At 37.3% G+C, this 251,840-nt stretch overlaps 2 protein-coding genes and 1 pseudogene across 3 annotated transcripts; all 3 read right to left on the bottom strand.

The window, feature by feature from the left end:
• Positions 1-6,474: 6,474 nt before the first annotated feature.
• Positions 6,475-6,987, bottom strand: LOC150077414 (uncharacterized). Its single transcript, XM_090385894.1, has one exon. The coding sequence runs from the start codon at positions 6,985-6,987 to the stop codon at positions 6,475-6,477; it is 513 nt and encodes a 170-aa protein (XP_090242020.1).
• An 11,739-nt stretch (positions 6,988-18,726) lies between these two features.
• LOC150077415 (RNA-binding protein 1 pseudogene) lies at positions 18,727-91,560 on the bottom strand (annotated as a pseudogene). Its single transcript, XR_016547672.1, has 4 exons — positions 91,433-91,560; positions 61,154-61,363; positions 44,178-44,264; positions 18,727-18,823 (listed from the first exon to the last, which is right to left on the bottom strand). The product of XR_016547672.1 is annotated as an RNA-binding protein 1 pseudogene (transcript).
• Positions 91,561-108,250: 16,690 nt separating this feature from the next.
• On the bottom strand, positions 108,251-243,481 carry LOC150077416 (serine/arginine-rich splicing factor 7-like). The gene is made up of 5 exons (XM_090386801.1): positions 243,386-243,481; positions 192,704-192,922; positions 163,495-163,665; positions 128,985-129,131; positions 108,251-108,564 (listed from the first exon to the last, which is right to left on the bottom strand). Exons 2-5 carry the CDS (start codon positions 192,913-192,915, stop codon positions 108,450-108,452), a joined length of 645 nt encoding a protein of 214 aa, XP_090242927.1. The 5' UTR covers positions 192,916-192,922; positions 243,386-243,481; the 3' UTR covers positions 108,251-108,449.
• Positions 243,482-251,840: the final 8,359 nt, after the last annotated feature.

Below are 251,840 nucleotides of genomic sequence, written 5' to 3' on the forward strand. Positions count from 1 at the left end.
ACCAGAAAATTGTGAAGAGTATGACGAGAGTCCACACAGATGGAACGGGCAAGCAAGCACGAATGTCTTCTTATGGATGACTTCAAGCTGGCTCAGATTGATTGGAATTGGAATAAGTGGTAAGGAAGGTCACCATGGGGAAAATTTTTTAAAAATAATCTAGATGATTATTATTATTTGTATCAGCATGTCAGAAAAAAAAAAAAAAAAAACCAACGGGGGAGGGAGGGAATAATATTCTTGACATCATCATTACTCATGAATCAGTGGTGGTGGTGTAGAGGTTTAGTGGCACAAAGGCAACTGAGGCCAAAATGTGCCTATTCAAATATTTTTGGAAAAATGCCGGAGTTTGCCTTATTTGATATTAGATATACAGTAAACCCCCACTATTTGCGGTATCTGTATTCGCGGTCGCTGATTTAATATAAGATGAAACTTTAAAAAATGTGAATTTTAAAGTGCCGTGAACATTTTCCGCCATAAAAAAACATGGGCGTGACTAAAATTATCTTTCCCGATCAAAACAGCACTCAGTGGGTGGGTGGAGAGGGGTGACAAAATCTCGGCGTGGATGTTTCTCGCTAATCCTTGTTCAGTGTGTGTTATGCGCTTTTCATGGGAGGTTTTGTCGTTTGCTTTTAATTTATATGCTTATAAATTGAATAAATTTATCAATTTATAAACTGATATGCTTACAAAAGTGATAAAACTACCGTTTTACGAACAAGGGAAATGTGAAAAGATCAAAGAAGGTGATGACATTAGCAAATAAAATTGAGTTATTAGACAAAATTTCTAATGGTGAAAGTGTCTCCTCAGTGGCAAAACATTATAAAATCAATGAGTCAATGGTACGATCAATCAAAAAATCGGAAGAAAAAATCCGCTGCAGCGTCCTTGAAAATGCGCTAATTGCTTCAAAAATTTGCTCTGTAACTCGCGATGTTAAATTAGAAAAAACGGAAAAGGCTTTAAATCTGTGGATAGAAGACCGAACTCAAAATAAAATTCCGTTATCAACACTTTAGCGAAACTGGTGATAGCTCTGGTGGGATAAGTTTTTTAGCTAGCAAAGGCTGGTTTGAAATTTCTAATAAATATTACATTTAATAAATATAAAAATAGCAAAATGCTTAAAGTGCGGTACTCATCTTGAATATAACCTTGAATAGTTTTATGAAAAGACTGATGACTAAATATAAGGTGGAATGGTTAAGTTAATGCATTAAGGTGGGATGAGATTTAATTTAACGGAATTTTAAAATAAGCGCAAGGAAGCAGAAGTGCACTACTCTGTCCCTGGTTGTCATAAAGTAGAAAATAGTTAATCTAGAACATAAAAGAATTGATACTGCCAATAGTCATGATGACAGACTTTCGTTAAGTTGTAACGTCTTCAGTTGGTGGTGTTAAATGAGAAATAACGCGTGCTGCATTTTAAGGAATTTTCTATACTCTCGTGATGCTCTTTGGGACACGTGGGAATCTCAGATGTGAGAGATTCCAAGCCGAGGAAAGGTGAAAGGGAAGTTTTGAGTTTAGGATGTTGAGATTAGTATTGTGTCGAAACCATTCGATAATGAGGGCTTCATATTGAAGAATTTTGTGGCTGGTTTTAAGTCTTATAATGGTGATAGCGGAGTCAATTAAAGGAGTGTGATTGTGGGTTTGGGCATGAATTGTGAGTTCTGTAGCTTGTCCCGATCTAAGACTATTATAGTGGTAGTACGAGCGAGGGTTGGAGGTTTTGGTAGAACCAAACTTGGTGGTAGTAGTACTACCAATATAACAGGCATCACAGTTTGGCTGACATTTAATCAAGTAAATTATATTGTTCAAATCGTTGGTTGGGTATTTGTATGTATCTTTGTAAGTGCTGTATTATAAATCTCAGCCCACCTTAATGCATTAACTTAACCATTTCACCTTATATTCAGCCATCAGTCTTTTCATAAAACTATTGCAGATTATATTCAAGGTGAGTACCGCACTTGAACGGAATCCCTTTATTACTATGGGAGCCATAACTCAGTATTCGTGGCATTTCTCAGGAACGTAACCCCCGGGAATAGCGGGGGTTTACTGTATTCATAAAGTCTAATTTGTTTAAGATAAGCGAAAAGCTCACCCAGATTGGCATTGTTTCCCAATAAGTGGGTTAGTGATAAAGGTTGTTGCATGTGTCAGAAAGATAGTATTTCTGATATGAGAATAATGTGAACAGTCTAACAGAATATGTCGAACTGTAAGTTGTGACAAACAATGCGTGCATATACGAGGGTCACCATCCATGAGTAGGAACAGGTGGGTCAGGTGTGTGCGCCCTATGTGCAATCTTGCCAGTATTACTTCTTCATACCTGTTTTTCCTCAAGCTGGAGCTCCACATTTGTGGTTCATATTTAATTTCAAATAATTTATTGTTCGTATGTCTTCCAAATATTTAAACAGTGGTCCCTATTAATATGTCGGATATATTTTACGAAATCTATATAGGGTACTTGGTAAGATGGGAGTGCACTGCTGTTTGGGTGCTTGGTCTGCTGTTTCATTTCCTGCAAAGCCAGCATGCCCTGAAATCCAACAGAAATTTACAGTATGATTCCTATTCTTCAAATGATTTAGATGAGACCGAATTTCTTTTACTATGGGATGTGGGGTTGAGAAATTGTTTCTTATTGCATACAGTGCACTCGTGGAGTCTGTATATATATTAAACTATTAGCGTTGAGACAGATATTGATATTGTCTATAGTTAGATGGATTGCGTACAGTTCTGCAGTATAGCTGCTGATGCCCATTCAGCCAGAAGAGATACAGATACTGTGAACGAGGGAAAGACTGCTGCAGAACATACGGCAGCATCTGATTTTGAGCCATCAGTATATATTGAGCAGTTCAAATAATGGAGTTTGCCTTATTTGATATTAGATCTATTCATAAAGTCTAATTTGTTTAAGATAAGCGAAAAGCTCTTCCAGATTGGCATTGTTTCCCAATAGGTGGGTTAGTGATAAAGGTTCTTGCTTTTGTGTCAGAAAGAGAAAGAGAGTATTCTGATATGGGAATAATGTGAACAGTCTAACAGAATAGGCCTTGAATGGGTTGAGCATGCTGAATTCTGATGGAATCCTTCCACTTGTTCAGATTACGAACCTAAGGGGGCATAAATTCAAATTAAGAAAAGATAGATGTAGAATAGATGTGCAGAAATTTGCCTTTAGCCAGCGGGTGGTTAATCGCTGGAACAAACTTCTATCTGTTGTTGTGGAAGTTGATAGGTTAAATAAATTTAAGGAGGAACTGGACAGGCGTTTGAAGGGAATGGTGTAATTTTTTTTTTTGGCTGATGCTGCGTAAGCTCATACACTTGCTTTCTTGCATCACATGCCACTACTACTACTACTGCTGCTACTAGTTCTGCACATTGCTAGCAACATGTCCTTCGTGCAGTTTTTTGATGTAACAGTTTTCCAGGGACTTTTGCCCCGCACTTTTGGAAATAGGTCACAATAAGGTGGGTTTGAGGACCAAGGCAGATCAGGTATTTTGATTTCTTTCAGCATGCTTAAGGCCTACAATAAGCAAAGTGGTGGTACTGCACTGGTTGATGAGAACGATTGATTTGGATGATCTGGAAGGCTTTGAAGTCTAGCTGTATAGGTAAGGAGTAACATTTTCCTTCTGAGGTGGAGTGGTGGTTCATTTGCCTCTATATAGACTTTGAACCAGGGATGTTTGAAAAGTTCAAAGAACAGTGCCAAGAGCACTGTGCTGTATGGTATTCAGTCTTGTAAGTACAGTTTTCCTAGCTGAGTCATAGACTATTGCACCATAATCCAGACATGATCTGATGGGCGAACGATACAAATGCAGAAGAGTTATCCATCTGCACCCCATGCCATAGCAGTGAATGGCTCTGAGTATATTGAATTTAGTATCTAACATTAAACCTAAAAGGCAGATATTGCTGGCAAGAGGGATTGGTTGGTTTTTTAATTTAAGTTCAGGCTCTGGATGTAATCTGCCCTTTTTACAGAAATGAACTGCAATTGTCTTTTGTTGTGACAGGCAATAACCGTTTTGTATGGTCAATGACACTAAATTATTTATGGAAAGTTGTAACTGTCTCTCTATATGTTAATGTTTGGTGAATGGCATGATATAGCAAGATTGTCGGCATACATATACATTTCTACTGTTTTGGGAATATTCTGCATCATGGTGTTTGGCCAAATTGCAAAGAGAGCAGGACTTAGTATGGACCCTTGGGGCACTCCCTTATTCTTGAATAAAATATTGTGAAAGGATATTCTAGATGAATTGAGGTATGTGTTCTCTCAACCCTAGGGAATACAGCTCTCGAAGAATGCAATACATCCATGTGGTATCGCATGCCTTTTCAATATCTAGACTCACCATTACTAGATGTTCATTTTTAACATATGCATTGCAAATGTTAGTTTCGGCTCTTACCATAAGGTCCAAGCAGGATCTGTTTTGTCAGAAACCATACTAGTTGATATTTAGCAGCATTTCACTTTAAGCTAAAGAGTGTATTATTTAGATGTTTAAGCATTATATACTAGATTCCATCCGGTCCTGCTGCACTATTTGCTGTTCTGTTCAGAGCTTTTTTGGAGTTCAGCCAGGATTAATGGCTAATTATAAGGAAGGGATTAGGTGGTGTCGAAATTTATTTTATATTTTTCTGCCGAGGTTTTGATTTTCAGGAAAGAACTGTCGTATGCAGATGCTGCTGATATTTGACTGAAAGTAACTCTAAGGAAATTGCCTACTTCCTTAGGGGAATATAGTTCTTGTCCATTCTTAATCAAGATTAGAGAAGAAAAAGGAATGCACTTATTATTTCATTGTTGGATTTTTCTTCCATATTAGCCGACTGCTGGTGTCCGTGACAGTACTGGCAAATTTTATCCAGGATTCTTTTATGGCTTCTCTTCTGATCTGTCATGCCCTTGCCTTGTTTTTTAATATAAAATGAGGTTGGCTATTGTAGGAAACCTACAAAATAGTTTTCAAGTTTTATTTTTTTCTCGTTTTGCACTGTTGCAGGCCTTATTCCACCAGTGTTTTGCATATCTTTTTTGGTTTACAGAGGACTGATGAACTGCTTCAGAAGCTGCTGCCAAAATTTGTGTGATAATGTGCTCGGTGACTTCATCTACTGGTTGTGTTTAAAAAATTGATCAAAATAAACACAGACTGAATATTATGTCCAATTTGCTTTTGTGAATTTCCATTTTACTCTGTAATCTGGACGGTCAGATTGTTTTATTTGAATTCTGCATATAACTGGAAAATGATCGCTGTTGTGCAGATCATATAAGATTGACCACTCTATACTGGGGAACGGTATGGGAGAACAGATTGACAGACCAATTGCTGAAGTGGATCCTGTGGGTAGATGAACATAAGTGTGATGGCCAGAATTTAGTAAGGTTAACTGCTGTTGATTCAGTAATATCTCAATCAGATGTCCTCTTTTATCCATGTGTGAAGATCCCCACAATGGGTGATGCCCATTGATATCTCCAAAGAGACAGAAAGGTGTTGGCAATTGTACTATAAGATCTTCTAGTTCTTTTAGCATGAAAGCTCTGTTTGGTGGGAGGTATATTAAAACAAGAGTTAGTGTTATTCCAAGTGCAAACACACACACAGCAACAGCTTTTAAGTCAGCCTGTAGAGAGAGATATGTTGAGTGTAGATTTTAGAGTTAACTAGTATTGCTACCCCTCCATGTGCAGATTTTGCAGTATTCCTGTCTTTTCTGTACATTATGAAGTTTTTAATTGAGAGAGTTACCTGTGGTGTTAAATTAGTTTCTTGCAGACAAACACTCACTGGATTGTACTTATTGATCAGGTCATATAGATCATCAGCATTGGCTCATATGCCTCTGCAGTTCCATGGAATTATGTGCTGCATTACTTGGTTTTATGAGTTATGTTTGATCTGTCTGTTTTTTTGGAGAAGTTTGTAATGATCTGTTTTATTTTTGTCTTTTTTTGGGGAAAACTAGTCAGTCTGTATTTGTGTATTCTTCTGCACGAGGTTCTCATATAGTTTCTTTTGGGTTAGTTTTGTTGTCAATATCCATATGTATAAGGAATTGTTTCTTGACCTGAGCATGATCTGTTGGGTACTGTTGTCTGCTTTTTTCAGTTTCAGGCATGTTGGGTGGAACTGAAATTGGAGTATAAATTTCCTGTTCCAGTTGCTTCTGTTTGGCAGATTGTGGCTTAGCATTTAGTATGGACGTGGCCCAATTGGCAAAAGAAGTGTTTGGAGGGACTGCAATGTCAGTTCAAGTAGAAATAGAATGACTGTGTTGGGTTACGAGAAAGCATATTATGAATTGCATAATATGCTTTTTGGTTTCCTGGTACATTACTTACTGTTTTCCGTTTTGTATTTCTTTCCCCACTTTCCACATTTCACAATTTTTTTAATATGCCAGATGGTTTTCTTTGCAATTTGGACAGGTGAAGGTTACAGTACAGTCAGCTTCAGTGTGTTCTGTTGAACCACTTTTTGGGCAAATCATAGTGCCACGGCATGCTAACTGGGAGTGTCCATATTTCTGGCACTTATAACACCTGATGGAATTCGATATATATGGACGTATACGACAATTCAGATACCCTGCTTTAACCATTGTCGGGGTACTAAAGGTCCGTATTATGTTCCATGTAGGCTTTAATTCTCTATCTTTCCAGATTAATATTCTTTTTACGTGTATTACTCTTTGATCTGTCAATTCTTGCACAATTTCATCCTCTAAGATGTTAATAGGTCCCACTCTACTATAACTCCTTTGGAACAGAGCTTTATTCAGAGTGGCACGGGGCATTATTTTCATGGGAATTCCACCAAATGTGGTCAGTTTCAATAATATTTCTGAGCATTTTGGTTTCATTGTTCCTACCAGAAGATCTCCAGACTGTAATTGCTTTACCATCTTCGGTGATCCTGCAGCACTTTCCAAGTATTTCTGGATTAGAAATGCTTGGAAAATGCTGCAAAGTTAGAGATGACTGGATTAGAAACGGGGATAATTTGTTCACAGGGAAATCTGATAGAGAATGAATAAGGAGAAAGGCTGGGTGATCTTGTTGACATAGATCTGTTTTTTGTCTTTTATTTTGATAGGAGTCACGATCGGGTTGGTCTTTATCTGTAGACGATCTCAAATGATCAAGTGAAGGAAAGGTCTCTTTGTCCATCGTGTACTCCTTTTGGCCCTGAGGGGTGGTTTTCCCACTCAGGCTACCAGCCCCTCACGAATCGGATGACATCACACTGCTTAAAGTACATCTTGTTTATATTCCAGCATGATCACCAGGTCAGTGGAGTTTACAATAAATCAAACAGATTTTAATTGTATTTAGCAGTCATGGGTTTGAACCCTGGTCCACTCAAAGAGTGTGCTACTGTACTTGCGCTCCTGACCACTTGGCTACGTAGTGATCACACAGTTGTCAATTGGTAGATTTTGCAGTAAAGGTAAAAGGCACAGGTTTTAAATTCAGAGGAAGAGACTGACAGTTTAAGGTGTATATGGCATCCATTAATTGGGCAGATTGTGGAGTGAGGATGAATACATATGAATTATGGAATACCGTTAAAACAAAACCACAGAAGCCATGAAAGCATACATACAATTAAGAAGATATAGCACAAGCAGGATGATGAGATGGATGAATATGGAGCTGGCCGGTCTAACAGAGCAGAAAAAGACAGCATGGAAAAGGTAATGTGATGAAAAGCACTGAAGCCTATAACACCTATAAGTTGATCTTAATAGTACTATATACAAGGTTAGGGAGGCCAAGGCTGAGTACGAGAAAGCACTGGCTAAGAGAGCAAAAAATGCAGATGAGGGGTTTTTCATGTATGTGAATACAAAGAAGAAAATGAATCAGATCAGACCCTTGTGTACTGAGATTTGGGAATGTCAGATAAACAACTGTTGCTACTGATGAATTGAATAGATACTTCACACTGGTTTTTACTAATAAAAGATTCTTCTTGCCGAGGAGAGGCTGCTGTGCAAGTGAAGTAGGCCCTTTTGAAATTAGTGATTTTAAAATTACAAATGACTGTTTATTAGGAAAACTTTCAAGCCTAAAGGTAAAAATAAGGCTTCTGGAGTTTATGGCATTTACCTCGTAATTTTGAAGGAGGCCAAAAAGTGTACTGAACCATTGAGATTAATTATGAGGGCATCACTGGACTCATGAGAGATTCTGTTTGTTTAGTGATTTATTAGGCACATCGGCAACTATGGCCATAGGGTACCATACATATGGTAAGTATATATGTTATTTCTTCTCAGATAGAGATAATTGCAAAAAATAGTACCAGAAAGCAATTTTTTAACTAACTAAAGGAGTTGATATACTTTAATCATTTTGAGAAAGATAAAAATGCTTGAGACATTTGTTTCATTATTCAAGTGAAATAAGTGTAAGAGGATCTTTTGTTGTGGGTGGAGTACAAAGATTCTGGCATTCTCTTGTATATTTTGCACATTCAATAAGAATGTGTTTCACTGAAAGCACTGTGTTACAGTTATGATACTCAGGGGGAGGGAGGGGTATCTCTCCTCTTAAAAGATAACCATGAGTGATATTTGTGTGACCTATTTGCCGACGAGCCAATATTATCTCCTGATGTTGAATTAAACTGAAGCTGGAAGGCCATTGCTCAAGGTTTAGCTTGATACTTCAAAGTTTGTTAGGTTGATTTTTCCCATGATAACTGCCACTGGCACATGCATTTTTCCTGGATTACTAGTCGATAGTCTTGATGAGGTACTTTCCACTTGTTCTCGGGTGGTAGGTGAGCCGATTTGGCAGCATTGTCAACTAGTACATTTCCAGGAATTGCCATATATCCTGAGACCCAGCAGAAGTATATGTTTTTCCCAAGTTCTGATAAGGTATGTAAAGAGGTAACTATTCCTTTCACGACTGGGTGGGCAACGTTCATGATGTTTTTTAGTGCTTGAAGTGCACTTAAAAGAATCTGCGAAAATTATGCTGTTGTTAATATCAGAGGACTCAATGTAATTCAGTGCAACCTGAATTGTTATTAGTTCGGTGGAAAATATACTGGATTCACGCGACAACTGATAAGTTAATATGATGTTTGGAAAAACTGCGGTTATTCCAACGCGGGCATCATTCTTTGATCCATCAGTATGTACTAAGACAAAGTTGGGAAACTGGTCCACTACTGGCATAGTATAGTTGCAAGAAGTTTTCTTTATGCAATGTAGATTTATTCCATTCATGTAGATGTAAGTCACATGAAGAGGGAGTGATGTTCCAAGGAGCAAGAGAGGATGGGAGGCTATGTGCTACATTGTCTAAGGTTAAATTTAGTTCTTCTATGAGGTGTTTTATTCTCATACCCAAAGGACGGTTAGCATTAGGGTGGTTTTGGTTTAACCTGCTGTGCTGCGATGTGAAAAGTATCTGCCAGTTTGGGTGTTCTGGCACAGATCTAATTTTATATGTATAACGTAGTATCAGTTGTTGTCTGATCGAAAAAGAGGGTGGTTCATGTTCTTTAGCATATAAACTATGTATTGGAGACGTGTGATATGCTCCTAAGACAATGCATATTCCACTATGATGGATAGGGTCAAGCCAGCGAAGGGCACTAGGTTTTGCTGAACTATACACTAGTGCTCCGTAGTCAAGTTTCGGTCTTATTAAGGCTCTATATCAGGAGTGGCCAACTTAATTTGTGATGCGATCTACTTTTTTCCTTCAAAATGTGCTGCGATCTACCATCTCACAAATTTCATTGCACAAGGTACACAAATCAAGCGATGACTGTATATTTAAAATTCATCGCGATAGACCGAAATTAAATCTGCGATCGACTGGTAGATTGCGATTGCCTCATTGGCCACCCCTGCTCTATATAACCGTAATAAAGTAAGGTGATCAGCTCCCCACTTAGTTGCAGAGAGAACCCGGATGATATTTAGTTTTTGTTGACATGATGTTCTTAGTCTTTTGATATGCTCTAGGAAAGTGAGTTTATCATCTAAAGTGATTCCTAAGGACCGTATGCCGGGATGAACTGCTATTGGTTGGAAATTCAGTTGTAGTTCCAGATTGGGGTAGAGTTTGCATTGGCGACAAAAATGGATGCAAAATGTTTTTTGCGGACAAACTTTAAATCCATTAGTCTGAGCTCATGCACAGATCTTAGTTATTGCTCCCTGCAACTGTCTCTCAACAGTATTCATGTTTTTCACACGACACCAAATACTAAGGTCTACAAACAGAGCTTTATCAATAGTGTTTGGAAGTTGTTCAGCAATGGTGTTTACTGCAACTATAAAAAGTGAAGCACTAAGTACAGAGCCTCGAAAGAGATTCTGTTGAATTGGAGAAGTGCCAACATATTGCCAATACATAAAGGTAGGTCCAATAGTAAAGTCAGCAATTACAGACCAGTTAGTCTGACTTCAGTGGTAGAGAAAATCTTAGAGGTAGCAATTAAGAGCATAATCCAGGGGCATTTAAATAGAAATGGCATTCTGAAAGACACATATCATTTTCTTAACGGGAAAACATGTTTAACTAACCTGGTAGGCTACTTTTCTCATGAGCTGGATGAAGAGAACAATTTCAACATAATTTATTTGGATTTTAGCAAGGCTTTTGACTCAGTCCCACATAAGAGGTTACTGTACAAGCTAGAACATGTTGGGATTTCTGGAAAGATTCTAAGATGGATTGTAGAGTGGCAGTAAGAAGAGCAGTTCCCCAAAGACTGGTTCTTGGGCCACTGTTATTTCTGATTTTCATGGCATTGTCAAAGCAATAAAGGTGTTATAAGGAAATTTTCAGACAATGCAAAGATTGGGGGGGGGGGTAATTAATGATTAGTTCCCAACACTGCTTCTTCAGGATGACTTGAGCAGGCTTCAAGAATCAGTTGTTTTAATGCAGCAAAATGTAAGGTTTTACACCTGGGGAATAGCAACCCCAAAATAATTTATACACTTTGTAGGGTTGCATTAAAAAGAGTAGAAGAAAAAAAAGAGATCCAGGAGTTAGAAAATGGGCAGATATGAAATCTTCTGAGCAGTGTAAACAGGCAGTCTTGCCCATGGTGCCCTATTGATGATTGATCACACAATATCCAGTAAAGACAGGGAGGTCATAATCATACTGTATAAAGCAATTTTAAGGCTGCATTTGGAAGTGTGGAGAGCTCATCTGAAAAAAAGACTCTGGCTTCTGGAAAGGATCCAGAGATGGGCAACCTGCATGGCGAGATTAGCAAAAGGGTGACTGTACGAAGAGACTTCAATTACGTGAGCTACAGAACTTGGCAACCAGGCACCTTAGTTTATAAGGCTCTGAAAGAGGTTAGTAAAATGAATGAAGGCAGGATTTTCCCTGTCAAAGAATTCCAGAACTAGGGACCATAAATTCAAATTACAGAAGTTGAGGTTTGGATTAGATTGTAAGAAGTTTTCTTTTAGCCAGTGAGTAGTTTATTTGATATCAGCAATGAATTTTTAAGTTGCTACTGTTGTGGCACTGCCATGGTAGAATTAGTTTAATTTTCCGTTAATTACTGTTATTAAGTTATGTAATTTTCTTTATTTATTGTTATTTCAAGTTGAGTCCTTGTGGGTACGATAGCAGTTACAATCAGTCCTTCTCACATTGGGTGGAACAGACCAGCATTCAAATCCTAACAATGATGGGAGGAACTTTTTTTTTTTTTTTTAAACTCCATGTCTAGGTTAGCTGATCTTAGGTGAGTACAGCAGTTTTTTCCTCCTGGAAACTCTACTTTTCCATCCAGCAAAACAAGCAAATCGACCAGAGAACACATGCAATTTATGGATATATTACATATGGGTGGCGAGGTTATTCTCAGGTAACCCTAATACAATAGCGTGTGCATGCATTTTTAAACTCTAGTAATTGATGAAGAAAAACTTACAGAACTAGTTTTATACCACAAGGATTTCTGCCATTTGAAAAAACTAGAGGTACTAATGGCAGCCTGCACACAAGCACAACAACAACAAAAAAAAAAAAACAAAAAAAAACATTATAAAAGAAATAATGCAATAAAATGAAACACTGCCCCCTCACCCTAGCACACCATACTTATACTAAAAAAGAAAAATAACACAAAAGGAAGTCTTGGGAAACAAGTGTGACTACTTTATCACAAAAGCATCAGCCCATGTAAAAACCTTTTCACTCACACTTTTGTCATGGCTTTATAAATCAACAAAACCACCATGGATATGCTCAAATATATGCAACAAAAACAGGCTACAGAAACTACATCTCAAATACAGTGAAACTTCTCCTAACGGACACCTCTCTACAACGGACATTTTCAAATTCCCCAACTCACCTCCATTGGTTTTAACGTGTTTGCAGCTTCTGTCTAGCGGACATTCTCTGTAATGGAAGTGGACAGGCAATCTGCACTGTTTCGTTTAGATTAGCACTTAATTTGATCTCCCCATAACGGACAGCGGGCGAGCTCACGGCCCTTTTTCTAGGAACGTTTCTTCCACGTATTTCCTCAATCGTGTGTTTATTTTCTATTTCCGATTCTCTGAATTTTATCAAGGTTTACGTCGCGGTTTTAAACCCTTTTTCAAGAATTTTAAGGCACGTGTAAAACTTCTGATGAATTCGGTGTGTGCAGGGAAGGGGGGATATGGTCGGCCTTTCGTCTTTTCAGTTTCAGTTTTCAGTTTTGTTCAGTGTCGTGTGAAGTGCACAATGTCTTCTCGTAAACATTTAACTTTAAAAGATAGTCGAACTCATTAATGCGTATGATAGGCAAAAAAAGAGTGTTCGCAATCTCGCTGCAAAATTCAAAATCGGGAAGACGCAGGTAAGCGACATCCTAAAGAAAAAAAAAATGAACTGCTCAAACAATTTTGGCAACACGTAAATGATCAGGTTCAAAATCATTCCCGAAAACTGTTGTACTTCAAATTCGTCGCGCATGTACTAAAAAAATTCCCATTAGTGGGCCTATTATTAGGGAAAAGGCTTTGGAGGTTGTGAAATCTATGGAAGTAAATGAGTTCAAAGCTTCTGTGGGATGGCTAGACAAATTCAAAACTCGGCATAAAATTTCTTGGAAAACCGTAAGTGGTTAGGGTGGATCTGTTGATACTGGGGTTGTAACAGAATGGACCATCAAATTGGAAGATTTATGTCGTGATTTTGAAGCTAAGGATATTTACAACTGTGACGAAACAGGGTTGTTTTTTTAAAGCTCTTCCTGAAAACACGAGTCTAAAAAATGAAAAGTGCCAGGTCGGAAAAATTTCTAAGGAACGCTTGACTGTACTATTGTGTACAAATATGCTGGGAGACTTTGAACAACCTCTTGTTATAGGAAACCCACAAAATCCTCGTTGTTTCAAGGGCATAAAGTTGAATCTTTTGGATGTTGACTGGAAGTCTAATAAAAAAGCGTGGATGACACGAGATATCATGAGCGAATGGATAAGTCACTTTAGCCAAAACATGATTCGTCAAAACAGAAAAATTATTCTTTTCATGGATAATGCTGTATCTCACCCGCACATTGAATTGTCCAACATTCAAATCGTTTTTCTGCCACCAAACACATCTGCAGCGTGTCAGCCCTTGGATCAAGGGATGATAAAAAATTTTAAACTTCACTACAGAAAACGTGTTTTAAGACATCTCATTGCAAACATGAACGATGTAACATGTGCGAGTGACCTTGCAAAGAAAATCAGCATCCTAGATGCGATTCAATGGATTTCCTCTTCAGTAAACGCAATTAGAAAATAAACTGTCGTGAACTGTTTTGTAAAGTCTGGCTTCTCAAACGCAAAGTTGTGAACAGCAATGTGGAGCACCAAGAAGAACAAGAACTTCAACATCTATTGATAATGTACGATACTTCCGCTACAAGTGACCCTGGCTACAAAGATATAGACTCAAACCTCACTACAGAAGATGGTGCTCTAGATATCAACGACATTATCATCGATATTTTTCAAGAAGTTCCTCCTGAGAATGAAGAAATGGAAGGAGGTCATTCTGTCGAAGAACATATTAACGACAAACCACCGATGAAAATAGAAGAAGCGCTCATACAAATCAATCGTTTAAAAATGTTTTTCACAGCTGAAGAAGATACTGAAGGACTTTCGATGGTTTCTTCACTCCAAACAAATGTTGAAAACAAAATTATCAGCCGGAAGAAGGTGCAGAAGAAAATAAGTGATTACTGTATGTATTTTGCTTAAGATAAAGTCATAATATGCATAGCACAATTGTATGTATATTATTTACAAAAATATTGTGCAAAATCTGTATATAATTTAATTTAATTTTACATTAAACTTTTAACGATTTTACTTTATCTCTTGTGTATGTAATTGTATATTATTTACAAAAATATTGTTCAAAATCTGTATATATTTTAATTTAATTTTACATTAAACGTTTAACGATTTTTCTTTCTTTTTTTTTTTTTTTTGTCCCTCAGATTTCTTGTTAGCGGACACTTCTCTCTAACAGACACATTTTCGTTCCCCATGGCTGTCCGTTAAAGGGAAGTTTCACTGTATATAACTCAAAACTAGAACTCAAACTTAAGAACTGAAATGTAAATTTTTGTGTTCACTGGAGCCATCTGACAAGCCTAATAGAAATGCAAATATGCAAACAAAATCTACAAACTAAAATTAAAATACTAAATTATAAGAATACTTAAAAAGAAATCCTTGGGAATTTTCATCATTGCTGCTACTTCTGTGATCAACACGATTCCCCTAAACTTGTGTTATTTTATTTTATTTTTTTGTTAATACAGTCCATATTCACCCCACTGGCTAAAACTTTCTCTTCCACTGGCAGAGGAAGTTTCCTTGAACCATTTCAAGCAGCAGTTATACCTTACCACTGTAGGATTCCACATCATTGTTTCTATATGGGTGAGAGCAGGCACATGCTTGTTAACTTTGCTATTTATTTCATTATGTAATTTTAATGCAGTTTTTTTTGTCATTGTTTTTGCAGGTTGCAGCAATCCTTCCACATGGTATAATACTGTTTAATTTTGGTACATCATTAAAGATTGGTTAATCCCATCAAATAAAACTTTCTATGTGTCCCTAAACATGATGGCAGAACTAGTCATGTACTGATCAACATCACAGGGGTTTATATTGTCAAGACAAAGATTTAATATCAGCATCCCAGAAATTTCATGTTAAACTCCACTCTGTTTAAGGGAAAAGTGCCAAACTAGCAGAGCACATGCAGCCCTCAGGCATTTATTACAAGCTATTAATTTTTACAGATCCAGCATTAAATGTAATGGTAAATGATTATAATTAACCTCCATTATGTGATAGCCTTTTCATTATATGAGTAGTCTCCTAGGGTGTTATGACATTCCTATTTTAAAAGCTTATAGTGTAGTCATACATGACTATTTTTCATTTGTATATTTTTTAAATCATGGTTAATAGCATATGAAGCAATTAATAATGTTATGTGCAGCAATTTTCAAGGTTTAAAAAACTAATATTAGTTGCCCCTTAAAAAAAAAAAAAAAAAAGGTTATTTCATCTCTAAGCTTAAAGACAAAAAGAAAAAAAAAAAAAACACTTCCAAAAACTCATGATTACAAATTACTCTTGTCGAACACCATTCTCCACCAATGGCAAATAATCCCACAAGTTATTCTCCATTAAATGAATTCAATAATACTTCCTACAGAATATGACCTCTTTCAAACAGAACCTAGTTCTTCAGTAGCTCTTTATGTAAGGAATAGCTGCTGAAGACCAGTGACAAAACATAAGAAAAAACAAAACTGAAGATTAAAAAGTGGTTTTCAATAATCCAAATACACTCCAACTATATCTGTACAACTTAAATGGTGACCTGAGCAGATCCAGAATCATATACAGTTGGACCTCTATATAAAGAAATCGATCATTCGCTTGAAAAAATTTGTTAAACAGAAATTTCGTTATAAAGAAATACGACATTTTTAACAATGAAAAATACTGTAATTCAACATTCAGAAAAATAGTAAAAGATAGGACATAAATCAGAAATAAGTGGGAATGAATAAATTTTTAAACATTTTAAAACAATTAATTTATTAATATGTACATATTAAGAAATGGCTTTTCAGGCCACTTACATGATGTGCACAATATATTAGTACTTTTAAGTATTATCCCATAAAATATTTGATTATTTTTTGCCGTATATGGGATTTTACTGTACATTGTTCATAAAAATGTTTGCATTTGTTTAAACACTCAAATATATTTTCTGGCACATTTTCTTCACATTGAAAGGTGTCGACAAAGTTTCAAATGCTGCCAACGTTTCATGTTTGGAAGGTTTAATATTGCCTTCATTTTCATCCAACTCATCGTCGATATCATCACTAGTTCTTTGAATACTCCAAAACATTGGAGTCACTTGGATATTCAGCTACTATGACATCATTATCAACTTCTAAAAATTCGTAAATAACAATTTCTCCACTGATTAAACTCCTCTCTTGGAGTTCATCCCAAGATTGCTCAATATCATGTAGTAGTTCATCCCTCTCATCGCTGTTAATTGGCATTTTAGCAAAATTATGCCTTTTGTGAAACAATTCTTAATTGTTGTTTCCGTCACACTTTCGCCAACTCTTATTATACACACCCACAAATCTATAACAGAATTTATAGGTTAGTCGGTTACTATTCTCAGTATAATTTTTCAGTATGTGCTTTTGGTAGTCGGAGGGAAGAAAACAAGCTTCACACTTATAAGTTTCGAAATTACCAAGCAAAACTGGGCATTGCAGTTGTCGACATTCAATGATTTTTTTCTGTTTTCTTTTGTAATTTTTCTATCGAACTTTAAAATCCACTCTTCAAAAATTTCACTTGTTATCCAAGATTTTTCATTGCAGTTGTAGTCCAACTCCAGTTTCTTTACTCCTTTGAAACATCAGGGCTGTTTACTTTTGCCTATTACCAAAAGCTTCAGTTTTTTATTACCAGGCATATTTGCACAAAGACTAATTCTCTCCTTACTATTTTCACTGCCTAAACATTTGTCACCTTTAAAAGTCAGTGTCATGTTTGGCAAACATTTAAAAAATAGACCTGTTTCATGAACATCGAATATGTCTTTGGGCTAGTAGTTCTCCATAATTTTTTTCGGAACTGTTTCCTTCCAATGAGTACAGCCTGCTTCAATTACAACCCCACTTTCACCAAAAATAACTTTTTCAAGTAAGCTAAAAACCAGAATTGGCTTGGAATGTTTTATACCCCAGAAAAGATGCATACGCCGTATTTTCTTTCATTAATGATATCTGCATGTTCTAGTCTAGAATCAACTTCACCCACTTAAAAACAGCATGCAAAAAAAAAACATGCAAAATTATGCCTGTATCTTCATACAGGCATAATTTTGTATGGCCCAGAACGGGTCCCATTTTCTCAAAAAGTTTGAGAATTGAAACACGGTTTTTCGGAATGGTTGATACACTACTGGCAGGGATACCAAATTTTAAAGCTAATTTCTTTTTTTTTTAATGCCCTGATATATACTAGTAAGTACTTTCACCTTTCCCACTCTGGACAACCGTTGTCTGCATCGGGACTATACCTTAATCTTTGCCAATGGCTGTGGACACATAGATAGCAGTTGAACAGCAGGACTTCTTGGTATAGTAGGGGTGGTTGTATAGGTTTTATGGGCACCACTAAATTGTGGACTGTTTTAGCTTTTAATGTGTGCTTTCTACAGCATCAGCTCTACTGACTAAGGCCGGAGGTGTGAACAATGCATACCCAGGTCTTGAAATCAGTTTATTACATGGAAACGATTTTCAAATGACCAGGGGAAAATCAAAAATTTTTCTATATGGAAGTTCGTTATAAAGAGAGATCTGACTGTATATATAAACAGTCTATAGCTACTTTTTTGAGGAACCACAGCAGTAAGCCCAGCTGCAGATGATAAGACCATATTATGCCATTCTCTTATGGGTCCTGCTTGTGAAACAACATATTAGAACCAGGTTTAGAATATACATGTACAAAAAAGGTTTCTAATCTGAAATTGTTTCTTTAAAATGTCAAAGCTGTTTCCTAACATTTCCATTTTACAGAATTAATCATATATGAACTATAAATGAAGCAACAAGCCTATTTCTGTAACTAGAAGTGGAAATGAATTTATCTCCAACACATGCAAATTTAGTGTTTCTATTCACAATTCTCCACATCCTTCTCACCTGTAGAGCATACCACACGAAGAGTAAAACAGTAGATATCCAAACAATAGAGCAATGAAAAAACGAGTAAGGCTAAAAAATATAACACCAAGGCTGCTAAAGCCATAAGCACCAGTGATATACTGATGCTTCTTGAACCTAAAACCAGAGCCTTTAGCCTGAGACAAACACAGACATGGTGGGGGGGGGGGGAGAGGACCCGCAAACAGTAGTCAAAGGCACTATGATAGCTGCAAGGACTTCAACAGAACTGAAGATGAACACAGGCTTTCACTTGCAAGAAGTTTGTTCACTACTGCAAGTAAAGCAAAAAAAAAAAGAAAAAGTAAATAAAATTAGTTAAATAGAATAAAAATATCCACACATACCTCACAAATTTTTATCTTCTATCTCTTGAAACAGAACGGCCATAATTCTTACGCGGACTACGTGAACGACTTCTGCTTGGTGAATAACGTCTTCTTGGAGAACGAGATCTGCGAATATGTGAATTATTACAAATCACTTTTAAAAAAAATAATTTTTTTATACTAATGTTGTTAGGTGCAGATCAAAACTGATGTATTGAACACCTGGAAGCAAAACTTAATATGAAGCAACATCAAGATCTATTTTATAGATGAAAAATAAACTTTACCAGATACTAAATTTGGTATAAATACTTCAAATCAGATAAACTACTTACAATTTTTAGTTGAAGATCTGAGACAGATGTGATAATTAAAACTTAAATATACAAATCTTAAAAACTGTCTCGTTGCTTATGCGAAATAGGTTAAAATTACTGTAATATAATTGCAAGAATGTAATAATACCTCGAGAATTGGTGAGTTGATGGACGTGACGTGTTGAAAGAAAATAAGCTTTCATACACGGAGAGAAGAAACCAATTGTTGGACGAGGAGTGAATGACAGCTACTGAAGCAAGCATCTGCCAGTCATGGAGGAGGAGGAGGAGGAGGAAGTGAGGTGAATGGACTGATATGGCAGAAGTACCCTTAGTGATCAACTGTATGTCTACAACTCAAGAGATGGACGGTAGGGATGGTATAGATGTTTGCTGGCTGGATGCAAGCTGCTAGTGAACTGATGGTTGTTGGTGGTGATGGTGGTGGTGGTGGTGGTGGAATTGGAGGACGGCAAACACACCTCAGCAGATCGATCGCATTGTTTTGTTGGTGCTGCGTCCTAAGTTTGGAGCCAAGCTGGTTAGTTGACTGATGGAATGGCCCTCGTAAGGACCAATGGCATATGTTGGTGGAGGCTAAGTGAGATTGTACGAAGCTGTCAGCCAGAATGGCCCACTGAGATGAGAGGAGAAAGTTGAACATATCCTGCAAGGGTACAATTATTACCATTTTCTTTTTATCTATCTGTTAAAATTTTTCTCAGAACTGTCACCTTCAAGTAATATTGTTTACTGTTCTAAATACTTACTTTACAAGTATTACTAATGAGCCATCAAATTGAAAGTTTAAAATAAGCAAACCTGTGGCATCTAAGGAATTAAATTATAAATTATATTAAATTGCTCTAAGAACAAGTAGACAGACTAAAAAAAATATATATATATATATGTATATATATATATATATATATTTTTTTTTTATTAGAATTCTCGAAGCATAAATCAGCCAGGAAAGGTTGGTCAACTAAAATGCTGCTATAATCTGTCATTCCCATTTAAAATGTGAAATATACTGATGACCAAGTCCTAGTAAATACACTGGTTTTACCTTAGCTATACAATCAGGGATAAGAACATGCTGTCTTGGATGAATAACCCTGTCCCTCTTACAAATTGCTAAAAATCTTATATATTTCAATCTACATCAAAGAACGTAAATCTGAGCTCGGTGATTAGGTGTAATACTTAACCCATTAGTGCCGGACATACTTGTATGGGAACAATAATTCAGAATGTTATTATTTTGAAACTGTCGCAATTCCATGAAATATTTCTCTATATCGTTTATCTATAAATAACAGGAAATTCATCTACTGATGTCAGTGCTTCAGTACTGATCTTGTAACCAATGCAAGAGGCTGATTTATTTTTCTAGTGACTCATGGAAGTTATCATCAAAATTATTTTTAATAGTGTTTTTTAATTTTCTGCTTTACAATCAAATTTGGAGACAATATATATGCTGTCAGTACGAACAAAATTTCATTTATTACATTTTTTCTAGTTATTATTATTTTTTTTTGTTTATATCTTACTGTCCTCAAATGGGGACATTAGGCATTACTGTATATAAGTTTTATTATTGTTTATAGTGAACCAGAGGATAAAGAAACCGAGGATTTTTTATGGCAACAAGAAATACGAAATACACCAGACTTGAGGAAGCTATCTAAGACAAACTGAGAATGTAATGATAATGAGGTTTTTGAAATTTGCAAATTACCTCCAAATTTGGACAAGGTGACATATTGTGAAGAATTTGAAGATGTTATACAGAACCTTAAATCATTTCCAAAAGAAATTCCTAGGTCTATGGAAATTTCATTTGAAAACACCAATGAAGATGATGCTTTACCCCCGGAAGAAGATGATGTTCCAGAAGATAAAAGTGGTAGTGATTCAACGGTATACAGTCAGTCCTCGTACAACACGTGTTTACACTACACAAATTCAATCATACACGATTTATAAATAGGGGAACGATATCATATATAACACAAACTGAATTTGCTTATGCACGATTTGCCTTTGTGTTTACAAGAAATGGCAGTCGAACGTGGAATCACCCCAAATGAATGCAACACGACAGGAATGAAGAGAAGATTCTGAAAATGTATTTATGCTTTTTCTTTCAGTGAAGGGGAACCACATTTCACCATAATAACGTAAAACCCACACAATTCCAGCTATCGGTATTATTGCAATTTTTTTTTTTTTTTTTAATGTAAACCCCAAACACGAGAGGTATCAGAACCTATAGTACTTAGTACCGTGCTTGGGTTGGAGGTTGAGAAGATGAAAGAAGATATTTGTTGACATTCGACTTGACCTTCTGTAGACTGTAATTTTCATGAAATACATATGAAGGAAGCTTGTTCCAGAAAACGGCAGTTCAATGAATAAACGAGGAAGATGAAAAGTTGGTTCTGTGAGTTTGAAGTTGGACAGTAAATGGATATTGGCTGACAGCGGCAAGTGTTCGGACTGTTTTGAAAGAGAGAGCGGGAATTATAGAAGCCAATTCAGAAGAACAGTGCCCATGAAAGTATCTGTAGAAGAGGCATGCAGCAGAAACAGTACATCTATGAGACAGCGAGTGGAGAGACTCTGGTAGAGATGAATCATTAATTAACCTAACTACCCTCTTCTGAATGGAATCAAGAAGCCTGAGAGAGGTTTTGGGGCACTACCCTGGGGTAGTGCAGGGTGGATTTGCGATTTATACAGAGTGAGCAGCTGTTTGGAAGAAAAGTAATGCCGAGAGCAAAAGAGAAAACCAAGTTTTTTAGATGCAGAAAGCAATATTTGTAATGTGCTTGTGCCAAGAGAGATTAGAAGTCAGGGTAATCCCCAAAAGAGATATATCATTTTGTTTAGAAATCGGAGTGTCACTAAAGATGAGCACAGGAGTAGAAAAATCCTTTTTTGCGAGATATAAGACAAGACTGAGTTTTAGAAGGGTTGAAATCAACTAAGTTGTCTTTGCCCCACTGGAGAATTACCTGAAGATCGGCATTTAAAAAATTGGTAGCAGATTTTCGAGAAGTTGAAGCTGATTGAGCAGGGCAAGGTTTCTCAAAATGGAAAGTAGAATGCAATGTGCTATCATCAGCAAAACTACGGATCGGATTTCCAGTCAATGGAAGAAGGTCATTAATATACAAGAGGAAAAGAGTGGGGGAAAGATCAGTTCTTTGGGGGACACCAGCATTAGTGGAGAAGTTAGAAGACAGAGAGCCATCTACCATCACCCTCAGTGAGTGATCAGAGAGAAAACTGGATAACCAATTACTAAAAACAGTTGCCAAACCATAAGATGGAAGCTTGTTTAGAAGACCTTTATGCCAAACACGATCGAAAGCCTTTGAGATGTCAAGAGCAACTACTTGTGTTTCACTGAACCTTTCCATTGAATTAGTCCATAAATGGGTAACGTAAGCCCAGAATATCACCAGTGGATAGACACTGACGGAATCCATACTGGCAATCGTTGATCAGACTGAAGGTTTCTAGGTAGTTTAAGAGTTGGCGGTTAATTGATTTCTCCATTACTTTAGAAAGAGTAGAAGTAATTGCAATGGGACGATAATTGTATGGGAGAGATTTGTCACCCTTTTTAGGAACTGGCTGGATATGAGCAAATTTCCAAGCAGAAGAAAAACACCTTTGGAATAAGAAAGTGAAAAAAGGTGGAAAAGAATAGGAGTAAGTTCAGGAGCACAGGTTTTGAGAACAAGTGGAGAAATACCATCGGGACCTGGAGCTTTCTTAGCATCAAGATTCGTCAAAATCCTTCTGACATCATTTTGGTGGAAGACCACAAGAGGCATTGAATGGAGCATGTTGGGAATGGTGGGAGGTGTTTTACCAAGATCATTAATACAGGCTGGCCTCGATTAACGCGATTAATTCGTCCCGCGAGCTCATCGCGCAAAACGGAATCGCGTTAACCAAATATAATAATCAATAGGAAAAATTATAATTGGTCCTTGACCTTCTTGGAATGTCTATAAAGAATTTTAAAAATACCTTTTAAATAACTTTTTAACTGTATAACTTTTAAATAACTTTTTTTAAATAAAAGATAATGAAAATAATTATGGAATTAAATGTTTATTGCATTAAACAGCAGTTCCCAAACTGCACGCCGCAGAATATTTTAAATTTTCGAGGGAAACAGCGATACTCGACATCTGTTGGACACCGCGCGAACTAGAGGTAGTTCACAGTTTCAGCATTTCTTATTAAGTTGTTTGGACCTAACTACTAAACGGAACGGTTAGGTATTTCTTTTGGTCCTGGTGAACCTTGAAAATATTACTGAGACTTAGTACTAAGGGTGCCGTGAACCGAGAAAGTTTGGAAACCTCTGACATAAAATACACAATGAAGAAATAACTGTTGCAGAAATATTTGAACAGTGTTGAATTTCTCTTTTCATCAATCAATTTCCGATAGCTGAAAACAATCTTCTCTGGGCCCTGGCGAAATAAATATCGCAGAAAACCTCAAACCTTTTGTTTGAGGTTCTCTGTGATACAAAAGATTTCATCTAATTCTTTTACCGTTATCTCCTTCGCGGTAACATTTTCATCTGGCTCATTTAAAAATTGAATTTTTATACAAGTGTGCATTGACTTTATTAGCAGGAGACAAACAAGTAACACATCTTCTTCCGATGGTTCATGGAACACACCGAGGCGGGCTGCAGGCAAACGTTTGTTTATTGACCGCACGACTCGCGGTAAGCTTAACGCACGATTCAAATCTTTTTCAACTATCGCATTAAAAAAAAAAAAAAGACCGCGTTAACTGGAAATTTGCATCGTGTAAAGTGAAAAGCGGTATAATTTTTCAAATAGCGTTAACTGAAAATCGCGTTATGCGAGGCCTGTCTGTACATGAGTTGGAAGAAAAATGGGATGCTAGTAGGTCAGCTTTATCCTTGGCTGAAGTGACAACCGAACCATCTGGTTTGGACAGAGGTGGGAGCAGAGATGGGCAAAAGTTGTGGCCAATAGCTTTGGCAAGAGACCAGAATGCTCGGCTACCATTAGGGCAAGAAGCAAGTTTTCTACTCTTAGCCTGTTCGAACTCTAGTTTGGATTGATTAATAACTGCTTTACAATTGTTGAACGCTTTGGGGTAGGCAGAAAATGAAACTGAAGAATTAGAAACAAGCCAATTATGATATGGAACATTCTTCTCTTGAACAGCCTTAACACATTTATTGGAAAACCAAGGTTTAGATACAGGACGAGATTTTAAAGTGGAGTGTGGGATAAAGGATTCCATTCCTGCAAGAATAATTTCACTGACACGATCTGAGCAAATGTTGACATCAGAGTTTTAAAACAGTAATCCAACCAAGGGAAAGAAAAAAGAAATCTCGCAGGTCATCCCATTTTGCATTCTTGTAATGCCAAACAACACAAGGTTGTGAATAGCCATGAGATAAAGGCTCCATTGGAGAAGAGGCAATCACCAAATTGTGATCTGAATTGCCTAAAGGACCTCTCACTTCGACCGTGTACTTAGAAGGGTTGTTTGTGAGAAAAAGATCAAGCGTGTTGGCTATACGATTAGGATTGTCCGGTATTCTTGTAGGTAATTGAACAATCTGTGCAAGGTCATTAGTAATTGCAAAAGCCTCAGCATCTCGACCAGCTGGGTCGGTGTGACTAGAAAACGGAAGACAGCTGGAGTTGTGAACATTAAAATCACCAAGGAAAATTACCTCCCTGTTAGGAAAGTTGGACTGGAGAAAGTCAAGTTGCAAAGAGAGGAAGTCAAAGAGCTCCAAGTGATTAGTGGAGTTGGGAGAATGGTAGAGACAAGAGATGAATCTGACACAATGAGGTTGAGAGATTTTAAGCCAGAGAAGATCAAAGAGAGGAGATTCCAAATTGCCAAGTCTCTGACAGGGAATATCAGAACGGACATATGCACAAGTACCACCTTTGAGGCGAAAGGAATCATACAGCGAATAATTTGGGCATCTGAGATGAGCAGTAGAAGCAAGTTGAATTAACCGATAACCGAGATTCTGTCAGAAAAAGTACATGGGGTTTGGCAGACTGCAAGTGGATATGGACATTGTTGAGATTAGAATCGAGACCATGTATATTTGTCAAATGAATTAGGAAGTGCTTGGGAGGTTTAGATCTTTTCGCAGATAAGCTTGCTCTTTTAGTTTTACAATTCATGGTGTATTCAATAGTAAGAAAAAGTGGGTGGGGCATGCTGTATGAAGTAATGAAATTTTTGGATATATATTGTACACATGGTAAGAATATACCCAGATTCTTGACATAATGTGGCCTCGACAATGCTCCCTGCATACACACTACTCGGACTCCCTTCAGTCACTATCTGGCAGAGTAGAGGTAGCAAGATTATATACTAGCTGATCCGGAAGCCTCCTAGAGAGTTACCAATAGGTTCGGTCCGGTGTACTAACTAGTGGCTGGCATGCGAACACCGTTTTAGAGCTGTACCCTCGAAATGTAAGGAATATTGGATCTCGCCACGATGTTCATCATAACCTCAAAAGTCATCAATCATACTGCATGATGGAAGAGATAGGGAAGGGTTGACCGGAACTTAGCTCTAGAGACTAAACATGGGTTCCACCACTTCAAGCCTCCAATAAGCAAAGTGGTGGTATTGCACCAGTTGATGAGAGTCATCTATCGCCTAGAACTGCCTGGTAACATAGAGAGGCAGCATTCCTCTATGTGGTGTGGGCGCCACACCTCGACCCCTGCTTACGTTGGTTCACACCTGGGTGGTCATCCACCATGTACTTGTGCATGGAGGTTATACCCAGGATTACTAACAGTCTCACCATCATGAAGGTGCAAGCAGAGGAAATGCAATTAGATCGAGTTTACTACCGGTTTATAACAAATTCCACTAGCCGAAACGCAACTGGAAATTGTTTTCATTGTTTTATGGTAGTAACCCCCAGAAATGTGCTTTAGTAAAATGTGAGCTAGTGAGGTGTTCATAGTGTGTCTCTGCCTTTACGGTGTTGTTTATTCAGTTGCTACACGCGCACAGCTTTGTTTATGTGTAACAAATGTGCCTCCTCATTTTGTAATTGTGGTTTATTCCCTAAAAATTAGTAAAATACTTAAAAGGTGTGAAAAGGAAGTGTCCTGGTGAAGACACTACAGATTCAGATAGAAAAAGAAAAGCAATATCGATAAACAGAGGCGGACTGGATCAAAAATTCTTTCCCGGGAAAATTTGTAACAGCCTCATACTAGCGTTTATGGCCAAAATCACACCGGCCTCCGGCCCACCAGAGTTTCCTCGGTAAGGCTTATGGTCAGTCTGCCTCTGTTGATAGAGAAAAAATATGAAATTGTGAAACGCTTTGAGCAAAATGAAAGACCATGTGATGCTGCATGTGTCACAGGCCTAAATGAGGCAACGCCGAGAATTACAAAGAATGTGGAGAAAATAAAAACAACTTTCATAGCAGGAACAACTCAAAGTGTAATTAAAATCCATTAGATTAAGACACAAAGAATTGGAAGAGATGGAATGGCTGTCATCTGTTTGGATAGAAAATCACACAAAAAACAAGTTTGCTTACGATAGAAGCAAAAGCATTAGCAATATTTTATTACATAATAAAATACGTAAGTATTTTATTATGATTATTTATTGTGTTTGGTAATGTTCTGGTTACAAATGTGTGTTCAATGTTGGGTGGTCGGCAACTAATCCTATTTTTCCCATAGGGCTCGTTGTTTATATTGCACAATTTTGCATTGCACGAGTGTTTCTAGGAACACAACTATCGTGCTATACAAGGACTCACTGTACCTTGATTTCGTAAAAGCAAAATGGCTGAAGAGACATTTGGAATATGCACCTTTCGGAACAAATGAACATTGTTTTACAAGTGAGTTAGATGCTGTGAAAAATGACATAAGATTTGTCCCCACCCAAAATATTCAAAAAACCTTTTAGTGATGAAATCGTTGACTATACAGGATGTTTCAAAATTGATGCTCAATAATTTAAAAGTGAACTTTATAGTCTACAATATGCAAAAAAAGCCTAGCAAACATGAGTCCTCAAGTGAATCGTTTTCAAGATATTGCACATTTCTAGTTGGGATCCACCACTGACTTGTTTGTTTAGGTTAGGTTATACTCATTCTCTCCATTTTCCCTCTCTCAATGCTCTGAGACATAGCAGGTATACTAGTATTTGTCTAAGAATAGTCAAAATGGAAAGAGGTTATAGCAACGAAGAGTACGCGGACGTGCACTTCATGTATGGTAAAGCCAACGGCAGCACACTCAAGACTCCATGTTTGTACCAAAAGGCAGCCCAACAGGTGCACGTTCGTCAACGCCTTAGAGAACATGGGCGCTTCACACATGGAGTATGAGCAGGTAGGCCCAGAAGCATAACACTTGATGTTGAGGAAAGGGTGTTAGAAAGGACATCCTGTAACATGTAACATCTGTAAAATCCTGTTGTGTTGAAACCAAAAATTAAAAATGTATTATTTTATGTTTAATAAAACCACCCTTAGCAAAAGATTCACAGTTCTTTGCTAAACTAGTGCTCCCATAGTCAGTGGCGGATCTTAACAGAAAATGTGCATTGTCTTGAAATTGGTTCATTTGACGCCCGATGTTCACTGGGACTTTTTTGCTTATTTTAGTTTGTACTTTTCACCTTTAAATTATTGACAATCATTTCTGAAACGCCCCGTATATGCGAACAAACAATAATATACGCTTAAAAAAAAAAATACTATTGCCAACAAAGAAATGCGCAGTTTTATTGCAATACTGCTTTTGACAGGATATAACCTTCCTCAAGGAAGAATGTATTGGTCGCTGGACAAGGACTTGGGTGTCTCGTGCATTTATAATGCCATGTTAAGAGGTCGATATCTAGAAATAAAGAGATTTGTTCATCTGGCCAATAACGATAAAACTGGAAATTGTCAAGATCAAATGTACAAAGTTAGGCGTTAGGCCAATAATGAAAAGAGGCACTTATGACTATAGGTTTGATGTCATCAACAGCATACTATGTATAAAATGAAACGATAACAAAGTATGTTCTATTCTTACCAATTATGATTTTGTTGAACAATTACAATACGTAAAAAGTTGGTCAAGAACAACCTGTATCAATTGCATCGTACAATAGTGGAATGGGTGGCGTAGGTACCCGTGACCAATGTACATCCGTACAGGATAGCAATAAGAGGCAAGAAATGGTGGTGGGTCCTGTTGACATATATGCTAGATATGACCATCACTAATGTGTGGAAGTTGCACCAAATGACAGCAGAGATAAAAATTAATCAATTAGATTTTCATCAAAACATTGTGCGAAGTATTTTGAAAGATGCTACATAACAAGAAGCAATAAGAAGCGAAAAGCCATAAGTTCCATGAAAATTAGTGGAGGCGATCACTTTCCAGAAAACATTGATAGACAATTAAAGTGTTGTGTTTGTCATATGAAAGCTAGGTGGTCATGTAAGAATTGCCAGAAAACAATGTGCATTGAAAAAGGCTGCTTCGAAAAATACCACTTATCTGCCTAATGTCCTCATTTGAGACCACCTGTTTTTCTAAAAAAAAATAAATATTTTCTATGAAATTTTGGTATTGTTCGTTTTCTTGACTTATAATCTCACCATTATATTAAGCAAAATAAGTTTTGATAGGTAGTTTTTGCATAGGCATTAATGGGTTAAAATGGCATAACTAAAATGTTCACTTATAAATTAAAAATAATTTATTTTGTATGATAAGAAAAATAATTTATTTTTGAAATTCTCTACAAAGCTGAACATTAAAAGAATTAACCCAGTGGCAGCTCACCTAAAAGGTGACCGTCTAAAATAATGATCCCATGTTAACCGTTAATTAACAATTAAAAATCTGAAATCTTTTCTAGCTTCCTAAATATAGACAAACTTTTCCTGTAATAGTGTTACGAGATTTTCTAGTCTCAGGGTAATTAAGAAACCTGCCAGGTGATCTACCACTGTCTTTGCAACTATTTCAAAAGTTAGAGTGGCAGGTCAACACTACTTGCCTTTCCTCCCCCTCTAGTTCTATAACTGGTCTTACAAGAGTTATTTTTGAAATGTTTTTCACATAATAAAGATGAAAACACAAAGCAACATAAATTTCTGCTACTCTTAGTTTAAAATTTGAAATAAATCTGAAAATGAAATCAACTAATAGCAAAAATATACACACATAAATAAACAGAGGTTTATGTACATGGTATGTTCGCAGTTTTGCATGCTTAACAGCCATTTAAATTGGAAAATGGAAGAGACTAACATGTTCATGTTTATATTTTGTTTAAAATGGATTTTTAATTTTCAGCAGAATTAAAAAAAGCAGGCATAAAAAGCACAGAGTTTTTAAAATATTGTTTACTAAAAAACAGAACAAGTTAAATACAGTAACTTGTTCTGTTGTATTGTGATCCAATGAAAATATGAAATATTGGCAATGTCTAAGCAGAAATCAAAACACCCAAAATGTTTGGCACCTGTCAGCAGATGACCTGCTGTAGTATTTGATAAAAGTGGGGTACAGCCACCACTGTGTTTAAATTCAAACTATTTCCACACTTGAAACTGTTTTTACAAATTGTTTTTGCTTCATATCATTTAAAAATAAAATTCCTACTGCAATATCCATGAAATATAATGATAATGCTTAGTATGAAACTTGTTTAAAATATTTTGTTTTGAATTTTTCAAAACTATTTTCAAATGCTACTAATTTTGGGGCTAATCTAAGGCCACCTGATCACTCATCCTTATTTTACATAAACTTATAATCAAACATACACTTACAAGCAAATTTGAGAAAAAAAAAAAAAAAGTATTCAGCTCTATTTTCTATACAGTTTCTCCCAGATTATAGTTAAGATGCAGGTAATGTCTAACTTGAGGAAGTGATACTTCCACAAGCCTAGATATGCATCCTCATACTGACAAATGCCAGAATCCTCTAACTTGTAACACTGTTATATAATGAATTTTTTGAAGGAGTGTTAGCTGTTTGCGAGAAAGAAATTATAGAAATTTTGAGAAGTGGGAGACTTGAATTTCAGAGTGCCAGCATTCAGTAAAATTCCCACACACTCAAACTCAGCATTATAATAACTATATTTCATATTTCCCAGAAATGCAATATGGAAGGAATTATGATATTACAAATAAATCATCACAGTATACTCTACTACAGGGGTGGACAACAAGTCGATTGCAGATTTAATTTCGGTCGATCACGACGAATTTTAAATATACATAAAAAATAGATTAGTCAAAAACTAAATGTTATTATTATTATGCACCCCACTGCATATGCTTATTACAAATTCGTTTAACTACGTGATTACTCTTGTTGCCGGGCAGCCGCTAGGTTTGTCTAATGAAAATTCAGACAGTTACGTTGTAACTGTTGTAATTGTGTGAAATAAGAATTCGACCCATACACATGCCTTGTGTATGGGTCGAATTCTTATTTAGCTTACTTAATATTAATAACTGGACAGTACTTATATGTTAATTTAATACCTTTTGATTTAAAATGAATACTATGAAAAAGAATAAACCGTATCATTTTCATCAAGAGTGGGAATCAGAATTACTTTTTTGTAATGATAAAAGAAACATGTTGTTTGATTTGCAATGCTTCCTTGGCTATACTCCAAAAAAGGAAATTTAGAAAGGCACTTCAACGCACTCCATGGTAAATACCAATCAGATTTCCTGCCTTAGAAAAAATAAATTAAAAAAACTTAAATCCAGATTATTTGCACAACAAAATTTCTTCTTGACACCTAATTTACAATCTAAAGCAGTAACTGCAGCATCATTTTCTGATGGTCAATTCAGCAAAGACACATCTTTAGAAATAACAGATTCTCTTTTTTGAAAATTTTAACAAAAATTAAAAGTGCTCTTCAAGATCTGCAATTATCTTGAAATACTGTGATGTGAGGCATCGAAAAAATGAGTAAAAATGTGAGCAAATAATGCGTGCTCATATTGCTAATTGTGTGTCCTTTTCTTTACAACTGGATCTACAGACATGTACAGACGTCAGTGATACAGCTCAATTTCTTGTTTTTGTTTGCATGGTTTTCGATGATTCTGTCACTAGAGAAAAATTGCTGGGTTTGGTTTCGCTAAAGAAAGAACTAGAGGTCTTGATATATTTAATGCATTCAAAAATTTTATTGAAAAAATTAAATTACCACAATTTAAGCTTATATGAATAATAACAGATGGAGCTAAAGCAATGATGGGATATCTTAACGGATTCATTGCATTGTGCCAAAAATGTCAAGTTCCTAGATTTTTTGAGTTACCACTGTATCATCCACCAACAAGTGTTAGCCAGCAAAAGATTAAATACTAAAAGTGTTATGGACATAGCTTTCAAAATCAAGAATTCCATCAGAGGACAATCTCCTCGAAGGAGACGTTTCAAATGCAACTCGATGAAAATGAACCAGATCTGATATTACACACAGACATGAGGTGGCTGAGTTGGAGTAAGCCTCTACAGAGATTTCGAAATTTGCTGAATGGAATTAAAAAATTCATTGATCAAACTTTTTTGGGGAGATGATTATCAGCAACTACAAGGTACAGAGTGGTTGTGTGATCTGTTTTTTTTACCAGTAAATTAAGTGATCTGAATTTGGAATTACATGCAATGACCATGGATCTGAAAGAAAAAAAAAATTTTTGATAATTTTGCAAATATGCAAGATCATTTGAAAAAATATCCTGTTTTTGAATTTTATGGTGAGAAAGTTGTGGATGATTTTGAAACCAGATTCGGTGATTTCAAAACAATTGAAGACATTGTTCAATATATTTCTTATCCATTTAATATCGACTTAGATATGAAACAAATTGCAGAAAAAAAATCGCTGAGATTTTTCACATGGCAAAAAATATTACTTGAAAATGAAATTATTACACTGCAAAACAATATCTTCCTAAAAGCCAGATCATCAGAAAAAAGACTTTTGGCATGTTTACCCAAATGTAAAAAAATGCAAGGAACTTTTAAATTCCTGTTTCGGTTCAACATATCTATGTGAATCAGCCTGTTCATATTTGAAACAAACAAAGATGAAATATCGCTCTACTCTTACAGACTTGCATACAGAAGATTCTTTATGGTTGGCCTTATCACAGTATATCCCTGATTTTGAAAACTTGGCAGATGGCATTAAGACACAAACTTCACATAAATTAAAAATTTATAAACAACATTTATCAATATGTGGTGATTAACTTTTTTAACCATGTGCAATAAAATTCTTGAGATGGTAGATCGCGGCACATTTTGAAGAAAAACGTAGATCGCATCACAAATTAAGTTGACCACCCCTGGTCACTGAAAACGTGATGTTAAAATTGCATTTACTTATTATGACACAGCTGATCTACACATCAAGAAAAATTCTAAAATCAATTGACTTTTGTATCATCTTCTAAGAAAATCAAAATGTATCTTTGTCACTTAATTACAGCAGCACAACTTTCCTTCAAATAGATCTAGATTTATGTTGGCATGTTATTTGTATAGGATTAATCAACTGATCAAAGCCACCTACTTTTATACAACTGCTAATTTTAGGACATTGTGCACACACACACACACACACACACACACACACACACACACACACACACACACACACACACACACACACACACACACACACACACACACACACACACACACACACAACTTTGAGGTTTACAAAGGAATTCAGAGATCTTTAATTTTTAATAAACTGTGAGAAATAACCCCTGCATTGTTCACTCTTAATCCTGAGTGAACAATGCAGTCGAGTGTAAACTAAGCTAAAAGTTAAGCAATGCATGCGTTATATTTCAAGAACATTCAAAACAATTTTTGGTAATTAATTTTATTTATTTTTATGCAAGAAGAATTCAATATAGATGCATTAGGAAATTTAAAAAATTCACCGAATATAGCCCAATTGTTTTAAAAGTTGTTAAAATCAAGATATATGCAGTATGTAAAGTAGATTATATATATATAATTATCTACTACTAATATTACTTAATGTAAAATTTATTATTTGAGTTATATATGCATGAACAGACATACTGAAGTCAATAGGTGCTTGCTAGTTTAAAAATACAATTAGAGACATGGGAAGAGGAATAATTTCCAAGGAATTGATAGCAGGTTAAAAATCTGCAGTTGCAATTAATCCCTTTGGCAGTATTCTTGGAAAGTGCCATGCACAGTGTAGTGCTTTAGATATATTTTGACACACATCTGAGCAAGAATTTAGAAATGAGCCTTATTACTGCTACAAGATGGCAGCACAGAATAAAATAATTTGCATTAACTTTACACCCATTATTACATATTCTATATTGTGACAATAGTAACTCCAATAATTTGTACCACTAACACATAAGAAAGTAGCAAAAAAAAAAAAAAAAAAAAGTGCATAGAGCAAATTTGTCAGTATTTAGTGACTGTAAATGAATCAGATAATGATATTCACTTTTGAGAAAAGCAAATTTGAGCCCAATTTTAGCAGTACAATGCAAATGAAACTAGTGATACAGAAATTTATGATGTATTGGCAACTGATATCACATCACTAGCTATAACTGCAAGTGAAAACAACATCCACCACCAAGCATTTTCAACAGGCAAAATGCTCCCTATAAAATGAAGCAGTAATGAACAGTGCACTTACATATGTATAAGACCTACATTTTCTGAAATGAAGGTATTCAGATACTGGTTTTATCCTACCACACCACTCCATTCCACTGCTTTGAATTATACATTTCTGATGACATTGCAAACCACATAACAATTGGGCAAATAGGTATGCAAAAAAATGTCTTAATGACGCTGCTGTGTCAGGTGTAAGTTCAGAAACAAGAATAAGACTGCAGAAGGGTACATGTAACAAGGTAATCCTTTTTATTGCTCTAATTTTGAAAATGTCCTTCAGACCCTAACATTCCATAAAACCATGTCTCTGCAAAGGTTCCAGTTGCTGCTTCGGTATCTAGATTTTCTCTTGGAATTGCTGCACTCTTCATTCAAAAATGTCTATATGCTGGAGCAGAAAATTCCTGTTGATGAAAGCCTTATAATGAAAAAATACATGCCACATACAGAAGAGGCTTGGCCCAAAGGTATACTTTGTTTGTCAAGCTAAAAACTGGATTTATCTGAGACTTTTGTATATATTAGTCAAAGAGAAGAGAATCAAGGAAATGTGCCACTGAAGCCAATCAGCCATGGAAACTTCTGCTTTGTCCACAAATGCAATAACACGGATTTGCAGCTTTTGGAACTGTGAATCTGCAAGAAAGAGATGCTCTTTGCTACTCATCAGCAACAAAGTGGCATGATAAATGGATGTCTCTGGATGTAGATAATTTTTTAATTCATCGCGAAGCTTCCTAACCTGGGAGAGGTATTTTTGTTTATTCGAATATCGAGATTTTAAGGCAAGCTTAACAATATTACGCGATGTCGCCAGTGTAATTTTAGCATTAGCATTAGCAGAGGCATTTGATGCAAGAAAGCAAGCTTATGCAGCATCAGCCAAAAAAAAAAAAAAAAAAAAAAAAAACCCACTTCCACTTCACCCCTCTGTTCGTTCAAAATACCTGTCCAGCTGAGCCTTAAACTTATTTAGGCTATCAACCTCCACCACAAGGGATGGAAGTCTGTTCCACCAACCAACCACCCCGCTGGCTAAAGGCAAATTTCCGCACGTTTTATGCCCGAAATTTTTTATTTAAATTCACCCTGGCAAACTTCGGAACGATGTTGTTTTGAAGGCAATATTTTAGGAAAGAAATAGGGTAACTTTGGGCCAAGTACCTTAGTGTAGATTTAATATAATTTTGCACCAAGCCATTCAAAAAATCTCCCATAATTGTGTGTATCGATTGTATACTCCTGGAGAGACAGGAAGTGAATGAAATAGTTAATAAGAGTTTAAAAATTAATTAGATAGTATGAATCAGAGCTGTAATACTCAATATGTTCTAAGTTGATAATAATATTAGTAAAATAATAAGGAGTTTACCTCAATATAGTACGTAGAACACTTCCGTATGATACCCTCCAGAAATTAAAACGGAAAAAATGAAAAAATCGACAACTTACCGGTACATTAGAGTAAATTATAAATAATTAAATAATCAATATAACAAAATTCAAATCCATTTAAAACAATTAAAAATCAAATTAACGCAATTAAAAGAATCTAACGAAAATATTCAAAACGATTTTCCTTCCTGAAGCTGACAACGCTTTTCGACCGTATGTCGTGATCACAGGAATGAAAATTACCGAATCCGGTTAAACCTGAAACTTAAATAGTGATTATTTGTCTTCACGTATGCGCGTAAAGGTCCACGCATCGGAGATCAAATATGGCCGCCGAACATTAACAGAATTCTCGTGTAATTTAATTTCAATGGTTTCTGCAATTAATAGTCGCATATAATTACGTTGAACGTTAAGTATTTTGGACTCGTTAAATAAAAAAGTATGTTTTTCGTTAATGGCATGAAAGGCTAATTCTGACGCTGCTGAACGAGAAGCACGAACTGAGGCTTCGTGTGGATTTACACGAATATTAAGAGAAAATCGTGTCGAACCTTGGTAAGACGAGTCGCAATCACCGCAAGAAACGTTGTATACCAGATCATTAATTTGTGTTGTGAACGCGGAAAGAACCGGCAATTGTTCAGTATAGTATGTAACTTCCGTATTGGTCTAGCCACAATTTTAAATTCGGTATCTTCAAAGAATCTGTTAAGCTGTTTGTGCCACTGTTCAACATATGGGACAGAAATAAAGTATATTTTGATATTACTATTGTTGATTGGTGTAGTATTTTGTATCCTACCCTTAGCTTGTACCCTAATTGGGTTTATTGTGGTAATGGAATAACCCCTGTTTAAGAATCTGCTAGTTAATATTTGTATTTCTGAGGCCAAAGCAGAATCCGTCGTTGAATATTTATAGGCATTTAGAAATTGATTAAAGATAATCGATCTTTTGTAGATGAACGGGTGATAGCTATTATAATGTAGAAGCATACCGGTGTTTGTAGGTTTTCGATAGATGCTAAATTGTATTTTATTCGAGTCCCGGGTAAGCGTGAAATTTAGAAAGTTTAATGACTTTGTATCCGTATCCTCCCTTTCCAATGTAAATTTGAGTCTAGAACGAATATTATTAAACGAATGTAAAATGTCTTGGATAGTACTACTATCGGTAATAACTAGAACATCGTCTAAAATACGGGGTCGAAAAGGTGTCAAATGTACCTGCTCAATCGTTGAGAGATAGATCTCTGACATTAAGCCACTCAGGCTCAAACCCATTGGTAATCCAAAAATTTGTTTGTACACCTTGTCTTGAAAGGTGATGTAGTTAGCCTCAACTAACAGTTTAATTAAGCGAAAAATTTCCTTAATAGGTAGCTTCGTATAATTAATCGGTGTCGAGTTTTTATTTAACATATCCCAAATAATATCTAATGTGTACTCAACGTTTATATTCGTATATAATGAGGTAACATCTAGTGAGAATAAATTATCATTGTCGCCGAGGCTACAGTCTTTAAGATTATTAAATAATGTATCGTAGTTCTTAATCTCAAATTGTATTACCTGTCTAAAGGGTTTTATAATGTTATATACATGTGTGGCTAAGGATGAAAATGCCGAGTTCCTGTAGGGACACAATAGGTCGAATAGGAAATCCAGTCTTGTGTAATTTTACCTGACCGAAAAGTGCAGGAATATTATATGTTCTGGACTTCAATTCCTTCAACTGAACCATAGTAATGTAGTCGTTTTTTCGATACGTGGTTAACGTTTTATTGTATTGATTGACCAAATTGGTAAACAGTGCCGGGCTACTTCACGATTAGTGGAGGTATCTGACACAACTGAATCTAACTTATTAATGTCCGGCGGCCATATTTGATCTCCGATGCGTGGACCTTTATGCGCATGCGCGAAGGCAAACAATCACTATTTAAGTTTCAGGTTTAACCGGATTCGGTTATTTTCATTCCTGTGATCACGACATGCGGTCGAAATGTGTTGTCAGCTTCAGGAAGGAAAATCGTTTTGAATATTTTCGTTAGATTCTTTTAATTGCGTTAATTTGTTTTTTAATGTATTTGAATTGTGTTATATTGATTATTTAATTATTTATAATTTACTCTAATGTACCGGTAAGTTGTTGATTTTTTCGTTTTTTCCGTTTTAATTTCTGGAGGGTATCATACGGAAGTGTTCTATGTACTATATTGAGGTAAACTCCTCTTATTATTTTACTAATATTATTATCAACGTAGAACATATTGAGTATTACAGCTCTGATTCATACTATCTAAGTAAAATGTGATGTAATTTTATGCAAAAATACATAACATGGGGACTGTTCAATAGAGAATGATCATATCCCCCCCCCCACAATATACCTTTATTAATCATTCACATTTTGATGCTCCTTTTCAAAGTAGTTCCCACTGATGAAACGCACTTAATCCAATGTCTCTGCCATTCTTCAAAAACATGGTGGAAGCATTTTTTGACATGTGTTTCAGAATTGCTTCCAACGTCTTTAGAACTTCTTCTGACAACTGGAAATTATTTTCCTCACAACTCCATCTTTAACTCTAGAAATAAAAAAATCACAGGGTGCAAGGTCAGGGCTATAGGGCCAATGAGGAACACATTTGACACTCGACGCCAGCATGAGCAATATGAAGTCTCACATTTTCGTGATGCATCAACTACCCACTTGCATGTAGTTATGGTCATTTATGACGAATGTGATCCTGCAAAGTGTGCTATAAGTTCTGTAGTAAGATCGTATGATATAGTACAACATGCTATTAAACCATTCTCTGGCTTGAAATGACGAGGCCATGTCTCATCCATCATTATAAGCTTGTGCAGAATCTTGCCATCTTCGGTAACTATCTGTTGCAGATCCTGACAAATCTCTATGCAGGCTTGCTGTTGCTCAGGTTGAGTAGTCTTGGAATCCAGCTTGCAGAAATATATGTCATATGCACAAATGGTTCACAGAGAATAACAAGCTACTGATATTCTCAACATCACTGGAGTTGTGAGGAAACTGCTTCAGATTACTGAAGCAGTGTTCATGGTATCTGTGGTGACAGGCGTGGTTGGAGCTTCGGTTTGGTTTGGTTTGGTTTTAGTTTTATTGGCGCAAAAACGACTAAGATTATACTGCGCCAAGTATCAATTAAAAGATCAAAAAATATAAATTCTGGTAACCTTTAAAAAGGTTACCGGTTGGAGCTTCGGAATCACAGATTTTGTGATCAAATCACATTCATCTTTAAACATCCCAAACCACCTGCAAGCTGTGCTATATGGAAGTGTAGACTCACCAGAAGCCACTTTTAACATTTCATATGGTTCGGCTGATGTTCTCTTGAGATGTAAACAAAATCTAAGAGCAGCATAAACTTGACCGAATGCCAAGGTCACACCATGTGCACAAGTTAACTGGCAACGGTACACAACACTACACATCCTTCCACACACATTTTAAACCTCTGGCCTACACAGTTCTGTGCTACACAAACAGAGTACACAATATGGAGATGGGGTGGGGGGAAACTCCTGGTGCCGTCAGCGAACTAACACACTTTGCACAGTTGCTATGTGATGCATTTATGATCATTCTTTATTGAACAGCCCTCTTACCATAAGTATCTTATTCACAAAGATGTATCTTCATAACACTTTTTGTTGTGAAAGAGAAGTAGGAATCTTATGTGAAAGACATACATAGCTTTTAACTAAAATTTTCTCACAACTTAAATATTGAGCAAAATTTTTTCCAAGTCTAGAAGAATTCAGGAAACACATTATAGTTTTCACCAGTACATGTGTCAAGCTACAAGACAGAAGTGTTTTTTGAACTCTGAATTGACTAGACCTCTTTTGTAATTATTACTCAGAATAAAGAAGAATTTTGCTCAATATTTACACAGGGAGTACTGCTTCATTTATAAAAATCTTCACATATGACTTTCATGCAACAGTTACCTTTTTTTTTTGTCTGGTGTCAGGCTATGTAAAACCAAGCCCCCCCCCCCTCCAACCTTTAGTCAGAATTAGGTGACAACTGTTTTTGCTAATGTTCAGCTTATCTACTAGCGCCTGAACTGTTACTTGGCAATCATGTAGCAAACATTTTTACACCCTGTTGCTGTTTTCACCTGAATGTGCTGTAAAATGATGGACCAACCTGGAATTACATTAAAAATTCCACTGGAAAAATCAGTTGCATCATCCAAAAACACAATAAAGCATCACACTTAAATTTCTTTTAATGCTTTACGTTTCTGTGGCACATTTTTCTGGTTTTAAACAAAATTTAATGCCCACTTGTTGCTCACTCATCAAACCAAAACAAATCAACGTGAATGCAAAAATGTAAGCATAATAACAAATGTACAAGAATTTGCAATGAAATAAAGAAAAGGTTCTATTCATATGAATTTGTGCCGTAATCAACTCAAATGCGCGCACGCACACACTGTATTTCAGTGTTGGCTACTCAACTACATTACCAAGTTATGTATGCATAATATAAATTGGATGATTAATTAGCAGGGGAAAAAAAAAAAAAAGTTCTGGAGCTTTCAGAACTCACCTTTGCAATGAATTGTGCATGCAGTCTCACGCACTCTCAACTGTTCCCATTAAAACAGAGCCTTTGAGTGAATTTACACTAGTCAGGGAAATAAATAACTTATTTGTTTCCCTGACTAGTTCTCTTAGCTGATTTTAAGGTAATCTCCCTTTAACAACAATATTAAAATATAACAGAAACATTTGAATCTCTAAAGGGTTTAAATCCTTGAGGAAGTGCTTAAAGTTCTGTAACAGTAGCTGAACCACAAAAGTCTATAACTGTTAGTGCTGCTATTTATGTTATTTTTCCTGAAGTATACCTTTCACTATTCCTATGGTGTAACAAGACCACACAACTACATTGCTATTTCTGCATGACAAAAATATCAGATAAGTGCAAAAAAAGCAAACACAGCATCAAATATCCTAACATATTTGATGCCGTGTTTCATTATGTGGAACATAAGCCTGTTCCACATAATGATTGTGCAAAAAAAAAAAACTTGCTGATACCAGATCCTACAACTACTATTAGTAGTGGCATATGATGCAAGAAACTAAGCTTATAAAGCATCAGCAAAAAAAAAAAAAAACACCCTTCCCACATCACCCCCAACAATGCCTAGTTCTTTGTCGAATTTATTCAAACTGCCCACTTCCACTATAACAGATGGAAGTTTGTTTAAACGATCAACTACCTGCTGGCTGAAGGCAACATTCTGCACACCAATCCTGCAACCATCCTTTCTCAATTTAAATTTATGCCTCCTCACATGCACAGCCTGAACAAGAAGAAAAGAACCATCAGCACTGAGCATGCAGAACTGAAGCCTTTCTTGGTAAGACACTTCTGTTCCCCTATCAATCTCGTTGCCCTCCTTTGCACCTGTTTCAGCAGCTCTACATCCTTTAAAAACGGAAACTTCCAGACCTGTGTGCTGTACTCAAGATGTGGCTTGATGATTGTCTTAAACAATGGGATATTCACTTCCTTACCCCTCCTATCAAAATTCTGGCATATCACTAAAAAAAAAAAAAAAAAACACCATGGGCTTTCCCAGCCACCTGTTGGCACTGCTCAGAGAACTTCATATCTGACCACAATTACTCCCTAGGAATTTTTGATTTTTTCACAAACCTGAGTGTAGTAACACACATTTGGTACATTAATCTGGGATTACCAATAACCATATGACATACATTGCATCTGTCAAGGTTAAACCAACTGCCATTTCTCAGTACAAAGTAGGCATCGAACACAATCCAAACAAATGCCTTATATTTATTGACGCCTCAAAATTAGGTATAAAGTAGTGTTGCCACACAATGCAAATCCATTCCCATTAGTTCCTCTATTTGATGCTGCTGGCTGAAAGAAACAAAGTACCATAACCTTGCTTTGCTTGAACTGGTGATTTTAAGGTAAATGAATTGCTCACTGGTGTACAGGGGGGTTTCACAAAATACTGTTCTCTTTGTGTTTGTGGGACAGTCATGTTCCACAGCAGTGGGAAAGCATAGAGGAATTTATACTAAGAAGTTATATAAAATGTTCCACTGATTGAATAAAAAAGGTTTTTCTTCCACCATTGTATACAAAGCTTGGATTAATGGATATTTTTGTTAAGGCTCTGGACAAATAAGGAGGTGGATTCTGCTACCTAAGGGAATTCCCCCCAAAACTGAAAGAAGGAATTTTCATTGCACCTCAAACAAAGCAACTTCTCAAAAAAGATGTATTTATAACAAAGCTACAGGATACTGAATTAGTAGCATGATGGGAGATCACTTCTGAGGGAAAGATAAATGGACTATAGGAAAAATGCTGAGTGGCAACCACTTCTAAGAAAACAAAATATGTAATAAATTATATGCTTGATTAAATTTTATAATGTGTCACTTTTGCTGCAGAGCTATTTTTTTTTTTGTTGGCCAGTATAATGAAAAAAATCAACCTAGTCCTCTGTTTTTTATGCACACTAAATTTAGTGAATATATGATTTGTTGTGCAGTTTACCTTTTACCTTTTTCCCAAACTGGGGTTGATAGACCAGTTCCAGAAGATCTGCAAAATGTTCAGAAGGGGTATCAAGTAATATGTGTTTATATAGATCCGCAGATCTCAGTAGTTTGGGAGCCGCTGATTTAGAGCAATAGATGTTTCTGCTTGTAATTTTTAGCACAACTGATTAATATTGTTGGAAAACTCTGCATGCTTTCACAGTATACTGCATATAATTAAAACAGAAATGAGTAAAATTATTTTAAATTAAAAATTTTAATTGACTTCAAGGTCAATGAAAACTTTCAAGCCTATGCCAAAAATTACTTTGGTATTTTTAAATAAAACAGTAACACTGATTCTGCCTGCTATTCGATTGCTTACTTGCTAATTAAATGGCAAATTCTTAATAAAGAAATTAAAGAAAAATTAATTAGTTCTAAACTGAAGGGAAAATTTCAATGTAACTCGAGATTTTGAAATCTACATTATCAGAATCTTTACCCCTGGATGACGGTTAAAAGTTATATGAATATAAAATGAGATCAGTTCCAAAAATAAATAAAATAAACTAGGTGCCACATCATGCAAAAAAGTTTTGCATGATGCGGCACCTAAATTGTATACTTAAGATATGACACTTTTAGACAACTGTACGAAAATTACATTTTACATTAATTGAATTATGTTTACTTTTTTTTTCATTATTTGTGATTAATTAATTAATGTTCAATTAGGTCTCTAAAAAGACCACTATTTTGCTTATTAAATTGTGATTTAAAACATGAAATTTTAAACACAATAACTTTATTCTTTACATGTTTAAAAATTATAATACTAGCTGTGCTTCTATACAAAACAATCCCAATTGATTTCAGTACTAAAATTTGTCACTTACAAAATGAAGTTTAATATACAACAACAAAGACAATCGGGGTATGCATGAACTGGAATATAGACTGACTTAACATACATTTCACATATAAATATTTGCAGAAAAACCACTGTAAGAATGAAAAAAAAAAAAAAAAAAAACCAACAATTTTTGCTGTTTCAAATGGAAAAAAATTGTAATGTACATACCTTGCTGTTCTTCAACACAAATTGTGCTCACTCACCAGAAACAGCTCTAGATGCATTCCATCCATTATATTGCTATATAACTGGCATAATTAAACCAAGTAATTTTGGAATATTTAATTCCAAAATTATTTAAATTAATTAATTATTTAAATTTAAAAAAAAAAGGGCAGAAATATACATTTCTTAAATGTTCATTTTATATGAACATTTAAGAAATGTATATTTCTTAAATGGCCCAAGCTACTAAGTTTTTTTTAGACAATTTTATTTTAATGGTGAATGAAAGATGCATTATAAAAGAAGTTCAACATAAACAGACAAGAAGAATTAAAAATAAACTTTCTCCATCTGTGAAATGGACAATTTTTTTTTTTTTTTTTTTTACTGCATGTAGCTGTCTGACACTCAATACATCTCTAAAAAAATAACTTACAGAAAATAAAAAATAATCCTCAGACAAGCCACAGATTCTCAATAATTTTTCAAGAGCAAACAATTAGAATTATTTAAATTGGAATGCACTGTTCATTCCAATATACCCCTGTCATCACACCATTATTGTACTCCACTGCCATCTGACTGCAGTCCATCTGTTGAACTATATCACTGCTATACTGTTCTGAACTATTATAGTTCAGCATCCAAAAATAATTTGACACTTTTTTTGTTAATTACCTTTAAGTTGATAGTAAATGCAACAGCATGTATTTCCTCTGCTTCAGGCCAAAAACATAAACAAGAGTAACAGAAGGGAAAGATGTGAACTATAAGCAAAAGCTTAACCAACCAAGGCCATCTAAAAACTGAACCAGTTATTAGTTACAAAGAGAAAGAACAGGACTAGAACTCACTGGCTACCTAGTATGGAGCATGCAAAGAAATAAATATAAAGTTGTAAATGTATTATATAATAATTATATTTTAATCAGTTAGTTACACTAATATATGCTGTGAACGAACCATGATTATTTTCACTCCATATTAGTCACCCACACTAATTAGATATCTCTAACCACAGAACTGCTATTGGCTGAATGTTTTCTGTTTGCTGCACAATTTCTAGTACTCTCTAAACGCTTGAAAAATTTGTTGAAGATCTAGTTTCCAACTGGGGGGAAGGGAAGGGAAATGAGGACTTATCCAAATACAAGAATCAAAGTGGCAAGACTTGGAAAGCTGCAAATCACATACCAAAATTTTAAGAATATACTAAGAAAAAAATTTATATAATTCATATAAATTTATTAAAATAAACTTCATTTTCTCACATGAAATGAGTTAAATATGCAACTTCTTTAAACTTACCTTTGAGGTGGAGGATTCCTTCCTCCCCCATCTCTCCGTGATCGACCATGAGACATCTCAACACGAACCCTAGTACCACACATTCGTCTGAAATTATTTAAAAGTAATTCAATTTTACTGTATAAACTAATTCTGGGAAACAGAAGTTTAACTGCTAGTTAACAAACTTAAGAATGATTTTTTAAATTTTTATACAGAACTATTAATTTTAAGTACTGTCAAAGGGAGAATACACAAGATGAACTTATTAATGGCTAGTTATTTATTCCAATGGCTAGTTATTTATTACATAGTTTTCAATGATCTTTACCTTGTACCAAGAAATTTTTGATATATTAGCAATTTCAGGTCATAACATGAAATTATTATGGTACTTGATACAGTTTTTTAATGTGCTATGTTCATATACGCACATGTTAGTGGGCAATATGTACATGTTCTACAAACTGAAAACTTTTGAAATAACTGAAAGGAGAGGGCTTCTTTTTCCATCTAAATCAACTAACTATAGCACCCACTGAAGAGACTTAAGAATTCAAAGCCCCCACTAACTTTTTCGAAGAGAATCTCAATTATCAGCTGCCTTAACCACCACGAATATAGAGTAATTACAGTAGATCCTCGCTAATCTGGATTAGTGAAGCGAAAGATTGCCCTAAAAGACAAAACAACTTAAGAACACAAATAGACAGAAAATTTAATGATATAGGTAGTGCTGATGAAAGTAATAAAAAGAAATATCACTGTAGAGTCTATTTAAGAACTATAAAAAGACACTACATTTATCTATCGACAGAAGACTCAGAAGTTGCACAGCAGACTCTCGATTAACTGGGACAGTTCAAGGCTCCAAAGTTAAAAAAAAAAAAAAAAAAAAAAAAAAAATCCACCAGAAATCATAAAATTCAAGTAATAAATAGAAAGGTATAAACAGTGGCATTATAAGTTATGATTGGGAGATGTTACCCATTATACTGCAACGCCCACTGTCTTCACACCTCAAAAATACAATGGAAAGAGAACAAACGTTTAGTTTGTTTTAGTGTATTGCATGGATTGTTGTGCTCCATCCACACACACACACACACACACAAAAAAAATTTTTCATTATTTATATTTGTCAGGAGTGTCAATTTTTTTTTATAGTAAATATATTTTTTTTTTGTTTAGAAATTGTGAAAATGATGTGTAAAGGCAAAAGAGTTGTGCTTTCAATTGAACAAAAACTTGAAATTATTCAAAAGCTTGAAAACAGTGCATCCGTTAAATCTTTAATGACCCATTACAACGTTGGTAACCAAACCATACGTGACATTTCAAAAAATAAAGGGAAGCTATTAGATTTTGCGGGCACATCTGATAGCATTAAAAGCACAACTATCAGAAAAATTATGAAACCGTCTGCATACGAGAACCTTGACAATGCAACGGTGTTGTGGTTAAGCCAACAATTACATAAACCCAAAAATACATAAAATGTCAACTTATGTAAATATATACATATAAGTACACAGATGAAGCGATATAAGCATTTGCACCCATCTTGAGTCAACAACAGTACTGAACAACATGCAAGACAATGTGATGTATGTTCTGTCTCTGTCTCTCTCTCTGCACAGAGTGACTCTTCTGCCTTCCTAAATCCTGTGTGTCTTTCAAAGTACAGTCCTCAACCATGAAGGCATTGTTCTTATTTCAATCTGGATTAACTGTAACCGGATTAGTGAGGGTTTACTGTACAGATTCCCGCTTTACAAGTTATTTTTTTCAAATATCAACAAAATTGAAAATATGAATATTAATTGTATTAAATAAATACTAAACATTCAAAAATACGGCATTTCAAACCATGCACATAGCTATACAATACAAACTACTACTACAGCGGAGATCATACAAAATGAAACAGAGGTAAGGTAAGCAGCAGCCATTATTAACCCACTGCAGGACGGAAGCCTCCTCAAACAATTCATGTTGAGGGAAATGGACCATAATCTGCCACCTGATCCAGTGCAGGTTGGTAGATTGACCGTATTTAGCAATCAGGAGCCTGAACCGTGGTCTACTCAAAGAGCGTGTACTACTACACTCCTTCTCCTGACTACTCAGCTAGAGAAGTGGTCGTTAATATTGCTAACTAATTACAGCTTGAGGTTTCTACAACTAACACTGATCTGCTTCATGCACACAATGGAGAGCTCACAAACAAAGACCGCATTGAAATTGCAAAATGTGAAGAAGCTGTGGAAAAAGAAGATTTAATAACTGAAATTCCTCTTCGTTCATTCCTTCACTCTCAAGGGGCTTGACGAAACTTTTCAACACACAGAAAAGCAATTGAGATTGTTGAGTCACAAGATTCAAATTTTGAGCGCGCTAGAAAAGTTGCTACAGATTTAAAAAATGTTTATGCATGCTATCGTGAAATTCATAAAGAAAAGAGAAAACTGTCTTGAAAACAAACAACTCTTGAAGCATTTCTGAAGAAGACTCCTTGTGCTACCAAAGAGTGCCGAGCCAACAATGAGTGACAAACCATCAAGAAATGTGCATTTAGTGATGATTATAAAGAATAAACATTCTTTAATATTTGCATTTCTTTAATAATAATTTCTAATTCGGCTGATTTTAAAGTTCATGTTTTCATTTCTTTGGACAAATAAATCATTGTTTAAGCATAAACTACTGTTTTGTTGACCTTTATTTAACATTACTATTGGTAAAATTTCATTGTTGAGACCATAACCCCTGTTTTTAACATTATGTCTATGGGAAATAAATTCCTGCTTTACAAGCATGCACTAGGAACAAATTAAATCGTAAAGTCGGGAACTACCTGTATTTACTATATATTCCTCATCACAGACTCCCTCAATCTGGAATCTCTCCCTTTTGTCCTCTGCTGACTTAAAATCTCTTTACTGGTGATGGGCAATCAAAACCTCATGATCAAGTCTTTCACCATCTTTTACACACCATTATGACAAATTCACCTAACTCAACATATCACTCATTTCTTTGACCTCCATCTTTGCAATATGATTTTCTCCAAACTAATGTTTTCCTAAGTTAGAAATTAACAAGAATTAGAAATGGAATGATTTGTGAATTCTATCCTCTTTTATTTGCTTGGATTTCTGCTTTAAATCTTCCAATCCCTTTGTTTACTCAAATCAAATCAATGAAATTATTCTTGTAGGGATGAAATCCATTATTCCTCATTCCACCCAAACATTATTATTATTATTATTATTAGCTATATGGTGCAAGGAAGCCTGAGGCTTATGCTGCACCAGCCAAAAAAAAAAAAATTCCTGAGCCACGCTGAGAGAGAGAGAGAGAATAGGGAATCACCAAGAAAGAGAATGATGATGATATCCAGCTCAGGACCCTGGGTGTGCCATCTTATCCTTTTATCTAAACTTTGGTTTGCAAATAAATGTGCTACGGCTGTTCACAAGATAAGAACGTAGCACATCATAACTTGCTTGTATCCAAAATTACCAGCTTCATTTTCTGCCTACATTAAAGCCGGGAAGAGTTGTAAAACAGTTATTATTCACCCCAAATTCAATTTTGAACAAGATAAGAGCAGGAAACCTGCTTCTTGTTCAAAAATGGTAGTCTCTAGCCAAAGCTATTGGTCATAACTTCTGTCCATCTATACTTTCTTTAGGCTCACTTATATTCTACTTCTAACACCAGTAATTGATGATACTGGTAAATCAACCACTAGACCAAACCCACTCAATGCCGTCAGTGGTTAGAATTCTGAAAAACCTTGATACCAAGAAGGTTAAAAAAAAAAAAAAAAACACGTCCATTCCCCTAATAATTTTTCCAATTCTTCCTTAATTTATTCAGACCACCCACTTCCATAATTCCAGATGGAAATTTGCTTCCAACAATCAATTACTCAATGGCTGAAAGCATATTTTCACTCATTTATTCCACAGCCAAACTTTTTTAAAAGTAAGTCTCCATTTTTTTCTCAAAATTGTGTTCCTGTTTTGTCACCTTTTTTTAAAAGTTTATTTCATTGGTATTTTTCCTTCCTAAAAAGGGTAATAACCCCTCCCTTCCAATTACTGTTCTATTGCACGTACCTTACTCTCTCTTCCCAATGCAAAGGTGAACTCCATCAACCACCTCTTACATTATCTCAATCACTTCCACTCAGTAATCAACAATATGGATTCTGTCAGTGTTACTCCACTAGTGACATACTAGCTTGCTACTCTTTTTTTTTTTTTTTTTTTTGTTAGTTGTTGGTGCATCGGCTTCTGTGGCCATAATGCACCCCCCAAGGTTTTTGGCAGTACTTTGATCCAAGCCCGATGCAGGATTCGAACCCGCGACCTTTGGGTTGCCAGGCAGGCACTTAACCCACCCCACTAGCCCGGTCAGCGCTTGATACTCAATAAATTATAAGTAAAAGTTCGGTGAACCTGAAAATCAACAAGCCTTTGAAAATGTCACGCTATCCTTGATATTTTCAAAGCTTTTTAAACACGCTCCCATTCTATGGACTGCAGTCTGTTTTTTTGCAATAGGATAACCATTTTTTTTTTTTTTTTATTTGTTCACTTACTGAAGATGATGGTAGATGGACCAGTTCTTTCTCTCACTCTTTTCCTCTTGTTTATTAATGATCCTCTTCCACTGATTGAAAATCATATCCATATTTAATGACAGCTCAATTGCATTGCACAATCCAGTAATCACAAGAGAAACAATAAGGTTTCCTCTTATGATTACTGAAAAAGACTGCATTTTATTTGAATATATATATATATAAAAATAATAATAATGGATTATGGACCTGGGACAATGCTATATGCAGAAAGTACCCAACGACCATAATTTCTACATAAGTTAGTAGTCGTGAAAGGCAATGTGCTAACATTACGTTACTAGTAACGCAAGTTATCGAGAACGGAACTGAGATCGCTATAACGGTGAACAAAGAAGGGAGCTAAGATAAAGTTATTATTATTATTAGCCGTATGGTGCAAGGAAGCCTGAAGCTTTTGCTGCACCAGTGGAAAAAAAAAAAAAAAAAAAAATTCTGAGTTACCTTGAGAGAGAGAGAGAGAGAGAGAGAGTAAGAAATAGTAGTAATAGTGGCATGTGATGCAAGAATGCAAGCATTATGAGCTTCTGTAGCAGCAGCCAAAAAAAAAAAAATAATAATAATAAAATAAAATTTACACAACCATTCTCTCCAAATGCTTGTCCAGTTCCTCCTTAAATTTATTTAGCTTGTGAACTTTCACATCCACAGATAGAAGTTTGTTCCAGCAATTAACCACCCACTGGCCAAAGGCAAACCTCCACACATCCACTCTACATCCGTCCTTCCTCAATTTGAATTTATGCCCCCTTAGGTTCGTAATATGAACAAGTATTGAAGAATCCCATCAGAATTCAGCGTGCTCAACCCATTCAAGGCCCTATACGCCTCAATCAGATTGTCTCACAGGTGCCCAGTCTCCAGCCGCTGCAATTTGCAGAACTTAAGCCTCTCTCTTGGCAAGAGAATCCCTTCATTCCCCTCACCAATCTTGTTGCCCTTCTCTGTACACGCTCAAGCAAATATACATCCTAAAATGAGGCTTCCAGACCTGTACTCAAGGCGTGGCCTGACCATTGCTTTATACAGAGGGACAATCACCTCCTTTTCCCTGCTAGAAAAATTCCTGTATATCATTGACAAAACCCCATGATCTGCCCTGGCAGCCTGTCTGCATTGCTCAGAAAACTTCATATCTGACTGCACAATTACTCACAGGTCTTCATATCTGACCGCACAATTACTCCAAGTCCATCTATTGTACTTTTGATGAAAGTTGTATGAATCATGCAAGATTCGGGCCACAGCAATCATAAAACAGAACTAGCAGTTAAACCTCACAGCTGCTAGACTGATCTGTAAAATACTAGTTGCCATGGTGACTGTGTGTGTGTGTGTGTGTTAAGCCCTGCTATAAACATTGTTAAAACCCACAGGTAACTGAATTATTCATAATTATATATGAGAGCATCCTTGGATTTAGAGGAGGTCCCTATGGATTGGAGATGTGTGAATGTATTCCCATCTCACAAACGGGGACAAAGAGTGATATGGGTAATTACAGACCTGTTAGCTTAACTTCTCTTTCAGGGGAAACTAATTGAGTCACTGATTAAAGAAGTAATGTAGGACCATCTAGTCAGGAATGTAATTATATTGCAGTCAGCATGGATTTGTTAAGGGGATTTTGTCTGCCCAATCTCATTGAATACTATGAGTATCCATTTAAAGGGGAATGCAAAATATAATTTTTACATCACATACTTAGATTTCAAAAAAGCTTTTGATACTATTGCCCATGAAAGACTGCTATAATAATAATGTAAATGCACAAGACATAATATGATATGAATTTGAAATAACTATATAATATCAGTGTAAATGTACCATAGTCGCAAGAAGGTCTAGGACTGAAAAAGTTAGAAATGACATGATAAGGAATACAACAAATATCCAAAGAACCAGCATTAATAAAATAGAGGAGAAAAGATTGGAGTGGTTTGGCCATGTGACGAGAATGGGGGACGACAGATTGCCCAGAAGAGCCATGGAATGGATGCCATGGCGAAGGAAAAGAGAGGAAGACCAAGAAGGACATGAATAGGGAGTGTGAGCGCAGCTGTGAATAGAAGAGGATTGGTGGATGGAGATTGGGAAGATAGAAGATGGAAAAAAGAATAAAGGAATGGCTTTTTGATGTTAGGTTGAGGAGAACCATTGTAATAATGGAATAAATCCTAAGAATATACTATAGTTAGCTCACAAAAAGAAACCACAATCGCAGTGTAAAGGCATTGTTTTAATTGTATCTGATATTGTGACAATTAAATCGATGCCTCCACACCACGATTGCAGTTTATTTCCATGAGCTAACTATGGTGTATTTACACCGATATTATATAGTATATAAAGACTGCTATATAATTTTGAGCATTGTGGCATTAAGGGGAAGTTGCTGCTATGGATAGAGGAATGGCTGAATGGGAGAAGACAAAGTGTTTATCGATGGGCACTGCTCTTCTTACACTAATTAATTAATTCTTATTAGCAGAGTCCCCCCCAAAAATTAGTACTAGGCCCATTGTTGTTTTCTCCGTTTATTAATGGTATTGATGAGGGCATATCAATTTTAATGTCTAAGTTTGCAGATGATACAAAGCTTGGCAGAGTGGTTAATGACAGCATTACTTGAGGTATATGATGCAAGAAAGCAAGCTTATACAGCATCAGCCAAAAAAAAAAAATCTTCTCATTCACTTCACTGTTTCTATTAGATAGTGTAGTATTGACATTTAATTTAATTTATTGATCTTATTAATTTAAAATATCATGCCCCAAACTAGAGCAGCAAAGCAATGGGCACAAAGTGGCAGGAGTGCTGTGACTCGGGAGAGAACTGAGGGGGGGGGGGGGGGCGATTCTCCAACGCATCACAGCCTGAAAAAATGTGCAACTTGTGAAATGTTTGCCGAACTATATGGAACGGAACATGATATTGCCATGGGGGATGTCTTTGTGTGTGCACGATGTAAGGAGTGTAAGGAAATCAGGCGACAACTCAGCGTTGTTATGGGCCTATATGAGAGTTTGAAGGACAGGGTGGATGACCTCGAAAGATCTAAATTGAGGGGCCTGTCAGGCTCTCAGCTGCCCACATCAACGCCAGAGCTTGCACTTGGTTATCACGCAACACAGCGGCAACCCCCAAGGCAGATTGCGCTGGTCCCACAGGAACTAGTAGTTGTTGGTGACTATTATCAGGGAAATGGGAAACATGCTTTGTAGAAAGGATAGGTGGAACAGGACCAGGGTATGTCTGCTAGGGATAAAGGTTGATGACGTTGTAGAGCAGATATCATCTTTTAGAGGCACAAAAGGTGATATAGTTGTACACATTGGCACTAATGATATTAAGAGTAGGAGACCGGCAGAATTACTTAACAAGTACAGCTCACTGATGAAAAAAAAGCCGTGAATTAGGGTTGAATTTGAAAGTGACTGCAATTCTGCCCAGACACGATAGGAGGGAGTATATGATCAGAGCCTTGTCGATCAGTTCGGCCCTGGAAAGATTGTGCAAGGCTCAAAGGATAGAATTTTTTTCAGCCTGGACTGTACTTGTTAACAGGAGAGACTGCTTCTACAGGGATGGGATACACTTAAATAGAAAGGGTGCAAGAATATTTGCTGATGCTATCAAGGCAGTGTTAGGTGGGTCGGAAAACTGATAGCTTGGAGGGATACAAGGAATAATAGTTTAACAGTAGCCGTAGGCAGAGGTGAAGGTGATTCTTGCACAGCTTCTATTAGAATAAGTAGCGACCTGGAGCGAGGGGTGTTGGGGGTTTCAGGGACGGATGGCAGTCATCGTGAAACAGGGGGGGTATATGGGATGTGTTAGAGTAACTAAGAATAAGAATAGGTGCATGTATAATAATGCTAGAAGTATAGTAAATAAATTTGATGAATTTGAAGTGTTGGTCAAGACATCAAAGGCGGATATTGTTGGGATATCAGAGACGTGGTGTCACACAGATATAAGGAATGCCTAACTGGAATTTGGGGAGTACAATGTGTACAGAAAGGATAGACAGGATAGGAAGGGAGGCGGTGTTATGCTGTTAATAAAGAAAAACATAAAATCAAAAGAAGTGCATCCAGTTGATATAGATGAACAGTGCACTGTTGAATCAGTTTAGTGTGACATAAGCACTGCGAAAGCAAAAATTAGAGTAGGAGTGTGTTATAGGCCTAATGACTCGAATGAGTATAATGAACAATTGTACAGAGAAATAGAGTGGGCTAGTAAATCGGAATGTCTTATAATGGGGGATTTTAACTTCCCAGATATTGACTGGAACTTGTCAGACTTTTGTGGATTTATTGGATGATTGTTTTCTGCAGCAGCATGTTCGAGAGGCAACCAGAGAAAGTAATACTCTTGATCTGGTTATCAGCAGTGATCATTCATGTATTAGGAATTTGCAGATAAAAGAACCACTAGGTGGCAGTGATCACAGTGTACTGACGTGGGATTTACTTAAAGATTTAATTACCATCAGGGGTAAAGGAAAGGGTTTTTGCTTCCGTAAAGGCGAGTACAGTGGTCTCCGACAGTTTTTAAATTCTGTACAGTGGGATCAACTGATGATGTTACCAACAGTAAATTCTAAGTGGGAAGCATTCAAGGAATTAATCGTGGAAACTACTAAAAGTTTCATACCTATTAAGAAATATTGTTCAAGGTTTAGGCCTAAATGGTTGTCAAATGAACTAATGAGACTCGTAACAGAGAAGAAAAATGCATGGGATGCATATAAATTATCAAGCGACTCAGAAGCCTATGGCAGATATAAGTTAATCTGTAATCAGGTCACAAAGGGGGTTCGGCAGGCGAAGGCAGATTACGAGAAATCCTTGGCAACAGATGCTAAGAAAAACAGCAAGGACTTCTTTACTTATATAAACTCTAAAAGGAAGGGGATGAATCTGATTGGTCCACTTGACATCGATGGTTCGACTGTTGATGATCTTGCTCAGATAGCAAACAAACTGAATGAGTATTTTGCATCTACATTCACACATGACGAATTACTAAGGTTTGAAAATGGCAGAAGGTTATCAAATTGTACCAAGATACTTAATGATTTTGTAATAACTGAGAGCAAAGTGGAAGAGAAATTGCTGAAGTTAAACGTAAGAAAAGCACCCGGGGTGGATGGGATCTATCCAGTTATATTAAAGGAGGCGGCAAAGCAACTAAGCAAACCCTTAGCCATAATTATGATAGCATTCTTGGACTCAGGGGAGGTTCCCACGGACTGGAGAAGTGCAAATGTATCCCCAATTCACAAAGGGGGATCGAAGGGTGACACGAGTAATTACAGACCAGTTAGTTTAACTTCTGTTCCGGGTAAAATAATGGAGTCACTGGTTAAAGATGCATTGCAGGATCATCTAGACAAGACTGCAGCAATAATTCAGACACAGCATGGGTTTGTTAAGGGAAAGTCTTGTCTGACAAATTTGATAGGATATTATGATGTGGTTACAAAGGAACTGGATGCAAAAAATAATTTTGATATCATATATTTGGATTTCAGGAAAGCTTTTGACACTGTTGCGCATGGAAGACTATTGTACAAATTGGAGCAGAATGGTATTAAGGGTAAGTTGCTACAATGGATAAAAGGATGGTTAAGTGCGAGAAGACAGAGGGTGGTAATCAATGGATGCTGCTCTTCTTGGACTAATGTTATTAGTGGAGTCCCACAGGGTTCGGTGTTAGGTCCACTGTTGTTTTGTATATTTATCAATGATATTGATGAAGGTATATCAGGCTTAATGTCGAAGTTTGCAGATGATACAAAGGTTGGCAGGGTTGTTAATGACAGTAATGGCAGTGTGCTACTGCAACAGGATCTAGATAATTTGGGCAGATGGGCTAATAAGTGGCAACTGGAGTTTAACCTTGACAAATGCAAAGTACTGCATATGGGTAGAAGTAACCCCAGAGAAACGTACCAACTCTGTGGTACTACACTTTAGGTGGTAGAAAATGAAAAAGACCTGGGAGTAATTGTGCAAGCAGATATGAAGTTCTCTGAGCAATGCAGACAGGCTGCCAGGGCAGGTCATGGGGTTTTGTCAATGATATATAGGAATTTTGTAGCAGGGAAAAGGAGGTGATTATCCCTCTGTATAAGGCAATGATCAGGCCACGCCTTGACTACTGCGTACAGGTCTGGAGGCCTCATTTTAGGAAGGATGTAGATTTACTTGAGCGTGTACAGAGAAGGGCAACAAGATTGGTGAGGGGAATGAAGGGATCCTCTTACCAAGAGAGGCTTAAGTTCTGCAAACTGCAGTGGCTGGAGACTAGGCACCTGCGCGGTGATCTGATTGAGGTATATAAGGCCTTGAATGGGTTGAGCACGCTGAATTCTGATGGGATCCTTCCACTCGTTCAGATTACGAACCTAAGGGGGCATAAATTCAAATTAAGAAAAGACAGATGTAGAATAGATGTGCAGAAATTTGCCTTTAGCCAGCGGGTGGTTAATTGCTGGAACAAACTTCCATCTGTCGTTGTGGAAGTTGATAGGTTGAATAAATTTAAGGAGGAACTGGACAGGCATTTGGAGGGAAGTGTGATTTTTTTTTTTTTTTTTGGCTGATGCTGCATAAGCTCATACATTTGCTTTCTTGCATCACATGCCACTACTACTACTACTACTACCCATCTGGTCACTCCAAATGTTTGTCTAGTTCAGCCTTAAATCTATTTAAGCTATCAACTTCCAAAACAACAAATGGAAGTCTGTTCCAGCAATAAACTATCCACTGGCTAAAGGCAAACCTCTGCACGTAGGCAAGTAGAAGTAATAAGGAATAATAAGAATTAATAAGAATAAGTTAGTGCTGTTCGTCCTGTGATTTCAGCACCTTTTTCTAGGGCCAGCCGCCGAAATCAAAGGAGGAAATGGCAATAAGGGGATATAGCCTCTGTTTCTGACATGAAATGCACGCCCCACGTGGTACACTTGAAAAGTAGGTAAGGTTTGTCAGTTTAAATAATTTTGTTTAAATTTAATATTAATTTTGATAGTGCAGCGCATATATTTCATGGCTGACCCGACAGAGGCTGGAAGTAAAGAATTAAAAGAATAACAAGAATAAAAAGCAAGAAATGGGATAACTTACATGAGGTCTTAGCGATCTGTACTATTGTGGAGAAATAAAATGTTTACAGTGAATGTGGGCTAAGGTATGTGGTATAGGCTGGCCACCCCTGGTGTAAGGAATCGGGAAGGTTTTAAAATAAAAAAAATTAATTATGTTGGGCTAGTTCCCTCAGGTGTAACAGGTTTGAGATGTATTCAAATAATTTAACCAATTTTTGTTATGAATTTAAAGGTGGTTAAATGATTGAAGGAATGCATCCCAGGATAGAAAGGAATAAATGGCTAGCAAACTAGTGGTATATAGTCGCTGAACTTTGTATAGGCGAGGAAAGCGTTTTAAAGCAGAAAAGGAGCATCTCGGGTATTGCGTTCAGTAAAGCTTTTTGTCTTCTTCAGTACTCTTTATGCTTTTCTACTCCCTATATTTTTATTTCTTGCAAGCCATTAGTTTACTGAACATAATACCCGAGATGCTCCTTTTCTGCTTTAAAACACTTTCCTCGTGTATACAAAGTTCAGCGGCTATATACCACTACTTTGCTAGCCATTTATTCCTTTCTATCCTGGGATGCATTTCTTCAATTGTTTAACCTCCTTTAAATTCATAACAAAAATTGGTTAAAATAATTTTAATTTTCTACTTCGCTAATTTAACTTAAATTATTTGAATACATCTCAAACCTGTTACACCTGGGGTGGCCAGCCTATACCACATACCTTAGCTCACATTCAGTGTAAACATTTTATTTCTCCACAACAGTACAGATCGCTATGACCCCATGTAAGTTATCCCATTTCTTGCTTTTTATTCTTGTTATTCTTTTAATCTTTACTTCCAGCCTCTGTTGGGTCAGCCATGAAATATATGCGCCACACTATCAAAATTAATATTAAATTTAAACAAATTATTTTAACTGACTTAAACAAACCTTACCTACTTTTCACATGTATCACATAGGGCATGCATTTCATGTCATAAACAGAGGCTTTACCCACTTATTTCCATTTCCTCCTTTGATTTCGGCGGCTGGCCCTAGAAAAAGGTGCTGAAATCACAGGACGAACAGCACTAAGTTATTCTTATTATTCTTATTATTCCTTATTACTTCTCCTTTATCTTAGCTCCCTTCTTTGTTCACCGTGAAAGCGATCTCAGTTCCATTCGCCTTTGTTCTCCACAACTAGCGTTACTAGTAACGTTAGCACATTGCCCTTCATGACTACTAATATATATATATATCTGAAATAAATTTATTCATTTATTCAAATTATATAAACAGGATAACAATTTTCAATGTACAACTGTAATATAATTTCTCACAGTTCTGTTTTGTAACTACATCACAATTTTTTTTCGCTGGGAGAGGTGAGTAGGAAGTGAAACTGATCCCACACATGAAAAGTAGTTAAAATCTAGAGCACTACAACCCAGATGTCCCTAGCTAGAGGGAGATTTTGGAATGCTGAAAGCTTAACTGTATACAGGAACTCTCCGACTTACGTAATACTCAACTTACGGAAATTCGACTTTACGCAAGTTCTTGCCGACCAGTGCAAACTTAAAAAAATCGTGGTAACGTATTTTGCATCCCATAGGAATAAATGGAGGTATCGTGAAAATATCGTAATGTGAACCCAATAACACATTGTTTTTTTTTTTTTTGTAATTCGTTCCAAGTCCTTGGAAGTTGAAAAATTCACTATATTACTAAGCTATTTATCTCTCTAAAAGGTCACATTTATAATGGAAATTGCACTACCCTTTCATCGTTATCATATGTTCCCGTTATAAGAATCAATTTTAAATGCCTTTGTGATATTTTTCTAAAGCACGTCTTGGAGGCCACGACCACGAAACAATTTGCACTTTCCAGTTTATTGGGCTTTTCTGTTAGTGCATCTACTTATAAACAGGTAGTAAACTCGATCTTATTGCATTTGCGATAATACCAATAACTTCAACTGTGTGGGTTTTTACACTATTATGGTGAAATGTGTTCCCCCCCTTCACTGAAATCTTCAATCATATAAAAAACAAATTTCCAGAAACTTCTCTTCATTCCTATTTACATATTACAATGATGAAAGGAAAGCGACCAATGAAAAGTGCAACTGGTGGTAGTGCCAGGAAACGAAACAAAATTGATTTAGAAATGAAGATGAAAATGATTAAGAAGTACGAAACAGGAAAAAAAAATTTGTCATCTATTGCAAGGGAATTCTGTCTCGGTGCTTCAACAGTGAATACTATTTTAAAGGACAGTGTGTGTATAAAAGAACATGTCAAAGGATCAAACCACTTAAGAACAACAGTGATCACAAAACAGCTGTTAATAATATGGATGGAAAATCAGATTTAGAAGCGACTGCCCCTGAGTCTAATGACCATTCATGCAAAAGCAAGTATTTATAAAGATATTAAGGATAAGTACGGTGAACCCCAACACAAGTTAGTGGCAAGCAATGGGTGGTTTAATAGGTTCAAGCATCATGCTGGTTTTCACAACGTTGAAGTATGCGGTGAAGTCATCAGTGCCAATTCTGCAGCTGCAGAGAAATTTTTTGATGTGTTGGAAAAAATTATCGATGAAGGCAGCTATTCAACACAAATACTGTAAAGACAACAATGTTCCTTTCAGGATTTTGCTTCTATTAGATAACGCCCCTGGACTTCTTACGCATCTAGATGATTTCCATTCGAACGCAAGTCACATTTCTACCGCCAAACACGACTTCTCTCATCCAACCTATGCATCAGGGTGTTATTTCAAATTTAAAAGCATACTATTTACGCACAACATTTGCTCAGGCATTGTCTGCAGTAGACAATGAGAAAAATTTTATGTTAAGAGAATTTTGGAAATCTTACAATATTTACCACACCATCTTAAACATTAAACAGACCTCTAAGCAAGGGCACATGCCTTTCCTGGGGATAACCTCACTTGGAATATGCATATTACAAATACTGTTTGCACATCTGAGGTGCTGCTCCTAAAGTACAACTCTCACACTCCATCCAAAAGAAAGCAGCCAGTTTAATTACTGTTCTCTCTCACTTAAGAATTATTTTTGTGTTTTGTGTTTAGCCTCTGCTATATACTTTTTCTCTGCTATATATATAAGGTATATATCTGCTATATATATATAGTTTTAAATAATTAATATAAATGTCTAAATGATTATTTTCAATTTATCACTTGCAACGTTAATGCTATTGCTGTGTGGCAATTAGAATAGGAAAGACTACACTTTCTAAATGAATATCCTGTTCCGTTTACACCTTAATACCTTTATAGAAAATAAATACCAGAAAATTGAAGTAGTTTAAACAATCTAACTACACACACACACACACACACACACACACACACACACACACACACACACACACACACACACACACACACACACACACACACATTCTCCCTCATGATGAGGAAGAACATGCGTTGAAGAAAATGAAGAATCAGAAAGCCCCGGGGGAAGATGTAGAGTTGTTAAAATTGGGAGGGAGAGACATGACTCAAAAACTAGCAAGACTCTTCACAAAATGCAATAGAAAAGGTGTAACGCCTAAGGAGTGGAATAATGCAATCATAATTTTGCTGCATAAGAAAGGAGATAAATCAGAAATTGGAAATTATAGACCAATTAGCTTGTTATCCCACAACTACAAGTTGTTCACAAGGGTCATTACTAACAGATTAGAAAGAATACTTCATGAGAATCAACCGAAAGAGTAAGCTGGCTTTAGGATAGGATTCTCAACTATGGATCACCTTCATGTAATATCACAGCTAATGGAGAAAGCAAATGAATATAAAACACCATTATGCCTGGCATTTGTGGATTATGAAAACGCATTTGACTCCATACAGCATAAGGCAATGTTTCGGGCACTGGAAAGACAAGGCATAGATACCCCCATATATTATGATTTTGAAGAAAATATGAGAATGCTACCTCCTTTATTAGACTAGACAAAAGATAGTAGCAAATTTAAAATCGAGAAAGGAGACAATATCTCCTAAGTTGTTTACTGCTGCCCTTGAGGAAGCTTTCAGAAGATTAGACTGGTCACAGAAAGGAGTCAATGTGAATGGAGAGTACGTAAACCATTTACGATTTCAGTTGACATTGTGGTCATAAGCCACGATCCCAAAGAATTTGAGGAAAATCTTAATCAGTTGAACTGAACTCAGAAGAACTTAATCAGTAATGATGAACAAGTATGCCACAGAAAGTGATATAATTATTGAAGGAGCAGTAATTGAAAAGGTGGAGTCATATACTTATCTGGGACAAATCATTAGCTGTAATAATGATAAATGGCTAGAAGTCAAGAGAAAAATAAATTTTGGATGTATAGCATTCAGGAAATATAGTCACATACTGAGGAGCAATATCCCAATTTGTCTGAAACGTAAATGAACCAATGTATACTCCCCACCATGACTTATGGAAGTGAAACTTGGGTATTCACCAAAAGAATGGAATAGAAGCTGAGAACTACACAGCGAAGAATGGAACGAATTATACTGGGAATCAGACTTGTTAGATAACAAGAGAAACACATGGATTAGGCAGCAAACTCAAGTAAAGGACATTCTTATCAAAACTAAAGAACTAAAATGGTCTTGGGCAGGACATATAGCTCGAAGACATGATGACAGATGGACTAAGAAAATAACAGAATGGAACCCAAGAGGAGCTAGAAGAAAACCTGGAAGACAACAACGGGGATGGACAGATGAAATTCATGAGTTTGTGGGTAGTAAATGGAAGTCCATTGCACAAAACAGAAGGAACTGGAAAGTTGCTGGAGAGGCCTTCATCCTGCAGTGGATTGAAAATGGCTGATGATGATGATATACTTTTTCTGCAACTAAAATACTTTGCACCTCTCAATTTATCATCATTAGAATTTAAAAAAGTGCAGAAATTTAAAATTAGCAACGAACAGCTGAGTGAAGACAAATTTAACAAAATACAAAATTCTGTCAGATTTCACATTAGAATTTCAAAAAATAAACCTTCCCAGTTCTGGTACATCTTTTAAAACAATATTAACATGCTGGAATTAATAAAACAAGAATATAGTGGCCTGTGCCTGCTGGGCTTACAAGGTTTGAGATGCCTGTATTATATTAAAAAAATAATAATAAAAATAAATAAATAAATAAATAATATACAAAATGAAAACCATACAAACTTACATTCCATCAAGTGCAGATACTGCATCTTCAGCATCCCTAGGATCCTCAAACTCAACAAATGCAAACCCAGGAGGATTTCGGGCAACCCACACATTCCGCAATGGTCCAAACTTGCTGAATGCTGCTTCTAATTCATGCTTTGCAACACCACTTCCCAAATTTCCAACAAAAACTTTACACTCAAGACTCCATTCTCTGTGGCGTGACATTCTTTACAGAAATTAGCAATATGCAATGATTAAATTGTAAAGATGTATTGTTTAATAATAAAATATGAAACAAAGTTTATAAATTTCATATATAACAAAAATAAATTTTCTCTTAAGTTCAAAAAGAGTATGCATTTAATATACAGGGTGTCTACACAGAAACAAAACTTTGAAGCCACAAAACTTTTTTATATATGTTTCAGACTGAATTAGTATTAGTAGTGGCAAATGATGAAAAAGGCAAGCTTATAGGAAGTCAGCAAAAAAAGAGAAATTGCTCCAAAAATCAAGCAGCTGCTGATGCTGAAGGGAAACTTCCATACATTTATCCTACAATCACCCTCCTCAATTTGAATTTATGCCCCCTCATGCGTTTAGTCTCAGCAGGGGGAAGAATGCCATCAACACTGAGCTTATTCAATCTATTCAAGGCCTTAAACATATCAATCAAATCTCATTGCAGGTGCCTAGTCTACAAATACTGCAATTTGCACAAATGAAGCCTTTCTTGGTAAGAGCACCCTTTTATTCCCTTCACCAATCTCATTGCCATTCTCTGCATCCATTCCTGTAGACCTACATCCTTCCTAAAATGAGAACTCCAAACCTGCATACAGTACTCAAGATGCTTTGCAACTTGTACAAGGCCTAACCATGGCCTTGTACAAAGGGATGTTCACCTCCTTATCCCTATTAGCAAAGTTCCTATACAGGGTGTCTCAAAAATACACGACATAACTTCAGGAATGAGTTCCACATATGTAGACAATAAAAATATTTTTTTATCAACGTAGTTCCGGAAATGTTTGGTTCCCGAGTTATTAATTGGAATGTCTTATCTCCAGCAGGTGATTTCCTTCATCACAAGGTACTGACAGAATCTAGTGGTTTTCCATTCCGACCTACTCACCACGTACTCAAATCAGGAGCAAGTGGATATGCACTTTATGTACAGTTTGGTGAACAGCAATGCTCTGAAGGCTCCTCGTTTGTACCACAAAAGGTTCCAAGAACGAAGATGTCCAGACAGGAAAACGTTTGAAGGTATCCATCACCGCCTTTGTGAACATGGGACCTTTATACCTCGTACTGCCAACAGAGGATGACCAAGATCTACGACTACTGAAGTAGAGGAGGAGATTTTGGATGTTGTGCATGCCACTCCTGGAATCAGCACACACAGAATAGCAATGCAACTGGCTGTTCAACGTTCGATTATTTGGAGTGTTGCGAGAACACCAACTGTATCGTTACCATCTGTAACAGGTACAGGCCTTGTCATCAGCAGATTACCCTGCACGAGTAATGTTCTGCCAGTGGTTCTTGCAGCAGTGTGGTACAACTCCTCACTTTCCTGCCTTAGTGATATTCGCAGATGAAGCACAGTTCACACGAGACGGAATCCAAAACTTTCACAATCAGCATGTATGGGCTGAGGAAAGCCCACATGCAATTCTTCCATCACATCACCAACAGCGGTTCAGCCTCAACATCTGGGCAGATATATGGCAGAGAAGAAAAATGCATGGGATACTTACAAATTAACACGACACAGAAGCCTATGATAGATACAAGTTGATATGCAACCAAGTTACAAAGGAGGTTAGGCAAGGGATGCAAAGAAAAACAGCAAGGAGTTCTTTACTTATGTAAACCCTAGAAGGAAGGGGATGAATCAGATTGGTCCACTTGATATTGATGGGTCAAATGTTGATGATCCTGCTCAGGTAGCTAACAAACTAAATGAATATTTTGCATCGACATTCACACATGAGGAGTTATTCAGCGAGGGGAATGCCAGAGGTGTATTCAACTCTAGCAGCAAGCTACAGAATCTTGAAATAACTGGGAGTAAAGTGGAGGAGAAATTCTTGAAGATAAACACAAGAAAGGCACCCGGGGTGGATGGGATCTATCCAGTTATATTAAAGGAGGCAGCAAATGAAGTAAGCAAACACTTAGCCATAATTATGACAGCTTCCTTGGACTCAGGGGAGGTACCCATAGACTGGAAATGTGCAAATGTGACCCCAATTCACAAAGGAGGATCAAAGGCTGACACAAGTAATTATCGACCTGTGAGCTTAACTTCTGTTCCAGAAAAATTAATGGAGGCACTGGTTAAAGAAGCACTGCAGGATCATTTAGACATAGCTTTGATATTATATACTTGGATCTTAGAAAGGCTTTTGATGCACATGGAAGACTGCTACACAAATTGGAGCAGTGTGACATTGGAGGCAAATTGCTGCTATGGATAAAGGGGTGGTTGAGGGGGAGAAGACAGAGAGTGGTAATCAATGGACACTGCTCATCGTGGACTAATCTTATTAGTGGAGTTCCTCAGAGTTCAGTGCTGGATCCATTGTTGTTTTCTGTATTTATAAATGATATTGATGATGGTATATCAAGCTTAATGTCCAAGTTTGCAGACGATACCAAGGTTGGCAGGGTTGTCAAGGACACTACTGACACTATGCTGCTGGAACAGGATCTGGAAAGGTTGAGCAGATGGGCTGAGAGGTGGCAAATGAAGTTTAACATTGACAAATGTAAAGTACTACACATGGGAAACAGCAACGTATCAACTCTGTGGTACTACACTGACAGTGGTAGAGAATGAAAGGGACTTGGGGGTGGTTGTGCAGGCAGATATGAAGTTCTCTGAGCAGTGCAGACGGGCTGCAAGAGTAGCTCATAGAGTATTGTCAATGATATACAGGATTTTTTCCAGCAGGGATAAGGAGGTGATTATTCCCTTGTATAAGGCAATGGTCAGGCCACACCTAGAGTACTGTATACAGGTCTGCAGGCCTCATTTCAAGGATGTAGAGCTGCTGGAACGAGTACAGAGAAGGGCAACAAGATTAGTGAATGGAACAAAGGGGTGCTCTTACGAAGAAAGGCTGAAGTTTTGCAAATTACAGTGTCTGGAGACTAGGCACCAGCGAGGTGATCTGATAGAGGTGTATAAAGCCTTGAATGGTTTGAGCATGCTCAATGCTGATGGAATTCTTCCACTAGCTCAGAATAATCACCTGAGAGGGCATAAATTCAAATTGAGGAAAGACAGATGTAGGATAGACGTGTGGAAATTTGCCTTTAGCCAACGGGGTGGTTGGTTGGTGGAACAGACTTCCATCCCTTGTCGTGGAGGTTCATAGCCTAAATAAGTTTAAGGCTCAGCTGGACAGGTATTTTGAATGAACAGAGGGGTGAAGTGGAAGTGGGGTTTTTTTTTTTTTTTTTTTGGCTGATGTTACATAAGCTTGCTTTCTTGCATCAAATGCCTCTACTAATGCTAATGGCCTAACCATGGCCTTGTACAAAGGGATGTTCACCTCCTTATCCCTATTAGCAAGTTCCTATACAGGGTGGCTCAAAAATACACGACATAACTCCAGGAATGAGTTCCACATATGTAGACAATAAAAATATTTTTTTATCAACGTAGTTCCGGAAATGTTTGGTTCCCGAGTTATTAATTGGAATGTCTTATCTCCCGCAGGTGATTTCCTTCATCACAAGGTACTGACAGAATCTAGTGGTTTTCCATTCCGACCTACTCACCACGTACTCAAATCAGGAGCAAGTGGATATGCACTTTATGTACAGTTTGGTGGACGGCAATGCTCTGAAGGCTCCTCGTTTGTACCACAAAAGGTTCCAAGAACGAAGATGTCCAGACAGGAAAACGTTTGAAGGTATCCATCACCACCTTTGTGAACATGGGACCTTTACACCTCGTACTGCCAACAGAGGATGACCAAGATCTACAACTACTGAAGTAGAGGAGGAGATTTTGGATGTTGTTCATGCGACTCCTGGAATCAGCACACGCAGAATAGCAATGCAACTGGCTGTTCAACGTTCGATTATTTGGAGTGTTGCGAGAACACCATCTGTATCCTTACCATCTGTAACAGGTACAGGCCTTGTCATCAGCAGATTACCCTGCACGAGTTATGTTCTGCCAGTGGTTCTTGCAGCAGTGTGGTACAACTCCTCACTTTCCTGCCTTAGTGATATTCGCAGATGAAGCACAGTTCACACGAGACGGAATCCAAAACTTTCACAATCAGCATGTATGGGCTGAGGAAAGCCCATACATGCTGATTTCTTTCATTTGATGCAATTCTTCCATCACATCACCAACAGCGGTTCAGCCTCAACATCTGGGCAGGTGTTTTTGGTGATAAGTTATTTGGGCCCCATGTACTTCCAAACAAACTCACAGGGCAGACGTACAGAAACTTTCTGGGAAAACGACATGCCTGATTTCTTGGACGACACACCACTGATCACTCATCAACAAGGGCACTTCATGCACGATGGCACTCCTGCACATTTCAGCCACCTAGCCCGCAATTACCTGAATCGAAGGTTTCCTGGTCACTGATTTAAACCCACTAGATTTCTTCTTGTGGGGCCATTTAAAGTCATTGGTGTATTCGACTCCAATAGCTGATGTGGAAACTCTCCACAATCGAATTGTGGCAGGTTGTGAGACAATATGAAACATGCCAGGAATTTGGCATCGTCTTCATGAGTCCATGAGACGTCGATATGAGGCCCATATTCAGGCACAAGGTGGACATTTTGAACAATTACTATAAGGTGATGTGAACATTTAAGTGTCATAGACAGACCTTCAAAACTCGGAAACCAAGCATTTCTGGAACTATGTTGATATAAAATATTTTTATTGTGTACATATGAGGAATTCATTCCTGAAGTTATGCCGTGTATTTTGGAAACACCCTGTATATCACCGGCAAAACCCCACGAGCTGTCCTTGCATCCTGTTTGCACTGCTCCGAGAACCTCATATCGCATCTGAGTGTAGTACCAACCAATTGTTAAGTTAATCTGGGAATTCTGCTACCAATATGCTACCTTGCATTTGTTAATGTTAAACCTCAACTGCCATTAATGATTATGGTCATTAATCACCCTGCCAACCTTTGGATTATTTTTTGTCCAGTGGGGGGATTCAACCTGGTCTACATATCCTATGGCTAAGTGTTAGAACCACTGGGCTACAAAAAGAAATTAGAGGAAATTGGCAGTTCTGAAACAGCAAAGCAGAGGAAAACCTAAAACATCGGATGAGTAGTGAACACACATGCTGTCTCCATGTGTAACTGTCTAGAAAATTATGCACACACAGCTACAGATCTATCCATAATATAAACCAACTATTTCAGAAGATAACACCCGATGATCAAATCAATGGGAAAAATGTGCAAAGCACATGCTGGGCAGTCTGAACAGGATCATGTTCTTCGACGAAGCAACATTTCAAACATGTGGACAAGTCACATAGGGGAATGGAGAATCCAAAAGTTAACATTTGGTGCAGCCTTATGGGTAAGGGATTGTTGCTGTTATTCTTTGTGGAAAAATCTGCAACAGGTCATGAGTACTTAGATATGCTTTGTTTTTTTGTGGCACTACAATTAGAGGGGTCCTCACTGGTCTCATGATGTTTGCTTCTTCCTTAATGCCAGACATTCGAGGTAGAGATGAACCAATTCCTTGGCCACCTAGATTACCTGACCTTACGCTTCCATTTTTTTTTTTTTTTTTTTTGTGTGGGAAATATGAAAGGCAAACTGTAAACCACAAAAGTATAAGTCTACACTGTTCAGCTGAAAGGACACATTACATCAGCAGTGGCTTCTGTATCCCCTAATATGTTAGACTATAAGGAGGAAAACTGAATACCATTGTGACTTAGTCTGTGATATAAATGGTACATATACTGAATGCATGTGATGGTTCAACATCACAGACATTACATACCCTAATGCATCTTTACACTATGATCAAACATATACGAAACTCGAGTATATTCACTATAGCATGTATGAATATTTCTCATTTTGCATTCTCCAATAAAGTTACAAGCCTTCAAAGTTATTTCATTTCTATGTAGACATGTATATTAAATCATAAGCACATAATATTAGGAAACAAATGCCTGGGATTGATAGTTCAACATTTTGATGCAGAATAGTATATGGGGTAGAATAAGTATCTTTGATAGAAAACAGCTGTAAGGTCTAATGAAATGGGAAGGATACAAATGTAATTTTCAAACAGCAATAAACAGGATCAACTTGCACTGTCCATATAAAAAAAATTGGCTACAGTAAAGAAAGCCAACACGAGAACCACAGCAAACTACGGGAAACTTACCGGACAAACTTGTTTGCCGCCACCGCACTTCAGTGTTGCTCACTCGGTAAACAGACCGTGCATGTTATCGGTCTAGAGCAGAAGTCGAGAGCGATATATTGATTGACACGTGGGTGTGACATGCGATGTAATAATTGATCCGTGGACGTGTAATAATTGATCCGTCTTTACTCATAAATACACATTATCATGTCGTTTGTAAAGACGACACGATAATGTGTATTTATGAGTAAAGAACAGTGCATAATTAGTTTTGTATTGAACGGTAAATAGGTAATAGTAGTGATGAATCTTTTAAAGATGGAAGAAATTTATAAGGAAAATGAAATTGTACTGTTTTAAGTGCAATGATTATTTTAAACTAATTGAATCACGAAAAGTGCCAAGTGGAAAGTTCTGGCATTGTAAAAAATGTTCTTCACGAGTTTCTTCATTAACACATAGTTTAAGGAAAGCACAAAACTTCCATTAAAAAAGATAACGTATATTGTATACTTTTGGTCAATGCGCATGCCAGTAACTATGACAGCATTCCTTTGGAGATTTCGGAAGTAACAACAATTAAGTTTTATAAGAAACTAAGAGATATTTGCAAATTGCAGTTGTTAAAAAAAAAAAAAAAAAAAAACATTAAGTTGGGGGGGGGGGGGGGGATCAGGGAAAACTGTAGAAGCAGATGAAACAGTATTGGAAAATCCAAAACATCATAGATGACAAAATTTAACTGCTAAGAAGAAATGGGTGTTTGGAGTATTTGAAACAGAATCAAAGTTTGTGTATATGAAATTCATAAAAAATCGGAAAGCAAAAATTCTTTTATGGATTCCAAAAGTCGTGAAAAAAAAACAAACTACCATCATAATAGATGAATGGCATGGATATTGTATTTTATAGCTTTAGAGGCGCCTCCGTAGCCAGGTGGGAAGGAGCAGCAGTGCGTAGCACACGCTTTTTGATTAGATGGGGGTTCGAGCCCGTCACCACCAAATACGGAGGATGCGGAAAGGTCAGGGAATGACCACCGCATATTCCCGGAGCAATATGGCCCTAGTTGCAAATGCTCCTAAAAAAAAAAAAAAAAACAGAATCACAAGCATTTAACTGTAAAACATTTTGTAGATCCACATACAAATAACACGAAGCCCAGTGGAAGAGACTAAAAAGTGTGACTAAAAGATTAAATGGCAGCTGTAAACATATGTTGACTGGTCACATAAATGAATATATGGTGTCATGTGGCATCAAATTTATGGGAAAAATCACAAAGATTCTTTTCAGAATATTATTAATCAAATAGCTATTGAGGTGCAAATATATGATTTGTATTCATGAAATTGATTTTTTTTTTCTGAGAAAGCACTCTTCTGTTCATTTTTATGTTCTTTATTATGTTTTTTCTCATTATATTATTAAAATCAGAAATTTGGAGTTCAGTGTTTTTGCTATTAAAAAAACTTTATTACTGATATACATGCCAAATGTCAATCAGTCACTTAATGCCAAGATGTCATCGTCTGTTGTGTTCATGCACCAATCAGTACATGGTCGTCATGCCTTGGCAATCAATATATCGCTCTCCACTTCTACTCCAGACAGATAACACACACTGTTTGTTTACAGAGCGGGCAGCACTAAAGTGTGGTAGCGGCAAACCAATTTGTCCAGTAAGTTCCGTAGTTTGACAATTTTTTTTTTTTTCCTCTCTCTCTTAGGCAATGGTGCCTAGTATGGTAGACCATTCCATGAAATACCTACTGCATGTCTATCACCAGTTCCCAAATATGCTTATAATTTTACCCAAATAAGCAACATGGTATTTTTTGGAAGTACATGTAAAAAGGGTCTGACAGACTACCACCTTTGTTATCATTTTTGACTTTAGCCTTTTGCAGATGATTACAGTTCTTCTCACAGGACAGTTGTTCCTACAGCTATGGAAAGTTGGATATTGTTTATTTTATGCTTGAATTTTTATCCAAAATAGTTTGTCTATTATTAATTTATTATTATTTTTAAATATATTGCAGTTAACACTCCCACTACAGTGTGAGTTTTACTGGAGAACAGCAAGAAATAATAAAGTAAATATGGCATTAGCATGAAGTTAGATATAAAATATAGGTAAACAATCAAGAGTAGGAAACCGGCAGAATTGCTTAACAAGTACAGGTCACTGTTGAAAAAAAAGCCGTGAAATAGGGTTGAATTTGAAAGTGTCTGCAATTCTGCCCAGACACGATAGGAGGGAGTATATGATGAGAGCCTTGTCAATCAATTCGGCCCTGGAAAGATTGTGCAAGGCTCAAGGGGTAGAATTTTTTTCAGCCTGGACTGTACTTGTTAACAAGAGAGAGAGAGATTGCTTCTACAGGGATGGGATACACTTAAATAGAAAGGGTGCAAGAATATCTGCTGATACTATCGAGGCAGTGTTAGGTGGGTCGGAAAACTGCCAGCTTGGGGGGATACAAGGCCTAATAGATTAACAGTAGCCACTGGCAGAGGTGAAAGAGATTCTTGCACTGCTTCTATTGGAATGAGCAGAAGCCTGAAAAACAAGATGCAGGATATTTTAGAGACTGCTGGGAATCATTACGGTACAAGTAAACACATGGGTTGTGTTAGGGTAGCTAAGAATAGAAATAGGTGCATGTATACTTGCGTGTACACCAATGCTAGGAGTTTAGTAAATAAATTTGATGAATTAGAGGTATTGCTCAAAACATCAAAGGCAGATATTGTTGGGATATCAGAGATGTGGTGTCACACAGATATAAGGAATGCAGAATTGGAATTTGGGGAGTACAACTTCTACAGGAATGGATAGGAAGGGAGGAGGGGTTATGCTATTAGTTAAGAAATACTTAAAATCCAAGGAAGTGAAGCCAGTGGACATCGCTGGACAGTGCAGTGTCAAGTCAGTTTGGTGTGCCATAAGCATTGGGAGATCAAAATTGAGAGTAGGAGTGGGCTATAGGCCTAATGACTCTGATGAATATAATAAGAAACTGTACAGGGAAATAGAGTGGGCCAGTAAATCAGAGAGTCTTATAATGGGAGATTTTAATTTCCCAGATATTGACTGGAATCTGGGAGCTGGTCACTCACACACTAGCAAGGCTTTTGTGGATTTATTGGATGAGTGTTTTCTACATCAGCATGTTCGGGAGGCAACTAGAGGGAGGAATACTCTTGATTTGATTATTAGCAGTGATTCTTCATGCATTAAGAATCTGCAGATAAATGAACCACTAGGTGACAGTGATCACAGTGTGCTGAAGTGGGATATACTCAAAGAGGTAACTACCATTAGGAGTAAAAGGAAGGGTTATTGCTTTCATAAAGGCGACTACGATGGACTGAGACAGTATTTAAATTCTATACAGTGGGACCAACTGATGATGTTACCAACAGCAAATGCAAAATGGGAAGCATTCAAAGAACTTATCTTGGAAGCTACTAGGCTTTACATACCAACTAAGAAATATTGTTCAAGGTTTAGGCCAAAATGGATGTCAGATGAACTGATGAGGCATATGGCAGAGAAGAAACATGCATTGGATACATACAAATTAACATGACACAGAAGCCTATGATAGATACAAGTTGATCTGTAACCAAGTTACAAAGGAGGTTAGGCAGGCGAAGGAAGATTACGAGAAATCCTTGGCAAGGGATGCAAAGAAAAACAGCAAAGAGTTCTTTACTTATGTAAACTCTAGAAGGAAGGGGATGAATCAGATTGGTCCACTTGATATCGATGGGTCAACTGTTGATGATCCTGCTCAGGTAGCTAACAAACTAAATGAATATTTTGCATCGACATTCACACATGAGGAGTTATTCAGCGAGGGGAATGCCAGAGGTGTATTCAACTCTAGCAGTAAGCTAAAGAATCTTGAAATAACTGGGAGTAAAGTGGAGGAGAAACTGTTGAAGATAAACACAAGAAAGGCACCCGGGGTGGATGGGATCTATCCAGTTATATTAAAGGAGGCAGCAAAGGAAGTAAGCAAACCCTTAGCCATAATTATGAGAGCTTCCTTGGACTCAGGGGAGGTACCCATAGACTGGAAATGTTCAAATGTGACCCCAATTCACAAAGGAGGATCAAAGGCTGACACAAGTAATTACAGACCTGTGAGTTTAACTTCTGTTCAAGGAAAATTAATGGAGGCACTGGTTAAAGAAGCACTGCAGGATCATTTAGACAAGACTTCAGTTATAGCTCGGACACAGCATGGTTTTTTTAAGGGGAAGTCTTGCCTGACCAATTTGATTGGATACTATGATGGAGTCACAAAGGAACTGGATGCAGGGAATAACTTTGATATTATATACTTGGATCTTAGAAAGGCTTTTGATACTGTTGCACAAATTGGAGCAGTGTGACATTGGAGGCAAATTGCTGCTGTGGATAAAGGGGTGGCTGAGGGGGAGAAGACAGAGTGGTAATCAATGGACACTGCTCATCGTGGACTAATCTTATTAGTGGAGTTCCTCAGAGTTCAGTGCTGGATCCATTGTTGTTTTCTGTATTTATAAATGATATTGATGGTATATCAAGCTTAATGTCCAAGTTTGCAGACTATTCAAAGATTGGCAGGGTTATGAAGGACACTACTGATGCTATACTGCTGCAACAGGATCTGGAAAGGTTGAGCAGATGGGCTGAGAGGTGGCAGATGAAGTTTAACGTTGACAAATGTAAAGTACTACATATGAGAAACAGTAACCCCAGAGCAACGTATCAACTCTGTGGTGCTACACGGGTAGCTCATGGTGTGTTGTCAATGATGTACAGGAATTTTTCTAGCAGGGATAATGAGGTGATTATTCCCTTGTATAAGGCAATGGTCAGGCCACACCTAGAGTACTGTATACAGGTCTGGACGCCTCATTTCAAGAAGGATGTAGAGCTGCTGGAATGAGTACAGAGAAGGGCAACAAGATTAGTGAATGGAACAAAGGGGTGCTCTCACGAAGAAAGGCTTAAATTTTGCAAATTACAGTGTCTGGAGACTAGGCACCAGCATGCTCAATGCTGATGGGATTCTTCCTCTCGCTCAGAATAATCCCCTGAGAGGGCATAAATTCAAATTGAGGAAAGACAGATGTAGGATAGACGTGCGGAAATTTGCCTTTAGCCAGCGGGTGGTTGGTTGGTGGAACAGACTTCCATCCCTTGTCGTGGAAGTTGATAGCCTAAATAAGTTTAAGGCTCAGCTGGACAGGTATTTCGAACGAACAGAGGGGTGAAGTGGAAGTGTTTTTTTTTTTATTTGGCTGATGCTGCATAAGCTTGCTTTCTTGCATCAAATGCCTCTACTAATGCTAATAAACAAAATTTCATTTCATAACATGTAGTATTACAATCACACAGAAATTAGATGGCCCTGCCATTGGGGAGGCAGGAGCACAGTCTCTTTAGCATTAGTAGAGGCACCTGATGCAAGAAAGCAAGCTTATGCAGCATCAGCCAAAAAAAAAACACTTCCACTTCACCCCTCTGTTCGTTCGAAATACCTGTCCAGCTGAGCCTTAAATTTATTTAGGCTATCAACTTCCACGACAAGGGATGGAAGTCTGTTCCACCAACCAACCACCCGCTGGCTAAAGGCAAATTTCGGCACGTCTATCCTACATCTGTCTTTCCCTCAGTTTGAATTTATGCCCTCTCAGGTGATTATTCTGAGCAAGAGGAAGAATCACATCAGCATTCAGCATGCTCAAACCATTCAAGGCTTTATACACCTCTATCAGATCACCTCGCTGGTGCCTAATCTCCAGACATGGTAATTTGCAAAACTTTAGCCTTTCTTCGTAAGAGCACCCCTTTGTTCCATTCACTAATCTTGTTGCCCTTCTCTGTACTCGTTCCAGCAGCTCTACATCCTTCTTGAAATGAGGCCTCCAGACCTGTATACAGTACTCTAGGTGTGGCCTGACCATTGCCTTATACACACTTGGTGGTCAAGTGTGAGTTAGTAAAACTAATAAAAATTAAAGAAAACTGTACCTCCTTTTTCTCGGCTCTCTTCCTAGGACTTCTAAGATAGTAGAGCTACTTAACAGTAAAATGTAATAAGCAGAGAGAAAAACTGATGCAGGCGAGAAAACACCTGGCACCTGCGGCCAGTATCCCAATGAATTTGTACTCTTCTGACCTCAACTTTCGATCAGAAGAGTTTAATTTCGTAAGCTATGGAAGAAAGCTAAGGTAAATATTTTAATAAAGAATGTAGACTGAGATCCATCTGACCTGCATTTTGGTTACCCCTAGAGCCCTGGCACCAATTTTAGGTAAAATATACAGAAGGCTTCCAGTGAAGTATATACACAGATATCAGACAGGTTCACTGCAGTCAGAAAGGCAGTTTGGTTTTATTATTAGCAGTAATGACAAACAAGCAAAGCAAGCTTACACAGCATCAGGGGAAAAAAAAAAAAACCTACAAGGGGGATTCAATTAATATCTACTCAAGATACTTCCCATAGTTATATTTCAATGATTCATGATTTATCATGTTCCTAAATATCATAACTTGAATCATACTAATTTTGATCCCACTATGTTTTTAGGTTGTGCTGCTGTAACAGAAAGAAGGAAGAACCTGTATCAAATTACAGATTTGCTGAAATTGAGGCATCGTTCAGTCATTAAGTTCCTCACCAAAAAAGGAAATGGACTAAAGGCAATTCATGAATGGATGGTAGCTGTGTATAGCAACAGTGCACCTTCAGAGTACCAGGTGAAATGCACCTGTAGTCCATGGAAGATGATCTGCATCCAGGAAGGCGTGTGACAGCAACCACTCTAGAAATGTGTCATGCTGTGGAAACCCCTGTGCTAAATGACATATGTTTAAATGTGCCCAAAATCTCTAGGGAATATAACATATTTGAGAGAGCAGTTATAACTATCCTACAAGAACATTTGGGATCAACATGAGTTAGGTCAGTACAAAGTGGGTCCTCAGATTTCCAACACCTGTGCAGAAGCAATTCAGAGTTGTGAGGAGAATTTAGAGCTTTACGGAAGGGATCCTGAAACTTCCATATCCAGAATTGTTACAGATGAAACATTGGTTCATCACTGGGATCCTGAAACCAAGCAAGAATCAATGCAATGGAAGTGCAAGGGTTCTCCTCCACCCAAAAAATATCAGACAACCTTCAGCTGGCAAGATTATGGCCACCATTTTCTGGGATGCTGAGGAAATTTTGTACGTTCACTATTTGGAACACAAGCAGACAGTCCCACTGGCGAGTCATATGCCTGCTGTATCCCTATTGTACAGCCTAAGGGATGTCATGAAGGAAAAACACTGGAAAACTTTCCAGAGGTGTGCTGCTTCTTCAGGACAACATACCAGTGCACAGGTTATTTTCTGTTGTTGCCACTTTGAGAGACCATGCCTTTACAGAACTCACCCATCCAAAGCTAGCACAAAACCATTATATAAAATCTTACAGGCGCATTTTAGCCGCAGTAGCTCTTGCGCCAAGAATTCTTAAATCAAATCCAAAGCTAGCCTTGGACTGTGAGGTGGATGGGTAAGTTATGATGATGATGAACTGAAGTCTGCTGTTTTTGCATTCTTTGATGGAAAGGATAAAGAATTTAATTTGCCTGGTTTTTCCTCATTTTCAACAAAATGGAATAAGTGTATTGAAGTTCAGGGGGAGTTATACAGAAAAATAAAACCAGATTTTTGCCTGTTGCATTTCCTTCATTGGCAGATAATTTATTTAATGCCCCTCGTACATACCTCAACATCTGTCCATCCTCCCTAATAACATCTCATTCCTCTAAATCTACTCAAACCACATACCTCCACAACACAGCTAGTAGTTTACTCTCTGGCTGAGAGTTTTAAATTTAAATTTGTCTCCTTATGTGTGTTGACTGAGCAAGTCAGAATGCCATCCATACTTTTTTACTCAAACCATTTAAAGTTTTAAACATTATAATAAGGTAACCTTGCAAGCACCTAGTTTCCAAGTGCTACAATCTGCAGAACCAAAGTATTTTGTGGTACAAAGTATAGAGTACCACTGTGTTCCTACCTAATCTCGTTGCTCCTCTCTGTACCCATTCCAAGAGATCATCTTCCTTAAATGAGGTTTCCAGACCTGTATGCAAATACTATACGTAGCCTTTCTTATGCTACTTTTTCTTTGCATTTTTAGCCAAGAACTTATAATCTGCCTTAGTTGCTAACCCCAATTGGTGACCTGATAGCAGACTAGTTTGTACTAGTTTATAAGAGGCACTGAGAGTGACATGGTTAAGTAGTTGAAAGAATACTTTACTTATGTTAACACCAGAAGGAAAGAGAACCATACTGCACCACTAGATATGAATGGCTTAAGTATTGATAATTATGTTTAGGTTGCAGATAAAATGAATAAATATTCTGAATCGACATTCATCTGTAAAGTTTTTAGGAATGGCAATTATCACATGTAGCAGTTAGGGCTGAGAGCTAAATGATTGTGATAACTGTGCCAGTGCAAACACTGCAAGGATCACTCATGGGGTTTGTCAGTGATATACAGAAACTTTGTTAGCAGGGATAAGGAGGTGATTATCCCCTTGTACAAGGCCATGGTTAGGCTGTATCTTGAGTACTGTACAGGTCTGGAGGCCTCATTTTAAGAAGGATAGATCTGGAATAGGTGCAGAGAAGGGCAATGAGACTGGTGAAGGGAAAAAAAAAAAAAAAAGGATGATCTTACCAAGACAGGTTCCAGTTCTGCAAATTGCAGCATCTAGAGAATAGCTATCTGCAGGAGATCTGACCAAGGTGTTTAAGGCCTTGAATATATTGAGTAAGCTAAGCATCTATGGCATTTTTCCTCTTGCTAAGCCTATACATGAAGATGGGGAGGGCCTTAAATTCATATTGAGGAAGGATGGTTGTAGGATAGATGTTTGGAAGTTTGCCTTCAGCCAGCAGGTAGTTTAAATAAATTCAAGGAAGAACTACAAATTCTTGCAGAGTATGAATGGGTGAAGTTTTTTTTTTTTTTTTTGCTGATCTTTATAAGCTTGCTTTCTTGGATCATTTGCCACTAATACTAACCCAGATCATGCCAAATAATGTTCATGTCATCTCTTGTCGTGTGAAAGTGGTACCTTTTAACCCCTGCCACATTTCTGTAGCTTTTAGGAAAAAGCAGGAGAATACCTGTAAACAAATGCATGTGAACAATCAAGAAAATGATGCTTTTGCTATCAGGCTATACAGTTTGGGAGATGAGCAATCTAAACCACTATTGTAAAGTTTTACAGCTAGGTATGCAAGTTACTGGTGTTTAATTCGAACACCAGTTCAAATTCTGAGAAAACATTTGAAGTTTTCTCAGAAGTTATCACATGATCTCACACACTTGAGGCGCCTCCGTAGCCAGGTGGGAAGGAGCAGCAGTGCGCAGCACACGCTTCTTGATTAGACCGGGGATCGAGCCCGTCACCATCAAATATGGAGGATGCGGAAAGGTCAGGGAATAACCACCTCACCGGAGCAATATGGCCTTAGTTGCTAATGCTCCTAAAAACCAAATAACAACACACACTTGCATTGTGCAGTACTGCATCCACTATTTGCTTTCTGTGGATAAACTACAGTTTATCTTGATTCGACGCTTCTTGATTAGACCGGGGATCGAGCCCGTCACCATCAAATATGGAGGATGCGGAAAGGTCAGGGAATAACCACCTCACCGGAGCAATATGGCCTTAGTTGCTAATGCTCCTAAAAACCAAATAACAACACACACTTGCATTGTGCAGTACTGCATCCACTATTTGCTTTCTGTGGATAAACTACAGTTTAGTTTGCAAATGACATCCGTTGCAAATTGAAGTGATTTCTTTTTTTCTTAGAATAGAAACATCACAGAAACTTTGATATATTAAGTTTCAGTGAAAAGAACAAAATTCTAAGTGCTTATCTAAATATGCCTTACCTAAATATAACCAGAAAGAAGTTGAACTAAACTATGTTTCACAGCTTCTTTTGTGTGAAATTAAAGAACAGAAAAAAGATGTGGAAAGGATGAACGGCTAAGGTAAAAAAAAAAAAAAAAGCCAACACGAGAACCATGGGAAACTTTTACCGGGCAAAAGCGTTTCCCAGTATCACAGCTTCTCCCTGCATTCTCAGTAAACAGGATGGTGCGTGTTATCGGTAGTGGCAGTAGAAGTCAATAACAATGTACTGACTAGTGTTTTCTTATTATTAAAAGCAGATTATGGGAGTTCATGAGTGGGCTGAAATTTACTTATGGGTATACTCTCCAGACTGCATCAGTCTTATATTTATCCCACCCCCCCACCCACTGTTTTAACCCGATATGAAAACAACTTCTACAGACAGTGCATGTTATTGGTAGTTGCAGTAGAAGTTGTTTTCCGATTGGGTTAAAACACAGAAAGGGGAGGAATAAACACCCTAAGATTGAGGCAGTCTGGAGGGTGTACCCGTAAGTAAATTTCAGCCGCGAAGGCATTACACTCACCAACTCCAATAATCTGCTTTTAATAATGAGAAAAAACTAATCAATACATCGTTATTGACTTCTACTGCCATTACCGATTCCATAACTATTTACTGCGACTGCAGGGAGAAGCTGCAGTACCGTGAAATGCATTTGACTGCTAAAAGTTTCCCAGTTGGCTTTCTTTACCTTTGCCGGATGAACTTGTGCAAGAAGCACTTCTGATATGATTCACAATGCTCACTAGAAAATATCCTATGCAAATGCGAAGGAATCTGCGAATGAACTCAGTGTAAATGATTTTAAGATTACAGATGGGTGGCTAAGCCAGTGAAAGGAGACACAACATTGTGTACAAAAAACTTCATAAAGAAAAATAAGACTTGGATACAAGTTCAGCACAAAAATGGGTGGAAAATGTCTTAATTTATGGGAAGAATTTAGTTCTGACTATTTTCAATGCCGATGAATATTGTTTATTTTAGAGCAATGCGTGAGCATACTTTATTATTCAAAAACAGACATTCAACAGCTGGAAAAAAACAAAGATAATTGCGACTGTACTTCTTACATGCAATATCATCATCATCAGTCATTTTTAATCCACTGCAGGATGAAGGCCTCTCCAGCAACAGTCCAGTTCCTTCTATTTTGTGCAATGGCCATCCATTTACTACCCACAAACTCATGAATTTCATCTATCATCTCCACCATTGTTGTTGTTGTTGTTGTTGTGGGGGTTTTCTGGCGCATAAGCAGCTTTGGCTATAATGCGCCTATTCCTTTATTGTAATAATATGAGAATTTCTTCTTATGTCAGAAGAGGCAAAAATCAGAAATGACTAAAAACTCCAATTTTCTTCAGAAAGTTAAAAAATTCAGGGATATTTGCATTGTCACCAATGACATTCTCTAGAGTTATTGGTTTGCGAAGGTTAACCAAAGATAGCAGGGTTGTATTTCTGTCTTGATTATAGTGTGGGCATTCAATGAGAATGTGTTTCACAATCAGATTTAGAAAACAATGTGGACACTGTGGTGGATCATCTCCTGTGAGTAAATGAAGGTGAGTCAAATGTGTATGGCCTATTCTTGATCTTGAAAGGAGTACCTCTTCTCGTCTTGATGAACGGACACTGGAACGCCAAATTCTAGGATCCTGTTTAAATTGAAAAAGTTTGTTATGTGTTTGAGAGTGCCAGAGTGCTGTCCATTCTGTTAGGCATGCGTCACGAATGATTTGTGGGTAGTCCGATGCTGGAACAGGGATAGTGGTTAAATCTAAGGTAGATGGATTTTTTGCCGCTTTATCGGCCAGTTCATTACCAGAAATTCCAGAATGGGATGGAATCCAGCAGAAGGTGATCATTTGGTGGCGCTCTTCAATCTGCAGTAATAATCTTCTAATTTCATTTAGAAGAGGGTGAACTTTATCTGTGGAGTTAGATAATGCCATAATTGAGCTGAGGGAATCAGTGTAAATAACAAATTTTAGTGAGCAGTCAGAACAGAGGTTTTCTAAGGCTAGTTTAATTGCATATAATTCTGCTGAGAATATACTGAATTCAGGTGGAAGGGCTGCTGAAATAGTGGTATTTAGGAACACTGCTGCTGCTCCAACATTTGAGTTAGATTTAGAGCCATCTGTATAGATTGGAGAAAAGTCAAAATATTTGTGAGTGTGAATTGCATGAAGTTGTTTCACATTTGATGCTTGAAGAACATTTTTTCCCCACTGGCAAAGGTAAGTGTCACAGGTGGGTAGAGGAGTAAGAGTCCATGGTGGTTGAGTGCATGTTACTACTTCTTGTACAGAATGAATGGGAACTTTCCAAACTTGCATCAGTTCAAGAAGGCGAAGACCAGCTGGTTTTACTATACTAGGCTTACTTCTGTAGAGGTTTTCTAGTGGTGGATTAAATAAATATGACTGAATTGGATGCGAGGCACAGCTTTGTATTTTGACAGCATACTTCAGTAGCAGTGTTTTCCTACGTAGTGTTAACGGGGGCTCATGAGCGTCAATGCAGAGGCTATGTGCTGGTGATGTTCTGAAAGCCCCAAGTGCAGTCCTCAAGGCGCTGTGCTGAACTGGATCAAGCCAGCGCAAAACACTTGCTCTGGCAGAATCATAGACAGGAGCACCATAATCAAGACGGGATTGGATTAATGCCCTGTATAGCCGAAGTAAGGAGGTGCGATCTGCACCCCATGTTAGGGCGGATAAAGTTCTGAGTATATTTAACTTTTTTAAACAGGAAGTACGTACATTTTTAATATGGTCTAAGAAATTTAATTTGTTGTCAAGGATTAATCCTAGAAATCTGATGTTACTATTGACTGGGATGGAGAAGTTGGAAATTTGGAGTTCAGGATCCAGATGGAGTTTGCGTTGTCGACAAAAATGGATGGCGACTGTTTTCTGTTGTGAGAGTCGATAACCGTTAAGGTTGGCCCATTGTTGTATTTTGTTCAGTGATATCTGAAGCTGCCTTTCAATTGATCTCATGCTTTGGGAATGACAGGAAATGGAGAGGTCATCCGCGTAAAGATATGACTCAACTGTGTTTGGAAGCTGTTTAGTGATGGAATCTATTCTAAGAGCAAAAAGAGTGGCACTCAGCACAGATCCCTGAGGAACACCTTCTTCCTGAATGAAAGTTGTAGAGAGCTCATTTTGGTATTTTACTTGAAACGATCTAGTGTATAGGAAGTTCTGCACAAATATGGGAAGGTTTCCGCGTAGACCGAGAGAATAAAGATCACTAAGTATGCCATGTCGCCAGGTGGTGTCAAAGGCTTTCTGTATATCTATAGTAACCATAACCAGATGTTCGTGTTTAACGAACGCATTGCGAATGGCAAATTCAGCCTTGATCATGAGATCTAAGCATGATCTGTTTTGTCGAAAGCCATGCTGACTATTGCTCATGAGATGTTGTGACTCTATGATCCAGACGAGTCTATTGTGGACAATTTTTTCAAGGATTTTGCTGAGGCAGCTTGACAGAGATATAGGTCTATAGTTATGGGGATTGGTTGGATCTTTTCCAGGCTTCAGGAACGCCAAAACAATAGAGTGGTGCCAAGAAGCTGGATAAGTTTTTTCTAAAAAAATACGGTTGTAAAAGACCAGGAGGAGGCGCATAGCTTTGTCATCAAGATGTTGCAGCATGATATAATAGATCCCATCTGGTCCGGCGGCACCATTACGAGCTGTTTTAATGGCATGCAATAATTCAGGATATTGTAGAGGTTTGTTATATGGCAGAATGAGGGCAGTTTGGAAGTTAACAGAATACCGTTCTCGACTGTTTTTAATTTGTTGGAAAGATGTAGTATAAGCTGATGTTGCCGAGATCTCAGCAAAAGTATTGCCCAAAGCGTTAGCTATATCCGAGGGACTAGTTAAATCTCGCCCATTCCATGAGAGGACTGGAGAGGGTATGGTTGGAAACTTGCCAGAAAGCTGTCTAATTTTTTTCCAGATTAATTTGCTGTCAGTATTTCTGTTAATTGTTGATACAAAACGAGCCCAGGATTCTTTTTTGGCTTGCCTCTGTATGAAACGTGCTTTTGCCCTTACTTTCTTATAATTTATCAGATTGGCTGTGATTGGATAACGCCGAAACAAATTCCACGCTTTATTTTTTGCTTTTTTTGCTTTGGTGCATTCCTCATTCCACCAATAACTATAGTGCTTTCGACCCGATGGGTTTGATAATGGTATTGTATCTTTAGCCACGTTTAAGAGATGCGACGTGATGTAGTCTGTCACATCATCAATATGATGGAAACGGATTTTTTTCTCATCGAAAGAGATTGAGGACTGAAATTTTGCCCAGTTTGCTCTTGTAAATTTCCATTTCCTGCAGGGTTTAGTTAAAGGAGTCTGTGCTATCAATACCTTGCATACGATTGGGAAGTGATCACTGCCCATAGGGTCGTTTATAACATACCACTCTATGGTCGGGACCAGTACTGGAGAACAAATGGAAAGGTCTATTGCTGAAGTATTTCCAGTTGGGAGCTGAATGTGAGTGTGCGTGCCAGTATTCAGTATGGTGAGGTTTAGTGCATCTAAAAGTCTTTCAATGAGTCGACCACGTGTATCCAATTTAGAAGCACCCCATAGGGGGTTGTGCCCGTTAAAGTCCCCTAATATACAGACAGGTGGAGGTATCTGTATGAGGAGGTCTTCAAGTTCTTTTAAAGAATAAGTATGGTTTGGCTGTAAATAGATTGAGACTAGTGTTATTGCAATATGGAGAGTTATACGAACTGCAACAGCTTCTATTTCAGTTCGAAGTGGGATATGCTTTGTTGGGATCTTTGAATTTATCAGGATTGCTACACCACCGTGGGCAGTATTTGCTGTATTGCGATCTCTTCGATAAAGGCAGTAGTTCTTTATCGATGGAGAAATTTGCGAGGTTAAGTAAGTTTCTTGGAGACAGAGAGCAACTGGAGAATACTGGTTAATTAGATTATGGATATCATCTGTGTTGTAACGAAAGCCTCTACAGTTCCATTGTACAATGATGGCCATGCCATTATTTGTGTTTAATTGTTTGAGATGTATCTGACTGCTTTTTGAAGGTGATTGGTTTATGACGTTCCAATTTTTGTTTATCTTTTTTTAGGAAAACTGGCCGACCAGTGTCCATTTCTTCTTCTTCTTCTTCGGCATGAATTTCTAATATTGGATCTTCCGGTAGAATAGGAGATGTTGCTGGTATTGTAAGAGGAGTGTTACTTGCCTGGTCTGAATGCTTGGGGTTACTGGACTGTTGCTGAGAGAGGACAGCTCGAGCCCAGTCAGAGATTGATATGTTTGAGGGGACGGTAACTTCAGTTTGGGTGGATACTGTTTGTTGTTTTTGTGCAACATTTGCATAGGTACGTTTGGGCATGGTAGGAGCAATTATTTTCCTTGCTTCTTGAAAGCTTACCTTGTTCTCAACCTTATATTTAACAATTTGTTTCTCAGTTTTCCATCTCTCACAAGTTCTAGAATATGCAGGATGGTTACCTTTACAGTTGGGACATGTCTTTTCTGTCGCCAAACATTCAGACTGAGTATGATCGGAAGATCCACAGTTTGGACAAACTGGGTTTCCTCTACATGTTGTCTGAGAGTGACCATACTTTTGGCACTTGTAGCATCTCAAGGGATTGGGTATATACGGGCGAACACGGCAAAGTAGATAGCCAGCTTTTACTGTTGATGGTAGGTTTGGGGAATTAAATGTAAGAATGATATTCCTGGTAGGCATAAGGTTATTGTCTTTTTTAGTCATGATTCTTCTTGATGCAATAACATTTTGATCCTGAAGTTCTTGAGTTAATTCATCCTCTGTCACGTTCAACAAATCCCAACTAGAAATCACACCTTTGGATGTATTTAAGGTAGCATGTGGGGTTACTTTAATGGGTATCCCAGCAAAATTTGAAAGTTGTAAGAGTTTCTCTGAATGTCTATTTTTTGTTGTTTCAACAAGAAGGTCTCCAGATTGCAGCCTTCTCACAGTCTTCGGAGATCCTGCAATACTCTCCAGGTGTTTCTGGATGAGGAAAGGAGATAATTTGCTGAGAGGTTGTTCCGAAAGTGAATGTAAAATTAAAAAGGAAGGAAACTCTTTGGTTGTTGAATTTGTTTTCAACCTCTTGGGATGTGAAATGTCATAATCAATTTCAGTATGTGGCCGAGAGCTTGTCGGCTCTAAAGATGGATAATCATTTTGCTCCATCTTTGCTCCTTTTCGCCCCTGGCAGATGAGCTTTTCTGCCAAGGTTTCCGGCCCCGCCACGGGGAGGCAGGAGCAGTGCCTGGTGTGACCAAGCGAGTAGTAGTAGGGGGTTAGTAATAAGACTATGAAAAAAGAAAGGTGGCTTGCCTTTCTTGCTCTGTACAGGTACTTTTGTAGCAAGAGCAGTTATAAAATAAATAGATTACTTAACGAGAGGAACGCAAAAGAACTATATATCACTTTTTGGAAATCGCACTATAAGGCACAGATAAATCGCTCAGTCACAATCGCTTGGCACCCGGGGCCATCTCCACCATTGTCTTCCAGGTTTTCTTCTAGCTCCTCTTGGGTACCATTTTGTCATTTTCTTAGTCCAACTGTCATGTCTTCGAGCTATGTGTCCTGCCCAAGACCATTTTAGTTCTTTAGTTTTGCAATATGATGGGCACAAAAAAATCCCACCTTTTTGTAATCAGGAAAAGAAGTATCCACGTGTCTTCAGAGGGACATAACCTACCAGGTGAATATACGAGCAACACAAATACATGAATGAAATCTCACATTTTGTTGACTTTCTGAAGGATTGGGACAAAATTATTCCATTTAGCATTTGCAAAGGCACATTATGCAAGAAAGCAAGCTTATATAGCATAAACCAAAAAACAACAACTCTTATTTCACCCATACACTCGCTCCAAATGTTTGTCAAGTTCTTCTACAACTACAGTTTGTTCCAGAAATCAACCACCAGCTGGCTAAAGGCAAACTTCCGCACATCTATCCTACATCTGTCTTTCCTCAATTTAAATTTATGCCCTCTCAGGCGATTATTCTGAGGAAGAGGAAGAATCCCATCAGCATTGAGCAAGCTCAAACAATCAAGGCTTTATACACCTCACAGGTGCCCAGTCTCCAGACACTAATTTGTAAAACTTAAGCTTTTCTTCGTAAGAGCAACCCATTGTTCCATTCACTAATCTTGTTGCCCTTCTCTGTACTCGTTCCGGCAGCTCTACATCCTTCTTGAAATGAGGACTCCCGACCTGTATACAGTACTCAAGGTGTGGCCTGACCATTGCCGTATACAAGGGAATAATCACCTCCTTATTACTGCTAGCAAAATTCCTATATATCACTGACAAGACACCATGGGCTACTCTTGCAGACCGTCTGCCCTGCTCAGAAAACTTCATATCTGCCTGCACAATTACCCCAGGTCCTTTTCATTCTCTATCACTGTCAGTGTGGTACCACAGAGTTGATATGTTACTCTGGGATTACTGGTTCTCATATGAAGTACTTTACATTTGTCAATGTAAAAAACTTCATTTGCCATCTCTCAGCCCATCTGCTCAACTTTTCTAGATCTGTTGCAGCAGTGTACTGTCATTAGGGTCATTAACAACACTGCCAACCTTCGTATCATCTGCAAACATATTATTGGACATTAAGCATGATATACCATCAATATCATTTATAAATACAGAAAACAGTGGACCCTGAGGGACTCCACTAATAACATTAGTCCACAAAGAGCAGTGTCCATTGATTACCATTCTCTGTCTTCTCCCCCTCAATTATTCCTTTATCCATAGCAGCAATTTGCCTCCAATGCCACACTGCTCCAATTTGTGCAGCAGTCTTCCATGTGCAACAGTATCAAAAGCCTTTCTAAGATCCACGTATATAATATTAAAGTTATTCTCTGAATCCAGTTCTTTTTTGACTGCATCATAGTATCCAATCAAATTGGTCAGGCAAGACTTTCCCTTAACAAAACCATGCTGTGTCCAAGCTATAACTGAAGTCTTGTCTAGATGATCCTGAAAGGCTTCTTTAACCAGGGCCTCCATTAATTTCCCTGGAACAGAAGTTAAATTAACAGGTCTACAATTACCTGTGTCTCCCTTTGATCCTCCTTTGTGGACTGGGGTCACATTTGCACATCTCCACTCCATGGGTACCTCCTCCCCCCCCCTCCCCACGAGTCCAGGGAAGCTCTCATAATTATGGCTAAAGGTTTGCTTACTTCCTTTGCCACCTCCTTTAATATAACTGGATAAATTCCATCCACCCCAGGTGCCTTTCTTGTGTTTATCTTCAACAATTTCTCCTCCACTTTACTCTCAGTTATTACAAGATTAGCTAGCTTACTGCCAGAGTTGAATACACCTCTGGCATTCCCATCCTTGAATAACTCCTCATGTGTGAATGTCGATGCAAAATATTCATTTAGTTTGTTAGCTACCTGAGCAGAATCATCAACAGCTGAACCATCAATATCAAGCGAACCAATCTGATTCATCCCCTTCCTTCTAGAGTTCACATAAGTAAAGAACTCTTTGTTGTTTTTCTTTGCATCCTTTGCCAAAGAATTCTTGTAATCTGCCTTTGCCTGCCTAACCTCTTTAAACTTGTTTACAGACCAGTTTATATCTATCATACGCTTCTGTGTCACATGTTAATTTATATGTATCCCATGCATTTTTCTTCGTCACATGTCTAATTAGTTCATCTGACATCCATTTAGGCCTAAATCTTGGACAATATTTCTTTGTTGGTATGAAAAGCCTAGTAGCTCCCAAGATAAGTTCTTTGAATGCTTCCCATTTTGAATTTGCCGTTAGTAACATCATCAGTTGGTTCCACTGTATAAAATTTAAATACTGTCTCAGACCACCATAGTCACCTTTACAAAAGCAAAAACCCTTCCCTTTAGGCTTGATGGTAGTTACCTCTGAGTAAATCCCACTTCAACACACTGTGTTTACTGCCACCTAGTGGTTCCTTTATCTGCAGATTCATGATGCATGAAGAATCATTACTGATAATCAGATCAAGTGTATTACTCCCTCTAGTTGCCTCCTGAGCATGCTGCTGTAGAAAACAATCATCCAATAAATCCACAAAAGCCTTGTTAGTGTGTGAGTGTCCAACTCACAAATTCCAGTCAATATCTGGGAAATTAAATTCCCCCATTATAAGACACTCTAATTTACTGGCCGACTATTTCTCTGCACAATTGCTCATTATACTTATCAGATTCATTGCAGGTCAGTAAAAAATTTGTGCTTACCTTAGATAACTATATAGCTCATATAAATGGGCAATTGAACATAAAATCTTATTTCTTCCAACAAATACCACGTCCACAGTGCAACCTTTGGAAAGGAATCACAAAGGTTTTAAAAACATTATACAGGAGTGCAATGCAACAAAAAATTATTGCAAAAATTGAAGACTGCAACGATGCCAAGCTAAGGACATAGCAAAAAAAATTAACTTATTAGATGCAGGTTATATTCGCACAAACAATCAAAAACTGTTTTCATAAAGCTGGATTTATTTGGACAGGTGTGGTAAATATAAAAGTAGTGCAGTGGCAACAGAGTATACCAGTAATTCATTTATGAAAACTTTTGACAAGTGATCTCTTGGCAAATGATATAGTCCATGGAACATACCAGATGAACCTGACACTGAGAAAAATGAAAAGTCTGATAATGAAGACACCAAGGTCCAGAGAAATTAGGAAATTTTCTGAAGTGTTACTAGGTGTATAAGAACTTAAGGGAGAGAAAAGTGAAGGCAACAAATTATTTTATAGGTTACAAGAACACATTGAAAATTTAACTGCTAGGATTTAAAACAACAGTGGAGAAATTTTTAAAATAGGTTGTTATGTTTACAACATTTTTGTATTCATTTTTTAAAATTTTGACATTGAAATCAGTAATATAGTAGTGTTTGTGGTTATATCATAATTATTCTTGTAAAGTTCTTATTTATACTGTACCATTTTTTTCCCATTTATTAATACATACACAGTTTACATACATTCATATTTAAAATAAATAAATGCACAAGGCATAATACTTTAAGAGTTTGGTATCTATATAATATCGGTGTTTAGAATCACCATAGATAACTCTTAATAAACTACAAAGTAGTTGTTGTAGGCATCATTTGCTCTTTCTCATATTGTGCTCTGCCTTCACGACGAGTTGCCATGATATTGCACTACTTCGAATAAGTAACTCTTCACTAAAAGAGAAGACTATTGTTACTTATTCTCAGTTGAGTACCACCGCCCAGACAGCACTGTTTCACGGCTATTGGCCGATCATCAGTGGGTGGGCAGGTACCCTGGTATTGCAGACATGACGACCCAGTTGTGAAGTTAATCACACAATATGAGAGATGCCAAGAGGTGTAGATGTCAATATTTAAAATAAATAAATGCACAAGGCATAATACTTTAAGAGTTTGCTCTTAAAGTATTATCAACAACAAACTCTTATCAACGACTTATCAAGTATTATCAACGACAAACTCTTAAAGTATTATGCCTTGTGCATTTATTTATTTTAAATATTGACATCTACACCTCTTGGCATCTCTCATATTGTGTGATTAACTTCACAACTGGGTCGTCATGTTTGCAATACCAGGGTACCTGCCCACCCACTGATGATCGGCCAATAGCCGTGAAACAGTGCTGTCTGGGCGGTGGTACTCAACTGAGAATAAGTAACAATAGTCTTCTCTTTTAGTGAGGAGTTACTTATTCGAAGTAGTGCAATATCATGGCAACTCGTCGTGAAGGCAGAGCACAATATGAGAAAGAGCAAATGATGCCTACAACAACTACTTTGTAGTTTATTAAGAGTTATCCATGGTGATTCTAAACACCGATATTATATAGATACATTCATATATATACAAAACTTACATTGATTTATACACAATTATCATGGTGGCTCCAAGGCAGTAGCCCATCTCCACCTTCGTTCTCTGTGTTGGTATAGAAACATTAGGCCACTTCTCCACCAGAGAGCAGCAAACACCTGGGCAGCTGCCACCTGGTGCCCATCCCCAGGCAAGATGAAACCAGCCTGGGTCTACCAAACTATATGTGCTTATGTGCACAAATTTCCGCACCCACCTTACGGGAATTTGTGCACATAGCGCAATATATACTGTATCAGATAATAAATAAAAATTGGTAAGATAAACAACTTTTATTTTGAATAAAAAAAATAATAAAATAAATAAATAACTAAAAAATCCCACCGTTTAAATATTATCAGCCACTGAACATTATCAATTTTCGTAAATCAAATGTGATCACAATAAGTGGCACCCACTATATAACGATATATTTCATACAAGTTATCCACTTAAAAACAATTGCCCTGGCCTTGCACACACACACATGGAACAACTGTTTTGCGATTTGTACTGATGGTGCAGCTGCATTAACGGGTTTTAAAAAAAAAATTTAAAAGGCAAAGTAGAGGAAATTTCTGAAAATATAGTTTTGAATCATTGCATTACACGTAGGGAAGCATTAGTAGCAAAGGAAATGCAAACTAATTTGCACAAAGTTTTCAAAGATGCGATAAGTGTGATCAACTTTATTAAAAAAAGTAAAGCTTAAATAGCAGACTTTTCACAATGCTTTGTAATGAAATGGGAAGAAACGCTTCTTTTATATAAGAAAGTTAGGTGGTTGCCCAGTGGTAAAGTCTTGCAATGTCTTTTTGACCTCAAACATGAAGTTTCATTGTTTTTATCGGATAAAAATCTGAACCTTGCTCAACTGTTTACAAATCAAAAATGGCTTGGAAAACTTAGTTCCTTTGCTGATATATTTGAAAAACTTAATGATTTAAATTTAAGTCTTCAAGGACAGGGAACAAATATATTAATACTCAGTGATAGCATAGAAACTTTCAAAGGGAAGCATAATCTTTGGAAAACTGAATTTGACCGTAATACTGAAATGTTCCCATGCTTTTCTGATTTTGTTATAATACTGAGAATAATAAAGAATTTTTCCAAATGATTTAATGTATCTCCAGAAAAAAAGTATTGGATTTGTGATCCCTTTGCTTTTGAAATTTCTTCACGTCCTGAAATTACCATTGAGCAAAAAGGGAGATCTTACTGACCTGTCAGCTGATGAAGCATTATGTGCTCTTTTCAAGACTACTTGGGAAAATTTTTGCTTTCTCTTCGAGACAAGTGTCCAGAATTATTGAAAATGGTGATACAAACATTGCTATCTTTCAGGTCTACATATTTATGGGAGGTTGGTTTCTCAAAATTAACAGCTATAAAAACAAAAAAGAGCTTTCCAGTCTTGATCCAGAAGATGACATGAGATTAGTAATTTCAAACACTGCGGCAAATATGGACCAAATATTACAGGTTATCGCGGCTAGTCCTTCTCATTAATGGTTTTGTTTTGTAATTGTTCATTTTTTATTGTTTTGTAATCTTAATTGAAGAATAAGAATCTGATTTCTTGTTTTTGCTGTATTAAATTAAAATACTAAACAATTATTTTAATGTGTAAATTAAAATGGAAACATTTTTTTTTTTATTCCTTTCTCAATACTTGAATAAAATTTTCTACTACATAATTTATAAAATGCCACTTTTCTCTCTAAAAATCTGGTCATCCTATCTCAGGGTTTACATTGAGGGGTCAATTTTATATTTAATAAAGGGAGTTTGCGAGAGAAATGTTTGCACGCCACTGACTAGACAATAACTACTGAGGCTTAGTTCTTGTGGATTATAATTATATGATATTTTTATACAGCAATTTTATATAATTTTGCTACTTTGTGATCCTTAATAACTTGGAATGCAATTGAAATTGTGATATTTCTTTTTAATTTTTAATTTTAATTTTTTTTTTCATTCTGAACTCCTACGAAGTTGATTGTGGCAGAAAGCCTTTTAGGTAAATTTGTCAAAATGCCTCTGAGCCTCACACATTTAGTCTTGGACTAAGTCCAGAGCTAACAAACGCAGTTTTATCATCTCTTGATCGTGATTGCCAGTGAGATAAAATCAACAAACTAGATAACGCTTAAGGATATTTTAAAACAACCTTATGGTGGTGAATTTTTACCCCAAAACTCTAAATAGATGCAAATAAAAATCTCTGTACAGGAGAAACAGTAAAGCAAAAATTCGTGGTTATTGACTTCCACATCTATATAAGGGGAAGGGAACAGAATGGTATGAATACCAATTTTGTTGAAAAAATCCCCTTAAAAAACGTGGCGTGATGCCTCTTCAAAACATTACATTACTTGTTTATGTCACTACACATAACTTGGTGTATTAAAACTATTTTGGAAAATACATTATTACTATAATCATTAAATTTTGTTTATCATCACTTCTTGGCACGCATCACTATCACCCCCAACACCACTGGATTCTGCGTTTCACTGCACTTCCCACAAAACAGGTCAAAAATAAAGACTTAGGGCTCATGGCGGCTAAACACCAACAAGACGCCATACTGGTTTGTACAGAACTCATCATATATGCGTCACTTATCTCTAGCCCCTTAAAAAACTAAATATCTGGATGTATGAAGTACAATTTTGACAAAAAAAAACAGGCTAATACAACAATAAAAGCAAAAGATGTCATGCTACCACTAAAAATAAAAATTTATAATCCACATTACTATACTAAGACAACAAAGAACGACAAAGCTTATACTAAAAGGTCCATAATTATGGTTGTAATATTATTTCATAATTCGAAAATTATCAGACTGCAATAAATAATCAAATCTTAATTACCTTGTTTTGTTTACACACAAATCTAAAAACGCGGTAACAATTATTAAACGCTTGCTTCAAACTTCCCTAATTCAAAAACCAGAAAAAAATAACTTATGAACGACGTCTCATTCATGCCTTTCGGAGGCTGAACAGTGATATTAACAAACAGGTCAGCCAAATTATCGCCCACAAATAAAAAAAAAAAAAAAAAAAACTGTAAAAACATGAGGATTAGAACGTACGCGAGTACGTCAAAAATAAAAAAATAAAAAGTGTGTGTGAACTTCAGTTTATTCTTCATTTTACTATTGTAGATTTAGGAATACTGGGCTCCAGAATGCCCGAAAAACGAGGACTCCAGCAAAAACTAATTGACTGATTGGACACGCTGCAGGAGAATAGTTTGGAATGAATGTATCAAGTTATGATGAGATAAGAATTTTTTACGTATAGTAGAGAGAGCACTGAGGGACTCTGTGTAAATTAGGGAAGCTCAATAATCTTGCTAAGTGCTAACCTGATGGCGTATAATTCAGCAGTGAAGACGCTGCAAGCTAATGGTAGTGAGGCTGTAACTGTAAGTGAAGAAAAAACTGCTCCCGCACCTACCATAATGGCACTTTTCGATTCCTTTGTATCGATTTCATAGGCATAGATTTTAGAGTAGTCAGCTGAGTGCAAGTGACTGATAGTGCAGGGAGATATGACATTCTTCCCCCACTGGAGAAAATGTATATCGTATAAGGCGGGTAGAACAGGTGGGGTTGCGAAAAATATCACTTAAATCGATGTCCCAACTCAAAACAAGCTCTTTAATCCCAAGTGAGGCAGGTCACTATTCACTTGGCTTACTCTCATAGAGGAACTCCCATGGAGTACACTGAGTGGGCAAAAACCATGGGACCCCTACCTAGTAGGTATCCCATGATGGGCAGGCCTACCTTTTGTTAGGGACAAGCACAGGGTAAGGATGTTTGTGGCACCTCCCTCGTTGAAGTCGGCTGTGATTTGTGCCGCCGTTGCTTTCTGGTTGGCTGAAACAATGCGAAACAGATGTCGATGGCAGTCACAGGCCGAGTCATTCAGTCCACGAAAGCGTTCCACAGGTACCCCCAGGGGCTCACGTCTGGTGAGTATGGGCTTGGCACACCCAGGGTCCTGACCTGGCTATCATCATTCTTCTCTTTCTAGGTGATTTCCTTATACTTCTCTCTCTCTCTCTCTCTCTCTCTCTCTCTCTCTCTCTCTCTCTCTCTCTCTCTCTCTCTCTCTCTCTCTCAGGGTAAGCCATTTTTTTGGCAAGAGCAGCATAAGCCTCAGGCTTATGCTGTTCTTGCCAAAACCTCAGGCTTAAGCCTCTACATAAGCCTCAGGCTTATGCTGTTCTTGCCAAAGCCTCAGGCTTATGCTGTTCTTGCCAAAGCCTCAGGCTTATGCCTTTCGAGTTTGGATCCTCCTGAGTTGAGGATCCAAAATTCGAAAGGATCTTTCCACAGCATCCCAAAGAGGCTCCACAGGTTTCATACGTCAGGGGTGTGTGAACGGGGAGGTCATTCCATGGGGGAAAATTCTGAAGAATGCTCTTTGAACAATGTTCTAGTCACAACAGCTCTGTGGATAGGCCATTGTACTGCTGGAAAAGTCATTGCGCTGTGGGTGCAAGGTGACTACAGTTGACCACGGTTCAACTGTTGATGATCCTGCTCAGGTAGCTAACAAACTAAATGGCTATTTTGCATCAACATTCACACATGAGGAGTTATTCAGGGAGGGGAATGCCAGAGGTGTATTCAACTCTGGCAGTAAGCTATATAATCTTGTATTAATTGAGAGTAAAGTGGAGGAGAAATTGTTGAAGATAAACACAAGAAAGGCACCTGGGGTGGATGGGATCTATCCAGTTATATTAAAGGAGGCAGCAAAGGAAATAAGCAAACCCTTAGCCATAATTATGAGAGCTTCTTTGCACTCAGGGGAGGTACCCATAGACTGGAGATGTGCAAATGTGACCCCAATTCACAAATGAGAATCAAAGGCTGACACAAGTTATTATAGACCTGTGAGTTTAACTTCTGTTCCAGGAAATTAATGGCGGCACTGGTTAAAGAAGCACTCCAGGATCATCTAGACAAGACTTCAGTTATAGCTCGGACCCAGCATGGTTTTGTTAAGGGGAAGTCTTGCCTGACCAATTTGATTGAATACTATGATGCAATTACAAAAAGAATTGGATGCAGGGAATAACTTTGATATTATATACCTGGATCTTTGAAAGGTTTTTGATACTCTTGCACATATAAGATTGTTGCACAACTTGGAGCAGTGTGGCATTGGAGGCAAATTGCTGCTATGGATAATGGGATGGTTGAGTGGGACAAGACAGAGAGTGGTAATCAATGGACACTGCTCTTTGTGGACGAATGTTATTAGTGGAGTTCCTCAGGGTTCAATGTTGGGTCCATTGTTTTTTTTTTCTGTATTTATAAATGATATTGATGATGGGATATCAGGCTTAATGTCCAAGTTTGCAGACGATACAAAAGTTGGCAGAGTTGTTAATGATACTAATGACAATACACTGCTGCAACAGGATCTAGAAAAGTTGAGCAGATGAGCTGAGAGATGGCAAATGAAGTTAACATTCACAAATGTAAAGTACTACATATGGGAGCCAGTAATCCCAGAGTGACGTATCAACTCTGTGGTACCACGCTGACAGTGATAGAGAATGAAAAGGACCTGGGGGTAATTGGGCAAGCAGATATGAAGTTCTCTGAGCAGTGCAGACGGGCTGCAAGAGTAGCTCATGGTGTCTTGTCAATGATATACAGGACGTTTTCTAGCAGGGATAAGCAGGTGAATATTCCCTTGTATAAGGTAATGGTCAGGAAACACCTTGAGTACTGTATACCGGTCTGGAGGCCTCAATTCAAGAAGGATGTAGAGCTGCTGGAACGAGTACAGAGAAGGGCAACAAGATTAGTGAATGAAACAAGGGGTTGCTCTTACGAAGAAAGGCTTAAATTTTGCAAATTATTGTGTCTGGAGACTAGGCACCGTCGAGGTGATCTTACAGAGGTGTATAAGGCCTTGAATGGTTTGAGCATGCTCAATCTGATGGGAGTCTTCCTCTTGCTCAGAATAATCACCTGAGAGGGCATGAATTCAAATTGAGGAAAGACAGATGTAGGATAGATGTGCGGAAATTTGCCTTTAGCCAGCGGGTAGTTGGTTGGTGGAATACACTTCCATCCCTTGTTGTGGAAGTTGATAGCCTAAATAAATTTAAGGCTCAGCTGGACAGGTATTCGAACGAACGGAGGGGGTGAAGTGGAAGTTGTTTTTTTTTTTTTGGCTGATGCTGCATAAGCTTGCTTTCTTGCATCATATGCCTCTACTAATGCTAACTGAAAGACGGGATGTAATATAATCAGTTATTTTATCTATAGGCTGTAGTTGAATATTTTTTTTTTTTTTGTCCAGAGTGATTGCTGACTGAAATTTGGCCCAATTGGCTTTTCAAAATTTCCATTTCTTGCAGGGTTGGTCTAATGGTGGTTGTGTAGTGAGCAGGTTACACACAATTGGGAAATGGTCACTGCCCATGGGATCATCCATAGCGGACCATTGAATGAATGGAAACAGTATTGGGGAACAAATCGAGAATCAATTGCAGAAGTCTGTCCAGTAGCTAACTGTATATGAGTGTGTGCACCACTGTTAAGAATGGTGATGTTTTGTTTATCTAGTAGAGTTTTAATCAGTCGGCCTTGTCTATCTAATTTAGAGGATCCCTATAAAGGGTGGTGGACATTGAAATCCCCTAGCAAGCAGACAGGGGAGGGTAGCTTTATTAAAAGTTCTTCAAGATCATTATAAGAGTAGATATAATTTGGTGGGAGATAGCTGAGACTAGTGTAAACGCAATCTGAGCAATCAGACGCACAGCAACAGCTTCAATTTGGGTTTGGAGAATGATTTGGCTAGCAGGGATCTTTGAGTTAATCAAAATAGCTACACCACGACGAGCAGAATCGGATGTATTCCGAGCTCTTCGATTGATTGAGTAGTTTTTTATGGAAATGGAAATTTGAGTAGTTAAATAGGTTTCCTGCAGACAGAAACCCACTGGAGAGAAGCGTCTAATTAAGTACTAAATGTCGTCAATGTTGCCATGAAAGCCTCTACAATTCCACAGTAAAATAAAAGGCATTATTAGAATTTAGAAGAAGTTGTGCTTGATGTGGCTGTTTTATGGCGTTCTGGCTCTGGCTTTTGGTCGAAAGGTATGGCGACATGTGTCCATATCTTCTTCTTCTTTTTCACAAATATTTCCAGAATCGGATCTTCCTCTTTGGATGAGTACCCGCATCCATCGATGTGTCCTGAATAATATTTTTTGAAGTTGAACTAGGATTATTTGAAGTAGTAGCAATCACTGGCGGAGGAGGAGATTTTACTGGAATCGTAACAGGCGTATTACTTGCTTGGTCTGTGTGCTTCAGGACATTGGACTGTTGCTGAGACAGGACAGCTTGAGGTCAGTCGGAGATTGATTTATTAGATGTAACGGTAATATCAGTTTGCGTGGCCATCGTTTGATATTATTTTGCAATACTGGTATAGGTACTGTTAGGTATACTGGGTGCAGTTAATTTTCTTGCTTTCTAATAGATAACTAACTTTGTTTTCAACTTTATATTTTACACTTTTTTTTCTCTATTTTCCACTTCTCACATGTCGTAGAGTAAGCAGGATGGTTACCTTTGCAGTTGGGACGGGTCATGTCGTTCGCTGAACAGTCATTTTGATTGTGATTGAGGATCCACAGTTGGGACAAGCTGGGTTGCCTCTGCATGCTGTTTGAGAGTGGCCATACTTTTAGAATTTATAGCTCTCAACCGGATTAGGAATATAAGGATGAATGCGACAAAGTAGATATCCTGCTTTTACTGATGAGGGTAGATTTGGACTGTTAAAAGTGAGATTGATATTTCTGGTGGGTGTAAGTATATTGTCCCTTTTAGTCATAATTCTGTTGACAGCAATTACGTTTTGTTCCTGAAGCTCTTTAATTTGTTCCTCTGTCACATTCAAAAGGTCCCAACTAGATATAACACCCTTAGATATATTTAGGGTGTTGCATGGGGAATAACTTTCACTGGAATTTTTTAGCAAAGTTTGTCATTTGTAAAAGTTTTCAGAATGACTGGGGTTGACAATTTTTACAAGTAGGCCCACCCGATTGCAGTCTGTTAACCGTCTCTTGGGAGACCCTGCAATACTTTCCAAATGTTTTTAGATTAGAAAGGGGATAGCTCACTAAGATGCTGTTCTGATAATGAGTGCATTATTAAGAATACAGGAAACTCAGTTGCTGAGGAAATGGTTTTTAACCTCTTTGGTTGAAACGAGCCAATCACATTTTCTTTCTCTGCCCAAAACAGCTTGTGAGTTCTAAAGAGGGAAATATATTGAGTTCCATATTGGTTCCTTTTAGCCCCTGGCAAATAAACCTTTCTGCCAAGGTTACCGGCCCCGCCACTGGGAGGCAGGAGCAGTGCTTGGTGTGACCAAGTGAAATTAGTAGGAGCTAGTCTATTAAATAAGAAAAATAAAGAAAGGTTACTTTCCTACCTTGCTCTCTACCAATACTTTTGATACACGAGCTACTATTAAATTAAAGGATTTATTAAAGATAGGAACCAAAAAAGAACTCCAATTCATCTTTCAGAAAGTCGCAGTGAAAGCACAAAGAGAAATCGCTCAGTCAAAATCGCTTGGCACACTGGGCCGGGCACAAGGGCAACATAATCCAAAATATGCCAGGTCCTATATTATCACTGTATAATTATACAGGGTAATTCACTACCAGTGCGACAAACTTGCAGGAGGTGTAGGGGGCAGAAAGACGAATCGGAATCACATAGCATTGCAGGGTCCGAAATGCCTTCGTCATGCCGTAGAGGACGTTGAACGGGAGGTCGCGTGAACAGCGATCCCGCTGGAAGTTGGCATTTGCGAACCTGTTCTCGAGGCAGTAGGATGGACGAGTATTGAAATGTTGAACTGGCCGACATGCAACTCGTGTGTGGAGCTGCAGACTGTAACGGGTGCGCTGCTCTGCGCTTGTACCAGGAACGTTTCCCGCACAGGAGTGCTCCTCATCATACGATTTTCGCACGTGTGCACAGAAGGTTATATGAGATTGGTTGTTTCACGAGAGGTACCATGAATCGAGAGCGAACGACAAGGACGCCAGACAATGAGGAGAATGTCCTACGTCTTGCAGAAGGCAATCCGTGTACGAGTACTCGAGCGATAGGCCAACAATTGGGTATTTCACAATCCACTGTATGGAGGATACTGTCAACACACCAAATGAGTTCATACCATCTGCAGCGCGTTCAATCATTGGAGCCTGCGGATTATCCACTAGGGAGGACTTTTGCTATTTGGTTTCTTCAACAGAAACGGTTCGCAAATGCTGACTTCCAGCGGGATTGCTGTTCACGCGACCTCCCGTTCAACGTCCTCTACCGCATGACGAAAGCATTTCGGACCCTGCATTGCTATGTGATTCCGATTCGTCTTTGTGCCCCCTACACCTCCTGCAAGTTTGTCGCACTGGTAGTGAATCACCCTGTATAATAATTTGGTTCAGTTTGGCATCAGATCAATTCATATAAGTGTATTTGTTTAAGGAAGGTATGCGGTTCAACTAGGTTAGCATTATTTCCAACGATGTGGGTAAGCCATAGAGATTCTTGCAATCGTGACTGAGAATGGAGTGTATTTTTTCTAAAAAGGGAAAAGTGCGTACATTCTAAAAGTATATGTTTGACTGTAAGTGGTGATGTACTATGCATACATCGAGGTGGGTCATGAGACGATAAGAAGAAACATATGGGTTAGGTGCGTATGTTCTATACTGAGTTTTGATAGTACAACGTCTTCTTTTCTGAAGCTGGAATTCATTATGCCGCTTTGTCTTTGATTTGGAGAAGTTTGTTATTCCTTTGCGACTTCCATATTTCTGACCACTGGAATATATAGACGTCTTTTATATGTTTCAAATTATCCACGTATGGTACTTGGTAAATTGCTGGTGCTGTACTTTTGGTTGTTTGGCTGCCTGATCTGTTCTTTCATTCCCTATGATACCAGTGTGTCCTGGGATCCAGGAAAATTTTACCGAATGGTTTTTATTCCTTAGATGGTTTAAACAGAAAAGGATTTGTTTTATGATGGGAAGAAATACTGATTATTTATTGTCCAGTGAAGACAGAGCACTCATGGAATCTGTGTACATTACACTGCTAACATTGGCGAAAGTGTTGATTTTCTCCAGGGCTAATTTAATTGCGTACAATTCTGCAGTGTAACTGTTACATTCAACCGGAACTGACAAGGAGACTGTAAAAGAAGGAAAGCCAGCCGCGGACCCAACGGCAGAACTTGTTTTTGAGCCGTCTGTGTGTATTAGGCAGCTTTGCATATTCTTGTGAGCTTTTCTTTATGTATTAGTTTTATATTTTCGTCCGCCAGGGATTTCTTTTCCCATTGCTGAAATTAGTTGTCACAGTAAGGGAGGTTTACAGAACAGGGTAGATCAGGGACATCAGTCTCTTGAAGTATATTGTCAAAATTAATATTCCAGGTGTGAAGCAAATCTTTTAATCTAATACCACTGCATCATTTTCAGTCGGTTTACTGTTATAGAATGCTGTCCATTGAGGATTTGTATCGGTCGAACGGGATGGGTTGGAAGGCTTTGAATTTTGCCTCATAGTTGAGGAACAGCATTTTCCTTCTAAGGTGAAGTGGATTGTTCGTGTGCCTCTACATACAGGCTCTGGACAGGGGATATTCTAAATGCACCCAGAGCAGTACGAAGAGCACTGTGTTGGACGGTATTAACGTCGTAGACAATAGCACCACAATCTAAACGAGATCTGATAACAGCCCGATACAACTGTAAAAGGTCTACCTATCAGCATCCCCATGTCATTGCAGAAATGGACCCGAGTATATTAAGTTTCTTTAAACAAACAGTTCGGAGGTATGCGATATGTGAAACAAAGTTAAGTTTGGTGTCCAACATTAAACCTAGAAAACGGTCACTGGTGAGAAGGATCAGATGGTTTTTTAATCGGAGGTTCCGGTTCTAGGTGTAGCTTGCGTTTTTTGCAAAAGTGAACTGCAATTGTTTTTTGTTCAGATAAACGATATCTATTCTGCTGTGCCCATGTCTCCAACTTATTTATGGAAATTTGCAGCTGTCTTTCAACGGTATGAATATGTTCTGAACAGCAAGATATACTTAGATCGTCAGCATAGCATACATATACAGGGTGTCCCAGGAGGAAAGGTTAGGAGGTGAAAGGTAGGTCATTTTAAGCAAAAAAGTTCAGATAAACATGTGCCCTATGCCGAATTGGTTTTTCGAGATAGAGGCATTTGAATATTTATTTTTAACTGACAAATTCGGAACAGCTTATAAATTTTCAAAAATGCCACCATCAACTTCAGTGCACTTTTCTACTCTCATGAGAACATGGTGTGTTGCTTATCTAAATGTATCTTCACATTCCTTTATATGGGCAACAGCGTCCATTAAGCGAGCTAGCAGATAATCTCTTGTATCCACCTTTCTTCTGTACACTTCACTCTTCAACCAACCCCATAAACAAAAATCTAATGGGGTTAGGTCTGAAGATCTTGGTGGCCAGTTAATGGCACCACCACCACGACCAATCCACCGAATTGGGAAAATTCGGTCCAGATTTTGCTTCACACGTCTGGTAGAATGGGAAGGGGCCCCGTCATGCTGAAAGTACAAAACACATCGTGTGCCCGAAGGAACGTCCTCTGGTTGTTCACCTAATGTATTTTGCAAAAATTGAAGGTAATTGTGTCCTGTCATTCGATGTTCTAAAATAACGGGACCTATCAACAGGTTATCGATCACATTGTGACCATCCCTATGCACATTGATTTAGAAACGAAGTTGGACATTTGTTTCCACTGTACCATGTGGATTCTCGTGCGACCATCGATGAGTGTTACGTGTGTTGTTGATTCCATTCCGGGTAAACGTGGCTTCATCAGTAAATAGTATTGATGGAAACACTTCAATTGGCATTTAACCAATGACAAAATTCAAGACACGTGGCACTGTCCCCTATGTTTTTTTGCACACGCTGTGGGTGAAATTTGTACAATTTCTCTTCCTGTAGTGTTCGCCATACACGTGTTCGTGAAACACCGAGATGTGCAGAAAATCTTCGCGTGCTAATTGTAGGACTGCGCTGAACCCTGTTCAGAATGTATTCCCGTTCCTGTACATTTTCTTGACGTCCTCGTTCACATGAGCACTGGGAAGCATACCACTTTCACGCAATGTGTTGAAAACACTACGATCCGGAATTCGACGTGTAGGAAAGCGCCGACGGTATTTTTCAAAAGCAGCAGGGGCACTACCATCGCAGAAGACGTAAACATACAGCATATTCGGCCTTAGTAAAAATGTGCGGCATTTTGAGCAAACTACTATAATTAGTACTGACAACTTACGCTACTCACTGATTCACATCTACAGTCACAACAATCAACTGATAACTGATAACTGCAACTGACAATCAAATGGCGCAGTCTGATGGGAGGGAAGGAAAAATATTTGGCGTCAATATCAAAACAAATGTAGGAAAGTAGCTTTATCTCGGAAACCATTCAGAATAGTGCTCATGTTTATATGAACTTTTTTGCTTAAAATGACCTATCCTTTCAACTCCTGAAATATTGACCTTTCCTTCTGGGACACCCTGTATAGGTCTAGAGTATTGGGGATGTTCTGTTATATCGTTAGTCTAGAGCAGAACTAAGTACTCATCCTTGTGGGACACCTTCTTGAGTGTAGGACCGAGAAAGTATAGATTGACAGCAGACCTGAAAGGTCTTCTGTTGAAGAAAATTTCTGAATTCTGGTAAGTGACCTCGCAATAGTACGGAAAAAAGTTCTCTCAATGTGCCATAGCTCCAGATAGTGTCGAAAGCCTTTTCGATATCAAAACTTACCATTTTTGATGTAAGCATTACGGATGTTAGTCTCGGCTTTCGCCATTTTCACCATTAGATCCAAAATGGCTGTTTTGTCAGAATCCACACTGATTGCTGTTTAAGTTTTTTAGTTTCTGGAAACCAGGTAAGTCTTCTGTGTATCATTCTTTCAAGAGTTTTACTTAGGCAGCTAGTGAGGGTGATATGTCGGTAATGAGGCAGTGATTGATCTTTTCCTGGTTTAGAAAAGGCTAAAATAACAGTGATGCAAGGCAGAAAGATATGTACCTTCGAGAAAAAAAAAAAAAAAAAACGATTATAGAACATTAATAATAAATTCAAGCCAGTATATGTTTCTATGTTAATATGTTTCAGCATTACATAACATATTCCATCAGGTCCAGCTGCACTATTGGGTGATCTGTTTAATGATGCTTGCAGTTCAAATAAATTAAATGGTTGACTATAGGCATGATTTTGGGTTGCATGGTAGTGGATCTTGTACCTTTCTGCTAGAGTTTTGATTTTAAGAAAGGAGTTATCGCATGCTGCACTGGCAGATGTTTGGGAGAGTCTCTGCAAGGGCATTAGATATTCCTGTCCATTCTGGTTTAAGATGGGAGCAGGAGGTAGATATTTATCGAGTTGTCGAATCCTTTTGCAGATAAGTTGACTACTTGTATCCTTTGCGATAGTGAAGGCAAACGGTATTCACGAGTCCATTTTGGCTTTTCTACTGATTTTTTGAGCCTTTCCTTGTCTTTTATATTGAATTAGGTTGTTGAAACTTCTGAGAGGTTTCAAGCTTCATTTTTTCCTTTTCGCATTGTTACAAGCTTCATCCCACCAGTGTTTTTAAGATTTCTGTGTTTACATGCAAAGGACTGAGGTATTGCTTCAGAGCCCATTTCCTCAGTAATATGTTCAATAACTTCCTCAATGGGTAGTGGTTTAATCAATCTGGCGAAGCAGAATGTTTCTAGAAGGTATTTTAGAGTCAACTAAAATTGCAACTGCTCCAAGTGCAGATAATGAAGAGTTTCTTTTCTGTAAATTGTAAATTTTCGATTGATGGTGTTACTTGTTAAGTCTCTTGTAAGCAAACGGCTACAGGACTATATTGGGAGATTAAATCATAGATGTCATTAGTATTGCTGTGTAAACCTCTACAATTCCATTGTACAATGTACTGCATTATCTGGGTTTGAAAGGGGAAGGTAAGTGCTTTGCTTTTCTAGGAAAAATTAGATCATCTTCTGCATTATCCATTTGACCAAGTGATATCCAGTCTCCATATCTTCTGCAGTTATATTTTCAGTCCATTCTATTTGAGTTTATCTTGTAATTCAGTGGCTTGTTGCCTTCGTGATGACATTTTATTACGAGATTTTAGGTGGAACTGTGATAGAGGTATTACTTATTTCATCAACTAGAATAGGTTTGGTGGTAGGTTGATAGCACAAATCATGCCCATTTTGGATTCATAGTGCAAATTGATACCTCAGTTTGGATTGAAACAGCTGGACACTTTTGTGTAATAGAAGTATGTGTTTTGGGATTGTTGACTATTTGCTTCCAGGTTATGTGACTTATTCTTTTTTCAATTTTCCAGTTCCCACGATTTTGAGTATGCTGATTTCACTATTGCCATTTGGACATTCCATAGCCTTTGCATGTTGGCTGAGAGTGACCAAACTTTTGGCACTTAGAAAGGGTTTGGAATGTATGGTCAGATGTGGCAGTTTAGGTAGCCTGCTTTAACTGAGCTCGGCAAATTTGGTGTATTAAAGGTCAATATAATATTACATTTTGGAACAAGCTTGTCATTCTTCCATATGATAATTCTTCTTGCTTAATTTACTTTCTGTTCTAGTAATTCCATGACCATCTCCTCTTTGGTTATGTTCAATAAACTCCACTCACTTATTACTTCTTTTGAGTTCAATGTGTTAATAATTCTGAATGCCTTACTTGAGTGGTCTCAATTATGTGAGAGCTTTTCCTCCCAGGTTTCTGGCCCCACCACCTGGAGGCAGAAGTTTAGTTTGTTAGTGTAAAAATGAATAAATATACTAGGAAAAGGTGATTTTCCTTCGTGTTTTTACTCAAGAAGTACAGAACAACTTTTTTCTCATAAGCCCCGTTGTTTTTAATGTGTGAAATAATACCACAACATGGAGATTTTTAGGAACACATGTACTATGTTACAGCAGAACTATTAGACATATCACCGTGCCTGTTACTTGAGTTTCAAGTTCACGACTGCCTTATCGTTTACAGTATAGCAGTAAGCTTTTAACAAATACACACGGGAGACAACTGTTTACTGTTACCAAGTTAACTAATGTGATTTTAAACTATTCCAATTAATCAGTATTCTACCTCATATTAATAATGCTGAAAACAGCAACTGCCAGCTGCCATATAAATAGTAGAACCCCCCCCCCAAATTTTACCAAGGGGAAAACTCACGATACTGCTGCTTATGTTACGTAAAACTACAGAATTGTTCCACAAATGGGAAAAACCCTCAAATTGAAAACTTTTTAATGTACATTTATTTTTGACTTGAAGGATATAATTCTGTAGTTTTATTATAATATACAAAGGGTACTAGGAAAGTTTTGCAATACAGCTTTGTTTATTTAATTTTTTCAAAGTAATTTCCTCTACATTCAATACATCTCTCCATCCTCCGAAACCAATCTTTAAACCAGTTCTGCCAAGTTTCACTGGGGAGTAAAGCACACTCGTTGTCCCAAGCCCGTAGAAGGTCCTCATCACTGGAAAATCGCCTCCCTTTTTGCTTCATTTTCACATGCGGGAACAGTGCAAAGTCGCAGGGAGCAAGGTCTGAACTGTAGGGAGGGTGCTCGAGAAGTTTCAGTCCTGTCGTGGTCAAATATTCGGTGCAGGCTTTGGCGCGGTGAGCTGGAGCATTATCGTGATGGAGGTACCAGGTGTCCATTCTTGACTTTGGCCGCAAGTTCTTCATAGATCCAATGACTTTAGGCAGGCATTGTTCAGTACACCACTTAGCTGTGACTGTCTTCTGCGTGTCCAAAACGACACGTTCGACAATTCCACTCGATTCGAAAAATACAGCTATCATTTTCTTCTTTACAGATCGGGATTTTCTGACAATTACGGGTGTGTCGTCATCATCAAAGACCCAAACTTTGTTTTGAGCCTTGGTCGGCAGATCGTAATAGTACAGCCAAGTCTCGTCACCTGTCACGATGTTGTTCACATACCGAGATTGTCCCTTATCAAACTTTTTAACATCTCCCGGCACCAAGTCACACGTCGTGTCATCTGCTCTTCAGTCAGTTGATGCGGCACCCAGAGAGAACAAAGTTTCTTCACGTGCAAATGATCTTGCAGAATCGAACGAATTGCTGGTGCATTTAGGCCCAAAGTATCCTCTATCTGTTGCTAGGTCACTCGCCTGTTTTCGTCAAGCATTTTCCTCACAGCAGTAACGTTTTCCTCCGTAACTGACGTTCGTGGCCTTCCCGGCCTCTCAGAATCCTCCAGAGTGAAATTTCCCCTTTGGAATTCTCTATACCACCTGAATATCGTTGTACGATGTGGACAATCATCATCTAGTGCAAGAGTCATTTCTTCTAAGCACTAGTCTATGATTAAACCACACACGAAATTATACCGCAAAACTGTCCTTATCTCATTTCGTGACCACGATGCCATCGCAAGCACTTTACACTCTCACTACTAATGAATAACTGAGCCCATCGACTTGGCGCGGCGGCTACTATGCACGTATGAACATGTCTCAACATGCAGCAACAAGCAGCTTCCTGTGATTCATTGTTGCGTCATATTGCAAAACTTTCCTAGTACCCTTTGTATTTGTATTTAATTATTTTTTCTCTCATATTCGTAGTAGTAGCTAGCTGAAAATATGTGCTGTTTCCCCATTAACTCCATGTGGTAAAAGAGTGATATTTGAATAGTTTAATTTTTGGTTAATTAATGGAACTTATGTGATTAACCACATAGGTTCTATTTTCCTGCTGCATCTCCCTAATTTGATAATTTTAATTTGCAGGGAGGACTATAAGAATTCCATAGCTACTGTTTGCAGGTATATTGAAAAGATAAAAATTGTAAAACACTTTCCACTGAAAGAGACACTGAAACCATTACAAGTAAACGCTGGTAGATTTTGAAAAAATGAAAATGTTGAAGAGCAAATACTTCGTTCCTATACAAGCATCTTACCACAAGTACCAGAAAGTTATGTATAAATTTTTCATATGCAAACTTATGGTGGACATTACACAAGCAGCAATGGTTATGGTACAAGAAATTGTTGGAAATATATGAATACAGTACTTTTTTTGTTGGTGGCTCACTTTACAATGCACTGCACATGTAATCCTCAATCTCAACCATGTTCTGTTTACAAATGTATCAAGTTTAACGAGAAAGACTTCTCAACTCCCAAAACGCTCATACCTGGGCCAAAGAAACCCCACGTGCTCTTGTTTAGTACTCATAATTAGCACACCTTTTCCGTTTAATGCTTTGTGTAGTATTGTAGAGGGGGGACAACCTATTGTTCCTTATTTTTTTTACCACTAAGGCTTTCAAGGATGTGGTTTATGCATTGTAGTGCACCAGCCCACTTCAATTTATATGCTGTATACCAGGGGTGGGCAACAGCCGGCCCGCGACGATGTTGAATCCACCCCCCTCGGTAAATGCATAAATATAGAAAATCCATACCTGACTACACTCGCCGTAAACGTTCAGCTTAATTCGGTTCAATCGGGAATCGCGGCCAGTACAACAGTAACCAAGTGATTCTACGGAGCATCAAAGAGTTATTTCCTAATTATTATTGTAGCATCGATCAAACGAAGTTCCTTTGGGTTTGACTTCTTATTGAAAAAAATAATATTGGTGCGAGATATTTTATGCCTTTTCTAATTATTACAATTTTTAATTTAATATAATTTATAGCCCATAAAATGAGCCAATTAAAAAAAAAAAGAAAAATTGATGCCGAATGCCACATTTTCAATGATAATTGGACATTCAGATATTTAATTGCAAATATAGACGATAAAGCTGTTTGTTTGGTTTGTAACGAAACTATTTCCGTTTTTAAAGAATATAATCTAAAAAGGCATTTTTCAAAAAAAACATTTCGTAAAATATAAGCTATTTTCACCGGAACAAATGAAAATTGAAGCAGAAAATTTAAAATGTGGTTTGCGTAAGCAACAAATACTTTGAAAATTTTGTCAAAACAGATAGAGCTCTGACAAATTTAAATATTGTATTTACTTTTTTTAAAAATACATTAATAATTGGGTAATTCAAGTAATATAACATTTTTTAGGTTCTGATTTTTTTTATTAAATCATTCAATCTATTCCGGCCCGCATCATGATGTGAAAATTTCATTCGGCCCGCTGACGAAAAAAGTTTCCCACCCCTGCTGTATACTGTTACAGTGCAAGGTTCACATCTAGGAAAGTGTCCCCAAAATAACTATTCCCATAACTTATGGAGGACTGAATTAAAACAGCAGGGAAGAAGGCATTTTGGGAGTTACAATATTGCCAGGAACGAAGTTCTCCAGGCAAGGAAGGTCACAATCCCACAGTATAAAGCAATTGCAAAACTACATTTAGAATAGCATTCAAGTATGGAGACGGCACTTTAAAACACACCAGCTTTATGAAAGCCAAAAGGAAAGAAAACTAGTTACCTTAGAGGTGACTACTTGACTGAAACGTATGAGGCTCCAAGAGGTTTAGGTTTCCAGTTATGATTTTGGTAATAATGGTCACAAATTCAAATGGGGGGGGGGACTGGATTATCAGAATTTCTTTTAGCCAGAAAGTTGTTAAAACCCAAACAACCAAGATACCAAGTGAGGAGGGTGTCAAATGGCTAGTTTATTTTATTATTATTTCTATTTGGCCAGTGCAACAAAAGCCTAGGGCAGAGGCTCCCATACTTTTTGGTTCATGGTGCTCCTAGGCCAAAAGAAATACCCAACAGTTCCATTTATTAAGTAGTTAGGTCCAAACAATTTAATAAGCAATGCTGAAACTGTGAACTACCTCGAGCGTAGTTCGTGGGTTGTCTGACAGATGTCGAGTATCGCTGCATTTCCTTCAAAATTTTAAACTATCCTAGGCTACCCCCATTAATTCGCTGTGGTGCACAGTTAGGGAACCGCAGGCCTAGGGTCTTCTTGCACCATACAATTAATACTTTTCATGTAATATTTATGACCTTTTAAATAACAGCGGGATAGGCTGGAATGGCCACCCAATGATCACTTGATCTCAAACTGTTAGGCTGATTTGTGTGGGAGTTATCACATGAAATCCATGATTTATTCTTTCAGTTTTAGATGATTTCCTTTGGTGGTTTGTTTTTTTTAAAAAAATGTTTTGTAACTTGTGATCAGTGTTCAGTATCTCAGAGACTGGAAATTTATTTTTAACTGCACAATATGCTCCCAGATTTGTTCCGTACAATTTTGAAACATGTTATATACTGTCAGAATTGAGTGAAAAAAAATGATTAGTGAAATGAGGACAACCACATGCCCATTTTTTGCATGCCTGCTGGAGGGTTAATGGCAACGACATTAGTTTTACTACTTTTTGAGAAAAAGACAGATAAAAACAATTTATGAGGGCAAGATGAAAAAACTATAACAAATATAATCTGCCTATAAAGCTTATCTGAACTTATAGGAAAATTTTCTTAAAATTCAATTATGAAGCTACACAAGTCTAAGTATTTATTTGCATTTAAAAGAGAAATACAACTTGTAGAGTAGCTTGTTGATGTGATATATGAATGGTCCCAAAGGTAGAGATGATAGTGGAAAATAAAATTAGTCACATCATATTAATGCTACATGTGTTAAAAACATGGGACAAAGTAAGTGAGCTACTCTTTAAACATCACACACAGTCTACATAATTTAATCTTCCGATTCATTTTTCACTTGAGGAGATTTATACCCTTCTGGAGACTTGGAAGCCGAGCGTCCAGGTGAATTGTGATCTTGATTGTTGTGCTCATTTTTCCTCGGAGTACTGAAACAAAACAAAAACATGTAAATAAGGAGTTTTTAAAATTCACCATCTTTACTTGTTTAATTACAAAGACCACGCACACCAAAACTTCACAAAATGCCTTGGAAGAGAAAAAATATGCTCGACTTGCTTTTGACTTTAAAAAAGGCTTGACACCTTGGAAACTATGAGCAGGAGAAAAACAGATTTTCCAGAAAAGGTGGACCAGCATGTTTTTTAAAGTTCTCACTGTACTAAAAATTAAATTTCACCGACAACACTACTAAAATATACCCATAAAACTGTTTACGGTGTGCTTTCAAAGACTGGTTGACAGGATTTTTCTGCATGTGAATTCTATTTGGATTGTCACTGTTAGACATTGACTGATTATGATTACTTAAAGAAAGATATTGTTGCATACTTTGTACAAATCAGCTTCACTAGAAAGAAAAGACCAACTTTCCCGCCCTCCCAGCTGGCCAAATATTCAAAAATTTCCAGATTATTTCACACTTTGCAAAAACCACGAGAAGCATCCAAAATGCCAAGTATAACTTGCGATAATTTGTTGTTGTTATTATTTTTTTTTTTCACATTGCGAAGTACACCGAGTCAAATGAACAGTGATGAAATAACTGAAAAAGTAATTGCAGAGACATATTCGACAGTTTATATGACACAGTTCCATCATTTGTCACTGTACAAATCATATTTCAGACCGAAAAGGCTGAAGATCATAAACACCGTTTATGGAGCAGCACTGTGAGGTACTAAAAAATTGTCAGTAGGATGGGTCCCACTACTATTTTCATTAACCATATATTAACCAGGAATAACAGCATAATCATAATTCCAATTATAATTTAGCAGCCAACTTCTAGTTTTTGGAAAGATTTTTTAAAATCCAGACTTTGGATGCTTTCAAACATTAGTGCACCCAGGACTTTTCTTGGATTATCACTGCTTAAAGATGTAAACTTAGCTTTTTTTTTTCCCACTTGGCTGAAATATATTTTCATAATCACTACTGCTGATTTAAAAGCAGCAAGCCTGATTTGAGAAAATTTGTATATATTTCAAGTTTCCTTCTGCACTTGTCAGTTTCTTACTGCAGGACCACTGTATGCCAATTCTTTCTTCTTTCATAAAATCTGTTAAGTGTCTGCACACTGAATTCAAAAGAACTGACACTGCAAATTGTGTGCTTTTTTTTTTTTATACCCAATGACAGAAGTATTGGAAATTTGTCCACTAAAAATTTCACATCTGAAGATGGCACACACTTTGGTCAAAACTTCACAAAAAAGTTATGACCAAAGAGTGATGTTCTTCCTCAATGAACAAAAGAAAGATTCTCTTCTTGTTTTAGGTTCTCTAAACCACAGACAATATAAAGGCTGCCTACAACTACAGCAGAATTATCTTCCTGTTTTAGTCTACTATGGAAATTACTTTCCCCTAAAGAGAGTGGAAAATAAACAATGGTCTAAAAAATTTGCATATCAAATGCTTAAACACATGTTGGGCATATCTGACTAAAGAACTACATTTGCACTTTCAAGGAATGGCATGACATTTAGAAGGAACAAGCAAAATGTATTACACAAGCGAAGATAACTTGTCTACAGTTATCAGCTTTGCTGGGCTGTTTCGAATTGCATGGGTGTGATTCAGAAGTTCTATTCCTTACGATTCATTAAATTGTTTCCTCACTTCCTTCCCAAAACTTATCTAAAATAAGTTTTTCAGTTAATGATCTAAAATCATGAACTGAATCTGGATGCACAAATTCTCAGTGACTGCTTCTTGCATTTTTCTTGAAAAGTTGTTCACACAGCTTTTTTTCAGCACTTCTACTGAGAAAAGCAATCCCTCTCTTTAGACTTGTCAAAATCCACTCTTTTACCAGTCTAGTTAAGCAACAATCCAAAGACAGTGAATGCATATGCACATATCACCAAGAAAGAGAAGAATGATGATATCCAGCTCAGGACCCTGGGTGTGCCAAGCCCATACTCACCAGATGTGAGCTCCTGAGGTTATTTAATTTCATCTGCCTTCATTTTATAAGTCAGCAGTAGGCAAGGATAGCATTGTGGTATATTATGAATTTTTTTCAGTTTTTAATTAACTGGGTATACAGTAAACCCACGATTAGCGGGGGTTTACTGTATACCCAGTTTACGTTCCTGAGAAATGTCACGAATACTGAGTTATGGCTCCCATACAAATAAAGGGGTTCCGTTCCAAAGTATGAAATATATAAGAAAAACTAGTCTAAAATTTTGTCCATGTCCAATCATACAGCTATGTATTATATGTACCTTCATAATATAATGTACATAGACAGTACATAGTGAAACGCAAGCATATGGCATCGAAATGAAAATAAGAAACAATTTAATATTAAATGTAATATTTATTAGAAATTTCAAACAAATCTTTCAAACCAGCGCCTTTGCTAGTAAAGAAACTTATCCTGCCAGTGCTATCACCAGTTTCGCTAAAGTGTTGATAAAGGAGTTTTGCCTTTTCACGAATGATGAGTGAACTTAACGGAATTTTATTTTGAGTTCAGTCTTCTATCCACAAGTTTAAAGCCTTTTCCATTTTTTTCTAATTTAACATCACGAGTTACAGAGCAAATTTTTGAAGCAATTAGCGCGTTTTCACGGACCCTATGGCGGATTTTTTCTTCCAATTTTTTGATTGATCGTACCGTTGACTCATTGATTTTATATTTTGCCACTGAGGAGGCACTTTCATCATTACAAAATTTATCCAATAACTCAATTTTATTCGCTAATGTCATCACCTTTGATATTTTCACATTTCTCTTGTTATTCGTATCCACATTTTTGTAGGGGTTAGAAAGAACTTGTCCACAATAAAGTCTCTTTCTTCCATTAACACACTTGAAAAAGTGTTTTACACTGCTAAATGGTAGATTTATCATTTTTGTAAGCATATCAATTTATAAATCGATAAATTTATTCAATTTATAAGCATATAAATTAAAAGCAAACGACGAAACCTTCCATGACAAGCGCATAACACATACTGAACAAGGATTAGTGAGAAACATCCACGCTCGCGATTTTGTCACCCCTCTCCCCCACACCAACTGGGCACTGTTTTGACCGGGAAAGATAATTTTAGCCACGCTGATGTTTTTTTATGGCAGAAAATATTCACGGCGCTTTAAAATTCACATTTTTTTTAGGTTTCATTTTATATTAAATCGGCGATCGCGAATACAGATACCGTGAATAGCGGGAGTTTACTGTATTTTATTTGCAACAGAAAACACACACACACACACACAAAAAAAAAAAAAAAAAAAAAAAGGAATTCACTGGGCATATTTGACTGAAAAACGATGTTTGCTTTTTCAAGTACTGACACAAAAATAAATAAATTTAATAATTTAAATTTTAATGATTAAAACTGATTAAATTTCCTATCTCTTCCATCATTCAGTATGACTAATGTCTTATGAGGTTATGATGGGTATTATGGCGAAATCCAATCATACAGCTATAAAACGGTGTTTGCAGGCCAGCAGCTAGATAATTCACCAGAACGAACCTATCGGTAACTCTTTGGTAAGGCTTCTGAATCAGCAAATGTACAATCTTGCTGCCTCTACTCTGTCACATTGTGACTGGAGGGAGTCCGAATAGTGTGAGTGCTGGGGACATCGTCAAGGCCATGTTATATATGGAGTAGGGCATATTCTTGCTGCATGTAAGCCATATCCAAAAATTTCATTACTTCATACATGTCCTCTCCACCTTTTCTCACTAATAAATACACCGTGAATAGTCAAACTAATAGAATAAACTTATCTGAGAAAAGATCTCAACCTCTCAAACATTTCCTCGTTCATTTCACAAATATACATGGTCTCAGTTCAAATTGCAATAATATCAATTTCCACCTAGTCTGTCAATCCCCATACTCATTTAAACAGAATCCCAATTACCAGTTGGTTCAATCACTGCTCATCTCAGTTGTCCTAATTATTCCCAGTAGATTCCTTTCCATTCAAGGTGGTATTTATGTCCACTCTGATATTCTTGGTCAGAGACTTAGTACAGTCAGTCCTTGTATAGCACGATAGTTGTGTTCCTATAAACTCTTGTGCAATATAAACAACAGGCCCTATGGGAAAAATAGGGCTAGGTGCCGACCACCCAAGATTGAACACACATTTGTAACCAAAACATTACCAAACACAATAATTGTAATAAAATATGTAAGTATTTTATCACGACTATTATGTAATAAAACATTGCTAATGCTTTTGCTTCTATTGTACGCAAACTTGTTTTTTGTTTGATTTTCTATCCAAACAGATGACAGCCATTCCATCTCTTCCAATTCTTTGTCTTAATCTAATGGATTTTTAATTACACTTTGAGTTGTTCCTGCTATGAAAGTTGTTTTTATTTTCTCTGCATTCTTTGTAATTCTCGGCGTTGCCTCATTTAGGCCTGTAGCACGTGGAATATCACACGGTCTTTCATTTCGCTCAAAGAGTTTCACAATTTCATATTTTTTCTCTATTGACAGAGGCGGACTGGCCATAAGCCTTACTGGGGAAACCCCGGTGTGATTTTGGCCATAAACGCTAGTGTCAGGCCACTACAAATTTTCCCGGATAAGAATTTTTGATCCAGTCCGCCTGTTTCTCGATATTGTTTTCCCCCTTCTCTCTGAATCTGTATTGTATTCACTAGGATGTTTCCTTTTCACACCTTTTAAGTATTTTACTCATTTTTAGGGAATAAAGCACAATTACAAAATGAGGAGGCATGCTTGATACACATAAACAAAGCTGCGCGCGTGTAGCAACTGAATAAACAACACTGTAAAGGCAGAGACACACTATGAACACCTCACATTTCTGGGGGTTACTACCATAAAACAATAAAAACAATTTCCAGTTGCGTTTCTGCTAGTGGAATCTGTTATAAACTGGTAGTAAACTCGATTTAATTGCATTTGCGATAATACCGATAGCTGGTATTGTGTGGGTTTTACTTTATTATGATGAAATTTGTTTACCCTTCACTGATATAAAAACAAATACATTTTTCAGAATCTTCTCTTCATTCCTATCATGTTGTGTTCAGTTGGGGTGATTCCGCATTCGACTGCCATTTCTTGTAAACACAAAGGTGAATCATGCATAAGCAAATTCGGTTCATGTTATATATGATATAGTTCCCCTATTTATAAACCGTATATGATCAAATTCGTGTAGTGTAAACATGTGTTATATGAGGACTGACTGTAATTTGGAATCTATTTTTGATTTCTCCGTTGTATCAACAGGTTGACCCGTGACCTAACTTTTTTTTTATTATATATAATTTAATTTTGTTCCTCCACTCTTTTCTGTCCTCTCAGTCTCCATGCTTCAATTTCCTCCTTCCCATAGCAGCCCTCACTCCATCCATCCATCCACGTGCTTCTAGGACTTCCTCTCCTTTTCCTTCTAGCGGGTGTCCATTCCATTGCCTTTTTAGGTAATGTTTCTTCCCCCATTCTCATAACATGTCCATACCATTCCAATCTTTTTTATTCTATTTTGTCGATGATGTTTTTTCGGGCATCAATTGCTTTTCTTATGCCTTCATTCCTAACTCTTTCTAGTTTAGATCTTCAGGTGGATCTCCAAAAATCTATCTCGACACCTAGCAATTTCTTCCTTTGCTGCTTTTTTTGTTTTCCTCTGGCTTAAAATCATTTAATCCCATTCTGTAAAATCATCCATTGCCTCTATTGTTCTCCCAACTCCACTAATCACCTGTAACCCCCCCCCACCTGACATCATCTCTTTGAAACGTGCCTTTCTCCAGCCCTCCAGCCCAACTTTTTTAAACAGCGGAGTAATTTTCCTCGGTGATTTTAACATTTAGAACACCAGCTGGATGAGATGCAATTACTAATGACTTCACATAGACCGTTCATTTAGCTACTAGATTACCAGAAAAACCAAACCAAACCAATGCTCTTGATCTTTTTCTCTCAAACAACCACTCCAAGCACATGGTCAAGGGGAGGGACCTCAGTTTACAACTTGGTGATGGTTTATTCTCTACTGGAGCCCTACACTTGTGGCCAATCTCAACCTTGTGTTGTTTGGCGTTACAAGAATACAAAATGGGATGATCTGTATAGTTTCTATTCTTCTTTTCCTTGGTTGGATTACCATTTTAAGACTTCTGATGTGAACATTTGCAGATTGTTAGTGAAATTATTCTTATAGGGATGAAATCCTTTATTCCACACTCTACCTTAAAATCTCATCTCTATCTAAATCCTGGTTTTCCAATAAATGTGCTAAGGCTATTCAAGATAAGCAAGTTGCATGCAATTCTTCAGGTGTATTTTCTGCCTACACCACTGACAGGAAATCCTATTCATTGTTTTGCTGATGATAGCACATTGCATTCCACCTTTGAGTTTGAGGAAAAAATCTTGCCCCGCACAGCTCAACTTCTTGTATATCCACTATAGATCTCCATGCAGAAAATATAATTTAGTTAATTTCAATCCTTCCAAAAATTTGTCCTGTCTTATATCTCACAAAAAGGATTCTTTTGCTCCTATGCTAATCTTTGATGACACTCAGATTTCTAGAGAAGATCACATTTCTAATCTCTCTCTTGGAATAAACACATTACAAATATTGCTTCCTTCCTCTACATCTAAAAAGAACCGGATTTTCTCTTTTGCTCTTGGTGCTACTTTTCTTCCAAACAGCTGCTCGCTCTATACAAATGGCAAATTTGTAAAATAACGAGTTTACCTCAATATTAATACAAATATTAATATCAACGTAGAACGTATTGAGTATTACAGCTCTGATTCATACTAACAAATTGCAAATCCATCCTACCATTGAGTATCATTCCCTCAAATGGGGCTGTGCTCCCAAAACATCTCTCAGGTTTCCAGATTCCATTCGAAAGAGGGCAGTTATGTTAATTAATAACCAATCTGTAACCTAGTCTCTCCACTCTATAACTTATAGATGTTCTATACCTGCTGCATGCTTTTTTTTATACATACTTCTCTATGGGCATGGTTTTTCTGAGTTGGCTTCTGTAATTCCCATTATATTTTCCAAACCAGTCCAAATACATGCCTTAGCCAGTCAGCATTCATTACTGCCCAACTTTTCTTCTTCCTCATTTAATTTTACAACTTCCATTTTCCAGAACAACATCCCTTCATACATATTTCCTGAAAATTACAATATACAAAAATTCAAGTGTAATGTCAACAAATTCAATTACCTCTCATGCTTGAATTTTTTAGTAAAAAAAAAAAAAAAAGCAAAGCTATTTCTTTGTGTACTTTTGAAGTACTTTAAAGCAAGATAGGATTTTTTTAAAAATTATACCTATAATTGCATGTTTGGAGTTTTTGACAGCTGTGCAGATCTCAAAATTTCTTAAAAATACTGCTATATTATGAACATGACAATGTTCATTATTAAAATCAAGTATCCAGATTCAAAAGGATAGAAGAATTAAATGAGCCTATTAGAAAACTGACAGGCTAGCATTAAAAAACACAGTTGTAACAAAGCACTTATTGTGTAAACTTATCACCTGATTTCCAACCTAAAAACAACTTAATTTCTGACAATCCATGGTCACCTTGGTATGTCGAGGTGCTACTTGATCACCATTTGCATCATTTAGCCAAATTAGTTTGACTGCAGGTAAATACACATTCATTAGTGATTAGGATTCTCTATTTGTTCTGCTATGCCAAACAGTAACAATTCATAATTTTTATATATGGGTGTATATCATGCAGCGACTTTTATGCACAAACCAAAAACATCGTTTGCTGTTAATTTCTCTAATCAGCATATGGTACACATGCTGATTATGTCTGCATGTTAACCATGAAACAAAAAAATAATAACTGACCAGATCTCTATTGGTCATGTTAACCATGAAACAAAAAAATAATAACTGACCAGATCTCTATTGGTCTGATTTCAACAAATCATTCTAAAAGAGCCAAATATAAAATTAGAGGAAAATCCATTCATCATGTGGATAGATGGAAAGAGCCTATCTCCCACTCATTATCAGATTTCTATTGATTCAATTTTAATGAAATTTTTGATGGCTGTAGAAATGTTTCTAAAAGAGCCAAATATATAATTTCATGAAAAATGAATTCAGTGAAAGTTGAGTTACACTCTGTGACACCGAAATTGCAGCACCATGCAGGAACACAAATACAGATAGCACACTTAACAGTAATGATAGCCGAGGAGTTATGGAACATATGATAAAAAGTACAGACACAGTGTTTGTGAAACTACAAATACAATGGACAGATCAGTATGATGTAAATCCACAATGGTTATGGATATATTGAGCTAAGTGTCTCAACACTGAGTAGTACAGCTGCCAATAGCTTCCTGCAGTATTTCCACCAAGTCTCTTGAACCTTGTCTTGTAGCACATCTGTGGTAGACCATGTCTGGCTGCTGATGACATCCAATCATAGTCCACATGTGCTTGATGGTGGAAGAAATTAGCATTAGCATTAGTAGAGACATATGATGCAAGAAAGCAAGCTTATGCATCATCCGCAAAAAAAAAAAAAAAAAAACCTCTCCCATTTCACCCCTTTGTTCGTTCCAAGTAATTGTCCAGCTCAGCCTTAAATTTATTTAGGCTTTCAACTTCCACAACAAAGGGGATGGAAGTCTGTTCCCCCAACCAACCACCTGCTGGCTAAAGGCAAACTTCCGACATCTATTCTACATGTCTTTCTTCAATTTGAATTTATGCCCTCTCAAATGATTATTCTGAGCAAGAGTTCCATCAGCATTGAGCATGCTCAAACCATTTAGGGCTTTATACACCTCAATCAGATCACCTCGCAGGTGCCTAGTCTCCGGACACTGTGATTTGCAAAATTTAAGTCTTTCTTCGTAATAGCAACCCTTTGTTCCATTCACTAATTTTGTTGCCCTTCTCTGTATCTCGTTCCCACAGCTCTAAAATGAGGCCTCCAGACCTGTATACAGTACTCAAGGTGTGGCCTGACCATTGCTTTATATAAGGGCATAATCATCTCCTTATCCCTGCTAGAAAAATTCCTGTATATCATTGACAACACACTATGAGCTACTCTTGCAGACCGTCTGCACTGCTCAGAAAACTTCATATCTGACTGCACAATTATCCCCAGGTCCTTTTTGTTCTCTACCACTGTCAGTGTAGTACCACAGAGTTGATATGTTGCTGTTTCCCCATATGTAGTACTTTACATTTGTCAATGTTAAACTTCATTTGCCACCTCTCAGCCCATCTGCTCAACTTTTCTAGATCCTGTTGCAGCAGCGTACTGTCATTAGTGTCCTTAACAACAATGCCAACCTTTGTATTGTCTGAAAACTTGGACATTAAGCTTGATATACCATCAATATCATTTATAAATACAGAAAAAAAAAAAAAAAAAACACAATGGACCAATACTAATAACATATTCCTAATAGTTAAATACTAATAACATTAGTCCACGATGAGCAGTGTCCATTGATTACCACTCTCTGTCTTCTCCCACTCAACCATCCCTTTATCCATAGCAGCAATTTGCCTCCAATGCTACACTACTCCAATATGTGTAGCAGTCTTCCTTGTGCAACAGTATCAAAAGCCTTTCTAAGATCCAAATATATGATATCCAAGTTATTCCCCGCATCCAGTTACTTTGTGACCACATCATAGTATCCAATCAAATTGATTAGGCAAGACTTTCCCTTAACAAAACCATGCTGTGTCCGAGCTATAAGCGAAGTCTTGTCTAGATGACCCTGCAGTGCTTCTTTAACCAGTGCCTCCATTAATTTTCCTGGAACAGAAGTTAAACTAAAAAGTCTATAATTACTTGTGTTGCCCCTTGATCCTCCTTTGTGAATTGGGGTCACATTTGCACATCTCCAGTCCATGGGCACCTCCCCTGAGTCCAAAGAAGCTCTCATAATTATGGCTAAGGGTTTGCTTACTTCCTTTGCTGCCTCCTTTAATATAACTGGATAGGTCCCGTCCACCCCGGGTGCCTTTTTTTATGTTTATCTTCAACAACTTCTCCACTTTCCTCTCGGTTATTACAAAATCATCCAGCTCACTGCCAGAGTTTAACTCACCTCTGGCATTCCCCTCCCTGAATAACTCCTCATGGGTGAATGTAGATGCAAAATACTAGTTTGTTAGCCACCTGAGCAGGATCATCAACAGTTGAACCATCAATATCCAGTGGACCAATCTGATTCATCCCTTTCCTTCTAGAGTTTACATAGGTAAAGAACTTTTTGTTTTTTTTTTTACATCCTTTGCCAAGGATTTCTCATAATCTGCTTTTGCCTGCCTAATCTCCTTTGTGACTTGGCTACATACCAGCTTATACAAATCTATCATAGGCTTCCATGTCACCCATTAATTTATATGTATCCCATGCATTTTTCTTCTCTGCCACATGTCTCATTAGTTCATCTGATATCCATTTAGGCCTAAACCCTGAACAATATTTCTTAGTTGGTATGTAAAGCCTAGTAGCTTCCAAGATAAATTCTTTGAATGCTTCCCATTTTGAATTTGCTGTTGGTAACATCATCAGTTGGTCCCACTGTAGTCACCTTAACAAAAGCAAAAACCCTTCCCTTTACCCGTGATGGTAGTTACCTCTTTGAGTAAATCCCACTTCAGCATACTATGATCACTGCCACCTAGTGGTTCCTTTATCCTAAATCTGTGGAACTGCTGTCCAAGACACTCAGAGGAAACCCTTGCAGTATGTCTTCAAGGTGTTGTCCTGCTGAAAATTGCATTTAGCACCGCTGTAAGAAGGACTGATGTGATGGACTCCAAAAACGTACAGGTGTGTTCGCCTGCTAAAAAAAAAAAAACACACCCCAAATGTTTAGTTTGTTTTAGCGCGTTGCGTTGATTGTTGTGTTTCATTGCACCGCAAAAGGGCAAATTTTGTTTCATTATTTATGCCAGGGATGTCAGAATTTTTTTATAGTAACTTTTTTTTGTTTAGAAATTGCAAAAATGATGGGCAAATGCAAGAATTGTGCTTTCAATGAACAAAAACTTGAAATTATTCAAAAGTTTGAAAACATTTGGTTTTGGTTGGCTTTTTTTTTTTAGTAGCATTAGCAACTAAGGCCATATTGCTCCTGGAATATGCAGTGGTCATTCCCTGACCTTTCCGCATCCTCCGTATTTGGTGGTGAGGGGCTCGAAACCCGGTCTAATCAAGAAGCGCGTGCTACGCACTACTGCTCCTTCCCATCTGGCAACGGATGCACTGTTTTCAAACTCCATTTGAAAACAGTGCATCTGTTAAATCTCTAAAGAACCATTATAATGCTGGTGACCAAGCCATACGTGTCACTGCAAAAAATAAAGGGAAGCATTGTACTGGACACGCGAGTAGTGAGTGGTAAGTTTTTTTCTTTTTTCTATTGCCATACTTTTTACGTAGGTTGCTGAACAGTTTTCGATTGAGTAAGTTGCTGACTTAAGTAGGTTCAGACTTGCGTTACGTTATTTATATATTTTTTTTATGACTGAAGATTTCAGTGAAGGAGACGCATTTCACTATAATAATATAAAAACACACAGAATTCCGGTTATCGGCATTATTGCAAATTCAATAAGATTGAGTTTACTACCCGTTCATAATGAATTGCCCAATAACCCGGAATGTGCAAATTGTTTTATGGCAGTGACCTTCGGAAATGTGCTTTAGTAAAATGTGAGTTTGCATGGGATGATAATAGTGAGTTTTCGCCTTAACCCTGTTTAAGTTCTTTCCAGAAAATTTAATCTTGACTGTTATCATAGTGCCGACTAAGAGAATAAGTGAGAACGGTACTAGTAAATCTATCAAGAAAAGGAAAGCATTTGAGTTGGATCAGAAAATTAAAACAATAAGGATGTATGAAAATGTCCAAACATCAACGAGTATCGAGTGGAATTCAGATTTGTAAGTGGCAATGGTGAATATAATAAAGGAGAAAGACAGAATATGAGAAGCAGTGAAGCTATCAGCACCAATGAAGTCAACTATAATAATAAGGCTACGAAATACATATCAGTTTTTACAGTAAAATAACATGCGTTTTTTCTTCTTTTTATGTGCCACTTTGGCTACTTCACTGCTGTCCCCAGATAATGTTTTTAATTGAACTAATTAAAAATATAACTATTTTTCTTCATTCTTCTGAGGATATTATGTGGTTTTTGTAATTTTGGCATATCAGGGATATAGTAGCAATATTTTATTAGTCATTCCAGAATTAAAACTCAACTTATGTAATAAGTTCTGGAACATATCTCTTATGTATGTCGGGGAATTACTGTATTTTTGGATTAACCAGGAATTTTTTCTAACCATCTATCCCGAAAAATCAAGTCTAGCGCATAACAAATTTAATTTCTGTGATATGTTTCCCATTTGATTCATATAGCACTGCATGAACGTTATTCACATCCATTAAAAGTCAGTCAGTCAAATTCAATAAAATTAGATGTTCATAAGTTTTTAGTAAAATTTAGTTCAAAGGTCAATAGTCCAAAAACTTACAGGTGCTCTTCACTATGCAATTTCTACAAATTTAGTATGATATTATTCAAGACAAATGTAGTAAGAAGTCAGAGAAATAAACAGAGGCATATGACAAGAAAGTAAGCTTATTTAGCATCAGCAAAAAATAAAAAAACCATTCCTGTTTTGCCCATCCATTCACCCCAAGTTTGTCTACTTCAATTTATTTAAGCTGTTAACTTGCACACAACAGATGGAAGTTTGTTCCACCAATCAACCACCTGCTGGCTAAAGGCAAATTTCTGCCCATCTATTCTACAACTGCGACAGTCTTTCCTCAATCTGAATTTATGTCCCTCAGGTGCCAAATCCGAGCAAGAGGAAGAAGAAACCCATCAGCATTGAGCTTGCTCAAACCATTCAAGGGCTTATACACCTCAACCAGATCAGATCACTTCGCAGGTGTCTAGTCTCTGGACATTGCAATTTGCAGAACTTAAGCCTATCTTTGTAACAGCACCCCTTCGTTTCACTCATTAATCTCATTGCCCTTCACCATACTCGTTCTAGTATCTCAACATCTTTCCTGAAACGAGGACTCCAAAACTTGTATGCAGTACAAGGTGTGGCCTGACCATTGCCGTATACAAGGGGACAACCACCTTCTTATCTCTGCTAGAAAAATTCCTGTATATCATTGACAAGACACCATCAGCACTACTCAGAAAACTTCATATCTGACTGCACAATTACCCCCAGGTCCTTTTCATTCTCTACCATGATTTATATCCACTTAGTGTACAGAGAAGAGCAACGATTGGTGAGAGGAATGAAGAGGTCCTCTTACCAAGAAAGGCTTAAGTTCTGAAAACTGCAGCATCCGGAAACTAGGCACCTGCGAGGTGATCCGAATGAAGTGTATAAGGCCTTAACTGGGTTGAGCAGGCTCAATTCGGATGAGATTCCTCCCCTTGCTCAGTTTACGAACCTGAGTGAGGAAAGCCATTCAGTATATATTTTGAAGTTGTGTTAGCTGTCAACCAAAACTTTATACCAAATTTGTCTGGTGTTTTGGCCAAATATTGGGTGAACTGGCATCGAGCTTTAGTCAGAAATAGGTGATCATCTATTGTAATGTTTGCTGCAGCTATATAGTAAGCTTTACAGTTGGAAATAAATCTGCACCATATTTCTGAAGCTAAAGCAATATATCATTTCCTAGATGCTTCTTCCTTGAAGAATGTACATAATTCACAAAAGTTATGCGACATTGTATTCACAATACAATATGACATTATATTATGTGATATTGTATTGTGAAAAAGTTGAAGCTCTCATGCAGTTGACCACAAACAATATATTTCTAAATTTCTAGCACCATATGCTCTGCAAGCTAATGTTACAGTGATAAAAGCATCAAGTTTTCAAATGAATGTAGATCAATTATTATCCTTCATTTGTCTTTGCACTTCGATTTCAGTGCAGTCCTGTACAAGTTTTGTCATTGAACTGTCTACAAATGCAGTCCTGTACAAGTTTTGTCATTGAAGTGTCTACAAATAAACAAATTGCACCTACCACAGAATCAAACCATACATTTTGTTTTGCATAAGGAGTTGGCCCAGGGTTACTGTGAATTATGTTCCTTTGCCATGCATATCCAGCTGAAGGACTACCAGATTTTAACTTCCCAAATATGTGCCCAGATTTTGAATTATGTTTGCTGCCCACTGACGGAAGTTTTTATGATTATGATGCCATGTATTATCATCTACAGCAGGCCTGGGCAAAATTTTTGGCTGAAGGGCCACATTAGGAATTCAAAAGGAAGGCGGGCCGCACGTAAAATACTATTTTTAGATATATATATTATTTGTTATCATGAAGAAGAAATATAACAAAAAATTATTCTCTAACAACCAAGAATTTAATGAGACGAATTGAACTGTTTTACATCTTTTACCATTTTTTTTAAATTTCGGTGTTAATTTTGTAGTTGAGATTCTTAAAACTGCTTGTAAATGTTCATTGGTGATGCTTTATCGTAAAGAATTTTTATTTAGATTCGTGAGGGAAAATGTTTGTTCACATATGTAGGTTGATCCAAAAATAACCAACATTTTTTCGGGCAAAATCTTTATAAGTTCGTCGAATTTGTCCGAATTTAGAGTATTGTAAAATGTACAGATTTCCTCACGACGGTGCAATTCCCTTAAATCAGTATCACACTGCAGATCTATAATCTGAAGCTGTAGTTCACTTGGTGCACTATCAATTTCTATTGAAAATGGGTTGCGCACTATTGGCAAACTTGTCTCAATATTTTGGAAGTCGCCAAATCTTCGTGAAAAGTCGTCATTCAAAAGCGTTGATAATTTCACAATATTTTTCAAATTTATTTTCTGGAATCGTCAGCAACTTCATGGTTGGAAAGTGGTCTACCTTGTTAATTAATAAATGTCGAAGGAACAACTGGAGTTTTAATTTAAATCCATTCAAACTTTTTACCATATCATGGGCGTATAAAATTTTCCCATGTAACACGGTGTTGAAAGTATGTAAGTGTGTCACGATGTCCAGGGTAAAACGCAAAATCACAAATCCAGTTATTATCAGTTAATTCGGGAAAGTCCATAATATATTTTTCAGTTTTAAAAATAAAATGCTGTCATCTTTAAGATCCCATACTCGCCGAAGAACTTTTCCTAAGCTAAGCCATTGAATTTGGCCATGATAAGGAATATCTGTGTACTCGGATTCAATATCTTGAAGAAAATTAACGAATTGTCTGTTTCAGGCCCCTCGATCGTATTAAATTTACTAGTTTAATAATACAAGATGTGACATGTTCAACTCTTAATACATTTTTACATAATACTTGTTGATGTATAACACGATGAATTGTAATTAAATTATAATCAGGATAATTTTCACAAATTTTATCCTGAATTTTCTTTAACGCCCATTTTTACCTGTCAAATTTGGTGCTCCGACAGTTCTTACGCTTACCATTTTGTTCCATGGTAAATTATATCTTGTTAAGCATTTTTCAAATATATCAGCTCCCGTTGTTTGGTCTTTAAGAGATTCCATTGAAAGAAGCTCTTCAATAATTTCAAAATTAGAGGTACATCCGCGTATGAAAATTAACAACTGCACAGTATTCTTTTGGTTGTTACTTTCGTCGAGAGCTATCGAGTACCATGTTATGGATTCTAATACTGATAATAATTGCTCATTCAAATCTTCTTACTATGGTTCGCCGAGATAAACTTATATTCTCAAATTTGTGTTTAATGTCAGGATATATAATTCCACAAGCTTCAGTCATACATTCTTCAATATAGTCTCCATCAGAAAAAGGCTCATTGCTTTTTGCAATTATATGAGAAATAACAAAACTTGCCTCTACAGTAGCTTCTTGTTCCTTAGTTAGCCGCGTAAACACATTTTGTTGTCTACATAAATTTTGAATAAATCCATCAGCAGTTTTCTTTCTCGCTTCCGGAGTTAAATTGGCACCATATTCGGAATGTTTAGTAGTGAAATGTCTTTTAATATTGTACTCTTTCAACACTGAGACACTCTCCCAGCAGATGAGACAAATAGGCTTGTTATTTATTTTAGCAAAATAATATTTTGTGTTCCACTCTTCATTGAAGACACTATGCTCTTGTTGAATTTTTCGTTTTTTATTCATTTTTAAAAGGGCGTAAATATTATTTTTATCGCTACCCGGTACCAAGATGATAACGCAAAAAAACTAGCTGCGGGATGACCGTCAGAGAAAACAGATTGGAACTGCAGCTGGTCAGCAGTCCTGTCCTATTACTCCGCCACTGCAGCAGAGCCGTTGTCATCATCACCGGTTGTCTGTTACTGTAGTTTCGCACAGTTAGTTTATAATCGCAAATTGTACCGTTATAAAAGCCCCCGTTGGCTCGCTTCGGTTCATGCACAATTTCAAATTCTATCTCAATTTGAACAATACAGAGATGATAAAACAATTTACAAGTCGACAAATTCTATAATATATTACATATACTGTACAAATTTATTTTTCAAAAAGGCATCGCAAAAGGCATAAAATAAGTAAACTTTTTTCGAAAATACAATTAAAGCTCGCGGGGCCGCACAAAAATGTGCAGCGGACCATAGTTTGCCCAGGCCTGATCTACAGTATCACTTGATGTACAAGGACCAGAAGTATTATTTTCACTACTACTAGATTCCTCACCTCTTTAATTAGTCACTAGTCACTTAATCATTTACACTCTCCGCTACAGACTCATTTTCAGATAGCTTTTCTAATTCCTCTAGACATTTTTAAATCTGCTCTTCGGTAAGACCATGAGATTGGCACATTTTAGTAATACAATTGAACTAGCACTGTAAATAAAAATTGTTGAAATATCTTTCCACACTGTCTTTCCCCAAATAAGGAAAGCCATTCAGTATATATTTTTAAGTTGTGTTAGCTGCCAACCAAAACTTGATACCAAATTTCACCCAGACAGACTAAACTGAAATGGCAACAACACAGTAATATATAAAGTAGTGCTCATGCTCAGACCTGAAGTGACATACACACACACAAAGACATATGCACCTAGGCAGGTACTTGTAAAAACCATACAGTTTGTGCAAGTACACACAACAAACCAAGTTTACCACAAGGTAAATAAATGCAAAAACTTGATCAACTATAAAAATTAGCTAATTTTATCGAAATTTTACCAACAGTCAAATTAACTGCTTTGGTGGTGTTATGTAGAGCTAAAATTTAAAAGAAAAATTTGTGCAAAATTATTTTCACTGTGCATGCTGTAAGTTAATGGAAATTAGGAAATGTCACGGACTCAACCTTCTGTAATTAACAGGGCTACAAATCTGCAACAATTTAAAGTAGGCAAAGAGTCAAATTGACTGTCGCAATGGTTCTAGCATTTAATGATGGTGGTAAATAAGTTTATTTAATGATTTTAAATAGCTAAAACAGTTGACACAGTTATCGTTGGATAATACAGGGTTGTTAAAATTAAAGTATCCCTATGTATAGGACTCTGGAGAGAGTTCTAAGGCTCGTTCTGAAGAAAAATTTGGACATGTACAATAAAGAACGTGCTCGCCATTTATTGAAAAAAAAAAAAAAAACCAGTTACAAAATTTGTCACTGTATGGCACATCACTATCTTAGTTACGATTATGCAAATAATGTAAGTTATTTGCATAATCATAAGTTATTGCCACAGTGCCACTACTCAACTCTACTGTACTGTATAAAAGCAAAGCAGTCTCTTCAAATTCATACAGTAAATGTTTGCCTGCACTACAGCAGCAATGCCAACAACGTTGCAGGAAAAGGTGCTATTAGTGAACCTGCACTATCAGAACAGCAACAATGCAGCCGCGACTATAAGAGAATTCAGGCGTCAGAAATGCATAAGGCCCATGTGGACCTATAACTGTTTTGTGCTGTCTGCAAAATTTGAAGTGACAGGACACCCTGGTGTTCAACCAGGTAGAGGTCGAAAACGAGTGGACTCCTTTCATGTCGAAGATGTGGCTATGGCTATCGTGGATTTATCAAGTCAATGTCCATGTGGTATCACAAGTGTGCCAGCGGTTTCTTGTGAAGTGGACATGCCGTATTCCACTGTAAGGCTAGTGATGCATCAGGTGTTGTGGTACTATCCTTACAAGATGCACATGCTACAGCAGCTAAAGCATGGTGATGCAGATATTCGTTTCACATATGCACTTCATTTTCTGGTATGAATGGCAGTGGATGTCACTTGGCCATGGAACATCTTTTGGAGTGATGAAGCCCACTTCTGCTTAAATGGACAAGTGAATATGCACAACTGTCACATTTGGGCAACAGAAAACCCTTGAGTTATCCAAGAGGTCCTGTTGCATTCTCCAAAAGTGACAGTGTGGTGTGGATTTATGGCCACATTCATGATTGGGTCATTTTTTTTGAACAGGTAACACCGACTGGACTCCGCACCTGTTCCGTCACTGGACGGCAATATTATGAATTTGGCAAATTTTGCAATACCAGAACTGCAACAACGTGGGTGCCTTCAGGATATCATATTCATGCAAGATTCACCATCCCACATCCACCATTGTGTCCAAAGATTGCTAAGGCAACATTTTACAGACGAATGGGTCATCAGCTGTTGTTTTCAGACATCTTGGCCACCCAGATCACCGGACCTCACCCCATGTGACTTCTGGTTGTGGGGTTTTTTGAAGAACCAGGTGTATAGGGAAGGATGTCAAACTCTGGCAGATCTGAAGGGCATCAGACGTCACATGCTGGCTATTCCAGTTGACATGTCATGTTCTGCTGTAGAAAATGCTTTTCTTCGAATGGAAACTCTTGTTGACCAAAATGGAGGACACATTGAACAATTGTGGCACTATTCAAGTGATTTGTATTGCCACAGTCCCATATAGTGACAAAATTTGTAACTAATTTTTTCCCCCAATAAATGGCGAGTGCATTCTTTATTATACCTGTTCTCCAAATTTCTCTTCAGTATGAGCCTTAGAACTCGCTACAGAGCCCTCTACATAGGGATACTTTAATTTTAACAACCCTGTATTTAACTGGGAGTATAGAGCTCAGGCAGATAGCTAAAATCAGTAAAAGTTAAATCATGTTCACTGGTAAAACAAGGACGCTACAATAAAAAACAAACTGTTAAAAGGGTGTCATAGTTCTCACGCATAGGAGGGTAATCTCTGCAGTGAGGATATGCACTATGATCACTATGCTTTACAACTGCATTTTCTAATGCAAAGAGAACGAATGAACTTACTGAAAATAATAATAAAGTTATTTGAACATGTTATTTACTACAGAAGACAACTGATTTTCCATTAAGCACAATTCACTGAAAAAAAAACCCATCGAAATCTAAACAATTACAAAACTGTTAGTCATTAGACTCCTCTTTAAAAGTAACTAGTGTGAAACATTTTTAAATATTTATTTGTTATTAAATTTTAAAGCTCCATTCATTATTAATTAAAAAATATATATCCATTCAGAAAAGACGAAACATAATTTAAAAAAAAAAAAAAAAAAATCCAGAAATTGAAAAGAAAATTGGCACTTGTCAGAGGATGTTTTTGCAACATCCTCTGACAAGATGCCAGTATCAGCAGGTTAATCTGCTAGTGCGAGTATGGATAAAGATCACTCCCATAAAAATACCCTTTTGATACTGCTTGTATTCTTCAGCATCTTTCAAGGAAACCACTAAAGCAGAGGTTTGCAAGTGTCGATCACAAAGCATATTTCAGTGGAATGCTCATCACAGTAATAAAAATATAACAAAAAAAAAAAAACAAAAAAAAAAAAAAAAACACACCACCACAAATGATATGAAAGTTTCGTAGTATTTCACTGTAGTTCTTCATTGTTGATCATGTTCTAAAAACTTAGTATCTAAAAAAAATCACATACAATTAAAAATTATAATTTCACAACCAGTGCATTTTACTTAGAAATAGACTGGTAAGAAGGTTGTGATATACGTCTATTGTTTATTTTTGTCTATTTTTAAAGTAACTCATATGGAAAGTGGTGCTGCAAGTAAAGGATGGGTCAATAGCAATTAACTAAGTGTAATCCCACCCCATTTTAGACACATTGCATTGACTATAAAAGCACCTTAGCCCACATTTCACCAGTGCACGGGCTGATTTGCATGTTGTGTGACTGGATGTAAGTCAAAAGACAGACTGGGAAGAGGTGGATATTAAAATGCTTGCAAAGAATTATAATTACAAAAATGGTAATAAAATGAGTCATCACTTACTGGCCACGAGATCCAGATTTGCTTCTACTTCTAGAGAGGCTGCGACTTGCACTACGACTTCTAGTTGGGCTTCTGGTGGCAGACTTTGAGTGACTTCTACTGCGGCTTGCTGAATGACCACGTGAGTGAGATCTAGAGCGACGATTCCTTGGATGGAAGAAGAGCAGTCATATTTTATAATGTAAATTACACAAGTTTAAAATATGCCGATCCTAAAAACTTTCTCTTAACTAAAAAATCAGCAACTTACCAATTTATGAAATGTCAGCTGCTTTCAAAGCCACACACTGAATATTTCACTTTTATGCTAATAGTAGCTTCCAAATTAAAAAAGGAAAATCTACTTGTATATAACCAGTTCATACACATTTTGCAATACAGATTTGAGAAAATCTGCAAGTTTATTTTTCAAGACATTCAATAAAGGTTCTAGCTGTCACTTCACTCTAGAAGAGTACCACATAAGGCTTGATGTAATCAAGTAGTCAGTAGTACGCACTTTTTGAGTGGACTGGGGTTCAAGCCCCTGACTGCTAAATATGATTAACATTTGTATTGATGATTTATTGTAAACTCTACTGACCTAGTGGTCATGCCAGAGTATAAACAAGAACATAACCAATGCAAAACACTGACAAATGAGTCCCTTTCATTGTAAGAGATGATGAGATGCAAGTCACAAAAAATAACCACTAATTATTTAGTCTGTTAATTCACCTTAATTATATTTTGCTAATTATAATTAATTATGGTAATTATATTACGATTGAAGTTATATTATCAAGGAAATAAAAAAAACTGATGCCATTTACACTACTTTTGTAGTTTCTTCTACTGTGGATAAATATATTGTGATATATCACTGACTTTTATAGTGTATTACCAATCCAAGCCTTGTGCATTTATTCTATTAGAATTATCGAGGAAAATATGAAAATGCCACAATGAAGCAATCCAAACACTAACCTATATATAAAAAATGATATTTTAAAACCGATAACATTTTTAACTTGCATTTTTGCATCCTTATGAATTTAGTTTCTTGTCTTTGCCTACTTTATAAGATCGAAGTTCACTTTGGGGTGGGGGGAATTGTAATATTCTTTCAAAATAAACCAATTCAAAAAATGAAAACAGTAACATATTTCTTCCAGTGAACACAGGGTGTAGAATAGTTCCTGGAACTCAGTGCAGCAAACAAACCCATTTCCCTTTTACTGGAGGTATAGGCACCTCTCTCAATTTGGAAGGAACTATAAAAAAATTTTTTTTTTTTTTTTTTTTTTTGGGTTGTAATTGGCTGAGAAACAAACAGAAGCTTATAGCAGTATATAATTTCAACAACTTTGAAATTCAAGTGTTGCTAGTTAATGCAACAAACCAGATCCAAACCTAAGAAAATACTGACCATATTTGACTATATATATATAAATAAAAAGTATAAGGTTTATCATTTTTAAATCACTGCATAAAGAATAAGGAAGGCTCGTGGAATAATTTTTTTTTGATTTCAAGAATGAAAAAAAAAAAAAAAAAAAAAAAAAAAGTTCAAGCAAGCACATTTTTAAAACTACTACAGATCTATAACTGATATGTTTCACTGGAGTTCCAAAAAAGATACTTCTGTTACCATTTGAAATGGTTAAAAATGACACAGGTTTTTGTCTGAAAAAAAAACCTTGTCACAGCAATCATTTTATTCCAAAAAAAATGTGGTTAATTAACAGCCTATTCACAAACCAATGTTAACAGCAATAATTGCACCTTTGTGTAGAAGTAAACCCTCTTCAAAAATTCCATATAAATTACATAACTAAATCTACTTATCCAAATGGTAACATTTTGAAAATAAAAAACAAAAGTGGCAATTTTTTTTTTATTGTCAGGTGTTCCTAATATTCTCAACACTTCCACTGCCACCTAATCATGAGAGAACTAGTTCAATGGGCTGTAATTTTTGGAATGTGGGAAAAATATCAACAAACAATATCCCCAGCATTCCAGAAATTTGTACATGATGGTTGAAAATTTCACTGCTAAAAGCTGAGCTGCCAATCAGAAAAAATCATAAAAAGTTTTTTTTTATAAAAAGTTTATTCATGTACATCAACACAAGTAAAAAGCAAAACAGTGTGCCAAGTTTATAAACAAATGTCAAGCATTACTGCTAAGTTCAAACATGTTAAACTGCAGCATCTGATGATTTGTGTAGTACTCTGAATGTTTTCACAATATAGAATAGAATAAATTTATGGAATGCAAACAAAACACTGTTTCAAAAATGTGCAACTGCCTTTTTCTAATGGCATGCAAACAAAGTAAAGATAATTTGCTTCAAGTAACTTGGACAACATGCACCAGACCCTGTTGACTGCAGGGAACACTGAAAACGACAATTAAGGTTGCAAAATAAAAGAGAAAGATTCCTGGCTCACAAAATGGCACCTTCTCTAATTTTTTTAATGCGCAGTCTACTAAACAAAATTTAAAACAGCATCTTTTATTTAAAAGCATTAGTAACATACAATACAAGAAACTAAACTAATATATCACATAGAAAACTGAAACAGCAAAACAAACACAAAAATTAATGATGGTAACTCTGTGAAACAGCAATTTAAGTGTTCACTGGAAAAGTGGTTTCAGATACTTGAAAGAAGCTAGTGATGATGACCAGTCATTATCTCCTTTGGGAGGGCTAACCTTGTATAGATTCATCAGTCTGAACTTAATGCAACTCTTCAATAAGAATATCTCAGATACCATTAGTGAGTAGCTATTCAAAATTTGACTTCTTTTGAGGATATGGTCTTAACATGAATTTAACGATTGCATTTTCAGCAGCAGGAAATATCATCTTATCATACACATTTCTAACAGGTGTTAAAAGATAGGAAGAATAATTTCCTAAAGCTGCAGTTAATTATACACATTCCCTAAGATGTTGACAGAAAATAGGTTTTCATACCTGCTAGCTTTTAGAACTGTGGTGAGAATGCTGTATATATTTATATACAGTAAAGATGATAATAATAAATTAGAGGTTGAGTACTATTATATTACAGATATAGAGAAATTTAGATGTGTGTGTAAATTAACCTCTAAGATATATATATATATATTTTTTCTGAGATTAGAAAGGATATAACATGAAGAATCCCTATCTTATGGGTCTTATTAATGGTATACATGTATACTGTAGTTAAACTACTTGGAGATAACTGAGACAAAAAGGACAGAGTCGTACCCCATGGGCTATTCAGCTGTTAATGGTATTAACAACAGACTTCAAGTTTGATAAACTGAATATCTATCTCAGTTTTGCCATAATCTCACTGGGATGATGTGACAAGGCTGCCCATCACTGATCTTGGGATCTGGAAAACTTGCTCCACACCTTATCACTGTACTTTCGTTGGGTTTGAACTTCGCCTTGTTCTCCAGGTGAAAGTGAGGTTGTGTTTAATTGTAGGACTACTGCAATTTCAGTTATGCACATCAGCTTAGCATTCTGGGGACCTTAAAATTGGCAGTTTAAACAATTTTTTTGAGACCTTTAGAGATGGGCCTTTTATGTTGTGCATAAAGGCACAACATGCTTTGCTAAATACATAAGAATTACCAGAAAAACAAGCAAATATAGTGAACTGAGCTGAATTCAGTGAGATTGTAAACTGATTCAAACATCAGGAGGGTACGGAGTCCATATGCAAAACAGTCAATAAACTAAAGATGAAATTGGGGTGGTGGTGAAGAATACAATAAGTCTTTTAATGTACTTTGAACGGGCAAGTAGCCTGGGTACCTTATTATGGGGGGGGAGCCAAAACTCACAGACTGAAATGAAACTGATAACTCAACTTGCAGCCAGGGCTAGATTTAACTAAATGCAACAGCATGCTTGCTCCATACTACCCAAATATGGCACTGCTTGTGGAATGAATCTGAATCCATCTGATGACTTATCTGCATCAGAATGTCAGGAACAATAAAAGGGCATGAATATTCTTGGACAAAGACACATTGCATTCACTCCATTTATAAAGTACCAAAATGTAGGATGGAAAATAGCCATTCTCTCATTTTAATGGATGCAAAACTCTCAAATTGAATATTACCTTAGAGTTAAGAATCCATGAAACAAAGATGGATTAATGGATTTCAGTTTTAATGGGCCAGAAATGACCAAAGTTGCAATGCACCAGGACAAAGTTAATTTCAAAAAATATTCAGATTTTGTTAACCTTTTAAACAGATTACTTTGTCAATAAAATGCAACATAACAGTAAAAACAGTATTTTATATACTGTGTACACAGATTAACAGCTTGTAAAATTTTAATTTAAGGCATCTTACACTATTGTCAGAATGATTAAAAGAGGTAAAACATGCTTAATGGATAAAATGGCATTGCTCGTACATAGAAGAATTATTAGCTTTCAACAGAAAGGAATTTGTCATGTGCAGGGCTGAACAAGAACTCTTTATGATCCATGTGCAGACTAGACTGCCACAGTTTGATTATATACAATCTTATATAGGTTTGTTACCTGCTCATTTTGCTGCAGGTAATATAACTTATTATGGATTATTTATTGAAAACGTTTTTTAGAACTCAGCAAATAGCAAACAATGGACATAAATGACTCTTTTGGTGGTAGTCATTTCCTTCTTGAGAGTATGTAGGGTGCTCTTTGGCAGTTAGTGCAGGTGGGTTTTGTAGCTGCGTGTGATGTAATTTCTTCATCCTTTACACCATATTGAGTGCATGCAAGGGCACCATGGAAGGCTATTTGTGAATGCTCATATTTCTAGAATTTGAAGCACCTTAATGGGTCTGGAACATATGGACATAGCATCCAGTTCAGAGAGCCAGCTTTGAGCTCATTAAGAGACATTGGCATATTGAAAATAAGGATGAGTTTTCTATCTGGAACTAGATTTCTATCCCTACATACAAACATTCGCTTTGCAGTTGCCGCTCCTTTCAATTTTAGCTCTCAACAGACCACCTCAGACACTTCAAGAAGATCCCATTCACGTAGAAGCTGTATAGCAGAGAAGATCTCGCAAAATCAAAGGGGACAACCTGGATTCCTCCGAATTGGGGTTAGTTTAGTGCCTTTTGGGGTGTTACAGTAACTGTCATTCCCCAGTGGAGGCGCCTCTGTAGCCAGGTGGGAAGGAGCAGCAGTGCATAGCAGACGCTTCTTGATTAGACCAGGGTCGAGCTCATCACCACCAAATACGGAGGATGTGGAAAGGTCAGAGAATGACCACTGCATATCCCAGAGCAATATGGCCTTAGTTGCTAATGCTCCTAAAAACCAAAAATAACAATAACAATTCCCCAGTGGAGGAATGCCAGTTACTGTAACAAGTGTTCTGAATGTTTATCACTTGATTTCAACCAGGATATCCCCAGAACACACCTGTTTTACAGATTTAATGGAGCTTGCCAACCCCTTCTGAATAAAGAAGCATTTGAAAGGACATTTTCCCTATAGGTTTCTCTCCAGTGGAATGGATTATCAGGTACCTTGGTATTGGACCAATATAGTTTTTGTTCTGGGCCTCTTTGCTAAAGTGGCAGTGTCTGTATCAGTGTCATTATTTACTGGCAGGGACCGTGCTGTGGGCCCCAGAAGAACAATTCAGATTACCAAGATTCATACCTGGGCCTCCCACCTATTACCACAGAACTTAAATGGGATGCTCGCTACTCGCAAGAAATAAATGTGCTTGGGATGCCAGGGTTACTCAAACAACATACCTGCACCACTGCTAGCGTCAATCCTATCCCTCAGGCCACAAGGGCAGGGGCATGGCATTGACATGGTTGACCCTTGTAGACAACCCCACTATCCAACTGATCATGCATCAGTTGGCTAGTGGGCAGCCATCCCAGGACTACTGAGATGACTTTGTTGAAGCAGCAGCCAAAGTGGTGTAGTGAAGGTGGGCCCACAACAACCAAGATCCCCCTTTCCAAGTTTACACAGCAAACATGACAGTCCTATGATGTTAGCCTGGAACCTAGGTTATAGAATTTGGATCCCAGTGACGCTAATCTGTAGAAACAGAATACTTTAAGAAACAGGAACCCCCCCCATCCTAACCAACAGCCCAAAGAGGGCTGTTACCCTTGCCCACATTAAAATACACGAGCAGCTTACCAGGGTTTCTTCCTGCCACAGAATCTTCCTACACCAGAAAGATTATCACTGCTCAACCAACTGCAGCACACTGTTATAGTTGTCCACATTTCTCATTTTCCACACAGATCCTTTATTTTTTTTTTTACTCTTTGCCAGCAAGCCATGTTAACACATGATAAAAAAAAAAGTATAAGTTTTCATCTCAGAAGAATGCACACACGTGCTGCATAAAGATGTCTTTTAGTTATTATTGTCTGTAAGGTTTACTTCAAAATTAAGCCTCTTATTGCAGAGAAGTACCCTCAATTACAAGTACTCCAATAATTTTCTTCATGAGAAATTTACAGAAAAAGTGCCAATGTGCTACTCACTTATATCATACTGGAAAAATAGAGCGGGAATAAATGTGCAAGAGAAATGTGTGTGAAGAGATTGTGTGGTTTTAATGCCCAATATTATCCATTTATACTCTTTCTCAATTAAAAATTCTTAAACTTATTCATAATTCATAATTACCTACACTAATATGAGGTAAACAGTTTTTGTATACATTAATGGTGGCCAACCTTTTCCTGTAGCGCACCACCTAGAGCAAATACAGAATTCATCCAACACGTTTAGGTCCTCTGAAGCTTCAACTCCAAAAACATCTCACGTTTACATTGGGCTGTTAAAGAGAATCAAGGATGTTCCCTCCACTGTTCCACATGTGGCACCACCTAATTTCTTGCTAATTATGAAAAGAATTTATGCTAAGCACTTGAAAAACTATTTTATGTCATAAAATAAATTTAATATCGGTTAATGAACAAATGTCCACCCTTAAAGAGCTGATGTTATGAGGAACTCATCAGTGCTCCTCTCTATCTGCACTAAATGCTAACAGGCAGTAAACAATATGACAATAAAAGTGGAATTTAAAGTGTTTACCCTCATTTCTTATTCTTCATATCAGCTGTATAGTATAATTTATGTTAGTAAGCATACAAGTTGGTCATTTTTAGGTAAGTAAAAACTGATAAATTGGTCTAGTCTCCCATAATGAGTCAGCTGCAGTTCTAACTGAATGGTAATACAAGATGAGAAAACACTTCAATAAGTAGGGAACTGCAGTGCAAACAATGTGGTGGGTCTTCCCCTAAGCAATAAAACAAGGTGCATTAAATGTGTATGGCAAATTCGTACTCTTGCAAATGCAACTTCCTCATGCTTGTTTAATGTTATTTCAAGAAGCCTGTAAATATATGTCTGGGTATGCCTTTTGAGACTAAGTCAGTACATATCCATTGTATGGTTGGCTTGTAATCAGTATAAGGATCTGGGATGGAATCAAAGCCAGAGGTGTCCTGCTGCTTGATCCGTGCACTTGTTTCCCAGTATTCCAATGTGCCCATGTATCTGGAAAACTTGGCAGTTTATTTTCTTGAAGTAACTGAGATCTGATTTGTGTCATTAATCAATGGAAATCACATGATTTATTTTATAGGGCCATCACTGCACTTAAGGAGCCTGTATATATTAAGAAGAGTTGAAGCCAACTTGAATGCAGAGTCCAGTTGTAAAAACACTGCATTCAAATGGTAACAGGCAGAAACAGTGGATGCATGAGTTTTGCTGCTCCCACAGATGTGTCAGTTTTTGAGTAGTCTGTATAAAAGCTGAAGAGTATGTAGTGGCCAAGGCATGAGCTGCAAGTTAACTAAAATTTTGGCTTGACAGGGAGTGTTTCTTCCAATGACAAAAACAGTTATTGCAACAAGGTATATACATTATCCTTGGTGGTTGTAAAGCCAGGAGTCTTGCCACAGACTGGTTACCACACTTAAACTGGTAGTGTTTACTGCACCTGACAGGTGCTGAACTCATTTCATTTTCAGAATTTTTTTTTATTCTGCTTGTAATACATCTACCATATTCCAAGTCAACGTCTGCCATTTGCTTACACAACTTACCATTTTAAATAAAAAATTTGAAAACAATGTTTTTTAAAAAAAACTTTTACTAATTCTGCTGAAAGAGCCAAACAAAATAAGCACGAAACCTTAGTTCCATTCTCTTCAAGTTTATAAAACTGTTAAGTATGTATATATTTCTCTTTATATATTATAAATATATATATAAAAAAAATGTATATATGTAACAAAGGTCATTCAAATGAATGACCACAAAATCAAAATGCATATTATGCAAAAACTGATAATAATCTTACTGTCAGATTACTGATTGACATCATCTGGAGACACCAAGCACCCATATTTGCTGGCACTATTTGGAATGAAACGAATTTTCAAGATGGCAGAGCCTTTGCAACTGCACCAAAGTAGAGATGTGACTGTAATCTGATTTTTAAATGCAAGGATTTCTTAGAATGCCGGCACAGTTTTTGCAGTGTACGAGTCAACAGAAAGTCTATGAATGTTCAAGAATAGTACAGGAAGTTTTAAAGGATTCTACTCTACCTGGGCAATCACATTGTATCACATAAAGAAGTCATAGCTGTAGTGGAATAACTCACACAAGGAAACTGTTGCATTATTATTATTATTATTATTATTATTATTGAAGAATTGCCACTGTTTGCAAGATTAGTGTTGATCCAGTGCATACTATTGTTAATGAGAAGTTGTAATTTTGAAAGGTGTGCTTCATAGATTCTTCAGTATTTAATACCAGAACTAAACCAAAGGAAAAATGACAATGTGCACATTCCTTGCTTCTTGAATGGAATGAGTGATTTTAGGGAGGAAACTTTTCCAGAAGTAAAGAACACGCTCTTTGAGTAGATCAGTACTCAAGCCCCTGGACGCTAAACGGCTGATCTGCCAACCTGCAGTGGGTTGATAATGGCTGCAGTTTTACCTTTTTTTTTGGTGCCATACAAAATGTGCTGCATTAAAAAGAAATATGAATGAAAATGTCAAAAGAAAATTTAAATGGGGATAAAGCTGATTATTACTCCAGCGCAGGAGAGACATTTAAAATGTCTAAGCACTCTGCTAAATGCATATTAAAGAACTGTCTGACAAAGCCTTCAAGTCCAAAATCATATTGAACTCGCAAGAAGAATTTGACAACTAAATTCAGTGGGAAAAATACCTAAATTGGGCTAACTGAACAACCAAGAGTAAGAATTCATAATCTTCTCTTATCAGTCCAAATTCAATATCCATGAAATGGATGCAAACCATTATGTTCAGTGAGGTGCCCCAGCTACAGTGAATCAGTGGTGAAGTTTCTACTGAGCTCTATTATCTGGGGATACATAACAAGCAAATGAGTGGGCAGAACACACTATGCAAATAGACCGCTAATGGTAAATACCACAAAAAAATGTTTTTTTAAGAAGACTTCTGTTTTTCCTGTTAAGGCCGCTTTCAGGAAACAGAAACTATGAGCATGGCTCTTGTCACATGCCAGACAATGTAAGGAAGACATCATGCAACCATTTCATGTCTCCCATCTCTGATGCCCTGAGTGGCTCGAGAAATAGCCAGATATAAACCCCCATAGAAAACTGCTGCAAAGAATCTATCAAGCAAGAACATACTGCAAAAAAACACCATTCTTGTCTGATACCATGAACTAGGTAGCAATTATGTCAGGAATCTGATACCCTTCGCACCAGACAAGTGTAAGGGGTAATTTAACTCCCCTGCCCAGGATGGACCGACCAAACACTAATCGTCTATAAAAAGACTACATACACGCTACAACCCTAGGTTTAGTTTATAGGCGTTATGTTATTTCTCTGATTTCATTTAAATAAACAATATTTTAAATAGTTGGCTATGTAATCTCTGCTATCAATCTATTAGGCAATCTCAAAACCATTCTTGAATAATGTTTGTTCATAATATTGGCCTCCAGTTTTGCATCTACAATGATAAAATGTATATCATTTGAAAAGTCTCAACCAAGAATCAAGTGTATGACATTAACTAGAATTTAATGAATTAATTATTCCTTGATTCATTTCACAGAAAAATGAACAAATTGAAATAAATAACATATAAATAAAAACGCCTCACTGAGAAGGGAATTTACTAATTAAATAAAGCAATGATCAACAGAAACATGTTTTTGAGCTTTATATAGCTCATATCTTTAATTCAAAATAAAATCTGAGTTTGTTAAAAGATTTTTGAGCTGATAATAAGCTAAGTATTCTTGTAATAAATAAATAATAATAAAAAAAGTCAGTACTTTAAATCTTACTTGGCAATACACTAGGTTAAGTTAATTTGTATATTACAGTGTTTAACAATTTTTGGTCAGTTTATAAGAAAATTTGGTATATAGGGGCAATTATTCCAGTTTCTTTGCTTGTTTTATAAAAAGTGTATAGTGATGAAATTTGGGGCCAATACTGTTCTAAATGTGAGAAAGGCAACTTAAACAATCTTGCACCTAACTAGAACTAATAAACTATAATCATAAATTTCTATAAATAATTAAATCTGCAATCTGACATATAAAGTGAAGTTGTTAAAAAAACTGCTTTAGAAAAAATGTATGCAGTAGTTAGTTTTGCTACTAGTAGGAAAGCAGATACCCCACAATTACAGAGTAAGACCAGTTAATACAGAACCTAGAAGAATGGTTGTCAGAAAAATTTCTATGAGGAATATGAAAAGTGAACACAAAACTCATCAGCCCAATGCATGATGAAAAAAGACATTTTGCACCTACATGTTAGTAATTCTGATTTATTGCTGGCCAGTTATAATAAGAATAAACCGCACAATGCACGAACAACACTGGCAACTTTTAACACATTTTTAAAAATTAAATTTAGTTAATAAAATTTAAGTGTTTCTGTCACACTTGGAATAAACCAGTATTGTTTGCGAGTTTACAAAATGTCTGATGTTAATTTAATCAAACATTTATCATTTCTTTGTGTATAAGCTTCAACAGACATGCCCCAATTTCCAATTAATTGGCTAGCAATAAACCAGCATTAAGATGGATGAGTGTGGAAGTGTTATTTTTCATATCATCCTTACATTGGTTTTGCCATTGCAATCCATTTAAAATAACTGATAAAACTAGACCAATGCAATACCCTAAAACCTCAGCAAATTAATTATAAAATTTATAATTAAAAAATAATCGGTATATCAGTAACAAGAACTGCTTTATCTAGTAACCCCCACCCAATTCAAGCAAGCTGTTCTTTGCAAACCTCCCTCTCTTGAAATTCACAATCAGGCAACTGCTTTATTATTATTTTTTTTTGCTGTATAGGATGGGGGAAAAATGCAAGATTTTTTAATTAAATGTTTGAAATTAGAACAATGCATACATAAAAATAAATTCAACTGAATTATAATTAAATATTCAAATAAAACAAACTTCTGTTTTTTTTTTTTTATGTCTTGCAACCCATAAGCTCTGCACCACCGTATTATTGCAACCAAACTAGATCCCATGACAGTTATTTTAAGATTCTTACAATTTAAGTATAAACTGATTATAAAGCAGCTTGTATAGTATGCAGAAATAGCTAAAATGTGAGGGAAACAATTAACTTCATTAGATAACGAAAGACAGTTAAATCTATGCAAAAGTAACATATTAAAAAAAAGTCTATTACAAATTAGCATTTATTTGTCTCTACATCTTTATAACAACAGGAAGGGAACAATTAATCAATTTACATTAAGTCATAACTTGTTGCATTTGAAGTGTTTTGGGCAATTCAATTGTGACTGAAAGGAAGATATTTTACCTTCCTTTGAATCACATTCTAGAAATACTCCATTCTGTTAGGGAACATGTTCCGACTATATAAAGTTCTCAATAAGTGAGCATGGCTACTATCAAGTCACTTGGATGTTAAGTAATTCCAAGTGATCACTACAAAGCAATGTTCAACCTTTTGCAAGGATAAGAACATCCTTGCAAAAGATGATTATAAAATATGAATAAAAGCATCAAATACAGACACAAATAGAGTAGAGTAATCGTCTACTCTACTGAGTTCACAATAGCTAAAGTATAATCCAGTTGCAACTCAGTACCGACAACGTTGCTGATGAATAGTACCCAAAATTTAGCTCAAAACTACTGAATACAACATTGGAAAAAAAATTCAATAAATAAATATATAATGTACAATTCAGAGGTGGTATAACGCTTAGTGATGTGTAGCTGCTATTTGTGGCACTGGCAATCTGAAAAAAAAAAAAAAAAAAAAAAAATGAAGATTGGGGGGGGGGGGGGAGATATTTGCAACCGAGCTAATAAGATATGTAAATTGGGAATGGATTTTTTCATTCAAAACTCTTACAGAAATGAGTATTTAATAGATGAAAATATTTCTTTGGACAATCACAAGGTCATGATTAGCTCTCATAATGATAGCTATCACTATTAGAGATTTCTTGGGTTCAGGGGAGACCCCTAGATACTGGAGCTGTACATGCTCCCGTATTCACAAAAGAAAGGGGAATCAAAGAGCAAAGCGGGTAATTACAGACTGCAAGTTTGACTTCTGTTTCAGGAAAAATGGAGTCAATGGTTAAAAAAGCAATAGGATCATCTTGACAAGAATGAAGTTATATGGCAATCAGAGCATAATTAGTTAGGGGAAGGTCTTGTCTGACCAATCTGATTTGCTAAAATGAAGAAGAAAGAAACTGGATGCCAAAGATCAAACTTAAATTTAAAAAGGACAGCTGCAGGACAGATGTGTGAAAATTTGCTTTCAGCCAGAGAGTAGCTGATTGTTGGAACAGACTTTCATCTTGTGAGAAGTAGGTAGTTTGAATGAATTTAAGGATGGACAGGTCTTGTGGGTAGGTTTTTTTGGATTACATTCCACTACAAATCCTAACATAAAACAGATAACAGGAGTGTTTTTACAAAAAGCAGAAGAAAGTGGAAATTGTATCCAAAAAAGTCCGTACTTCATTATAAATTAAATTTCACTAACAACATACTTTCAAATGCCAGTTTACCTAGGATTTTTGTGTGGATTTTTCTTTGAAGTGTCCGTTAGACATTAACTGATATGACTGCTCCAAGATAGATACTGTTGCACATTTTACCATCTTCAGAAATGCTGATACAAAGGCACAAGTTGTTTATAAGAATGGCACTACTGTTTTGACTTGGCTGTGAACAGCATTTCTGAAGCATCACCATAAAGTGAAACTGTGTTTCTCAAGTGGCAAAATATTCTCTTGCAATTAGAATTAACATGAGGAATTTTAAAAATGATAATGACTTAAATCAGGGCTCTCTCTAAGTATGTGTCATCACAGACACACAGTGGTTTTGGGAATGTCATGCACTGCATTTTTTGAGCATGCTCTGCATTTTATAATGCAGCTGGACAATGCAATACACACACAGGTCCCAGCCTGCTGGGAACTCATTATGATGGTTTCTCATATTTCTATTAATGGAATACAAACTATGCTTTATGTCTGTCAGGAACCATACATGCAAGAAAACATACCTTCTAGCTCTCACCGATAAGAGACCACACTGTCCTATTATTGTTAAAGAATGTGGAGGCGTATAAAAATTACTTTATGAATGTTTACTCTGTAGTTTAAAAAAATTGTTAAACTTGTCAAGAATGGTTTCATAAAGCTAATTTTATAGTTTTAAAATCTATTTAATTTAATAGTTTAATTATCTCTTATTATACTGTTTATTTTTGTATGGCAAACGCAACAAAGTAAGCATGCAAAATTATACTTATTCTACACAGGGGAGAAAAAACAAAAAGGGAACTATGTTCGGGATTAATTTTTATATTTCAAGACCCTTGTGCACTTTTAATTTAACCAACTGAAAAAGACCTAGGGATAAGGACCACTGTACATCGATTCCTTCTTCTTTCATAATAATATCTGGTAGTTTCTCACAGCAAACCAATGTTGCACAATATTAATTTCTTCATCTATTTATTTATCAAAAAGATACCAAGAAGTACTAGAAACTTGTCCACACAAAAAAGTTCAAGTTTGAAAACGCACTGCCAACTGATGAAATTTGTACTATCTTGGCATTTATGAGAACATCGTCATTCAATTGGAACTTATTCAATATGCAGTCACACAGCAATAAAGTACTGCCTCACTGAACTAAAGAACACAATTTTCTTTTGTTTTAGACTCTCCATGACCATGGCAGCAGAAATATCTATAATTAAGTCAGAAGAATAATCCTCCTGGCTCAATACACTATGATAAACAACTTCCAAATTTTGTTGGAAAAAAAAAAAAAAAAAACCCATGAAACTACACTGGAAATAAATATCACCCACAACATACCTATCTCATTAAAATTTACATAGAGGTTTGTTCATCAGTACGGTATGCTTTCAAACATTAGCTTTCCCAACTACAGTCACTAGTATTTTCAAAGCTTCACCAGAAAGAATTCTGAACACTGTTTTTATAGACTAGAGGAAGAATTGTCAAAATGCCACACATGACTTCGAATAATTTTAAATTTTAATTTATATTTTAATAAATTAAAATTATAATAATAAATTAAAATAAATTAATTTATATTTTAATAAATTAAAATTATTATAAATTTATTAATTTATATTTTAATAAATTAAAATTATTTATATGAGCTTCATATCCACCATAAGTGTCTAGTAGGTTCTCAGGCAGAAACTAAGAGAACTGAGCTGTCAAACATTACTACTTCATCTATTTATCTTTAATAGCACTAAGAAGTACTTGAAGACAGATGAAAATTTGTGTTATCTTGGCATTTATAAGAACATTTAAGGGGAATCAACCTGTGCACCATGCAATAACATGCAGCAATATTTTACTTCTTCACTAAAGAACAGAATTTTTTCTAGTTTTAGACTCTCCAACCTTGGAAATAGAAATGCTTAAGAGTAAATCAGAATCATCCTTCTGGTTTATTCTGCTATAGTAAACACTTCCAAAATGGAAGCGAGAGATTTAAAACTGTTTGTAAAATGAATTTGCACATAATATTCTTCAACACATCTGAAGCAATGACTTAAGTACATGGATTTAAGGTACGCTGGATTGAAGAACTTCATTTGAGTTTAACTGACATAATATTTAAAAGAAACAAGCAAGTTGCTTCATTAAAGTCAGAAGATAACTTTTTCCACGAGTTAAGATAATATGCCTTGAATTATCAGCTTGCTTAGCTTATTCAGGATTGCCTTCATCAGATCTTTTCGTTGGGATGTTCGCTAACCTGTTATCTTTAAAAACTTCTTTTGGATCATGAACTGGATTTTGATACAAAAAAAGTAGGCACTCAGTGGCACTTGCTAGTGATTGTTTGTTGTACTTTTCCATTTGGGTAACAGAAAAGAGGTCATATGGCCTTTCTCACCATTTCTAACTTCTTGAAGATCAGCTAATACTGTCCAATCAAGGCTAAGATAAATATATGAGGAACATATGGACATGTCAAGAGCAGAACTTGATCCTGTAGCAGTGCTAAGTGATGGTTGTCAAGTATGGGTTCGATTATCCGCCCTCTCTGATCCATGTTTGTGGAACCCCACAAAGGAGGACGATGAGCATTTAGATCACCAAGAAGCATACAGGTTGGGGCAGTTGGTTTAGTAAATCATCAAGTTTTGCAGTGGAACATGAAGTGTTTGCTGGAATATAAATAGAGACAATAGTCAATGTAATGCCAAGAACAATGCGAACGGCTACTGCTTCTAGAGTGGTGCAAGGCTGAATAGATTTGGATGGTATGTTTCTACGAACTAGAATTGCTACTCCTCTTGCTGGAGATTCAGAACATCTGTATAGTGTATATCTTGAGAAGTATGTTTCCTGTAGACAAATGCTTGCAGGATTGTGCTAATGCATTAAATATTTTAATTCATCTAGATTGCTTCTTAGGCCTCTACAATTCCATTGAATGATTTTCTGCATTATTTGATTTTAGGTTAGGTTGATTGGTCTGACCGCTTTGTTTTCCCTCGGTTCTGTTTATAGTTCTCTTGTTTTGAAAATACTGGACAAGCAATATCCATCACGTGTTCTGCATGTAGTAGGAAAACTGAATCATCATTATCCAAGTTCTCACCAATTTCCATACTTCGTTAAGTTAGTTTATTCTGGGTAGGATTTGCATTATTTTCCTTTGTTAAAGTTCCCGATTTGGGGGCATTGTTTTGGTGCTGCTTGGTTGGCTTTATATTAGCAGAATTTGACATATTTTTTGCTCAAAAACTCTTTAGTGTTTTTGACTGCATCAGAATAAGATTTGGGTGGCATCCTTTTTAATATCTGTTTTCTTGCTTCTTGGTATGAGACATTTTTCTCTACTTTGTAATTCAGTATTTTCTTTCCCATTTTCCATGATTCACAAGTTCTGGAATATGCAGGGTGAGCCAAGCATGGGGCAAATGGCCTTACCTTGACATGCTGTTTGAGAATGCCCATACTTCTGGCATTTAAAACATCTGAGTAGATTTGGAATATATGGCCAGATCTCACAGGAAAGGTAGCCAGCTTTAACTGATGCAGGAAGATTTGCAGTGTTGAAAGTAAGGATAACATTTCTGGTAGGTGTAAGTTTGGTCATTAATCTTTTGGCACTGATGACGTGTTTTGCCTTAAGTTCTTCAGCAATTTCTTCATATGGAACAGTAAGGAGATCCTATTCTGAAATGACACCTTTTGAGGTGTTTTGGAAGTTTCTCTAAGATCTCCTGAGTGAAGTCGCTTGACAATTTTGGGAGTATCTACTAAGAGGTTTTGTTGATAAAGAGTGTAAAATTAAAAAATCAGGCAGGTCATGTGAAGAATCAACTTTTTGCTTGAGATGACTCAAGTTCATGCGAGCAAGTAGGCTCTACAGTTGGCGATATTAATGGATCCATAATTGCTCCTTTTCGTCCTGAGTATTGAATTTACAGTCAGGTTACCAGCCTCGCCACTTGGAGGCGAGGCTGGTAACCTGAGTGATAAATATGTTAGAAAAGTTGGTTACACACACACACACACGAAAGGTGTCTTTCCTTCCTTGATACGAAGCTTACTTCTTTATTTAGAAAAAGCCAAAATTAAACAACTTTATAAAGGAAGGGTTTTAACAATCTCTATAATCTGCTGCATAGAGAAAATATGCTATCAAATCACTCTAGAAATATTGATATGATCATGCGGGACCCGCCAACTAGTGTCATAGATTACTAGTGAGTGCTATAGCATGTGACAAAACAAACAAATATTAAGGATGAGAATTTACTAACGAATAACATGCAGTTACAAGATGCATATAAGCTAAAATTAGCAAATTTATTTGATTTTTGCTATTACCTTCCATGACCCAACAAATTCTACACCTAACTATTAATGTAGACCAGCCCACTGAAGGATAAGGCAAATCTGTCAGTTCTGTCAAAAAGCCCAAAAGCATTTTTTTTTTTTTTAATCAATAAGCCAGTCATTGCATAGCCACAATGACAATGAACACTGAGGGATGCGAAATGGAAGTTCCCCCAATGGCCAAACATTATCTGATTATAGCTGAATTGTTTAAGAGCTCCCAAGAAGTATTAATTTGGAAGTAACCAAGACAGATGGCTTAATGAGAAAGACTAAGACTACCTCAAAAATTAACTATTTGTATTATTAACTTTAGAAACAACAATAAAAATATATATTCTATAAAAAATTTCTCATTCATTTCTTACCCACTCTCATACATAGTATTACATAAAAAAATTAATACTTTTTATAAAAACAGACGAGTTAAAAGATTTTAAAGGATAAAACCAACATGCACAATAAATATATACTGTGTATATGCATGAAATAATGTTCTACCAATAATAAAGTAAAAGATTTTTTTTTTTTTTTTTGTATAACATCCAAACTTGTGTCCCACATAGGTAATTTTTGTTGTCTTCTTGGCACTTGATTTTGTCAATGTGTTTTGCACAAGGAAATATCAATTTTATAGCTATATGCTATATTACTTAGTGCCACATCAGCAAATTATAAAAAAAAATATACACACTTCCTTCCATTTTTTTTTTGACTTATAAAGAAGCTATCTGTAAAAACCACTATAAAACTTGGCAGGTATTAGTAGCATTAAACAGCAGGAAAAATAACTTTTCAGAAATCCCACTGAGGGAGAGAACTTGCTTTAACTAAATGGAGAGACAATTATATGGCAGCTATTCTAACCTCAGAGCAGTTTTAGACCCTGAATTTTAATGATAGCAGATAAAACAAATGCTAATAATTACATAATGATTATCAAAATTGTAACCTGACTACAATGTGATAAACTAAGATTTTTAAATTTTTTCTAACATGGTATATTTCAAACAGATGAATGGAACAGAAGAAATGTTCCAAGTTTTGTTTAAAGATATGACAATTTGAAAATGGATCTCAGAAAACGCTAATCCCCATGAACTAGTTTTAAATACTTTAACGTAAATTAAAATTTAATTAAAGATACTGGACCATAAACAGAATTTATTGCTTTAAATTGGCTTCCGCACGTTTCAGATCCCATGATTAGATAACGTTAATCTAAAAAGTTAATATGTATATATCTTATTTTCTGTTCTACACAACTTCCCCATACCCCATTTCTTAAAAATTAATAATGTAATCTTGCATTATCATACCACTTTGTTAGAATTTCTTTTATGTATTGCGCATGACGTATATTTTAGAGAATGCTGACTGTTTGCACAGTAAAAATTTCTCATCCATTTTATATCCCAGAAACTGGTATAAACATAATTCACTTCATTCACTCAGGAAGAGTAAGGATAAATTATACGAATAGAAGAGAACTTTTTTGCAACTCTTTCCAAATATAAGATACAAATAGATCACAGTAAAACCTCGTTAACTTGATATGCTTGGGTTATTTGAATATGAAATATTATGGTTATAATATTACAAATGCAGGCAATTTATAACTGACACTGAGGTTGCACTACAAAGACAGCCAGTGAAACCACCTAAAATCTGCAGGGGTGGGATTATAAAACACAACTTACTATTCAAGATAAGTAAATAAAAATATGAAATTATTAATTAAAGCAATTGAAAAAAATATATATTCACAGAGAAATTTAGTGGTATGTCCAATAGAACCACCAGTGAAATACTGGTGGAGAATCACTGGCTGTTCCTCAATACCTTCCTAATTATTCAACTGCCCTTGATTGACTAGTTTTTGCTAACAGTACTTAACTATAGGACTGCCTAATTTTTTAAAATTAAAATCTAGCACCTTTGCATCTGTGTGAACCACAAATAAACAGCATCTTTGAGAGATGGTCATTAGCTGTTCTCATAATTTTTATTTCTTTAATAAGTTAATGGTCCAACACAAATTTCAACTTTTAGGGTTACAAGAACTGTATTCTTATAAGGGCCTCCCTCTTGGCTGTCGCATTATTTCTTCAAAACCTGTTATGGTCGGTGACTGGGGTAACGCCACTACCAGGGTTTGGGTAGCCCTGGTGGTTGCTAACCCCCTCATTACTGTAACAAAAATTTCTAGTCTTTGCTCCCCACATGCCACATGTGCATGTCTGGAAGACTGTTTTGGAAAAATTTATGTGGTTTCTCTGTATGTTCAATGTGGTCAGGCCAGGCAGGCCACAGCCATTTATAAATTACATGGAAGACGTTTTGATCAGTTTATCTGGTTTTCCCGTCATTTTTATGATGGATGCTAATGCTCACTCTCAGCTTTGGAATAGCCCTACTACAGACTCTAAAGGTGAGCTGTTGGAGGAGCTTATTCAGTCCAATAACCTCACTCTGTGGAATACCCCAGGCTATACACCTACTTTTGTTTCTTCTCTGGGCCAATCTTATATTGACATTATCCTTTCAAACTCTATTCTTGGTTATGGCATTTCCAACTGGCTTAGCCACACTTCGTGGTGCTCGAGTGACCACAGTGTCATCACATTTATGATGAGTCTGAGCAACAATCCTAGGGTTATCAGGTGCTGTTTTGACCTCCCACGGTTTAAAACAAAACACATTGATTGGAATATCTTTGATGTAAAGGTTTGTGAGCTTATTTCAGAAGAAATAATTGTCCAACTTGGCTCGCTTCCTGCTGATATGCAGGTTTCTAGGGTTCAAGAGATTCTAATCAGTTTGAGAGTCTGCTCTAAAAAGGAAAAAACAAAAAATGAAGTGTTTCACGGTGGACCCCAAATCTTACAATTCTCAGAAGAAACTTACAAAATGCTCATTGTAATTTTCAGAGAGCAAAGAGAGCTAACAGGCCCAGAGATGAGATTGACAGACTTGGTGAGTTGTATAAATCCAATAGAAGGAGTTATTTCAATACCATTTTTCCAACAGAAGAAACTTGCCTGGGCAAGGTTTGTTCAGCATAACATAAATGAAGATTTGTGGGGATTACCCTACAAACTTGTTATTAACAAGGTTCATCCCAGTGATGTTCTTTCTTCTATTATTGTAAATGGTAATGAAACCCTGGACTGGAGTTGTTGGCAGCTTGTTCCACGAGGACACTGCCTCCCGTGAAAACACCATCCAAACTACAATGAGATTAGATCATTTATCATTACTAAGGGCCCCGAACCGAAGCTCCTTTCACGGACACTGAGCTGGATCTCCTTGAGGTTTATGTACTTAAAAGATTTTGGAAAAATTGACCATTAATTATATTAAATCTTTTGAATACTTGTCTGTCTTCGGGATTATTCCTGCTGGCTTGGAATCAGGCCAGACTTAAACAGGGTTTGTCAAAGTCCTTTGACAAACCCTCCAATGATCTGGCCTCTAACAGTCCCATTGCACTGCTGCCCATCCTTTGAAAAATTAATTGTTTCCCATCTTCTAAATTACCATTTAGACAGAAACCTAAGTTCCCCACTTCAATTTGGCTTTATCTGTCGAAGGTCTTCTGTTGATGCTATTTGTCAGGTTTTGAGTTCTGTTCAAAATTCCAATTCAAATATGTCCCTGGTCTCTTTGTTGATTTCAAAGGGGCATTCGACACTGTTTGGTGGCCGAGTGTCTTGGCGAGGTCCAGGGTCTCTGCTCCTATTTACTGTCTCCTTTCGAATTACTCTGACTCTCGCAGTATCACAGTTTCTCAGGATTCTGCTCTGTCTCCAGATCTGTTTCTAGGTACTTCCCTCAGGGCTCTGCTCTTGGCCCTGTGTGCTGGAACATGGTCCTTGATGGGTGGCCCTGGCTTGGTTGAGACAACATCCTTCAGGTAGCTTACGCAGACAACCTTGTTATTCTGATTTTTGGTAATTCCACTGGCAGGTAGAGTGCAAAGCAAATGAAGTTCTAGAGGACTTGAATGCCTGGTGTCAAACAAATAAACTTCAAATCTTGACTAATAAAACAAAACAAATTTGCTAAAGGGCTCTCTTGATGTGAACAGACCAACTGTTATTAAGTTGAATGGAGAAATGATTAAGAGTACTTGGTAGCATAAACACTTAGGAATTTATTTTGATGACTGTCTTAATTTTAATTATTATTATTATTATTTTGTTAGTTGTTGGCGCATCGGCTTCTGTGGCCATATTGCACCACCCAAGGTTTTTGCATTTTCTACTCCGATCCAAGCCCGAGGCGGGATTCGAATCCGCGACCTTTGGGTTGCCAGGCAGGCAGTTTATCCATCTGGCTAAATTTTAATTAACATGCGAAATATGTACTTCAGAAAATAAAAGCTATGACCTATAAAATTATTAAGATTACTAGGAGTACTTTTGGTGTAAAGAAAAATCTTCCATTAAATTATACTACCCTTGTATATTTATACCAATTGTGTGTTATGTGGCTGGGGCCCGGGAATACAGAATCGGGTAACTCCCTTATTCAAAAATATCTTACTCAAGCACAAAGATTCTTTCTTCTCGTTGTAAGTAGAGCCTATCGAATTGTATCTACAGCTGCTCTCCAGGTTCTCAGTCAGACTGCCAATCCAATATGAAGTAATGTTACACTATCTTTTATATTGTAGAAGAAAAAATGTTCCTGCAGTTGTAAATGGTATATAACATATAATACTGACTTGCAAGAAAACATAGCCTTTTGGATTACTCTTACCCAATGTATTGATCAGTCTGCTGGACTCCGAAGCCCAGTATTTATTTATGTATCATTAATCATTGTACATAGTTGTTATAAATTGTACACAATGTACAGTTACTTTCAGTGGTGAATAGAGGGAAACCCTGGAACACACAAAAAAAAATAATAAAATACTCTGAATACTTTGTTTACACATACAAAACAATCATTAACTGTGACATCATTAACAATTTGTACAAAAAAATAAATGCAAGTTTAGTTTTCATAGCCGTATCCAACTTATTACTTAGAACACTGCATGGTGCATACCGTATTGTAAACACAGCTAATGAAGAATGAAAGAAAGTAAACAGAATTTGCATGAAGATAAAATGGAAGTATAAGGATAAAGAAAAGAAAATCATTTAAATCTTTTTTCTTGGTATTGAGAAACACCTACATTAATTTTGCACTGCTAAGGGATTGGATATATTCTGCTTCCAAATCACATCCTTATCTGCTGCATAAGTTATACATTAGAAGGAATCGTTAACTTGATAGCAATTAAGCTTCTTGTCATTCTTTTCTACACTACAGCCCAAATGATCTCGAACTGACAGTTTTTAGTCCTTTTTTTGTGTCATTCTGAAAATGACATCAAAATTGGGGGGGGGGGGGGTGTTTACTGTCTCAATCCACATAAGTTATAATACATAAGTTAAAGTGTTTACTGTCTCAATCCACATAAGTTATAATGCTTTGTATGTATACACAGAATTGTATTTCTGATCTTTATGCAATGCTTGATGGCTACCAAAATGAGTTCATTCTAAACCAGAATTACTCCAACTTTAATAAGTAATTCTGTAAGTTGGAGTAAATTTCATGCAAATACTTAATGACAGAATAAGACCATGTAATTTTGTCAATGAGAGAGAAAAAAAGGCATGGTTAATTTGGCTACTGAACATCTTGTGAACTGATATAATAAATGTGCTGATTTAGTCTGCACAAAAACTGTGTTGAGCTAGTTTAAGGGGCCTGTATCACAAAAATGTAGAGAAGCATTAAATTCAAATTAACAAGGCCAATAAAAGCATTATCTCAAGAGCCTAATGTTTATATGTATATAAGCTACACTGGTATTCGAAGGAAGTGCATCACCCCTCAAAATTGCAATTGTCCGAATAACGTAAGTATATGGCAATATTTCTTACAGATTGCATCAGACAAGATCAACATGCGTAGGTTATGACGTGATATTGCATCAAATGTTACTTTCAGCTATGTAAGCATGCTCTGCAACAGTTTCAGTCATTCCTTGCTTGTGTCAGGATGGCGAGTTACATGCAGTTGACGCCACAAAGAAAGAGCGCTATTGTTGCTTAAACGAGGAAGGATGTTCTTCCTGTCATATTGCTTATACAGTGCCTTGTAATCAGTTGACAGTAAGTAGATTTCTTTCCAAACTCAAGAATACTGGTTCTGCTGATAGGAAAAAAGGAACCGGACGCAAACGAGCCTCTACATCAAAACAGGACCACATTTTTAGCATTAGTAGAGGCATATGATGCAAGAAAGCAAGCTTATTCAGCATCAGCCAAAAAAAAAAAAAAAAAAAAAACCCTCTCCCATTTCACCCCTCCGTTCGTTCGAAATACCTGTCCAGTTGAGCTTTAAATTTGTTTAGGCTATCAACTTCAACAACAAGTGATGGAAGTCGGTTCCACCAACCAACCACCCGCTGGCCAAAGGCAAATTTCCGCCCATCTATCCGACATCCGTCCTTCCTCAATTTGAGTTTATGCCCTTTGAGGTGATTATTCTGAGAAAGATGAAGAATCCCATTGGCATTGAGCATGCTCAAACCATTCAAAGCCTTATACACCTCTATCAGATCACCTCGCCGGTGCCTAGTCTCCAGACTCTGTAATTTGCAAAACTTAAGCCTTTCTTCGTAAGAGCAACCCTTTGTTCCATTTACTAATCTTGTTGCCCTTCTCTGTACCCGTTCCAGCAGCTCTACATCCTTCTTGAAATGACGCCTCCAGACCTGTATACAGTACTCAAGATGTGGCCTAACCATTGCCTTATACAAGGGAATAATCACCTCCTTATCCCTGCTAGAAAAATTCCTGTATATCATTGACAAGACACCATGAGCTACTCTTGCAGCTCGTCTGCACTGCTCAGAGAACTTCATATCTGCCTGCACAATTACCCCCAGGTCCTTTTCATTCTCCACCACTGTCAGTGTAGTACCGCAGAGTTGATACATTGCTCTGGGGTTACTGTTACCCATATGTAGTACTTTACATTTGTCAATGTTAAACTTCATTTGCCACCTCTCAGCCCATCTGTTCAACCTTTCCAGATCCTGTTGCAGCAGCATGGCGTCAGTAGTGTCCTTAACGACCCTGCCAACCTTTGTATCATCTGCAAACTTAGACATTAAACTTGATATCCCATCATCAATATCATTCATAAACACAGAAAACAACAATGGACCCAACACTGAACCTTGAGGAACTCCACTAATAACATTAGTCCACGTTGAGCAGTGTCCATTGATTACCACTCTCTGTCTTCTGCCACTCAACCATCCCCTTATCCATAGCAGCAATTTGCCTCCAATGCCACACTGCTCCAATTTGTGCAGCAGTCTTCCATGTGCAACAGTATCAAAAGCCTTTCTAAGATCCAAATATATAATATCAAAGTTATTCCCTGCATCCAGTTCTTTTGTGACTACATCATAGTATCCAATCAAATTGGTCAGGCAAGACCTGCCCTTAACAAAACCATGCTGCGTCTGAGCTATAACTGAATTCTTGTCTAGATGATCCTGCAGTGCTTCTTTAACCAGTGCCTCCATTAATTTACCTGGAACAGAAGTTAAACTAACAGGTCTATAATTACTTGTGTCAGCCTTTGATCCTCCTTTGTGAATTGGGGTTACATTTGCACATCTCCAGTCTATGGGTACCTCCCCTGAGTCCAAAGAAGCTCTCATAATTATGGCTAGGGGTTTGCATACTTCCTTTGCTGCCTCCTTTAATATAACTGGATAGATCCCATCCACCCCAGGTGCCTTTTTTATGTTTATCCTCAACAATCTCTCCTCCACTTTCCTCTCAGTTATTACAAAATCATCCAGCTCACTGCCAATGTTTACTTTACCTACATTATTCTCCTTCCTGAATAACTCCTCATGCGTGAATGTAGATGCAAAATACTCGTTTAGATTGTTAGCCACCTGAGCAGGATCCTCAACTGTTGAACCATCAATATCCAGTGGACCAATCTGATTCATCCCTTTCCTTCTCGAGTTCAAGTATGTAAAGAACTCCTTTCTGTTTTTCTTTGCATCCTTTGCCAAGGATTTTTCGTAGTCTGCCTTTGCCTGCCTAATCTCCTTTGTGACTTGGTTACAGACCAACTTATATCTATCATAGGCTTCCATGTCACCCATTAATTTGTATGTATCCCATGCATTTTTCTTCTCTGCCACATGTCTCACTAGTCCATCTGACAACCATTTAGGCCTAAACCTTGAACAATATTTCTTAGTTGGTATGTAAAGCCTGGTAGCCACCAAGATTAGTTCCTTGAATGCTTCCCATTTTGAGTTTGCTGTTGGTAACATCGTCAGTTGGTCCCACTGTAGAGAATTTAAATACTGTCTCAGACCATCATAGTCGCCTTTACGAAAACAAAAACCCTTCCCTTTACCTCTGATGGTAGTTACCTCCTTGAGTAAATCCCACTTCAACACACTGTGATCACTGCCACCTAGTGGTTCATTTATCTGCAGGTTCTTAATGCATGAAGAATCACTACTGATAATCAGATCAAGAGTATTGCTCCCTCTTGTTGCCTCACGAACATGCTGATGTAGAAAACAATCATCCAATAAATCCACAAAAGCCTTGCTAGTGTGCGAGTGACCAACCCACAAATTCCAGTCAATATCTGGGAAATTAAAATCCCCCATTATAAGACTCTCTGATTTACTGGCCCACTCTATTTCCCTGTACAATATATTATTATACTCATCAGAGTCATTAGGCCTATAGCACACGCCTACTCTCATTTTGATTTCCCTATGCTTATGTCACACCAAACTGACTCGACACTGCCCTGTCCATCGATGTCAACTGGCTTCACTTCCTTTGACTTTATGTGTTTCTTAATTAATAGCATAACCCCTCCCCCTCCTGTCCTGTCTATCCTTTCTATATACATTGTATTCCCCAAATTCCAGTTCCGCATTACTTATATCTGTGTGACACCACGTCTCTGATATCCCAACAATATCTGCCTTTGATGTTTTGAGCAATACCTCAAATTCATCAATTTATTTACCAAACTCCTAGCATTGGTGTACATGCAGGTATACATGCACCTGTTTCTATTCTTAGCTACCCTAACACAACCCATGTGTTTTACTTGTAACGCAATGACTACCAGCAGTCCTCTGAAATATCCTGCATCTTGTTTTTCAGACTTCTGCTCATTTGAATAGAAGCAGTGCAAGAATCACTTCCACCTCTGCCAGTGGCTACTGTTAATCTATTAGTCCTTGTATCCCCCCCCAACTAGCAGTTTTCCGACCCACCTAACACTACCTCAACAGCATCAGCAAAAATTCTTGCACCCTTTCTATTTAAGTGTATCCCATCCCTGTAGAAGCAATCTCTCCTGTTAACAAGTACAGTCCAGGCTGAAAAAAATTCTACCCCTTGAGCCTTGCACAATCCCTCCAGGGCCGAATTGATCGACAAGGCTCTCATCATATACTCCTCCTATCGTGTCTGGGCAGAATTGCAGACACTTTCAAGTTCAACCCTAATTCACGGCTTTTTTTCAACAGTGACCTGTACTTGCTAAGTAATTCCGCCGGTCTCCTACTCTTAATATCATTAGTGCCAACATGTACAACTATATCACCTTTTGTGCCCTTAAAAGATGATATCCGCTCTACAACGTCATCAACCTTTGCCCCTGGCAGACATACTCTGATCCTATTCCACCTATCCTTTTTACAAAGCATGTTCCCCGTTTCCCTGACAATAGAGTCACCAACAACTACTAGTTCCTGTGGGACCAGCGCATTCTGCCTAGGGGGCTGCCCCTGTGTTGCCTGATGACCAAGTGCAAGCTCTGGCGTTGATGTGGGCAGCTGAGAGCTTGATGGGCCCCTCAATTTATTTCCTTCGAGGGCATCCACCCTGTCCTTCAAGGTCTCATAAAGGCCCATAACAACGCTGAGTTGTCGCCTGATTTCCTTGCACTCCTTACATCGTGCACACACAAAGACATCCCCCTTGGCAGTATCATGTCCCGTACCCGACTGCTCCGCAAACATCAAGCAAACAGTGCATTTTAATAGACTGTGATTCAGAGGGCAACTGCCCCCCTCAGTTCTCCCCTGAACCACAGCACTCCCATTAGCTTGAGCCTTTTGCTTTGCTGCTCTGGTCAGAGTCATGATTCCAATTTAATTCAATAAAATTTATAACAAAAATTAAATCCTTAAGTTATATCCCAAAACAGTTATGTTATATATATATATATATATATATATATATTTTTTTTTTTCGGTATCTAGTGTTCCCTTTATACAACTTCCGTATCACGTGTACCACTATAGTTATGTATTAATTATTTGTTACGATTAAGTCGTTATATATATATAGAGTTAAAAATACAATTTAATTGACAATAAAGTTTATCAAGATTAATAGATTTACTGATTAATTGACAATATTATATTATGCAGTATACTACACTAAGCTTATGCTATCGTGTAAAAATGGCGGGAATTCACGAACGGTATTTCTACGGACTCATAAGTATTGTTTAGCTTCAAATCTCGCTATCTCAATTTAGAATAAACTAAGGATCCTGACTAGGTCTATAATCTACTTATAGAAGATAATTTGATATAACAATTGGTTAATAAATCGACTAAATTTGGTTAAAAAACCTCTCGTTCAATTTGTGACACGTGGATTTGATACCGTTACCGATACTAAGTAATATCTACGAAATCTCTGTCTAAGTTAAACTTTAAACTAAGTATCGTAACTAGGAATATAAAGCTACTCTAGAAAATAAGTTAATATGACAATTTAAACTAATAAAGCAGAAAATAAATCAGGAAAAACTTCTCTGTTTGAAGGGCTTTAAGGAGCAATGTCTGCACAGGCTAACCTCGCACCCAGCAAGTGCTTATGTCTTAAAAACCGTAAAGCTTCTTCATCTGAGCTGAAAAGAGAATGGGAAGCACAGGAGTGGTAGCAAGTGCAGTAACAGTCAGAAGACACCTCTTTAAAAATGGACTTGTAGCCCATTGTCCTAAGAAGAAGCCTCTCTGCACACAAAAAATGAAAAAGGCCCATGTCAAATGGACCCCAGAGCAGTGGAAGTCAGTTATTTTTCTTGGATGAGAAGAAATTCAACCTGCATGGCTCTGACGGGAGGCTTTGTTTGTTTGTTTGTTATTTGGTTTTTAGGAGCATTAGCAACTAAGGCCATATTGCTCCGGGGATATGCGGTGGACATTCCCTGACCTTTCCGCATCATCCGTATTTGATGGTGACGGGCTCGAACCCCGGTCTAAATCAAGAAGCGTATGCTACGCACTGCTGCTCCTTCCCACCTGGCTACGGAGGCGCCCCTCTGACGGGAGGCAAACGATCCGCCGTAGACATGGTGAAGAATACCATCAAGACTGTATGGTGTCTACAGCGAAACTCCCTACCAGCCAAATGATATAGGGGTGCATTTCGTATCACCTGCAGTTTGCAAATGCCAATGGATACCTGGCTATAATGGAAGGCAAATTGCTGCCAACCATTTCAGCCTGCCAGGAAACTGCATCTTTCAAGACGACTCCACTTGCTCCTTGTCATTGGATGAAAAGTGTAACTAGGCACTTCTGTAGTTACTTTCAGCTTCATTTCTGCATTAGAGTTTCAACAGTAATGTGTTTACATTTGTTACAGGCACCTCCGTAGCCAGGTGGGCAGGAGCAGCAGTGCATAGCACACGCTTCTTGATTAGACCGGAGTTCGAGCCTGTGATCACAGCATATCCCCGGAGAAATATGGCCTTAGTTGCTAATGCTCCTAAAAACCAAATAACAAACAAACAACAAACATTTGTTACAAGGGAAAAAATGGTTGGAAGAACGGTCCATTACAACTGTTAGCTGGCCAGGAAACAGCCCGGACCTGAATCCTATAGAGAACTGTTGGCATCGTGTGGAATCTGCATTTGCCAGAAAGAAACCAAAGACCCTTCGTGAACTTCAGGAAGCTATAATTCATGTTTGGAACCACAAACTATCAGCTGGTTATCTTCAGGGCCTGATAACAAGAAAGCAGTACACTGGCCCACTCCTCCAACACAGCAGTCAATTTGGCTAACTGCACATGCACTGATCAAAAGTCGGCCCAAAGTCAACATTCTAGTTCTTCCCAAACAGTACATTATGCCCTATGGATATCTGCCGGACTCAGACACTGCCACCAGATCAGCAAACTGTCTTATGATTTATCACTTAACAACAGTTTTCCAATGCTCCGGGAACCAATTATGATCGAGTGTGAAACAGATGAGCCACTGTTTGGTTTGTATGCTATTCAGTTCACATTCCATGTACTATCAATTCCTGTGGCCTCCCTGAACTACTTGACAGTATTTGACAAGGAATAAGAAAATCTATTACTTCTTTTGAGGGCCATCCAAAATTCTTTCTGTGAATTTATAGTTTACACCTAAATGCTTGTACAGCCTACCATCATTGTAGTAACATTGTTTCCATTTGGTGATCATGTCAACCACTGCTGATGAGGACGATGCAGTTTTATGCAACTGCATGAAGATCAGACTGACTGCCAATATGACCACCTGATGACACCTCACTGAAGTCACTAAGCCTTTTGCACTTTTGCAAAATTTTAAATTTTTGTCCTAACAACATCATTGCACTGTAGAGAAAGGTTTGGATGGAAACAATGAATACTGTCCAGCTGATGAAGAAAAATATCAGAATACAGCACTGAGCAAAAAAGTGTTTATTGTTAAGGAGATGGAACTTTCTGTTCAAAGAAGGTATAGGCAACACTTTGGCATGCATGATGGACCAAAAAGTTAAACAGCACATATCAGAAAATATATGCACTTTCTGTATTTTGTATTTTTGGGGCAGTGTTTGCTGCTGGAAACATCACAAACGACAATTTCATGCTTTTTTTTGTATGGCCACGATACTGATGTAGATAACAAGCGGGTTCAACAAGATGTTGCAAGGGCCACCCTGGCTGAAACTTTTGATAACAGGGTGGAAACGCACACACCTGTAAATGCTGAAAACCAAAATTACAAAAAAGTTATATCCAGTCCGGATGCTTCTGAATATTTAGTTCTGCACGCGATTCATTTAAATTTTATACACTATTCTATATTTTATAAAATATTCTTTTAAAAAAAAGTAAAGTTAAAACTGAGCACACCTTACCATTTAAATAATAAGCAGAATTCTTTATTTACTAGTTTTTTAATGAATAATTAAAAAAGAGGTGCAATGACTTCAACAACCCTGATTAATTATGTTTGATACTTGCAGTGCAAGTGTCTATCTGCAGAGAAGCATTCCTAATCCTGAACACTCTGTGCTTGAAAATGAATCCAAAGCAGGTTTCAAACGTTGTCATAATCATGCAGGATTGTTAAGTTAACTGGACCTATTTTATTATTACTTAGAATCAATAAACAAAGAATTCCACACAATATTCACATGGTGAAACTAGTCCAATTTTATACTTAATTCATGGTAAATATCTCTTCACATAAGCAACCACCAAAATACACATTTACTTTTGTAATAACTATTGCCATTTTATTTATTTATTATAGATTTTAAAGTTGATGGAACTAAATTAATGGAAACTGCTACTTTGTACAACAGAAATTTACCACAAAATTTAAACGAACAAATAGCAGGTTCATAAAAATAATTATGAGCAGTAGTAGATCTATTATATTTCTTGTTCTTTCATTGTAATGGTATTTACTGTATTATAATTATTTGTAACTAAAAAAAAAAAAAAAGTTAATACTTTCAAGGCGTTCATATCTTAAAATTTTGCCTGAACAAATTTGTAAATTTCTGGGTCAGTTTTCGAGAACCCAACACTGTTTTGGGTGTGTAGCCTAGATACAAGAATGCTGTTAGTTTTAACATCAAAACTAACATGATGCAATGCAGCTAACAAAGCTATTTAAAAACCTGTTTTGCTTTCCAGATTTGTTTCTTTTCCCAGTTTTTAATCAAGATTTTTAACTAAATCTATAGCTTGCCTTTTAATCATGCAAAAAATGACAGTGAAATTCCAAATTGTTTTGCTCTTTTTTTATTGACTTCCAATTTTTGCACTTCCAAATGCAAAAATTAATAAGTTTATTTTGAATTTCTGTGAATTCATCTAGCAACATTCTTTCATTCTTCTGTACAAGAACGTACAATTGCTGACAGTTCACAAGAAAGAAGTTATTTCAAACTAATTAAGTTTTACTACTAACATAGACTAAACTAAGTTAAAAGTCAACTGATATCCTCCTGGCTGGGACCTGTCAAAGATCAAGTCAACGAGGTTTTACCCTGAGCATGTATATTTTTATACAATATTTTGTTCGTTACATATAATAAATAAAAGAATACTGCAGTCAGTGTTTCGGCACTTTCTCCTTTAACATAAGGGCATTATGTTTTACTTTATTTCTTTATGAATTTGAATAAAAAATAATCTTATATTATTAAGTTCTCATCTCAGCCTAAGTATTTTAATTAAAATATGTGTACCATAACTATAAATGAACATCCTTTCCATTGATAAACCCCCCCACCCCACCCCACCCCACCCACAGTGATCATGTGAAACCCATTTATTTGGTGCTGGCTGATTTTGAACCCACACACTTTCATTCTCCTTAACTAACTTGAATGAGGTATGATAAATCAATGATCTAATGGAGCATATATAAATGAGAGAGAATGATTCATCTTACCAACAAAGATGTTTCTAATAAAGTGGTAAGATAATATAGGTGAATTTTATATTGCTGCAGCTTGTAGCATATCAACTGTCTTCCACATCTTTCCAGGTGAACTTACCTGTGAAAAGCCATTACTCCTCATTATGTGCTTGTAACAAAATGTTTCCTACCAATCTTAACTATCCTGCAGATGATAGTACAACACTGATTTTTAAATGAATTTTTTTACACGTAACCTTCTGGACACACACATTATTCCCAAGAAATGGGTTTTATTTCACCATTAGGGAAAAAAAAGAAAAAAAAAAGTAATAAAAACCTTTCGGCTGGAACATGTAGTTTTACTACATTATCATCCATGTTGGATGGGAAAAAAAAAAAAAAAAATCCCACCACTCTACACACAAAAAAAAAAAAAAAAAAACAAGGAAGAGCAGTTCATCAATGAGAGAAGACGAGCATCTTGCTTTTTAAAAACTCAACTGATCAATTTCATAAATTGTAATAGTAGTATGTGTTTAAATAATATTAAAGTGATGGGGAAAGGGAACAAGAAGTGAGTTCTGATAGTATTCAAATACTTAAATTTTATATATATATATATATATATAAAAAATAAAAATAAATGATGAGATTTTATATTCCTAAAACAGGAATATATATTTTATATATTTTGAGTTAAATAAATGCCAATAAAGAGCCGCTGTTCTACTATAAAAAAAAAAAAAAAAAAAAAAAACCCTTTCAAAGTCATATATACCTTGACTTTAATAATGTATAGTGTCCAGAAAGAAATGCAGAATTTGTTCTGCATTTTAAGACAGTTTACTATTAAAAGCTAAATAAGGAGCAATGGTTTAGATAATCTGCTGCTAGCAAAACTGGTAGAAGACTCAGGGGTGATTGCTTCCCCTGAGCTGCTAGTGTAGCATGACTGGAAGACTGCAGAGAAGCCCAGCACACAGCCGAGATGACTGAAGAAGCTCAGTGGCTCGATGCTAACACAACGCGGCGTGATATAGACGAGGTGAAGTCTATGAAGATAAACTAGAAGGATGCCGCTGCCTGGCTGCCGCTGATCATGACTAGCTGTTCAATGATTTTTGCGGAGTCAACACAAACAGGCGGACGCAACTAGCCATGTTTTACGTGAGTGAAGTTCTAGCCTAAAAGATATGGTGGAAAAAATTATTACAAAGCCTTCTACGAACTGGCAGCAAAGAGCAATAAAATTAAATAAGATTATAAAACTAAAATTCTACAAGTATTATAAACTGAAATCAAACTGAAGAATGCAAAGCAAATTACCTCTAAACCTACCAATTTTAAATAAGTACATACATTCTCGTAATTTTCCCTCCCCCCTAGCCTAATATGCAGTATTAAGATTTCACAAATATTCCTTTTACATATCAAGCTTCAGAAAACATACCTTTGGTTACCAAATAAATTTATGAGTGGGATATATTTAGCAATCAAAGGTGTGGTTTAGAGGCACAGAAATAAATAAAAAAAAAAAAAGTAAAAAAAAAAAAAAAAGTTAAATAAATAAAATACATGTTGTTACTACTGTTAACAAACGCACTTATATAAATATTTAATTCTAAGGTTTGAAGAAATTAATTTCTAAAAAAGCCTTAATATCTTAGCCACCACAGAAACACCTTTTAAAACAATGAGAGCTTCCATCCTAATTGATGATTATTTTTTTTTTAACTTAATTACACTTTTACTTCTAATAATATCATAAAATGTTTCAGAAATTAATCATTATTTTAATAAAATACTTTTCATAATTATTAACAATGTTTGGTATACTGTTTATAAACTTTGAGAAATAGCTCATCACTGTTCTTTTCATTTCCTCTAAGAGGTTTTCTAATTCACATTATTTTTCTCTTCTCTTCAGTAATGAGTCAAACAAAAAAAAAATTAAAATCAATCTAAAGTTCTGATAACACTTTGTGATGACTCTTTAGTTGTGAGAGATTTCAGTGTTGCATCCTTGTTAAAACTTCTTCATGGCTATGACTAAAAGTTGATAAAACGTCGCAACTTGAAATGGGCATTTTTAGCTTTCCATCCAAAGAAATTATGGCAGCAGTAACCTCTGGAACTTAGCCATTGGTGGCCATTTAAAATACAGATATAAATTGCTATATCTTTCTATAAAAATACATAAAAAAAAATAAAATAAAAGGATCATATTCAAACTCAGTTACAGAATACACCAATCAAATCTCACTATACCTGGAGCGGAAGCGTTTGCCTACTCTTTTGCAGTCACGTGCATAGTGTCCTCTTTCGCCACAATCATAGCAGCGATCATCAGGATGGAAAGGACGAGGTGGGGGACCTCGATAAGAATTTCTGCTTCGTCCAGTAGACACTTCAACGCGTACTCTGCGACCACAGAGAACTCTGCAAGGAATAACAGGAAATGAGTTTTTATCTACTACTACATAAATTATGTCTGCATAATTGTTAAAGTACATTCCATTAATCCCAACTGTTCAAATCCATAGAAATAGTCATAAGAAATCTGCATAATAAAATATTTATATTGACTACACAGATCAATACTACACACATCATTAAGAAAGTTATGTTAACTGCCCCCCCCCCTAGATAAATGCATAATAAAAAAAAAAAAAAAAAACACCACCAGAAATCAGCATACCAGATTGTTGAATGTCAGGATGCACACTATGAATTTGTGGAATGAGTGTTGTTGTTATTTGATTTTTAGGAGCATTAGCAACTAAGGCCATATGCGGTGGTCATTCCCTGACCTTTCTGCATCCTTCGTTGGTGGTCACGTGCTTGAACCCTGGTCTAATCAAGAAGCGTGTGCTACGCACTGCTGCTCCTGCCCACCTGGCTACAAAGTCACAGTGGAATGAGTGATTTAGCTGTTTATCCAAAAGAGAAATCCTCGTTGGGTATACAAATACCAAAAACTTGTTTTCATCTTAAAACTTACCATAACATCTCTTTTTACAATCATCTTTCACGACATCTTACGTAGTGGTTATTACAGTAAAATCTATAAAATCACACTTCATAATTCTATTATTTCTGCTCTTTTAAAAATTTACATTGTGATACTTTATTACACAATTCAGTAAACTGTAAAAAAAACAACACGAATAATTATGTAGAAGGTCACCAAACAAAACTTAACAGCCACAGGTGACATGACATCACGTTTCACAGGAGACTATGCACCTGAACTATTCCTTATTACCTTTTTAGTACAGTATCACAAATTGGTTTTTCTGCCCAAATATGGAAGTATTTGTTATAAGAGAATGACAATCTCAAAGGTTAACTTTTTCAAGAGTTGAAAAGTAAATATGAAAATGTTTCCCAATGAATTTCATGGAGTTTTGGGTTTAAAAAGGTGAGCAACAATGTTTATCTGTGTAAAAATATAGATAATATATAGTAAATATACAGAAATTATTTCATGTCTTCTAAGTATACATTCTCTTAATAGATGGTTGCCGACTGGGCTAGCCAGGTGGGTAAAGTGCCTGCCTGGCAACCCAAAGGTGATGGGTTTGAATCCTGCCTTGGGCTTGGATCAGAGTAAAATGCAAAAACTTTGGATGGTGCATTATGGCCACAGAAGCCGATGTGCCAACAACTAACAAAAAAAAAAAAAAAGTTAGGACTTGATACCAGGAATTGTGGATACAACGAATTCAACTTTTCCTCAAACCTGACAGATCCAACAATACAGCAGCTAACAGTAAAGGGGGACTACATCAATCAGTCCATGGAACCACAATAACAACACAGCATCACAGGTCATCCATCAAGGAAGTAACCACGATGCAACCCAACAGGCTCATTGTAGTGGTCTAACCCACAACTGGAGCACCAACTTCCCTAATACGAGCCTACCCGAAAAGTGTCAGCAGTCTCCTTAACAACTGCTCTGAATCACCTGTTAGTGGAAGAGGCATCTGGAGGATGTATCGTGAGGTTCTTTAGAAGCCCACCTATGATCAGAATGATACAACTCATCCTGCATCTACCCTGTCTACCACAATAATATTCCATTCTAATGTAACACTTCATGACCATTTTAATTGTCATTCAATATATGGCTCATGTTCCTCCAACTGCAACAAGATCCACCTTCTTCTGATTAGCTGGACCACAAAATTTCAAAGTGTATAAAAATCTTCTTTTGTGCTAATTAACAGTTGTTCACATCCAGGAGTAAAGATTAATTGTCCCCTCAAGATGGTTCCAATCTTCTGGGAATCCACACATACACAGAGTGCACACAGTGATTCCAATTCCCACAAAAGGAACCATGTCCAGTCAAAAGATAAGTTGTATGGTGATTGGGATTAAACCAAGTTGCCCACTGTTTACCATTAACCATCAGAAATATTTTTTAATTACTGCTACTTTCACATAATTGCTCCAACATTTTTGCCATCACGTTACCAACTCTGTCCACAGGTGCTCCCTTTCATCTTTGTAACTTGCATTACAATCTATTTCAAGTGGCAAATAGTTATATGGCAGCCCCTTTCTTAGATGACAACTCAAAGAAACACCAAGCATAAATCAATAGAACCTTCAATAGAATAGATTGCTAAATTGAAAAGATCTTTTGCACATTGAATTTCTGCAAAGCACAGCTCAAACAGATATCTGATGCACATCCTACACTTCGCAGGAAAATGCAGTCACAATAAGACCAATGCCCCCTTCTTTCCTTGTAATTTGAGCAATCATGTTCACAAACTTTTCAATTTTATCTGCAATGTATGTGATGTGGATTATGAAGCGCATCAGCCTGCCAATCACGACTCCCTGATATTTTAGAGTTTAACTGATTGAAGACTGCCCCCACCCCAGCACAACCCTTGGATTCCTTATCACTGATAAATGACCTTTGAGTAATATGTTTTACTCTTTGTTTTTGCTGTTGTTTGTATTGGATTTAACAACAAGGGCTACTAAGGCCAGATTATGTCTGTTCATCGTTAATTCACAAGAAGCATATTGTTAGAGATGTTAAATTATATGCTTCTGTTCAAGCCAATATGTTTTAGATACAATAACAGCTCTTCAATATTTGCTTAATTTTCTAAGAAATGGGATAAATCAGCTGATATATTCAATGTGGAGAGTGACGGAAAAGTGTTTGACTGGATGGTTGAATGTAAGGGACAGTTAAACAGAAAATGAAGGACTGTAAGTTGCGTCTGACAGGATGAGCACTGTGGTGGGTTTCTCCCAATAATAGGAAGAGATGAATGTGTCCAATTCTGAGTCTTGCCAGCACCACACCTTTGGATCTTTTATTTTGTAAAGTTTATTGTTAGTGTCACTTTTCCAGATCTGTGATCATTCATTGTAGTATGATTTGCATATAGAATAGAATAGAATCTTTAATTGCAGCAATGATAGACATACAATTAGTTCCCGTCACGGCACGGTGGTGCCAGGGGTTAAGGAACCTGAGGTGCCATGGTGGTAAGGAACCTGAGGATGTTATGAGAGAGCGGGTTGATGATGTTTAGCAACAAAGTCAGCACTTTCATTTTCGGGAATGCCAGAATGGCCAGGGATCCAGCAAAAACTGATTGGACATACTGCAGGAGAATAGCTGGAAATGAATCTGTTTCAATGTAGGACGAGAAATTCTTCCTTATGGCCGAAGGAAAGCTAAATAATCTTACTAAGAGCTAACTAAATGGCATATAATTCAATTGTAAAGACGCTGCACGCTAGCAGTAGTGTGGCTAAAATAGTACATAAAGGAAAAACTGCCACAGCACCTACCATATTATCAGTTTTGGAACCATCAGTATAAACTTTACAGGCATAGTTGTTCACAGTAGCATGAGCTGAATGTAACTGTCTGATATTGCAGGGAGATATATTTTTCTCCACTGGAGAAAGTGTACACCTTGAGAGACAGACACATATGTCCAAGGTGGAACAGGTGCAGTTGTGTCTTGAAAAATTTCATTTAAATTGATATTCCAGCTCTGATCCAGGATGAGGTAGCACGTCTATTTTTATTTGGCTTGCTCTCATAGAAGGCTTTCCAACTTGGGTGCAATGGTACACTCTGAACCTTAGCAGCATAGTGGAGCAGTAGCATTTTTCTATGTGGGTGTAATGGGGGATCATGCACTTTAATATAAAGACTTTGGAATGCAGAAGTCACAAAAGCTCCCAGCAAAGTCATCAAATCACATTTAGCCATTTTAAAGTACTGCTCCTGACAGTCATACACTGGATAACCATAATCTAGCCGTGAACGGATTAAACTTCTATAGAGATGCAGCAAAGTATATCGATCAGCTCTCCATGACATTGACGAGATTGACCGAAGTATATTCAAATGCTTTATACAAGTCCTCAAATAAGTGATATTAGTCCAATAAATTTAATGGTATTAGCATTAGTTAAGGCATATGATGCAAGAAAGCAAGCTTATACAGCATCAGCAAAAAACAAAACAAAAACCATTACCATTTCGCCCATCCGGTCACTCCTAAGCTATCAACTTCCAGAACAGATGGAAGTCTTTTCCAGCAATCAACTACACACTGGCTAAAAGCAGATTTCCACATATCTATTCTACTGTCTTTCCTCAATTTGAATCTATGCCCTCTTAGGTTCTTAATCTGAGCAAGCAGACGCATTCCGTCAGCATCGAGCCAGCTCAAACCATTCAAAGCTTGGTACACCTCAATCAGATTACCTCGCAAGTGCCTAGTCTCCAGATGTGGCAACTTGCAGCATTTAAGTCTTTATTTGTAAGCACACCGTTCTGTTCCTCTTGCCAATCTTCTTGCCCTTCCCTGTACTCGTTCTAGCCATTCTACATCCTTCCTAAAATGAGGTCTCCAGATCTGTACACAGTACTCAAGGTGTGGCCTGAACATTACTTTACACAAAGGGATAATCACCTCCTTGCCTCTGCCAGCAAAATCCTATATATCAGGGGTGGCCAACGAGTCGATCGCAATCTAACAGTCGATCACGGATTTAATTTCGGTCAATCACGACAAATTTTAAATATACAGTCATCCCTCGATTTGTGCAATGCAATTTGAGATGGTAGATCGTGGCACATATTGAAGAAAAAAAGTAGATCGCATCACAAATTAAGTTGGCCACTCCTGCTATATATCACTGACAAAACTCCATGGCCAGGTCTGGCAACCCATCTGCACTGCTCAGAGAACTCCATATCTGACTGCACCTTTACCCCATGGTCTTTTTCATTCTCCACCTTCTGAGTGTAGTACGACACAGTTGGTATGTTTCTCTTGGGTTACTTCTACCCATATGCAGTTCTTTGCATTTGTCAATGTTAAACTTCAGTTGCCACTTCTCAGCCCATCTGCCTAACTTTTCTAGATCCTGTTGCAGTAGCATACTGTCTTTAGTGTCATTAACAACCCTGCCAACCTTTTGTATCATCTGCAAACTTAGACACTAAGCCTGATATAACTTCATCAATATCATTGATAAATACACAAAACATCAATTGGCCAGCACCGAACCCTGGGAACTCCACAAATAACATTAGTCCACGTAGAGCAGTGTCCATGTATTATCATGCTCTGCCGTCTCCCACTCAACCATCCTTCTATCCATTGCAGCAACTTTCCCTTAATGCCATACCACTCCAATTTGTACAGCAGTTTTCCATGTGCAACAGTATCAAAAGCTTTCCTGAAATCCAAGTATATAATATCAAAATTATTTTTAGCAAATTGGTCAGACTTCCCCTTAACAAACCCATGCTGTGTCTGAATTATTACCACAGGTGTCTAGGTGATCCTGTATCACCTCTTTAATGAGTGACTCCATTATATTCCCCAGAACAGAAGTTAAACTAACAGGTCTATAAATATTTGTCACACTTTGACCCCCCACCTTGTGAATTGGGGATACATTTGCACATCTCCAGTCCATGGGACCCTTGAATCTAAGGATGTGCTCATAATTATGGCTAAGGGTTTGCTAACTTCCCTTGATGCCTCTTTCAGTATAACTGAATAAATTCCATCCACCGCAGGTGCCTTTTTTCTGTTTAACTTTAACAATTTGGTGAGTATGGGCTTGGCACCCCTAGGGTTCTGAGCTGGATATCATCATTCTCTTTCTTGGCGATTCCTTTCTCTCTCTCTCTCTCTCTCTCTCTCAGGGTAATAGGGAATTTTTTTTTTTTTTTGGCTGGTGTAGCATAAGCCCCAGGCTTCCTTGCACCATATGGCTAATAATAATTTCTCCTCCACTCTGCTCTCAGTTATTACAAAATTACTTAGCTCCCTGTCAGAGTTTGATAAACTTCTGGCATTCCCCTCCTTGAATAGCTCTTCATGTGTGAATGTAGATGCAAAATACCCAACCAGTTTATCAGCTACTTGAGCAGGATCAGTTGCGAACAATCTATGTTAAATGGACCAATCTGATTCATCCCCTTCCTTAAAAGGACTGTGTTTTTTTGTGGTTTTTCCCTCTTCCACTTTAACCACCGAAACCATACAAAGTCATTCCTTATCGTTTTAGGGCATAAACGACATCCATGGCAGTAACAGTTTTTCTCTCACCATGCTCCACATAAGTAACAGCATCTCTGATCACACTCTCCAAAAACACGTTCAAGACACCACGAGTTTTTTCAGATTAATCCAGAAATACACTTCATCCCACCACGCCAGGCAAGACATCGGATAGCTGGCTTCGTAATACCTTGGATGTTATCCCGAAGAATTTTACAATGACGTTTGGCACCCATTAACAAGCAGGATTGGAGTATTGTTTATATGTAGTTCAGGTTTGGGATGGAGAACTCATTTCTTGCAAAAGTGAGTAACAGTGCATTTCTTTTCTGAGTCTGTAACCATTCCATGAAGTCCAGGATTCTATTTTGGTTATGGCAAGTTGGAACTGTCGTTTGATGGTATTCATACTTTGAAATTGACAGGAAATGGTAAGGTCACCTGCATACATATAAGTTTGAACAGTTTTTGGGATATCTTGTGCCATGCTGCCAAATCGGATTGAAAACAGTGTTATTGATCCCTGCAGGACTCCCTCTTCCTGAATGTGAAATGTAGAGAGTACATTTTTATGTCGGACCTGAAAAGAATGCAATTGCAGGAAATTGAATTATTTCTGGCAAATGGCCCCGAAGCCCCAAATGGTAAAGGCCCATAATAATACCATGATGCCATGTAGTAGCTGTTTCATGACAAAGGCACTGTGGATATGAGATTCGGCTCTGATAAGCATGCTTAGCACTGAGCCATTCTTCCGAAAGCCATACTGTTGTTCTGGAAGGAGATTCTGACTCCAGGATGTAAGTGAGCCTACTATGAACCATCCTTTCAAAAATTTTTCCCATGCATCTCATAAGAGATATTGGCCTGTAATTTTCAACACAGGAGGAAGGATCTTTTACTGGATTTGGTAAGGTGATAACAAATTAATGGCGCCAGGAAGAAGGAAAGGCATTTTCAGAGAAGATCTGATTATAAAAAATTAATAGGGATCTCAAATGTTCAAGTAAATGCTTTAGCATAACATAATGAACACCATCTGGACCTGCTGCACTACTGGCAGATCTGTTTAATGAGTCTTGAAGCAATCCATGAATCCAGCATCACTTTCTGACTAACTTGTCTAGTTTTTGCTTTGAATCTTTTATAAGCAATTAGGTTACTAGTGGTGGGATACTTGTGGAAATTACTCCAAGCACGGTTTTTTCCTGTTAGGCAATTAAACAATCTCCATTCCACCAGTGATTTCTGTTTGCAATATGCCGTAAATTTTGGAATGGAGGCATTAGCTGCAGTCAGAATCTGATTGGTTATGTAAATACTTACATAACCAATCAGATTCTGACTGCAGCTAATGCCTCCACACAGTTTGCCTTTTTAAACTGCCACTTGGATTACTGAATAGGATTTGCAGTTACCCCTGTTTGCAGTGAGCAAATAATTGGAAAGTGATCACTGTTAAAGGGATCAGACCGTGTCATGCTTGGAGAGATGTATGGTGAACAAATTGAAAAGTCTATTGCAGAAGCAGATCCTGCTGGTAGGAAAATTTAATAAATTAAGATCATTATTATTCATGAATTACTACATCAATTTGCCTCTTCTATCCATAGTAGCAGACCCTCACAATGGATGGGGTCCATTAACGTCACCAAAAAGACAAATTGGAGTTGGGAGTTGTGTTTTCAGGTTTTCAAATTCTGAATGTGGAAGTGGTAGAGATGGTGAAATATAGATGGAAACAATGGTAACTGAAATACCAACTGCAATACGAGCTGCCACTGCTTCTAGAGTGGTTTTCAATTGGACCGGCCTGGATGGAATATCAGTTAATAAGAAAAGCTACTACGCCACAGGCAGGAGAGTTTGAACTCCTATCCCATTTGTATATCACATAATTTGAGAATTTCGGTGAAACTTGGGGTGAAAAGAATGTTTCCTGTAGGCATACTTATGGGATTGAATTGAGCTAGTAAATCCTTTAAGTCATCAGAATGACTGCTTAGTCCTCTGCAGTTCCATTGTATGATGTTATGCATTATTTAGATTTAGCTGAGGGTGATTCACCCAACTGTTTTTTGTGTGCGAGACATTTTTTCCGGCCTTTTTTTTTTTTTTTTTTTGGAAATGTGGGGTGTCCAATATCCATGCTGTCGTTTGTATGGAGTTCTAGAATGGGCTGTTACAGAGTTACCATTTTTTCCTTAAGCCCGAGTCAGATTTTAATTGTTCTTTTTCAACTGGGACTGATGGAGCATGAATAGGGATGCTGACTGGAGTATTTGTAATTTCACTAGTATTTTCTGGAGTGGTATCTTTTTTAGAGGTTGAAAGTGTAGATTTCAGCCAATTTGCTAGGTGTTAGGTGGAACTGATACATCTGTTTGAGTTGCAGTAGAAACAAAGTTTCAAGTGCGAGCTGCATAAGAAAGACTACTAGACATGGTAAACATAACATGCCTATGTGCCTCAGGAAATGTAACTTTATTTTCTATTTTGTATTTTCTTTCCTGTTATCCATAGCTCACAAGTTTTAGAAAGGGTTGGATGGCTTCCTTTGCAGTTTGGACAAACGGGTTTTGACTGAGCAATCTACTTGAGTGTGGCCTTTAGATCTGCAAATAGAACATATGGCTTCATCTTGACATGCCTGCTGGGAATGACCATATTTCTGGCATTTGAAGCAACAAATGGGATTCGGAATATATGGTCAAATCTGACAATTCAAATAGCCAGCTTTAATTGAGGATGGTTCTAGTTGGAGTTACATATTTTTTACTCATGATTCTTTTCACATCTATTACCTTTGGACTACTAAGTTCTTGGAGTAGTTCTTCTTTGGAGACTGTAATTAGGTCCCACCCACTGATTACACCTTTTGATGAATTTAAGGTTCTGTGGGGAGTAATTGATACTGTCAGCCCCCCAAACGATGTTGTGTTTAACAGCCACTCAGAATGTTATGTGGTGGCTGTTTGAATCAGGAGATATCCAGATTGTAGTTGCTTCACCGTTTTTGGCGACCCTGCAATAGATTCTGAACAGTTTTGTATTAAGAATGGTGATAACTTGCCTACACTGTACCACCAGGAAATTCGGCATATCATTATGACACTCTACTTCCCGTCAGTACCTTTTTGGTTGAATGGAGTCATGGTCAATGCCAGAAATTTCTTGTCTTGAGTTCAAAGGCTCTAAAGGTGGATAACTATTTGTATCCACAATAGCTCCTTTTGGTTCTGGGGGTTTATCTTTACCACCCAGGTTACCGGCCCCACCACGGGAAGGCAGGAGCAGTGCCACTTGTTGGCCAAGTGTAGAGGTTAGTACAGTTAGTAAGACGAATTAAATTAAAGAAAAAGGTACTTTCCTTCTTCTGGGCTCTCTTCTTAATGCTTTTAAGGAAGTATAGATACTTAATGGAAAAGTTTAATAAGTAAGGGAGAACCTAGTCGCTTACAGAAAAACGTTCTTCAATCGCACAAGAATCGCTTGGCACCCGGGGCCACTTTGTTTTTGAAACTTGAAGTCTGCAAACTGCACCAATTTTGAAGCTCTGATAAAACAAATTAGAAAACTCTTCTAATTGTGTTTGAGAGTCACCCGTCTCTAACATAACCAGGTTGTCACTGTATGCTACCATATTGCATTGGTGTAGTTGCATTTCAGCCAGTCATTTAAGACTAGATTCCACATAATAGGCCCCCAAATATGAATCCCTGTGGACATCGCCCATGAACAATTCTGGTAACTGACCTAGAAGCAAACTTAACAGTGACTTGCCTGTTGTTGAAGTACTCCTTGATTACAGAATAAAGCTGAGGGGAACATTTAGTCTTGCATAACACTATTAAGACACTTTGCTCCTGCAAAATCAATGATACCATACTTAGACAGTAACTGTGACTGTTGCTAAGCACATCAACCATTTTTTTTTTGCCTTGAGCGAAACTGTATTGTGCATCTGACAGAACACTATTATCGATTACAGATTTTCCCCAATCCACTCAGCAAGGATATCAGATGGTATGAATTCACCAATTCTGAAGGCTTTGATGGAAATTTCAAAATTAATTTCAATAGCGCCTCTTTTCAAATACTAGGGGCCATATTTAAAGTTATGGGGGGGGGGAGTTGTTTAGACTGGATTGCAGGAAGTTTTATTTTAGCTAATGAGTTATGAATTACTGGAATAAGTTACCTGCATGGGTGGTTGAGGCCAACAGTCTGGGGAAATTCAAAGGTCAGCTGGATAATTACCTAAGGGAGGAGGGGAAATGCATAGGCTGTTCATTTCCTTTTCTCTTATTAATTTTTTATTTTTTAAATTTTCTTCTTATTATTAATTTGTTTTACTTATTATTTTATTTATTTTTATTATTATTATTTTTTTTTTGGTTGGTGCAGCATAAACCATAGGCTTCCTTGCACTGTGTGGCCATTAACCAATACTAATCTGGGAAAATCCCAGATTTCAAAAACTACGGATGATTCCATTTTTGAGCCGACAGTATATAACTGAAGAAGATCTGGGTTTCACGACCAATACTTTGCATGCAGCTGTCAGTCAGATTTTGACTGAGAGCCGCATGCATCAATTCCTTGCACCATGTGGCCATTACTAATACTAATCTGGGAAAATCCAATCTCTCAAAAACTACGGATGATCATCAATACACATTCATCAATTGCTTCCAATTAATGGAAGCAATTATCACAAAATGTTACGCCATCTACATCTACGTCTACTGCGTTTTGAAATTATGCTACTGAGCCAAATCTTCTAACTTGTCATTAGTTCTTGAAGGTCTGATTTCATTTGGCTTGTTTCTATAATTAACGATTCATTGTAGATCAATAAAGATATGGCCAGATAAGATGAGAGGTAAGGCTTCAGATTTTAGCTGTGTAGTTTAAAAACAGCATTTTTTCCGATGATGTAGTGAAGGTTCATTTGCCAATATATAAAGGCTCTGGACTGGAGATGTTCTCAAAGTACCTATACTATCTTAAGGGTGCCAATCCTGAATTGGACTAAGTTTGTACAAGGCTTTTTTTTTTTTTTTAAATGAAAACTTCAGAGGGGCATTAGAACCTAGAGTGCATATTTAGCACTGTGCTTGGTTGAAGGTAAAAGGAGGTACTGTTGACACTAGACTTGAATTTCTGTGGACTGCAATTTTCAGGAAATACGTCTGAAGGGGAGTTGTTACAGAAAACAGAAGATGAAGGAATAAATGAGGAAAAAGAAAAGTTGGTCCTGTAAGTTCGAAGCTGGACAGTAAAAGGATACTAACTAGTTTGGATGTGTGTGTGTGTGTGTGAGGTGTGGGGAATTACAGAAGCCAATTCAGAAGAACACTGCTTATGGAGGTACTTATAGAAAACATATGCAGGAAACAGGTCTATGAGAGAGTGAAGAGCCTCCGTAACAGACGGGTAATTAATTAAACAACCACCGCTCTTTTGAATGGGGTCAAAATACCTGAGAGGTTCTCACACTTGGGGGCACCACCCCAGATGTGGGAATAGTATTCCATGGTAAGCAAGATTTGAGATTTGTATAGAGTGAGTGACTGTTTAGGAGAAAAGCAATGCTGAGAGTGAAACAGAAAACCCACTTCTTCAGATTCACAGGAAGCAATATTTAGGACGTGCTTATGCCAAGAGAGACTAGAAGTTATGGTAATTCCTAATAGAGATACGTGATCTCTAGAAATCTGAATGTCTTTGAAGGTAAGTATGGGAACAGAACTTTTTTTTTGCAAGATAAGACAAGACTGAGTTTTAGGAGGGCTGAAATAAACTGAGTTATCTCTGCCTCAATGGAGATTGGCATTTAAGGAGCTAATCTCTCAAACTGTTAGAATGCAATGTGATACCCCATCAGCAAAACTACAGATAAGATTTCTAGTCAATGGAAGATCATTAATATACAGTTGTGGCCCCGATCTGCTGATTTAGTCACCCGCAGTTAACCTTCAGGAAAAAAAAAAAAAAAAAAAAAAAACACGAAAAACTTAACATGTACTACTTGCACATCCAATACGATGCTTCCATTTATTTTTTTACAATGTCGCATATGGTTTGGCCACCAACATTATGGTTCTTTAGAGATTTAACGGATGCACTGTTTTCAAACTTTTGAATAATTTCAAGTTTCTGTTTAATTTGAAAGCACAACTCTTGTGTTCGCCCATCATTTATGCGATTTCCAAACAACAAAATAATAATAAATAAAAATATATAGTTACCATATATATATATATATATATATATATATATATATATAAATATCCGACACCCCTGACACAGATAACAAAACAAAATTTGTCCTTTTGCGGTGTGACGGAACACGACAATCGATGCAACGCACTAAATCAAACTAAACATTTGGTTTCTCTTTTGAGTGGTAGGTGTGAAGACAAATTTTTGAATAATTTCAAGTTTTTTAATATTTAATTTGAAGGCACAACTCAAGATAATAGGTACACTAATCTCCCGATGATGACTTATAACGCCGATTCCTGTCGCTTATTTACAACTTTCAAAATATCTGTTTATATCTATTCTAGATATTACTTGAATTTTATGATTTCTGATTGATTTTTTTTTTTTTAAATTTGGAGTCTTGGAGTGTGCCGGTTAATCGAGTCTGCTGTACTTTATTATTATAGCATTTAACTTTGGTAATGTCTTACTGTGTGTTTAATTTATCAATTAAACTTTATTATACATATGTATGTACAAGAAAATCATGTTATATATGGGGTCAGCAGGTGTTCGCTTATATCCACGGTTTCAGCCATTGGTAGGTCTTGTAACATATCCCCCGCGGATATAGTGGTCTTACTGTACAAGAGGTAAAGAGCAGGAGAAAGAATTGAACCTTGGGGAACACCACCAGTTTTAGTGGAGGAGTTAGATGACAGTGAGTGAGTCTATCACCATCACCTGCATTAAGTAGTAGCAGAAAAAACTGGATACCCAATTACAAAAAACAGTTGGTGAACTATAAGACAGAAGCTTATTTGTAGAAGACCCTTTAAGGCAAAAGCTTTTGAAAAGTCAAGGGCCTCTGCTTGAGTTTCACCAAATGTTTCCACTGATTTTGTCCATATGAGTAATATAGGCCAGAAGGAAAAACACCAATGGAATAAAAAAGGATAAAAAGGTGACGCAGAACAGGAGTAAGCCCAGGAACATGTTTTGAGAAAAAGTGGAGAAATAACAGCAGGATCTGGCACTTTTTTTGGCATCAAGACTGTTTAAAATTCTTCTGATGGAAGACCACTGGAGGGCACTGAATGGAGTGTACTAGGAAAGGTGGGAGGTTTACCAAGATCATCAATACAAGAGTTAGAAAAGTAGGATGCTAGTAGGTCAGCTTTTATCAGAGGTGGGAATAGAGATGAGCATCATCTTTGGCAAGAGACCAGAATACTTGAATACCACTTTGACAAGAAGCAAGTTTTCCACTCCCAGCCCTTTCAAAATCTAGTTTTGATTGAATAACTGCTTTACACGTGTTATAAGTTTTGGTGTAGGCAGTGGCGGATTTAGCACTTGAGAGGCTCCAGGCACAATTCAATTTTGAGGCCCCACCTAAATATTTTCGGTACCACTACAGCATGCATTCTACACACGTTTTTACTATAGCACGCGCTCTAGATTTGGTATTGCAGTTTTAATCATTTTGGTTGCGCAATTCTTTCATACATATTTTAACTAATGTTTAAATGAAAAAATGGCACAACTAAGCATTAATGATAATACATATTCTACTTCAGATTCACTTAGTTCACATTGATATTTCATATAATATGTAGGGATATTTGCATAAGAGTTTACTAACTTCTCATATTAAATTATAGTTTTATTCAGTAACGGTAATAAAGATGAGTGTAAAAATTAAAAATGAAACAATTTTATTTTTTTTGAGACCTGAGATTTGAGTCCCCCTCTATTTAACAGGCCCCAGGAGTGCACCTTGTGTGCCTGTGCGGAAATCCGCCACTGGGTGTAGGCAGAAAATGAACCAGGAAATTTGGATGCAAGGCAATTCTGATATACGTTCTCACCTCGAACAGCCTTAGCACATTTACTGGGAAACCAAGGCAGTATGACCAATATGTGCTCTAGCCAGCACAACTGCTTCATGTTTCCTCGATCGGAAACTGAATTTCCACAGCTAGGGATTCTGTTTTATGGTTCTTAACTTGTTATACTAAATTTCAGTTCTTTTTTCATTGCATACTCAACATATGATTGGTTTATAGTCCGTATAAAGAATTTGGATGCAATTGTTATGGGGGGGGGGGGTCTCTCTCTTTCAGGTATCCAGCAGAATATGATGGTTTTTTTATTGTTAATTTGTTGCAATATTTGAGATAGTGTTTGTTTTATAAGTGGATGTGAAGAGTGAAAATTGTCATGGGGGGCTGTCACTGAACTCAAAGTGTCTGTGTAGTATAGTCTTTGGACTGAAACAATTAAGATCAGTGCCATCTTAATGGCATAAAGTTCTGCAGAGAACACACTGCATTCTGGTGGCAACGAGGCAGATTGTTGATGGCAGGCCCTTAGCTGAGTCACTTTTGGAGCCACCAATATAAATTTGTACAGTTTGTGCATTTGCCAAGACGCAGACTTCAGAGTTTCATTATTCAGGGAGTGTTTCCCCAAAGTTGAAAGTAGTCATCATATGAAGGTATGTACAATTTCTATGTCTTGACGAAAACTGATCAAAAACAGATTCCACTACAGAATTAGTTCTCGTAGGTGGATTTCTTGTAGGTTTGTTTTCACGAGGTTTATTTCTAAAAAAGTTTACCCATCGAGGATCATAGAGATAAGGCCAGGTAGGATGAGAAGGAAGGCTATGTATTTTAACTGCATAATTAACAAGCAGCATCTTTCTCTGAAGGCAGAGGTTCACTGACGTCTATATACAGGCTTTGGACTGCTGATGTCCCCAAGAGCAATCTCAAGTGCACTTATGTTGTACTGGGTTGAGACATGCAAATAGTCTTTTGGGTCAGGCCATAAACTGGGGCTCCACAACGAAAGAGATCCGATCAAAGCTTGGTATAGATTCCCATCCCTACATACAAACATTTGCTTTGCAACTTTCACTCCTTGCAATTTTAGTGCTGAACAGATTTCCTCTTCAGACAGAAATCCCATTTAGAGATCACACGACAGGATGAGTTCAAGGTCTTCTGGGTGTTACTGTCATTGGCACTGCTCCAACAGAGAAGGCCCAGAGGAGCTGTTCTGACTGTTTATCACACGTGGTTTCATCAATGAGAATATTACCAGAATGCAACTGCTTTACAGATTTAGGGGAGTCTGCCTACCCTTCTGAATAAAGAAGGGTGCCATTTTCCCTATAGGTTTCTCTATGGTGGAGTGCATTATCAGGTATCTAGGCATTAAACCTGATACTGTTTCAGTTCAGGACCTCTTTGCTGAAGTGGTGGTGTCTTTATCATTATTTTCTGCTAGGGACAGTGATGGGGCTCAAGAATACAAGTTTAGATTATCAGGATCCATATGTTTTTATTTAAATTCAGTGTCCACCACAGAGCCCAACTGAGAAGCCCACACCCGGCAAGCAATAAATGCTCAGGAGTGGGACACCAGCACTACCCAACACCACTGCCAGCCTGAACCCTGTCCTTCAGACCATGAGGGTAGGGGCAGGGAATTGACACTGTTCATCCTTGCAGATGAATCCATCAGTTGATTAATCCTGGGCAACACATTGTAGGACCACCTGTCTTGTCGAAACAGAGCCTCCTCCCAACCACTATGATCACCTCCATCCGAGTTTACGTGGGTCGCAGCAAACACTCCAATTCCTATTGTGTTTGCCTGGAACCTAGGCTAGGGATGTTGGATCCCAGCAATGCTTGTCTGGACTACCAGCAGAATCACTGGGAGTTCCCTCACTACATACAGGTGGTCATGTAGAGGGGATTACTTCCAGAAACACAGTGCCAATCCACCGTGCTCAACTTCAAAAAGGAGACCCCTACCCACTAAAATGGAAGAAATGAAGACAAGCAAAGAAGACACTGCATGGCAAACATTACAATGACCTCCACCAAGACTATAGACAAGATGGCTGCCAATGCATGGCTCATCAGTGGGATAATCCTTTGCAAGAGTGAAACATTCATGCTAGCCATCTAAGACTAGATAATCAACACCAGGAACTACAGAAAATAAGTTGCCAAGGACATCAGTGTGAGAGACGACATATGTCGATGATGCCAACTTGTCCCAGAAACAATCCAGAGCATCACAGTGGGTGATCACCCATACAGAGTACTCACAGAAACAACTAGGCTGCCATCAGAAGCTAGCAAAGAAATACCAGTTGATCAAAGAAAGTGTACTGCACTGCAAGTACAAACCTCACATTGTAATAGACCACACTAATATTCACTAACCTACATAAATCTGGCATTTACAGAGAGTTTTGTATTCACCACTTGCCTTGAAGCGGAGTTGGAAGAAACCCCCCAGAGCCGCTTTAGAATTATTAGAGACTTACCCACAGGCTGTACTGGGACTGTGCCATAAGAATGGACAAGACATGTAAGTTTGCCTTTAGCCAGAAGGTGGTAGTTTGAATAAATTCAAGGAAGAACTAGAAAAATTATTGGAGGTGATGGATGTGCGATGTGGAACGGGGGGAGGGAGGTGGGTCTTTTTTTTGTATACTGCTTTATAAGCTTGTTTTTTTGCAGCATTTGCCACTAATAGCAATACTAGAATGTTTCTGCACAACAGATCAGTTATAACTCTCACTGACAAGACGGTGAAGACTACCTGCCTGATCAACACAGCGGTGCCCAATGCAGCAACCTCCAGAAAACCTATGAAGCACACAGATCTTAGTAACTCAAAGAGATGTGATGTATGGAATAAATAACAATCATCCTATCACTGTGTCAACCAATGGCAAAGTGCCAAGGTGGCATCAGAGCTTATCAGCAAATAAGCCTCCCAAAGAACAAGGAACTCCAGAAAGGCATGATCCTTAACACCCAGAGGACAGTCTTAAAGTTCCCTAACCAATAATAATAACAGCCAAAAATAATCACCTGTGCACCTGGTACCAGTACCCATAAGGACAAGAAATATTATTAGCCCCCCCACCCACCCCAAAGTAAATATCACAGGTGATATTTACTTGGGGGGGAGCTAATAAAATACTAACACCTTTCTTTAGATGGGGGTCTCCAGCCCTGAATACAATATTCCAAATGTGGAATATTGTATTCAGGGCACCACCACTGTCTTTATAGGGAGGGATATAATCACATCCTCAATACTATTTGAAAAAGAAAGCAATATTCAAATTTCACATGCTTTGTGCGAAATCTGAAATAAATTTGAATATAGTGAATAATGGTATCTTATACATATATAAAAATTTTTTTAAAAACTATTTACACACAATAATCAGAAATATAAGCAAAAGCACATATTTTAAATACTGGCATATTCCAAACAGAATCTAAGGTATTAAAAAGAAAGTTGCCACCTATTTTTACCAAGGGGGTGGGGGGAAAACCACTGCCTGGTTATGATTGCAGTAGCATATACATTTTCTAGATCAGAGGTAGAAACAAGTCGATCGCGATCTACCAGTCAATCACGGCTTTAATTTTGGCCGATCAAGATGAATTTTAAATATATATAAAATATAGATTAATCAAAATCTAAATGTTACTATTATTATGCACCCCAGTGCATACTCTTATTACAAATCTGTTGAACCACGTGATTACTCTTGTCGCTGCTAGGCTTGTTTAGTGAAAATTCAAGCAGGTTACGTTGTGGAGACCAGTGTATGTGTTGAATTCTTATTTAGTTTACTTAATATTCATAACTGGACAGTACTATACCCTCTGACTACTACAGTACTATTTAAAACCCTCTGGACAGTACTATTTAAAACCCTCTGATTTAAAATGAACATTAAGAAAAAGAGTAAAATGTATCATTTTCATCAAGATTGGGAACTAGATTACTTTTTTGTAATGATAAAATAAACATGTTGTTTGATTTGCAATGCTTCCGTGGCTATACCCAAAAAAGGAAATTTAGAAAGGCACTTCAATGTACTCCATGGTAAATACCAATCGGATTTTCCGCCTAATAGTGACCGTAGAAAAAATAAATTAAAAGAACTTAAATCCAGATTATTTGCACAGCAAAATTTCTTCTTGGCACCTAATTTACAATCTAAAGCAGCAACTATAGCATCATTTAAAGTGAGCCATCTTCTTGCAAAAAATGCAAACAATTTTCTGATGGTCAATTCATCAGAAGTATTTTTAGAAATAACAGATTCTCTTTTTGAAAATTTTAACAAAAATGAAATTAAAAGTGCTCTTCAAGATCTGAAACTATCTAGAAATACTGTGATGCGAAGCATCGAAAAAATGAGTAAAAATGTAAGTGCACAATTGCATGCTCATATTGCTAATTGTGTATCCTTTTCTTTACAACCGGATGAATCTAGACGTGAGTGATACAGCTCAATTGCTCATATAGTTTTCGATGATTCTGCCACTAGAAGAATTGCTGGGTATAATTTCGTTAAAAGAAAGAACTAGGTCTTGATATATTTAAGGCATTCAAAAATTTTATTTAAAAAAATAAATTACCACTATTTAAACTTGTATCAATAACAGGGCATCTTAACGGATTCATTGCATTGTGCCAAAAGGATGATAAATTCCCATATTTTTTGAGTTACCACTGTATCATCCACCAACAAGTGTTAGCCAGAAAATGATTAAATACTAAAAGTGTTATGGACGTAGCTTTCAAGATTGTGAATTCCATCAGAGGACAATCTCATCAAAGGAGACTTGTCAAAATGAACCAGATATGATAATTACACACAGATGTGAGGTGGCTGAGTTGGAGTACGTTTCTACAGAGATTTCAAAATTTGCTGAATGGAATTAAAAAATTTGTTGATCAAAGGGGAGATGATTATCAATAGCTACAAGATACGGTGTGGTTGTATGATATGGCTTTTTTTGGCAGATTTTACCAGTAAATTAAGTAATCTGAATTTGGAATTACAAGGAAAGAATAAAAATGTGGGTGACATGATTAGTAATATTTCTGCATATAAATATCAATTTTTGGCAATGGCTAAGGATCTAAAAGAAAAAAAAAACAGAAAAACTATCCTTTCGGAAATATGCAAGATCAGTTGCGAAAATATCCTGTTTTTGAATTTAATAGTGAGAAATATGTTTCCGAAATTGAAAAAGTTGTACAGTGAAACTTCCCTTTAACGGACAGCCATGGGGAACGCAGATTGCCTGTCCGCATCCGTTACAGAGAATGTCCGCTAGACAGAAGCTGAAAACACGTTAAATCCAATAGAGGTGAGTTGGGGAATTTGAAAATGTCCGTTGTAGAGAGATGTCCGTTAACGGGAGGTGTCCGTTAGGAGAAGTTTCACTGTATATGATTTTGAAACCAGATTCAGTGATTTTAAAATAAATGAAGACATTGTTCAATATACAGTGGGAATCGTTTAACATGAAACCATGGGGACAGAAATATTTTTTTTTGTGTAAAAGAAGTAAGCAACAACAAAAAAAAAAAAAAAAACCACCAATGTTTTTGATGTTGTAATAATCAAGATAGAAAGTTTAAACAAGTTGACATTTTATGCACTATATAACACTACACAAGGGGAATTTTACAAACACAATTAATTAACACAAGTTCATTGACTCACCAGATAAAAAACACACACAATATGTAAAAAAAAATTTAAAAAAATCTGATATTTTTTTTGCATGTGTCTTATCTACAAATTGTTCAACATTGTCCATAATTTGGTTCATTTCACCACTCGTATGTACATCTAAACATCTGCACATAATTTTTATCAATTTTTGCATTTCTGATGAAGTAGGAACAGGAACTAACAAATCGATGTCACTGTCTACATTATCATCACTATCTTTACCCATGGGATCCATTTCTGTAGGCCGTACAGCGTCCAAAATATCACTTTCTGTTAAAATCGGCGCTGTACACAAATTAGCATCATCAATTGTGACAAATTCATTCAAAGATACCAAACTTTCTGAAAGAGATGAAACAAACTCAAACATTTCACTGAACATTGGTTCAGTTTCTTGATTGTCTTGAGTAGGTATTAAATCTGTCATTTTGGAAAATCCCGCATGACGAAAACAATTTGATAGTCTGGTGTTACAAGATTCCAAGCAGTGCACAACATATGCAATGCATTCGATAAATTGACAGGGTTTTTGCTTCCGTAAAGATGAGTACAGTGGTCTCCGACAATTTTTAAATTCTGTACAGTGGGATCAACTGATGATGTTACCAACAGTAAATTCTAAGTGGGAAGCATTCAAGGAATTAATCGTGGCTGCTACTAAAAGTTTCATACCTATTAAGAAATATTGTTCAAGGTTTAGGCCTAAATGGTTAAAGGGCAAAAAGCCAACTACACCCGGTATTCCCAGGTGGTCACCCTCCCAAGTACTGACCAGGCCTAACATCTAATGAACTTGGGAGTTGTTGGCGCATCGGCTTCTATGGCCATATTGCACCTCCCAAGGTTTTTGCAGTACTTTGATCCAAGCCCGAGGTGGGAATCGAACCCGCGACCTTGGGTTGCCGGGCAGGTACTTTACCCACTCGGCTAGCCCGGTCGGCATCTAATGAACTAATGAGACTCGTAACAGAGAAGAAAAATGCATGGGATGCATATAAATTTTCAACCGACTCAGAAGCCTATGGCAGATATAAGTTAGTCTGTAATCAGGTCACAAAGGAGGTTAGCAGGCGAAGGCAGATTACGAGAAATCCTTGGCAAAAGATGCTAAGAAAAACAGCAAGGATTTCTTTACTTATATAAACTCTAAAAGGAAGGGGATGAATCTGATTGGTCCGCTTGACATCAATGGTTCGAGTGTTGATGATCCTGCTCAGATAGCAAACAAACTGAATGAGCATTTTGCAGCTACATTCACACATAAGGAATTATTAAGGTTTGAAAATGGCACAAGGTTATCAAATTGTAGCAGGATACTTAATGATTTTGTAATAACTGAAAGCAAAGTGGAGGAGAAGTTAAACATAAGAAAAGCACCTGGGGTAGATGGGATCTATCCAGTTATATTAAAGGAGGCGGCAAAGCAACTAAGCAAACCCTTAGCCATAATTATGACAGCATCCTTGGACTCAGGGGAGGTTCCCACGGACTGGAGATGTGCAAATGTATCCCCAATTCACAAAGGGGGATCGAAGGGTGACACGAGTAATTACAGACCAGTTAGTTTAACTTCTGTTCCGGGTAAAATAATGGAGTCAATGGTTAAAGATGCATTGCAGGATCATCTAGACAAGACTGCAGCAATAATTCAGACACAGCATGGGTTTGTTAAGGGAAAGTCTTGTCTGATGAATTTGATAGGATATTATGATGTGGTTACAAAGGAACTGGATGCAAAAAATAATTTTGATATCATATATTTGGATTTCAGGAAAACTTTTGACACTGTTGCACATGGAAGACTATTGTACAAATTGGAGCAGAATGGTATTAAGGATAAGTTGCTACAATGGATAAAAGGATGGTTGAGTGGGAGAAGACAGAGGGTGGTAATCAATTGGTGCTGCTCTTCGTGGACTAATGTTATTAGTGGAGTCCCACAGGGTTCAGTGTTAGGTCCACTGTTGTTTTGTATATTTATCAATGATATTGATGAAGGTATATCAGGCGTAATGTCGAAGTTTGCAGATGATACAAAGGTTGGCAGGGTTGTTAATGACAGTAATGGCAGTGTGCTACTGCAACAGGATCTAGATAATTTGGGCAGATGGGCTAAGAAGTGGCAACTGAAGTTTAACCTTGACAAATGCAAAGTACTGTATATGGGTAGAAGTCACCCCAGAAAAATGTACCAACTGTGTGGTACTATATTTAAGGTGGTAAAAAATGAAAAAGACCCGGGAGTAATTGTGCAGTCAGATATGAAGTTTTCTGAGCAATGCAGACAGGCTGCCAGGGCAGGTAATGGGGTTTTGTCAATGATATATAGGAATTTTGCTAGCAGAGAGGAGGTGATTGTCCCTCTGTATAAGGCAATGGTCAGGCCACGCCTTGAGTATTGCGTACAGGTCTGGAGGCCTCATTTTAGGAAGGATGTAGATTTACTTGAGCATGTACAGAGAAGGGCAACAAGATTGGTGAGGGGAATGAAGGGATCCTCTTACCAAGAGAGGCGCAAGTTCTGCAAATTGCAGTGGCTGGAGACTAGGCACCTACACGGTGATCTGATTGAGGTGTAAGGCCTTGAATGGGTTGAGCACGCTGAATTCTGATGGGATCCTTCCACTTGTTCAGATTACGAACCTAAGGGGGCATAAATTCAAATTTAGAAAAGACAGATGTAGAATAGATGTGCGGAAATTTGCTTTTAACCAGCGGGTGGTTAATTGCTGGAACAAACTTCCATCTGTCGTTGTGGAAGTTGATAGGTTAATAAATTTAAGGAGGAACTGGACAGGCATTTGGAGGGAATGGTGTGATTTTTTTTTTTTTTCCTGGCTGATGCTGCATAAGATCATGCACTTGCTTTCTTGCATCACGTGCCACTACTACTACTACTATTAGTATAAATTTTGTTGAGTATTGTAGTATCCATTGTAGAAGAAAAAATAATGGGTTTTGATGTCATTGAGTCAAAGTGATTAAGAACGAAAGCATTTAAACTTTTTGAAGTAGAATGGGGCATGTTGCCTAAATTTGATATTATGGCATTATTTTTATAATTGAATAATTGTTTCTCTTTATCAACTTGTTTTTCGTCACAAAGTTGTATAGGTAACAATCTGTATTTTCAGTTTACTAATTTCAAACTCCCTGTGAACTAATTAAGTGCTGTGTCTGTTGTGTAAACTTCAACACAAAGCGCTAAAAATTCAAATAGACTGTAATGAACTATGACAGTTCCTTCCCAAAATAAATTAAAAATTTCAAAGTTTGTATTTTATAATTAAACTTACAAATATATAACTTCAACACAAAGCGCTAAAAATTCAAATAGACTGTAATGAACTATGACAGTTCCTTCCCAAAATAAATTAAAAATTTCAAAGTTTGTATTTTATAATTAAACTTACAAATATATTTTTTAACTTAGGGTTGAAAAATACGTATAGATATTACGGCTTGGTGTTTTGTCAATATCAGTCGATAGAGTGCGTGGTTCGTCAAGAAGCGCGGAATCTTGGGAAAGCGGACAAACGGTTGTGAATTGCTGTTGTTGAATTTCAATTTGGTGAGAAAAAGTAAAATTTTATAGCTCTTTGTATTTCATTACATTTTCCTCCAGTATAATAGTATATAATTTCATATGATATAGTATTTTTTGATTCATTTCGTAACTGTTGACTAAAGTTCTTTTAAGTAATTTTTCCTTTCAACGTAGCTTTCATGACAAAGCGAAACAACTTCAGATTTTTATTCACTGTGAGAATTTATATTTTTTACTTATTTGTATTTTGTTGTTTTGACTTGTGAAATTTTATTGTTTGAAATTTCACAAGTCAAAAAATTCAAATAGACTGTAGTGATCTATGTTTAAAAGGCTGCGCATGTCGTTGTACAAGTGTGCTGTACGAAAGATAACCATTGTGAAGTGACTGATTCGTTTTGAATAGTGATATTTGTACATAGGTAATTGGCCGTACTACTTAATTTGCTAACAGTTTTGTGATCGCACATTTCATTCAACCCCAGGAGCTCAAATTTGTGAGTATGGGCTTTGGCAGAACCAGGGTCTTGAGCTCGATATGATCATTCTTCTCTTTCTTGGTGATTCCCTTCTACTTCTCTCTCTCAGGGTAACTTGGAATTTTTTTTTTTTTTTTTTTGTTTGGCTGGTGCAGCATAAGCCTCAGGCTCCCTTGCACCATATAGCTAATAATAATAATAATAATTCTGATGGGAACCTTCCACTCGTTCAGATTACGAACCTAAGGGGGCATAAATTCAAATTAAGAAAAGACAGATGTAGAATAGATGTGCGGAAATTTGCCTTTAGCCAGCGGGTGGTTAATTGCTGGAACAAACTTCCATCTGTCGTTGTGGAAGTTGATAGGTTGAATAAATTTAAGGAGGAACTGGACAGTCATTTGGAGGGAATGGTGTGATTTTTTTTTTTTTTTCTGGCTGATGCTGCATAAGATCGTGCATTTGCTTTCTTGCATCACATGCCACTACTACTACAGAGAAATCTTCTTTTGCTTGAAATGTGTCCAAATATTTTCGTAGCAATTGTTTTTGGTAATAAAATTTTAAATGCTGTATTACGCTTTGATCGCAAGGCTGTAAAATGCTCAGTGTTTGGAGGCAAAAATATAAGCTTTATAGCTTTTAATCTCACTTCAGAGTGAGCTGGACAATTATGAACAATCACGGGAAGTTTTTTGCTTTTTGATTAAAGATCGCTTATCTAAATTCAAAAGCCAATCAGTAAATGTTGTCGTCCACGTTTTCTTTTTTGCCGTGTACTCAACCAGTATTCTTTCAGATATGTCCGAATTACATGCCACTATTACCATTATCCTCTCTTTGGATTTTTTTTGCAGCCAGAACATTGCTGTCCCTTAAATAATAAAGTTTTATCAGGTGAGCAGCAATAGAACAAACCCATTTTGTTGGTGTTAAAAACATCTCTGGTGCTATATTCTTCAAGCACTGTGGGCAATGTAGTCTGCAGCCAATCCGATGTCATACTCGGTGAAACTTGATTTGCTTCACCGCAAACATTTTTAAAAACAATGCTGTTTCTTTTCTTGAAACATTCCAACCAGCCTGGATTCGCAGTGAATTCAATTCCCATTTGAATTGCAAACACATCTGCTTTTTTCATTAATAGAGGTCCCGATATTGGAGCATTCTGAGACCTAGCTTGTTGAACCAAACAAGCAATGCAGCCTCCAAATCTTCGTGTTTGGCCATTCCCATCCATTTCCGATCCGGTTAAAACATTGAAGTAAGTTGATCTATTCTTTATGATTGCTGACAACACAGAGTTAGTAATTCCGAACTTTTTACAAATGTCTGTTTTCGAAGGATCCCCTACATCTACTGTTTTAAGCAACTCCATTTTAACTTTAAGCAAAATAGCGCTTTGTTTATGTCCTGATTTTTCCATTGTACAGTTGAGGATGATAAATTTACGGATTTTTTTACTAAACACAAAATTCATCACTTTATACACTATGTGTGTCACTCACTTCAAGACTGTAAATGAAATGTTCCCCCCCCCCCCAACAGGTAATTCCATTTGTTTAAAATGATAAGGGTGGTGCAGCAAGCGGCATCCTCGTACTACCTACATATTGTTTATTATCAGACGTCAGCCTAGTCAATAGAAAGCTGAGTTGTAAAGTCATAAACAGTAAAAAATTAGTAACGACGTGGCAGCCACTATATAGTTTTTTGTTCTTCTGAGATGCGAAATATTTTCATGTTAAGCGGTTTTTGTTTCGTGTTAAAAGAAGATAAATGTATGAAATCACAAAACATTTTGTTGGGATCAGAATATTTTTTCATGTTAAACGTTTTCCAGTGTATTTCTTATCCATTTCATGTCAACTTAGATATGAAACAAATTGAAGAAAATAATTGCTGAGATTTTTCACATGGAGAAAATATTACTTGAAAATGAAATTATTACATTGCAAAACAATATCTTCCTAAAAGCCAGGTCATCTGAAAAATACTTTTGGAAATATGTTTGCCAAGGAAAGTACCCAACTGTAAAAAAATGCAGTGAACTTTTAAATTGCTGTTTTGGTTCCACATATCTATGTGAATCGGCCTTTTCGTATTTGAAACAAACAAAGATGACGAATCGCTCTATTCTTATTGGCTTGCATACAGAAGATTATTTACGGTTGGCCTTATCACAGTATAGCCCTTATTTTGAAAGCTTGGCAGATTAAGACACAAACTTCACATAAATTAAAAATTTATGTATGTAAGAATTTTAAAATAAGAATTCTGAATTGTACTTAATTTTAAAACTTACAAACATTTTTCAATATGTGTTCATTAACTTTTTTAATCATGTGCAAATGAAATTCTTGAGATGCCAGATCGTGGCACATTTTGAAGAAAAAAAGTAGATAGCATCATAAATTAAGTTTGGCACACTAGCAATCTAGTCAGCCTTTTCTAATAATTCCATTAGACGTGGCCTTCAGCCCTGAACACAATATTTGTAATGTGGTTGCACCATTCTTTTAGAGAAAGAGAGAGAGAGAGAATCAACTTTTTACATTTTTCTTTATTGCCCCAGTCTTTCTCATCCTGAACACCATTCCGCATTTTTGAGGAATGATGTTCAGGATGTTTTCATCCCTCATTTTTGGGTTACTGTTGTTCGGGTAAAACTGCTTTATCAAGACAACACACAATGCCCCTTCTGGAGTACTGTAGATCTGTATTTCTATTTTCATAACCTACCTGAATATAAAAATTTTGTAAAGATAAGTTATGGAAAATAACAAATGAAATCAAAAAGTATCAAAAGGATACCCCTTTATTTCTTCAGAAAACTGTTGTACATCCAACATGACTAGGCATGTGAAATAGCTGATTATATATGTTTTTAGCTTCTAGTAATTGTGACTGATAGCTGGATACCTCCCATTTTAGCTAATGAGTCAACTGCTTGCTAAGATTTTGGAACTCGTGTGTACAAAAAGAGCTGGATTCATGGGGTGCAGGGAAATATTTCAGTATAGTTTAAACTTTGTTCCTGCACACCCGTGGTGGGTATTTCAGAGCATTTATGCCTATAAAGGAGATACAAACTGCAGAAGTTTTTCAAATATTAGTTTTAATGTCAAATAACACTAGCCAACAAGATTTTTACCTTGGGGGGGGGGGGAGAGGAGCAAAAGCTTTCTATTGTACCCATTTAAGGATTGATAGCTATAATGGAAACAACATAATACATCTCTTAATAATCAATAATTTTGCTAATATATTTAATGTTAAAAAAAATTGCCAAACCCTATCCTAAAGTAATGGGTTAGAATGCCAAATTTTACCAAATAAATGTGGTGAAAGAATTCCACCACATGGTGAAATTGTTATTTTCCGTAACCTATCTTAAATAAACTATTATGCATGATTAGTTTAAGAAAATAGGTTAAAGTTAATTTCCTCCCCTCCTAATTTGCAGTTAAAAGAAGACAATACATTCCCTTGACATGTAATGTCTTATTAACTACCAAGTGTCATTGCCTGCAATTTACAATATCAGTGGAACTGACCAAGCAAAAGTAATGGCAAGTGACATGCATTGTTGTATTTGAGTTTATAATCTTTAAAAATTGTCCCTGTAATTACCGTAAAATGTCATGTCCATGGTAGGCATGACGTTCTACAGTTTCAAAACATTTCATGCCTATAAAGCAGAAAATCAAACTGCAGTGAATTTTTTTTAAATATTAGCTTTAACACCAAATAACACTAGCCAACATGATTTTTACTTCCAAGAACTCAAATGCTGTTTTTAACCAATTTTTATGCATAGATTTCGAAAATTACCATGATAGTTTCACACCACGTCACAGTTATCAAATATAGAGGGAGTATGTTTTACCAAAATATGCCAATTTCGCATAATCTAGCCAGTAATGTACTGGCTAGATTATGCTAGAGTATTTTTGTAGGCTATGCCAAGGTTTTCCAAGTATTAACTGATCGTAACATGTTCTCAGGGTTGTAAATCTGTCCTCCAAACATAAACAGCCCCTCGAGAGTAGGAGGTTGCAGCCAGCACCCTAACGCTTTGGCTCTACCTGCTAGCTCATAATTTTTCCTTTCAGTGTTTTCACACGAGTAGAACTAGCAAATGTGTACTGTGTAGTGATAAAAATTGAATTTGCATTGTTTTTATATTGTAGTGTTCAAAACTAAATTTACATTTTCAGAAATTCATTGTCCTACAATAAATAAGTAGACACATGGGAAGTGTATAACAATTATCCAGACAATTTTTGTTGTTTGTGGACGGTTTACCCCAAAGACTGAAAGGAAAAATATTTGACTTTACAAAACTTTCATATTCTTTTTATTTTAGATGTGAAATTGGTGATCATGTCAATTAGGTGCCTCACAAGTGTTGTATTACCTGTATGACAAACCTACAAAGCAAACTCGAAGCATTACCTTTTGCAGTCCATATGGTCTGACGAGAACCATCTTTGATGATCACTTAAGGCGGCAGCAGGTGGTTTTTTGTGTAATAGGAAAGAAGAAAATTATGAAACGATGGTGTCTAATTTACTCAAGTGCTACAAAACGTGGCTGTCAAATGTCATTGAAAATTCATATTCTTCATTCCCATCTTGAATCCACCCCCCGAAAAACCTGGGGGTGTGAGTGATGAAAAAGTGGAGTTGTTTCACCAAGATATTTCCACAATGGAAAAGCAGCACCAAGGTCACTAGGATCCTGTAATGATGGGGGGTGGGGGGAATTACTGATGGTTCCTTGTGAGGGAGAGTAAGCAGGAATACAAGAGAAAATCCTTTGGTAGCAAACATTTTTAAGGTCAATTACAAGTATGCTGATTATATATTATTGAAATAACTATTATTTCAACTTTATTACAAACTTGAATTATACATATATATCCCTTTATTTTAATAGTAAACATTGGTACATCTTTTGATGTAGACGTGATAAAGACTCTTTTTATCCAATTTTAAGAACCAGCACCCTTATTTCCACCAGAATCATTGCGGAGGTATGACAAAAAATATTTTTTGTTGGCTAGTGTAATTATACTTACTTTCCATCTAACGCTCTAACAGAATCCCTTGCATCACGTGGATCTTCAAATTCCACAAAAGCAAATCCAGGAGGATTCCGGGCCACCCAAACATTCCGTAAGGGACCATAATAGCGAAAAGCATCTTCTAATTCATGTTTTGTTCCACTATTGCCAAGGTCACCAACATATACTTTACAATCAGCTGGACAATTATCTCTGTATCTTGACATTATGAATCTGTAAGTAAACAGAAATTTTTTTTTTTTTAATATTATTATTATTATTATTATTTTACTTTTTCATTATATCATATGAATTCTATATTTGCAAGGCTGGTTCAGGTAAATATTGTTCAACTGGGAAAGTACAATTCCCATCCACAAAACAAATCAGTAAATGCAGTCATTACTTTTTGCTAACTATATTGTAACATGGTGCACTTATCTGGATTATTTATAACTGAATGTTAATAATCCACATTTGTTAACTATTTTAGGGTGTTTCTTTTTAGTTGTGATTTATAACTAACTAAGCAGCCTCCATAGCCGAGTGGTCAGGAGCGGGAGTGCAGTAACACACTCTCTTTGAGTAGCCGGGGTTCATGCCCCTGACTGCTAAATATGGCCAACCTGCACTGGACCAAGGTGGCAGATTATGGCAGATATCTTGCAGTGGATTGATAATGGCTGCAGTTAACCATTTTTTTTAAAATGCTTGTTAGCTCATGACCTGTTTAAATATCTTGTACTTTATAACTCTCATTCCTCTATAGGCTCTATATTTGTTACCTGGTAATGCTATCAGGCAACAAATGAGGAACATATGTAGAAAGTATAGCTAAACTGATAGCTGGATTTGAAAGAGACATTTTAGTTAACTTTACAGTAAACTTATCTGAATGCAAAAACCTCAGATATTATTTTGGTGATCAACAAGTTGTTACAAGTAAACTATGTTTTTGTCAAATGATTAAATAGAATTAAGCGAAGAATGCCAAAGATGCTACTAAAAATGAAACTCTCATTATATGAATATTTGAAAACATTTTACTTTTTTTTAAACAACACACTGTCCAAAGAACAGTTACACTCAGCTTATACTGCAACAACAACGAAGTCTGGTGGGTGGTAAACAGGCCTTCATCAAATGGATTGTACTTGTCTGTCTACTATCATCAACAAGCTCTAGCCAGCTTCTGGAAATTTAAAAGCCCGCTATTTGACTGTACAGTTGTTCATTAAACTCATCACAGCCATTTGTCCTGTAATACACTGCTACTCTCAGTTTTGTTGTTCCAGTGCATACTATGTCATGCCAAACTGATTCAACAGTGCATGCCACTCAAGTCAACCAAACACACTGCCCTAGATTCCACGTGCTTCTTAATCAAGAGCATTCTCCTGCTCCGCAATGTACTCACCATATTCCAATTCTATATCGCATATCTGCATTTGGTGACCTAACCAGTACTTGAAATTCATCAAATTTGTTTGTTTGCTACACTCCTAGCATTAGTATACATGCACCTCTCTTAGTAACCCTAATATAGCCTATGTATTTACTTGTCCCATAAGGACCATCCCCAACACAGGCCTTGCAATCCCAATTTTGATTTCCAGGCTGCTATATGGTCCAACAAAGCAGTGCAAGTAACACCCTCACCTTATTTGCGGCCACCATTAATCTATTAGCCTGTATCTCTCCAAGCCAGCAGTTTCCCAACCTAACCTACACTGCCTCAACAGTATCAGCAAATATCCTTGCACCTATTTAAGTGCTCTACCATGCGAGTTTTGCACAGTCTCTACAGGGACAGAGTGATTGAAAAGACCCTTATCGTGTCTGGGGAGATTTCAGACACTGAAATTTAACCTTAACTTGATACTTCCCCCCCCCCTCAACAATTGCCTTGCATTAAGTAAATCCTCAGATTTCGTTAACATGTACTTCAATATTACCTGTGCCTTTAAAAGGCATAAAAGATTTATTTAATAAAGACATAAATCATAATTCTCTAATAGATATTAAGTGGAACTTTGGGGGTTACTCACAGATCAGAAAATTTTTCCTGGATTTACTGGATGAACCGTTTTATACACCAGCAAGTTAGAGAGACAACAAGAGAAGGCAATACTCTTGATGCACAGTGAGTGACTGCATTAGGGACCTCCAGACAAAAGAACCACTAGATGGCAGTGATCAGTGTACTGATGTGGGATAACTATGGTCAAATGTAAGGGGTGGGATTCTGTTTTTTAAAGGTGACTACACCAGTCTCAGAAAGTTTCTAAATTCTATTCAGTGGGACCAACTGCAAATTCTAAACGAGAAGCATTCAAGGAGTAACTGTAGAAGCTACTAGGGTTTTTTTTATTACTAGGAGACTTAGACAAGACTTAAACCTAAATGGATGTTAGAACAAATCAGACAAGAAAAATGCACGGGATGTGGATAAAGTATCAGAGAATACACAAATGCACATCAAGTATAAACTAGCCTGAAATCAAGTCACGAAGAAGGGGTTAGGCAAGGTAAGGCAGGTTATGAGAAGTCTCCAGCAAAGAAGAGTAGGAAAGAGATGATTCACTTCAGTCCACTAGATATGCATGGTAAACTGTTGATGAACCTGTTCTGGTTGGTGGCAAACAATAGATATGTTGCATCTACATTCACACATGAAATTTTAATAGAGAGCATCCTTAGTTTCAGGGGGGTGGGGGGAAATCTATAAATTGGAGATGTGTAAATATCTCCAATCACAAGGGGGAAGATAGAGTAGTGAAGTGAGTAATTAAAGGACCATCTATATTATTGCCACACAACTGCACTCTATACATGAATGCAGTTATATGGCAATTACAGCATGGACTTGTTATAGGGCTATCTTGTGACCAATCAAACCAGATACTATGGTGCAGTTATTAAGGAACTGGGTGGTAGGGAAAAAAAAAAAAAAAAAAAAAAAAAAAATCCACTATACTCAGATTTCAAAAAATCTTTTGACACTTCACAGACTGCTGTACAAATTGAGAAGTGTAGCATTACGGAAAGTTACTGCTATGGACAAAGGAATGGTTAAGAGGGAGAAGACAGAATCAATGGACACTGTTCTTGGACTAATGTTCAAGGAGAACAGTGAGCCCACTTCCAGTGTCACTAGAGGTGGGCTCACTGTTGTTTTCAATATTTATTTATGATACTGATGACATTTAAAATTTTTAAGTTTGCAGATGATATAAAGATTGGCAGGATAATGACAGTAATGAAGGTATGCTACTGCAGCAAGATACAAAAAAATGAGGTAGATGGGCAGAGAAATGACAATCGAAGTTGAACATATGGGTAGAATATGTTCATTGTTAAAGTAAAATTTGCAGTATCTAAACCATAACGAATAAGAACACACAAGGTAGCAGAGAATAAAAGACTTGGGGATAACTGTAATACGATATGGTCTGTGAGAAGTACAGATGTGCTGCTAGAGCAGCTCATAGGGGTTTTGTCAATGATACACACAAATTTTGCCAGCAGAGATAAGGAAGTAATTTTTCTACTGTATATGGAAAGGGTTGGGCCTGCTATCTTGAGTCTGCGCACAGCTTTGGAAGCCTCATTTCAGGAAGGATGTCGATCTGTTGGAATAAGTACAGAGAAGCATGTGTGTTATGGGTGTTTAATGGCACATAAGCTACACTGGCTATAGTGTGCCTATCCATAGAGATGTGTTAGGAAATAATCCAGAATTGAAGGCATTTCATTTCATTTTAGAAAACTATTCAGAATCGATATATTCCAGTTTTTTTTCAGAAAGCTGAAAAGTTCATTTATATTTGCCTGACTGCCAATAATATGCTCCAGTGATCTCGGTTGTTGAAGATTTGTTAAAGAAAGCGGGACTGATGTTCAGTCCTGTTGACAGTTAGGACAGTCAATAAGAATATATTTCACTGTTATTTGTGTTAAGCAGTGTCGACACTGATGGGGTCATCACCTGTGAATAGATGGATATGAGTTAGACGAGTATGCCCTATTCTTGCCTGTGCAAGTACCACTTCTTCCCTTCTTGTTGTCTGGATGCTCGAGTGCCAAAATTTTGGTTCCTGTTTCAACTGAAAAAGTTGATTATTAGTCTGTGTGTGTGCCATAGTTCTTTCCACTGTGCAAGGCATGCTGCTATGATGACATTATAGTCTGAGGCTGGAATAAGGACAGATGTCAAATTTAAAGTTGACGGATTTTTTGCAGATATATCTGCCAGTTCATTCCCCTTTATCCTTGAATGTGCTGAAAGCCAACAAAAGTTCACTAATTGTTGACAATGTTCAATTTTCAAGAGCAACCCCCTGATTTGGTTTAAAACAGGATGATTCATATAGAAGAGATTTTGCATTGCTTTAATTGAGCTGTGTAAATTAAATATTTTAGAGATGTGTAAAGATTAAAATTTTCTAAAACTAATTTTATTCCATGTAGTTCTGCAGAAAGGTTGCTATACTAAGGTGGAAGGGAAGCTGAAAAATGATAGCAGAGGGAAATACTACTGCTGCTCCAACAGCTGATTGAGATTTAGACCCATCGGTAATATATATTGGCAGGAAATCAACATAGCTCTGAATATGATTTGCATGGAGTTGTTTCAGGTTGAGAGTCGGTAGAAGATTCTTACCCCACTGAAGAAAATAAGTATCCAAGTTCACTTGAGGAGGGGAAGTCCACGTTGAATGAGAGTAATTCATTACACGTTAACTACCGTGAGGAGGAACTTTCCAACTCTGTGATATTTCAAAAAGCTGTAAGCCTGCTGGCCTCATTTTATTAGGTTTATTTCTGTAGAGATCAGGTTGTTGAGGATTGAAGAGGTAAGGGTGAATAGGATGCAAACAGCAACTTTTTATTTTGGCTGTATACTTCAGTAGTAACATTTTTCTGTGAAGGTGCAAAGGGGGTTCGTGGGCTTCAATACATAGACTATGAGTTGGAGATGTCCTGAAGGATCCAAGTGCAATCCGTAATGCACTGTGTTGCATAGATCCAGCCAGCGTAGTGTACTCTTACAGGCATAATCGTAGACTGCAGCACTATAATCCAAACGGGATCTAATCAATGCTCTATATAATCAAAGCAACGAGTATGATCTGCTCCCCAAGACAGTGAGGATAAAGCTCTTAGTATGTTGAGCTTTTTGAGACAGGTATTATGTACAAATTTAATATGTTCCAAGGAAGTTGAACTTCTTGTCAAGGGTTAATCCCAAGAATCTGATGTTGTTGGCAATCAGGATGGTAAAGTCTGACATGTGACGTTCAGGATCTGTATGTAATTTGCGTTGATTGCAAAAGTGTATAGCGACAGTTTTCTGTCGTGAAAGACAATAGCCATTGAGCACTGCCCAATATTGTATTTTATTTAGTGATATCTGCAATTGATGTTCAATACATCTCATGTTCTGAGAATGGAAAGAAAGAGAGAAATCATCAGCAGCCTCAACAGTATTTGGAAGTTCTTTTGTAACAGAGTCAATTCTAAGGGCAAAAAGGGCTGTGCTCAGTACAGATTCTTGCGCAACTCCCCCTTCCCGCAAGAATGTTGCAGAAAGGGAGTTAAAATATCATACTTGTTAAGAACAACTCGATAAAAAGTTCTTAATGAATATAGGCAGGTTGCCTCACAGACCAAGGGAATGCAGGTCTCTAAGAATGCCATGACGCCAGGCAGTATTAAACGCCTTCTCTATGTCTATGGAGACCATAACAAGGTGTTCATTTTTCACAAAGGCACTGCGAATTGTGGACAGCCTTGATCATGAGATCTAAGGCAGATCTGTTTCGGCAAAAGCCATGTTGACTATTACTCATTATTACATTTTGGTCTTCAATGATCCAAACAAGTCATTATTTTCTCAAGGATTTTAACGAGGCAACTGATGATGGAAATTGGCTGGTAACTATAAGGACTGCAAGGATCTTTTCCAGGTTTCAAAAAGGCCAGAATTATGGCGTGGTGTCAAGATGTAGGATAAATGTTTTTCCATAAATGTTCGATTATAAAATAAAAGCAGCAGTTGTAAATGTTTTTAATCGAGGTGCTGTAACATGATGTAACATATTCCACTGGACCCTGCTGCATTGTTGCGTGCTGTTCTAACGGCTTGTAGAAGTTCCAAATACTGAAGAGGTTGGTTATATGGTAAGATTAGAGAGGTGCAAAAGGAGAGGTCGCTGTTCAGTGATGTTCTTGATTTTCTGGAATTCCGGGGAATAGCTTGATGCCGCTAAGACTTGAGCAAAGGTTTTGTCCAAGGCATTTGCTACTGCCAGAGGAGTAAATAGTTCTTGCCCATTCCGGGTTGTGGAAGGATGGTCGGAAACTTTCCAGTAAGTTGTTTAATTTTCTTCCATATTAATTTGAAGTCAGTGTTTCTATTTATAGTGGATGCAAACTTGGTCCAGGAATCCTTTTTGGCTTGTCTTTAAATGAGACACGCTCATGCCTTTTGTTTCTTATTGTTAATGAGATTAACCATCATTGGTGATTGTCGAAATAAATTCCATGCTTTATTTTTTTCCTTCTTTGCTTTCGTGCATCTTACATTCCACCAGTAGTTAAAATAGTGTCGGGCCATAGGATTTGTTAATGGAACAAAGTTTTTAGCTGCTGATAACAAGTGGGGTGAGATATATTCCATTACTTCATCAATGGGCTGTAATGGACTGAAATTTGACCCACTTGGCACAAGAGAATTTCTATCCCCTGCAGGGTTCAGCTAATGGTGGTTGTACAGTGAGCATATTACAAATAATTGGGAAATGATTTCTACCCATGGGATCATTCATAACAGACCATTCCATGAGTGGAAACAGTACTGGGGAGCTTATTGACAGATCAATTGCCAAAGTTTGTCCAGTTGGCAATTGTATGTGAGTAGGTTCACCTGTATTAAGAATGGTAAGGTTTTGCCTATACAGAAAGGTTTCAATCAGTCGACCACGTGTATCTAATTTAAAAGATCCCCATAAGGGGTGGTGACCATTGAAATCCCCCAACAAACAGACAGGGGAAGGTAACTGCATTAGAAGGTTTTCCAAATCTTGGTAAGATTTGGTGGAAGATAGATTGAAACTAGTGTTATCGCAATCTGAGTAATGAAACGTATAGCAACAGCTTCAATTTCTGTTTGAAGAACAATTTGCTTCGCTGGGATCTGTGAGTTGATCAAGATGGCCAACACCACCATGGGCAGCATTTGATGTATTGTGATCTTTTCAATATGGAGAGTTGTTCTTTATGGAGGTGTAAATCTCGGAAGTTAAACAGGTTTCTTGCAAGCAGAAACCCATTGGAGAGTAGCGAAGAATAAGGTCATGGATATTGTCGCATATTGCTACGAAGTCCTCTGCAATTCCACTGTAAAATATAAGGCATTTTTTTTTTTTTTTTATGAAACCCCAAACACGAAAGGTATCAAAACCTATAGTACTTAGTACCGTGCATGGGTTGAAGGAGAAGTATGGGGGGAGGGGGATGCCGGAAACTTTGCTCTAGAGACTAAACATGGGTTTCACCACTTCAAGCCTCCAATAAGCAAAGTGGTCGTATTTCACCGGTTGATGGAAGTCATCTACCACCTAAGAATTACTTGAGATAAGTACAAGGAGCTGGCTGTATCTGACTGCTTTTTCAGTATGGCAGTTTTATGTCAGTCAGACTTCGGCGGCGCCTCCGTAGCCAGGTGGGCAGGGGCAGCAGTGCGTAGCACACGCTTCTTGATCAGACCGGCCTATGACCACCAAATACGGAGGGCGTGGAAAGGTCAGGGATTGACCACCGCATATCCCTGGAGCAACATGGCCTTAGTTGCTAATGCTCCTAAAAACCAAAATAACAACAACAACAGACTTCGGTTTGTCTTTTTTTTTGGAAATATAGGCCAACCAGTGCCCATTTTGCCCCCCACATATATTTCTAAAATCAGGTCTTCCTGGCTGGATGAGTAATTAGTATCCATGGAGGTGTCTTGGATATTTTTTTTTAATTGGAACTTTTACTATGTGATGCAGTGGCAATCACTGGTGGGGAAGGACATGTCACTGGTACTGTAAGAGGAGTGTTACTTGCCTGGTCTGAGTGCTTAGGGACACTGGACCGTTGCTGAGAGAGGACAGCTCGAGCCCAGTCAGAGATTGATATGTTTAAGGGAACTGTAGCATCCGTTTGGCTGGACACCGTTTGTTGTTTTTGTGTAATATTGGCAATAGGTACGTTTGGGCATAGTAGGAGTAATTATTTTCCTCGCTTCTTGATAGCTTACCTTGTTCTCAACCTTATATTTAACCTTTTTTTTTTTTTTAGTCTTCCACCTGTCACACATTGAGTATGCAGGATGGCTGCTTTGTTTGTTTATTTGGTTTGTAGGAGCATTAGCAACTAAGGCCATATTGCTCCGGGAATATGCGGTGGTCATTCCCTGACCTTTCCGCATCCTCTGTATTTGGTGGTGACGGGCTAGAACCCCGGTCTAATCAAGAAGCGTGTGCTACACACTGCTGCTCCACACAGGATGGTTGCCTTTGCAGCTGGGACACATCTTTTCTGTTGGCAAACATTCAGATTGAGTATGATCAGAAGATTCACAGTTGGGACATACTGGGTTTCCTCTGCATGTCGTCTGAGTGGTCATATTTTTGGCACTTGTAATATCTCAAGGGATTGGGTATGTATGGACGAACGCAGCAAAGAAGATAACCCGCTTTCACTGATGATGGTATTTCATTCTCCATCATGTTCAACAGATCCCAGGTAGATATCACACCTTTAGATGTATTTAGTGTTTTACGGGGAGATACACTCACTGGTATACCTGCGAAATTTGTCAGTCAGTTGTAAAAGTTTCTCTGAATGTTTACGGTTTGCGGTTTCTAATAGTAGGTTTCCAGATTGTAGCCGTTTTTACAGTCTTAAGAGATCCAGCAATGCTCTCCAGGTTTTTCTGGACGAGGAAAGGAGATAACTTGCTGACGGGTTGGTCTGAAAGTGAGTGCATAATTAGAAATGCTGGGAACTTGTATAGAGAAGCAAAGAGTAAAATATTATAACTATTAGAAACTATCTGCCACTGTAGCACTGACTAAATTCAGTAGGGCAAACACTGGGAAAACAAGTGAGAGGTGGAGTTATGTTATAGGTAAAATTACTGAGATAATTATCAGACCAACTATACAGACAACAGAGTGGACCAGCAAATTAGAATGTTTTATCATGAGGGGATTTTACCAGATATCAACTGGAACTCGCAAAATATTTTATTCATTGGATGACTGGTTTCCTACACCAACATGTTCTAGAAAGGCAATATTCCTGATCTAGTTATCAACAATAATTCATCATGTCCTAAGGATCTTCAAGGAACCTTTAGGTGGCAGTGATCACAGTGCATTTATTCAAAGAAGTAACCACTGTCAAGGGTAAAGGTTTTTGTAAATGGAATTATAATGGGCTCAGACATTTTTTACGATAGGATACTATGCCTCATAAAACTTTATGTAGCAATGGCTCTCCAAGTTAAACAAATATATCGGCATACTATAAAAACAGAACATTCTTATATTCTCATATGAAATGGCACAATCATATTGTTAATAATTATTCTTTGCTTCCCTGTTAGTGGTGTGTTGTCAATTTTAATGTATATTTAAATGTTGTAAATTACTATAGTTGAAGCTCTATATAACGACGAGGTACGGGAATGAGAAAAAAATTTGCTCATAAAATTAGCAACAAAACAAGTAAACGCTTGAACATTTAATGTAATTCTACTAATATAATACAGTATAATCTTATTTAAAATATGTACTACATTATTACACAAGAAAATTACGATTGTAAATTGCACTACAGAGACATCCTATCAAGACTAATAAGGGAATTGTTTCATACTTTAAAATAATCCATAAAAATATGTTCTACTGTTTCAACAGTAGAACATATTTTAAAAGAGAATTATGATGGTGTGCAAAGCAGTTTTCACCTTCACAGCTAGGCTGCACATGAGCACCTTTCACTGAAACTTCTTGTTCAACCACAGGTTCCCTTAGGGAATCTAAGAGGCTTAGAGGGGAACAGGTATTCTGTGTTATCAGACACTCAGTCTGAAACACTGATGGATCCAATATCTTTCTATTACAGAAGATTTAGGGGAAGTCTGGTTGGCTGCCTCCCTAAAACCCACTCATGCACACCTTCTCGATGGTAAGCCCTATTATGTCACGTAGGTGGCAACGAACGTGTAGTGGTTATCTTCAAGATGCTTGGTCAGCGTAAAGAAGAAAAGACCAAACCCTCCAGCACATGACAGCACAACAAAACAAATGGCCCTCAAGACCCAGTGGCTTTTGTCCCCCCCTCTTACAGCAGCGAGAGAATTAGAGTGAAAGCAGAGGGTGCTTGTTATTTGTTATTTGGTTTTTAGGAGCATTGGCAACTAAGGCCATATTGCTCCGGGGATATGCAGTGGTCATTCCCTGACTTTTCTCCATCCTCCGTATTTGGTGGTGACGGGCTCGAACCCTGGTCTAATCAAGAAGCGCGTGCTAGCAGAGGGTGCTAAGAATCTCTGGGTACAACTGGGCTGCCATGCACGGAAACTAAACTTGGCTTGTTACAACGTAAGATCGCTCATCGGTGAAGACAGGAATTAGAAAATGTGAATTGGAATATCGTCGGTTTGGCTGAAACAACAAGAAGAAATGAATCACTTATAAGTTTATCAAGTGGAAATCTGCTGTACACCAATGGAAACAGTGAAAGGAGCGAAGGTGGAGTTGGCTTTGTGGTCCATAAAGATGTAAAAAACATTTTGGAATTCAAAAGTACATCACCAAGGGTGTCAAGACATACTCAGGATTTCTAAGAGGTACAAGCTAAAGGTTATAATGATTTATGCACAACATCGAGCCATGATGATGAAGAGGTTGAAGAAATGCACACCAAAATTGAGTCTTATAGATGAGCAGAAAACCCACTAACACTATTATTATGGGGTACTTCAATGCTAAGGTCGGAAAAAGACAAAACAGTGCAGAAAGGGGAACTATAGGAAATTTTGGAATTGGTGAAAGAAATGAAAGACTTGTGGAATTTGCAGAATCTCAAGGATTGTTAGTAATCAATACTTTTTTCAAGGAAAGGGTGAACAGAAAGTGAACATGGAAGAGTCCAAATGGATTAACAACTAATGAACTCTACTTCATCCTCACTAATAGAAGATATATCGTGAATGATGTTACCGTCCTGAACAAGGTAAATGTTGGAAGCGATCACAGAATAGTAAGATGCACACTTGATATAAATGTAGGAAAGGAAAGGAAAAAACTGACTCGAGTAAATAATACAAAGGTCTTTGAGATAACAGAGGAGGAGAAAAAGCAATATGTACTGGAACTTAAGAACAAGTTTGAGCTTCTGCAGACTGCTCAGGACCAAGATACGAAGAATATTATAACTTTCTGAAAGTGATAAAGCCCAAGAAATCTATAAATAAAAAGAAATCCAAAAGAAAAATTAGTCGAGAAACACTTGTCATGACGAACCAAAGGCAACAAATGAAGAGCAAGATAAACACTGACAAGGAGAAAATTGAGTATACCGAGTTATGCAAAGCCATTAGAAAAGAGACTCAGAGGACATAAGATTTAATATAAGTAGAACAAGCATTATGGGAAAAGCATTAAGGACTTAAATCAGTAGCCATGAGCAGTAATACAGAAAGACAAATGATCCTGAAACTGAAGAATAGCGATAGTGTACTTATAAATAGCAGAAGACTACTATACAGAATTATACAAGGAGCGAGGGAATGATGCCAGCAGTGGGGAAAATGGATCGCAAATTACTAACACGTGCGACATACCCAGTACATACGTATTTATCCCAGTACAATAGTTGGCTGATCTGAGTGCCTGCAATGCATTTACTTATGACTATTGTTGCATTTTTTGCCAATTCACAAATGCAAGTTATTCCCATCTGAAAACTGCCTGGAGTGCACCCAAATAAGTTTCACTTCAAAAACATGTGCTCACAACACTTTCCATATCACTTGTCCATCCCCTCTAACATTTTGTCTAGTTTTTCCTTGAATTTATTCAAACTACCCACCTTTACAACACCACAGAAGTTTGTCTCTGAAAGCTTAAGGCAAATTTCCATATATCTGTACTGCCAAATGCAAAACTATCCTTCCTCAATTTGAATTTATGGCCCCTCAAATTTTTGTAAAATAACAAGAAGTTGACCTCAATATTAGTAGGTGGTAGATGACTTTCATCAACCGGTGAAATACCACCACTTTGCTTATTGGAGGCTTAAAGTGGTGAAACCCATGTTTAGTCTCTTGAGCAAAGTTTCCGGCATCCCCCCCCCCATACTTCTCCTTCAGCTCATGCACGGTACTAAGTATGTACTATAGGTTTTGATACCTTTCGTGTTTGGGGTTTTCATAAAAAAAAAAAAAAAAAATATATATATATATATATATATATAATACGTGGAACACTTCCGTATAATACTCTCCAGCAATTAACACGAAAAAACCCAAATCTTACATTACAGTAAAAAATAATCAAAACTCAACTGAACACTAGAAATCAAATGAACACAATTAAAAATCAATCTAACGCAATTAAAAATTAAATAAAAGAAATTTAACGAAAAAAATTTCCCCCCCATTAAATTTCTTTTAATTTTTAATTGTATTCAGTTGTTTTTATTTTTTACTGTAATGTAGGATTTGCGATTTTTTTGTTTTAATTGCGTTTTAAAAGTATCATATGGAAGTGTTCTATGTCTTATATTGAGGTAAACTTCTCTTATTATTTTACAAATATTGATATCAACGTAGTACATAGTGAGCATTACAGCTCTGATTCATACTGTAAAACTTCTCATAAATTGTAGTCTGAGCAACAGGAAGGATTCCATTGGCAACCAGCTTACTCAATCCATTCAAAGCATTAAACATCTGAACCAGATCTCCTTGAAGGTTCCTAGTTTCCAAGTGCTGCAATTTTCAGAACCGAAACCTTTCTTGCAAAGAGCACCACCCTCTTGTTTCCCCTCGCTGTTCTTTTAGTTCTTCTCTGTACCTATTCTAACATATTCACATCCCTCTACAAAGAAGGATGTCTTCCAGACCTGCACACAGTACTCAAGACATGGCCTAATCATTGCCATACAATTGGATAATCAACTCCTTATAACTTACTAGTAAAATTCCTGTATATCACTGACAAAATGCCATGAGCTGTTCTTGAAGCCTGTTTTTTTTTTTTATGAGAACCCCAAACACGAAAGGTATCAAAACCTATAGTACTTAGTACCGTGCATGGGTTGAAGGAAAAGTATGGGGAGAGGGGGATGCCGGATTTTCTGTTCAGAAAACTTCACATCTGGGCTGCACAATTATCTCCAAGGCTTCTTCATTTTCTATTACCCCAAGTGTGGCAGTACACAGTTGGTGCATTCATCTGAGATTGGCAAGTGTAAGTACCTTACACTTGCCAATGTTAAACTTCAACTGACACTTATCAACCCACCTAGATGAATTTATCTAGATCTTGTTGCAATAGCATACACTGATTTCTGTCATTAACCACCTTACTAACCTTCATATAAGCTGCAAACTTAGACATTAAGCCTGAGATGCCTCCTACAATATCATTAATAAACACAACGGCAACACCCCATGATGTTAAGAGTAGGAGACCTACTTAACAAGTACAGGTCAATGTTGAAATAAAGCCATGAGTTAGGGTTGAATTTGAAAGTCTGCAATTCTCCCCAGACACGATAGGAGGGAGTACACCCAGTCCTTGTAAAACAAGTGTTTACACTACACGAATTCGATCACAAACGATTTATAAACAGGGGAACGATACTGTATACAACACGAACCGAATTCACTTATGCACGATTCGCCTTTGTGTTTACAAGAATTGGAACACGGAATCACCCCAACTGAACACAACACGATAGGAATGTAGAGAAGATTCTGAAAATGTATTTATGTTTTTTATATTAATAAATACAGCTATCAGTATTGTCACAAATGTAATTAGATCGAGTTTACTACATGTTTATAACAGATTACACTAGCAGAAACGCAACTGGAAATTGTTTTTATTGTTTTATGGTAGTGATATCCAGAAATGTGCTTTAGTAAAATGTGAGCTAGTGAGGTGTTAATAGAGTTGTCGCCGCCTTTACGGTGTAGTTTATTCAGTTGTTACACGCCAACAGCTTTGTTTGTGTATCAAGCGTGCCTCCTCATTTTGTAATTGTGATTTATTCCTTAAAAATGAGTAAAATACTTAAAAGGTGTGAAAAGGAAGCGTCCTGATGGATCAGAGAGAAAAAGAAAAGTAATATCGATAGATAGCAAGAATTACAGACACTGTTTCAGATATGCCAGACAAGCTGTACTTGTTACCTGGGAGTCTAAAACGCTGATGAAACTGATATTCGGGTGACATTCAAAGTCAAGTAGACCCAATTTCGGTGAAGTCCGGATGGTCTGTGACAGCCAAATCCTCTGCTTGCACCTTCTCGATGGTGGGACTGTTAGTAATGACTTCCGTGCACAAGCATACTGTGGGTGACCACTCAGGTATGAACCAACATAAGCAGGGGTCGAGGTGTGGCGCCCAAACAGGAATGCCGCCCCTCCATGTTACCAGGCAATACTAGGTGGTAGATGACTCTCATCAACCGGTGCAATACCATCACTTTGCTTATTCGAGCTTGAAGTAGTGGAACCCATGTTTAGTCTCCAGAGCTAAGTTCCAATCAACTCTTCCCCATTTCTTCAACCATGCAGTATGACTGATGACTTTTGAGGTCATGATGAACTTCATGGCGAGATCCAATCTTCCTTATATTTTGAGGGTACAGCTCTAAAACATTGTTTGCAGGCCGGCCGCTGGTTAGTACACCAGATCGAACATATTGGTAACTCTTTAGGAAGCTTCCGGATCAGCTAGTGTATAATCTTGCTACCTGTACTCTGCCAGATAGTGACTGGAGGGAGTCCGAGTAGTGTGTATATGGGGGGGGGGGGAGAGAATTATCGAGGCCACGTTATGTTAAGGATCTGAGTATATTCTTACCATGTGTACGCCATATCCAAAAATGGATATTTTATTACTTCATACAGCATGTTGGCCCCACTTTTTCTTACTATTGAATACACCATGAATTGCCAAACTAAAAGAGTAAGCTTATCTGCGAAAAGATGTAAACCTCCCAAACACTTCCTAGTTCATTTCACAAATATACGTGGTCTCAATTATGATTTCAACGATGTTCCATTTCCACTTGAAGGCTGCCAAACCCCATGGGCTTTTACTCACAGAATCTCAGTTATCGATTGATTGCATGATGCCTTTCGCCTCAAAGTTGGTACTTGTGCATATGTCTGTTCTGATATTCCGTCAAAGAATTGGTAATTTGGAATCTCCTCTCTTCGATCTTCTCTGGCTTATCTCTCTACCTCATTGTGTCAAATTCGTCTGTTGTCTCTACTGTTCGCCCAACTTCACTAAACACATGGAGCTCTTTGACTTCTCTTGGCAACTTGACTTTCTCCAGTCCAGAAAATTTCCAAACAGTGAGGTAATTTTCCTTGGTGATTTTAATGTTCACAACTCCAGCTGGCTTCCGTTTTCTAGTCACACCGACGCAGCTGGTGTAGATGCTGAGGCTTTTGCAATTTCTAATGACCTTGCACAGATTGTACATTTACCTACAAGAATACCGGAGAATCCTAACCATACGGCCAACACGCTTGATCTTTTTCCAACAAACAAACAACCCTTCTAAGTACACGGTCAAAGTGAGTGGTCCTTTAGGTACCGCAGATCACAACTTGATGATTGTCTCTTCTCCAATGGAGCCTTTATCTCATGGCTATTCCCAACCTTGTATTGTTTGGCATTACAAGAATGCAAAATGCGATGACCTGCGAGATTTCTTTTCTTCTTTTCCTTGGTCGGACTACTGTTTCAAAACTTCTGATGTCAACGTTTGTTCTGATCGTGCCAGTGAAATTATTCTTGTAGGAATGGAATCCATTATACCAAACTCCACTTTAAAATCTCGTCCTTTAACCTTGGTTTTCCAATAAATGTGCTAAGGCTGTTCAAGAATGTTGCATATCATAATTGGCTTGTTTCCAATTCTTCAGTTTCATTTTCTGCCTACACCAAAGCTCGCAACAATTGGAAAGCAGTCATTAATCAGTAACAAACTAGATTTTGAACAGACTAAGAGCAGAAAACTTGCTTCTTGCCCTAATGATAGCTGAGTATTCTGGTCTCTTGCGAAAGCTACTGGCTGCAATTTTTGTCCATCTTTGCTCCGACCTCTGTCAAAACCAGATGGTTCTTGTCACTTTAGCCAAAGTTGACCTGCTAGCATCACATTTTCCTTCCAACTCATGTACTAATGATCTTGGTAAAACACTTCCCACCATTCCCAACACACTCCATTCAATGTCTCCTGTAGTCTTCTGTTAAAAGGATGTCAGAAGGATTTTGACAAAGGATCTTGATGCTAAAAAAACTCTAGATTCTGATGGTATTTCTCCACTTGTTCTCGAAACCTTTGCTCCTGCACTTACTCCTGTTCTTTGCAGCCTTTTTTCACTTTCTTATTTCAAAGATGTTTTTCCTTCTGCTTGGAAATTTGCTTATATCCAGCCAGCTCCTAAAAAGGGTGACAAGTCCCTTCCATCCAATTATCATCCCATTGCAATTACTTCTACTCTTTCTAAAGTAACGGAGAAATCAATTAACCGCCAACTCTTAAACTACCTAGAAACCTTCCGTCTGATCAACGATCACCAGTACGGATTCTGTCAGTGTAGATCCACTGGTGATATTCTGGCTTATGTTACCCATTTATGGACAAATTCAACGGAAAAGTTTGGTGAAACACAAGCTTGCTCTTGACATCTCAAAGGCTTTCGATCGTGTTTGGCATAAAGGTCTTCTAATCAAGCTTCCATCTTATGATTTGCCAACTGCTTTTTGTAATTGGTTATCCAGTTTTCTCTCTAATCGCTCACTGAGGGTGATGGTAGATGGCTTTGTCTTCTAACTTCTCCACTAATGCTGGTGTACCCCAAGGTTCAGTTCTTTCCCCCGCTCTTTTCCTCTTGTATATTAATGACCTTCTTCCATTGACTGGAAATCCTATCCATAGTTTTGCCGATGACAGCACATTGCATTCCACTTTCCATTTTGAAAAACCTTGCCCTGCTCAATCAGCTTCAACTTCTCGAATATCAGATACCAATTCCTTAAATGCCGATCTCCTGGTAATTGTCCAGTGGGGCAGAGACAACTTAGTTGATTTCAATCTTTCTAAAACTCAGTCTTGTCTTATATCCCGCAAAAAGGATTCTTCTGCTCCTATGCAAAGTTAATTATCTTTGGTGACACTCCAATTTCTAGGCAAAATGATATATCTCTTTTGGGGATTACCCTGACTTCTAATCTCTCTTGGCAAAAGCAGAATACAAATACTGCTTCTTCTGGATCAAAAAAACCCTTGGTTTTCTCTTCCTCTCTTGGCATTACTTTTCTTCCAAACAGCTGTTCACTCTGTACAAACCGCAAATCTGCTGTACCATGGAATATTGTTCCCACATCTGGGGCAATGCCCCAAGACCTCTCTCAGGCTTCTAGATTCCATTCAGAAGAGGGCAGTTAGGTTAATTAATGACTCCTCACTAACAGAGTCTCTTCACTTCCTGTCTCACAGACATACTGTTTCTGCTGCATGTCTTTATTACAGATACTTCCATGGGCACTGTTCTTCTGAATTGGCTTCTATAATTCCCACTCTCTCTTTCAAAACAGTCCAAACACGTGCCGCCACCAGCCAACATCCATTTACTGTCCAACTTCAAACTCACAGAACCAACTTTTCATCTTCCTCGTTTATTCATTCAACTGCTGTGTTCTGGAAGAACCTTCCTTCATATGTCTTCCTTGAAAATTAGTCTACAGAAGTTCAAGTGTAATGTCAACAAATATCTTCTCTCATCTTCTCAACCTCCAACCCAAGCACTAAGTACTAAGTACTATAGGTTGTAATACCTCTTGTGCTTGGGGTTTTCATAAAAAATAAATAAAATAACCAACCTATCGATTCTGTTATAGATTTCCAGATGTGCGTATCAGAGTTGAGAAAGTGTGGCGTCAAGACGTGACAGAAACAACTATTAAGAATTGTTTTGCAAAAGCAGGTTTCGCTGAAATGCCAATTAACAGCCATGAGAGAAATACAAATACTTTGCATTAGCATTAGCAGAGACACCAATGTAAGCTTATGCAGCATCAGCCAAAAAAAAAAAAGTTCCGATTTCACCCCTCCATTCATTCCAAATACCTGTCCAGCTCAGCCTTAAATTTATATAGGCTATCAACTTCCACAACAAAAGATGGAAGTCTGTTCCACCAATCAACTACCCGCTGGCTAAAGGCAAACTTCCGCACATCTATCCTACAACTGTCTTTCCTCAATTTGAATTTATGCCCTCTCAGGTGATTATTCTGAGCAAGAGGAAAAGTCCCATCAGCATTGAGCATGCTCAAACCATTCAAGACTTTATACACCTCAATCAGATCACCTTACAGGTGCCTAGTCTCCAAACACTAATTTTTTTTTTGTTTCCAGTTTCAACAAGGAATCTCCAGAATGGAGTCTCTTGACCATCTATGGTGAACTAACAGCATTTTCTATACATTTCTGAATGAGACCTGGTGACAGTTTACTCATTGGCTGATTTGAAAATGAATGGAATATCAAAAATGATGGACAGTCCTGTTGAGGTTGGCTAGTTTTTAATCTCTTAGAATATGAAGTGTCAAGATCGGGTTTATGTGTGAATTAGGACAGTTCGAGCTCAACGGCTCAACTGGTGGAAATGCATCAGTCATGGTTTATTCCTCTTTGCCTTGGGGATTAACTTTACCACCACGGTTCCCAGCACTACCACATGGAAGCAAGAGCAGTGTAACCAATGACCAAACAGGTGATAAGGTTAGTAGGTGTAAAGTTAATATGCACACACACATGCCAAAAAAGGAAAGCAGGTTTCCTTTCTGGGTTCTTACTTGAAACCTAAAAAAACAACAACAAAAAAAAAAAAAAAAAAACCCAACGTAGCCTAGCATATCCTATAAGTGCACTATGAAATGAAGTAAGAAAGGCTAATAAACCTTCTAAAAAGAAGATGGTTGCCACCTGTAATCAAGTCTCTTGATTATAGGTGTTCTGACTCATAACATGCAAACAGCAGAAATATCCAAATGGGAATCCTTGAAGGATGGTAGCTTAGGGGAAAAAACTGCATATGATGAAATAAATAATGGGAGCCAGGAACACAGAAATCATGCAAGGCAATAAGAACTATGTTGCAACCACAAACAAATCTAGGCAATAGATGACTCTCATCAACTGGCACAATACCAAGATGTTACCTATTGGTACACGTTTGTACCAATATTTTTGAGACACCCTGTATACATGAAGACTGAGCATTGGCCAATACTCAGTCTAGATTTCTTTGTGAGCCTTATGTAACTGTCTAAGATTTTTATTTGATAGGGAGTATTTTCCCCACTGAAGAAAGGAATTATTGCAAAGAAGTATATACATTGCCCATATTACTTGTACTGCATCTGCAGCTTGAGATATATTTCCAAGATAGATGTTCCAGTATTGCATTAGCTCTTGTAGCTGGATGCCAGCAGGTTTGTTTTCATTGGGTTTATTTCTATATAAGTTTTCTCACTGGGGTTCAAAGAGATATGTCCAGATTGGGTGAGCAACAAGACTACGTAATTTAGCTGCACATGGAGATTCATTGGCATCTATATACAAACCTTGCACTGGGGATGATATAAAGCAATTCTGAGAGCACTATGCTGCACTGGATTGAGTCAAGTCAATGCTGTCTTATATGCAGAATCATAAACTAGGGTTCCATAGACTAGACGAGATCTTATCAAGGTTCAAATGTAAAGTGGTCAGCTCCCCATGACATAGAAGAGATAACTTTGAGGGTATTCATCTTTTTCATGCACTGTGTTGGCATTTGCATTATATGAACCTGAAAGTTAAGTTTAGTGCCGAGTACTAGGCCCAAGAAACAGACATTTTTGCTAAGTGCCATTGGTTGAGTTCTAACCTTAGCTCAGGATCTGGATGGAGCTGACATTTTTTTGCTTTTGTTTTAGTGGTGATATCCATTGTGGGATGCCTATGATTTTATTTTGTTTATTGAGAGCTGAAATTGATGCTCGATTTTTTTTTTTTTTTTTTTTTTTTGATTTGGTAGTTGTTGGCGCATCGGCTTCTATGGCCATATTGCACCTCCCAAGGTTTTTGCAGTACTTTGATCCAAGCCCGAGGCGGGAATCGAACCCGCGACCTTTGGGTTGCCGGGCAGGTACTTTACCCACTCGGCTAGCCCGGTCGGCATTGATGCTCGATGGAGCACATATTCTGTGAGTGGCCAGATATTGTAAGGACATCTGGATATAGATAGGTATCAACATTAACTGGAATATTCTCTGTTGCATTGTTTAGCCTGACTGCAAAGAGTGTCCATTAAGAACTGATCCTTGTGGAACCCCTTCTTTTTGGACAAATATAGGGGATAGAGAATAGCAGTAACACACTTGAAAGGTTTTGTTTTGAAGAAAGCTTTGTATGATTAATGGTAACTGACCCTGGAGTCCTGTGGCATTCAGATTTTGAAGAATGCCACAGTGCCAGGTGGTATCAAAGGCTTTTTCGATATTCAGGCAGACCACGACAAGATGCTCTATAAGCATAAAAGCATTCCATATGTTGGATTCCGCCTTATCATAAGTCTAGAGTTGCCCGATTTTTCTGAAATCCGTACCGATTCTTATTCATCACCGAATGACATTCTAGATATCATTAGTGGATGAACTCCACTACAGAAAACGTGTTTTAAGACATCTCATTGCAAACATGAACGATGTAACATGTGCGAGTGACCTTTCAAAGAAACTCAGCATCCTAGATGCGATTCAATGGATTTCCTCTTCAGTAAACGCAATTAGAAAACAAACTGTCGTGAACAGCAATGTGGCGCACCAAGAACTTTAACATCTATATGTAATGTACAATACTTCCGCTACAAGTGACCCGGGCTACAAAGATATAGACTCGAACCTCACTACAGAAGATGGTGCTCTAGATATCAATGACATTATCATCGGTATTTTTCAAGAAGTTCCTCATGAGGATGAAGAAATGGAAGGTCATTCTGTCGAAGAACATATTAATGACGAACCACCGATGAAAACAGAAGAAGCACTCATACAAATCAATCGTTTAAAAATGTTTTTCGCCGCTGAAGATACTGAAGCACTTTCGATGGTTTCTTCACTCCAAACAAATGTTGAAAACAAAATTATCAGCCGGAAGAAGGTGCAGAAGAAAATAAGTGATTACTGTATGTATTTTTCTTAAGATAAAGTCATAATATGCATAGCACAATTGTATGTATATTATTTACAAAAATATTGTTCAAAATCTGTATATATTTAAATTTAATTTTATATTAAATGTTTAACGATTTTTCTTTCTTTCTTTTTTTTTTTTCTCTCCCTCAGACTCCTTGTTAGCGGACACCTCTCTAACGGACACATTCTCGTTCCCCATGGCTGTCCGTTAAAGGGAAGTTTCACTGTATATCATTGATAAAGCTGCATTACCTGCTCTGGTAGCCCATTTGCACTGCTCAGAGAACTTAATATCTGACTACACAATTACCCCCCCCCCACCCAGGTCTTTTTCATTCTCTACTTCCCTGAGTGTAGTAGCACACAATTCATACATTTCTCTTGGGTTACTGTTACCCCATATGCAATACTTTGCATTTGTCAATGTTAAACTTCAGTTGCTACTTCTCAGCCCATCTGCCTAACTTTTCTATATCCTGTTGGAGTAGCATTCTGTCTTTATTGTCATTAACAACCCTGTCAACCTTTGTATCATCTGCAAACTTGGACATTAAGCTTAATATACCTTCATCGATATCACTGATAAATACACAAAACAACAATGGGCCTAGCACCAAACCCCGGGGGGACTCCACTAATAATGTTAGTCCACAAAGAGCAGTGTCCATTTATTACCACTCTCTGTCATCTCCGACTCAACCATTCCCTTATCCATTGTAGCAACTTGTCCGTAATGCCATACCGCTCCAATTTGTACAGCAGTCTTCCATGTGCAACAGTATCAAAATGGATGAGTGAAATGAGAAAGTTATTTTTTTTATTTTGATGATGGTTTATAAGCTGGCTTTCTTGCATCATGTGCCTTTGCTAATGCTAAGGCACATGTTCCTTTTTGACCACATTGTAGTATCCAATCAAACTGGTCAGACAAGACCTCCTTAACAAAACCATTCTGTGTCTGAACTATTACTGCAGTCTAGTCTAGATGATCCCGCAACACCAGTGACTCCATTATTTTTCAGAGAACAGAAGAGTTAAACTAACATGTCTATAATTATTTATGTCATACTTTGAACCTCCTTTGTGAATTTGGGATACATTTGCACATCTCAGTCCATGGAGACCTCCCTTGAATCTAAGGATGCTCTCATAATTATGACTAAGGGTTTGCTTATTTCCCGCACTCCTCCTTCAATATAACTGGCTAGATTCCATCCACCACAGGTGTCTTTTTTACGTCTAACTTCAACAATTTCTTCCTTTACTTTGCTCTCAGTTATTACAAAATCATTTAGCTCTTTGTTAGTGTTTAGTAAACTTCTGTGCTCTCCTTCCTTACACAATTCCTCATGTGTGAATGTTGATGCAAAATACTCATTCAGTTTGTCAGCTATCTGAAAAGGATAATCAACAGTCGAACCATCAATATCAAGTGGACAAATCTGATTCAACCCTTCCTAGTTTTCATAAGGAAAGTCTGTTGTTTTTGTTTGCCAAGGATTTCTCGTAATTAGCCTTTGCTTGCCTAACCTCCTAGCTTATATCTACCATAGGCTTCTTTGTCGCCTGATAATTTATTTGCATCCTATACATTTTTATTCTCTGCCAGAAGAATGCATAAGACTTTCTTTTTGAAAAGCTTACTTCTTTATTTACAAGAGCAGAAAAGAAATAACTTTGTAAATAAACACTTGAAAATTTTCTGAAAACTTCTTAATTCTACAGAAAGCACTTTTAAATTCGCTTTTAGCTCACTTGGCACACGTATTAGTACCGGTATTAATACTAACTAGCACCACTACAAATACTTACTAACACTAAATGTTGCACGTCTCTCGTCAACCGGTTCAATATTGCCACTTTGCTTATCGGAGGCATGAAGTTGTTAAACCCATGTTTAGTCTCCAGATCAAAGTTTCCGGCATACCCTCCCTCCCCATATCTTCAATCCATGCATGGTACTAAGTACTACAGGTTTTGATAACTTTTGTGTTTACGGTTTTCATAAAAAAAAAAGAAAAAAAGTAGAGAACTGCACCAGAAATTAACTAAGGGAAGAACTACACTAAAAATTAATACAAGGTGTGACGAAAATTAAACGAGAATTTTTGCCTACCAACATCTTACTTAATGTGCATGTCAACAACATTCACACGGCACTATAGTTAATTTCCCCCCCGTACAGATCAGTTTTTGTTTTGCTGCAATCAGTTAAGTTTTAACTGAACTGTGCCTCTTTAAGTGAATCAAGAGTGATCATAATTCTGAGCAAAGAACTGTTATTAAATTTTTAGTGAACTAAGGTAAAAATAGTGCAGAAACCAAGAGTTAATCAATGTAGTGGCAAACTCCCTCTTCTCCACATTTATAAAGAAATCGGGAATGTCTTAATCAAAGATAAAGTCCATGCTTGTCGTGGTGTTTGTCATGAATTTGTCCTGCCAAATCAGACACCTTACACTGAAATTTTAGTAAGACTGTGAAAAAACTGAAAGTTGCACTCCGATTTAAGACCGGACAAATGGTTTTTGCATAATGACAATGCAGCACGTTATTCCTCTGTCACAGTCCATTTCAGTTCTTTAGTTTTGATAAGAATGTCCTTTATTTGTATTTGCTGCCTAATCCACGTGTTTCTCTTTTTATCTAACAGTCTGATTCGTAATATAATTCATTCCATTCTTCACTGTGTAGTTTCAGCTTCTCTTCCATTCTTTTGGTGAGTTCCCAAGTTTCGCTTCCATAAGTCATGGTGGAAGAGTACACTGGTTTGTTATTTTACGCTTCAGACAAATTGGGATAGTGCTCCTCAGTATGTGACTATATTTTCTGAATGCTATACATCCGAAATTTATTCTTCGACTTCCAGCAATTTATCATTATTACAGAACTAATTACTTTGTCCCAGTTAAGTATATGAATCCACCTTTTCAATTACTGCTGCTTCAATGATTATATCCCTTTCTGTGGAATACTTGTTCATCATTACTTTTGTTTTAGTCATATTCATCTTTAGTCTGAAATCCTTACTAATTCTGCATAACTGATTAAGATTTTCCTCTAATTCTTTGAGATCGTGGCTTATGATCACAAGCCAATCTTCTGAAAGCTTCCTTAAGGGCAGCAGTAAACAACTTCAGAGATATCCTCCTTGTCGAAATCCTTTCTCAATTTTAAATTTGCTACTGTCTTTGTCTAGTCTAATAAAGGAGGTAGCGTTCTCATATATTTTCTTCAAAATCATAATGTGCGGGTTGTCTTTCCAGTGCCTGAACGTGTGCTTAAATGAGATGACAAGTTTACTTAGATCACCATACCTTCATTTCCAAAATCCCAATAGCAAAAAGGCATGGCTGGACATGTAGGATTCTGATAATATAACCTAGGAGCCATAAAGAATGGGCATTAGATCCTAGTCATGTTCAATCTAAACCATACAGTAATGAACAAAAAGTATATAAGTTAAATGAAACAATTAATGTTTAATCTTATTTTATTAAAAAAATATTTTTTTTACTGTATACAGTACTGTGAAATCAATTCAAACGAAAGGGTAAAAAAAAAAAAAAAAATTCTTGATTAACATAGCTGACACACACACACACACACACACACACACACACACACACACACACACACACACACACACACACACACACACACACACACACACAGAGGCCGACCGGGCTAGCCAAGTGGGTAAAGTACCTGCCCGGTAACCCAAAGGTCGCGGGTTCGATTCCCGCCTCGGGCTTGGATCAAAGTACTGCAAAAACCTTGGGAGGTGCAATATGGCCACAGAAGCCGATGCGCCAACAACTACCAAATAAAAAAAAAAAAAAAAACACAGAGCGAGAGAGAGAGAGAGAGAGAAAGAGAGAGAGAGAGAGAGAGAAAGAAAGAGAACCTAAGAACCAAAGTATGTGCATCAGATTGCACTGTTATTCATTCTAAACCATATGGTAATGAACAAAAGTATAGTCAAACTTGGTTATAACGAGCATCAAGGGACCGCACCGACAAAATTTCCTAATTATAATCATTACTCACTATATCAGTGATGAGTTAAATCTTTCTCCTATTTTTTTAAATTCTCAATAACTTGATAAAAAGAAAGATTTAAAAAAAAAAAATATTTGAGAAAATTTAATATTAGTATATACCTACATATTATCTATATACAGGAACTCCCCGACTTATAAGGGTTGTGTTTCGCGAAACACTACGTAAGTCAGGGAATTTGCCCATGCTTGTGCAGCACTCGCAACTGTGCTCGCTGAATTGATTGAATCAAAAAAGAAATATTCGATGAATATGTAAATAGAATTATTTATGTTATGTATTCAATTTTTTATCCCATGCGCAGGAGAAAATTACAAAAAAAAAAAAAAAAAAAAAAGAGGAGACAGACATAACGTCAGTAAGTTTTACCTCTCGAGCATTGTTGCCAGAATTGACGTCTTCAGCTGAAAGTACGCCGCTGCGGAGATTTAGAAGCCACTCAACCTTACGAAAGAACATATTAATGGATGACTGGACGGTGGCTTTTTTCTTTTCATCGTAGATTTCTTTGTAGCAAGCAAGCATATCATTCACCCCTCTGTTAACTTTTAAGAATCGTTCGCTGTCAGGATCCATGTTCTCAAACTTCGCCATTGCCGATGCAATTTCACGAAATGCCGTTGCCACCTCTGTGGTGATGAAGCGTATTGGCTCCTCATTTGGTTCATCTTGAGCTTCGTCAGCATTTTCTTCTTTCAGTATCGCTGCCTGCAAGTCAATAAGTTCTTCTTGAAATCATCGAGATGCGTAGGATGCCCAGGAGCATTATCTAATAGAAGCAAAATCTTGAAAGGGACATCATCGTCTTTACAATATTTTTCAACCTCATTTAAACCAATCCTCAAAGAGCGATATTCTTATCCACGCTCTGTTTTGATCGGAAATGCACGGGTAGGGTGACTTTAATTATGCCCTTAAACGCACGAGAATTTCCAGACTGGTACACAAGCAGTGGTTTAATCTGCAATATCCTGTTGCATTAGCCCCAAGCAAGAGCATGGCCCATCTTTTGACGCCTTGAAACCTGGCATTGTATTTTCCTCTTTGGCAATGTATGTTCGATCTGGTATTTTTTTTCCAATACAGAGCAGTCTCGTCAACGTCAAAAATTTGCTGCGTTGAATAGCCGCCTTCATCAATAATTATGCCCCCACTTAACCAAAAGTTCCAAATTAAAGGAAATAAATGCAAGAGGCATTCTAAAAAAAAAAAAAAAAAAAAACCCAAAAACCTGGTCACCATGCCCCTCCTCTTATGGTTACCGAGTTACACCACTGACCCCCTGTCAACAAGGGAATGAATTGTTAACAGGTGTTAACAAGGATTCGTTCCCTTTTACAGAAACTGAGGTTAGAGTAAACCGAGTCTGTTTTACCAAATCTTTCCTACAATATCAATTCCCCATAAGTAACTGGACAATGCCCCAAAGGAAAGATAAGATATTTCAGGATTTTGATTTTAACGGCAGGTAATAACGGATTTTGATTTTAAAAAGCATTCAATCAGGTGGTGACTTTGAATAAAAATAAAACCGACTTTGAAATTCCACCCTTCCATTGCTCACACCCAAAATTTATCAAAGGCAATTGGGTAGTATCTATAAGATAACTTGCTTTAATTTAAAAAATAATAAATAAAAAACTTTAGCTTTCTATTGAATTGAAAATTGTTATCTATTTAACTAGATCTGCTAAATTCAATTTAAAAAAGAAAGCGAAAAAAAAAAAAATAAATAAAATAAAGAGAAACCAACGATAATAAAAAAGTATATTTTTGTGTCAAAGTCATACAGAAACAAATACTCATGTGGGGTCGTAGATGCAATGCAAAACCAAACCTACATGGCAAGGTCAGACACCTGTCACTGGTGTCTCAACGGAGCCACATGGGAATCAGTCAAAAGCAATCCCATTAATTCTATATGATTAAGAAAGTAGAAAAACTTCAACAGATTAGCAACATTACCTAAAATATGGCAGAGCAATCATGGGTTCTTTAAGGTTTGGCGGAAAACTGAATGTGACTTGCCAGACATGAGCGTATAGTGTAGGTTCAACAAGAATGTTTCATTGTAAGTGGATAGTTGCATTGCACACATTACTGCCTGTGACCGATTTGTGCTCTGGGTAGAATTACAGTCAGTCCTCGTATAACACGATAGTTGTGTTCCTAGAAATTCTCGTGCAATGCAAAATCGTGCAATATAAACAACAGGCCCTATGGGAAAAATAGGGTTAGGTGCCGACCACCCAAGATTGAACACACACTGGTAACCAAAACATTACCAAACACAATAAATAATCGTAATAAAATACTTACATATTTTATTACGACTATTACGTAATAAAACATTGCTAATGCTTTTGCTTCTATCGTAAGCAAACTTGTTTTTTGTTTGATTTTCTATCCAAACAGATGACAGCTGTTCCATCTCTTCCAATTCTTTGTGTCTTAATCTAATGGATCTTAATTACACTTTCAGTTGTTCCTGCTATGAAAGTTGTTTTTATTTTCTCTGCATTCTTTGTAATTCTCGGCAATGCCTCATTTAGTTCTGTAGCACATGCAATCTCACATGGTCTTTCATTTCGCTCAAAGCGTTTCACATTTTTTCGCTATCGACAGTGGCGGACTGGCCATAAGCCTTACCAGGAAAACCCCGGTGGGCCAGAGGCCAGTGTGATTTTGGCCATAAACCGTAGTATGAGGGCACTATAAATTTTCCCAGGTAAGAATTTTTGACCCACTCCGCCTCTGTTTATCGATATTGCTTTTCTTTTTCTCTTTGAATCTGCAGTGTCTTCACCAGGACGCTTCCTTTTCACACCTTTAGTATTTTACTCATTTTTAGGAAATAAAGCACAATTACAAAACGGGGAGGCACGCTTGATACACATAAACAAAGCTGCTCGCATGTAGAAACTGAAAAACAACACCGTAAAGGCAGAGATACACTATTAACACCCCACATTTTACTAAAGCACATTTCTAGGGGTTACAAAAATTCTTACTACCATAAAACAATAAAAACAATTTCCAGTTGCGTTTCTGCTAGTGGAATCTGTTATAAACTGGTAGTAAACTCGATCTAATTGCATTTGCGATTATACCGATAGCTGGAATTGTGTTGGTTTTTACGTTATTATGGTGAAGTGTGTTTCCCCTTACTAATATAAAACACAAATACATTTTCAGCATCTTCTCTTCATTCCTATCATGTTGCGTTCAGTTGGGGTGATTCCGCGTTCGACTGCCATTTCTTGTAAACACAAAGGCAAATCGTGCATAAGCAAATTAGGTTCGTGTTATATAAGATACCGTTCCCCTATTTATAAATCATGTATGATCGAATTCGTGTAATGTAAACACGTGTTATATGAGGACTGACTGTACTTTCACCTTTCTGTTTACATTGAAGTTGAAGCCCTGTAATTGTGGTTCAAGTTTTATTTGACAGGGTTTATTATGCCTTTGAGCTTGCCAATAAGAGTGTCCATTGTTCCTTATATATTAGATTTGCAGTCAAGATATGGAACATAATGTGACAAGTCTGTGTTGGATAGATGTTTAGCAGCACAGTCCACACATCCATTTCCTGATACCCCAGTATAGCCTAGGATCCAGCAAAAGATGACCACTTGCTGGTGTTCCTGGATTTTCCAGTTTAGGTTTCATGTTATTATTAAAGGATTTGTAGGAGAGGAGGTGCTCTATAAGGCTATAATTGCACTCTGGGAGCGCACGTGCACACACACACGCACCCTTTTTCAGATGGACAGTGGAGAACATTTTCTAGAGCAAGTTTGTATAGCTGACACAGACAGTGTTATGCTAATGCTAATTTGACAGTTACAGTATCTGGTGTTATTGAGATCAGCATTCTCATTGCCTGGGCTGTGTTTTGTTGTTTTAATCCTGTAAACTAGACCATCTCAGACGTGAACAGTCTGAGATGGTCTAGTTTGAGGGGGGGGATGTCTATTGTCCTCTGTCTTTGTACATATCATGGTCTATTCGTTGTGGTTGTAACACTTTATTTCTCGGTATCTAACTATGCTCTACCCTGTATCTCTGTACTTTTATTTTCTTTCTTAGACTGTTCACATTCTTTTGAGTACACATTGTGTTCTTCTCTATAAATGGAACACCTTGGATTTTGGGAATAAAAAGTAGTTGTTGGTGACTACTGTCAGGGAAACAGGCAACATGCTTTGTAAAAAAAGATAGGTGGAATAGGACCAGGGTATGTCTGCCAGGGGCAAAGGTTGATGACGTTGTAGAGTGGATATCATCTTTTAAGGGCACAAAAGGAGATTTAGTTGTACACGTTGGCACTAATGATATCAAGAGTAGGAGACCAGCAGAATTACTTAAAAAGTACAGGTCACTGTTGAAAAAAAGCCGTGAATTAGGATTGAATTCGAAAGTGTCTGCAATTCTGCCCAGACACGATAGGAGGGAGTATATGATGAGAGCCTTGCCGATCAATTCGGACCTGGAAAGACTGTGCAAGGCTCAAGGGGTAGAATTTTTTTCAGCCTGGACAGTACTTGTTAACAGGAGAGACTGCTTCTACAGGGACGGGATATACTTAAATAGAAAAGGTGCAAAAATGTTTGCTGATGCTATCGAGGCAGTGTTAGGTGGGTCGGAAAACTGCTAGATTGGGGGGGGATACAAGGACTAATAGATTAATAGTAGCCACTGGCAGAGGTGAAAGTGAATCTTGCACTGCTTCTATTGGAATGAGCCACAGCCTGGAAAATAAGATGCAGGATATTTCAGAGACTGCGGGGGAATCATTGGGGTACAAGTAAACACATGGGTTGTGTTAGGGTAGCTAAGAATAGAAACAGGTGCATGTATACTTGCGTGTACACCAATGCTAGAAGTTTAGTAAATAAATTTGTTGGATTTGAGGTATTGCTCGAAACATCAAAGGCAGATATTGTTGGGATTTCAGAGACGTGGTGTCACACAGATATAAGGAATGCAGAACTGGAATTTGGGGAGTATAACGTCTACAGAAAGGATGGGGGGGGGGGGGGTTATGCTATTAGTTAAGAAACACATAAAATCCAAGGAAGTGAAGCCAGTCAACGTCACTGGACAGTTCAGTGTCGAGTCAGTTTGGTGTGACATAAACATTGGGAAATCAAAATTGCGAGTAGGAGTGTGCTATAGACCTAACGACTCTGATGAGTATAATAAGAAACTGTACAGGGAAATAGTGGGTCAGTAAATCAGAGAGTCTTATAATGGGGGATTTAATTTCCCAGATATTGACTGGAATTTGGGGGCTGGTCACTCACACACTAGCAAGGCTTTTGGGGATTTATTGGATGATTGTTTTCTACATCAGCATGTTCGGGAGGCAACTAGAGGGAGTAATACTCTTGATTTGATTATCAGTAATGATTCTTCATGCATTAAGAATCTGCGGATAAATGTGCAGTGATCACAGTGTTCTGAAGTGGGATTTACTCAAAGTGGCTACCATTAGGGGTAAAGGGAAGGGTTATTTCGTAAAGGCAACTACGATGGACTGAGACAGTATTTAAATTCTATACAGTGAGACCAACTAATGTAAACAGCAGCAAATTCAAAGTGGGAAGCATTCAAAGAACTTATCTTGGAAGCTACTAGGCTTTACATACCAACTAAGGTTTAAGCCTAAATGGAAGTCAGATAAACTAATGAGACATATGGCAGAGAAGAAAAATGCATGGGATACATACAAATTAACACGTGACAGAGAAGCCTATGATAGATACAAGTTGATCTTACAAAGGAGGTTAGGCAGGCAAAGGCAGATTACGAGAAATGTTTGGCAAGGGATGCAAAGAAAAACAGCAAAGAGTTCTTTACTTATGTAAACTCTAGAAGGAAAAGGATGAACCAGATTGGTCCCTTGATATCGATGGGTCAACTGTTGATGATACTGCTCAGGTAGCTAATAAACTAAATCAATATTCTGCATTGACATTCACACATGAGGAGTTATTCAGCAAGGGGAATTCCAGAGGTGTAATCAACTCTGGCAGTAAGCTAGAGAATCTTGTAATAACTGAGAGTAAAGTGGAGGAGAAATTGTTGAAGATAAACACAAGAAAGGCACCTGGGGTGGATGGGATCTATCCAGTTATATTAAAGGAGGCAGCAAAGGAAGTAAGGAAACCGTTAGCCATAATTATGAGAGTTTCCTTGGACTCAGGGGAGGTACCCCATAGACCGGAGATGTGCAAATGTGACCCCAATTCACAAAGGAGGATCAAAGGCTGACACAAGTAATTATAGACCAGTGAGTTTAAATTCTGTTCCCGGAAAATTAATGGAGGCACTAGTTAAAGAAGCACTGCAGGATCATCTAGACAAGACTTCAGTTATAGCTCAGACACAGCATGGTTTGTTCAGGGGAAGTCTTGCCTGACCAATGTGATTGGATACTATGATGCAATCACAAAAGAACTGGATGCAGGGAATAACTTTGATATTATATACTTGGATCTTAGAAAGGATTTCCATACTGTTGCACATGGAAGACTGCTGCACAAAGTGGGGCAGTGTGGCATTGGAGGCAAATTACTGCTATGGATAAAGGGGTGGTTGAGGGGGAGAAGACAGAGTGGTAATCAATGGGCACTGCTCATCGTGGACTAATGGTATTAGTGGAGTCCCTCAGGGTTCAGTGTTGGGTCCATTATTGTTTTCGGTATTTATAAATGATATTGATGATGGTATATCAAGCTTAATGTCCAAGTTTGCAGACGATACAAAGGTTGGCAGGGTTGTTAAGGCCACTACTGACACTATGCTGCTGCAACAGGATCTGGAAAGGTTGAGCAGATGGGCTGAGAGGTGGCAAATGAAGTTTAACATTGACAAATGTAAGGTACTACATATGGGAAACAGCAACCCCAGAGCAACGTATCAACTCTGTGGTACTACACTGACAGAGGTAGTGAAGAGAATGAAAGGAACCTGGGGGTGGTTGTGCAGGCAAATATGAAGTTCTCTGAGCGGTGCAGATAGGCTGCAAGAGTAGCTTATGGAGTATTGTCAATGATATATAGGAATTTTTCTAGCAGGGATAAGGAGGTGATTATTCCCTTGTATAAGGCAATGGTCAGGCCACACCTAGAGTACTGTATACAGGTCTGTAGGCCTCACATTTCAAGAAGGATGTAGAGCTGCTGGAACGAGTACAGAGAAGGGCAACAAGATCAGTGAATGGAACAAAGGGGTGCTCTTATGAAGAAAGGCTTACGTTTTCCAAATTACACAAAGCCCAATTGGTATGCATCAGATTAAATAAGAATGGGTTCTTACTTCCTTCTTGTTCTGTGGTGGTCAGACCGAAAAGGGATTAATTCCCACCTTCTGGTTGTTTTATGTGTGCTGATTAAATGATACTGCACAGCCACGCTTTTCACTGACTATGGCATGATGGTGAAACTGCTGTAGGCAATATGCCCTATGTCAATGCAAATGTTCTGATAGCCTTGAGAGGGATTTTATTTGAGTTAGTGGGGTAGGGGGGTGAGGTTGCCTCTGATGGCAGAAGGAACCTATATAAATTAAATGATGTTTATACAAGTAGAATAAGTGTTAGTATGATTAAATACAAGTATGTTAATGTAAATATATAGGAAATGCTATCCCCTGGACAAGGGCCAGTATAGCTTTTCTAAGGCATAATAACCCGCTGTAGAGGGGATAGCTATATACACATTTACAGCCTCCTTCAATGTGGATTTTCACCATGTGTCTCCAGGTTTTTATACTTTAACACATTATCTTTTCCCTTGTAATTAAATGAAGGGAGATGACATTGTGTTTAAAATATCTTAGGCATGATTATTCTGTTGTTGGGAGTTTGATATAAGTTGATAAATTACCAATTATTAGATTGTCTGGGTTTTTTTTGGAGGGGGGGGGAAGGTTCTGGTCAGCCAGGTTACAGTGCGGTCAGAGGACAAGCCTCTTCTGAACGCCATAAACCCGGGAATCAAAATTTGGAAGTCATTTCTCTGGGCAATAATCTTTATCTTACTTTGATGAAGGACACTGGTTTTTAGACAACCAGTCAAAGATGGGCTACAGGCCATTTATTGGTGTTATAGTTCTAAACTGGTTCAGTGTATTTTCAATAAGTGTATTGGGATTGGGATGGTGAAGGTTAAGGTTCGCAAGTATGGCCGCTTTAATATGATGTATGCTGTAATTGGCAGGTATATTATTCTTGATGAGAATATCTATCAGTTTTTTCATTGCTTCTGTCATGTTATCTAGATTATTGCAGATGTGTATTAACCCGTTTGTCTGATTTCTAATAGTGTTGCCATGGATATGTTCAGCCAGATTGCTCTCCCAGTTGGTGAAGCTTTATAGCTGAGAAGCTAAAATGGTCTCCCTTATCACAATGTCAAGTGTAAATATTGTCATTGGCGATGGGGCTATCGAGATAGCAAGCTTGCAGGTTGCTATCTGGATTGGTGCATTCAATGGTTAAATCTGCGGGATAAACTTCCTGGGCTATAAAATCGAAATTGATAACCAGGATATCATCAATGTATCTGGAAAATATAATTTCTTCTTTGATATTGTTTTCGAAATAATGCACATAAAGGCTGGCTATGGAGCAAGAACTACTAGCTCCCATAGCTACTCCCCGACTCTGCACATAAATGCCATCTCCCATTAATTGTTTTTGACACTAAGATTAATAAGGTCGTGCCAATACTGTTTTATTTCATCCCATTATATTCTGATAAGTTTCGTAGTAGTGTAAAAGGACTTTTTTTAAAGGTTATCTTGTATTATCTATTTTTAATTTGATTTTTTTGCGAATGGCTATAAGTTTTTTGGTAATGCAGCTAGGTGTGGAGTTCATGAGCTTATATGTATCGCTGGTCCATCCCCTCTTTAAGCGTGTCAATGTAGAATTTTTTGCATATAACGCTGAAGTTGACTCTTGATATTGTTATTGGCCTTATCTGTATTTGTAATGATAAATTTATTTTGTAGTTGTTTCGTTTTATAATTAATTCTTTTAAGGTTGTATTGTTTAATGTAATTTTGGTGTGGTATGATTTCTTTGAATCTAGCTGGGATAAGTTTGTTGTTATTTGGTTTTTAGGAGCATTAGGAACTAAGGCCATATTGCTCCGGGGATATGCGGTGGTCATTCCCTGACCTTTCCGCATCCTCCGTATTTGGTGGTCACGGGCATGAACCCCAGTCTAATCAAGAAGCGCATGCTACACACTGCTGCTCCTGCCCACCTGGCTACGGAGGTGCCCAGGATAAGTTCGGTGGAAGTATTTATCCAACTCTGAAAGGCTTCTACTGGTGTGTTGAATTTGTAGGCGGTTTTAAGATTTTGTGTGTTTTTTAGGTTGGCTTGGGTGTTGGGTCTGAAATTAGTTCCCCTTTTCATAATCTCTCTTAGGATATGGTCCTCTATAATGTTAAGGTCGCCGGTAATGATGTTCTATGTATTTTTTTTTTTTATTTGTTTTCTTGGCAGTAACAGGGTTGATCTGTGGTGTTCATATTAGCAATGGTATTTTTATAGTTACATATGGCCATCCCTATTGGCTTGTTGTATCTGTTTCTGATTTCTATGTTGATATTTTTTATAGGAAGGTATGTCTTGGTTTTATTTATGATATCTCACACAATGCTATCCCATTCTGTGAGAAGTTTATCAAACTCGTTAAGATTTTGTGGCCCATTCCTGTTGTAGTTGCTGCATTCTTGCTTAATTTTACCATTTTTTATCCCATTAATGTGCAAGTTTTTAGTTAGTTGAAAGATGGTATATATACATTGTTTGGGGCTAGTGTAAGCGAAATTTCTGCCACTGAATCTATTGTTTAGTCCATATGGGAAGGGGGATTTATATTGTAGTATAAACAGGTCTTCAATTATGGAAGACCTGTATGGTCTTCCATAATTGAAATTCTAATTTTATGGAAGATTATGGTCTTCCATAATCTTCAATAAAAGAAATGGCTATCAATATATTGGTGAAATTGTGTTTTTGGAAGTGCCTGAGTTCTATTACATTGGTGTATTTGTCTGTAGCATTGGAGCTGCTGTCTTTGGTGGGATTTTCACCGTATTTCTTTATTTGTGAACGGTGCTATACACTAACATACATCTTGTATTTAATCATACTAACACGGTGTACTTGTATAAACATTTCATTTATATAGGTTTCTTCCACCATCAGAGGCAAACCCCCCCCTCCACTAACTCAAATAAAAACCCTCAAGGCTATCAGAACATTTGCATTGACATAGGGCATATCGCCTACAGCAATTTCACCATCACGCCATAGTCAATGAAAAGCGTGGCTGTGCAGTATCATTTAATCAGCACACATAAAACAACCAGGTGGGAATTGATCCCTTTTTAGTCTGACCACCACAGAACAAGAAGGAAGTAAGAACACATTCTCATTTAATCTAATAGATACCTGTTGCGCTTTATGTTGCCTATCCCAGTTTGCTGATTCTGACACTAGTTTTACAAAATTTAAAATTAACACAAAATTTAACACTAGTTTTACAAAATTTAAAATTAAAATTTTGTAAAATATAACATATTTTACAAAATTTTAATTTAACACATTATCTTTTCCCATTTAATTTCTATTCAATCACATAAAAATTAAAATCAGGCAAAACTGGAATGGGGACAACAGAAATGGGTAGGTATGAGACTTTCTTTTAGTCTGGCTATCGGTCTGCTCAAAGCCCCCGAAGAAGTAGCAGACCAATGACCAAGTGAGAGAATGTTATTTACAATTTTCATTGTTCATCATCATTTTCTATTTTTATTTCCATTTTCATTAATATAATTTTATACAGGCCTTCTAGGCTAAAGCTAGTTTACTTTTATTAACTTGTTAGTTTGGTCCTTATACACCTAATTCCCTACAGATAGATACCAAAATAAAATTGACCAATATCATGCATGTATAATGCCTAATTGCCCTATGTGCAATAGCATTAATGTTGCACACCTGACAGGTACCTATTACGGTACACTTTTACCAAATATCATTTTTATAGTCTTCAGTAAGAACACAATATATATACGTGCAATATATGTTATATGATAGTTATTATAATAATATAATTATAAAAATTACATTTCATAATAAATTATATATATATATATATATATAGTATATAATAATTTTAGTCTTTATATAGAGATACTAAGTAAACATCAATTATAGATCACCACAAAATTAAAAAGGTACTGTACACCTTTTTATAATGAAATAAACATATAAATAAAAAAAAAAAAAAAAAGGGTTCAAGTAACTTAAACCGAAATTACATGCATCCCCTGGAATGTTGTTGCAGCATCCTGGTTGAAAACCACTGGTTTAATGTTATATAATTCACTGTTCTTTAATATGCCAGCTCCGTTGTCGTTTTTCAATACATCATTCGGCAAAGGTAAAGAAAGCCAACAAGAGAACTATGGCAAACTTAACGGTCAAACTGGTTTGGTTTGCCGCTACTGCACTTTAGTGCTGTTCGCTCGGTAAACAGAAAGTGGGTGTTATCAGTCTGGAGTAGAAGTTGAGAACGATATACTGACTAACAGGTAGGTGTGGCAGACGATGTACTGATTGGTGCATGAACACAATATACGACAACATCAGTTTAGTCATACATGCCTTAAACTCAGAAACACTGATGGTCACTTGCCCTAATGAACGCTTTCCATAATGGTAAAAAAAAAAGGTCAGGTTACCTCACTTGAATCCTAAGGGAGCTTGAACCTCTCCCAAAGTGGAGGGAATAACTGCCTTTTTTTTTAGAATTATGGGTAGACTAGTGGATAAATTGTTTATTAACAAAAAGTTAATTTTTTTTATTACTGCATTTTTATTTTGTTGTATAATAATATGCCCTAATGCAGTGTTTCCCAAACTATGTTCCATGAAAAATCATAATTAATAATTAAAAAATAAAATAAATAAATTTTGCACACTTGTAGCATACACCACTTTTGTATCATTATAGTATTTAACAATTTTTTGTTGGTTATTAATATACTGGCATAGACTAATAATCAAATAGGCCACTGAATACTATTTTGGTGGGCTTTGCATAGAGAAGAATATGTAGAGGTAATGACATCTAAGAAAAAGTAGCAATGCGGTGATCTAGTATGCGATTTAGTCTGGAGTTCATGGGTTGAAGGAGAGGGTGAAGCAAACCGATATCATAACTAAACTCACTTCCTTGTATAAATTTTTTTTCATAATTATCAGTATTTCGAAATATTATTATTAAAACATGTGACCATGGCTTGTGGTTGAAAAAAGACAATTTAAAACGAGAAGCAAAGTACTTCTAGTAGTGCAACAGTGGTCAATGAAAACGAACACAATACTGTCACGCTTCAAAGTGAGGATGAACAATTGCCACCTTTTGTTCCCCAAAAACTCTGAAGTGAAAAAACAGGAACCAACTAATAAAAGACCAAAATGAAAGTATAATGACAGTTATTTGAATTTCAGCTTTACATGTGTTGGAAATAAAGATGCTCCTGATGCACAGTGCGTTGTATGTAATAAAATATTAGCAAACAGTTCTTTGGCTCTCGCTAAACTTGTGCTTCATAAGTGTTCCGCGAATATGTTGCGGAAGAAAAGTGTTCCGTGACTAAAAGTTTGGGAAATGCTGCCCTAATGAATGCTTGGCACAATAGTGAAAAAAAGTCAGATTACCACCCCATGGGAGTTTGAACCCTTCCTGAAGTGGAGGAGATAACCTGACCTTTTTTCTTTATCCAATCACACATGCTTTAATGAATGCTTTCCATAATGTTGAAAAAAGGTCAGGACGATTGAATGCTTGATAAAGCATTCAATCATCCTTCCATAATACAGGTCTCTTCCTTTGGATTTTTTCCTGCAGCCTTGTCAGAACTTCAATGTGGCATGTTTGAGTGGCAGTCTGATTTGGTGGGGCATATTCGGCCATAATAATTCGTTTAATATCAGGAAAAAAAATATATAAATAAAAATGTTTTCAATTTTGACATTCTTGCATTTTTTGACCTTTTTTGACCTTGCATTTTGTCTTTAATTGCACTGACTGTCTTTTAGTTTTTGGTTTGTACTGCCAACTTTCATCACAAGTAATTACAGTAGTCAGCTTGGACCTACAATTTTTTTTCAAAACATGTTCACAAACCCAGTCTTCTCATTTGATCTTCACTCAGTTTTTGACACCATCATGAAACCCTTTTTCATGTCAAAATTTTCAGCTAAAATTTGTTTGCTTCTTTCTCTATATTGAGTTCTAATGCAATTATTCTCATGCTTAAAACGACGTTCGCTCCTAATCAACGTCCTTACCCAGACCACATTTTCACGGATACCGGATTGTCTGATTTTTCACCTTCCACATTCTCTCTTCGTTCTAAAAATCTTTTATGCCATTCAAACAAGCAAGCCTGGCATAGTATCTTCCTTATTAACTTAATGCACCACCTCATAAGTTATAGTTGGTGTCTTTGGTTTTGTTAAAAACTTCAGGTTGACTCATTGTCCAATTTTTTTTCCTGTCATTTTTCTGGAAAACTGCAAAAACACTAACCTGTTTCACTGCAAAGTTATTTGTTATTTGGTTTTTTTTAGGAGCATTAGCAACTAAGGCCATATTGCTCCGGGAATATGCGGTGGTCATTTCCTGACCTTTCCGCATCCCCTGTATTTGGTGGTGACGGGCTCGACACGTGTCTAATCAAGAAGCGTGTGCTACGCACTGCTGCTCCTTCCCACCTGGCTACGGAGGCGCCTCACACTCACTGCAAAGTGAATGAGTGTGTTGGAACATGACTTGGCAGACAACAAGGGAAAGATTCAATAGCTGTGCCTTTGTTTCAGTGGTGGCAATTGGCACGTAGTCACCGCAAGTGTACTCATTTAATATCCATAACTTGTAAGGCTACTGAACAATAAGGAAAGGCTGATAGAGGAACTCGATCCTGCAGAGAAATGCACATATGTGAGATTGTCAGTATTGAGAGGTGAGGTTGTGTTGTTCACTACTTTTTCCCCCTTCATTTGCCTAATTTAATTTTCCCTAAAGGGAAAGGTTAGTATAGTTAGGCAAATTATGTAACTAGTTCTAGTTATGCATAAGTAATGTGCTGGTTGGTTGCAGTGAGACGACTGTTATTCCAAAATTTATACTGTCAGCAGCCACTACATCAAGGCAAGTTCTTAATGGAAATACTTTCGAGAAAATGTGGGAGTTAATTAATAAAGCTACTCCTCCATGTTTTTTCTGTTATGGTCATGCCAATAAATAATTCAGGATGGAAGTATCCACTCAGGGAGTTTGATTTGCTTTCTGGACACAGAAGAAATTTATACTCACAATCCAACATGATCTACAAGGTCATACTGGATAATGAAGTCTCTGATGGTACAAAAATTACAATGGCAACATCTATAGTTCTGCTGTAGGAAGTGAGGTTTACTAGTCATAAGTAGAAATTTTCAAATAATTATGACTAATAACAGGGTAATGAGGAAACTGCTACTTGCTGGAAGGGTTCTTTCCAGAAGAAAATATAACAGTAAAGAACATTCTTCATTTCAGATGGCAATCCAATTACAAAGATATCCTTGAAAGTCCCATAAAAACTAACTCAAGACATTTTGTGGCATATAGTGGGCAAAAAAATGCAAAAACAGAAGAAATGAAAACCTGATACAGGGCACCTTATCTTTATTGTGAAAAGGAATTAACATAACTGAACTAGAAGCAGTTATGGGTTTGCTATATTTCTCAGAAATTACGGAATCGAGGGTGTCAATAGTTTGCTTCAGAGAGAGAGAGAGAGAGAGAGAGAGAGAGAGAGAGAGAGAGAGAGAGAGAGAGAGAGAGAGAGAGAGACTTTTTGCACCACTGTGACTGTTTTGAGATTTCTGTTCATTCTTTAGGGCCCACTTTTGACTATGCAATGAGGCATAGCTACCATGGTGCAAGAATTAGCAAGATGTATACAAGGGCCATGAAGATCGGGAAGGACAAGTCCCAATACAACTTTTATTTCAATAGAGCGGATCCCACAATCATTTCAGGGCACAACTTAACTGATAACAATTAACTAATGAAACAAGAATGCAGCTGTTTGGCTTTGTTTATTGATGTAGGGCTGAAATGTGTACATAAAATGGTGGAGGCAGAAAGAAAACAGGGAAATCAAGCAACATAAAATACTTTGATTCTCTACTATTTCTACAAGAAAGTCATCATTAAAAACAGAGAAAATGTTAAAATTAAGAAATGAAAACAGGTAATGTTCTAGAGTAAAAACTTTCATATTGGAATAATGATACAGTACTTTCTTCCATAGAATAATGACACTAATAACATATGAAATGTACAAAGCAACAGTAGTAACGAGGCTAGTGGGAGTCAGACGTGTTCAAAGCCGCTAAGTGGATTTTATTTACTGATTTGAAATTATTGTTTTTCTAAAACTTTTGATTTAAATTTAGTAGTATAGCATTATTTTGTGATTTTCTGATTAATCTGGTGTATTTATTCTTTACTCGGCCTTGTAACTGCATAAAAGTACCGGTAAGGGTATCAAATCCACATGTTACAAGTTGCAGCTCTGCTGAACGAGAAGTTTTTTAGCCATATTTAGCCCCTTCATTGACCAATTGTTACATCAAATTATTTTCTATAAGTAGCTTATAGACCTAGTCAGGATCCTTAGTTTATTCTGAATTGAGACAGCGAGATTTGGAAGTTAATTAATACTTAAGTGTCCGTATATTTAACATTCGTAACTTGCCGCACATTGTTATACGACACGTTATATCCCGAACTAGATAGCGTAAGCTTAGTATAGTACAGTATATAATATTGTCAACTAATCAGTAAAATCTATTAATTTTGTTAAACTTTGTTGTCAATTGTACTTTTAACTAAATACACATAACGACTTAGATTACAAACGTAACATAATTAATTAATACATAACTTGATATGGAAGTTATATAAACGGAACTCGTAGATAATACTCAATACCGAAAAATATATATAGCGTTATAACTGTGTTGGGATACAAGTTTAGGGTTATAATTTTGTACTGAAATTGAAATTTTATTGTAATTAAATGGAAATCATGACTCAGACCACAGCAGCAAAGCAAAAGGCTCGAGCTAATGGGAGTGCTGTGACTCATGGGAGAACTGATGGGGGGGAGCCTCTGAATCACAGCCTTTTAAAACGCACTGCTTGCATGATGTTTGTGGAGCAATCTGGTACAGGACATGATATTGCCATGGAGGATGTCTTTGTGTGTGCGCGATGCAAGGAGTGTAACGAAATCAGGCGACAACTCAGCGTTGTTATGGGCCTATATGAGAGCTTGAAGGACAGAGTGGATGCCCTCGAAGGATCTAAATTGAGGGCCCATCAAGCGCTCAGCTGCCCACATCAACACAGCGGCAACCATAAGGCAGAATGCGCTGGTTCTACAGGAACTAGTAATTGTTGGTGACTCTTTTGTCAGGAATATGGGGAACATGCTTTGTAAAAAGGATAGGTGGAACAGGACCCAGGATATGTCTGCCAGGGGCAAAGGTTGGTGACGCTGTTGAGCGGATATCATCTTTTAAGGGCACAAAAGGTGATATAGTTGTACACGTTGGCACTAATGATATTAAGAATGGGAGACCGGCAGAATTACTTAACAAGTACAGATCACTGTTGAAAAAAAGCCATGAATTAGGGTTGAATTTGAAAGTCTCTGCAATTCTTCCCAGACACAATAGGAGGGAGTATATGATGAGAGCCTTGCCGATCAATTCAGACCCGGAAAGATTGTGCAAGGCTCAAGGGGTAGAATTTTTTTCAGCCTGGACAGTACTTGTTAACAGGAGAGACTGCTTCTACAGGGACGGGATACACTTAAATAGAAAGGGTGCAAGAATATTTGCTGATGCTATCGAGGCAGTGTTAGGTGTGTCGAAAAACTGCTAGATTGGGGGGGGGAGGGATACAAGGACTAATAGATTAACAGTAGCCACTGGCAGAGGTGAAAGTGATTCTTGCACTACTATTGGAATGAGCCGCAGCCTGGAAAATAAGATGCAGGATATTTCAGAGACTGCTGGGAATCATTGGGGTACAAGTAAACACATGGGTTGTGTTAGGGTAGCTAAGAAAAAGAACAGATGCATGTATACTTGCGTGTACACCAATGCTAGGAGTTTAGTAAATAAATTTGATGAATTTGAGGTATGGCTCAAAACATCAAAGGCAGATATTGTGGGGATTTCAGAGATGTGGTGTCACACAGATATAAGGAATGCAGAACTGGAATTTGGGGAGTACAATGTCTACAGAAGGGATAGACAGAATAGGAAGGGAGGAGGGGTTATGCTATTAGTTAAGAAATACATAAAATCCAAGGAAGTGAAGCCAGTCGACATTGCTGGCCAGTGCAGGGTCGAGTCAGTTTGGTGTGACATAAGCATTGGAGATCAAAATTGAGAGGAGTGTGCTATAGGCCTAATGACTCTGATGAGTATAATAAGAAGTTGTACAGGGAAATAGAGTGGGCCAGTAAATCAGAGTCTTATAATGGGGGATTTTAATTTCCCAGATATTGACTGGAATTTGGGGGCTGGTCACTCACACACTAGCAAGGCTTTTGGGGATTTATTGGATGATTGTTTTCTACATCAGCATGTTCGGGAGGCAACTAGAGGGAGTAATACTCTTGATTTGATTATCAGTAGTGATTCTTCGTGCATTAAGAATCTGCAGGTAAATGAACCACTAGGTAGCAGTGATCACAGTGTGCTGAAGTGGGATTTACTCAAAGAGGTAACTACCATTAGGGGTAAAGGGAAGGGTGATTGCTTTCGTAAAGGCGACTACGATGGACTGAGACAGTACTTAAAATCTATACAGTGGGACCAACTGATGATGTTACCAACAGCAAATTCAAAATGGGAAGCATTGAAAGAACTTATCTTGGAAACTACTAGGCTTTACATACCAACTAAGAAATATTGTTCAAGGTTTAGGCCTAAGTGGATGTCAGATGAACTAATGAGACATATGACAGAGAAGAAAAATGCATGGGATACATACAAATTAACACATGACCAGAAGCCTATGATAGATACAAGTTGATCTGTAACCAAGTTACAAAAGGAGGTTAGGCAGGCGAAGGCAGATTACGAGAAATCTTTGGCAAGGGATGCAAAGAAAAACAGCAGAGTTCTTTACTTATGTAAACTCTAGAAGGAAGGGGATGAATCAGATTGGTCCACTTGATATCAATGGGTCAACTGTTGATGATACTGCTCAGGTAGCTAACAAACTAAATGAATATTTTGCATCGACATTCACACATGAGGAGTTATTCAGAGAGGGGGATGCCAGGTGTATTCAACTCTGGCAGTAAGCTAGAGAATCTTGTAATAACTGAGAGTAAAGTGGAGGAGAAATTGTTGAAGTTAAATACAAGAAAGGCATCTGGGGTGGATGGAATCTATCCAGCTATGTTAAAGGACGCAGCAAAGGAAGTAAGCAAACCCTTAGCCATTATTATAAGAGCTTCCTTGGACTCAGGGGAAGTACCCATGGACTCGAGATGTGCAAATGTGACCCCAATTCACAAAGGAGGATCAAAGGGCGACAAGTAATTATAGACCTGTTAGTTTAACTTCTGTTCCCGGAAAATTAATGGAGGCACTGGTTAAAGAAGCACTGCAGGATCATCTAGACAAGACTTCAGTTATAGCTCAGACACAGCATGGTTTGTTCAGGGGAAGTCTTGCCTGACCAATTTGATTGGATACTATGATACAGTCACAAAAGAACTGGATGCAGGGAATAACTTTGATATTATATACTTGGATCTTAGAAAGGCTTTTGATACTGTTGCACATGGAAGCCTGCTGCACAAATTGGAGCAGTGTGGCATTGGAGGCAAATTGCTGCTATAGATAAAGGGGTGGTTGAGGGGGAGAAGACAGAGTGGTAATCAATGGGCACTGCTCATCGTGGACTAATGTTATTAGTGGAGTCCCTCAGGGTTAAGTATTAGGTCCATTATTGTTTTCTGTATTTATAAATGATATTGATGATAGTATATCAAGCTTAATGTCCAAGTTTGCAGACGATACGAAGGTTGGCAGGGTTGTCAAGGACAGTACTGACACTATGCTGCTGCAACAGGATCTGGAAAGGTTGAGCAGATGGGCTGAGAGGTAGCAAATGAACTTTAACATTGACAAATGTAAAGTACTACATATGGGAAACAGCAACCCCAGAGCAATGTATGAACTCTGTGGTGCTACACTGACAGTGGTAGAGAATGAAAGGAACCTGGGGGTGGTTGTGCAGGCAGATATGAAGTTTTCTGAGCAGTGCAGACGGGCTGCAAGAGTAGCTCATGGTGTATTGTCAATAATATATAGGAATTTTTCTAGCAGGGATAAGGAGGTGATTATTCCCTTGTATAAGGCTACACCTAGAGTACTGTATACAGGTCTGGATGCCTTCATTTCAAGAAGGATGTAGAGATGCTGGAACAAGTACAGAGAAAGGCAACAAGATTAGTGAATGGAACAAAGGGTTTCTCTTACGAAGAAAGGCTCAATTCTGAAAATTACAGTGTCTGGAAACTAGGCACCGGCAAGGTGATCTGATAGAGGTGTATAAAGCCTTGAATGGTTTTGAGCATGCTGATGGGATTCTTCCTCTTGCTCAGAATAATCACCTGAGAGTGCATAAATTCAAATTGAGGAAAGACAGATGTAGGATAGATGTGCGGAAATTTGCCTTTAGCCAGCCGGTAGTTGGTTGGTGGAACAGACTTCCATCCCTTGTAGTGGAAGTTGATAGCCTAAATAAGTTTAAGGCTCGGCTGGCCAGGTATTTCGAACGAATGGAGGGGTGAAGTGGAAGTGTTTTTTTTTTGGCTGATGCTGCATAAGCTTGCTTTCTTGCATCATATGCCTCTACTAATGCTAATTGTTGCTTTGTACATAACTAGACACACAATATGTTGGAACTTAAGAACAAATCTGTGTGTTACATAATCACATCCACTACACATGCATAGTGAAATAAGGTTAAAAAAAAAAAAAAAAAAAAAAAAAATCGATAACACAAACTAAAATGCTGATTACAATAAACGTCATTTTTCTTAGATATTAGTATACATTCTAATTAGAGCTTAATAAAACTGATAACATTATCCATGTTTGCAATAAGGGGCATCTATTGCATTATATAAAATATATTATGAAATATAATATTACTTAACAGTAGAGATCCACCATACATTCCTGTACATATATCATTATCCTGTATAGCAAAATTCCTGTACAGTGGACCCCCTGTTTACTATACAATATGTAGTAAGTGCCAGTTATTATGATCCCATTTGTGAACTGAATTTTAATTTTATTCAATGGCGATTCTGATAAAAATAGGAGGAATATTATCCTCAGGCTACAAAAGCAAAGTTATAAAGTGCAAATTTATGCTTGCCGATTATCAAAATTAAATGATACGTGAAAATCAGAATATTTTCCATAGGTTAGCAAAATAAAAATAAATTTACACTTACCTACATAGCTTAATTACTATTGTAATATGTACATGCTAACTAATTGATTTCTGTTCACTGACTTTTTTTGTTGTAAAATTTAAAACAGAAAAAAAAAAAATAATAATAATAATAAATAAATAAACAATCAATAATGAAGAACATGGCAACACATAAAATTGCAACTAACTAACACAACACACACAAGTGAGATACGGAGTAACAAGTTCACCAAAATTAAAAAATAGGAATGAAGAGAAAATTCTGAAAATTTATGTTTTTTTACGATTGAAGATTCCATGGAAAGGGAAACACATTTCAGCATAATAATGTAAAAACACACAGAATTCCAGCTATCGGTACTATCGCAGATGCAATAAGATCGAGTTCACTACCGTTTATAACAGAAAAGCCAAATAAACTGGAAACTGCAAATTGTTTCTATTGTTTTATGGTCATGACCTCCAGAAATATCACAAAGGCATTCAAAATTGATTCTTATAACAGAACATATAATGAAAAAAGTTCAGTGCATTTTAATCATTTGAATTGGTTTTCTGAAATTTGATTCCCATGTAACAGGCACCTAGTTTTTCAACTTTATGACTTTTGGTTGAAACGATTTTGTGTTGTGCTTTAATCAATATGTACAATTTCCATTATAAAAATTACCTTTTAGAAAGATAAATAGCTTAGTTAGATGGCAAAAATTTCAACTTCTGAGATCTTGAAACAAATTACCAAAACACAATGTGTTATTGGTTTCATGTTACGATATGATGGTATCCCTGGAACTGATTAATATCGTAAAGCAGGGGTCCCTGTATATCACTGACAAGACCCTATGACACACTCCAGCAGCATATCTGCACTGCTCAGAAAACATTTCTGATTGCACAATTACCCCCAGGTCTTTTTCATTCTCCACTGCCCTGAGTGTGGTACAGCACAGTTTGTACATTACTCTGGGGATACTGCTGACAATCAAATTGTCAAAAAACTACTTGAATACAAAGAAAACCACCTCATCAGTCCTGTCATGCTAGCTGGTATATTTTGTGACTCACTCCATTTTTTTTTTTTTTTTTTTTTTTTGTTGTTAGCGCATTGGCTTCTGTGGCCATGATGCACCTTCCATAGTTTTTGCATTATACTGACTCATTCCATTGGGACTGAACAAGGAATAAAAAAAAAAAAAAAACAGCGGCAAAGAAAAATATGCAAGAGCAGTACAATAGCGACAACTAAACAACAACGACTAAACGTGATAAAACAAACAGCTAAAATCAGACATGGATTTGCATCCACAATAATCAGCCAATCACACAACTCAACAGGACAATCACTTAGTCCTTTGGCAATGCTCGCAACGCAGCGACAAGGTGCTCCCATAAAATGGAGTTCAGCCAAAACTGTAATTTTACCGTTTCTTTTTCTTCATTCCAGCACCGGCATATTGTGAAGTCATGTGACATCTCCTAGTAACGTGCAGGCAAGGAGAAGAGGGAAAGATGGCAGTGAGTGGGCAGTCTCCACCAGTCAATCACTGTCCTCTTCCTTTTCTTCTAGCCAACAGTCAGGAGTGTGCACGCTAATCTGAAGTTTTACCGAACAACCAATTTCCACAACACCAGATGGTTCTTAAAACACTAGTGATACTTTATGGATGTACACTTGGAACTAGGAATACCAGGCGTCCTCATTTCCGAAGATATATGTCCTAGTTTTTAAAACGTCCCACGGATTTTACACTTGCGTCCTAATTTTCTGTAACTTAAAAAAAAAAAAAAAATCATCTCATCATAAAATGAATTTTCATTACATATTCTGTGTGTTACACCTTCAGTCAATACAACAGAATAAATAAAAACAATGTACTAGTTGCATTAAGTAGACTATCATAATTTTTCTAATCGGAGATCGATGGTAGTAGATTATTTGACCAATTTATAAATTTCACAGAATTTGTTTCTGAGAAAAAGATGATAATTGGGAAAACTTATTAGCCCACAGAAAGTAGGATGAATATTTTCATCAATGCAAGAGCTTCAAGGTATGTTATGTTCTGAGCTTTTAAAAATTGCTCAACACACATTTTCTATTTTTGTCCACAATTAAAATGTAGAGCGTGTATTCAATTAGCAATCAAAGAGCAACATTAGAAATAAAATGAAAACAAATACTGTGAATAGTATTTTGTTCATTCCACATAATTTGAAAATGGATTGTAAAACATTTTAGAATAACTTCTTGAAAATTATTGGAAGTGACAATAAATATTAGCATTAACACAGGCATATGATGCAAGGAAGCAAGCTTATACAGCATCAGCCAAAAAAAAAAAAAAAAAAAAAAAAAAAAAAAAAGAAAAGAAAAGAAACTTCCCATTTCACCCATCCATCGATTCATTCATCCCAAAAGTCTGTCCACTTCTTCCTTGAATTTATTTAAGCTATCAACTTCCACAACAGATGAATGTTTGTTCCAGCAATCAACTACCCACTGGCTAAAGGCAAATTTTTGCACATATATTCTATAACTGTCTTTCCTAAAATTTGAGTTTATGCCCTGAGGTTTGTAATATGAGAAAAAGGAAGTATTCCATCAGCATTGAGCCTGCTCAAACCATTCAAGGCCTTATACACCTCAATCAGATCACCTCGCAGGTGCCTAGTCTCCAGATGTTGCTATTTGCAGAACTTAAGCCTTTCTTGGTAAGAGCACCCTTTGTCCCCTTCTCTGTACTCATTCTAGCAACTATACATCCTTCCTAAAATGAGGCATCCAGACCTGCATGCTTTATGGCTTATTAGTACTCAAGGCAAGGCCTGACCATTGCCTTACACAAAGGGATAATCACCTCCTTATCCCTGCTAGCAAAATTAAATCATTAAATCACCTGTAAATCATTGACAAGACCCATGACCTGCTCTGGCAGCCTGTCTGCACTGCTCAGAAAACTTAATATCTGACCACAATTATCCGAGGTCTTTATCATTCTCCACCTCCCTGAGTGTAGTACCACACATTTGGTATGTGTGTCTTGGGTTACTTCTACCCATAGCAGTACTTGGGATTTGTCAACTTCAGTGGCACACCATCTGTCCACCTTTTGTTGGACAGATGGGCAATATGCATTGTAATTTTTAGTAATAAATATAATTTTTAAAATGTCCTCATTTTTAAAACTAAAAATTTCATAGTTTTTTCCTATATTGGCCTAGTTTATGAATCCTTGATCTGGTAACCCTACTCAAAACAATTACCGAGGAAACCAAATAAATATAATATCAAGTTGCATCTAATGAATTTTAGAAACTTATATTCATTACTTTTGTTCATACTGGGGGGAAATATATATACAGTGCAACCCATCACTTCCTGGGCAGTCAGTTCTCTGGCTGCCTAAGTCCTAAACATTAGTCCTAAGCATCATAAAATTCAACACACAGACTGCAAAAGAATCCGCCATTATCACAATCAAGCCATTAGTTTAATTCTGTTCCTTTTTTTAAATTTTATTTAAATTTATTGTTACATATTCATTTAGATAGTTGTTTGGAATTTTCCAAACAACTATCTAAAGCTATATAATTTATCGATATATTATAAATATATATTCCTCATAATTTACATAAACTAAGCACAATATATATGTATAGTATACACTGCCTTCACTTTATGTATAAGTTTATAAAATAAAACTGTTTCTTAGATAACTTATGAGCGCCATTTTTTCCCCACCGGCAGAATTGAGGTTTATTTTTAAATACATTGTAGAAATGCTTGACATTTGGGAATTATTATTATTATTAGCTATATGGTGCAAGGAAGCCTGAGGCTTATGCTGCACCAGCCAAAAAAAAAAAATTCCAAGTTACCCTGAGAGAGAGAAGTAGAAGGGAATCACCAAGAAAGAGAAGAATGATCATATCGAGCTCAAGACCCTGGGTCTGCCAAAGCCCATACACACAAATTTGAGCCCCTGGGGTTCAATGAAATGCGCGATCACAAAACTGTTAGCAAATTAAGTAGTATGGCCAATTACCTATGTACAAATATCACTATTCAAAACGAATCAGTCACTTCACAATGGTTATCTTTCGTACAGCAAACGTGTACAACGACCCGCGCAACCTTTTAAACATAGATCACTCAAGTCTATTTGAATTTTTTGACTTGTGAAATTTCAAACAATAAAATTTCACAAGTCAAAACAACAAAATACAAATAAGTAAAAAATATAAATTCTCACGGTGAATAAAAATCAGAAGTTGTTTCGCTTTGTCATGAAAGCTACGTTGAAAGGAAAAATCACTTAAAAGAACTTTAGTCAACAATTTCGAAATGAATCAAAAAATACTATATCATATGAAATTATATACTATTATACTGGAGGAAAATGTAATGAAATACAAAAAGCTATAAAATTTTACTTTTTTCTCACCAAATTGAAATTCAACAACAGCAATTCACAACCGTTTGTCCGCTTTCCCAAGATTCCGCGCTTCTCGACAATCCACGCACTCTATCGACTGATATTGACAAAACACCAAGCCTTAATACCTATACGTATTTTTCAACCATAAGTTAAAAAATATATTTGTAAGTTTAATTATAAAATACAAACTTTGAAATTTTTAATATATTTTGGGAAGGAACTGTCATAGTTCATTACAGTCTATTTACAGCAAACGTAATATAATTAATTTTATTTAACATAATTAATTATACATATAACCACTTAGGTTACGTAACATAAATAATTAGTAAAAACAAATAATTAATACATAACTTGATACGAAAGTTATATAAAGGGATTTCGCAGATAACACTCGTTACTGAAACGTAAATATTTCGTAGATAACACTCGTTACTGAAACGTAAATATTCCGTAGATAACACTCGTTACTGAAACATAAATATAGCGTTATAACTGTGTTTGGATACAAGTTTAGGATTTAATTTTGTACAGAAGTTGAAATTTTATTGAAAGTAAATCTAAATCATGACTCAAACCAGAGCAGCAAAGCAAAGGGCTCAAGCTAATGGGAATGCTGTGGCCCAGGGGAGAACTGAGGGGGGCAGTTGTCCTCTGAATCACAGCCTTGTAAGATGCACTATTTGCTTGATGTTTGCGGAGCAGTCAAGTATGGGACATGATACTGCCATGGGGGATGTCTTTGTGTGTGTGCGATGCAAGGAGTGTAAGGAGATAAGGCGACAACTCAGCGTTGTTATGGGCCTATATGAGAGCTTGAAGGATAGGGTGGATGCCCTCGAAGGATTACAAGTGAGGGGCCCATCAAGCTCTCAGCTGCCCACGCCAATGCCAGAGCTTGCACTTGGTCATCGCGAAACACAGCGGCAACCCTCAAGGCAGAATGCGCTGGTCCCAAAGGAACTAGTAGTTGTTGGTGACTCTATTGTCAGGGAAACGGGAAACATGCTTTGTAAAAAGGATAGGTGGAATAGGACCAGGGTATGTCTGCCAGGGGCAAAAGTTGATGACGTTGTAGAGCGGATATCATCTTTTAAGGGCACAAAAGGTGATATAGTTGTACACGTTGGCACTAATGACATTAAGAGTAGGAGACCGGCGGAATTACTTGACAAGTACAGGTCACTGATGAAAAAAAGCCGTGAATTAGGGTTGAAATTGAAAGTGTCTGCAATTCTGCCCAGACACGATAGGAGGGAGTATATGATGAGAGCCCTGTCAATCAATTCGGCCCTGGAAAGATTGTGCAGGGCTCAAGGGGTAGAATTTTTTTCAGCCTGGTCTGTACTTGTTAACAGGAGAGACTGCTTCTACAGGGATGGGATACACTTAAATAGAAAGGGTGCAAGAATGTTTGCTGATGCTATCGAGGCAATGTTAGGTGGGTCGGAAAACTGCTAGATTGGGGGGATACAAGGACTAATAGATTAACAGTAGCCACTGGCAGAGGTGAAAGTGATTCTTGCACTGCTTCTATTGGAATGAGCCGCAGCCTGGAAAATAAGATGCAGGATATTTCAGAGACTGCTGGGAATCATTGGGGTACAAGTAAACACATGGGTTGTGTTAGGGTAGCTAAGAAAAAGAACAGGTGCATGTATACTTGTGTGTACACCAATGCTAGGAGTTTAGTAAATAAATTTGATGAATTTGAGGTATTGCTCAAAACATCAAAGGCAGATATTGTGGGGATTTCAGAGACGTGGTGTCACACAGATATAAGAAATGCAGAACTGGAATTTGGGGAGTACAATGTGTACAGAAAGGATAGACAGGATAGGAAGGGAGGAGGGGTTATGCTATTAATTAAGAAACACATAAAATCCAAGGAAGTGAAGCCAGTCGACATCGCTGGACAGTGCAGTGTCGAGTCAGTTTGGTGTGACATAAGCATTGGGAGATCAAAATTGAGAGTAGGAGTGTGCTATAGGCCTAATGACTCTGATGAGTATAATAAGAAACTGTTCGGAGAAATAGAGTGGGCCAGTAAATCAGAGAGTCTTATAATGGGGGATTTTAATTTCCCAGATATTGACTGGAATTTGGGGGCTGGTCACTCACACAGTAGCAAGGCTTTTGTGGATTTATTGGATGATTGTTTTCTACATCAGCATGTTCGGGAGGCAACTAGAGGGAGTAATACTCTTGATTTGATTATCAGTAGTGATTCTTCATGCATTCAGAATCTGCAGATAAATGAACCACTTGGTGGCAGTGATCACAGTGTGCTGAAGTGGGAGTTACTCAAAGAGGTAACTACCATTAGGGGTAAAGGGAAGGGGTATTGCTTTCGTAAAGGCGACTACAATGGACTGAGACAGTATTTAAATTCTATACAGTGGGATCAACTGATGATATTGCCAACAGCAAATTCAAAATGGGAAGCATTCAAAGAACTTATCGTGGAAGCTACTAGGCTTTACATACCAACTAAGAAATATTGTTCAAGGTTTAGGCCTAAATGGTTGTCAGATGAACTAATGAGGCATATGGCAGAGAAGAAAAATGCATGGGATACATACAAATTAACACGTGACACGGATGCCTATGATAGATACAAGTTGATCTGTAACCAAGTTACAAAGGAGGTTAGGCAGGCGAAGGCAGATTACGAGAGATCCTTGGCAAGGGATGCGAAGAAAAACAGCAAAGAGTTCTTTACTTATGTAAACTCTAGAAGGAAGGGGATGAATCAGATTGGTCCACTTGAGATCGATGGGTCAACTGTTGATGACCCTGCTCGGGTAGCTAACAAACTAAATGAATATTTTGCATCGACATTCACACATGAGGAGTTATTCAGCGAGGGGAATGCCAGAGGTGTATTCAACTCTAGCAGTAAGCTAGAGAATCTTGTAATAACTGAGAGCAAAGTGGAGGAGAAATTGTTGAAGATAAACACAAGAAAGGCACCTGGGGTGGATGGGATCTATCCAGTTATATTAAAGGTGGCAGCAAAGGAGGTAAGCAAACCCTTAGCCATAATTATGAGAGCTTCCTTGGACTCAGGGGAGGTACCCATTGACTGGAGATGTGCAAATGTGACCCCAATTCACAAAGGGGGATCAAAGGCTGACACAAGTAATTATAGACCTGTGAGTTTAACTTCTGTTCCCGGAAAATTAATGGAGGCACTGGTGAAAGAAGCACTGCAGGATCATCTAGACAAGACTTCAGTTATAGCTAGGACACAGCATGGTTTTGTTAAGGGGAAGTCTTGCCTGACCAATTTGATTGGATACTATGATGCAGTCACAAAAGAACTGGATGCAGGGAATAACTTTGATATTATATACTTGGATCTTAGAAAGGCTTTTGATACTGTTGCACATGGAAGACTGCTGCACAAATTGGAGCAGTGTGGCATTGGAGGCAAGTTGCTGCTATGGATAAAGGGGTGGTTGAGGGGGAGAAGACAGAGAGTGGTAATCAATGGACACTGCTCATCGTGGACTAATGTTATTAGTGGAGTCCCTCAGGGTTCAGTATTGGGGCCTTTATTGTTTTCTGTATTTATAAATGATATTGATGATGGTATATCAGGCTTAATGTCCAAGTTTGCAGACGATACAAAGGTTGGCAGGGTTGTCAAGGACACTACTGACACTATGCTGCTGCAACAGGATTTGGAAAGGTTGAGCAGATGGGCTTCGAGGTGGCAAATGAAGTTTAACATTGACAAATGTAAAGTACTACATATGGGAAACAGCAACCCCAGAGCAACGTATCAACTCTGTGGTACTACACTGACAGTGGTAGAGAATGAAAGGGACCTGGGGGTGGTGGTGCAGGCAGATATGAAGTTCTCTGAGCAGTGCAGACGAGCTGCAAGAGTAGCTCATGGTGTATTGTCAATGATATATAGAAATTTTTCTAGCAGGGATAAGGAGGTGATTATTCCCTTGTATAAGGCAATGGTCAGGCCACACCTAGAGTACTGTATACAGGCCTGGAGGCCTCATTTCAGGAAGGATGTAGAGCTGCTGGAACGAGTACAGAGAAGGGCAACTAGATTGGTGAATGGGACAAAGGGGTTCTCTTACGAAGAAAGGCTTAAGTTTTGCAAATTACAGTGTCTGGAAACTAGGCACCAGCGGGGTGATCTGATAGAGGTGTACAAAGCCTTGAATGGTTTGAGCATGCTCAATGCTGATGGGATTCTTCCTCTAGCTCAGAAAAATCACCTGAGAGGGCATAAATTCAAATTGAGGAAAGACAGATGTAGGATAGATGTGCGGAAATTTGCCTTTAGCCAGCGGGTGGTTGGTGGGTGGAACAGACTTCCATCCCTTGTCGTGGAAGTTGATAGCCTAAATAAGTTTAAGGCTCAGCTGGACAGGTATTTCGAACGAACAGAGGGGTGAAGTGGAAGTGGTTATTTTTATTTATTTATGTTACTTTTTTTTTTTTTTTTTGGCTGATGCTGCATAAGCTTGCTTTCTTGCATCAAATGCCTCTACTAATGCTAATGCTAATGCTAATGCTAATTTGAATCTTCAGCGCTTTGTGTTGAAGTTTACACAACAGACATGGCACTTAATTAGTTCACAGGGAGTTGAAATTAGTAAACTGAAAACACAGATTGTTACCTATACAACTTTGTGACTGAAAACAAGTTGATAAAGAGAAACAATTATTCAATTATAAAAATAATGCCATAATATCAAATTTAGGCAACATGCCCCATTCTACTTCAAAAAGTTTAAATGCTTTCGTTCTTAATCACTTTGACTCAATGACATCAAAACCCATTATTTTTTCTTCTGCAATGGATACTACAATACTCAACAAAATCTATACTAATAGTAGTAGTAGTAGTGGCACGTGATGCAAGAAAGCAAGTGCATGATCTTATGCAGCATCAGCCAGGAAAAAAAAAAAAAAATCACACCATTCCCTCCAAATGCCTGTCCAGTTCCTCCTTAAATTTATTAACCTATCAACTTCCACAACGACAGATGGAAGTTTGTTCCAGCAATTAACCACCCGCTGGTTAAAAGCAAATTTCCGCACATCTATTCTACATCTGTCTTTTCTAAATTTGAATTTATGCCCCGTTAGGTTCGTAATCTGAACAAGTGGAAGGATCCCATCAGAATTCAGCGTGCTCAACCCATTCAAGGCCTTACACCTCAATCAGATCACCGTGCAGGTGCCTAGTCTCCAGCCACTGCAATTTGCAGAACTTGCGCCTCTCTTGGTAAGAGGATCCCTTCATTCCCCTCACCAATCTTGTTGCCCTTCTCTGTACATGCTCAAGTAAATCTACATCCTTCCTAAAATGAGGCCTCCAGACCTGTACGCAGTACTCAAGGCGTGGCCTGACCATTGCCTTATACAGAGGGACAATCACCTCCTTCTCTCTGCTAGCAAAATTCCTATATATCATTGACAAAACCCCATGACCTGCCCTGGCAGCCTGTCTGCATTGCTCAGAAAACTTCATATCTGACTGCACAATTACTCCAAGGTCTTTTTCATTTTCTACCACCTTAAGCGTAGTACCACACAGTTGGTACGTTTCTCTGGGGTGACTTCTACCCATATGAATGGGTATAAGTAACCCCATGAATGGGTTGAGCACGCTGAATTCTGATGGGATCCTTCCACTTGTACAGATTACGAACCTAAGTGGGGCATATATTCAAATTAAGAAAGGACAGATGTAGAATAGATGTGGGGAAATTTGCCTTAAGCCAGCGGGTGGTTAATACCTGGAACAAACTTCGATCTGTCGTTGTGGAAGTTGATAGGCTGAATAAATTTAAGGAGGAACTGGACAGGCATTTGGAGGGAATGGTATGATTTTTTTTTTTTTGGCTGATATTGCATAAGCTCATACACTTGCTTTCTTGCATCACATGCCACTACTACTACTACTATTTTCTACCACCTTAAGTGTAGTACCACACAGTTGGTACGTTTCTCTGGGGTTACTTCTACCCATATGCAGTACTTTGCATTTGTCAAGGTTAAACTTCAGTTGCCACTTCTTAGCCCATCTGCCCAAATTATCTAGATCCTGTTGCAGTAGCACACTGCCATTACTGTCATTAACAACCCTGCCAACCTTTGAATCATCTACAAACTTCGACACTAAGCCTGATATACCTTCATCAATATCATTGATAAATATACCAAACAACAGAGGACCCAACACCGAACCCTGTGGGACTCCACCAATAACTAATGCTAAGGATAGTGCTCTCTCTCTCTCTCTCTCTCTCTCTCTCTCTCTCTCTCTCTCTCTCTCAATGTGTATGTGTGTATCAGGTTAGACCACAAGCCTATCTCTAAGCCCGTTGCTTCATTTGATGCTATGTGCTATTTAACAATTCTTCCCAAAGTTATGTATAAATAATAACTGCGTTATTCTTTTGGGAAGAATCTATATCCCTCGAACACTCTCCTCTCTTCTCCCTTAGATATTGCATATTTTTCTTTACTCCTTTATTATTTCGTATGGCAAAAAAATGAGGATACATTGGTAACAATGTCAAAAAATAAATAAATAAATTACAATAAGCCTAAAAACAATATTTACAGAAAAAAATTATAAGTAACATTTGATGAATTAAAATGTAATGTCCAGTTTATTCAGCCACTTAATAGCATCATCAGTAACACTATGTAGATCTTGGATGGAGCCTTCAAATCTCCTCTTTGGGCACTCCGAGATGACATGCTGGATGGTCTGGGGCACGTTGTCACAGTCGCAGAATGGGTTTTCAGTTTTTCCCCACTTATGCAGCCAAAACTTGCATCTTCGTGATTTGTTCGGATTCTGTTCAGGGATGTCCATTCCTTTCTTGGTAAGTTGAAACCTGGAACAACTCTGCATGGATCACTGACTAAGCCCAGGTGGTCGGGATTTGAAGTAGTCCAGTCTTCGCGCCAGGTCTGGTCAGCATTAAAATGTGACTTGATAAGTTTCTCGCCTAGCTTCCATGAGGGGTCCCTAGACTTCAATCTCTCCGGCTTCTGGGGGTTGCAATCCTGATGTATGGGCAAGTGAGGATTTCTTTGACATTTCTGCCATTCTTTCAGCAAGGCTATTTCTCTTCTTATATGAGGGGGATAGATGTTAGATAACACTGGTAGCCATTTTAAAGGTGTCGATTTAATGGTGTCTGATATTGTCCTCATTGTGTCATTCAGTTGGATATCAACTTTTACAGAGTGTGCACTATTAAGCCATACGGGGCAACAATATTCTGCAACTGAGTAGACTAGGGCAAGGGCTGATGTTCGTAGCACCGTTGCGTTTGCTCCCCAGCCTGTTCCACTGAGTTTATGCAAGATGTTATTCCTAGTTTTTATCTTTGCTGCAATATTACAAAGGTGTTGTTTATACGTCAGTGTTCGGTCCATTATAATTCCCAGATATTTTGGGAAAGGGTTGTGTTTCAGTCGTTGACCTTTATATTCCACTTGTGGCATATAGTTAGCCCTATGATTATCCAGATGAAAACAGCTAACTTCGGTTTTATTTAAATTAGGTTTAAGTCGCCATGTGTGAAAATATTTATTCAGGTTATGAAGATCCTTTGTAAGTACAATTTCGGCTGCATTGAAATCAGTAGACTGGGCAGTCAGGGCTATGCCATCTGCGTACATGAATTTCCTAGAAGCAGTTGTTGGAAGATCTGCAGTATAGATATTAAATAATAATGGGGCTAGAACTGATCCTTGTGATAAACCATCATTTAATATATAGGGCTTGCTCACTCTGCCGTTTAAGTGTACTTCAAACACTCTGTTGCATAACATATTGTTAAGTAGGATCGCGAGGGACTTACAAGGAATAATCTTCAAAAATTTCAGAATCATTCCTTGTCGCCATATTGTGTCATAAGCTGATGTCAAGTCCACAAAGACTGCAATGGTCTTCTTCTTATCTTGGAATCCGTTCTCGATATGGCTGGTAAGTGCCAGTACCTGATCGCAGCAGCTTCGGCCTGGTCGGAATCCGGCTTGTTCAATTGGTATGTGTTGGAAGGTTGTGGATGAAATTCTATTGTAAACCATTCTTTCAATTAATTTATAACATATATTTAAAAGTGCAATTGGGCGATAATCTTCAGGGCAAGATCCACTTTTCCCAGGCTTTAGGATGGCAACTATTTTAGTTCTCTTAAACAAAGACGGGAACCTACCATTCTGCAAGATGTCATTAAAAAATTTAACTAGCCAATTCAGAGCTCTTGGACCACAATGTTTCAGGAACTCTGGATATATTCCGTCCACTCCGGCTGCTTTGCCTGGTTTTATTTCCTTCAGGGCTGTTGAAATCTCTGCAATTGTGAATTCTCCTGAGAATTGGGAGGTTGGTTCAGCCAAGGATAGTCTAGTTCTTAATTCCTTCTTAAGTTTTTTGACTTCAACTTTGTTAGTATCGGTT

Source organism: Mastigoproctus giganteus, chromosome 12, assembly GCF_048544385.1.
Source record: "Mastigoproctus giganteus isolate SK-2022 chromosome 12, ASM4854438v1, whole genome shotgun sequence".
Classification (NCBI taxonomy): Eukaryota; Metazoa; Arthropoda; class Arachnida; order Uropygi; family Thelyphonidae; genus Mastigoproctus; species Mastigoproctus giganteus.

What these genes read in the sequence shown, in the direction of transcription:
- LOC150077414 (XM_090385894.1), bottom strand. Translation starts at nt 6,987, where the DNA reads ATGGTAAAGCAATTACAGTCTGGAGATCTTCTGGTAGGAACAATGAAA.
- LOC150077416 (XM_090386801.1), bottom strand. Translation starts at nt 192,915, where the DNA reads ATGTCAAGATACAGAGATAATTGTCCAGCTGATTGTAAAGTATATGTT. An exon ending in GTTAGAGCGTTAGATGGAAA is followed by an intron (nt 163,666 to 192,703) that starts GTAAGTATAATT and finishes TATTCCTTGCAG; the next exon opens with AGTTCTCTGTGGTCGCAGAG. An exon ending in GGCAAACGCTTCCGCTCCAG is followed by an intron (nt 129,132 to 163,494) that starts GTATAGTGAGAT and finishes CTTCCATCCAAG; the next exon opens with GAATCGTCGCTCTAGATCTC.